This window comes from Lycorma delicatula, chromosome 9, assembly GCF_047948215.1.
Source record: "Lycorma delicatula isolate Av1 chromosome 9, ASM4794821v1, whole genome shotgun sequence".
Taxonomy (NCBI): Eukaryota; Metazoa; Arthropoda; class Insecta; order Hemiptera; family Fulgoridae; genus Lycorma; species Lycorma delicatula.
In genome coordinates, this window is record NC_134463.1 from 122222933 (window position 1) to 122511290 (window position 288358).

General features: G+C 31.0%; 2 protein-coding genes and 1 pseudogene across 11 annotated transcripts; all 3 read right to left on the reverse strand.

The window, feature by feature from the left end:
* Positions 1-11365: 11365 nt before the first annotated feature.
* LOC142329764 (dynamin-1-like protein pseudogene) lies at positions 11366-23780 on the reverse strand (annotated as a pseudogene).
* Positions 23357-108479, reverse strand: LOC142329765 (thiamine pyrophosphokinase 1-like). Of its 7 annotated transcripts, none has more exons than XM_075374537.1 (6): positions 108339-108458; positions 87243-87337; positions 37663-37872; positions 36812-37056; positions 27246-27513; positions 23357-24055 (listed from the first exon to the last, which is right to left on the reverse strand). In XM_075374537.1, exons 3-6 carry the CDS (start codon positions 37859-37861, stop codon positions 23928-23930), a joined length of 840 nt encoding a protein of 279 aa, XP_075230652.1. In that variant the 5' UTR covers positions 37862-37872; positions 87243-87337; positions 108339-108458; the 3' UTR covers positions 23357-23927. The 7 variants fall into 7 exon arrangements, with proteins under 7 accessions (XP_075230652.1, XP_075230648.1, XP_075230650.1 ...); XM_075374533.1 differs by lacking the exon at positions 87243-87337 and adding an exon at positions 92001-92074 and having other exon boundaries at positions 108339-108441; XM_075374535.1 differs by lacking the exon at positions 87243-87337 and having other exon boundaries at positions 108339-108479.
* Positions 108480-117547: 9068 nt separating this feature from the next.
* LOC142329880 (uncharacterized) lies at positions 117548-184117 on the reverse strand. Of its 4 annotated transcripts, none has more exons than XM_075374771.1 (5): positions 183968-184117; positions 146422-146503; positions 130934-131204; positions 126682-127982; positions 117548-121327 (listed from the first exon to the last, which is right to left on the reverse strand). In XM_075374771.1, the coding sequence occupies exons 3-5, from the start codon at positions 131142-131144 to the stop codon at positions 120581-120583; spliced, it is 2259 nt and encodes a 752-aa protein (XP_075230886.1). In that variant the 5' UTR covers positions 131145-131204; positions 146422-146503; positions 183968-184117; the 3' UTR covers positions 117548-120580. The 4 variants fall into 4 exon arrangements, with proteins under 4 accessions (XP_075230886.1, XP_075230888.1, XP_075230889.1 ...); XM_075374773.1 differs by lacking the exon at positions 183968-184117 and adding an exon at positions 159561-159596; XM_075374774.1 differs by lacking the exon at positions 183968-184117 and adding an exon at positions 151308-151533 and having other exon boundaries at positions 126682-127979.
* Between the last annotated feature and the right edge of the window lie 104241 nt (positions 184118-288358).

Consider the following 288358-nt stretch of genomic DNA (forward strand, 5'->3'; position numbering starts at 1 on the left):
CATGAAAATAAACAAGAACAAAACAAAAGTAATAAAATGTAGTAGAAATAACAAAGATGGACCACTGAATGTGAGAATAGGAGGAGAAAAGATTATGGAGGTAGAAGAATTTTGTTATTTGGGAAGTAGAATTACTAAAGATGGATGAAGCAGGAGTGATATAAAATGCCGAATAGCACAGGCGAAATGAGCCTTCGGTCAGAAATATAATTTGTTTACATCAAAAATTAATTTAAATGTCAGGAAAAGACTTTTGAAAGATTATGTTTGGAGTGTCACTTTATATGGAAGTGAAACTTGGACGATCGGAGTATCTGAGAAGAAAAGATTAGAAGCTTTTGAAATGTGATGCTATAGGAGAATGTTAAAAGTCTGATGGCTGGATAAAGTGACAAATGAAGAGGTGTTGTGGCAAATAGATGAAGAAAGAAGCATTTGGAAAGACATAGCTAAAAGAAAATTTGGTTAGCTGGCATTTCTCCCGCCACCACCCCATTCGGTCGCCCTAGAGCATAGACCAAATGTACTGTGCCAATAAACGGCTACTGAGCCTCGAAACAGATTTGCGACCTCGTTATCCTAATTGCTCCTAGTGAGCTCCTATCTTGCGTGAGCGGTTAAGCTGGGCGCCGTACAGCACCCGCCTATGTGTCCCTACCGCTCACTTGTCACATTAAAACTAAATCGGGGAGGCGCACCCCTTGTTACAATTAAAACAATAAAAGTTACAAAATTAAAAGACGGCAATTTAAGCCGCCACGCCTCGGTCGCTGTTTGCCAGCTAGTGTCTGTCCACCATTTAAGCGCTTGGAGCTTTATTGGCTGATGGCAGCCATTATTTCTAGGAAGGTTTTCACCGACACGCCACAGGAATCAATTATTCCCCATTAAAATTAGCTTATACTACCGATGACGGTTGAACATCGCAACCTCATCGAGGAACTCCCACACGGTCCGACAATGCGGCTCACGCCACATTGACTCGCCGTTTATGAGCGGCCAGTTTTCCCCCTGACCTCTAAGTTCCAGGGTGGCCCGGTCTCTGGCCCCCCCAAGAGCAGGGCAGTCGAACATTAGGTGTTCGTTCGACTGGACCTCCCCACAGACGCACAACTCATCAGCCGCTAGGCGAAACCTGAACAGATATTGCATCAAATTCACGTGGTTGGTGAGCACTTGGGCACCCGCCGCCCTTAAAAATGAACTTGAGGCATACCATCCCCCCAGATCCTGTATAAATCTATACAGAGATCTTCCCTTAGACGTGGTGTGCCATTCATGCTGCCATGCCTCCATCGCGAGGCCCCAAAGCCTCTTCCGCAGGCGGGAAATGGGCAACTGTTCGAATTTGTTCGATTTAGACCCGGTGCATTGTGATCACCGTTCCGTTCCGGTTCTAGCCCGGCCCGAAACCGCATCCCAAATACCTCGGTTTCCCGACCTCTTCGCAACTTCCACATGGCTGCTCGAACTTTCACCACTAAATCGATTGGGAGAGCCTTTCCCAATACGGTAGTAGCCTCGTAGGAGGTTGTTTTAAAAACACCAGTGCATACAATTAAGGCTCTGCGCTGGGCACTCCTTAAATTTAGAAGCAGTGCTCTATTTCTATCCAACCTATGCGCCCAAACTGGCGCCGCGTATGCAATCATAGACTCGAAGACACCTCGGTACACTAAGTACATTTGGCGACCAGAAAGCCCGTAGTCTTTCCGAGCAATCCTTCTAAGTTTGTGCATCACAGAGACGGCGTCCGCCGCAACTTGTCTAATGTGGTTGCTAAAAAGCAACTTATCATCAAACAAAACACCTAGGTACTTATGAACCCTTACTCGGCTGATTACACAGCCTTTATACTTAATGTGGGGGTTTCGACTGCATGATAATTTGTCTGCGCCCTTTAGAAGCATAAACTTCGTCTTGGGCACAGAAATCTTTAAATTTTGCATGTCCATCCAGCCTTCGGCGGTTGACAAGGCCGCCTGCGCTCTACTTTCCAGCTGTGGTCGTGAATTTCCACGAACTAAAAGGAGACAGTCATCGGCGAAAGCCTGGGCCGTGACTCCTTCTGGGAATGTCAACCCCAGAAATCCATCGAACACCAGGTTCCACAGCAGGGGACCGAGAACGGAACCCTGCGGGCTTCCCCTGGTGACGGATTTTTCCACAACTAGGTGCGCATCTTTAAACAGGGCCGTACGGTTAGACAAATAGTCTCGTACCACGGCCTGTATGGCTTCGGGAACATCGCGGCGTTCCAAAGCATAGAGGACAGAACTCCAACACAAAGAAGGAAATGCTGCCTCTATATCAATAAAAATAGCCAAAACATATTTGCAGTCGGCGCTTTCCACCTCGGTAAGAGCATTTAAGATGCAATCCTCGGTGCCAACCCCTTTCATGAAGCCATATTGGCCTCGATTTAGAATACAGCTCATATCGATGCCTTCCTCGAGCCGTTCCACAACCAGCCTTTCCAGCAACTTGCCGAGAACCGGCAAGAGGCTGATGGGTCGATAACTGCCGACCTCACCAGGATCCTTTCCAGGTTTCAGGATTACCCTTACCAAAGCCACCTTCCAGCAAGCCGGAAAGCAGCCCCAGTTTAGGCATCCCGTGAACAGTCTGCCCAGTGGCTCTCTTATGACAGGCAATAAATGATGGAAAATATCCGGGTCAAGTTGGTCAATCCCCGGTGCCTTCCCTAGTGCCATTCGAGAAACCACTCGGTCTATATCTTCGGGTTCCACGGTCCGAACGCCAGGGAATGGTGTTTCACCCGCCCTAACGCCGATTTCCGCTCCCCCCTCCGGAGCATCTGGAAACAGAGTATCCAGGAACGCCCGGTAAGTCGCCACAGATGTTAATGTGTGGTCACGACCACCTAACCCGCACCGGACACTGGACAACACGTGCAATGGCTTCGGTCGGTAACAAGCCTTCGCGAGCTGCCAGGGATCGCGCTGCAATTCCCGCATGGAGTCTTTCCAAAACTTGAGTTTGGCTTCCTTGATGGCGTGAACATATTCGTTACGGGCGCGCCGGAAGGCCCGCAGACGCTCAGCGCGCACGTCGTTGACCGTGATCCCCGTTAGGGGGCAACGCTGGTATCTTGCCCGAGCGGACCTCACTCTTGCGCGCAGCACACTAAGGTCAGAGGACCACCATTTCTTGCCGGGCCTCCGTCTGCCTTCCACAGACGACCCCCCGGAAAATGGGGTCATGACGGCTCCAGGCACGCTAAGATCAGCGGACTGGCTGCTTATGACGGGTCCGTCCATTGGCCTAGGCCGCCGTAGGACCACGTCGCAACCAGTCTTGATGGCCCGGCCGATTAGCTCCGCCATCAATTCCACCTCCTCCCTCGACTCCATGCTCCACCGCAACCCCTGCAATGCAGCATCGCACACCCGCCTAAGCCTGTGTCGATCCAGGCCCCTTAGGTTGTAGCGACCTGGATTTGGTGCCCTTGGACCGCCTCCGTAAGCGATTTCATAGGTTATAAGCCTATGATCGCTCACACTGGCCTCGGGCCAGACAGTCCAACTACCTATCCTTCGAAGCAAACCACCCGTCACCAAGGTGACGTCTATATAACTCTCTCCCAGTTCGCTGGAGAAAGTTGGTGGTTGCTCCGCATCATTAATCAGGTAGAGGTTCCTGGCTTCTGCGAACTGTTCGAGACCAGCGCCTCTGGGGTCTGTGAGTGGTGAACCCCAGGCGGTAGATTTGGCGTTAGCATCCAGGGCAACCAGCACTCTGGTGCCCGGGAGACTGTCCAGAATCCCGCCCAACTTCGCCAGCAAGTCATCGATACTCCATCCAAGCTGGAAGTATCCCGACACGAGTACAACATCGAGCGTACCCCTCGTGATCCGCACGACGGTGAATTGCTCATCTGACCACTGGGGCATCCAGAACACACCCAAATCGTCAGAGCCAACCACAATCGCAGAGAGCGGCCGTCCCCCACGAGAATGAATAACTTTCACCCCGTGGAAGCCGACCACCCTATCCGCGACTGCGTACGGCTCCTGGACCAAGAGGACCTCAAGGTTGTACTCCTCAAGGAGCCTCATGGCCTCGGACGTGGCTGCCCGGGAATGATGCAGATTAATCTGCCCCAGGCGTATGCGTTCGAAGTGGAAGATGTCCCCAAGGGCTTCTGACCGTTCAAGCGTCGCCATAAGCTGTGTTGTTAACAGCTCGAGCCCGTGCTATGTCGTACGCCTTACACAACCGACCTCCTACCCTGTGTCCGGCATTACTGCCTTTCACCTGGCAGCAGGCGGCGCACTTGGGTGGCGCCGACTTGGCAGGGCAGTTGGTTGCCCTGTGCCCCGGAGCGGCACAGTGGCCACACATCTCCTTTTGCGCTCGGCAACGGAGAGCGGTGTGCCCAAATCCCTGACACTTAAAGCATCGGGCTACTTGAACATGGTCGACAACTCTACAGGCCGTCCACCCAAAAAACAATCTTCCACTGGCCACTAAAACCTGCCGGATCTTCGGCGAGGTCTCGAGTACCCAGTGACTCTTCAGGGATTCCTTTCTCCCCAGCTGCCTGATCACCTTAGTTCCCCTAAGGAAGTCCTCGACGGTCATATCCAACATTGGATTTTGACCGTGGATTGCTGTGAGGATTTCAGGCTCCTCTACCCGCGTTGCCCTTGGCATATCATAAACCAATATCTGAGGCCTCCGCTCGGCTAACAGCTGAGCCTTCAGCCCGTTCTTTACCAGAACTTCTGCCTCCAGCAGTTGTTTTGCCTGCCGCTCATTTACTACCTCCAGAACTACACCATGATCCCTGGTTTTCGTGACCCGGGAAATCTGGAACTTTTCCTTCCTCGGGTCCAGGATCTTCTTTAGGGTTAGCTCCGTCATTGCCGACGAAGCCCCCTGACCAGGTTTAATAGGGACCACCTTTACAGTGGCCCGCTTAATTTTGGCCGGCGCCTGTGCTGGCGGCGGCGGACCTACCCGCTTAGGCGCAGGCGCGGCTGTTATTGAGGCGAAGGAGACAGGCTTCTTCACCTTCTCCTCCACTCTCTTAATAGTTTTGTGGAGCTCGCCCAAAGCCTCACCCGTTACCGGCTTGAAGCTTCGGACTCCTTCCACAACCTGGTCTACCTTGCCGGACAGTCGACTAACGACTGAGTCCAGCGCAAGGTTTGCACCCTGGAGGCCTTCGCATTTCAACGCCAGCCCGGTCACCATCATCATACAATCACTCAAATAAGAGTCGACTAGGTGGCGTAGTTCCACCGCGACTCTTGATTCCTTCTTCGAGGAGATCTTGGCCCACTCAGCCCTCATCTCCTCGATCCGTCCCACACTTCCAGCCCCTGAGGCCTCCCGCCTTTCGACAGGCTTAACCTCCGGTGCCTTGGGCGCGGGAACGGATGCAGCGTCACCGCTTACCTCCTTCCCAGACTTCGTTGGGCGCCGCACTTCTGACTTGGCGCCCCCCTCTTTGCCTGGTCCTCGCTGGACGGGCCCGGCTTTCGCCTTCACCGGACAGCTCGGAACCGCGGTATCGGGCAGGATTTGCTGCAATGCCGCAGCACTCGGATGCTCCACTTTCCGAGGGGCTTCCGTGACCTCCTTATCGGAGGACCGGGGCCTCGGCGGCGACCTGCCGAGTGACCTCCTCGGCAAGAAGGGGTCACCGGAGACCAGGTCCTTGGCCAAACCGACCAAGTCATCCATGCAACCTCCCCCGGATTGCTCCATCGCAGAATCTGACAATACACCAACTGTGGTGCCAGACACTACAACCACAGTTTGTTTGAACCTATCACCTATCACAAGTCCTGGTGAGCGTCAAACCTCTTATACCCCGACGGACCGTCTGTTCGGCAGCCCAATCGAGGAGTCGAAGAATGAAACACTCCTACCACCGGCTAGGTTGGAGCGGAAAACCGCTTCTCGAACCTGCCAGAGGATCTGAAAAATTTCTGGCCTCACCAACTACGAAACGGGGACACGTTGTATTTCAAAGGAAACGTCCTTATTTGGCCGACAGCAGCACTCCTGCAACACACTACGCCGCCGCTCGGTTAAACTCCTCACAGCAACGTAGGTTGACTAACCGCTGCTGATCGTTGTCAACCCCGACGACGAGAACGTAGAACGCTGTACTTGCAGAATCAAGTTGCAACCGGTTGCAGAACACAAGTTTTACAGCACGGGGCCAGAGGCCGAGAAGCGATCCTAGCTTCAAGAATAGATAAAAGAAAGCTTCAATAGCTAAAAGAAAAGACAGACTTATAGGCCACATATTAAGGCATCCTGGAATAGTCGCTTTAATATTGGAGGGACAGGTAGAAGGAAAAATTTGTGTAGGCAGGCCACATTTGGAATATGTAAAACAGGTTGTTAGGGATGTAGGATGTAGAGGGTATACCGAAATGAAACGACTAGCACTAGATAGGGAATCTTGGAGAGCTGCATCAAACCAATCAAATGACTGAGGACAAAAAAAAATTATTCAAAAACAATGTGCGTTTGACTTTCATTCTAAATACATTTCTGCGTAACTAAAAAAAAAAAAAACTACCAGTTCATCATTAATTTTTTTTTTTCATTTTAAATAATAGATTTCTGTAATAGAGTGGAAGCAACAACCTTTCATCCAAAAAGTTTCAAGTTCAAATTCTGGTCAACCATGGTATTTTTAATATGCTACAAACATTTCAATTACACATTCCCATTAACAAGCTTTGAGCTTATGTGATGAATTAATCATTAAAAAGGCATATCATTAAATTATTCATCATTAATTTATTTATTTTTCAAATAAAATTCAATATTATGTATTTTTATTATCTCATGTTTTAGTAAACTAACAAAGAAAAATCACATTATGTTCTGGTATATACAAACTTTACAATAATATTTTTAATTTCAAACTCTTTACTTATATGCCAGCATTCTTATAAAAATTATTTTTTTAAATTGTGTTATTTTACCAAGCATTATTTATTTCATCATTAGAGATAATGGTAATTAATGACAATGCATCAAAGAAGTTAAGAGATGTGTTGCAAAATTTTACAGACCGTTAAATAAATTAAATATTTACTTTTTTGTGTAAGTGATAATGAATCTAAGAAATATTTGACGTACAAAAATATTTTGCTATACAAAGGGTAGACAATACTTAAATATATTCTCAACCATAATGAATTCCCTATTATTTTCCTCCGCAGAAATATATATATATATTACCATCTACTAAACCAGTTAAAAAAAAACATTAAAAAATGTTATATCTAGACCAGTATGTAATAGTATTAAGTATTGTAGAATCCTATTCATGAATAAAGTCAAATAGCCATTAAGATTACAATAAGTCTGAAATAGGAAATAACAAACTTGTCTATCTGAAATTATGTTTGACTGAAATTATGTAGGACTGTCTAATATTCAATTTCACCAAAGATATTTTTTCAGCACAGTCTAAGCTTAAAAATTAATAATATACACTTAAAAATATAAAATACATTGACTTGAATCTGTTACTGTTGACTTGAATCATGTATACATTTTTTCATTTTTCAGTGATGACTTGTATAGAAACTAATAATTTTTATTACAAAAATTAATTCTTAATTTTTTATAAATTCTTACTCATGATAAAGGTATACCTCAGTGTTAGATAATGCAGCTAACAATGACAAAAATCTGTCAATGCATTACACTGCTTATTAAAGAGAAGATTAAAAAACAAATCAGTAAAGATCTGCTGATAATTAATCTTTTTATATTAATCTAAATGTAGAAGTACTTAGAAATTACAATTTATAAATTATTGTATAGAATCAATAATTTTTATCTATAATTAAATTATTAATTTTTGATTTATTCAGAGTTATTTTAACTTACCGGTTTAACAAATAAGATAATGGTTTGTGAAAATCTTAAATTAAGAATGATAAAATATTTTCATTTTATATAAACATGATACTCCAACGATAACAGGGAAGTCATAATCAATACTTTTATAAACTAGTAAACTTGTTGTCCATATCTGCTACTATGACAACACTCTTCAGAGTTTTATTACATAGGCTGGTCAGAATTGCTGACCAATGAAGCTTTTATTTACACATTCATAATAATCAACAATATATCATTACAATGTCAAGAATTCAGTACAATTAGTTCATATTAATCTTGAAGTTTAATAAAAATTTAACAAAAGTAAACCTTTTTAAAAGAAAAAACAATTTATATCAGAACTAAAAGTCTTTATAAGAGAAAATATTTTTTAACAATTCTTTAACTTCATCAAATTAAAAATAATTATCAACCAATAATTTAATTTGTTACATATATAAAAAACTGGATTTTTTTAATGAAGCTTTTTATTTAATTGATGGTTTTTTAATTTATTTTATTTATAAATTTTTACTTACTCAGCTTATAATTATACTGTACACTCCCATACAGTTAAATTGTGCTAATCAAATTTTATGTAAGGTTTTAGCAGATTTTGACATTTAATCAACACCCTTTAACCAAAAAACACAATTTTACTATTGAAAGATTCTAAAGAATATGTGTACATACAAATCTATGTGTGTTGACCTGTTGTTTGCTTGGTACCTCTGGACTGGATGTAGTGATTTGGTTGAAATTTGACACAATGATTATCAACAATAATAAAAATTATAGCACTTACTGCTTGTCATTTTTTGTCTGTGTAAGTGTTTTTGCAATGATCACTACTTCATCAGATACATCAAAAAAATTTTTATGTTAAAATATTAAAGCAAAAAAGAGACCATTTCATCTTCTAGATCAACTGGATGTTTCAACTTCTAGAATAACAAATTCATATAATATAGTACTTTGATGTAATTTTATTTTGTTCAGAACTGATCAAGCAGACTGGGAAATACAGACCCTACTGCTCCCATATCAAAAACTTTTACTTAAAGAGTAAGTAAAATTTTACTCATAATTTTAATATGTCTCTTAGGTAGCTAAAATACTTTCTGATAGTGTTTGGTATTTTCAAATACCACAAAAGGGTGACGGCAAAAAACCCTTTTTTCTTCTTTTGTCCTTTCTGGACTCAAAATCATATTCTTGTACTAATTAGTTGATTCAATTTCATAAGTGTCACTTTGGTTATGTATTTGAGTGATCTCATTCAGAGATGAAAGAAAATAAAATTAATCTTTATTGTTTTGCTTGATATCTTCAAACTGGTTCACTGATTTTTATGAAATTTTATATAATATTCTTCTGAGTATGGGTTGGCCAATGATGCCGTTTATTTTTAATAAATGATCAAAGGGATAGGAAGATATGAATCCCATATCCCAAAATCTTATTCGAAGAAGAGTAATTTTTTTACACAATTCAATATCTCTTAGAAGGCTTAGACACTTTTTTTCACGTTGTATCTCATCAGACCCTAATTTAAAAGGTAAAGGTAAATTTAAAAGGTAAAAAACTTTTTTCATTCTTTTAAGGTATCTTAAAAATGTTTTCTCATTTACTGGCTAAAATAGGTCACAAATTTAGAAAAATACTTGACTTATTATGAAGCCAATAGTTAAGGGGGGATTCTATACTTAAAGCTAATTAAATGTTTCAATCTCCTAAGTAGTAATCTGCAAAGGTGAAGAAGCCCTTGCAAGCCAGAGTTGCCAGCTTTTTAAATTTAAAATATGGACAGACCTACAAAAAATATTGTCATATGAAAACAAGTTGTTCACAAGAAATGCAAAAAAAAGAAGAAACCTGAAGCTGAAAAAATAAGAAAACAATGCAAAAAATATAAAGAGACTTCTGTTAAGACTTTTTCTGTAAAGGAATACAGTACTATTTATCTTTTTTACTAAGTTTTCCAATTAATGTAATTGAATTTTCATATAAATATACTTTCTTATAATGATATAAGAAAGTATATATATATATATATATATATATATATATATATATATATATATAGAGAGAGAGAGAGAGAGAGAGAGAGAGATTCAGGGAATATAATAAAATTGGTTCAGTGAAGAATGCAACAAAAAACTACCCCTCTCCTTATTTTCCCTAATAATCTGGTACAGGTTCTTGCTGTTTTTTGAGACTGTGACATTTTCAGGAATAACTATCATCTCATGCCCAGTGAAACCTAAAACCTTATATTATGGTTACTAACACAATACTTACAGTAATATTAATTATTTTTTCTGTACACTGCTTAGATTCTTATATCAGAAAAATATGTGATTCATAACAGTGGTTCCTGTTCCCTAAGGAAACCCAATTTCACCAATAACTCAAATTCTAGTTAATTACTTTTGAGTTATATTTAACAAAGTATAGATGACTTTTAATGTGTAATATAAATAATAATCTTTCAAAAAATAGAAAATGCTTAGAAAATTAAAAAAAAAAAATTTATTTATAGCTGTGTTTAAATATAAAAAACACAACTATTGATTAAAAATTATACAGTTGTATTTTAGACAATCTGATCAGAAAGTGGAAAATTGGGCTAAGTTTAAAACCAATCTAGTCACTTTAATTCTCTGCTTGAATAGGCATTGTGAAAAACACAATTGACTTTTAAGGGAGACCATCTATAGACAGAACCATTATAGGTATCTTAATAGAATTAAAACCATTTAAAAAAAACAGTAAGAATGTGCTATTTGCTGTTTTAATTGCATCTAAAAAAAAGTTTTAGAATTAAGAAAATGGAATTTTCCAGTTTAGTGAACCGGAATTATTTAATGAAATTTTCCATTTCTTTTTTTTCTTTTTTGTGAGAACAGCACTAACATATCTTTTTGTATGGTTATAAACCACTAATGATGCACTAAGTTACTACTTAATGCTGCTACTGCAGCATTGAACTGTCAACTTATGTTTCATGGTTTTTCAAAATAAAGAGAGTTTTTTAGGTATTTCTTTTGGAACTATAACAGGTTAGTAAAGGAATAAAAGTCACTGTTGAGTATTAATAACTGCATTGTTTTCTAAAGAGTTTTAAAACTACAAAAATAAAAATTTTCTGAAAAAGTTTATGAGCAATTTTTTTAAAAATTATTTTGCATTCATCCCTCAGCTATATGTGTAATTTTGCAATATTCAGTCAAGTAAATAAATAATCATATATATATATATATATATATATATATATATATGATTATTGAAAAATAGTAATAAAAAAACTTTTTTAAGGCTTTTTTGATAATTTGTTTTTATTTTTCCTTTATAAATGTTTTATTGTAATAATAATATTAGTAAAAAAATGTTTCACAAGAAAAGATGTTTACCAAAAATTGTTAACATAACATTAAAAAAAATTATACAGTAACATAAATTTATCTGTTTAGAAAAGGATAAAAAGATATTACAATGGTACAATACAATATTAATAAATAGTTTTAATGTGTTGTTTCTTGTGGTACAATACAATTAACAATTAGTTTTAATATATAGTTTTTTAATATGTAGTTACTCTTTTAATGAAGACACTATTTTTTATCACTAGTTCAAATGTGTCATAGTATGAATATCTCTGATTTCATTAATAATATCAGTTGCTTTATCTAATACTCTGATAACATCATTCGTTTCTTTACGTTTTTGATTAACATGTTTCGATTCAGTAAGTAATTCATCAAAATGTTCTGGTTGGTACAATTGTGATACAAGTTTTGGTTGAAGATGATCTATTACGTAATTTACAAGAAAATGCATAATAGCTTTAGGTACAGAATCTTGAATTGATTTTTTTACTATACGAAAATATGATTTAATTAATTCTTCAATTATTACACAATCATGATGATCTCTATTGTCAAACAATCGTACAGTATTGTGATTTTGGTATTGATTAGCATTATTATCTATAAGTATTCCACCATCAGTTGAAGCTGTTAATGAGCAACGACTCCCGTCTGATTTATTGTTAGATGGATTATCTTTTGGTTGGACATCAACCGTTTCGAGTGAAGTCTCTAGATTATAACTCACACTTTTTTGTTGATCTTCATTATTACAAGATTGAAACCAAGCGTTAATGACTGTGGCTTCTTTAATAAAATCAGGATGATTTGTATTAATGTATGCCATTTGTATAGCTATTAATTGTCGTATAATATTATGAGCATCAGGAAGATGCCCTCTTATTAATTCTGAAGATACATCAAGAATTCTACGATGTAAATTATAAAAACGAAATAAATCTTTTGAACATCTATCAGCAGTACTTATAACAACACGTTCAAGTTCTTGATAAACAAGATCGGCACACTGTAATGACGGTTCTTCTAACTGTTTAATCTGTTTTTTTACAAGTAATTCAAAAGATGTTTCTGGTATGAATAAACCAGGACATGTTCCAGATGCATTTCGCATAGCAGTAAGTATTTTCGCTCGATTAAAACCGTTTAATGGATTTATTGAATCTAAAGCTTGTCCAAAAGTTTGTTGAAAAATAAAATTTATACGTGCACCACCACACAGTTCATTTGTATCAAGATCATTTGAATTTCCTCTTATCGAAGAACTAAACGTACAGCAATAATCTGTAATAATATTTAAGAGTGTCTGTCCTTTGTTAAAAATTGGTTCTCCACAAGATTTTAACATAGATTTATAATGATTAGTCATAGAAATAATCGAAGATCTTATTTCTGGTAAATATGAATTTATTTGTTCTATTAGTAAATGTTGTAGTGTTTTTGCTAAATACCGTGTTCCATTTTTCGTTGCGTATTTTGGATAGCGTGTTTTAAAAAAGCTCGTTTCGTCAACCAAGGCTTGCGATATAGTTTTACCTTGTTGAATATCACGTTGTGAACGATTGACGACACCGATTACAGCTAAACGTACTGGAACAGCTTGACCAGATAATACGTCTGTTACATCTGTTCCTTCTTCTATTAAATCTAATTTTGTTATTACAACTATTGTTCTTAAACCGAACGGATCGACTTGACGTGCTAACTGTAACGTTTCACAGTTTATAATATCGGTTGTAGCAGTCACCACAGCAAGTATTATACAGTGCGGCGAAGACATATAACTTAATACGAGTTCACGAACCTTTTCTTCCGTATCGTACGGTTGATCACCTATCGGCCTCGTGATTAATCCAGGTAGATCTACAAATGTTAAATTAACACTGTTTGAATAAATCTTTAAACATATTGGCTCTGAACTCACATCCTGTTGGTCTCCTGCTACTCTAAGTGTTTCTGCAGTTATTTCTTGTCTTATATCATCAAACCTGTAACATAAAATAAAATATAACATTAATGTTTTAAGTATGATAATTAAAATAGATTACTGATTGTGATAACAGTGGATTGAATAATTTAAGTGACCATTTATAGTCATATAAATGTGTGTGTGTGTGTGTGTGTGTATATATATATATATATATATATATGTGTGTGTGTGTGTGTGTGTGTGTGTATATATATATATATGTTTTATATACCACATTCACATTAAGTATGTTTAGAATAAATATATATATGTTAGAATAAATAAAAAGTATTTTAATTTTTCAAATGTCTAAATTTATTGTACTAAAAATTTTACAAATTCATAAAACTTTTCTGTTAACTTTTATTCAGTTTTGTTTTAAATAATAAAAGTTTTTTTTTTTTTTGGTTTTCATAGACTTTATTACATCAATTTTCTCAGAACTAAATTTTCTACAAGTTTTGTTAATAAAATTTACGCATTTAATAATTATTTAACAAAGTTATTATGCTTCAAACTTAAAAAATGTGTTTTTTACATCAAATTTTTTCTGTTTTACGTTGGGAAAATAACTACGGGAAATACAGTTTTATTAGATTTAAAACTGGGACCAGTTTTATTCGATTTTCCTGGTCAAAAAAATTAAGAAACCATTTAGCTTAACACCTTAAAAATTTCAGAATGTGACCTTGTTTCACCGGGAAAATTGAAATCCGGTCGAAATTTTTCGCTAGCCATAACTTAGCAAAAGCAACAACAAAGCGTTTTCGGACACATATTTGTATGAACTATTTCCCGTATTTCAAGCTCTATAATCAGTTCCCAAATTATTTCCGTTCCTCCTGTATCACTTTTTATATAATGCAAAATTATTAATCTGTAATGTAGCAAACTGAACCAATTCTATGTTAAAAAACCAAACAGTTTTTTTACTGATATAATATTTTTGATATCATTTATCAATTAAATTTAATAAATTGACTTACACTATGAAGCTGAATTAAGAGGGAAAATTAAGATAAAATACAAAGTATGATCATAACTGACTGTAGAAGAATTAGCCAGTGCAAGAAAATAATCTTAGCATATTAGCAAAGTTATCCCCGTAAGACGTTAAACTGCATTCCCATGCAACTCGATGTTTCATAACATTTGAAGCGTCTTGGGGAGGCGCCAGAATACTGGGGCTTTGAAGTAAGGTAAATAGCTGGATTGGTGTTTTGAAGTCGGCATTGATTCCAATAAAACGTTGACATTAAATATCAAGTATAGCAGGAGACAAAGAAGTCAAAACCAACAAATTATGTAATTTAACGTAAGGGTAAGGGCGAGTGAACGTCGCCTAAAAACCGGTCCATTCTAGCTAGAGGAAGGAAATCCCTTCAGAAAAATGCTGGTCCTTCAAGTTGGAGGGTTAGGCGTGGTGCTGGTGACTTCACACTGTAAAAAACCTACAGCTCAGGAAATAAACAAGGAGCCTCAGAACAGGACTGGTTTTTACGTTTACCAAAATGAACATGAAAAAAGGAAAGGATTTTGGAAACAGAAATTTATTATAAATACAGAAATATGAAATATATAAACAAAGCTAAAAGTGTGAAAAATGGCAGATTGATGAAGAATTGAAGAAGTATAGTATTGATGTAATGGCGCTACAGGAGGTTAGGTGGAGATTAAGTGGTAGACTAGACAAGAAAGATTTTAGCCTACTTTATAATGGCGATAAGGGAAGATCTAACCTATATGGAACAGCTTTTATGAAAAATGCTAAGTTAGGAAGAGCCTTGACCTTTGAACCTATGTCAAAATGTATTTGTAGAATAAGGTTAAGATGAAGATTTAGGAATATATCTATGATTTTTGTACATGCACCTACTGAAGAAGCCGTAGATGAAGTTAAAAGTGATGTCTTGCCAGGGAATGTGAAAAAATACCAATATTCTATATGCATGTCCTATTAGGAGATTTTAATGCAAAAGTAGGAAAGGAGACATTTCTTGGTGAAGTTGCTGAAAAGCATACATTGTATGATGAGGTGAATAGAAATGGAAGGATGTTGGCTGAATTTGCAGGTGAGTATTCTCTAATAATTGCCGGCGCCTCTATGAGCAAAAGAAAATACATTTGGATACTTGCAAAATACGTGGAACAAGTACTATAAAACAAATTGATCATGTGCTAGTGTCAACAAGGCATACAGTTCAGCAGTGGATGTCAGGGCGATCCTAACTGTGACTCTGATCACTATATGGTAAAAATTACCACCTTACAAAGGATAGCCTTGGCAGATAGAGGGCATGAATGGGAAAGGCCAAGATGAAATGTAGAAGGATTTAAGGATGATGAAAAGAGGAAGGAGTACAAAAGAAGATTGGAGGATGGGATAGAGACTGCTGTAGAGGCAGAGGAAGAAGTGAAGAGAGATATAGACGGTGTGTTGGAATGCCGTGATGAAGACAATGGTGGATGTTGCAAAAAAGACCACTGGAGAAAGATGAGGAGTAGGAATGCAGAATGGTTTGATGATGAATGCAGGAAAATTGATCGCACAGAAAAATCAATGGAGCTTAAGAGTAATGCAAAGAGAAACAAGATGGAATGTTGAAACTTATAAGAAAAGTAGAAGAATAGCTTATAAATTATTGAGAAAGAAAAAGAGAGAATGAATGAAAAAGAAATTGGAAAACATAGAAGAGTTTAACAAGTTAGGAAATTCTACCACGCAGTAAAAAATATGAATAAAGCCTTTCAAGCTAGAAATTTTTATGTAAAGACAAAGAAAGAAACTTCCTAAGGAAAGAAGAAAGAGTAATGGAACGATGAGCAGAATACTTTGAAAAGCTTATTCAGATTGATGTTGCAGGAGTTAAAGGGTAGATGCCAAAGTATGAATCTACAGACGTGGAGAATGATAGACCCACTTTTGTGGAGATAGAAAGTGCTGTAAGAAGACTAAAAAATGGCAAAGCAGAAGGGGATGATTCAGTAATTCTAGAGATGTGGAAATATGGAGCTACTCAAAGCTTGTTGAGTAGCTTCTTAAATTGATTTTGTTGAGCTACGATAAAAAAGGACTGGGGAAAAAAAGGGCTGGTAGGTCCTGTTTATAAGAAAGGTGATAAGCAGAATTGTGCCAACTACAGAAGAATCACGCTGTTGGATGATGCACACAAAGGTTCTCGTTCTAAGGTTCAAATCCTAGAAAAAGCAGTTACTTTTATACAGATTTGAATACTAGATTGTGGGTACCAGTTTTCTTTGGTGGATAGGTTTCAATTAACCTCACATCTCAGGAAGGGTTGACCTAAGACTGTAGAAGACTACACTTCATTCGCATTCATACATATCATCCTCTGAAGTAATACCTTACAGTGGTACCTTACGGTGGTTGCGGAGGCTAAAAAGGAGAGTATACTTACCAACAGCTTAAATTCTTTTGTGGAAGAGATAATAGAAGAGTATCAGTGTGGCTTTTAATAAGGGAGAGGAACTGCAGATCAGATTTTTGTAATACAACAGACGAGGAAAACTCTTATGAGTATGGCATAGATCTTCATATTCTACTTTTAGATTTTATACAAGACTTTGACAGGATTAATAAAACCAAAGTATTGGATATTATGGAGAGCAATGGATATTATAATACCATGTAAACTTATAAGGGTTGTAAAAATGATACTTTCAGACAGCTCAGATGTAGTACTGATGGGCTGTAAAGTAAGCAGAGAATATAAGATGTGGACAGTGAGGTTAGATAGGGAAATGCAGTTGGCATTGCTCTTTAACTTGGTGCTTCACAAAGTGGTAGGGGATTGAATGTTACAGGAAACCTTACTATTCTATCAAAAAAAAACAAAAAAAAACATAATGTGCTGAGACTGAACAATACTATTCAGTTGCAGAGAATGGTTTCAGAAACACACTTTAGGCTTAAAGAGGATGCGAAATGTACATGCTTTCTTTTTTTTCCTATTAGCCTCTGGTAATTACGGTTCAGATAAGTATTATCTGAACCGAATATGAATGAAGATGATATATGTATGAGTATAAATGATGTGCAGTCTTGTACAGTTTCAGTTCGACTATTCCTTACATGTGTGGTTAATTGAAACCCAACCACCAAAGAACACGGTATCCACGATCTAGTATTCAAATCCGTGTTAAAAATAACTGACTTTACTAAGACGAACGCTGGAACTCTCGCGCAATGCGAATTTGGAATTTCCCACGCAATGCCGCATAACAGACACAGTCCACAAGGATGTGGAGTGTCGTTATTTGGCGATCGTAGATAACATAAACGGATGCATCGGTCTGATTTATGATGTAAGTTTAACAAGCCCTGTTCGCAAACGGCAAATAATACCTCCTCGCGACGGTTAAGAGCTCCACGGTGACCCAGTGTTCATAACTGTATGACGTTTATTGTTGATGGTAGCATTCCATTCGCTTTACCATTCATCACGAACCACTCTCTTCAGAAAAGAGAGAAGATCGTTCAAAACAACCCGATTTGTGAAAGGAAGCTGCATACAAAGAAAAGAGGGAGCTCTTTTGCCGCACTATCAGCGCGGTCATTGCCTGAAATTCCATTACGGCTGGGGATCCAGTAGAAGTTTACATTTGTCTTACGCCGAGTCATTTCAGAAATAATAGACTTATCTCACGGGCAACAGGTTGTCTGGGGTACATGTCACTAATCGCCTGCAAGGTAATCGTGGAATCTGAACAAACAAGTACGAGTGGATATGAGGACTAAGTATATTTAATTCCTTATTAATAGCATACAGCTCCGCGACGAAAATACTGGCGTTGCTGGGAAGGCCAAACAAAGCACAGCCAAATAATTATCGTGTTTAGAGCCGTCAGTATAAACAATACCTTCAGGATTCACGCTGCAATATTATAAAATCTTTTTTGTAGGATAACCATAATTGTGTACGTTCTGTGATTCTGACAGACTAAATCAATAATTTACAAAAGAAGGCCGCCAAGAGGGGGTAATAACGTTCCAACCAGGCAGTGCTATCGTGGTCCTCATACTTTTTTTTTTTTTTAGTTAACTACTACCTTTGTAGCCTTGTTGAATAACACTGCATCAAATCTACCTGACTAATTGAAGTAAATAATTATTTCAATAAGTATATTTAAGCCTCCAAAATATAAGAGGACTGAAAGGGATCTGTAGTTAAAATATCAATCTTTTCAAACTTCCGTTTTCAAAATTTAAAATACAACCCGTATCTAGTATTAATGTGAAATATATGGAACGTTTAAAAAAAATTGAGTCCAATAAGACCCAAATTAAGAATTAAACAATGTTGTTTGAATCTTTTTATACTTTATAATTTTTAATAAGTTTCTTTGTTAAAAATTTTTTATGAGGTAGTAGTCAAAAAAGGGAGTTAAATGAGGTAAATTTTTTTAGTAATTATACTCTCAATACAACATAATTAATTTTGATGTTAAAAACATTACTTGATCAAGAGAATGAACTGGGATCCAAAAGGTTTCACACGAATTTTGATTTTTTTTTCTCAACTACACTTTTAATATTGCATAGTTTTTAAGATAAAAATGTAAGGGGATCAAATATAACTCACATATTTTTAATGAACATATGTCGATCTTTTTCGCAATTTTCAAAATATTGAATAATTAAGTCAATCATTTTTTTTTTTAATTTAACTAAATAAAATTTATTTACAAAAACATTTTTATTTACCTTGTATAACGTCGATCTGGTCTGTGAAGGAAACAACCCCATGCATCCAAATTTGGAGACGAAAGTTCATTAGAAACACGAGACAACTCCTTTTTTGAGCAATAGATGAGCTGCAATATCAATGGCCTTCTAGTCACAACTCCTGGTCCGCGCGGTAAAAACGATCGACCGACTAGATTTTCTAACACACTAGATTTACCGCTACTTTGAGCACCTGCTATAACGATTTGTGGTAAATCAAAAGGAAACGATTTTGCTCCTACATTTCTCGCTCCGACAATCGAAAATACCTCTTGTACACGATTTAATAACTGTAACAGCTCATCCATTCTCTGTGTATATAAAATAGTTGAAATGTTTTTAAGTAACCACTACTGTTTACGACCCCATTGAAAGTTGTTTACATGTTTTATTTCTTCTTTTTTATTTTTTATTAAGTAAAATGTATACAGCTATTTTATTATTGCCGTTCATACAGCTGTTTATATCCTTGTTATAAAATGCATCAGAGGAGAGCCCGTTAAACCATTTTTAAATGCGTTACGTTTAATCATTAAACCAGAAGTAGACAATACGATTAATTTTTTATACGTAATTTAATTTTTTAATCGTATTGTCTACTTCTGGTTTAATTTAAAAAGACGTCGCGCATTCAAAGGTTATAATCTTGGCACATATTGTTACGGTCATCAAATTAATCATCAATAAAAAAGAAAAGTATCGCTCTACCGTAGTTTTTAAATCAAACGAGGTTAGCGAGATTAGGTTATGTATGCTGATATCGTACGAAGAACCGTTTAATTTCTTTTTTTTATTTTAATCGCGTGAACGTTTCTTTACAATCTATCAATAACCTTATCGCAAATTTCAAATATAATTCATTGAAATTAGTGAATCAAAAAATTACAAAGTTAATTATGTAAGTCGGTAATTATCGATTTCGTGTATAGATCGTGTACATTGATATCGTTTATCAACATAACTTAACCGCTTCTTTTTCTGTTATCCTTCGGAATTACCGTAAGGTATTACTTCAGAGGATACGTATGAAAGTTAATGATGTGTAGTCTTGTACAGTTACTGGGATTTGTGGTTAATTGAAACCAACCAAGAACACCGGTATCCACGATCTAGTATTAAAATCAAGTAACTGACTTTAACATTAGAACTCTCGACTTCGAAATCAACCTATTTGCGAAGACGCGTTCACCACTAGAGCAACCCGGTGGGTTCGTATAAGTTCTACCAATGAACACACGATGTACGGTAAATTTTAATATGAAAGCCTAGCTCTTAATCAGTTAATGTAGTTCAAAATACCAATTATGTGCCTTCCCCTACTGTTAAAAATACGTATTGTAATGTTTAAGTAAGCTGCATGTAATCAAATAAGCTGATTTGGAAGTCGAGAGTTCCAGTGTTCAATTCCTACAAAAGTCAGTAGTTATTTTTACACGGATTTGAATACTAGCTCGTGGATACCGGTGATCTTTGGTGGTTGGGTTTCAATTAACCACATATCTCAGTAATGGTCGAGACTGTACAAGACTACACTCATACATCCTCTGAAATATTACCTGAAAGGTAATTACCGGAGGCTAAAAAGGAAAAAGAAAGAAGCTGCACATAGTAATGAAAATAACTGAAAGGAAATGACCGATTGTTATTTTATAATCCCTTCAGATCTCAAAATAAAATAAAAATATTTTTTGTATTATTGTGTTTTATTTACAATTTAATTTTATTATTTTCATCATTTTTTTTGCAATCTAGTGAACTTTTTTCTATTAAGTCGTGCCGGCAGGTTTTTTTTTATGAAAAGTTATTGCTTTTTTTAATTTTAGTATTAGGATTCTTTTTTTTAATTTAGATAAAATTTATTTACACAAAATATAAAAACATTGAAAACATGTTTCAAGAATTGTATGATGAAGAATATGAGAATGGTCCTCTTGACACTTCTTTTGATACCTTAGAAAAGAAGATAATATTGAAATCAACGAGTATTCAATGAACTTTACGACAGTGATGCTAATTCTATAAGACACCCACCGGGTTGGTCTAATGGTAAACGCATCTTTGTTAATCAGCTGATTTAGAAGTCGAGAGTTCCAGCTTTCAAATCCTAGTAAAGGCAGTTAATTTTATACGGATTTGAATACTAGATCGTGGATACCGGTGTTCTTTGGTGGTTGGGCTTAAATTAACCATACATCTCAGAAATGGTCGACCTGAGACTACACTTCACTTGCATATTGTTCTTACTCATCCTCTGAAATAATAATACCTGATGGTAATCCCATAGGCTAAACAGGAAAAAGGATAATATCTGACAATGAATTGATTTGTAGTGGATTCTTTTGAACGAACAAAGAAAAGAAATAAAAGCATATGCTCCTGCACAGAAACACATTTGATGTGGACACATATGACTTTCTTGTACGACTATTAAATTACATACACACGTTTTTAAAAGTACATAAAATTTTATTTCACTGTTAATTTCTGATTTTTTCATATTTTTTTTCAGGTTAATAATTATTAATAAATCAATATATATTAAAAAAAAATGAAAGGAAATGAGGTCTGATTTGAACCAATGTGCCTTCCCCTTACAAGATCCAAATATTTCATTAATTAAAATTTTATTTGGCTGTAACTCTGGAACCAATGAAAATAAGTACCACTATATAATGTTGAAAAACTCTCAATGAGGGCTTACTACTGCAGAAGAAAAAGTCCAAATATTTTGGATTTTGGGATTTTTTGGACACTTTTGGTCTACTCGATTGCAATCAAAAGGGAAGGTGCACGACTACATGTTACAACAGTCCTAAATTCAAAATTTCAGCATCCTACGAAGAACTGTCTTCGTTTTCATAGACTATCAATGTGAGAATGAAAAAATGACATTTTTGCTCCTATATAGGAGATATGGGAAGAATTTATTAGTTCTTGTCATGAAAATTACAAGCCAGGTTCATATGTTATGGTGGATGAACAATTACTTGGCTTCAGAGAACGCGTCCATTTAAATTTATATTCCATCTAAATGAAATAAATACGGTTTAAAAATCATTACGGTTGTGACGTTGCAACAAAGTACAAGATTAATGCCACTACTTATTAAAGAAAATTGAAAAAAACCAATAATAACCCAAAATAATTTTGGCTTATTATTTTGTGACAGAGCTCACTACACTTGAAAGTAATCTTAATGTTACAATGGACAATTGGTTTACATCCATTCCACTGGCAACAGACATGTTAAAAAATCATAAACTAACAATTCTTGGGACACTGCCAAAATAAAAAAGAAATACCTCCAGAAATGTTATGTACAAAGTATAGGAAAATGTTTACTTCCACGTTTTGTTATGACGATAAGAGAATGTTATCGTATAAAATAAAACAAAATAAAAACGTGTTGCTTCTTTCTACAGTTCATGAAGATGGAAAGAATTGGAAATTCAGGAAAGCCAGAAATAACTGAAAACTATAACTCAACTAAAGGAGCTGTTGATGCATTTGATGAAATGATTGCTAACATTTCTTGCAGCCGTAAACTGTAAAGATGGCCATTATGCTATTTTTACGGTATAATAAATAGTTCACTTATAAATTCATACGTCAGATATACTCATAATATGGTATTGGTTTGTCTGGCATTACTCCCGCCAACACCCCATTTGGTCATCAGAAAGCATAAGACCGAATGGCAACTAAGCCTCGAAATAGTTTAGCAACCAGTATCCTAAATAGCTCCTACAGCTTACTTAACAGCATGAGTGGACTAAGCGCAGTGCCATATACCACCGGCTTACGTGTCCCACCACTCACTTGTCATATATTATTAAAATGGGTAGGCGCACCCCGTCTACTAGAAAAAGATATATGACATCAATAAATTAAAATTTATTTCGTCTAGACAGCATTTTGCTGCCACGCCTAGGTCACTGAATTCCAGCAAGTACCTGTCCATCATTTTACAGAACTTGGAGCCATAATTGGCAGGTGGTTAGCCATACTCAGGGTTAGCTTCCCTCAGCAATGCGGTAAGTCTTTCCCTTAAGTAAACTGCTGTTGAACAAAGCAAGTGCATCAAGAAACTCTCACACGGTCTGACAATGCATCTCCTGCTACATTGACTTGCCGCTTATGAGCGGCCAATTTTCCCCTTGACCTCTAAGTTCCAGGGTGGCCTGAGTTCTGGCCCCCCTAAGAGCTAGGCAGTCGAACATCAAGTGTCTGTTTGAACACATGATGTTCGTTCAAAAAAGAGGTAATCTTATACATAGCAACTATTTTGTGGCACGCAAAAATATTCAACTGTTATTTTTGTGCGCACAAAAATATTACAGTGTTAGTCAGAACTCCAATAAAAAACATAAATATTCATAAATATATATTTAGTTTGTACTCTGAATTGCAATTTAATACCAACAACATATACACTAACATAAAAGAGAATCTTTTAAAGTTTAAATTACAAAATATATTAAATACATTTTATTAAAAAAATATATTTTTTTTAAATGGAGTAGTAAAGTGCCTATAACAAAATTAATAAGTTAAATAAATACAATAAAACATCATATAAATAACAACTTATAATAAATAAAATAAAACTAAACTAAGATAAACGATACAATTTTACAGACTGATTTTGAATAAATAATAACAATATTACAGTTTACCTGACAATAATAGTGATATATTTACAATATATTGATAATGAACTGGTAATAAAGTTTCTAATACAGAATTTTTGTTATTAATATAATTTAAACATAGTCATAACAAAAAATATCCATATAAAAATGGTTTTTCACTTCTATAAAATATCTATGTTGAATATCTACATTAATTGTGCTGATATAATTCATACCATCCACCACAAATTTCATTTAATATATTATGTAGTACCCATACATCATTACACTAACATAAATTCTATGTTATGTCAATTATCATCAAAACCTAACCCCATACTCCATAGAACATTACCATCTGTCTCTACAGTAACTACTTCATCACCATTATAACTGTTCGATGAACTTACAAGACCACCAAATTCTATTTTTCTATCACCTGAAAAAGATTTAAAAAATTCAGTGTAGTGATCAAAAGATAAACAAAAAATGAATTACATTAAGAAACTAAAAACAAAAATTAATTTAATCAATTTACTGATTAACATTACTACTGTTACAATGATCAATTACAATAGGCAAGTTCAATAAATAATACAACACTTTTAATTAATATGAGGTACATTCAGCAATTAAACAATTAATTAAAATTAAATTGTAAAACTTTTACGTATGTAAAAATATTACAATAGTAAAGTAAGTTGAGTTAAATGGACAACATGTATAATTGATTTATTTAAAATTATTTTTATTTGATTTTAATCTGAATTTTTAATTTTAACTTGATTTTATGCCTTGACGTCATATTTTTAAATATGTAAAAATTTGTACAATTTAATTTTTAATGTTAATTTTAATTCATTTTTAAATTTTGTTTTAATTTTTATTTTAACAGAATAAAAGTTTAAAATAAAAAGATTAAAGGTTTTAAATTTTAAATAAATTATTGTATATATATACACAAAATTAAATGAAGTTAGTTAAAAAATATTAAAAGATTAGTGTTAAACACTATTGAGTTTTAACTCCAAACAATTGAATTTGTAATACAAACTTAAAAGATTACAAACCCAAAAGATTCTGTAATACAAAAGACCTTCTTTGTATTAGGGTTGTTAACAGTTTGAAGCTGGAGTATTAACACCGTAACATCAACAGTTCCTTAATACATTCCCCAGCCACCACCATTCTGTTGCTGGGTTCTAACAACAAATTCTGGTTTGATGTTCAGAGATGTAACAAATTACAGTGCATTTACAAAACAAACAAGGAATTCAGCCGCCTGTTGGCTCTGAATTAATGAAGGCAGCACTAGATACTGTAGACTTATGGAATATCATTTAATTTAATCAATTTCCCTTTAAATTAAAGAAATAAGATCAGAAAGGTCTGTTAAAAAATCAAGACAAACACAGAAAATAAACGCTTTACTTAAAGAATGGAAAAACATATCTGATTTTATCACTACTCAATACATAAAAAACACCAATATAGAATGTTTAAGTTATCAAAATGTATAGAAATAGAATAAATTCTACTATCCTTTCTTAACCCATATCAATTTATGAAATGTTGCAAAAACACAACTTCACCAAGAAAGGGTGTCTAAATTAACACAAACTGATTTAGCTTACTATTTTTTTATATTTTTATGAATATAAAAACTAAACAGAACAGTAATTAGGATACAATATAAATGAAATGTTTACGATTTATTTCAGTATACAATGAATATATCAAATTTATTTTTTATGGTAATCAATAAAACATTTTGGGTGAAATCCAACTTTAAACTTATTATACAAAAATACTGTTGTACTTTTACATTGTCGGCAGCGAATTCTTCTATTTACAATTTTTTTCATGAAGATGATTGTCAATGAGCATCGCTGGTTGTTCCAGTTGAAAACACCGTCGGTCATGCAAGTCTCTGCATTTGTAGAATAACTGTCTTCAGTGTTATTTGCCTTAGACAATAATAATGCGATAACTAGAAGTTGTCGAAATTTGAGTTGCTTGACTTATTCTTTGTGACGATAATAATGCGATAACTACAAGTCGTTGAAATTTGAGTTACTTGATTTGTTCTTTGTGGATGTATTGATAAAGCTTCCATAAATTTACTAAAGCTACATCAAGAAAGTTTAAAAAACAAAGGCTGCCAGCATTTTTTTCTTTTCATTGTTATTCGATAGTTATTGATACCATTGTCCAGAAAATCAACCCCACCCATACAGCGATTGTATTGCTTGATCAGATTTGGCTGTTGGATTGAAATTTTCATTTTTTTCACCTTCAAATACCTTTGATATTATTCAGAGGTTCAATGAACTGAAAATTTGTAGTTAGAGTAACAGGAGAGTTGTCGTTCTATTTTGCAATAAAAATTGAATTGGTGGTATAAAACTGATAATCATACATCCCATGAGGCTGCTAATATAAAGAACAAGAATCTTCTGAAGGGTAGTTTTAAATTCTATTTTCATTAACTGTTCCAGTTGCAAAAAAGCCTTCCTTCTTCAGTAAACTTAACAATTTTAACAAACTAAAAAGTTTATCAAAATAAATGCTGTGCATTCCAGGATTGCCTACAATCCGGAATAAATTTTGAACAACTGAAGCATCTAATCCAAGGTTAGACTCTACTTCTGCTTCTTTTCCTGTATAAAGAGAAAAGTTAAAAAAGTATCCTTGTGAAAAACATAAACACCACACCTTGTAGCCAAAGCACACAGGTTTACCTTTCATAAACATTTACAGAAATGGTGACCAAACTACGGTATCATCTATTGAAAGGTGATGCAACAAAAACACTGTATTTGTCAAGGTGTTTATTCAGAAAGTCAATTTAAGGCTGCACTTTAGAGAACTTTTTTGTAGTATTTAACATATCATTGTCAGCCAAACATAAATCTCTATATTGCTGGTGGCTCACGGCTTTCCTTACAAATATTCACTGCTGCTGAAGATGCAAAAACGCAACATTACTTTTTTCTGTCTAGATGTAGACATAACAAATAATTGACGATAAGATAAGTTTATGTAGAAGAACTACTGCTATTTTGAGTGTGTAATAATCACTTAAAATAATATTGTACATCGGAATTTATTCTTAAACAAATTATTTATAGGTCACCGCAGAAGAACAATAATGCAAAACAAATAACATTGCGTTATCATAAGTTAAAGCTATATATGGGTTAAATACATTATTGTCCTAGTAATACCCATTACATCCATGATAATCCATTATTATCCTGATTTTAACAACAGGATTAACATATGTTAAATATCAATCATCGCCACATACACATGTGTTACAACAAAACAGACCTATTAACAATCATAATGTACCTTATTTTCAACATTACACATCTATTTAAATGTAAATTGTCTCAACAAAATAAACAGACAAAAACATTCTAAAAAATTAGACACAGACAAAAACAACATTTTCAAAATGTATGAAACCCACTACACAATATTGCGCAGTTAATGCCATACATATTCCATAGTACTAAACCAAGCTGGCTATGAAGCTGCTGAACTTTCCCCCTCAGAATTTGCAATCTTAAAATTTTAAGAAATAAAAAATACATAAAGAAAAAAATGTTAAAAATTATACTCACACATATTATAATACAACCCAGAAGTAGTTACATTAGCTGGACCACCAACAGGCATCAAACTACACCATAACATACTAGCACGCAACCTCTCCGGTATACAAATGGAATGTTTTCCAGGCTTCAATAACCATGTCAGTGAATCGCTAGCCAATGAATACAGATTTACATCTTTCATAAATATAGAGTCAATCATGAAATGCGTATTTAGGTTAGCCAGTGTTTGATCTAAGCGACCTGAATTTTCAACAACTGCAATAATAGTATTGATCTGTAAGAATGTTTTATTATTAACAAAAGAAGTTATTAAAAGTTACAAAAATACTTAGTACTATAGAAAATAATCTATCATATACTGATAAACCACTGAGGACTGAGATTCAGGATCTAGCGAAAATACTTTCATGAAAAATTAAGATATATCTTGTATCAATATTCTGTACTAGGTGGTTTATATGTGTATATATTTAGGTGTCCCAAGAAGAAACTGAAGAATTTTAGGACATATTCTACAAATAAAAATTTAAAAAATCTTATATTAATATGGGTTTAGAATCTCTTTGTTTTCGAGTATAGCTTGTGACTGAAGCAATACTGAAATTCTTGGAACTTAAATTACGGGTACATTTGATGGTTTCATATTTTTCAGATCAAAAATAATTGAATAAAATGTCTGAGAGCTGTATCTCTACTGATTTTCAAGAAAAATTATTTTAACAGATAAGAATTTATGTAAAACACAATTTTTAATATTGGCATGCAATAACTTCATTATATTGCCAGTAAACAAAATTTTATAATAAAATTTATGTAAATAATGTCAACTGAACATGAAGAAGAGTTAAGAAATTTGACTGTTATTAAAAACAAAACAGCAGAAAAATACTGTATTGTAATTTTAAGCAGAACCAAGAATAATTATGATTTTGGAAAATATCTACAAACAAAATCAATTATTAAAAATAAATAAATAAATAAAAACATTACAAATTTACTGTTACAATAATTATTCAGAATCTCCTTCAATTTTAAATAGTATTTTTTTGTTATTTAATATTTCTTGGGTGCTCTTCTTAATTTTTCAACTGCAGTGAAAAGTTTTTCGCTAATTCTTCTTTTGTAATTACTTACAACTCATCTTCTAAATACTTTTGTAATAATATGAAATATAATTAGAATTTTAATCTACGATACTGTATCTATAGAAGTTAGGTAAATCACATTAAATCTTTAGAGCAGAAATCTGGGTAAAATCTTTCACTTCCCATAACTTTAAAATAAAGCATTTCAGACCTATGTTTAACTGAACATGTTTTGTGATTTTAATAGGAGGAATACACCTATAAACTATGGCAAAATCTTCCTGAAAGCTCTATCTCTTTCTCTCTCTCTCTCTCTCTCTCTATCACTCTCTCTCTCTCTCTCTCTCTATATATATATATATATAAATATATATATATTAACACTTAGTTTTAAAATTAGAATTGTATGTTTTTGACTAATAAGCAGATTTTTTTTCTGTTAATATTATCCTGATATTTAAATTAATCATAATAATTTTCAAATTACCATAATTTTTATTACAGAACAATAATAAATTATTTGTAATCTGCAGCTGTATCTAGTAAGATACAAATAATAAAATTAAAATTTTCTTCTCTGATATATGATATTTGCAACTTTCTGTCTTTTAATAGAGATTATTTATTTCTTAATTTAGAAAATGAATAATGACTCAATACATAAGTCACAAAAATTGATCTGTCAAAACTCCAATGTTTTTAAGTGCATTTAAAAACAAATGAGGTGTCATTTTGTTCATAATAAAATACATATAATTTGCAATGTAATAAAATTTTAAAAATAAATACAGTTAGGTATTAATGATTTAAAATCTATTATGACCACCGCTTTGAAATTTTACAAACAAAAAAAATTCTATATTTAGTTTTTCAATGGAAATGTCTGAAAATATGTATACTGAATTTTATTAATAGATTCTTACTATGTGAAATTATGTTACAAAATTACTGACAGATAACTAAGCATTTCAGACAAACTATTATAGGAATATCTTTAATTTTGATGTACAGAATCTACTCTGTATATTTTTTGGATACATGTACAAAGTGTGGGAGAAAATTAATGAGGATTGGCAACACTGCGAGCAATCTGGCGACACTGTGTCTACCGGTCTGTGCTAGACCAGTTTGTTCATCCCTTCCACATGCTCAGTACATGCTCAGGAATTTTTGACCTCAAAACACAATCCTACGGTTCCTCAACCACTCTATTCTCTCCTGATTTGAGTCCTTGTGACTTTTCCTTTTCCCGAAATTGAAACATGTCTTAAAAGCATGTCATTTTGGAACTCTGGAGAACATTCAAAAGACTGTTACCAACCAGTTAAAAGCCCTACCAGTTGAAGCCTTCCAGTGCTGCTACCAGGAGTGGGAACAACGAATCCGCTGCTGTACAGTTGCCCAAGGGAACTACTTTGAAGGGGATAATATTATTGTTTGAAAAAAATAAAAACTTTGGTAAGTAAAAAGTCAGTCTCATTACTTTTCTCACACACCTCGTATATTATTATTAGAGACCGGAATATATCCAACGTAAAAAACTTGAAATATGCATGAAAAGTAACAAATTTTGCAATTTTAAATAATAAAAAAACAGTAATTTTTAGTTTTTTATTTCAAAATCAGCATACAATTAGTCAGTAGTTGAACAACATATCAATAAATTTGATAATTAACAATTACTATACATTTTGTTACTTTTGTAAACATAAACAATCAGAGGTACTGTTCCACGTCAATTAAGAGCCATGCAGCTAATAGGTTTGGCCGGCTACAACATAAGATTTCATTTATTAACAAGGTACCCTACTGTAAAATATTGTAAATATAGTGAAAATATACATCATCACTAGATTTTAAGGAAAATACGCAATAACCGGTGAGAATGGACTTAATATGCAAATACATATAATCCGGTCTCTATGTATTATAAATAATAAATGCAGAATTCACCATACAAGCATTTTTACAGTACAATTTGCTTAATCAGATAAATAACTTGATTAAATAAAACATTTATTAACTGTAAGAAAAGAATGATTTTTTAATTATGTTTTGTTCTTTTTTACTCAATAAAACTTTCTGTAAAATATTAGATTCACAAAAGAATAAGTTTTAAAAGAAGCCATATATAAATTTTTTAAGAATTTGCACTCAAATTTTTATAAAAACAACAGCTTTACATTTTCACCCTATTTCAAATGTAGTAAATGATTATTTTAAGGAAAGACTGTACCATGAAAGTTGCAAAATGTTATAATACATAACAGCTTTCTAATAATTTTTGAATTCTCAGTAGTTCAAAAGATCTCTTTTTTAGTACAAACAAATATGTGGTTATAATTACTGGGTAAATATTTCAGCTCTTCATGACAAAAACCGTTTTTTTTTAAAGAAAAATTTTGGTGACAAAGCCATTTTTACTTACTTTGATTCATTATGAATGCTTAAGTAAAAATATAAGCAGTCTCCTCATTTTCCGTCATACCTTGTTTCTTATAAAAAAGAAATCGGAAAATCAGTTCAAGTATAAAATTTTTCCCTCGTAATAATTTCGTTATTCTTAATTCATACATTTGGTGGCAAGTAAACATAGCATTTTCATCAATACCCGCCCTAAAATATTTCAAAACACGAAACCTTCCTGTACTATCATAATTAATTTTATTATATAAACATATGCTTCAAAAGACAATGTTTCTATATTTACAAAAACACTTTTTGGTGTTCAAGTCTGTATAATTTTACTGAAGGACTCAATAATGATTTAGATTTATTTGTGATCAACTCCATCCCGGTAAAAACTCTCTAACAAGTCAGGATCTGCCAGAAATTGGAAAATGAGTTTTATTTCAGCTATTGAAAGACGTACAGAGCGTTTGTAAGATTATTAACCAGCCTTTTAATTTAATAAATTTACACCATGTATTTTCATCTCCAGGTCAAAATTTTGTCTTTGAGATCCATTGATGTACAATGAAAATAGATGGGTTAGGTTGCATGTTGCATTTCTTCTACACTTTAATGTTATTCCTAATTGTAAGTCTACAGTAATTTTGCAAATTTTATATTACTTTATTTGTTAAGATTTTCTTTCCAGAGATTGTTTCAATCAGACAGAACTTTTTTTGCATTAATATCTTAGTTTTCTAAACTGACTCCCACCTTCTGGATATGCATTACTGTTTCTCACTTTTAAAAATTAAGAATATTGGTAAATTGGCTGAGAAGATCATAAAGGCAGTAGTATGAGGGTATTTTTATAATAAATTTCCCTTTATAAATAAAAATTGCAAAAACAAACAAAAAATTCAAAAGAAAGTCACCAGTATTTTATTAGAAAACAAAATTTTGCCCAAAAAAGGAGTTCCATAAATAAAAGTTTGTTTTTTTTTAATAAAAAAAGTTCTACATTGTATGCTTTCCATCAATTCTTATGTCTAAAGTGTTGAAAAAAACAAAAATCAAAAAATTGCTGTAAATTACTATAACTTCACTTTAAATTTTCACATGCTCTCAAATGTAAGAACCAATTTGAATTATCCATTTAATTCCTCAACACTCTCTTTGCCGTCATCATTATCTTTAATGTAATTATCAATATCACTATTATCAATGTCACTATTTAAAGAGACAATGAAAGATTCTATCCAAGAATCTATTAATGATCCTTAATTCTAATACTCACCTTCGATTTTTTTAACCTTTTCATAGCGAGGTTTCTAGTGTTTGTCGCTCATAGAATTTATTTTATCTTCACATAGTTTCTGCACTTCTGACATCTTAAACATTGCGTTGTGGCATGCAACATGTTGTTTTACCTCTGACCATACCATTTTGATTGGATTTATATCAGGATGGTAAGGTGGAAGCTGCAGAACTTTATGCCCACTTCTTTCCAATAATTTGTCAAATCGGTATTGTTTTCTATTAATTTTGTTAAACTTAATTAGTTCATACAATAGTGGTTTAAGCATTTGAGATGAAAATGGAATATGATATTAATGTAGCCAAACAGTCATGTCTTGTTTCTTGCCTGATCATACTGGAAGTTTTTCAAAAAGGGTATTATGATACGGACAAGAAGGTTAGAAACTAATTTTTTTTCAGTTTATTTCTAATAATTTTTAGTATTCATGCTATCACAGTATTCGCCACTTTTTGATTTGGCTGTCCAAGTCAACACTGCGTTTGGGATAAAACCAATTTCACCTCTGGTGTGAATTATAATTAAGCATTCACATTTATTCATTGGTAAATAAAGTCCTGTATTACTATTATAGGCCCATGATTTTGCCGTTGAATGAGATGATACAGGGTGATTCAAAGAAACGGGAAATTTTTAAAGTTGTGTTGGTGGCCGTGGGCGATTAGTACCACTTGATAAGTGGCACCAGCCTCTCTAACCTAACCTTCCATTTAGTTGTCACGGATCCTTGGAGTGGTGCACAACGTGCATTTGCTATCAAAGCGTTTTACAAAAACAATGACAGTGTGGAGGGAGCGCGTAGAGAATTTCACCCTCATTTTAATCTGGGATGGCACGACCGTGTTCCATCAGCACATGCAATTAAAACATGGATATCTAATTTTGAAGAAACTGGTTCGGCAATGAAAAAGAAACAGGCCGTGAGTGATCCGTCCGTACACCACAGAATGTTCAAGCTTTACAAGATGCTGTCACACGAAGTCCACATCGATCAATCCGTCGTCTCTCAGCATCTTTAAAATTGCATAGTTCAAGTGTTCGAAGAATGTTAGTGAAGGACTTGCAATACCATCCATACAAGTTGCAGATCGTCCAGGAACTGAAACCGAACGATGCAGTTGTGCGAGCACAATTCTGTAATGTAATGCTTCAGAAGATAAATGATAATGAAGAGTTTGTTCACAAACTGTGGATGTCAGACGAAGCGCATTTCAACCTCAGTGGATTTGTTAACAAGCAAAATTTCAGATACTGGGCACAAGAAAATCCTACGCAGCTACACCAGCGTCCGTTGCACAGCCAGAAAGTGACCATGTGGTGTGCTATGTCATCTTACGGTGTTATAGGCCCTTATTTTTTTGAGGATGACAACGGTCTTGCGATTACAGTGACGTCGGCTCGTTACGTAGCCGTGCTTGAAACCTTTGTTGTGGAACAACAAAAGAGATTTCCACCAATTCTTAACACAGCCTGGTTTCAACAAGACGGAGCAACGTCACATACTGCACGAATATCGATGGCAGCTGTACGCCGATCGTTTGGACAACGTGTCATTTCACGAAATGGTGACATTAGATGGCCTCCCAGATCGCCTGATCTCTCAGCTTGCGATTACTTTTTGTGGGGTCACCTTAAAAGCAAAGTGTTCCACAGTAGACCTGCTACAACGAAAGAAGTGAAGGCAAAGATCCGAGAAGCAATTGCGGAAATTCCAGTTGAGATGTTACGCTAAACCATGAACAATTTAACAAAGAGACTTCGTGAGTGTTTACGTAGAAGAGGAGGTCACCTGGAAGATGTCATCTTTAAAAAAATAAACTAAAATGTATGTATCCTAAAATGGCATTTGTACAATTACATGAAATAAAATTCATTTTCTAAAAATATTTTTCATTAACGTTATTTAATTTTTTAAATTTCCCATTTCTTTGAATCAGCCTGTACATAGGATTTGTCTAAGTATAAGAGTTCCCAGTTACATTTTTTAAAATAACTGTTGCTGCCTACAAATATGAAATCCTTTTCTGTCTAATGCCATGTTTTTCAACTAAAATTTTATTTTTGTTTTCTGTTTTCCACGACTTAAAACTTAATTCTTTAAAAGTTTTTCTTAAACTAGATTCACAGTCATTAAAATTAATTTTAATTTTCAATTCTTTACAGAGTCTGTTAACTATTGGCAGCTCCCCTATCTTTGAGTGAAATTCATTCACAGTTCACCTAACCACATCGAAATCATCTAATCCGGTAACTGGTTTAGAACATTTCTTTTTCGAGGTGATGAATGAGCATCTGGTCACTTGGATCAAAGAAGTTCTATTTTTTTTTTTTACTTAAACTTTGAACCTGAATCCTGGAAATGCTACAGGCAGCTGTAGTTCTCTCTTCACACTTCTGTATAGCGATTAAATGCTTGTCATATTTTCCTACAGCAAAAGATTCTTTCTTCATGAAATCATACATACACATTGTTTACAATTTCCCACACTTTTCTTGTAAGTTTTTACCTTTCACAACAAAGTAAAATTCAAAATTCAGCCATAACTATTCACAAGTGAATAAACTACTTTGAAATGTTTGAACCGTAAACCACAATAAAAACGTTTTACAAAATATTATATCGTACATTAATTCACTATGTAATAAAATACATGACACATGCCAAAAGAACCATGTCAAGAGGCAGAACCACAGAAGTGAAGTTTACATATAGATAAACAAAAAATAAAATAAAAATAATTGTTTTGTATTTGAAACATGATGTCATTTCTTAATATTGTAAATATACAAAACATTGCTTCGTAAACAGTTGCATCATGTTTTTGCTAATAAGAGATTTATTTAAAAAAATTTATTCTAATCATGGTGTACCAATGTTTCAGAGAACAATAGTATAGCAGGGATGTGCGGGCTGATCATCCAACCTTGCGTTGTGTGGCGGCTACTACACAGAACATCTCTTTTGACTTTAAAAACAAATTTAAAACCTTTTCTCCATGCTATAAACAACAGACCTTTTGAAGATAACAAGTCATTTATTAGTTTTTACAAACATATTGTTCAAAACCTCTGTGTTTTGAGTCATACAATCATATGCAGTCACATCCTGGGAAAAATTTTTATCATTTAAGGGTAGTAAAATTTTTGTTACAATAGACATGGAAATAGGAGGTAAATAAAAAATTTTATTTTATGTGGACTCATTACAGATATGAAACATTAGCTTATAACCAGAAATATGCTTTATTGCCATAACACTTTCTACAAAGCAAGTTTGTAAAGTCGATTTTGTAAAGCCAATTTGAGAAATTACTAAATGTTTCATCTTTAAAATACTTTGTTCAATTTCCAAATCGGACTTTTTACTAGACAAATTATTAATATCCCCATATTTTTTTTACATTCATTTGTACAAAGAATTTTTTTTATAATAAACAGGCTTCTGAATTTTCTTACTGATTTTTATTCTATATTATAATTTCAATATTTCGAGACACTCCACTTTTTTTAAACAAATGTATTCATTCCTTTATTAAGCACATTAACTGCTGCAACATTCAAGGATTTTTTTGTTTAACATTATTCATTTAACCCACATTCATGGTTCTATGATAAGTTTATCAGAATTCTCATAAATATCCATTCTTTTGAGGGGTTTTTTTCATTGAATTCTAATTTATAATACAATTTCCTCTCAAAAATTTACCCCCGTATAAAATTTAACTGAACTAAGTAGTAATGGAATCCCTTTAAGATTGTAACGTAAATGTTTTACTTCTAAAGAAAATATTAATCAATTATAGTATCTATATGAATTTCCACACTACTGAATTCATTAACAAATGGCTACTATTAAGTTTTTGGGTCATATAACTTTAAAAAATCATTGTATAAGTTGAAGTTTACATCACCAACCGCTAAGTTATTACAAACTACATGATCTTCAAGGAAATAATTAGGTTTAATAAAACAATCTGTTTTAAAGTTAGGTGGTGTATATGAAACCAGCAGTTCAACTTTTTCCAAGACTCATTTATAATATTGCTAACCATCTGAAACAAGATGCATTACATTTTTTTCCTCATTGGAAATCTATACCACTTTTAATAAAAGACATCATGCCTCTTTCACATGTCTGTTCTCTTTAATAATTACTTGAATAATATCCATCTCGATGAAATAAAGGATTAAAAAGGCTAGTGGATATTAACACTAAATAAATATTTCAAATTTATTATCATAAACTCATTCTAACGCTTCTTGATTGTCCCAATATTTAAATAGACAATATTAAAAAACTGTCTGTTTGTGTCCTAATAATGATAATAATTTAGATTTATTTTTTCAACAAAAAAACACACATATCTCACCTTCCAAGCTACTAAAAGATTATTTTGATAGCAATATTAAATTGCGTATTGAAAAAATTATAGTTAATCCAAATAATAAAACTACTTAAATAAATATTATCACTATTGATCTATTTATAGATTAATTTCCGATTAATAATTATTGATTCAATAGTAATAATACAGTAAACTGCATCTCTTATAACCTAATGGTTTGGTAACTCACGAAATGTTAAAGAATAGTACCTTAGAAACACCATTCAGTGGGTAAAGTTAAAATGAACATTTAATGAATCAGTCCCTATGAATCATCCGAGATACACAGTTCTATGAACAATTCACTGTATAATGTTAGCATTTTACATCGGTTAATTACCATAGCAGTCCCACTTGAAATAAAAAATAATAAAGAAAATAGAATTACAATACCTCTAAATTTTTATCATGAAGTATTTGTAAAGCTTTCCGAAAATCTGTATAGTTTTGATCAGGTGTCCTCAATACTTCACAACCGTTTTTCTTAGCCAGATCTATAATTATATTTGGTAACGAATCAAAATCCCCAGATACAATATCTGGATGTAAACAATTTATCTGCAGATTTTTTCTTTTAGCATCATCACAGAATTTATACCAACGAGCAGTACCTCCATCGACTGTCATCCTTACATTTGCTAAAAATAATGTGATAAATAAATGTTAATAGAATAGTAACAATATACAAAAATTAAAATATTATGCTGTAATACAAATTGTTAGAGACTAATAAATTTTAAAACACTAAAAAACACATTGTCTGATTTCATTTTAAATTCATTTTCTGCATCGTGATTACTTATTTCACTTCATAATTAACATTTATCATTAATATCTTTACTTCTATTTTCTTCAATCATAAACTAACAATTTTTTTCAATGGTCTCATATGCATCACTTATACTGCATTATGAGAAAGCACAATATTTTCATACATCAGTTTTCTTTTATCAAATGCCATTAGGACATTAAACAATATATTTCATTACACAGACTATATTGCATTAAAACGGTAAATCATTTTGTAACATGAGATGTTAGAAAGTACTTCGGGAAATAAAAAATAAGATGTTAACAGTTAATTCTTTCCTTATCACCAAAATTGCTATATGTAAAAATGTATACAATAAATGCAGGATTAACGTCAATATATTTATAGACCTTTACTTGTTATAAACCACAGGCTGTATTACTTTATTTACTTTTCATAAACAAAATTAAAAGAAGATCAACAGATAACATACCGCTATTCCAAAGATTAACCATCAATTTTGTCGGTATTAAAATCGGTTGGTTTAAAATGATAACCGCATATTGATCAAAAAGTACAGCATTCATATCTGAAGGATGTAACGGTGACCATTTTATCAAGTTGGGAACTTTATTAACAACCATCTGATTACTGCTACCATTACTAATTGTTTCATTACCTCTACACGGCATATTGGCTGACACTGCAATCAAACAAAAATTACAATAATTAAATTTAATTCAAAAATATTAATAACCCTATTATCAATACAATATTATACTACACATCAGTAGTTCTGAACTGAAGAACCATAGACATTTTTTCAGTTATAATATACAATAAAATTTCTAAAACAAAACTTTACCTTTAATTACTTTGGATGAAGTAAAAGTACAATTAAATATGTTATGATTAAAACTGATGAAATAATGCATTAGGGATTTACAAAATTGTTTACTAGCAATAAAGAAACTCTCCTTGGAAATCTTATCTGATTTTTTATGTTAAATGAAGATAAAAATCACAATATAAACAATGGCATAAGGTGATCATCAACACAACAGTAAATAAAACTCACTTTAGCTTTATTTAAACTTTGTTTTTATGACTCACTTTTTTTTAATATATTACAAGAAAAAAATTGTGAATATATTCACAATTTTTATGGCCAATTCAACATTGTATAGTTTCAATACATTAGCTGTTTCTACATTCAGCTTTCTACATTCAAATTTCTTAAATTCCATTTTTTAAAACTTTTCCTTACTAATTCTGTGGAAATACCTTCCCAAACATCTTTTATCCAAACACAAATCTGGTTAAAATCTGGGCGTTTGATTCTTTCCGTAGGCGTGAGAAAGAAATTTTCATCAGCCATCCATTTATTGTACAGTTGTTTTAATGCAGATTTGAACGGTTTATTAATGCAGACATCTAGTGGTTGCAATAGAGATGTCAATCCGCCTGGAATTACTTCATTCCATTTTTTCAATTTTTTTAAAAATTTATTTTTTATTTTTAATCAGTTTTAGTGAAACTGATACATTTTCACTAAGGTACATTCAGAAAACTTAAAAAAAATCTGCAAAATTTTATCAATAAAAAAGATATTCTTATTTAACAAAACGTGAGTGTTGCTTCGACCAAAATTTTTCTAAATTACATCATTTATTAATTTATATATTATTAGCTTACAATAAATTAATTAAACTATTAAGTAAAGGTATAATTAAATTTCACTGTAAAGGGAAAGTAGTGTTCAATGTATGAAGTACAATTATTAAAATTGTATAGAATAAAATTCTGGTGATGTTTAGCATAAATAAAGTAAACAACATTGGGGGCAGTTCCTTAATAAACAGATGTTAATGGCACATATTAACTAGTTGATGAGAGTAGTCATATAGATGTTCAGTCTTAATGTTCTGACTTGATGTTCACTCTCAAATCATGACCTCTTAAAGCTGCACAAATCATAACTATTCAAAACTATAATAAACGTGGAAAATTTGGTAGTAGTGTAGCAAATGTAAAAATATTTTTCATTCTGCCTGCACAAGGCTAGAGGTCAATTTAAAAGTTCTAGAAGAAAAGTATACAGGCCAGAACAGCATGGAAATGTGACAACTGCACATCTGAAAAGCATCTTGGTCAACGTGACACTAAATTTAATCAAATCTTAATAACTACCTTGCGTAAAGACCTTATTTCTATGTTGCCTTTAAAACTTTATGAACTCGACCTAAAATTAGAAAATTTAAACAGTAAGACTGATGACATCAAAAGTCTTTATAAACTTATGTTTGAAGAAAACAAGCTGGAAGAAAAATATAAATATCTACAAAATAAAAACATGGAAATGACAAAAATGTGTATATGAAAACATTGCGTAAACGAAATAGACTCACTATAACAAAACTCCACAACAGGTAATAACAAGACAATCACTTTTCCAGAAATAAAAGAATAAAAAATTACTATATATCTTGAATATGTAGAAAATCCATCAATCTGGACATCAAGAAAACCTATCAACTACGCACAGAATGTTACCACGTTCTAACATAAATATGAATGAGCAACTGTTTCCATATTACAAAAATCTGTTAGAAATGGCTAAAGATCTAAAGAAAAAAACAAATTATTTCTTATCTAGGTGTGAGACTGTGAAATCTTTAATAAACTAAAACTCCAAAACAAAGAAAATTAAAGAAGGATCTGGAACTGGAAATTAATACTAACATATTTGAGATTTAAGTTAAATATATTTTACAGCACAATGAAGAGACCTGATTTTATTAAATTTTTCGTGCATTTTCACAAGTGACTTCAGAAATAATCACAGCACTCAATTTAACTTTTTATTTTTGTGGTGAACAACCAAACTGTTGATTACTGCCTGGAAAACTCAAGCAAACAGTTGACACACAGCTTCAAGCTATAATATACGAATGAAATTTTCAGGGAACAGCTACAACAAAACATTTTCAGGATACAGTACACAAACGGAATATGGTTTTTAATCGTATAAACAACAAATAACAAACACTTTTATACGAATCAATCCATTTGAAGTTCCAAAAAAACATAAACTGGTTGCTCAGCCAATTAAAAAAAAATTGAAATTACCTACTTATTCCTACATGTCTCAGGACCTTAAAACTATTATTTTAAAATTTTTTATTTAAGCAGTTTACTTGTGGTGGCCATTTTTGTTACAATGCACACACTTATTTTTGTGATTGCAAGGATTTACGGAAAAAATCATAACTAAAAACCTATTGGTCCTGGAAAAAAAAACAATTTAATCATATTTTCTCAAGGTAAAAGATTGGTCCAGTGGTTTATTTACCTATCTCTCTTCTTTGAGAAAATTATTAATAAAGTTTAACATGAAAAGTGGTGAAATTTCACTTTTGGTAGTTTTTTCTAGATGCAGGGACGGCATACACAGTTTGAATTATTTTTTTATGGGCAGGTATATTTTAGTAGTTGTAACATAAATAATATTAATTACTAAATTAATTAAATTTTATTTTTTAACTAAATATTTATGAATTTTTGAAAACTTTTAAAAAAATTTCAAATTTTGGCTCCAGATAACTTTGATGGGGCTGGTAATAAAAATCTCAAATTTGGATAAATTACAACATTTTTAAGATGTTTATGGGAAATAAAAAAGTTTCTTATGTATTGTACTAATAAAAAAGTTAAAACCTCTCAAAAATCATGAAAAACCTGTTAAAAGCGATATCATTTTGACTCACTAAATAAGTGCTCCAAGGGGGTTTCTTGTCTTCCTTCCACTTTAAATTTTCTATATTTAACCACTGTTTTTGAAGTTGACATTTTCAATATTTTTAAAATAGTTTTTTTTTTTTAATATTAACGATAGGTTGTAATTTAATAACTTACTAATACTAGTAACCTAATACAATTTTGATTCAAACATGCTTGTAAAACTTACCCAAAATGAGATTTCACAGAGTAGCCTACATCTTTTTTCAACAATTCATTTTTATTTTTATATTGTTTTATTTTTGTAAATCACTATCGAAGAAAAGGTAAATTGTAACAAAATTTTAAAATTGTTATTATTCTTCAATCAAATAGCCTGTTTTTATAGCAATGAAAGTTTATTATTTAGTGTGGTTAACAAACAGCTATGATATCTCTTCTGATAAATCCCTTAAAATTGTGTGAGAACAACACATCACTGTTTTGATGGAGGTGATGCACCCAAAATGCTACTAGCAGCATCCAGTAGTTCAATATTGTGATGCGGGGCAACGTATTGTTCTTCGTCTTCGCATTCATATAGTTCTTTGTTCTGCTGAGAAAAAATACTTTTGAAAAGAGACTTTCCAGGAACTAAATTTAAATTTGGAAAAATGTGTTCTTTAAGAGCTTGCTCTAATGTTATTTGTCTTAAGTTTTTCTTAATTGTTTTTTTTATGAGTTATCAAAGGGTCACAACAGAACTGTACATACAGGTGACTCAAGTTTGACAAAAAGGTTTTTTTACAATACTTACAAACACTAGTGACACCTGAACACGTAAAAAAATAAGTTGTTGGTTTTCATTACTAAATTCACAAATTTTAATGAGTTCTTTTGCCACCTGTACCATACACTGCTTTATGACATTCTTCATTCACATAAATTCCTATGGAACATTGTTCTTCTATTGTTTTATGGGAAATCACTCAAAAATAATGTAAAAATTTAACTGATTTTAAAATTTGCAAATATAATAATATTATTAAGTAAAACTTATTTCTTAAATAAACAAATCCAAACACAAGATGAAATTTGAGACACTCAGTAAAGATGTGAACAGATCACTGACTAATATCAGACTGACCAGTCTGCAGTTGCAAAGCTAAATGATGCAACAAGCATAAATGAGCATGTTGCAACATGAATTTTCCTGACAACTGGAAATGACTTCAAGCGCCTGTTATAACATGAACACTGCAGTTGAATGGTTCAAACAAGTCTATTTCAACTAAAATAAATATAAAAATATTAAAGTGCTAAGAAGACAAGAAACCCCCTTGGAGCACTTATTTATTGTGTCAAAATGGTATTGCTTTTAAAAGGTTTTTCATGATTTTTGAGAGGTTATAAATTTTTTATTAGTACAATACACAACAAATGTTTTTAATTCCCATAAACATCAACAAAAACACTGTAAGTTGTGCAAATTTGAGATTTATTACCAGCCCCATCAGAATTATTTGAATTTTTTTTTTTTAAATTAGTTTTCAAAGATTCATAAAAATTTATCGGTAAATATATCACCATTAATATTATTTATGGTAAAACTACTAACATATACCTACACACAAAAAAATAATTCAAACTGTGTATGCCATCCCTGCCTCCTGAAAAAAATTACCAAAGGTGAAATTTCACTGTTTTTCATGTTCAAATTTAGTGGTAATTTTCCAGAGAAAGAAGAGAAATAGGTAAATAAACCACTGGATCAATCTTTTACCTTGAGGAAATATTACTAAATTGCTTTAGTTTCATCCTTCCAGGACCAATAGGTTTTTAGTTATGATTTTTTTACGTAAACCCTTACAATCACAATAATAGGTGTGTGCAATATAACAAAAATGGCTGCCACAGGTAAACTGCTTAAATAAAAAATATAAAATTTTTAACTGCTTAAAAAAATTAAAAATTTACTGCTTAAATAAAAACATATAGGAAATAAGTGGGTAAATTTCAATTTTTTTAATTGGTCAAGCAGCCACCCTTGGTCACTTCAAATGGATTGACCCTTATTCAAATACCTTTGTAAAGTATTATAATACACGCATTACACTGCAATCAATATAGTGGGCATAAAGATACATCAATAAAGAGAAAATTTTGTCACTTCAAATAAAATTTCTAAAATGCAGTGAAGAAAAAAAAATTAAAAATGTCCTCTCTAAAACAAACACACAATAACACTGTAAAATCGAAAAAAAAAATATATGTTTCATTTCTTTAACCAACTTTCTAGCCAAATATTTTTATTAAGAACCAATCACTGAGGAGTAGATTGTTTTTATCTAAAAAAAACAAACACCAATAAAAACTTAAACTAGTTAAACCTACACTATCAATAAAAGTCATAACCCAATCAATAACAAACATTTATTTCTAACTAAACATTAATCCCTAAATTTAATCTTCTCTATTTTTTTCACATTTCAGATTACAAGGTTTCCCTTAAAATAAAATTATTCATAGAATAACTGGCAATAAACTACTTACAATCTATAAAAATAATCCAAAAATTTAAAATAAACAACATTATGTACTTACTTATCATATAAATAATATGTACTTATTAATTACAACCTATAACATTGCAAACTGTTAAGCACTTGATGTTAGGCTGTAGTAAAACATTATTTTATTCCTGATTTTATTTCAGTATTACCAACCCAAAAATAATTAACACTGTAATACTAATATATGCTAGAGACCAATACAGTCACTGGTTAATTAAATCAGTTCAAAGAACTTAATAAGCTAAATTAAATAAATAACACTCCCTTGACTAAAAAAACTTACACGCAGTGATAGAAACTAAAATACTGAAGAGATACCGCAACGATAATTAACAATTATAAATAGGATGGGTTGTACATAGCACAACTGCAGATGTGTAAAAGTATTTTTCTCCACATGAACAATTTTATAATAAAATCAAACTTCACAGTAAAACATTATTAATATTAACAACCACACATCTTTTTGAATTCTTGGGTTCATCATGATCAACTGATGGTTGATCATGACAAGTGTTTGTTTTTGCATTAATAATGGAAGGGGTTACTGATATGGTTAATATTGATAATGAATCCAAGGATTCAAAAATAGCGTTTATATATATAGATATATTTTTTTACTGAAATTAATCTTTTTAAGATTCATATTATTCCTCTGTACTGTTAAATTATATTTTACATTCTATTAAAATAAAAACTACCCAGTACAGAATACTGAGATAGGACATATGTTTCTTTAATTTTACCATGAAAGTACTTTTGCAGGCTCCACATCCTCGGTCATGAATAGATAATAATAGAATATTAAATTATTTAAATGTCGATATTGAAATAAACAAGGACAATCAAATAGAAACATCAGAATATAGAAAACCTACATCTAATAATATAACAATTCATAAAAAATCAAATCACCCTTGGTCTCATAAAATTAATAGTTATTCAAATATGATTAATAGAGTAATTAAATACACACACATAATAACAAAGAAAAGTTAATGAAATAAACATCATAAAACATATAGCAGTTGAAAATGGATACGATACTACTTTAATTAATAAATAATATTTATAAAAATTAAAAAAAAACTATTAAAACATAATAAAAAAAATAACTAAAAACCAACACAATAAGACACAAAAATGTGAAAATATATACATAAAGTACTTATACACTATAATATCATTGAAAACATTATTAAAAATTACAATAAAGAAGTATTTAAACCAGTATTTAAATCTAATAACCACGTAATAGAATATTTAAAAAATAAAAATAATAAAATAAGCAATCTGTGTAACTGAATAAAACTCTTAAAGGTAAACAGTCCTCAACATAGAAATCATAGTGTTCTTAGCAGAAAATATAATAAAAACTATTTTCTTAATAACAACAATCTGTGTGGAATTTATAAAATTAAATGTAATGAGCATGATTATATTTATACAGGAAAAATAAATAGATCCTTTATAACTAGATTTCTTGATTATAGAAATTATAAAAATAATAAATAAGGTTTATAACATGGCAGACCATCTAATAAATGATAAGCATTCTCCTTCTGACAGTAACACAAATTTATAAATATTAGAGATAAATAAAGATTACATAAAATTAAAAATATATTAGAAAAATATTACCTATATAAATACAAACAAAATTTCAACTTGATAAACCATCAGACTGCGTTTAACGTAGACAGTCGGATAAAAACCGCAACAGATAGCAGCACTCATATATACACAATTTTCATTATTTCAGTACTTTATTTTTAATTTTTATTATGCAGTAACTAAATCATTTCAATCATGACTGAGTGACTGAGAATGCAGGATCTCATCAAAGTACTTTCACGGTAAAATTAAGGTAAAATATGTCTTTTATCTCAATATTCTACGTGATATATACTAGGTGGTTTTTATATTAATAGAATTTAAAATATATATTATATTTATAAATTAAAAAATAAAATATTATAAATTATGTATAAATAATTATAAATAATCGCAATAGAGTATAAAGCATTTATAATGCACGCGCACAATAGCAGGAGTATAAAGCACTCCCAACAAAAAAAAACCAATAACTAAAATGTGTATTAATGTTCAAACAGATATTACAGCAAACGATATGAGGTAATGAGGGCTTTTCTTCCTCCAAAGAAGCACGTTTTAAAATAATTGATTTAACTACATTAAAATGTACACAACAGACTTAAAATACAATTATCAACGTTTTAATTATAAATTGTTAATCGGTGGAGTTAAACTTACAGAATCATAAAATAATACTACCATTTAATTGAAAGATAAATAAAATCGAGGAGTAACAATAAGAAAATTACTAAATATAAAAATAAACTAAACTCAACCATTACCTTTATAAAAATAAGAATAAAATAAAATAAATTGAGAAACAATTAAATTAATTAAACTCATATTAAAAATATTTTTAACATATAAAACAAAAAATCAACACATATGACACCTAAATATTTATAATAGCTTAAAAAAATTAAGATAATTTAAAAAAAAAAACGTGCTATTATAGATGACTGTGATGATTTTATTTTAATATCCCATAACACCACATTACCAACATGATAATGCAAAAAATAAATATACTTAGAAACCAATAAAAATTTGATAACACAATATTAACAACACTATTAATATAGTGATTATAACTGATTTATTAAAAATATTATTTCAACTTTATCATGTCAATTAATCAATCTTTTAGAGTAAAATTTAATTAAAAAGAAATTTTTCTCAAAAGAAGTATATTTATCGGTTAAAGAAAATTAATAACATTTTCCCTATTAAAGGTTTTTGGTATATAAAAACAAATCCATAGAATTTATGTTCTCAACATAGTAAAGACAACTGAAAAACGGCTGTTTAGAAAATTAAACATACTTATAAGTTTATAACTATGATATCAGTAAAACAATAACTTTTCCTCATAAAAAAAATTGAACTCCATAGAATTTTTTACACGTGATATTTTATCAATCATTTATAATTTATTTATTGTGCAATATTTACTGTAATTTGCAGGAACACTACGAACAGATCACATTACACGTAATTTGATTTCTATTATGTATAAAATTATGAGATGAACATTTTATTTATGTTTAACAATTTCATAGAAGTAAAAATTTATTAATTACCAAGTTCAATAAATAATATATAAAATTTCATATCGCATTATGTATACTAAAATAAAAATTTTATTTATTGCAATAATTTAAAACATAATTGCATTACTTAATTGTTAAATTAAGGTATAAACAAGACATAATTTAATTCTAAATATATACATACAGTAAAAGTAATTCCACCACAGCCTGTAATATTTTATGGTAAAGTGAAAACATATGAACTGATCGATAATACTAGTAAGTGTTAGGATTTTCAAGCTGATTTGAATTTGTTTTTTTGACTGATGAATACTAATAAACTGTGTCATGTTAATCAGATAACTGACTCTGTGGGTGTTTGGGCTGATGTTAGTTTGAAGTATATAAATTACGTAAACGATGAGTTAATCTTGGATAACAGACATTTGAGAGACTTAACAACGTTTTCAAGAACAAACTACCCTTTTGCCTCAGAAAAAAATAGTTTTCGATCAATGCTTCCTACCAGTCCTTACCTACAGAAACGAAACATGGACATTAACATTCAATCATTAGAGAAGCTGTGGGTAGCACAAAAAAAATATGGAAAGATGTATGCTTGAAGTTACTAGATGGGATAGGAAGACCTGTAAATGAACCTGAGAACAGATGAAAGTATATGATATCATTATGAAATAAAAGAATTTAAAATGGTGTTGGGCAGACCATCTAGCAAGAAGAACTGATGCAAATGTACTAAATTAGCACTTGAATGGATACCACTAGATGTTAAATTTCCACAAAAAATACAAAACGCTCATTAGAATGATGATATCAAATACAATGGACTGAATTGACAGATCACATAAGACCATATTAGTTGGAAACATGCTGAAGAGGCCTTCATCCTGCAGTGGATCGATATCGGCTGAAATGATGATGATATAGACTATATAGTAAACAATGACAAAAAAATGTTCATGTTGAAATATAATAACCTTTGTAGAAAAGTCTACACTTTAGACAGTATAAAAAATGTATACCACTCTTTTACAAGATCCTATTTAGAATTTGTTATGCTGTCTGGAATCCTCAAATATAGATGTAATGGAATGTGTTAAATAAAGTTTACTTCTTATCATGTCTTCCATTAGAAGAGTTTAAATATTTAATAATAAATATTATATTTATTTATTGTAATAACTTTTTAAATTTATAGTACAAAACAACAATTAAGACATAATCTAATTGTATACATAAAATAAGTGAATCTACTACCACTGGGTGTGATAGGATGATAATGCTAATATACTTTATCCGATCAATAGTACCAGTGAATTCTAGCATCTCTGATCTGAATTTTTTATATTACATATAAACTGTATTTAAATCACATTTCATACAGGAAATAATCTACCTTTTTGATATGCAATATTTGGATGTTCACCACAGAATAGTAAAATTAATCTGTTTAAAAACATTGTAATGGGTTTAATAAAAGATTTGATATCTTTTTACAACATCAGACAATCTTCCTGTTTTGTTTTTACAATTATTCCCAATTAGTTTACTGAAGAGGAAAACAGAACAAATTATCAATCGATGAAATTTAATACCAAATATAAATAGAAGGGAAGAAGCATTATACAGATATTTACCATCAGACTGATAAACAGTTTCAGAAAGGTGTAACTGCTAACTGATCAACTTGGGCTAATTATTACAGTTTCTCTGTAATATTCTCTTATAAATAAAATTAACAATTTTAAAATCATCATTTTATTTTTGGTTATCTTATAATAATTTTAATCTTTTTTTTTTTTTAATGGCTGCTTTACCATTTACCATGTTAAACCCCATATAACTAACGCACGATCGGGAAAATCAAAAGACATATCCCTAATTATTGTCAATCACCAAAGTGGAATTGTGCTTCTGTACAGAGGATCGTATTACATCTGTAAAATATCTTCTAGATTTTTAGTAATCTCGTTTCAGTCACCTCTTACTACAGGCAGGTAGTATACCAGGGGATTATTCTAGCATCCTCACCCTTACAGGGATGTATAATGTTAATTTTATTTTTATTAATTGGTTTTTTTTTTATTTTATTGTTCTTAATTATATATTAGTAAAAAGTTACAAATGATATATCCCTATATATATATAATATAATTATAATTAGATAAATATTGTACATAATATTAAACTGTGTGTAAAATAAAATATAAATTACTAGAATCACACTAGAAAATCATATCCCATATGATGACAGAATTTAAACATTGCTGGATCGATTTTCATTAAATACAGATCGGCCCATTATCAATAACTGTGTTCATTTACCTACTAGCTATATACATATCATACAAACATAATTCAACCACCAGTTACAGTAAACACTGACAGGTTGAGTTTATAGAATCGGTGACTGCAATCTATTGTATTGATAATACAGACCCAGGATACACGCACTCTACAAGTGAAAAAAAAAAATTTATCAAGATGTGTTTATTAATTGCAGGTGTTTGTAATAGGATGTTTCCTGTATTTGCATGTACACATGCTTGCATGCGACGGTATATTTTTTGTGTATGTGTTCACAAAACAAAAACAACATTACCAATAAAAATCATAAAAACAAACCAACACAGAAATTAAATTAATTAAATACAGAATTAAAACACCACTCACTGCTACTATGTTAATCATAATAAATACTATTAATATAATAAATTCTAAAGAAACAACTGGTGCATAAAATTGTAAATTAATAATAACAATTATATATGTAGAATATGACTAACTTTAAACAAAAATAAAAAGATAAAAGTCTATTTAATAATGTCAGATAAAGAACTGAGTAAACATCGCTCTAATCTTACACATAAAATTAATAATATCAGGTATATAACACTCCTTTTTTTCAACAAATAATAATAAGATAAAACTGCATACGTAGTGTTTCATCGTGCTTCTAAAGTAATTTCAAAAAATTAGACAAGATAAGCCGAGAATGAGTACTTACAGTCTATTTTATCTATACAACAAAAAGTCACACCCAAATAAGATAGAAGCACAAGAATAAATCATTTAAAATATTTCATACATGATAATACAATATATTAATCATTAACATTAATAATAGAACGTTGAGAAGTTAAGTAATAAGTACGATTCACAATAAAAGAAAAATGGTCTTAACAAAAAGATTTATATATTTTTCATTCATAGCATGCAGTAAGTATTAATTAATGTACTTTATTTTCAATTAATATATTTTATGAAAGTGTATTATTTTTGCTTATTTTTTAACTCTTTAATTATTTTCTAACAATTTCATAAGTCCTTTTCACAAAAAAAAAAATTAATAATTTGCAAGCTGGTCAGTCATTTCACATTATAACCTTCACTTGAAAGATGCTTATTTAATAATTTCAGACCCACAGCAATATTTTATAAGTACATTTTACAGTAAATATATGAATACATATTTATTTAAATAAATGCAAATGTATAACATAAAAACTTGACAACAATTAAGCAAATTATTCATAAATATTCAAGATTTTGTAGCTCTTAACAGTTTAAGTAATCAGTTAAAAAGACTACGATAATCTTGAAAAAGACGTGATAGTCGATGATATCAATTTCTTTTTAATGTAATTAGTCTGACCATCATGCCAATCTAGCAATTCTTCCAGAACTGAATAACTGCACTTTGGGCTCTCCAATTTGTTTTTGTGTTTTTATATGTGATTTTTTGTCAGTATCTACAATGCAATACCACATTTTCATTCATTTGTTTAAAAATTAATAATATGCAAAGTTTTAAAATATCTTATACTGATTCGACCGGTAAGTAAAATGTTGTTCAATGAAATTTTACATTTTTCATCTTATTTTTATTTAATTTTATCATTATAAAAATAAGAGAACAACCAGTTGTATAACTTCTGTTAATATTATATAAAAATAAAGATGTACATATAAATTTTTATGGTACCTGTAAACACTTTAAATATAATATTGAAACAAATTTTTTAATAGTGGCAACACAAATTTACAACTTTAAATAATAATGCAACACTGAAATTTTTATTACAAATTTTATTATCACATTATTTAATAACAATTACTATTTTCTTGGACAGTTTAAAAAATTTTTCTTAATTTATTTTTTTTAGCAACCATTATTAATTCACTTCATACATCTGAATAACAGTAGCCTTTACATAAAAAATTAGATTCTTTTATAATGTACAAGAATGAATGTATATCGGTTGATTCAAAAAGGACTTTAAAACATATAAAAATTTATTGAGATAACTTACAGATTCTGTTGAGGTTTCATTCCATAGCAAGACACATCCAGTTTTGACTCATGATGTTGATTATTACCAAAATTCAGTCACCAGTGTTGTTAAAAATGGACGCATGTACTGGTGCAGAATGTGCTCACTGTGTGTTTTGGTTTCATAATTTGCAGTCACCAACTCCAGGTGAACATAATTTTCATAGATAGTATGGTACGAAACCTCCTAGTAGACGTACAATTTACTCTTGGCACTAAACCTTCGTTTAAACAGGTTGTTCTTCTTCCAGAAAGAAGTGTTTGTTCTTCTTCTAGGAAGCAATCGTAAATGTTATCATTTATCTGGACATGTTTCAAAATGTTCTACTTCCTCAGTTAAACGATGATGACCAAGATGGAAGCCATTACTATCAGCAAGATGGGGCACCGCTTAGAAATCTGAGATTTTCTTGATACTCCATTTCCAGGTCAGTGGATCAGTCATGAAGGTCCAATATGCCCACCTTGCTCCCCATATTTGACCCGGCTAGATTTTTCTTCTAAGGTTTCATTAAAGATCAAGTTTATGTACCACGTTTGCCTGCTGATCTTGTTGAGCTAAGATTTTAAATTAACATGGCAGCTGCAGAGGTAATACCCAAACTTGCTGGCTTCAGTCAGTCTGGAATGAAATCAGCTTCAGGTGGGATGTATGTCACATTACAAGCAGAAGCCCTATCAAACCAAAGTGAATGTTGGGTGACAAACTTGAAGTGTTTTGCTATAAAATGAGACCTGAACCAAATCTGTAAGGTATCTCAATAAATTTTTATATGCTTTTAAAGTTGTGAAGTCCTTCTTCAATCACTCAATGTGTATAGGAAGACATACATAGTTTAACCAACATACATCATTTCGTAATCTTTTTATAATTATTTCTTAACACTTTCAGCATGAAAGTGTTAAATTCCACTCTCTTATTTGCACACAATATTTGTAGGTGTTTCAACAATGACACTTGTTATGTCCAAGTTACAAAACTTGCAGAATTTTTAACTCCTGTTAAAATGTAACTGGTCCTTAATATAAATGGAAAGAGACATTAATTAATGGAGTTGTTGCACAAATGCTCATTATTAACACAAACATTAGATAATCATAAATTAAACAATTGCCAAGCTAAAAAGCAAAATATAAGCCATATACATACATACATACAGAGTTTTTCAATCAAGACATTTGTCTTTTTGGATTACAAGATATCAAAACATCAAGAAATACAAACAAAAAAAGCCAGTGGGGGAAATTTTTGACTGAAAATAATATTTCTTGATATGTATATGTATTATACATATTACTGTTAAATTAACAATAAAACAAACACAATAACTAAGAAAGGTTAGAAAAGTAGCAATGATTTTTTTTTTTTTTAGTTCTCTTAAGTGCATTCATAAATGAAGTCCAAGCAAGAAGAAAAATTCTTAAAGGGAGGAAAACCATTACAAGAGATTATATAAGTGAGTATTACTTCATTTTAATATTGAAATAAGAATTTAAGTAGACACAAGAATGTATCGTACATCATACATTATAATCAAATAATATACACAACATATCATAAAATTAAAACATCCTTGTGAATGAATGAATTAATGACAACGTTTCAGAGAAGTAAATCTACAAAAACAATAATGTTTAGTTGGTAAAAAAAGATCGTTAACAGTTCAGACAGTGGAAGCAGATAGATTTCAGTAGTTTTAGATCTTACTTACAGACATTGCACTCTTATAATCAGAACGGTGTGTTGAAGTTGAATATGTAAATGTCAAACATAATAAAATAGGCTATATACGAGTATATCAGAGATTTTTAAAATGGAACTTAGGCTGCATTTCATATTACATGGGACTTTGTTTTAGGAAGATCAGAAATGGACTGTCAGATTTTCATAAAGTGTATATATAAAAATTTAACCTATTAAGTTTTACATTTGTTGATAACTTTAAACATTTTTAGTCACTTTGTTTGAGTGGTTTTTTAGATAAGTCCAAAAAATATTAACTTTTTCATTGCACAGGCTAATTATTTACATCAATATTTAGAAAATTAAAAATATTAACTTAACCTTGCAGTAACATTTATCAGTTTTTAAATAAAACCTGATGATGAAATAAATACTTTTTGCCACTAATTACATACAATATGAAAAAAAACAATTTGCAAAAATTTACCAGAAACTAAGATCTCAATAGTTTGCAGAAAATTATAAGCTGTTATAACAAGGTAATCAATTTTTCAATATGTTGCCAGCAAAGAAGTAGGTGCCTTATTATTCTAACTGATGTTATCTCTAACATCTGTATGTCTAACTGATGTTATAATGCTGTGTTTACTGGTTTGTTTTTTCAATGCTCGAAAAACCTAAAACCCATATTTTTAACAAGAATGGACGATTTCAGACTAATTCTTTGGGTCAGTAAAACTGTATCCCAAACATAACCTAAAAAACCACATTTTTTAATCATAACTTCAATATCAGTGAACCAATTTTTATTTTATTTGTACCAAATTACTTGTCATTCAAAGGGCCTTCTAATGAGGCATTACAAGCTACATCATTTTAAAAAAAATAAGTTTTGAATCCTTGAAAATGTTATAAATATTTAAGGGTAAAATTTTGTGATTGTAATTTAAAAATAATTTTCACAATTTTAATCCACAGATTATGATTACTTGAAATGGTTTAAGAAGTAATATTACGTAATTTTATAGTTATTTTTGTTGGACTGAAATTTAAAAAACGTACTACCCCCACTGGTTTTTCGCACCGGGTTTATCAAGCGAAGGGGTGAGTGGATTTTAATTTTCTTTTCACCAAAATTCTTCTTTTTTTTCGGGTTGTCAATTAATGTAATTAAATGTTACCATTCCCAATTAAGATTTTTGAGTTGGGGTAGGTGTAGCAGAAAGGGTGGGTTCCACCCCTTTGAAAATAATTTTAAAAAGTTTTCCCCAAGAATGGTGTACATGCCTGCAAACAAAAATACAATCGGACTGATAGCTGTTAATAATAAATGTGATAATTTTTCAAATGATCACCCGGTATACTTATCCACATGTATATGCTTAAAGAAAAATTTCTAAACTGAAATATAACTGAACACAATTAATTTTGGACTAGAACTGAAGCAATACAATTTAAAAAAACAAATAATGTAAACTAAATAAAGATTTTAATACTACCTTCAAACAAAACTTTAAAATTTTCAAGACTGTTAAAACTATGAGATATGCTAATAGGAAGTTTTTACAAGTATTCAAATACTGCTAATTACATTAGAAAAAGTAGTTTTTTTAAATCTAATACACAGTTATTCTGCTTATTTATTTATTTACTTCAGAAACAACAGGCTGATGTCCAATTTCAAAGCTTGACTAGTTTCCAAGCCATAACCTTCCAGATGAAAAGTAGAGACACTACCACTCTCATGGAGATCAAACTTAAAAGTAAAAAAAGAAAAAAAAATTATTTTAATAAATATGGTAAAACATTATTGAAATCTTTGGCTTCATCTTTATAGAATAGTTTAACACAATTGTTGACCAAAATACAATAATGGTGACTGTATTTAACATTAGAATTAAAATCCGATTGCAATAAGTATAAGATTTTGTAGGCCATCTCTATAATCAAATTTCTTGATATTTTTTTTTTTGTTTTATGCAGTAATTCAATTCTGAATTACTTATACATACATATACATTCTATCCCTACTTTAATAACACTTGATCACTGTGACAAAGTGGTAGTCCCTCTCATCTGAAAGTTTATGTTTCTGTCAGGCATGGCATTTTTCAAATATTACAAAAAAATCCATTATCATACATCAGCGTGTCAATCAGAATGAACAGAATATAGAGGAGTTAACCCATCGGGTTGGTCTAGTGGTGAACGCATCTTCACAAATCAGCTGATTTGGAAGTCGAGAGTTCCAGCGTTCAAGTCCTAGTAAAGCCAGCTATTTTTACACGGATTTGAATACTAGATCGTGGATACCGCTGTTCTTTGGTGGTTGGGTTTCAATTAACCACACATCTCAGGAACGGTCGAACTGAGAATGTACAAGACTACACTTCATTTACACTCATACATATCATCCTCATTCATCCTCTGAAGAATTATCTAAACGGTAGTTACCGGAAGCCAAATAGGAAAAAGAAAAGAATATAGAGGAGTTAATTGCTACTGAGCTCTTGGTACTTTGTCATTTTACGCCCCCCACTTTTTCCACATAAAAATTACTTTACAGGTGTTTTATAATAATTTTTAAATAAAACATTAGAGAAAACACACTAACATGCTGTTTTATACCGGTACCATATTACCATATTACCATATTAACATTAGTCAAGGTTAATTATTCAAGGTTGGCAAGTGAAACAAGCATACGTTAATGTCAAGTGAAGCAATACGAGATTGGAAAATGTACCTGAGAGAAGTGTGTGTGCTGATCATTTATTAAAATGCCCAAAAAAGGAAGGTTGTCCAGGAATGACAGTATAAATAGATGAATCCTTATTTTCAAAATAAAATACAACAGAGGCAGAATTCTTCCAAATCAGTGGTTATTTGGAGGTATTTGCTGAGAAATTATAAATATAATCTAACCAAACTTAACCTACACTTGCTTTGCTCGCTACCCTTGACTAATTAACAGTAATGTTTTAATTATTTAAACAATAAATAATTTCAGTAATTACTAAATCTATTATAAAGTTATTTATTTATTGAATTTACTATTAAATTTGGTTATATTATATTTATAATTGTAAGCAATAATGCTTATTATATTTTTATTGTGTAAAATATGTTAATATGTAGAATGTTTAAAATGACCGGTATAAAACAGCACATTAGTGTGTTTTCTCGAATGTATTATTGGGTTATTTTTATTGATTTATAGGGTCACTATGGTATTTATCTAATATTTTATTCATTAATTATTATAAAGCATGCTATATTAAGTAATTTTTAAGTGAATGCTAAAGGGTAAAAAGTGGAGGGTGTAAAATGAAAAAGTACGAGGCTTTTTAATAGTTAACATTTTTTTTTTAATTTGAATGATTTATGATTAGCTAGTACTTTTACTTCAATAATTATAGGTCTTTATTAATCAACTGGGATGTTCTGACTCATCCATCCTTAAATTAGGATCTGCTCATTATCACTTAATTGAACTAGTTAACAAAATTCAAAAATATTGACAAGGTAATTAAATCTGGTTTGAAAATCAACAAAAAGATTTACTTAGATATTTAACTGAGAAATATCCACAATGGAAAAAGCAAATGCACTTTCTCCCCCTTATTACAGTGGGAATAGGGGAACTATATTTCAAATATATAAATATTATTTTAATAAACAATAGATTTTGACCAAGTTGAAAATACAGTTTACAGAAACAAATTATTTTTATATTTGAACAACCATAAAAAATTATATTTGAACAGTGTGACCATTAATGTTTCAAGTTATCATCTTCTGTAAACTAATTTTTATTTGTATTAAATTACAATATAAGCAAGCATGTTAACCAGTTTAAGATTTGGATTTTTAATAAAATTACAATAGAATATCTAGGTTGTTAATAACCAAAACATAACAAAAATACATAAAAAACTAAGAACCACTAAAAATATTAAAAGTAGGCTAATATAAGTCTAACATGTTGCCGTTGACTTTGTTCATGTCTACTTTAACTTTCCTTAGTGCTAATATCACAAATTATTTTTTTTTATTAAGGCTATCTAAATTTACCCTTGCAAATACATAACTTTTGTAGACTGAAATTTTCTATAATCAAAACAACTTCATTAAATAAATTTCTACTGGTGAAAATGAACTGAATCCTTGCTATATATATATATATATATATACATATTTTTTTAAATGAAATTAATTTTTTTAAGATTGATATTATTCCTCTGTTAAATTATATTTTTAATTCTATTAATATAAACCACCTAGTACCGAATATTTACATAAGACATACCTTACCTTAACTTTACCATAAAAGTACATTCGCAGGATCCCACATCCTCAGTGATTAAATATTTTAATCATGACTCGTATGAATCATGAGACCTTGCCGATGGAGAGGGGGCTGAGTGATCAGTGATACAGAGTAGCTGGACCAAAGGTGCAACCATATCGGAGAGGTATCTGTTGAGAGCCAGACTAAGGAATGATTCCTGAAAGAGAGTAGCAGCTCTTTCAATAGTTGTTAAGGGCGTAGGTCAAGACAACTAAATGGCCCATATCAACATCACTCAATCTTCTGAGTACTGCGCAGCTGAAAGCAATGGAAACCTACAGCTGCTTTTTTCCAAGAAAATGTAGCTCTCTGCATTTTCATATAACAAAGACGGAAGCACCTTCCTTGGTAAAATATTCCACAGATAAACTAGTTCGGATCTCTGGGTGGGGACAACCAAGGAAGGGGTTGCCAGAAAATTAAAAAATAACATTCGAGTTGAAGCATGGAATGTCAGAAGTCTAAAAATGATTAGTAGGTTAGAAAATTTAAAGAGAAAAATGGATAGGATAAATGCAGATATAGTAGGAATTAGCAAGGTTCAGTGGGAAGAGGAAAATGATTTTTGGTCAGGTGATTTTGGAATAATTAACTCAGCTTCAAATAATGGGTAGGCAGGAGTAGATTTCGTAATGAACAAGAAGATTTCAAAAACAATTTCAATGTACAAGAGTATTTCAAAATGTATAGCGATAGAATCATTGTAATAAGGATAAAATTGAAACCTAAACCGACAATGATTGTTAACGTCTAAATGCCTACAAGCACCAATGATGATCTTGAGGTAGAGTGTGTATGCGAAGAAATTGACGAAGCAATTAAACACATAAAAGGAGATGAAAATTTAATAATAGTCGGAAATTGGAATGCAAGCACTGAAAAAGGCAAGGAAGGAAATATAGCGGGTTAATACGGGCTGGGCTAAAGGAATGAAAGAGGGGACTGACTTACAGAGTTTTGCACGAAGTATAATTTAGTAATTGCCAACACCCAGTTTAAAAATCATAATAGGAGAATATACACATGGAAAAAACCAGGTGATACTGCAAGGTATCAGATACATTATATCATGGTTAAGAAAAGATTTAGAAATCAACTCGTAGACTGCAAAGCTTAACCTGGATAGCAACCATAATTTAGTGATAATGAATTGTGGATTGGGGTTTAAAATCTTGAAGAAAAGGTGTCAGATGAATCAGTGGAATTTTGAGAAGCTTGAGGACGAGGAGGTAAAGAAGATTTTTGATGAGGACATCGCAAGAGGTCTGAGTAAAAAAGATAGGTATAAAATGTAGAAGAAGAATGGGAGAATGTTAAAATGGAAATTCTTAAATCAGCAGAAGCGCACTTAGAGGGAACAATGAGAACTGGTAGAAAACCTTGGATTTCACATTGCAGCTGATGGATGATTGTAGAAAATATAAGAATGCTAGTGATGAAGAAAGTAAAAGGAACTATCAACTATTAAGAAATACTACAAACAGGAAGTGCAAACTATTAAAAGAAGAGTGGATTAAAGAAAAGTGTTCAAAAGTGGAAAGAGAAATGAACAATGGTAAAATATACAGCACATACAGAAAAGTTAAGGAGAATTTAGTGGTACATAAATTAAAATCTAATAATGTGTTAAAAAAAGATGGTACACCAATTTATAGTACAAAAGGAAAAGTCAATAGATGGGTGGAATATATTAAAGAGTTATACGGAGGAAATGAATTAGAAAATGGTGTTATAGAGGAAGAAGAGGAAGTCAAAAATGATGATCTCAGTATCAACAATACTGAATGAGATCTGAATTTAAGAGGGCATTAAAAGATTTAAATGGCAGAAAGGCTCCTGGAATAGATGGAATGCCTGCAGAATTACTGAGCAGTGCAGGTGAGAAAGCAATTGATAGATTATACAAACTGGTGTGTAACATTTACGAAAAAGGGGAAGTTCCATCAGACTTCAAAAAGAGTGTTATAGTAATGATACCAAAGAAAGCAGGGGCAGATAATTGTGAAGAATACAGAATAATTAGCATAACTAGTCATGCATAAAAAATCTTAACTAGAATTCTGTACAGAAGAATTGAGAGGAGAGTGGAAGAAGTGTTAGAAGACCAATTTGGTTTCAAGAAAAGTATAGGGGCAAGGGAAGCAATTCTAGTGCTCAGATTAATAGTAGAAGGAAGATTAAAGAAAAACAAACCAACACACTTGGCATTTATAGACCTGGAAAAGGTGTTCGATAACTTAGACTGGAATAAAATGTTCAGCATTTTAAAAAAATTAGGGTTCAAATACAAAGATAGACGAACAATTGCTAACATTTACAGGAACCAAACTGCAACAGTAATACTTGAAGAACATAAGAAAGAAGCTGTAATAAAAAAGAGAGTCTGACAAGGATGTTCCCTATCCCTGTTACTTTTTAATCTTTACATAGAACTAGCAGGTAATGATGTTAAAGAACAATTTATATCCGGAGCAACAGTACAAGGTGAAAAGATGATACGATTTGCTGATTATATAGTAGTACTAGCTAAGAGTAAAAAAGATTTAGAAGGAACAATGAACAGCATGGATGAAGTCCTACGCAAGAACTACCGCATGAAAATAAACAAGAATAAAATGAAAGTAATGAAATGTAGTAGAAATAACTAAGATGGACCACTGAATGAAAAAATAGGAAGAGAAAAGATTAAGGAGACACAGTAGGATTTTGTTATTTGGGAAGTAGAATTACTAAAGATAGACAAAGCAGGAGCGAAATAAAATGGCGAATAGCACAGGCAAAATTAGCCTTCGGTCAGAAATATAATTTGTTTACATCAAAAATAAATTTAAACATCAGGAAAAGATTTTTTTTAAATATATGTTTGGAGTGTAGCTTATATGAAGTGAAACTTGGATGATCGGAGAACCAGAGAAGAAAAGATTAGAAGCTGTTGAAATGTGGTGCTACAGAAAAATGTTAAAAATCAGATGGTTGGATAAAGTGAAAATGAAGAGGTGTTGCGGCAAATCAATGAAGAAAGAAGTTTTTGGAAAAATATAGTTAAAAGAAGAGACAGACGTAAAGGCCACATATTAAGGCATCCTTGAATAATCTCTTTAATATTGGAGGGCAGGTAGAAGAAAAAAATTGTGCAGGCAGGCAATGTCTGGAATATGTAACAAAAATTGTTAGGGATGTAGGGTAGGATGTAGGGGGTATAATGAAATGAAATGACTAGCACTAGATAGGGAATCTTGGAAACTGCATCAAACCAGTCAAATGACTGAAGCCAAAAAAAATCATGACTGAGGATACAGGATTCTACTAAAGTACTTTCATGGTAAAATTTCAGGATAAACTTTCATGGTAATATATGTCTTATCTCAATATTCTGTACTAGGTGGTTTATATTAACAGAATTTAAAATGTATATATATATAGTAGCATGCAATTGTTTTAACATTTAAGTCTGGAGAATTGCCTGCCTAGACTTAAACCCAGTTGAAAATATTTGGGCAATTGTCAAAAATCAATTGTACCACAAAAATTAGCACCATTAAAGTAATAATATCAGTATGGTTTCATGAAGAAGAAATAAAAAAAAACTGTAGCAAACTTGTTGAATCGATGCCAAATTGTAAACTTTAAGTGATCAAGAATAAAAGACACATTAATTTCACCAACTCTACAGATATGATTTTTTTCTAAATAAAATTACTTTATTAAATGTTATTTAAATAACATGTTATTTATAAATAACATGTTATGTTATTTATAAATAACATGTTATGTTATTTATTAAATAACATCTGTTTGGATTAATTTGCACACTACTGTATATTTGTAATTTTATATAAATAAAATTACATATAAATAAATACATATTTTCTATATGTGTGTGTGTGTGTGTGTGTGTATATATATATATATATACATATAGATAAACGTAAATTCAGCCTTATAAATTTGCAAACAAACTTGATGGGGACACATTCTTATTAAAATTATTTAAGTAGGCATACAAAGATAAGATATTGATAAATTAATAGTTATTGCTTTTTATTCTCTTCTTAGTTATATACTTTTTCATTCTCGTGACTGAACAAATATTTGTTCTGAATTTTTTAAATATTTTAAATTTTATTAATAGACAGTCTTTACAAAATAAAATGTAAAAGATAATAAAATTAATGTGTAAATGAAAAAAAATCATGAATTTATAAAAAATATCAGTGAAGATGGGCTTAATCCCGAAAACATTTTGAACGTAAAAAAGTAAAGGTAAAGAATGTTCTATAATTCTGTACTTTGCAGAGGCTGAAAAAATATTATATTATATTAGTTATTTAACGTACAGAGGAAAAGGAAGAAATGGACTATAAAAAATCTAATCTAAATGAATTAATACATATATTATATTAATTACATACATATACATACATAATACATACATACATTATGTACACACCCACACACACACATATGTATTGTACAGAGTATATTATATTTTTGAATAGTTAATTTATACATATAAATAAACCACAGAAAAAGTTATAAATATAAACAAAACATATACAAAAAAGATGTAAACTTAAATGTATGACTATAATGTAAACATAAAAATAATAACATAACCTTTAAAAAATACAGTAATTATTACATTAAATAAAATATAATTACTAAACCTCTGACAAATAAAACCGGATATTTAGTTATCGGCTGAATTTTACAGAAGTAACAATTTCTATTAAATAATAAAAAAATATTAAAATCCATTTTTATTTGTACACATTGCATATTACATAACACAACTTTACAACATCTGTAATTTTACAATAATTCTTATCATATTTAAAAAAACATCTGATCACTTAAACTGGGAGAAAAACTACAATTTAAACAATAAAAATTTACCAACGCTTTACATAAAAATAAAAGAATAATTTCATATAATCGGTTAATTAATTAGATTAAAACAATTAAAAAAACTGTAAACTAACTATTTTAAAATATATAATTGCATTTAATCAAACACATTTATTTTAAATAAAAATCAATTTTTTTGCATATGAATAGAAGTCAAAAACATTATCGCTTTAGCACTTAAAGATTTGTTGTTTTTTTTAAATAATTAAATAATTACATTTTTTAAAAAAACAAGATACAAACAATGCAGACTATGCACAATTATAAAACAATTTATCCCACACTGAAATGTCAAATCTGGAACAGCATTAAAATTGTTATCAGTTTCTAGATATTTTTCATATTAATTTATTCTACTGGTGACTATCTAATTTATGACTATCGGATGACTAACATCTGATCATTTTTTATAATTTTTTTTTAATAATTAAATGAATATTTTAACAAATGAAAGTGCCAAAACTGACCAGAATTCAAACTAATAAATTTTAGGATGAAAGACAAAGATGCTACCATTCCACCACGGAAGTTAACCAGAATGACTCGCTATAACTTATCACTAAAATCCTTTATACACTGATAAAACATCTGGATCCAATCTAGCAATATTTTATATTATTTTTTCCCTAATATAAGGTTAATGATAAAATTTTAACAAGTGAAAATTTTACAAAATTGATTACCGAACATCTTTTTTAAAAGTATAGATTCAAAAAAATGTTCCTTCTATGAGTAGCTCTTTCAGAGGCTACTCCTGGAAGTTCTGTTGTACCCTTGCATGTGGTGCTAGTATTCAAATCAGATTTTGAAAAATCATTACTATTTATTTTATGTTCAGAGTATGCATGATTTAATCGTTGGTTTATTTAGAATGTTGTCTTTACGTTTTAATAAGTTGCCCTGTTGTACCAAGTTTGCACCCTTTGTTAGTAATACAAGATTTTCATGTCATTGTTGATGTGTGTGCATGTGTGGCTTATTTCAATGAGGTGATATACAAAAGTGTATTCAGAAGTAAAGTGCTTTTACGTGTCCTTTGTGTCATTATGAAAAGCTCCATCCTGCTTTAGAAATTGTATGTAAAAGTTATTACAGTCTGACCAAAATTTACATTTGTTGTATACGACATAAACCAAATTTGTTAAATTACGTGACTAATAGGTATTTTCTAAATTTCTGTGCTTCTGGACCCAACGATACATTTGCCTTTATGAATGAATTGGTGTGCAATTTTTTCAGCTTTGTAATTAATGTGAGTTATACGAATTTGTTGTTTTTGTTTGTCTTGGTTCAAATTTTGTACTGAAAATTGTACAGCCTTGACTATCAGTATTCTATTGGATCCGTTTGTTTCCACAAAATATTTAAATATTATATCATGTCTAGTTCATCCTGATAGTCCTTTTTTTTAACGTAAAATGTAATGATTTATGTAACGCATTGTTCTAAAAGTTGAAAGTTTATGTCATATGAAATGAGTTTACGCTTTCTATAGAATTTATAGCTGTGCAGCAGCACAGCTATAAAAGGGAAAGTATAGAAATCTGATTAAATTTTGGGTATTAGAGCTTTTATATAACATTTCAAGACCCCCTTAGCACACAAACACAAAAAGAAGTTATAAAATTTTCATAAAATGTATGTATATATTTGTTTTTTCCTCACAAAAAGATAAAACAAACACACATACACACTGTGTGTGTGTGTTTGTTTTATCTTTTTATGTATCTTTATCTTTATCTTTATGTATTTTTATCTTTTTATGTATCTTTATCTTTATCTTTATGTATTTTTATCTTTTTATGTTTGTTTTATCTTGATATGTATCACACACACACACACACACACACACACTGTGTGTGTGATACATATATAAAGTTTAAATAAATATTAAGCAGCATCTATTAAGAAATAATTTTTTGTCCACAATTCAGCACGTTAAAAATCATTCTGATACAAATATTTCTTCTGAAGTATTAATTGTTAAGACAAATTATCTTCACTAACTATAATGTAAACAAGCAACATGTTAAAAAATGTGTAAAGCCCAACTAAAAGTCCGAAGAAAAACACATTAGATATAGAGGTTTTTAAAAAATGTCAATACATTCATCAAAAGATTAACGATTTATTTTTATATAATGAAATAATTATAATAAAACTAAATTATTTTTAAAATGAAAAAGTTCTAGTCCAGAAATATAAACTCATAATACTAAATATTACTTCTATATAATACTAAATACATAATACTGAGTTATTTAAAAAGTTAAAACTGATTTAAATTGTCAAAAGTTTAAATTGCCTTGAATTTGTTTAAAACTTTTTAACATGCACTCAATGTGTATGTTTTAAGATTGTTTTAAAATTAATACTAAAACCCACGGGTTGGTCTGCTGATAAACTTGTCATATAAAATAAAGAAAAATGTTCATATGAACATGAGTCTCAAAACACTTCATTTTTTATTTGTATCTTGCAAAACATTTCACCTGATTTCTGCAGCAAGAGCAAAATGTAGCCTTACTGAAATTTTTGGAACTTAAATTTAAAAGGTATATTTGATAGTTTCATATGTTTTTTTTTTTTTACTAGAACAAAACTGATCTTAAACTGATGAATAAAACTGATCTTATTATTTCTGTAATAATTTTTTTTTTTGAGAAACTTAAAAAAAATAGGTGTCACAAAACATAATTTGTTATGTTCAACTTACAATCAAATGATTAAGCTGCCAGTAAACAAATAAAATTTTACAACAAAATTTGTAGAGAACATAGTTTTGTGAAAATCTGTATAAGTAACAACATGAAGAAAGGACTAAAAAAATTTACTTTTATTAAAAAAAAACATTATCACACGCTACAACTCCAAAACGAGCATTTCTGGATCCTTTTTTATATATTGATTTTTTTTCTTTATTTTCATTAGCAGAACATGTCCTGAAATTTTTCATCTGACATCTGTATATAAAATCATTATTAAACCTAATAATTATTAATAAACTATTTGTTTCAGAACCACCGCTATTTCCACCTTGGCTTACGGTTATATTTATTGGCATAATTTTCCTGGTCTTAGGTGGAGTACTATACGCAGGTATAAGAAAATTTGTCATTGTCAGCCCATCTACAATCGTTTACGCATCTGATAATGAAGTGTAAATAATTTTTTTTTTTATGTATATAATTATTAATTATATACATAAAAATTATTTATATTAAGTATAATAATAATATAAAATAATAATTTTTTTAAATAATATTTTTTATGTAAGAAAATCAAAATATAAAAATAATTTAAAATCTATGTATAATAAAGATTGTTATCTTGTCGATTTCAGAAGTTTTTTTTAATTATGTATACTTTATTAGTATGTTAGTTTTATTAATTTCTATTTTGTATTACTGATTCTACTTGTTTGTTACTTTTTATACCTGTATTATACTTTTATAAAAAATATATAAAAAAATCAATATAAACAAATGTGTTTTTTTAACACACTAAAAATCTTTTAAAACACCCAAATATTGCTCAAAACTGGACTTAGAAGACCTGACAACTATGTTATAAAGAATACTCTTCCATCATCACAACCAGCATTAATGCTATTTGTTCTAATATTCTAGTTCTCAAAAGATAAGAAATGACTCGCCTCAACACAATATTATATTGTAATACAGAATTAAATTACCACTATTTGTTATACAGTAAAATATTATTTCATCATTCTAATTTTTTCAAGAATGCTGATGTTTTTAGTTAAGACAAACGTAACAAACTTAATTAGAATCATTTCGTGACACAAATTTTTTATCACAAAAAAATGCCATGTCTGACCAGGATTTAAACCTAGAACTGTTTGGATGAAAGACACACTACCACTCAAAGAAGGCAGGAACGTTAATAACTATTACAGTATGTAACAGAGAATTACAATTGTACGTTTCATCATTACTAATCATTACTATATAATCATGATCATCTTTGTCAAATCTATTATTCCATCTAATCTTAATTTAATGAAAATTTAGTAAAAAATTATGTTTATTTTAATACAAATGAAATGAAATGATTGTAAACATTAGATTTTAAGTTGAATCACCATAACCATCTTCACCAATCGAACATGTAATTTGGATGGTATAATTTGAGGAGAAAACAATGCATTAGCAAATCCGGTATCGATAGACAAACTATCCTGGCACAATTTTAACCAAACCTGGTAGAAAGATTCAGAAGACACAAATTACCAGTATAGAATGATACATATAATAAAGTTGAAGAAAACCAAATACTTGATTGTGAAATTAAATGGGATTTGCCATTATAGGAAGAAAAATACACATTAACAGATTGGCAACCTTATAGGACTTATCAGTCTCACAAATAGTGTGTTACTGCAGGCACAGTGACACTGATCAGTTCCACATGCAAAACTGTTGTTGAAGACCTAGTAGAACTTATCAGTCTCATAAATAGTCTAGTACAGACGGTCAGTGTATTGCATGGCATTCTGGTACTGCACACTGATCAGTCCCATAAGCAATACTATTTTTAAAACTCAAGTGACACCCCATACCCGTATGAGTACCAATAAATTGAGTAATATGAGTAACCAATAAATTGATAGAGAACAGTCAGGAAAACATTTCTGCATACTCGAGAATTGTACTGGGATTGGTCAATTTTTTTAACAAGTTGTGTAAAACAAACAATAGTCAGCTGGATAACTAGCTGTTTTTGTATGTTGTTAGGTATGATAAAAATGTTTGTACGAGTTATTTTTTGAAACACACACGTGGAATAGAAAAAATATCATAGAACTTGATAATTTTTATTTGTTATTTTTATTTTAGTAACTTATTCATTTATTTTTAAATATTTTAAATTCTCTAAAGCGACAATAAAAATACTGTTAGATTTTATTTATTTTGATTGATTTTTTACGTCTGTCGTATTAAGGTGTTCATCTTAAATTATGGTAGGTTTTGAAATTTTAAATTTCTATGAATGAATGTTTGATTTAGTTTTGTAAGTTTCTTAGTTTTGTAAAACTTTTTAGGCATCAACTGTTTTTTCAAATAGGAAAAAATCTGTAGTAAAATCTGTAGCTTTTACAGTAATGTGTGGTTAAAATAATATAAGCTGTTTGTATTCAACTCCATTTAATATTAATAATTAATTCAGTAAATCAATATTATGTAATAAAAATCTTTGCAAAGTAATAGCAAAAGAAAATGATATAAATATCCTACTCAAAAGCAGTAAAAAAATAAAATAGCCTGTTTTTCAAAAGCATAAATAAAATAGTGTGGGACATAAGTCTCACTAGAGTGCACTGAGTCAATTTAATTATGTGAATTTGATGGGTGAACTCTTGTGGGACTGATAAGTCTGGTGCTCAAAAAAGGGCAAATAAGGGGGTTTCTACTAAAGTAGGCAGCTATTTGTTTATTACTGACAAAAAATTGTAAAAAAATCATAAAACATTCTTAATAGAATTAAAGATAAAAAAATCAAAAATGGTCAAACAAAATGTAACAGAAATCATAAAACATTCTGACTAAAAATAAACAAAATTACAAACAATATCAAGGTCGCCAACCTGTTAAATACAGATTATATTTTAAAGTGTTGTAATATATTAAAAGAATGAAAGATATAGATGAATTGTTATTGCAGATATCTAGTAGTAATTTCACACATTATCAATAACATTAATTGATAGCATAATCTTGAATTTTTATGTCACTGGGGTTTGATCTTAGTAAATGAACTACTTTCAATTTGGTTGAATTACTGTAATACTGCCAACATATATATTTTTTTTAAACTATTCTTTAAATAATCAAAAAATCTATTGCCATTTATTTTTTTGTTTTTTTAAGAAAAACAAACAAAATATTTTATAAAATCAAAATTAATTTTTAATTATTTGATCTTTTTTCTTTATACCGATATATATTATAAATAAACAACATATGTTTTTAAAATATTTATATTTTAACAAAACAAAAACAATAATTAAAAAGATGTATGAATTCTACATTTATTTAAACAAAGTTTAAAAAAATTGACTATAGAAAGATTCATACAAATTAAAATATTCTTATATTAATAAATCAGAAATAACACTGTTGAGAAATAAAAAAAATTCAAATTCAATTTAATTAAGATAACAAAATTATTGTAATCATCAATGGAATATTTTACCACTAGCCGGTAACTTTTTTAAAATGTTACGTCTATTAGAATTATATTTTCAAAATGAAAAATATAAAGTGTATTCACATCCAGTAAGTACTAATATAAAATATAATTAAACTATTATTGCTTTCAACTGGAGAACTGGTGGTTGTTTTTCAGTAATGCATTTTGCATTCAATACTTAAAATATTTTTTAACTTAATTTAATGTTTTAAATATAAATGATTAAGATAAATGAAAATAAAACTAATTACAAAACAATGGCCAACACTTAAAAATCAGTTTATTTTCAACAGCTGTAACAAGCTGCAAAATTGCATAAAAAATTGTTGTCAAACAGAAGAAGAAGCACAAGTTATGAACCCATCATGGAATCAAAATCCACAAAATCAAATTTGAATTAGTAGTAATCAAAAAATTAATTATTATAAATAATTACTTAATTATAGTTTGTTTTTTTTTTTTTTTCAATAGTACTACAAAGAAACAAAATCGGAAAAAACCAATAACCAGTTTTAGGGTTAAAATACTAATCCGAGTACGGGAGAAATCAAAGAAAATGTGGAAAGACAAATTATAATTAGTTTTAAAATGAATACATTGAAGGAAGATAATTTATTTTTCTTTAATACTTACCAAACATACAACTAGTTTTCTATTTCCATTATAACAACAGTTTTCACCATATTTTTACAAATTAATAAGTTTAGACATAGGTCAGATACAATATTTAGTGCATCACTATAAGATACATCTCTAATTTAATTTTCTTTTTTTTTTATAACTGTAGTGGTTATAAATAAAGTTAAATTAAACTGAACATTTAATTAATGAACGTCGCTAGTGCACGCTCGTGCGCACACACACAAAGTATATACTATCAAAAATAATTACTTTAACTCATTACAACAGTAATCCTTTTTAAAAACCAGTACAAGACCACTGCCACTTGAAATAAATAAGCTAATACCAAATAATAGATCATTTCCAATCACATGACTATAAGGAACTGAATGTATATTATTTTTTCTTTAATAAACACAAAATAGTTTTGTATTTCATTATTTTGATATGCATTTACAAACTTGAGATATAAAAAAGCGGTTGCACTTTTCTCAATGTTTTAATTCTTGTACAGATGTTATCATATTGTTTAAAATGAATACAAAAACTACATAAAATTCAGAAACCATTGAAACTAGTTCAGTTTCAATAGTTAAACAACAATCATCAGTAGATGGTGTATAAAATATCAGTGACAAAAGTTACACATAAGAAAACATGACTGCCAAAAAAAAAAAATGCTCTAATATAAATCAATTACTCTTATCAGATATAGTATAATTTTTTTTTCTAATTTTTTAGACATATATATATATATATATATATATACATACCTTATGATACTCCCAGTAACACACCCTAAATACATTACATTTCTTTTTGGGCAGTTATATAAAAACACTCTTTTTCTGTTTAACCTCTGAAATCACCGTAAGGTATTACTTCAGAGGATAATATGTATTAATGTAAATGAAGTGTGGTCTTGTACAATCTCAGATCGACTATTCCTGGGATGAGATGTGTGGTTGTAAAAAGACTAGAAGACAACAACTTCACATTTATGAGATAAGAAGTTCCAATTTGTTGAGAATGAAGTGTTGAGATGAGAGTTATTAAAAAACGACACATTCAACTGATCAATTTTTTTTTTAATTTATTTAAACATTATATATATATATATATATATATATATATATATATAGAGAGAGAGAGAGAGAGAGAGAGAGAGAGAGAGTCTATGACACTCCAGGTAACATAAGGATTCTAATACAGGAGGATAATACATCTAAATTGGTTCAGCCGTTGAACTGCTATGGTGGACAAACACACATACACAAGAAACACATTACACTCCTTTTTGGGCAGAAATACTGTATTTTTACACAAATACTCCTATTTGTGTAAAAATAAGCAAATAATAAATAAAAAAAACAAATGAAAAGAAGAAATAAAAAAAATAAAAAAAACAATTGACAAATAAGGATTACATACAATTCTTTATTAAAATGAATACTTTAGATCAGCATTTTTAAAATATGAATTAAAAATATAAACTATGGTCAATTTAGGTAATTAAATTAGCAATCGTAGATTAAGCTTACAACATATCTAAAACATCTAAACCTCCAACTTATTGTCCACTACCTCTACTTAAGTCTCTTAAATACATTTGATAGAGGAAAAACCTTACATAAAGAACAGCAAGACATAGTATGAACCTTAAACCAATCTACCAGATATCCCCTCCCACGAACAAAATTTAAGGAAGTAATTTACTATTTAATATTCTTACGATCGAAAACTTTTACAAAAAGACTTTTAATAAATTTAAATTTCTAAAAAGCTATTAGATATTAGGACCCCAAATTATTAACAGTTAAGTTTCTGCATGATTGTTGAACTATCTACCTAGGAATTAAGGATTTCCTTAATTCCTAGGTAGATAGTTAGGTAGATAGGTAGGTAGATAGTTCCTAGACAGGAATTAAGGAAATCCTTAATTCCTGTTTATTACATCAATTTTTTAAAACTTTAGTTTCTAACAAATTAACTTTGTGACCAGTCTTCAGGGAATGTTGAACTACAACTGATTTCTCTACTTTTCTATATTTCATCACTATTTTCAATTATCTTTTACTTTCCCCTATGTATCCTAAACTGGAAGTTTCAACGATATGGAAGTTTTTAATGAGCTAAATTTACACTTTCTATTAGTATAAGCTAAACATGCCTAAAATAATAACAGTTGTTTGTATTTTGTATTCATATAGTAAAAAAGAAAACTATTAAAATATATTTTTAACAATTTTACTGTTAAAAACATACTTGTGTTTTGTTAATACTTGTTACACTTTTGTTACACTTTTGTTAATACTTGTTGTAACTTTAAACAACTTGTTACACAAGTTGTTTAAAGTTACCTGACTAATATAGTAATATTACTATATTACTATTTCTCATTTCACTAAATTTTTAAAATCATTAGGAATGCTTTTAAATCACAATTCATAAAATATTTTTGAAATTTATTAGTTAAGAATGCAATAAACTCAAATCAATAATTTATAAATTAAATGATAAATTTAAATACTATATAAATGACTAAATTTCATTACTGTAAATAAAGATAACATTATTTTTTGTTGAAAAGTAATCTGTTATCATCTACTGTCTTGTTTGGAAGTATGCAAACCAGCAACTATGTTTCAAAAATGTCAAGTCATGCTAAAAAATTCTCCCATAAAACAACCTTAATTCATATGTAATTAGTTCAACCATCAGAACATAAAGTGCAATTATTAAATAGAATAAATTCTTTTTTGTATTAATTTAAAGGGGAAAGAGATATCACAGAAAAGAAAATGTGGCAATTACTGGTAATAAATCTTTATTTTCTCTCCTTTACTCATCACAGTTTTTGTGTGATTTAATTCCATTCTCCATTCCTTTATGTATTTTTTTATTACATTCTATTACAACCTTCATAATTTATCCTACTTGCAGATCCAGCTTAACCATTAGTAGTTCATTTAAATACAACACACTGTACAATTTTGAAAATGGAAGAGTGTTTTTTTCTTAAGAAACCACTAGCCAAAATTAATTTGCTCGTTGTTAGCTTAAGAAAAATCAAATTATAATTAACTTGTTTAATCTAAAATCTTGACCGGTAATATGCTGCTTTGATTACGGATAAAGGTATCCAAATAAAAGGTTTATGAAAAGATAGATGTTCATTGCATCTAGAGGGAACCTTGAAAAATCCTTTTGAGAGGTGTTTACAATCTTCTTTCCCTATATTAATATGAGATGATTATTTTTTCTAAAACTCATTCTTTCTTTCTTTAATCTTTGATCCTCTTCTCCTCAGTAACATTCTACTGGTAAACACAACATTACAAAGATAAAGGTGAACATAAAATCACATTTTTAACAGCTGTAATGAATTTTACATAGGAATGGCAAACAGAAATTTTATTAACATATAAAGAACATAAAAGCTAAAAATGTGATTATATCTATTCCAATTATAAATCATATAAAACAAGAAAATATAAATTTAGAGATATGAAAGGTGACTTAAAAACAATAGAAAATTGATGATAATGAAGGTAAAAATTTACATCAAACAATAATATTCAGTTTTAATTTAATTTATTAAAATAAATGCTATTATAAATGAATATACCGTATTTAACATTTTTAATGTATATTTTGAAATTGTTTTTCTGCTGTTGACTGTTGCAACAAAAGCATGTTGTAAAAATAACTTTCAAAACACGTTTTTAAACATTTTTTTTTATCATATGAAAACTTCTAAAATTTAAAGTTTCCAATATTCACCTCATTTCAAAACCCTCTACTCATTTCATATCTAACTTTATTATTGACTGTTTCATTCTCTAAATATTTTTAATTCATGTAAATACCTTTTTAACAAATCCTTCAATTCAAACATCTACATTTAATTATTATAACATAGCTATATTTGATACAAAACAGAGTTCTTTATTTATTTTTTTATTTTTTATAACTATTTTTTTTTTTTATTTGTTTACACTATTTATTATATCTACATTATCCAAATAAACTATTAATATAATTTATTAGTAATTTTTAGCTGCGCACTTACATAGTGTACATATAGCAATATGAATTTCAAGTTCAAGCCGAGAATTAGAATGTTCAATACAACCTAAAGCTAAACAGTATAAATAACCAAGATAATTACATTCAGAATCTTAAATTAACAAAAATAATGAATCTTAATTAATAAAAAATAATAATAATTTTGTTAAATTAACAGTAAATTAAGTTTCAGTTAAAAAATTAATATATTATCATTAAATAAATATTTCAGTGGATAAATATTTTATTTGTCTCATAACATAAATATACACATATACCATTTGCTATTCACAGATAATAAACAGTTAATTTTACATGGATTTGAATACTACATCATTGATACTGGTGTTCTTTGGTGGTTGGGTTTCAATTAACCATACTTCTCAGGAATGGTTGACCTGACACTGTACAAGACTACATTTATATTCATACATATCATCCTCATTCATACTCTGAAGTAATACTTTTAGATGGTTACAGAGACTAAATATCATTTACCGGGAAAGACCAAAAAAAAGTTTATCTTAAAACCGCAAAAAATCTTAATCAGAGCATTATAAAGGATGTAATTTTAATCATTAAATATAATTGATAGAATTAGAATGTAATTAATTTTTAAATAATAAAACTATTAGTAAAAAAATAATTCTAAGCTAATGATGTAACTATGCAAAGTAAACAAAAAAATTGAATTGTTAAATATTTGGATATACTTATAGTTAAGTAAATTCAAAGTGAGTACACAGAAAATTCAGGTTTATCTGATTAATATTATTTAAATATCCATCAACAGAAAGTTTCTGTAAAAAAAAATTCTAATTTTATTTTAAATAAATTGGCCTAGAAAAAGTTTAGATCATTACAATAAACACAGAAACTGAAGCATAATCTTCTTTCTCTTAGCTGAAATGAAGTATTATGGTCCATAGGTGATTTAATACTCTGTTGCCATTTTTAATAAATTTCCAAATCGTTTAAAAAATCTTCCCATTTGTTTACTAATCGTACAAATAAAGATTTTCTTTTACAGAAACAAAATTACTCTGTTGATGAATTCTAAATAATACTCATTAAATTTTTTTTTAAGACTGAATCTTCTACATCCCACTAAACATGAATATAAATGTGTATAATAAAATAATTTTTATTATCTGCTTTGGAATTATAAATTATAACTACAGAGTTATTTTTACATTTATTATCTTCATGTATTTACCTTAACATTATTTTATATTTTTATATTTTAAAATTATATTTACTTCAATCACAACTATTTTTTGTTTAATAATAAAAAATTAATCATGAATTTTGTTATCTTTGAGTAGCATACCTCCCACTCTTCATATGATCTATAAAATATATTATTATATACTGATCAGAATAAAATTATTTATTTAATTGCCGTAGGCAATAGAGGCATACTTTAAAAATTAATGTGAATTCTATCCATATAATCTGGATAGGTAAATTTGTTGCACCTTCATGGCTCGAACACGATATTGAGAGACTACAATTATGAATTATGTTTATTTATATAAATACGATTTACTGGTTTAAGAATATAGAAAATACAGTAAATCAATAAAAATGACAAAAAAAATAATAAATTACAAACAAAATAGAATTTCAAATAAGGACAGGATTTGTTTAAAGGTACTTAAATCATAAAAACCAGATTTCAGTCCAATCTATTAAAGACATTATAATGACCACTAATGTTACCAAACGTCTAAGGTTCATACAATTCCGACCACTGCAAATACCTTTCCCGTTTCCAATAGACTACCTTAACAATGTATAAATGGATTTAATACAGCAATTTTTCACTACTGCCTAACAATAACTCACCAAACAGCTTCCTGCATTCACACTTTATTCACTCTGATTTTGCCGTCTTACAGTCGCATCAAACACATCTCTCAGTACTAGCTTATACTTGCTTCTTATTGACTCTTAACCTGCCAATCCTGAAGTATTTATATCATCTTGACCTGCAGAATTAGCCACATTTCTTAATTGCAGAAGCGTGAGAATTATCGTTCGTGCTCTTACATTTTACCATAAATTCCTACTCTGGTTCAGTAACCTTTATCATCAAACAGCTGTTTCAGGTATGCCCTGACAGTATTGCAAAGAAAGACTATTAAGCAGACCTGTTAGCCTTAGAAAAGGATCCCCTCTGGATTCCATTCATTGTTATTTTCACATACTTTGTTCTTATTTGGAAGGAATCCGTTACTCAAGTTTGTTATACTGATCTTGTTACAATATATTTAAGAAACATATTGCGATGGTTTTTATAGATGAAAGAAATTTGATAGTTACAACCCATTTGATGAATTATTTTTTATTCCATATAGTAGTTATTTTCTGATATGGATAAAATAGTGCCACCTACAAAAAGGGTACAAAGAATGGTGGTAAAATTTTTATTATTGTTTATAAGAGCATGTAACGAATACATTACCCCAGGTTATCCCACATTCTACATTTTAAAATAAGGACTTATTTTTTAAGGGTTCTATTATCAAAGGTGCAATTTTACTCTGTATCATTAAAAAATACAAAAATCAGTATAATAATTGGATATGATTTAATTTTTAAATAGTAGCAAATAATTAGTAAAAACAACACCAAATAATTAAATGTAAAACAAAATGCCTTACCTACTTTTTAACAGGTACCGCAAACAGAAGACTGTGAACCATTAAAAGTTTTAATAAGCGGTGCATCATGTAAATCAGCAGAATCATTATCATATGGAATTATAAAAGGAACAACGTTTGGTACCAATCAGCCAATTATTTTATCACTTTTTGAACTGCCAGGCAAGCATTTTCAGTACGCTGTCGCTTTGGCATGTGAATTATCGATATCAGGATTTGGACTATTAAAAGGTGATTTTTATTTTAACAAACATTAGAGTTAATAGTAAAAATTTGATACATGTTCAATATTTCTTATGTTAATTAGATGTATGAAAAAATCATTATAGTAGGACTTACTTACACCAAAACTTATTACTATAATTTGGAATGTCAGCCATAACAACTCTTCTGTGACATTACAATATTCTACTTAACATCGAGTAAAAAGTAAAGTTAATTACTAAATTATCCAAGTTAATGTAAATTATGGTTATTGATATTTATTTAATGGAATGGTCTCATGAATGGATGGTTTGAGAGGAAAAGAACAAACAACAGCTTAACTGTGATTTTTTTATTTTCTTTTTTACTGTTTCTATTTATGTTGTGCTAAAAAGAGATGGGATTATAAAGAGTGGTGCAGTCTCATTCACCCCACATACATGATTACATGTTATTTGTCATTATTGTTCAGCACATACTGCCAATTTTATTTCAATAAATAAACCCTATCATATACACCTGATTATTTGTTTCAGCAAGTAATTTTTTATTTAGTTGAAATGTTCATTAATAAATTTTCACTTCACTTTATATCTGTACACATTACATGTTGCTGTATGAGGATAGTACTTTTGGTGTATAAGACTTTATCAAGTAATGATCTGAGCACATAATCTAATAGAAGTTAGATATAGGAAGTTTTCGTATGAAACCTTCGGTGTTACAGAAAGGCACAGGAATCATGCTTCTGCAAATCAGTTAATTTGATAGTTGAAAGTTGTAAGTTATGGTAGATGGTCCTGGTTGGAAGAAGCCATATAAAGACAGTAGTAGGTTGTGTAAATACATTAACGGAAATGTCTGCCAAGGCATTTGCATCAGTGGCAACCTGGCAGAGGCCAAACCGATGACTGTTGTGTTATCAAGTTTAGAGGGTCTATAAGTCAACCTCTGGTAAAGCCCATCAGCTAGGAACAAAAGGGGTGGTGTGGCAACTGGAATCGTCATAAGACCTGGTGTCTTCCACTGCAGGGGTCAGGAGTATAGTCTTTAATATAATTAATCAGTCACTGATATCCTTAATTTATTTCCTTTACATGTTTCCATATTCCTAAAAACATTTTTTACACTCCTTTCTATAACAATTCTTTTTAAATAAAATAGATTTTCACTTATAGAAAATTTAATTTTTTTAATATTAAAGTACAAATCAATGTACACGATAAAATTCACAATTTAATAATAACTTAATGAAGATTTTAATAAAGTAATAGAAAATTTTATAAATCCTGCTTTGTTTCAGTAAAACAAAAAAAAAATAGAAGACATAACAAAGATAATAAAAAAAAACATATAAAAATATACAAGATGGCTCAGTCACACCTCATTTAAATAAAAAACCAAAATAATTCTTTAAACTGTTGTTAGTTTCTAGAATTTAGATTTTTCTCCCTTCATAAATTCACTACTAGAGATTATACATAATATAATAAAAAAAGACCTGGTCTACCTTCACTGATCAGCAACTATAGATTGATTTCAATAGTACTAAAATAGACATGCTGCACTTGTATTTTAATAAAGAGAGGTTGGATAATATAACTGAAAATGTGACCTTAGCCAGAAATCAAACTAGAGAGCAACTGATCTAGAACCCAGCATACTAACCACTACAGACTTATCAGCCAAAAGTTAGTGTCCTCCACATTATTATACTTCATGACTAAATAGATAATCTAATGAAAAAAATGATTAGAATATTAGTCTATTATAAATACAAACCTCTCTCTTTTTCTGTTATAGCCTCTGGAACCACCATAAGGTATTACTTCAGAGGATGAATAAGGATGATATGTGTAAATGTAAATGTAAATGAAGTGTAGTCTTGTACAGTCTCAGGTCGACCATTCCTGAGATATGTGGTTAACTGAAACCCAACCACCAAAGAACATCGGTATCCACAATCTAGTATTCAAATATGCATAAAAATAACTGCCTTTACTAGGATTTGAACCTTAATATGGCTAGAAAAATGAAATTATGGATTTTTGTTCTGAGATATAAAAAGGTATACCATGAAAACAAAAAAAATTAATTTGGCTTTAGCAAAAATATTATTTAAATAATGTGCAACAAATTAACCACCAATAAAATAACTTCACCACGGGTAGGATGGGCAGAATTAGTGTAAAAGCAAGACAATCTGACAAAAGTATTTGTCCAAATAAATGAAAAAATACACTTCTTTTAATAATTTACTACCCTTAAAATATAATTTATAATTTTTAAAAATTAAATGAAAAATTAACAATTTAATTTTTTTTTAAAAAGCCATAATGTTATAAAATTTATTAAAAAAATAAAAGAAATCTTAAATAAAAAAAAACTTCATCCATTCACAGCAGTGAAATAGAATGGCAGACTCCAAAACTTAATTTACAAAAATAATGCATAAATTGTTCTTCTGATGTCATTAAATATAAATAGATAAGATCCAAAAATGTTTATCCAAAAATTGAGTTGTCAACTTTTCCTCATCTGTTAATTCCAAACAATGATATATGCACTATTCCAACTCTTTGCAACCGTAAAAAACCCATAAATGTCAACTAACTATACACAATCAAATGAGCATAAATAATACCACATGATTAAAGGTTCACGAGGCAGTTGACGTAATGTACTGTATTTAATTACTGAAACATATAGAAAAATAATGTAACAGTAAACATCTAATTTTTAATTATTCAATCATTAAAAAAAGTACAAATAATTTAAAAATAAAGAATTACAATATAATAAATTCTTGGTGTAAAATTTCCTAAGACCTCAAAACTTTTAGGGGTCAACTTCCCAATGTTAAATATCAGATTGTAAACAGATTATTAAAAAATCAACAACAAAAAAAATTCATTACTTTACCCTGCCATATAAATAAACAAATATAAATACCGTGCAAAACCAAACTGACAGATCATTTTGCTTGCAAACATAAATCATATAGATCAAAATTTTATTCCACCTTTCCAAAAATATTTAAAGGATTTACACTTTTTTTTTTTTTAAGAATTACTTTATCATTTACTCAATCTTACAAGAACTGAAAGTTTAAAAAAATAATAATAATGGTATATCCAAATTCATAATTATATGATTAGATAAATTATCATTATTATATAATAATAAAAATAATTTGTTTGATTTGTCACATATTTATGCACTTTGTCAGAAGAAATGTAAATTTATATGAAGTATCCTGTAATAATGAAAATAATGTTTTATTATTATAAAAATATTGTTAAATAAAAATTAAATATTATTAATTAAATATGAAAATAAAAGATTTTTTTCATATGTCTAAACTACTGGTTTAGACCAGTTTTGTTTAAACCAGTTTAGACTGGTTTGGATTTTTTTTTAAACGACTGGTTATGGCTAATTTTACATGCGATACATGTTTTACTATTAAAAAAAATTTGTCAGCAAAAGATTCCAACTGAAGTAACAGCTAATACAAAACTGCTCATAATTAAACTGATATACAATGAACAAGAGATAATGCCTCGCTAAATGAAAACAAAAAATAAAAATCACTTACAGTTTCTATTTTAATACAGCACATTTTCTTTTTACAATTTACAGATGTAATACCTACAGACGATCCAGAAACTGCATTCAAAGACGCTGATGTAGCAATTTTACTAAATCCAGAATATACAGAAAAGTCAAATAGAGAAAAATTAAATTATTATTTCAGACTTTATAAAAATCTGGTTAGTACATTACCTTTATATAAAATATTAATTTTTTTTAAAACTGTGTACCCTTAACATGCGTATTTAACTACAAACTCAAAATATTTTTAATTGTTTTTAATAGATTATTAGTAAGAAATTTTATTAACTTAAATAAAAAATAATTTTTTTTAAATCTCTTTTATACTCGAAACTTCAATTTAAAAATGAAAGCTTGTTTTTTATGTATAAATAATATTTGAAACAAACATTATCAATGTATGTGTCCATCCCAGTAATTAATTTTACTTCTTCAGAGAAATGAGAATAATAATAATAATAGGAAAACAATATATTTGATTAAAGAATCTATGATAAGACTTTGATTTATATTGACTTCTATACAAGAAATAATGTAAGTAGAAACAATATTTGCTTTAATAGGTAATTCTTCGAAATGAATCTGAAATGTCAGGAGAAAGAAAAACTCTGAAGCATTGAAAATATTGTAAGTAGAGAAATATAACTGATCGTGAAAAATACAAGGTTAACACAGAAAGCTAAAAATGAGGCAGAAAAGGAAAGAAAATAATAAAAATCATTAAAAACTGGCACATTAGAAAGCATTATCAAAGAAGAATAACAGATATTAGGTGAATCAGAAAGAGCAGAGAACACAGAAAATTACACATAGTTAATGGATAACATTAGGATTAAAGATATGTAGCTACAAAGTCAACCACAAATTGAAACCTCCTTATATGGCTCAACATTGAAGAAAATGATAGTATAATCTCAAATAAGATGTAAGAATTAATTTTAATTTTAGTTATTTTAAAAATTTTTAATACTTCTATTATGCTTCAAATGGGATTACAAGTCCTAGCTTTAATCAACAGTTACATCAGGCATTAGACAGCCGTCAAACGTGAAAGAGAGCCTCTGGATCAGTCTATAAACAACTAGAATACAGCAATTCATTACATAAAGAATGAATTGGGTCTACAAAATGAGCCATTTTGTAGTATCCTAAAGACAGATCCAGCAGGGGTTTACAAACATCAACAGAATCCAAAACGAGGAAGAATCAAAGGTAAAGTAAGGATTAGAATGGTGTGAAAAGAAGATCTAACAACAGAAGTAACTACAAAACAAGAAAACAGACCAGTCCAGAGGATAGCTCAAATTGTTTGCAGGCAACAGATCCCCATCTTAATTAGAATTCCTCAGATAACTGGTCTAAAAACAGCACATAACTGATAAATATTTTGTATTGATTAACAAAGGCTGTTATTCAAAAATTTTATTTTCACCTGTGAATAAGTTTTCTTTGAATGCACTGCAAGAGGACATCAAAATACACAATTTACTGAAGGAATTGCAGAGCCCCTGCTTAAAACATGTAGAAGATAAAAAAAAATGAAAATTTTTATTTTAACATCTCTCATAACTAATTTTTTGTTAAATGCATTTTACAAGGAAAATGTAAAAAAAACAAACCTAACCTAAAGAAAGCGAAGCCACTGTAAAATAATACCATACAAAAAAGGTACACGTGACCTTACAGAAATAAAATAAATTGCTGGCATCAAAATCCAGTCAATAATAACAGAATATGTTACACATAGAACCAATTCAATTCACATTTTATACAGATAGATAAGAATAAATTGCACTTATCTCATGAGGAATTAGCAATGCCACCACAGTTTGATCAATTATATCCTTCAACCTTTAATTTTTCTTATTGTTAATTCTTTTGGATATCATGAGATTTGTAACATACCAATCACATTTCTTGAAACAATTTCTGACCCACTTGAAAGATGATTAATATACCTGTTACATTTTGATCCGCTTTTTATTTTCCCAACCTATCCCTGTACGTATCCTCCATGCAGACTCAACCTCATTAATTCTATTATGACCTCACTGTATATAATAAAAAATTAACAACTCCCCTTGTTGTTCAGCAAACATTTCATCATTTTCTATCTGTGGAAAAACACAGACAAAGTAGTACACACAGACGGGTCAAAACAGAATTTTACCACCGGATGCACTTTTATTGTAAATGACAGAACTTATGTGTTTGGTCAACATGGTATTACAAGTTCCTACAATGCTGAACTGTACGCCATCAAAATGGCTTGAATATCATTAAATCAAAATATTGTCACATCCTTATCTGCAACGATTTGTTTAGCGCTCTCCAAGCTTGTATTGCAGATATCCTATTGTCATCAAAATGCAAAATACAGTTGCTGAATTAAATCATCACAACACACAGGTGAATTTCTACTGGATTTCCCTAACCATGTGGGAATTACAACCGATTTCATTAATTCAATTAAACATAATCTTAGAAGAAGTTCGCAAGATCACTTGACTGCTACAGTGGATAGTAAACTCTGATACATAAAAAACATGGGTGTTATACATGGGAATCTTCATACAGGAAAATTCACTGAGAGGAAGTGTTCCTGTGTCGATTGCGGTTAGGACATATCACAGCTACTCACGGACACCTCATGTCAGTGAAGAGCACACCACTGTGCATCCAATGCCACTTGACTGTGCACCACATTCTTGTGGACTGCATATGCTATGCCGCCTTACATCGTAGATTTAAATTGCCGAGGGACATAACAGCACACCCTAGGAAATGACAAGAATGTACTAGGCCGGGTATTGTTATCTCTACAAAAAATCTTGATGTGGACACCATATTACTTCCTTATACGCCTATTAAATTACATATTCAAATTTTTCCTAAAATGAAAAGTACATAAAATTTTATTTCATTAATATTTGATTGATATTTTTTCATTTCTTTTTTATTGTTATTACTGAATTATTATTTATTGTGAAAATTTTTTACAATCTGAGGTTAATAATTATTAATAAATCAGTATATTTAAATTAAAAAAAAGGAGATGAAGTCAGATTTGAACTGATGTGCTTTCCCCTTGTAAGAACCAAATATTTCATTAATAAAAATTTTATTTGGCTATAAATCTGGAACCAATGAAAATAAGTACCAATTATATGATATATTGTTGAAAAGCTGTCAATGTCCTAAATCCAAAATCTAAAATTACAACATCCTAGGCTAATCGTTTTTGAGTTATGCAAGATACATATGAACATAAGTACATACGTACAAATGTCACACCGAAACTAATCAAAATGTATTCAGGGATGATCAAAGTGGATATTTCCTTTGAAATCTGAAAAACCGAATTTTTTCACGATCACAATACTTCCTTTACTTCGTACAAGGAAGTAAAAATGAATATACTTAATAAGAGTATCCCATCAAAATTTTGATATTATTTTGTTATTCATGTTTCATGTATTAAACTAATTGTTTCTTTGACTGTTTAAATTTTATTCCTATTATTATCTTAGTTTTCATCATAGTTTTAACCATATTTTACCAATATTTTAATATCCAAAAAGAAGCCTCTTATTTTCACTCTAGGGTTGATAACGCAAAAGCGATTTTCACCCAAAAAAAAATTTTAAAAATAAAACATTTGAATATGCATTGAAGAATAATGACACCTATCTTGAGTAAAGATAAATAAATTTAAAAAAACATATCTAAAAAAATTTAAATACAGTATATCCTTCTTATCCAGACTCCATTTACCTGGACATCGGGATTGCCCAGATCAAATTTTATTTTAAATGCACAATTTTTTTTTTAACAAAACTTCAGAATCCCATTTCTTTTGTAATTTTTGTATGAATTTTTTTAATTCTAAGAATATATACAGTATTATTAAATACACCTGATAGAATGAATTTATTACTTTTTTTAAAATTAGAGAATTTTGAGCATTCATATTTACTAATCGGTTAATTTAAATTTGTAAGTTATATATCCATCCGTACAAGTTGTAATCACAATCGCTCATTAAATTCACCCACCCCTCATTTAAAAAAATGCAAGTAATAAAATGATAATATTTGTTACCTATTTCCAAATTTGTAAGCCTATTTTTTCAAAATTTGTCATTATGATTTAATATATGCATTAAAAATGATTTGAAATAAGTTTCTACATTTTAAGCAATCTCAATTTTTTTAGCAATCTCAATACATTACATGATATTTTTAGGTTTTTCCAAAAGTTCATTTATCTGACAATGTCTGGTCTCACCTAATCTAGATGAAAAGTTTTACTGTACCCCTATAATAAAAAAAATGAATTGTTGTCAGAGATAACAATCAGAATATAGCAGCATAAACACCTACTTTTTCAGTAATCATAAAAAAAATAAAAACTGATTCCAACTAATTTAAATTTAATTATTAGTTCATAACTTAAAGCATCTTAAATATTAAATAACAACAATAAAATTTTATAAAACAGTACCTACATGAAGATTCATTAAACTGATCAACTGCAACTCATATACCAAAAATTCCAAATAAATGAGAAGAATTAATATATATGTAAACAGGATTATGATTTTAAAGCTTACAATATTGATAACTATAATAAATTAGTTTTAAAAAGATAAATTAAAACTTAATAAATCAAATAGTTTTATAAAATTATAAGACATTAAATACTACTGAAATATCTATTAAAAAAAATAGTAATGTTAATCAAAACACTTACGTTCATAAAACATATTTATAAGATCAAAGGTTCTCCCTCACTTTTCTCTCTCTCTCTCTCTTTCTCTCTCTCACACACACACACACTTGCCAAAAACAAGACCATTAGATAACATAATTTATGTGTAGTTAGTTTAAATTATCTATGTGGAAAAACATATAAATTAACTTAAATATAGCAAAAATTAGTGCTTAAATTGATTTCTATGTAAATGCTCGGTAAACGGAACTTTATAATAACCATCTAAACTCAACTTTATAATAGCCTTCTTTTTTTTTTAATCATTAAATAGGAATTATGTTATATAATTACAAATCATTATGTCCATTGGTAGGAATATTTACAGCCTAAATCTTAGTACACAACAGTATTGTATATAAACTTAATGATACTTTTACTATTGTTTTAATTGAGCTTTGAGAAAAGTTATTTTTAAATCGATCTGATATCTTGATTCTTAGGTCACCAGTTTTCATTTTTTAATTTTTTATTTAATCACATATAGATAGAATAATGATCTAAGAACAAAAAAAAAAAAAATACCTCAATTACTAAATTCCCTTTTTATTGTTTTTTTTTTTTGCTCATTTAATGTACTCATATAATAGGTACATAGATTGTGTCTGTACAATAATAGTGGGGTTTTAAATGGTTATAGCTTAAGAACAAAGCATTGTAGAGAGATGAATCGGTAAATAAAAGAAATGAAAGAGAAACATTCCAAGTTTGTGTGCAAAAGCTAGCACAAGCACATTGTTTCTAGTACATGCAAGCAGCACGTGCACATTAGCCATTATGTTTGTGGTGTAGAGGAAGGTTCAATGTGTGTTGTGGCATGCTATGTTTGAGTCAGGTATATGTGTAGGCATGAATACAGTCAAGTATACAATGAAGACCTCTGCACGAAAATAATATTCAGCAATAGGACAAGCAACTCAAAAGAAACAGGCAGCCTACTGAAGCAAACATCCAGGATGACCTCAGTGTCTGATGAAACGATTGAAACTGTGCAAACAAGCTTCTTGCACAGCCCGAAGAAATCCATATGGAAATGTTCTAGACAGTTGGGCATTCCTAAAACAACTGTTTACATTGTTTATACTTTTCATTGTGTGACAACACAATGTGTTAAAGACGGTTACATTTCACTGCATACAAAATTCAGGTGTTACACAATTTAATTTTGCTGTAGACATTCTGAATAGGTTAGCGCAGAATGATGATTTTTAAACAAGTTCATTTTCAGTGATGAAGCAACATTTCAATTTTCCAGAGTTCATCAGCATAATGTTCATATGGGATATCTGAACCTCCACATGCCATTATTGAACATCAGCATGATGGTGAAAAAATTAATGTGTTGTTTGCTACTGGACAAGACAGAGTTATTGGCCCTTCTTTTTTACTGAAAAAACAATAACTGAGAACATCTTCCTGGATATGTTAAAAGGGTAAGCAGTGTCCCAAATATTGGAGAATTCCATTTTCCAGTTAGATGGAGCTCCTCCATATTTTTCCGCAATTGTCCACAACTTGCTTAACGAAACCTTTCCTGAGCGATGGGTTGGACAAGAAGGGTGGATTGCCTGGTCCCCATGGTCTCCAGACCTTAAACCCATGGATTTCTATTTTTGAGGTTATGTAAAACTACAAGTGTGTAAAACTACCATTCATGTTCGAAATCTGGTCCATTTAAAGGAAAGGATCATCGAAGCTGTTTCTTATATTACGCCAGATGTTCTCTGCCATGTATAACAAGAGACTAAATATAGTCTTGATGTCTGCAGGGCAACTAAGGAAGCATACATCAAAATCTACTGAATAGGTAAAAAACTTGGGAGGGTTTCTCTTTCATTTAATGTATACTTCATCTCTCTACAATGCTTTGTTCTGAAGCTATACAACCATTATTAATTATTATTTAACTCCACTATTATTTATTGGACACATACACAAATAATTGCGAGTGTTAAAAAATACATGCATATAGACCACAACTCAAAGCAACAAAAATACTTGGAACATTTTACATGTAATGAAAACTGGATAAAACTAAAGTAAAGGGTTCTTAAAAATGTTTTATAAGTTTTGAAGTAAAACTCAGAAAACACTCTTTTCAACTTATATATGCTAAAAGATTTAGCCCAAATATTGGAAAGAGAGTTTGACTAGAACAAATTAAATGTTGTAAAAAGCAATTTTAAAAGTTAATTTTATAGCAAAATTAAGTGGGTAATTCAAATAAAGCAACCCAATCTTATAATTATTATTTTAATAATTTCTAAATAAAATTAAAAGTTTTATTTAACAAACAGAACCTCTAAAAAGGTCCAATCTTAATGTTTACAAATTCCAGAAGAAATTGATAATTAGAAAGTTCCCAACTAAACAAAGTAACTATTATAACTAAACAAGTAAGTATTATTAAAATTTACTTTTTAAAGGATTAAAATATTCATTATCAGAATTTGCACTGTATCTTTTTGTATCGTTACAAAGTGTAAGTAAATAAATGTAATATCATATACAGATACTATACACTTCTTTATCAGAAGTTAAAATGTTAAAATAGTTTCATATATATATATATTATTTAAAAATAGTCTTAAAAACAAGTAAAATCAAATTTAAAAAATACATTATTCTAAATTTAAGTGTGTAAAAAACAATTTTAAAAAATTTTTCAACAATGAATGTTTTGTAAAACAAAACCTTTTTAGATTTATTGTGCAGAGTGATTCCAAAAATTTCAATTTTGTTATTTCTTTAGCTCCCAAAATCAAGTAATTGTTTGATAATAAAAAAAAAACAGGGAATTTAAAATGAAATTTTTTTAAATAAAAAAAATTAATATCGGGAATTTTGATATGTTTAAAAAAATATTTTTTAAAATTAACTACAAATACATTACATTTAATGCTGAAAGTTATAAAAAAAAAATCTTTATTTGAGCCTTGTGCAGTTTTTGCTCAGACAAAATTAACTTTTAGCATAAAATAATGTACCATAGTTAGATTTCAAAAAATGAAAAAAATATATATCAAAACAATAACATTTTAAATTAACATAAAATATTAATTTCTTAAATTTTAAAAATAATTAACTTATGCAAACAAAGCTTTTTTCAAGTCATCAACACTCATTTTAATTAACTGATTTTATTTGTGGTCGTTTGCGTAAAATTTACACCTTTTTTCAAAATAAAAAATTAATTTATTTTACCCCACAGATCTCCATAGCATAGCTGAAGTGTCTTTTCCTTTCAACCAGAGGGTTCTGTGTCTGAATCCCAGTCAATGCTTGATATTTTTCATAAGCTGTAAAATTCATTTCTCATTAAAAGAAGTAAAATTTCTTAATGCATCATTTTTTCAATACTTTTAACATTTTGTTTTTTTTTTCACTTCATCTACCAATGAGAAAGGGTTTTATTAAATATTACATTTATTATGAAAAAAATAATTAAAATTAATATAACTTAAAATTAAAAAAATAAGTTTTTTTTAAATTTTTATGTAAAAATTTTTAAAAATTAAAGTTTTTTTTTTACTTTCAAGTAAAAAAGTCATATTCAGATACACAATAATATAGCCTTTACCTCATGTTCACTAGTACTGTCTTTATATTATTCTGTATCCTTTTCTTACTTTTTTTAAAATGATGCCAGTACCTCACCTTTGTATTCTTTGTGTAGAGGCTTTTTTTCCACACAAGCAGCTATTTTTATAGCCCTACTTACATTTTAAATAAAAATAAAATCTTTTAAATAAATTTCAAAAATAAAAAATAAACTGGTGATATTGTAAACTACACTTAAGACATCCAGGTTTTTCTTGTTAACTCATTTCTAACAAATTGAAAATCTCTTCAGAACTAGCACAATGTTCAGCACCACTTTCTCAACAAAGCATATCCATGCAAATTATAAGTTTTCATATAATTAAAAACACATATTGATATCAAATTTTTATTCCAGGGAATTTCATTAGATAAATACTCAAAAAAGACTGTTAAAGTTGTATTAGCTGGTGAAATGCGGGTCGAATGTTCAATGATTTGTTCCCAATTTGCAGAATCAATTCCTGTAGAAAATATTACAGGATTATCACGACATATAGCCACTCGAGCATACAATACAATAGCTGCAAATCTGAAGGTAAATATATTAATAATGGTAATGGTAAATAATAACGTATAATAATATAACTTAACATGGAATAAAGTAATCAAATTAATTTTAGCATGACCATTTATGAAGAAATAAATTTGGAAATACTGCCCATACATTCAAGTGTTACGTATGAATGAGTTGTTATAAAAGTAGAAATGAATGTCTATTTTTAAGTACCAAAAGATAAATACAGAAAAAATTAATAATTAACCAAAAATATTATATAAACTTTATGAAAACTTAAAACAAGCAATATTTTAGAGCAAAAAAAGACAATTATACCAAAAGAAACTTGAACAACCAGTGAGAATGTATCAAATACGCAAATCACCATTTGTAGCTATTAGATAATAAAGTAGTAATAAAAATCCTATACATTGCAGATGAAGTTAACTTAGGTTTTACTTAGGTTGTTTGAGGTTTGTTCTTATGTGGATGTTTAGAACTGAAGAGATAAAGAAATTCATTAATTTAAACAATAAAGAGACTGATGCCCAATTGTTTTACTGAAGAGAACTGAATTTTGTAGCACATGAAAAAACTTTCTGGATAAAATGTTTCATTCTACAAAGGAGGTCAGAACAGAAATTTGAGTTGATCAGCAGAAAATCATTTAACAGAAATATGTTAATCCAATCCTACATGAAGATGTGCTGATTTCTTGAGGAAATACCAGAAGGAAGAAGCCTGTAACCTGAAGAAATAGAGGATCCTAAAGCAGTCTTTCAGGCAGGTTTGTTTTCCTCATTTCACCTATCCTCTAGATTTTGAAATAATCAAATAATAGATACCCATTGCATATATAATGCGAAGAACTGTGAATTTACTTTGTCCAGGTAATTATTTGGTTTGATAAAGAGAAAGTGGCTAGGTCTATAATTTTTTATCCAATTGCTGTACAGAATACCTAACTAGGGGCTGAGGAGTTTCAAGTGAAGTAAGACCAACAAATTACACATACAAATAATACATCCACAAGCACATGTGGTATGGGTGTGTGTGTGTGTGTGTGTGTGTGTGTGTGTGTGTGTGTGTGTGTGTGTGTGTGTGTGTGTGTGTGTGTGTGTGTGTGTGTGTGTGTGTGTGTGTGTGTGTGTGAGCGCGCACACATGCACAACCTTATATAAATATATAGAACATATATAAGTATATAGAACAGAACAATGAAAGGGATATTTCATATTCTATAGGTCAAACTAAAGTTATACAGAAATTTTAATTTATATAGAGACCCACCATGCAGGTGCATCCGTAGACACACATATGTATGACTCCTTATGCAGTTACATATGTATTAAGTGAGCTGAGAATTACAAACTACACAATAATTTAATAAAATTTTAACTACATATATACATACATAGATAAACTTTGATCAAACAAGTATGACAACAAAAATACTACAAATTGTGCAACAGAGATCAAAATGAAATTTTCAAAACAGTTTTAATTTTTTAAATATTCTGTAATATATTTTAAAAGACTTTGTTTAAAGGTAACAAAAATGAAACCAGAAATGAAAATTATAAGAGCAAAAAAAAATGAAGGATTAAACAAAAAAAATCAATCAATTTAAAAGAATCATTTGTTTTAATTCACATATAACCTTCTTCTTTTTCCTTTAATTATTTTTATTTTGTAAATTTACTTTTTTAAATGTATGATTTTGTACAGTAACTAGCTAGCCATTAATAAATGCTAACAACTAAATTCCACCCATCACTGTTTAACATGGAATTCTATAGAAACCAATTCACTAGACACAGCCTCAATTATTGGTTTTTAACCCTACTTCACGCCTTTCAATTCCTGGATATTACTTCATGAGAAGTTCCAAGTTATGAAATCAAGACTATAAGGGATGCATTTTACCATACAATTAAATTCATTTGTATTTACAATTTTTTAACGTACACTGTTCATGTCCAGTTACATGTTAGTATATTATCTCAATCATAACAATTATAATTAAACAAAATTACATTATGTAACATTTAATTTGAAGTACAAATACAATTTTTTTTTCAAAGATTTTCCCACTGTAACAAATAACATAATTAATTATAAAAATAAACCAGCATACACAGTACATTAAAAGTAAGTGGCACTTACCAACTGTAGCACTTTCAAAGATTTGCTTCATCATCAGCAGTAAAACTTAGAAATTACACATATGCTAATATATTTTATGTAAAATTTCTAATTTTAACTGCTGATTATGTAAATCTTCAAAAGCGCTACAGTTTGTAAGTTCCACTTACTGTAGTCTGCTACTGTATCAATCTGCTTACTGAATAATGTATCTGCTGGTTTTGATTTTATAATTAATTAAAATATATATATTCATCTATAATTAAACATTAATATATTGAGTTCGTTACAATTTTTTTTTAGAAATTCTTTCACATTATAAAAACAACTTGATAACACCTAAGATCTAAATTTAATTTTAAATATAATCATCTCATTTCCCAATTTAGTTTAGTAGATTGTTGAAATTTTTTTTTAATTTCTGCAAATGTCACATAAAAAGTCGTATGATGCTTCAGAGAACAGGTAAGATGGGACATCTACTGCAGATGCTATATTTACAATTACTGAGTCCACTTTCAACTCTTTAAAAACTTCTTTTTTTTAATTTTAACATTTCCATTACCTATAATAGTAACGGTAATATTTTATTATTTTAAAAAAATTACCATCAGGAGTAAGTATATATTGGTATCTATTATATTAGGCAGATCTTGCCTAATCATATCTATCTAAGTCATATATATATATATAAATTCTATTAAAAAAAAAACCACCTAGTACAGAATATTGAAATAAGACATATCTCACCTTCATTTTTAATGAAAGTACTTTGCAGGATCCCCATCCTCAGTTATGATTAAAATAATTAATTACTGCATAATAAAAAAAAAAATTAATTTAATCATGATTGAGGATGCAGGATCCTGCTAAAGTACTTTCATGAAAAGTTAAGGTAAGATATGTCTCATCTCAATATTCTGTAGTAGGTGGTTTATTTTTAAAAAATGTAAATATAATTTAACGATACAGAGGAATAATATGAATCTTAAAAAGATTAACTTCAGTAAAATATATATGTATATTTAAAATGTACTTTACATATATATGTATAAATATAAAAAATATAGATATAAATTCATGAATTTCATTCCAAAATAGCAGATCATAAAAACACATAAATTCCACCACAAAACAATATTCATTTCATTCTTCAAAAATGTTAAGAACATTTTTAAAACAAAGCAGACAGTGTTAAGTTTCTTAAGAATGTTTACATAAACATCATGACAAGGCATAAACTATTAAAGAAATTTATTTGAAATACATACCCTCATAAACCTCAATCAATGATGAAATTAAATGACGGTTCAAATGGTGTTCAACTGTTTAAAATTAATAAACTGCATTTAGTTGCATTAATTTTAAAATTATCTGCATAGAATTGGCTATAATTTTTTATGAGTTTAAAAATTTTACAATCAAATTATTATTTGAAGAGGCTAAGAAAAAGAAATTAAAATCATCCGAAAAGAAGGGAAAAAAGAAGAGAAAAAACTAAAATCATCTTCATATTTTTGACATAACATGAAAAATATAATGTTCATTATGTAATCTTCATTAATTCAATTACATTAAAGGACTGGATTTTAAAAAAGTTATTCTACATACCTATTTTAAGTCTATTATTTACCCATCGATTTTTGAAATATTAAAAAGATAATATATAAACAAATACATACCAATAATATTACAAACTGATATTAAATAAGACTTACTTTTATTTTTCAGCCAGAATTTAGAAATATATATGGTATTCATGTTTGGGGTATGAACAGACCAGACATAGCATCTGCAACAGTAGATGAACTGATTGATAGTCCGATACCAGAAACAAGATTTTTTAAAAACATTGGAAATCAGACAATAAATATGTATACTGCTGTAAAAGATCATACAGCACATGAAAAAGATTTATCAGAAGGTGTTCAAACACTAAAATGGATTAAATATGCAATCACGAAGGTAATAAAATACAACAGAATTAAATTATATTAGTTCTAGTTCTAGTTCATCTGCTGATAATTTATTCCTAAATTGATTGTTTTTTTTTTTTTGTTTCTGTTGCTAGAAACAAAAAAAAATACCCATATGGTAGTAAAGTACTACTATTCATGGAAAAAATGGATATTACTTTCACAAAATTAATTAATGTGGCAAAATATATAAAAAATACAATTTTAAATACACCATTATTACAGAAATAAATAATTGCTTTATATTCAAATCATAAAATACACATTATACATATAAACATCAGGAACCACAGTTTATTATTTCACAGATAATAAAAAAGAAGTATTATAACATTTGTCATAAGAATGAATTGTATGTAATTGTAACTGTAACTGAACTGTATAATTAATTGTATATTTTTCTTTTTTTTGTCTTCAGTCGTTTGACTGGTTTGATGCAGCTCTCCAAGATTCCCTATCTAGTGCTAGTCGTTTAATTTCCGTATACCCTCTACATCCTACATCCCTAACAATTTGTTTTACATATTCCAAACATGGCCTGCCTACACAATTTTTCCCTTCTACCTGTCCTTCCAATATTAAAGCGACTATTCCAGGATGCCTTAGTATGTGGCCTATAAGTCTGTCTCTTCTTTTAACTATATTTTTCCAAATGCTTCTTTCTTCATCTATTTGCCGCAATACCTCTTCATTTGTCACTTTATCCACCCGTCTGATTTTTAACATTCTCCTATAGCACCACATTTCAAAAGCTTCTAATCTTTTCTTCTCAGATACCCCGATCGTCCAAGTTTCACTTCCATATAAAGCGACACTCCAAACATACACTTTCAAAAATCTTTTCCTGACATTTAAATTAATTTTTGATGTAAACAAATTATATTTCTTACTGAAGGCTCGTTTAGCTTGTGCTATTCGGCATTTTATATCGCTCCTGCTTCGTCCATCTTTAGTAATTCTACCTCCCAAATAACAAAATTCTTCTACCTCCATAATCTTTTCTCCTGCTATTTTCACATTCAGTGGTCTATCTTTGTTATTTCTACTACATTTCATTACTTTTGTTTTGTTCTTGTTTATTTTCATGCGATAGTTCTTGCGTAGGACTTCATCTATGCCGTTCATTGTTTCTTCTAAATCCTTTTTACTCTCGGCTAGAATTAGTATATCATCAGCAAATCATAGCATTTTTATCTTTTCACCTTGTACTGTTACTCCGAATCTAAATTGTTCTTTAACATCATTAACTGCTAGTTCCATGTAAAGATTAAAAAGTAACGGAGATAGGGAACATCCTTGTCAGACTCCCTTTCTTATTACGGCTTCTTTCTTATGTTCTTCAATTGTTACTGTTTGGTTCCTGTACATGTTAGCAATTGTTCTTCTATCTCTGTATTTGAACTCTAATTTTTTTTAAATGCTGAACATTTTATTCCAGTCTACGTTATCGAATGCCTTTTCTAGGTCTATAAACGCCAAGTATGTTGGTTTGTTTTTCTTTAATCTTCCTTCTACTATTAATCTGAGGCCTAAAATTGCTTCCCTTGTCCCTATACTTTTCCTGAAACCAAATTGGTCTTCTCCTAACACTTCCTCCACTCTCCTCTCAATTCTTCTGTATAGAAATTCTAGTTAAGATTTTTGATGCATGACTAGTTAGACTAATTGTTCAATTGTTCACCAGAAAACTAAAAATATTTTTCATAAGAACTGAAAAAAACCTTGATCAGAACACTATTCCCAAATACAAAATTATATTATACTTTATGTATTTTAACTGCATGTTGTGTTAAATATCTTAATTTATCTCCTGTATAAAGTGATTTTCAAAAATAACTGTACACACTTGTAACTCTGAATTTCTTTTTTATGGCTAAACATAGACTAATTTTCAGACAAACTTCAAGCATGCGTAGGAAAATACCGTGAAACTTCCCTTAACAGACACTTCCCAAAAACGAACTCCACTTAATACCAGACACTTTTTAGATTCCCTGGCAGTTTTATAGTAATATAAATGGATAAAATACTTCTTAATAACGGATGCAGACAATGATAATCATTTTCCTATAATATAGGTAGATGATTATCAATTATTGATTGATAATAAGCTACAATGACCCAGTTTCTCAAAGGACTACGGCAAAATGTGAGCTTATTTCCTTTCACTATACTCCCAGTCTCAAACTGTGGTTTTTCTGACAGAACATCATTTTTTCTCACCATCCAGCTCTTTCTTATTCTGGAACTTCCCATTTTCAGTTCCAGGGTATTCATCTGATGTTACAAGGTCCTCCATGATGAAGATGTCAGAAATGTAAGACAATGCTTCCTTATGTTATCTATAGGGAGGGGGTTGCTTGTGGACTGAGTCAGGGTCTTCACTTACTATCCAGCCGCACAGTATGCCTATTAGCTGAAGTTTCTATTAAGTAAAGCCTCCTAATCAATTTTGCATTCTTTGAGAGTAAAGACCACGATACACAACCAGTCACTGTACCTCAGTTGTGAAAAGAGTGAAGGTGTCACTTAATATCACTTTGGATGTTCATTCGAATTCAGCTCAATAAAGAAGGCTCAACGAAGGAAACCACAACCTTCATACCTCACTTTCTCTAATAAGCATAGCACAGAATTTTATTGTTTTAGAGTTGGTTTTGTTTTTTGTTTTAGAATATTCAATTCTATGAAACACCTGATCAATGACACAAATTTGTAAAAGTAATTTCAGATATTAATCAGGAGCATAACATCACTGATAATAAACAAAATTATAAAATTCCAAATCCCTACAACACATGTAAAGCTCTATGTTGTACAAAACTGTTGACAAAATTAATTTACTTTCTTTTTCAGTCCCACAATATACCCCTCTTTCATCTCTTGATCGCCACAGTTGCTCAATCAATAATTAACTAATGCACTATATTTATGAAATATGTCAACTGCCACCATCAGTTATAATAATTTGCATAAGCATACATGAAAGTGGATGAACTAGCAGAAAAATTGATTAACAATCTAAAATACATATCTATCAAATGATTCCCTCCGGCTGTATTCACTCATCGAAAATTAATCATATAATATAGTAATATTCAATATTACACAAATAACATTCTTGCTAGTAAAAATCAAGCTTTTCTCTAAGCTTTCCAAACATTACAGTCTGTATAGATGAACTACACAAGTAAATTCGTGTTACAGATCGTGTGTAAGATAAACTCTGGTATTGTAAAATCAAAACCCAACTACTTACAGAGTTATATGAATGAATAAAATATAAATATAAAACAAATTTACTTTTCTAGGATACTCAATTTTACAGAAAGTGCAATGATAATTGGATTGGATCAGCGATATGTCTACATTTAAAAGATTGGTGGAATGGAACTGAACATCCAGTAAGCATGATAGTATGTTCAGACGGTTCTCATAATATACCAAAAGGATTATTTGTATCATTCCCAGTGAACATAGAACGTAACAAAACATGGAAAATAGTACAGGTTAGTAATAGTATCTAAGTCGATTATATATCTAACTGTAAGTACTATATCAAACATTTTAAGGTAAATACATCTGCCCTAAAAAAAAGGAAAAAGTTAAAATTAAATTGCAGAAATTACTTCGTAGGTTTCAAATTTTAAGAAAATCAGAATTTTAAAAATTCAAAATAAATTATACTCAAAAAAAAATAGCTTAACTTACACACAAAAAATTCAAGCCTCAAATTGAGACATATTTATGAGACTATATAATCAATGCTATACAATTTATACTTCACCCACCCAAGTACAGAGATTATAAATTAAATAAGATGATGACACTTAACCTCTTTTTTCATATCTTACAATAGCACTTTCATGGCAACCCACATCTAAAGTTGTAATTTACTTTTTAAGTGTTTATATCAAACTACATATTATACTCAATACAAATAAATACATATAATTTTTTTTTTTTAATACATATGAAAAGTTTTACTGAATTATGTAGTAGATTGCAGCATTTTTTCTGATAAAAATAATAATTCATAAATCCAATTAGCCAGCCAAGATACTTGGTACATTTTAGCCTATTTATTTATTTTAATTTTTTATAAAATCTGACATCATATTTTTTTATATATGTAATTTTTAATGATTGTTAAAATGTTTTAATTTCTATAATTCATATATTTTTAAAACGGCTTTTAGTTTGATTAAAAAAGAAAAAATTTATACATTATTAAAAAAAAGGTTTTTTAATATATTTAATTTTATATATTTAAAAAAAAATTGTATCATCTTATTTAATTTATAATCTCTGTACTTAGGTGGATCATGTTGGATTATATATATAATACATATTAGAACAGAAGAGGGATATGGACCAAGATTGAATGGAAAAAAGTGTGTATTTATATATATACAAAATATGATGTCATTAATTAAAAGTAAAAATTAAAAATTAATAATAATTTTCTCTTTTAATTATTTTTTTATTCATGATTTCATAATGCAATTTTGAATTTTAATTTACAATTTAAAATTTTGAATATAAAAAAAAAAATTAGTTTTATTTCTGTTTTGATTTAATTGGAAAAGGATCTTTTAACAATTTTAAATCTCAATTTTAATTTTAATGTGTAATTTGCAATGAAAGATTTGAAAAATTATAGAGCAACTGATGATGCAAGGTACTCACGAAAGAGCTCTTGCTTGGATTATGGAATAAGGTAGATGTCATTGTACTTTATTTTATTAATTCTGTACTTGGGATGATCAGATTAATATAAATTTTATATATATATACTTTCTGAAAATTCAAATAATTCATCAACATACTGACTGACCACAGTGCCAATTAACCTCAAAAAACAACAAATTAATCACCAAACATAGTAACAGAAAAACCTAAAAAAAAACTTTATAATTTGTTGTTTTTTGAAAGAGAGAGAGAGGACTTCACGTATTTGGTGACTATTATATATGTAATGGTTTATTTTGTTTTTTTATTCTCACTCCCAATAGCTACATTGAATCTAGATTTTAACTTTTTTTGTGGCAACTCGATACCCATGAGTAAAAAATTGTGGAATATCAACAAAAAGGGTACATTAATATGTTTCTTGCCACTACCATCCTAATGACTATTATGGCTATTTAGATAAACAAGCAGCGACAGCTCGCATATAGGCACTGTGGAACTGCAGCACTCCCTATTTACAGTTGATATTGTCGATGACATTTAATATAATTAGTCCTTTTTTCTTTAATTCTTTTACAATATATAATCCTTAAGCTTAGTATCAGTAGCCATTCCCCAGTTTATGTAAAAAATGCAAAAATGTTTGTATAGAACTGTGCGCTTCACAGTTTTAGCAACATGGTGTTTGGCTGTTGCTCACATAAAAAGCTGCATACAAGGCTGCAAGGAAAAGAGAGCACGTCGCTCCCACAGTGCTGACCCTGGCGTGCTAGTGGAAGGAAGTTTTTTTTTTTTTTTACTCCGCGTTGTATGAAACATAACCTTGTTCATTCCCTTTTCTAGTTTAATTAATGGAAGGAACATGAAAGTGGTTTAGTTGTTTTTTTCAGAAGTGATCAAAAGATGGCAGAAAGCAAGGGCTTTTTGACTGCCAAATCTGTCCAAAAATACACTGGAAGGGTAAAAGAGAAGGTAATTAGTTAAAACCAATTATGTATTTGTTTCTGTGAACATAGAAATTTAAATTAAGCACCACTGGACTATAGTGTTTTTAAGCGGACATTTTATTAAGTTATTATCTAATAATACTAAAAAATATTATCTGAAATGACATTTTATTATTTATTCAGTTAAACCAAACACAGTTTGTAAGCATATTGTACTTAAAAACATGTACCATATTCTTGAATGTGATAAAAAGTAGAATTATATTATTATCCTGCTTCCAGCTATTCTATTTGATTATTTTATTTTACAAAAAAAATTTAACCGCATCCTTAAAAAGGCCCAAAAAAAATTTGGGGGCAGCACCAAATTTTAATTACGAGCCGCCACTGTAAACAAGATGACTGCTTTCTCTAAAAATAATGATGTTCATTATGCAAAACACTAATCACTAAACACTTCCTTGTACTCCAATGGGTTTGACATCCCAATATGCAACAGTACACTAGGCTCTGTGAAGAAAAAAATTAGGAACTGCTTCACTCCTCACATGTCTTAGTAAGCATAACATGGGATAGCTACTTATTATTTTGAGATTAGTATACCAGTTTCAGGAGTGATGTCAGGTCAACAACATTTTTGGTTAAACACTAGAACCAACACGTTTTATAAATTTAGCATAAGATATATCTATTTAATGTAGATTTGTTAACATAAAAATTTGTTTTCTTCTACAGGATGTAAAAATAGATACGCACACATCAGTAGAATTAAAAAACGATATTAAATATCTAAATTTTATAAGAGCACAAATAAAGATTTATATGTACAAGGAAGAAATAAAATTATTAATTGAAAAAAGACTTCAAGATAATGAAATAATAGACATCTATGATAAATATCCAATATGTGCAAGTTTAAAAAAATAAGAAAATAATTGGTTATTCATCTAAAAACAAACTTATTAATAAAAAAAAATTATTAATCTATGTTATTTACCAAATGAGTGAGGTTTGTTATACTTCGTAGAGTAGTAGCTAAGGCGGTCCCATTTTAAGTTTCCCAAATAAATTTTGAAATATTTGTGAATGAAAAACTTAGTAGTTTAGAGATGATTTTCCTTATTTTTTCATCATTGCTAAGCACTATATTTTTAAATGTAATGATGTGTAACCTGAATATTCTTATGTATCTGTCATAGGCAAACTGAGAAATCAGCATACTGTAAAGAGCCTATGATATTTTGCAATGCGCCTGGTAAATTGGAAAATTATCTAACAATTTCTAATCAGCCTGATATTTTTCAGGCTTGAAAAAAACTGTAATGGGCTGATACAATTTTTGGCTAATTAGAAAATGTTCAATTGTTTGCACATTTTTTCTTCCAACTCAGTAAACCTAACCAAACTTAACAAGCAAAGAAAGCATAGGTTGTTTGGTTGGATTAAATTTATAATTTGAAGTAATAATTCTGCTTATATTGGACCTTTATTTAGCTCTATTTCTCTTTAATGACCAAACAATTGCACATTTTCTAATTAGCCTAAAGTTGTATGGGCTCATTACAATAAGCCTGAAAATATCAGGCTGATTAGAAATTAATAGATAGATAATGTCCCACTTTTGCCAGGCACATTGCAAAATGACAGCTCTTTACAATTTTTCAATTCATCTGTCATATCCATGAGAAAATTTGTTGGGAAGATTAACTCTTCCTGAAATTACTACACTATATTTCTCCTTAATATTTTTTTTTAATTATTTTTTTTATGCACTTTTGTGCATAAAAAAAATTAAAATAAAATAAAAATAAAATTTATTAAAATAAAAATAAAATTGCACTTTTGCAATTGTTTTTTTAACTGTTTTAGTTTATTTCGTTCTTTTATTAATTTTCTTAATTAATGTATTAATCTAATTTTAGTTTTTTTTTTTGTATTTTTAGTCTAATTAAGTTTTAAATTTAAAAATAAACTATGGAGACAGTTAATTTTTTTATAATTTTTAGTGTTACAGATATTTTATTTCACTTTTTGTAACAAAGAAAGTTTAATTTTTTCTCTTTCCTTTGAAGAGAGTCAGCAGTGGTTAAATTTGGATTTAAGAAATGCATAAAAAGATAAATTTAAAAAAATATTAAGGAGAAATATACATCACCACAGGATATACATCTCTACAATTGACTGAGGTTCTAGTAATCAAATACACCAAAAACATTTGTTGCTCACTAGAGAAACTTAACGTTAGACGTTTCTTGCTTGATGGCAGATGTTATCGCTCACTAGCTCAAGAAAGGCTAACAGTTTTAAGGCTAACAGTTTCAACATTTCTTTTTGTATGTCATTTTACAACCTGATTTTATATTTGTTAGCTTTCCAGCATATCTACAAAATCAATATTCTTTTGTAACTATTTTTCTCTACCACCTTTTTTTGGATAATTGCAATGTCACTGTAAAGATACCCATTTTGTTAGTAAATCACTTATTTACAAGTGAAGAGTTGACAATTGTTTGCTCTGAAAATATCTCTGTATCAAAGTCCAAGATATCATCAAAAATAATTACTAGCCAGTTTTGATGTAGCTTTATGAATAGTTCTCTTTATAAATAGTACACTTAACATTGTAAATGTGATTTAAATATCACTTTAAAAAATAAATCAAAAAACAAAAGAAAAGCCATCTATAACAATAGTACCATTACATAGTACAACTTGTTTCTTGTAATACAATGTAAAACACAAATCCCAACAAGATTTATTGAGCCATAGCTATAGTGAAAATAATAAAAAATATAAGTCATTTCTAAGAAAATGGATGCGATATGATCTTTTATAAATAATATTCAAATGATTTTATAAAAATAACCTTCACAGTACAACAGCATTATTATCGATAATAAAAAATAAATTTACATAATATTAAATTATATTAAATATTGTATTATAATGAAATTGTAAACCGAATGGTAAGAGTCTCGCATATATCATTTCTTCCACTCAAAAAACAAAACTTTCTGTAAAACTGTTTTTAACAAAATGATACTGATACCAAAAAAAGGTAAGACATTATATTTAAATTATCAAAATTTTATTAATTTATAGTTTTGTTTAAAATAAAATACATATTAAATATATATAATAGATAATAGATACAATAGATAATAAACAATTTTAAGAATTTCATATAATAAGCAAAATCTAGAAAAATTTGTTATAAACCTCTTACCGGCCCAATTTCATTTATATGTGATATATATCACATTTACAGAAATAATACAATTTCATTGTTTAATAAATGAAATTTTTCTATTTTTTTTTTCTTATTTTATGGACTCCTTAAACACTGATTATTATCTATTATAGTATATCTATTGTCTATTACCTATATTTAACAAAATTCTAAATTAATAACGGATTTTGATAATAGAAATGTAGTGTCTTACCTTTTTTTGATGATCAGTATCATTTCCATGGTTCATCAAATGGAAAAAAAAACTTTAATCATCAAATGAAAGAAAAACAACGTTCAAGGTATTTTTTAAAAATATTCTTTATTATAAATCTAAATGAAACATGTTTTCATTTATTTTTTTCATTTATTTCACTCTTAGGTTAGATCATGTTAGCACTGTAAACATAGTTCGTTGACTTTGCTGTGCCGTCCAGTTCTGCAGACAGACAGACTCTTACTGACAAAGTTCTAAAAAAAAAAATACTGGCAAATGCTAAATTGTGAAATATATAAAACAAAATGTAGCATAGAATATTTCAACTTCCAATAGGAAGTTACTAACACGTATCAGGTAATATTAATGAGGCCAATGAAGGCTCTAGGAGTCTGAAGTGATTTTTTTATATGGAGAATATTAAATAGTAAATTTAATATGAAGATAAAATTCTTACAAAAATAAAATTCTTATGTATTCTTACATGGTTCTTTCTAAACAAAGAAATATATAGATAAAATAAAATACACTATAAAAAGCAGTACCAAGTAAAGTAGCTCTGGTCAATGAAACTTAAATACTTGAAATCATTATGCTTACCAAATTACCTTAGTTTTATCCACTAATTTTAGGGTGGAAGAATACCCAAAAACCATTCCCATACTAAAGGTAGGTAATCAGAGTAGAATAACAATATCAGCAGTAGATCTATAACTGTTTAAAATTTCAAATAACAGTTTGTTCCTGTTATTTGTAAATATATGAAAGATATCTGGAAACAGAGAGTAGTCCAATGCAATGATGAGTAGGACAGGGTGGTGAAGACTTTCATAATGTAATCACAACAATTTTACTCTCAATTGCAGAAGAGCCTTCTGTTTCATCAAACAAGATCCATAATACTATACAAAAATCAATCAAGATTATGTGGCTGTCATCTTTCTTTCTGAGCTTTTAACTACCTTAGTTTAAAGTTTCATCAACTGTTATGAAACTGCACAAAAAAATCCTTTTGAAATAGCCCCAACATGCTTAGAAATGTTTACACCTTTTGATAGATTGCAAGCAAACACAGGAATCATCTTGCATAGTTTTCGTATATCTATCTAAATATTCATATAAAATATTATTCAACTGGTCATTTGAGATACCTACTGTCTTATTGATCACACAAACTTTATTTCAATCTTCCCTATACCTTCATAGATTTTTTCAATGGTCTATGCAGCTGTAACCTTAATTTGTTGTTCACAACGTTTGTGCTTATAGGACCTATTATAAAAATAGTCAAACCTCTTGTAACATTTATATGCCCCATTGTGCTTATATGACAATTACAAAAATAACCAAACCACTTGTAAACTGCTGTTACCAGTGGAGCTGACATACAACAATATTTATTCAGCTCAGCTTATTCTTGTGTGGGGTTTGCCTTTCAAAAAGTAATGTCAGATCTCCAAAAAAATACTCTTGAATTTCACAATGCACAATAACCGATAGACTGAATCGCCTGCAAACAACAGAATTATGAATGTACCTGATTGATTGTATATACTGCTAGTAGAATAGCAAAAAACTAAGATTGATTTCAAAAAAACGTACTACAAGTACCATCTTTCTTACACTGAAAGTAAATGATTACTTTATAATTATGGTACGAGATATGCAACACAGAAATAAGGATTAAAATTACAAGTAGGCTTAACATTTTAATACATCTTTACACATTAAACAAAAAATATTTAAACAATCTAAATCGAATAAATAAAATTACTAGATAATAAATGCATTCAAAACAAAATTCATATGCCATTAAATGAAAATGATATCTGAACAAATATTATTTAGACATGTTAAATTAAGTAAACTGATGGGAAAACGTTTTAGTAGATGAATCTATAATTTACTATTAAAAGTAGCAACAGAAACATCCCATAACAAAGTGCTAAAAAGATGTTATTTTTTAAGAATAAGTGATTACTTTTTTCAGCATATTTTTAAGAATAAGTGATTACTTTTTTTTAGCATACTGTATTCTTAATTTAATTTTTTTTTGTACCAGTTACATTACTGGGATGTCTACATCTTGCAATCACAAATGTGAATTAAAGTACTATTAAATACAATCTCTCACAATAAAACAAATATGTGTACATCTATTTAAAATAAAACTTATTAACTCCAGTTGACCAACCATTTCACTGGCTACAACAGTTCCATTTCCATTTGCTATTTATGTTCTATCAAAAGACAATAAAAAAATGTAACTATGGCAGTTCAAACAACAACAAAAAAGTAGTTAACAATTTAAAAAAAATAAGTATACATGAAACAAAGTATATTCTACAGCACATCATGTTAAGTCTACTAATACAATGATAACACTCGTTTATCTACAACCCAAATGCCTAGTAAAATAACTACAAATTATACTGGGAAGCAAGAAACTAATGAACTTGTATAAACCAGATAATTAAAAACAATAAAACCACATAAATTGTATAATAAATAAAAACTTAATGATTTCACATATAATTCATAAATTGAACATGTTCCATAAGCCAGTTTTATGCATACAAAACCAATCTTTAGATAACTGTATCTCTTTATTTTCTACAGGTAGAATAGCTCTAAACTTGCAAAAAAAAGAAAAATATAAAATTCAACATCAACCACAAGTAAAACAAAAAAAAAAATACAAAATGAATTTTCTGATAATGAAGAATAGTACATTTTAAATATAATGGAAAATTTTTTAATATTACAAAAATTTCATGTACATTCCTCAACAAGCACTACATTTTTAAGTACAGTAACATAACAGCATATCACACAGTTATGATTACCCCTAAAGAAAATTTACTTTTTAATTAAAATACCACAACACTTCATTACAAAACAAAAACTACAATGAAAGCACATACTATAAAATATTAAGAACCAAGTTTAGCTTTCAAAATAAAACCAGACAGAATGCTTGTACAAATATTTACAATTAAAATTGCATAATTTTACAATTGGCAAATGCATGTTAGAATAAATATTCAACACGGCAAGAAATAACAGTATAAATATAAGGAAAATTTCATGAAGAAGAAATGAAATAAAAAATTTATCACTACATTAAACATGGGATTTAAAACTGATACTCCGGTGTACATAAATGAGTCGCTCTGTCCACCAAGGAGATGGCTATATGCGCTCGCTCAGCAGGCAAAAAAGTCTAAAAATTACAAGTACATCTGGCTACTAGATGGGAAAATACTTATGCGAAGAATGAAAAAGACAAAGTTGTGCAGATTAGGAATGAAGAGGACTTAAACAAATTACCGTAGGCACACTTATATTTATGTTAAAATAAATTTTTATTTCTAATGATCTCTAACGATTTTAATAAGTTAATGAACGGTGAATTTAAAATTCTGCACCAAAAATTAGTAGTCTGCAAAAGAACTTTGATGAATTGTTAGTTATTTATCTAAATTTGAAAGCATGCCAGATATAATTGTTTTATCGGAAATTTGGATAATGTCAAATGAAGTATCTTTATACGAAATAAAAAATTATGATATGACAGCTAATCGCAATGAAGGTTATAGATCAGGTGGAATTATTGTTTATATCAATTCTAAATTGAACTACCGAAGGGTTTCTTTATCTCTATCTGCATGTGATGCAATTCTTATTGACTTAGTGCACAATGGTATTGAATATACGATACTTGTGCTATATAGATTACATAGTAAGGATAAGAGGCGCTTCTTAAATGAATTTAATGATGTGCTGTCTAAAATTAATTCTAATAACTGCATAATAATTGGTGACTTTAACTTAAACCTACTTTCCAAATCCCACTTAATAGATGAATATAAAACTATTTATAACTGCCATGGATTTGAATCATTAGTCGATGAACCCACACGACTTACAAGTGGAACATGCATTGATCACTTATTGTCAAAAATAGAAAATAAAAATAATTATGAAATAGTTTCAACTGTGAGTCATTTGCAAATAACAGATCATAGTCTTATAAGCGTTGGGATATCGCATATCTCTAATCTGACGCATTCCAATACTATTAAAAATTAGAATAATATGAATGCTATTAAAATTGATTATCATAAATTCATTTCCCTTATCGCTAAAGTAGACTGGCGGGATGTTTATATACATAACGATGCGTCAGCAGCTTTTGATATTTTCATAAGAATATTTACTGAAATTATAAACGAATCTAAAACTCAATTAGTCATACAGGGTAAGCAATTCAAAAAATTAAAACCATGGATAACAGATAAGATAAACTGTGTGAAATGATACCAATACGCAATTCGTTATACAAAAAAACAATAGCGCACCCCAATAACGTACATTTAATTAAACATTATAAAACATATAGGAATAAACTTAAAATTAAGATTACATCGGCTAAACAAAAATACTACGATAACATGTTTGACAGATGTAAAGTAAATTCTAAAAAGGAGTGGGAAGTAATTGATTCCTTAACCGGTCAAAAAAGAAAAGATAAAGTTATTGAACCAAATAATAGAAATAATAAAAATATCTCTGAACCATTTCAAATAGCTAACATATTTAACGATTATTTCATAAATGTTGTAAGTGACTTACGTAAACAATTAAATGAAACTTGTAATGATACAAATAATGATCTGGCAAATACAAAATGTGAAGTGTCATCAATAATCGTTGAGCCTGTCCTTAATGCTGAGATTGAAAATATTATCAAAAATCTCAAAAACAATAAATCCCCTGGTATCGATGGAATAAGCTCAAAAATTGTTAAATTAGCAGTAGATCATATATCACATGTAAATCACCTTTCTTGTAAATATAAGCCTCCAATCTGGAAAATTCCCGGAAGCTTTAAAAAAAGCAGTAATAATACCTGTCTTTAAAAAAGGAGATAAAAACTCTGTTACTCAATATAGACCAATATCTCTACTCTCTATCTTCTCTAAAATCTATGAGAAATGTATGAAGAACAGATTAATATCGTACCTCAATAAAACTTCTTTTTTTAGTAAAAACCAATATGGATTCATGGCTGGGAGCAATACTGAAACGGCACTCTTAAATTTTACTATCCAAGTATTTCAGGCCATAAATGAAAGAAATGTGTGAGCGGCCTATTTTTAGACATAACAAAAGCTTTTGATTGTGTAGACCACAATGTCCTTTTACGCATTCTGTGGATGAGTGGTATTAAAGGTGTTTCATTTGACTGGTTTGAGAGCTATCTGATCAACAGGCGACAGTGCGTGAGAATAAATGGGTGTTTAAGTAACTTTGCTGGGGTACAATATAGAGTCCCAGAAGAAGAGTCCCGTATTGGGAGCCATACTATTCATAATATATGTAAATAGTGTTTGTTTGGCCCCGCTTAAAGGTAATGTATATGCGTTTGCAGATGATACTGCCTTGTGTTATGTCCGCAACACCTGGATAGAAGTGGCTGAGGACATGCAATCAGATTTGGACGCACTGCGGTTATGCTTTTCAAATCATTATATGATCTTGAGCGTTGAAAAAACTTTGTATATCAACTTCTGCTTAAAGGGGAAAATAAAATTGCCACTTACAATGAAATATAAATGTAAAAATGTGTGATAAATAAATCCGACTGTTTAGAATGTAGTGAGATCGAGCAACGTGATATTTGTAAATACTTGGGCTTTGTGTTAGATAGTGGTCTAACCTGGAAGAATCATATTGCACTATTAAAGCAAAAACTTTTAGGCTATCTTAGGATATTTTATTTTTTAAACAAACTATCCCCAAAAATAACCACGAGAAAACTTTATTTTGCTATTGTGCATAGTCGACTAGACTACGGCATCAGCTGTTGGGGAGGATCTTATGTTACAAATTTGGATTCCAAAATCAAAATCCAAAAAAGATTCGTTAGAATGATAAGTAAAAAAAGAACTACGGATCATTCTTTGCCAATATTTAGGAAATTGTCTATATTACCGCTACGTTATTTATATGTTTATAAAGTAATGAAAATTTTCTTTATCAGAAGTGGTCATAGAAGTAGTATGATAACCGAGTACGAACTTAGAAGTAAAAGGAATGTATATGTCCCCAGAGCAAATAAAACGAGTTATATGTTCTTTTCAAGTACTGCTCCTAGATTGTATAACATACTTCCTAATCATATAAAGATCAGTAGGAACCTAAACACTTTCTTAAAGCTACTAAGACGATGGCTAATTAATATTGATGACGCTGAAAGTATGTTCCATGTAATTACATGATTTATGATTACATATATAATTAATTATAATGCTTTATATTATTGTTCTTAACATAGTAATAGATTTTTTACATATATAACTTAGCAGGTAGCACTGGATGAAAGGTTTATTAGTAAACATAAATATTTGACGACGATTGATCTTCTCTATACTTAACTGCAGAAAGGATAAGTTTCCACCAGAGTAAATCATGAATTGAACCAAAACTAATCCTCCTATATAAGATAAAACTGTTTACTTTTTCCCCTTACTCTAACTAAAAAAGATTAATAGAAAAGGGATGGTGCCACAAAATGGGCAAGACCCTTGTGAACACCTAATCTTTCATCTTTTACAAATAAATAAATTAAGTATAATTAAGTTAACTAATAAATATTAAATTGTATTATAAAACAATGTTAAATTAAGTAATATTATAATTAGTTATTAGGATTACTTCATTAAGTATTAATTCTGTAAAAGTGAAAGAAAGAAATAATAATAAAAAAATATATATATTTACAACATAACAATTTTCTCATCCAATACAGATAATTAGCAGCGCAACTCCGAATGCGAATATGCGACTTGTTTACATAAGTACTTATTAACAGAGTACCCGTGCAAAATAACCTTACTCTAAATTATAATATGGCAAGTTCTGAGCAGCAATTAATTAAAGCATTACAAGAGGTAAAAACTAAAACTAGATTTTATAATGCAGTAACTTACTCTGATAACCTACTGATGCTTGACAAGTCAACCAAAAATTAATCAAAATCTCACACTGTTAACCTTCATAATACCACCTTCGAATTACTCAATCACTGGCAATAATTTGTTTGGAACACAAGGATCGATAATGAAAACAAACATCGAATATGAACTGTGAAACTCTCGAATACCGTACAACAGTATCGAATATATAGTGCTATTCGACAAAATCATTACTGTATCAACTTTATAGGTTATATTTAGTTTTTAGAATAATTTTCTCAACATTATTTATTTGTCAATAGAGCAATTAATACGGCAAATTTCCTTGGTGTAAAGGCGCCCACTATAGAGATGTTAAAAATTAAAAATGACTAATTAGCTGTCAGATTTATATTTGATCATTTTCAAATTTTGTTTAGACATCTTTTAGTAAATTAAAGACCGTTTCTAAAAAAACAAAAGGTCGACATCAGTTATAACAAATCAGACAACACAATTATATTAGCGTGTTAGAATATTTGAGGTTTTCAAGAAAAAACCTTATCATAGGCATACTTAAGTTGTTTTAAAAATTTTACCGAATAGTCTAAAAAATTTTGCTGTCGATATATTTAAAATTGACATTTCCTTACACAAAACAAAATTAGTAGTTTGTTAATTTTATTAAATGAAATAAATTGGATAAACCCAAATTCTTTGCATAATCATTTAAGAAAGATGCACAAGTAGTTATTAATTATACTGATAGACAAAAAAAATGTTTAATGTTTCTCTAAGTGTGATGCCATTTCTTGAATTGCTTTTTATTAAACATTAAATTAAATACATCATCTTTGACCAACTCTCTTATTTGAGAACCAACAATTCCTTCTTTAATTTTTCCTTCGCTTACGTTCGGAAATTTCTGCCCGATGTACAAAAATCCGGGACTATCCTTCTTCATTGCTTTTACAGAATTTTCCATTAGTCCTAGCTTGATATGGAGAGGGGGTAAAACTTTTTTATGATTCAACTAAGGACTCATGAATAATATTTTTCCTACTTGGGGCTGTCTCGTTTGTTCCTCTCTTTGGTAACATAATGTTTATCCCTAGCTCGACTGTCCCATTTGCAAAGGAAACATGTGCTTAGTACATAGCCTAACTGCATGCCTAACAAAATAGATATAATTTTCAAATCACCACATATATTCTAGCTATGTTTTTTATAATTCATTTTTTCAAGAACATCTTTCTTCACATTATATGTCTCTTTCAAATTAATACCATAAGCGATTGGTATCGCAGGATATTTGTTACCATGGTGTAGTAGAACCACTTTTAAATTATTCTTGAATGAATCTATGAAAAGCAGTCAGTCCTCAGGTTTATGAACTTGTCCTAAGCAACATAAGCTCACCAATATTTGTGCAATAAACCAAATTATTTTCATCAATAAAGTGCTAAGAAAGTTCTTTTTGTTCGCTTTGAAAGCCTGAAATTTTTTATTTTTCTAAGTAAATTCAAACCTTGCAGTCTTGATCCTAGCAGTTTGACTTGATTTTTTGATAAATTTAAATTCCTAACCAAATCATTTAATTCACCCTGTGATATAAGATGTGGCTTATTGGAAGATAATTCAAAATCATTGTCTTCTTCAGCCTGACTCTCATTGCTGCTTTCAAAACATATATTCAAAGGTGACTCATGAACTGGAATAATTTCACTGTGAGGTACAGGCCTGATTGCAGATTGCAATGAAGGATATTTAACAGTATGTTTAGATTTTTTAGAAATTCCAGACACACTTGTTAAACAACTAACATGATTGCATGATCCTTTGGTTCATGCCAAACCATAGGTACACCAAATGGCAAAGCCTTCTGTGTACCTTTCAGCCATCCACTGAAAGGTATCAATTTTACACTGAAAGTACAAATGATATGCTGTTTAATTAAAGATGTAATGTTTTTTTTAATTTGATTTTACGATAAACTCACCACATATATAATAAAAAGTATCCACATCATTTACACAATTTCAAAGCATTATTACAATGCGCTGTTTACAAACTTAAGACAGCAATAAGACTGAACAAAATTAATTCATTCCTAAATCCAATGCTTAATACAAACAACACAGCTGTGTTTGCAGCGACATGTTTTGACCTGCACAGACATAATTAATCTTGTCCATGAAGGCTCACTCTTCAGTATTAGATAAGATGTCATAATATATGCCTATGATATGATTTAATTCTTTGTCTAGTATTGTTTATTTGTAGCTTACAAATTATGTTACCAAATTTAAACAATAAAAAATGAGCTAACAAACTACAACATAGGAGCTTAAAATGCTAACTGTACGTTCAAAAATGAAAAAAAAACTAAAAATTTTTCAAAAATTCTGGGTGATAGAAAGATTCCAACTTCATATTCATTTTCAGCATCAAAAAACAGATTAAAATGAAGTATCACATGTTAAGAAACAAAAATTATGTTTATCAGTGTTATTTAATAATAAATAATAATTGAATATTTATTAATGTCTTTAATTTTTTTGTTGTTGTAAACTGATCATTATTATTTGTAATCGTAGACCCATCACTACTATTTCATAAAATTGTAATGTATTAATACGGACTATTCAGTTCTCTTTATTAATAATTTGACCATATGTATAGCAAAGCTCGAATCAAGGCTCTTAACACAGATTCTTACTTTGTTCCTTTCAGACAAACTCTGGAGCAGTAACTTTTTGTTGGTTTTTGAATAACCAATAAACGTTCTTTATATGGCTTATATCTTTCTTGAATATTATTAATAATCTAAATAAGTTATTTATTTATTATAATATATACGTTAAAATTACTGGTATGTTAATGTATCCATAAGAAGAATAAACATCAAATTTATTTTTGTCTCTGCCATTAACAGTAGAGTAATGACAAAATACAAATAAATTACTAAATTTATGAATACAAAATTTATTACTAATATATGCAAAATAAAATATTTATTTTGTGTACATTTCTTAACTGTTTTTATTATCTTTTTATTCATATATAATATATACAGCATTTCTGAAATGGTGGGCTGCTATACTTTTTCGGATTCTACTTGTAAAAAATAAATAAATTCTACTAAACAAAAAATATTCTTAGGAAAAATGGCAATTTCTCCTTCCTTCTCCACCTGTCAACCATTTTGTTATTTTTATATAAAAATTTATATCCTAAGTTCAAATGGAGGAATCACATTAATATTTTGTAAGCATCTTTGTAATAAAGTTTTAAAATTAGCAAAAAATCAGGAATGAATACCTTCACAAATTACAAAATGGTGGCCATTTTTATTTTTCAATCCATTATATATCTCCATAAATATAAGTTTATCAAAATGTATGTTATTTGCTAAAAATTAAGCCTTTTATTTTGAAAAAATGACATTTTATTTTTTTAAATCAGTTAGCTATTAGTTAAGGCAGAAAATTGATTTTGTAATTTTGTGTCTGTTTTCATGTCCTTCACTTTACATTCAATTCGATTACATATTAATTTTTTTTTTTTTTTTTAATTGTTAATTCTAATATTATAAGTTAGTATCAAATTAAGTAATAATTTTGTAATTATGCCGCCATTTTGTAATTTGTGAAGGTATTTAAGTCCTGATATTTTGCTAATTTTAATACTTTATTACAAAGATGCTTACAAAATATTAATGCGATTCCTCCATCTGAACTTGAGATATAAATTTTTATATAGAAATAACAAAATGGCGGACAGGGGGAGAATGAAGGAGAAATTGCAATTTTTCCTAAGGATATTTTTTTAGTTTTACCAGAAGAATAAAAAAAAGTATAGCCAGCCCACCATTTTAGAAACACTAAGTATATATTAATAGGCTTACCATATTTTTTTAAGTCTAATCCAGCACATATTTTTGAAATTACTGAAAAGTCTTAATAGTTTACTGAAACATTAAATTTTATTTATTCAGTTATATTTTTCACTACACACTTTTTTCAGGAATGGTTTGTTTGTTTTGATTACATCATAAAATTCACAAGAAAGTTCTGAATTAATTTGAACATTTACCAGATGTTTAAAACAGTAGGTACTGAAAGTCTACCCTTTTCTACAGATCAAATGTTCCCTGTAATTGAAAAAACTCTCTCAACTCTCAGATGTCCCAGGCAAAGATATTGCAAACTCAACCATTTTAGAAATAATGCAACATGAAACATCAGTCTTTTGAAACACCTTAAAAATTGCTTTCCACTTTTCTTCAATAGTATCTGGTACTTTTTCAGAACTTGAACCACAATCTACCCTTTGGTTTTGAATTACCTGGTTCAACAATGTACGTTCATCAATATTTATGGAATCTCTTATAATTTCATTAACTTGTGCACTCTGTAATTTAATCAAAACTGGTTCTCCACAACTCTAAGTATTGGATACTAGAATTGTAAAAATTGTCTACGCTTCAGAAGAATTTTTGTTCCTGAACATCATTATTTTCTTTTAGAGTGCATAGCAATTCTGGCAGAAGATGGTATAAATTTGTGGGTTTTTCTTTCCTGAAGTTAACAAATTAATTCAGAATATGTCTGAAATGTTTTTGTTGCTGTGATGGAATTAGCTTCCAATTTCAGAATTACATTATTAAATAACTGTAGAGTACCATATAAAAATTAAAAAAACAGTTCACTTTCCAGATTTTCAAAAAATCAAATATTAATTTTGGGCATTTGTCACAAGATAAGAAGTATGATTTTAGGCCATCAACAATGGAAAGAATTCTTTCTATTGCAGGTAACAAACTAAGGAACCTTGTGCTGCTATATTTTTTTTGTAATCTGTTTCCAAAAATTCACAGAACTCTCTTTAAGTTTCATTCCTCTTACTGTATATATGTGAAAATATTTATACAGTATCTTCTATGTCCAGGGGTAGAGAATCACATGCTGTTTGTACTGAATTGTGTAGAATGTGGGCTGAACAACCAGTTCCTAAAATAGGTGTATCTAATGCACTTTGAACTTTTCTGAACACATTTTCATTCCCCTTTCACTTAACACCACCAAAATTAATGTTAGTGTTATCAGTAGTATAACAAACCAATTTTTCTTCAAGTTTGTATTTTTTCACACACTGCAAAAGATACTTAGTCAAAATTTGAGCAGTTTCACTTGACACTTCATCGAAATTTAGAAGTTTAACTTGAATTCCCTCTTCCAGACTGAAATATCTTACATCACAACAAGTTTTACTTCACTTCTGTTTAAGCTATCCATCATTACTGTTACATGATTAATGCTTTCCAAAGAACGCAACACATTATCAAATATAAATGGCGAAATAACGTTTACAATAATTACCTCGGTTTTGGTTCTAGCAGATGAAAATTTTGGGTCATATAACTTTTTAACCAGTTTAGATCTGTTATGAAACTGAGATCATGTCTAGCAGTGTACTATGAAAATGTAGCTTCTTTAGCAGCACACTCCTGATCACTGTTATTTTTATTCCCACCTTTGGCTTTAAAAGAATACCTTATGTTTGCTGAAGTAGTAGCATTAATAGCACTATGTTTAGCTGGTTTCATGTGGTCTTCAGTATCACTCTTTCCCTTATGCGCAACAGAAAATTCTCCAGTACATAGTGTGTGCAATAAACACATTCATTGTTGCTGTCATTACACAATTTCAAAAATTTATATTCCTGTTGCAGGTTAACATTAAACATACATTTTTTTGCTCATTGCTAAATGATGGATGAGACAAAAAACGAATAGAGCTAAAATTATCAAAAACGTGTAAACTAGTTACTTCACACACACAAACATAAAACACATTGCCCTGTTGTGTTGCCAAATGATTGAGTAAAATGTTATGGCAAGACCGCCACAACTTTTGTGTAGGCGAATTGTGGTAGACACGCCTCTGTCAAAATCGACATCAGTGCTTGCTCCAAGGTCGGCTAAGATGCACAGCCATAAGAGAATGTTTAAAAACGCAATGTTGAACATGTCTAAAATTAAAAAAAATCCTTGCATCATAAAATTCTCAAACCTGGGCAGCACTAAAAACCCAGGACTGTCTAGGCTAATCCTGGACATATAGTACGCCTATTTATTTGTATCTTTATAAATAAGTATTTAATAATATTTGAAAGTGTAGGTGTAGATTTTTTTTGTAAGGGTAGAATATTAAGTTGTGAAATCTACAAGATGGTTGGGAAATGTTGAAACTATGTTACTTATACACTTTTTTTTTTAGCACGACTATAATTAGAACTTATCTTACAATACAGAGTTGACTGAATGCAATTATTTTGGTGGTTAAATCATGTTTTATTTACAATCTGGATCTCTTACACGACTAGGAAAAAAGAAAAATATGCTAGTGGGTATTGTACTTCTAAAAAAACTGTGTCCAAAATATTGAATAACAAATATATTCAGCAAATTAACAGAATCATTGCACACAAGGCAACAGTATTGAGAACAAGTAAAACAATATATATTCATTGTGATACAAGATAACACCACAGAATGAAAACTATTAGAAAACCATGTCAATGGTCTAAAGGGGAAAAACCATGGCATCACTTATCTATTCTGGCTAGAATTTAACGTTGACCAGTAATTATTATCAGACAAACCAACACTCTCTTTTTCTGATAATTAATTACTTAAAATAAGACAGTTAAGTTTATTAGTCATGAACTAGGTGTTACCAATACCAACCAAAAAAGTCTTAATCAGATATTTTCATGTATACATATAAGTAGAGCTCACTATATCACTAGAGGTTTTTTTTTTATAGAAAATTAAACATTCAACATATTCCAAAAAAAATCTTTTAAAAATGAATACTATTATTTTCCTTCCTCAGATATAAAGTACTTAGATAGTTGTTATAAAGGTTATTTTACATGAATAAATTCAGAACAAAATTTAAACAAGCCATATATCAAATTTTTACAAATTAGAAATCAATTTTACATAGGATTTTATCTTGCCCAGAAGAAAACGCACTCCCCAAAAAGTCTCACATTTTGTTTACAATATAAAGACATTAGTTGTATTAGTAATTAAGACATTTAATTTACATTAAATTTTATATTTTACTTGGTACAATTGTATGCAACAGATTATGTACTTTTTTGGCAGAATTTTCAATTTTCCCAAAGCATTTTTATACTCAAGAATGAATGCCGTGAAAAAACATGGAATGGAAAATAAACTATATACTCAATTTGTCACTTTATTTATTCCTTTCATTTTAAAGAAACTTATTCGTTGGCACGATGTTATTTGTTTTGGCAAGAGTGGAAAAAAATGGATGAGCCAGTTTTAAAGCATTAATAGTAGATTCTTCAAATTGGGTAGGATATACAGCACTCAAGGCTGTTGTTACACAGGATACAAGTTCAGAATTCAGAACTCTTGACACATAAACATGTGTCACCATTTGAGCAGTCTCCAATTAAATCTAATGTAAATAGATGAATTTTAATATACCGTGGTCAATGCATAACCATAATAAAAACTTGTAATATAAAACCATCTGAACCAATTTCTGTGAATGAATTATCTCAAGGAACATGTTGCAACCTGCTGCTTTATTAGCATTATCTCTAAATGCTGCATTCTACACAAATGTTTTCTAATTAATGTACAATTTCTCACAGTACAAAAGCTAGATATGTGATTTTCTGAGCTAAAACCCTCATTTTCTGCTCAAGTTATATTATGGGCCAAAATGACATCACAATACTTGTTGGGACATTTTTTAAAAGATCACATAAATGGCAATTTTATTTCCAAAACCTCAAGAGGGTACTATGCAATATGTCAGGATACAGTAAGGGCCTCCAGTTAATTTTACTCTTCGAGTAAGCTATTTCCTGGTCGCTGGTCTACAAGCATCACCATGAAGCCTCGACAACTCATTGTGGAAATAATAAAGACCTATGTATCTCAACCTTGATACACAACAAATGAAGACTGCATAAAATCATGGGAAAAAGCTTCAAATTATACTGAAGATGCTTCATAACATAAGTTCATTTAGTACAACGCTGTGCACAGAGATCCGCTGGATAAATAATCCCCATTAACATACAATGTTCAAAATATACACCACCAAAGTCCACAATGTCTAGAACTTCTCGCAACAGAGTTCATGGAAAATAGCATTAAGGATTAAATTAAATATTTACTAAAATTCATGAAATAAACAACACTGCAAATACTAAAAAGCAAAGCATAAAATCATGCGAGGCACAACCACACAGTTTCTTGAATATTTTTATAAAAAATTTATTCAAGAGCATAACTCCTTAGTGTAAAGCCTTAAATGGCAATTGTAATGAAATCACATCTCTTTACTTTAAAAGGGGGATAATGTCTGGAATGACAATTTGTGAATCAATGAGAGTTGTATAATAAAATACATTTTGAAGTTTCTTATTTTCAGTCATTCTTGATGAATGCTCAATTAATTTTTTTCAAAATTTAACAGGTTATTAAAAATTCTAAAGCAAAAAAAAATTAATAAGATTATATAAAATTAATCATTTCTACATAGCCACAATTAAAAAGGCAAGATCAGAACTAAATCTGTTCAATAATGACAAAAATTGATTCATTCTGTCAATTCATTACTACCATGTATCACATCAAATCCAAATAAATGAAGTTCACCATAAACTAATATATCTTGAAGAAAATAGGATTTGAAATTTTTGAATAAATCCATTAAACCCAAAAAGTTAGAGGGCGTCTTAAAACAGTTTATAAAGCAAGTACATTAGTAAACTGGCAACCCAGCATTTCCAAATCAATAATTCTATCAAGAAAACCTCAATATGCAATTATGAAATTCTAGCTCAGATCCAAGGTTTTAGATCAGGACAGAAGGGACTGTATAACCAGTCCTTGCGGTGAGTAGATAATTATTTACAAAATTGAAGAACTCTTGTGTTTTGGTGGGCATGAATGAAATGATGTGTAACTGCATGTTTGGCACAGCGAAGCCCCCATTACTTCATCCTTCATTAAAAATTGAAGTACGAGATAGATACTTATCATAATAATGGCTATGTCAATTTCAGAAGCAATTCGTATCTCATGCCAGTTCACCTATAACCATTTTAGTTATAGCATCACAGCCATAAATATACAAAAGGAATCTGTTGGAATAAAGGCATTGATTTGGGAAGAAAAGAAACTAATATTAAAATGAACAAAAATATTTATTAAAAAAAAAAAATAAAAAATAGTTATAAGCTTTACAATTATTGCATAACTGCACTTATTTTCATTCAGTTATGATTATTTCTATAATTTATTAATTAAAAACAAAATAGTTAATCAACAGTCCAGAAAATTTACATTGCACTATTAAAAAATGTTTAATTTGTAAGATATTTAAAGTTAATTTGCAAAAAAAATTAACATGTTCATACAGTTACGATAAAAATTGTTAATAGTAAATTTGAAAATAAAAATTTACTTAAAAAAGTCAAACAACTGTATTAAAGTAAAGGTGTATCAACCACTAGATGCAACTATTTCGATTTAATTAAGTAATTATAACCCCAAAGCAGTATATTTTTTTAAATATACAAAATAAAACTTCTAAACAAGATAAAAAGTTTCATTTTCTTTATTTGTTTTGTCATTTGCACTTAATGTTAGAGTGAATTCTTTAATTACCATGTGTAGTTTTCTTTTTTATAAATTTATTAATTCACCAATGAATCTTGCAAATTACACAATGTAAATTCGTGTCAATATTTAACAATAAATAAAAATATCAGAACTGACTAAAGTTCAAACTCGCAATGTTCTAAATGAAAATTTGGAATGTAACAATCACTCCAGTTCTAATCAGAAAGGTCATATTAAGTTCATAATTATGTTCTAAATTCTGATTTGCAAAAGTACATAAAATTAATTTAAATAGTATTTTCAACAAAAAAAAATTACTTAAAGATTTACATGTACGGAACAGTATTTTCAATTTTAAGTTAAAATTCACATAATATTTAACTGGCTATTCATTTTAAAATATCAAAACAATTTTAAAAGGTTTGTAAATACAAAAAGAATACTTATGTACATTAATACAAATGATCAGTACCATTTGTTACAATTATATTAAAAAAAAACATACTAAATAGAAAAAAAATCATGCAAACATAATGTAATAAGAAAAAAGTATAAATAAGGAAAATAACAGTTTAAAATTATAAAAATTACAAATATAAAAAATAAAAATGATAAATACACTAAAATACATTTACAGCATTAAAATACATTATAATATAACAAAAACTTACAATTACTTATTACAAACGGACTGATAAAAATCCTCTATATTTTTAAGAGAAATTTCTACATTCCTATATTATAAGGTGTTAAATTACTAATGCTACTAGTTAATTTAATACAGTATTTATAAAACGTATTCTAAACCTTATAAAAATATAGCATACAATAAGTTTAAAAAGAAAATATTAAATATTGAAAATTTAATGTTTTAAAAACAAAATAAAATATTTTAATGAAAATAGATCTAAAAGTTACTTCATAAAATGCATAACAAAAAAAAAATCAGCTAACTTTTTCAAGAACAGTACAATACAGTTAATTTCCTATCAGTTAATGGTACATTTTATATATATTCTTTATGATGTTTTGACTTTCCAAATTTCTGAAATGGTTTCTTGTTAATCACAGCATGAAAATATTAATGTATATAAAGTTGGATTTGCAATTTGTAAATGCCTATTACCAATCAATTTTGCACAAATTACTTTGTAAATTCCTATACTGTTGCGATTAAGTTGCCAATAATAATAACAATTTACAGTTAAGTCATAAACTAGTTTCTTTTAAGTTGATTTTGTAGTCAAAATTCTCATGTTAAAATCCTAATAAAGGTAGTTACGGTTTTTTTTTAAATTTGAATATTAGATCGTGGATACCGATGTTCTTTGATGGTTGGGTTTCAATTAACCACACGTCTCGGGAGTAGTCAACCTGAGTTTGTCAAAGATTACAAATTTACCAGTACAGTTACGTTACACTGATATATATCGCTAATGACTAATTGTTGATGAGACTATAAATACAAGTATCAAAAAAAAAATTCTTTTTAAATGTCAATTATGAGTAAATAATAACCAGAGATATAATTTTTAACTTATGCAATTATGTTTTTTAACATTTAGGAAAAATATACAATCAAATACTTTTAAATCGCTATTTATTAATTATTACAAGGAATTAATTAAGGATAAATAAATAACCTATTGTTTTTGTTTCATTTATTAGATTGACCTATGACAATAATTTGTAATGATAAATGTGAAAAAATTAATCGCACATCAATTTTTACAGCTTTTACAGATTAACTGCTCCTTCATACAATAATTAACCTCAATCAAAGATATGAATTTGTAACCATTTTAATTCCAATTATTGTCAATTTAAGAAAAGAATTTTGGCTATTACATTTGCTAGAATACACGACTATGAATAGATTATATTTTTTGCCAACTTGTTGAAGATAAGTACTTACTGTACCACCAACTAACGGACACAAAAATTTAATTTAATTAAAATTTGAATTTAATGCATGCATTTTAATAAATAGTATCATTATATTATTTATACAATTTATTTTAGATTTACATTATTCAATAACACAACGTATATAATACACAATATGCTTTAATATCACCATATAAAATAAATAAACAATCCCACAAACATGCACTAAATATGACACACATGGTGTGTATATATATATATATATATATATATGTATATATAAAACAACTTTTTTTTTAATTTTTTTTACAATTTATAAAAGTTGTAATTAATTACTAGAATGTATCTTTTTCAAGGTGCAAAACATAAAATCTAAATATGATTAATATCATAATTATTAAGTATAATAAATTTTGCAATACAATGATTATAATACACATTAATAAAATAAATACAGTTTTTATTTTAATAAAATGATATAAATATTATATATACACAATAAAATTAATAGCAATTACATAAATTGTACTGTTACACATCATACAACATGCAAAATAACACCATAATAATATGGAATTTCATTTTTATCCTTCACATAACTAATTTTATCATTTTAGTCATTATTAACAATTAAAGCTCAAATAAATAACCGGGATGTACATTTACTATATCTTATTTCTCTTCATTATAGAAATGAAAAGTTTACAAACTAATGTTTCTTTAACACTAATTGCATTAAACCCTCACGTAATCTTTTAACCAACCTTTCCATTTCATCAGCTTTAGCTTTTAATCGTTTATTTTCTTGTTCGAGCTTTACTGCTTGCTGTTTCATTTCCATTTCTCGTGATTTTCTATTTAATCTCGATCTTCTTGACGCTTCATTATTACGATCACGTAATTCACGATAACGATCGGCACCGGACGTGACCGATTCATAATCGGATGAATCAGTCTCTCTTGATAGTTTTCTTCTACTCGTATATGAAACCGTACTGCTCGACCTACTCGTACTACTAAATGTTCGTTTTCTTCTGTTAGGTGTCGGATGAAAAGTCTTATCATGTTCTTCATCATCTTCTTCAATATAATCATCAGAAATATTACTTAAATCCGATTCCATATCTTCAGATTTTTTAACAACTCTTCTTCTTTTACTAGCAGTTCTTCTTGATGATCTTTCTACTTTCATCGAAGCCACCTCTTCCTGTTCATCGTAATGATCTTGAGATTCTTCATTAATGTCTTCTATAACATTTTCTTCTTTAACAGTCGGTAAAACAGATGGTAATGTTGGTGGTTCATACATTGCAGATTCACATTTTTCTACTACTACACGGGATGATTTTTTTGATTGTCGTACAGACTTAGTTTTTGAAAAATTTCTTTTAAAATCAACAGATGCAGGAGAATTACTTCTACTGGTTCCCAATATATTTGTACTGCCCAAGTCATCCTGAAAAATTAAAAATAATCATTAGAAGAAAAGAAATTATAGAGATTCATGCAATCACCAATGGCTACGGGCTAAGGAAACATGATAAAACAATACGCCTAAATAATTACTTACTTTTTTTAAAAATTCCTTATTATTTCGAAAATTGTAAGCTTTACAAATTTTTAAATTAAAATTTTAAAAAAATTACCGTGACTGAAATTTATAAGTTGATTTAAATATTTAGAATTGCCACATAAATTATGTCTGAAACAAAACTTCTGTATGAATGTTTAACAAAAACCAGTGCTAAGTACAACAAAGAGAGGTCAAAATGGAAAAAAAGTATAGAGTATCTAAAACTGAAATGGACATTGACAGCTGTCAGAACTAGAAAATTTACCTGGAAATCAAGAAAACTGTATTTGCACAAGGAACTTGCTTCAGGACAGATGAATGTGAAAAATCATGTTCATGTTCACCCTCCGTGAACAAATGCAAAAGATCATAAAAGAATAAAAAAACAAACTATAAAATAAGATCATTCTCCTTTAGGACCATCTATTAGTAAATTACCATGTTTATGCTAAACACTCATGTGTACAGAACAACGGGTAAAAGGACACTCTTTTTTAAGATTTCAGCCCCTTTTTAATGCAATAACTATGAATGGGGTCCGAAGCTCATACAGAGTACTTAAGGTTAGTATTTTGTTTTCTTTGTATTTTTACATTTTCTTCCACATAGTGCTATAGCTCTAAAAGTGAAAATATTATAATTGGTCCAATTTGAGAAACGCGGTTTTCACCGAATCTAGATGGAACTCAAAAACCAGATGGAAATTTTCCGGATATTCATATGTGCATGTGTATGTTCGAAGTCACACTCTAAATAACTTTATATCTCCAGAACTGCTGGACCTATTTTGACAAACTTGGTCAGATTACTTCTATATACGGGGCATTGATGCCATTACATTTTCAACTTAAAAGGTTCAAGGGGATGAGACTGTAGGGCAAGGTCACCCTCAGTATCTTGAAATTTCGCCTAATTATGGTCTTATTTTTCTTTGGCACATTTTTCAACAATTAAAATAGTGAAAATCCACCTTACAGCTAATTATGTGTGTATAGATCTTTCACTCCTTAAGACTACCATCAGAATAAAATAATACAGATATTATATAATAAAGTTCAAAAATTAAAATTGATTAAGTAGTCACGACTGTTTGCTAGTTATTAGTAAACTGAATTGAAATGTAGTGTAATCTGGTGGAATAAAATGAAATTAACAGGGACCATGTTGTAAGTGATATTTTATTTATTTAAATTATCTCTAAATCTATATACAAATAAATGAAATATTCTTACAACATGGTTCCTGTTAATTTCATTTTATTCCACCAGATTACACTTTACATTTCAATTCAGTTTACTAATAACTAGCAGCAAAGTCATGACGGCTTAATAATTTTAATTTTTTGACTTTATAATATTATTTTAGTCTCCTGACAATGTTAAGAAATGAAAGATCTAGAGAAACACACTTAATTTGTTGGTAAGGTGGATTTTCACTTTTTTAATAACTTATTAATATATCAGCAGTAACCATGTTAGAAACATGGATTAAAGATATTGCAATTTTTTTTTTAAATCACACCCCCACCCCAAAAATGCTCTAAATAAACTAGTGGTTAAGAGGGTATTATACTGCATCAACAGTACCTCCTGTCACTACAAGGAGCACTGATGTACAGTTACTGCAGTCGTCTGCTATGTGCGAGCGGTAGAATTAAATAAAATGAATAATATTTAAAGTGTAAAAACATACTTAAAGTGGCTGCTAGTACCACCACATCCGCATGAATGAAATATGGTAGCACACTTGCCTTAGTTAGAATCACTGAATTAAATAAACAAAAAGTATAATTAAATAAAATTATAAATACTTTTAAGTTAAGTTGCGTGTGTAAGCTGAGCATCAGAGAAAAAAACACGTGACGGGGAAGTCCTACAAGCATGTTGTCAGCTTTTTTCATTACTATATACCAAGAAAGAACATCACTACATTTTTATTAAAATAAATAAACAAAATAATATTAAAATTTATTAACAGCTTGTTAAATTAATAATTAAACCATAAGCAGGAACTGGAGAAAATATTTTTTTTAAACACTGATTTTAATGCAAATAAAAATTATTATTTAATGTTTACATTTAAAAAAACATCAGTAATTAATACATTGTATAGTTAGTTTATATTTCTATCTCAAAACCACTGAAATATCAAACTGTTACAGTTTTGTCATAAATAACTTATATTTGTTTATTAGTTACTTGTTTCCTTGGATTTTTCAAAGAAATATTTTCTCGCTATCTACTGATGTAACAAAAAAGGATGCTGGAAGCACTTCCTTGTTCACAAATTTTATTATTTTACTCCAACCAAAAATGTTTACTTTAATTTGTAAATGAAATTGTTTTAATTTAAAACAATATATACAGTAAAACTTGGTTACGAGATTCAGGAGGCTTATCAAATATGCTCGTTACAGCAGAGTGCTCTGTGTACTTCTGTTGCCACCTTGTAACTGTAAATTCTTACACAATCATTATCTATTGAAATAAAAAAAATATACTGTATACCTAAGAACCTGTTTTAAAGTAAAATATCAATGTTCTTTGTATAAAAGAACAACAAATAAGTTTTTGATGTAATACAATTTTTAGACGCTAATACGTTTTGCTTTTAACCAAAACTGTTAACGTTCAATGAATTAGCGAGAAAAAACTTTCTCCTGGAATAATTTTGCAAACAGAAAAACCAGAGTAATTAAAATAACTACTAGCCTGTGTAATATCGCAATTGAAGTTGTACTGTAAAAATCCTATTAACATTTTGTTCACCCTTCAGACCTAACCTCAACAAGCTTAAGATAAAATGTCAATCATTACGTATAAATCGTAAATGTATATTTCATAAATGAAGAAATGGAATTTCCCTTGCGTTGAGATAATTTGGTTATTTAATTTTTTTTTTAATTACAGCATTTTAATAAATGAAAATGCTCATTATAACCAAGTTTGTGATGCTTCGATACCTCACTACAAGCAAGTTAATTTATCATAGAAAACCAAACAAATCCCGGAATTTGCTAGTTACAAGCGAGCTTGTTATTCAAGGGTTCCACTGTATGTTGTTTACATAAGCAAACGCTACTCTACCCACTGCATTCCTTATGCATAAATAATGCCACAACAGCTGAATATCAACTGGAAGTGACCTAGACTTTAACCTTCCTCACAATGTCATGTAATAAATAACCTAGAGCATAATACAAATAATATTACAGAATAATGATACAGATTTTAAAGATATTTCTGCTGAAGTTTTAGGCATGACTGTCTTAGAAATACTTCATGCCTATTCTAATACATTCTATTAATTTATAACAATGCACTAGAATAATATAGGGAAAAAAATGAGTCAATAGTTAAATGTATGTGTTCACTTGCACATAATTCATAGCTGCTGTCAATGAATGTTCAATATTTTATTTGATAAACACACAATGTTAGAATGCTCCTCATTCAATCCTGAAAACATAAAAATAATCAAGGAGGTGTTCGCTCATTTAAATAATTCTGTGCCAGAATAGTAGCATTTTAATCTTTAACTGGAAGGCCTTAGTTTGAATCTGGATCAGACAATATCATTTATCCTTATTTACCAAATTTTAATCCTGTATTCCAAGTAAACTTTGAGCTTATGCGGTAAATTAATAACCATTAAAAAAATTTAGTTTGGAAATTTTAAAAGTATATAGTTTGGTGCAAAATATTAACATCTTAGTATATATAAGCTGTTAAAACTTGGCTAATGCATTCCTGAAATACTTTTCATTGAATCATTCTTCATTTTTATGTTACTTCACTAAATTATAGGAAACCCCCTTCTCTATTACATAATAACACTATCATAATAGCCCTATTATCTTGCATAACAGCACTTTTAAAAATTTCATTAAGATTATCAGGAATAAAAAAACTGAAATTTCCGACTTCAAGATTAAAACTTTGCTCATATATGTTGTAATAAATTGTCTTCCTTTAAAGAACAATTCTTTGTGCTTCATACAGTATCTAAGTGCGTATAAAGTAGACTAAAAATCATAGTAATTTTTCCTTAATTAATAAATATTAGTTTCTGATCATTCAGTACAAACCAAATCATAATTAGAAAAAATTAAATGAATGAGGAAAATATCTTTAAAAAAAAAAAAAAATTATTACAATTAAACAATGGGCTAGCATAACTTGGCGATCCTAAATCCACTTTTTCTACAGCTTTGATACTAATATGTTTAAAATATATATAAACAATTCTATTCTTTATGTAGATATTCTTTCAATATATATCATGCATATAAATAAAAGAAAAGGAATCTGATGTAAGTTTTCTTCTTTGTTCATTCTACGAGTGTAAGAATGTTTTTTCCCCTGGAGATGAGTAATCAATTTTCCAATGTATTAATATCAAATTATAAAACTAAGCCTCTACCTTCAAATAAAATGTTATCTATAGTCAGGAATTGCACCTATTCTAGAATACAACATGCAAATTCTTTTTAATAGTTTTGGTAATAAAAACCAAACTCTGCAAGTATAAAATATAACCTTATAATAACAAAGTTTAATATAATTAATCTGAAATTAAAAAAAGGATAAATGAATGAACAAAAGCTTCTTATTAATAAAAGCCAACAAGGCTAAATAAAGTAGCCAGTTCAAGGTTAGTAGCAAAACTAATATTACAAATCAGATATCCCACATTAAAAAAAAACACGAGAACTGAATTATATCTGGGTCCAGTAATGGGCCCATATAATTTTTAATTTGTTTGTTTTATTAAACCAAAAGTTAACCAGGAAAATATTAACAAAATAAACCATTATGAATGGTCCGTTATTGATTATAATTGAACACAGCCTAATAAAGCTGAAATTTGGCTTGAACTTGATTAAAGAATTTTATTCAATGGAAGTCAACTTTCCACCAAGAAAAATTGTAAACGTCTAAATAGGAATAAAACTAATTTCTGAATGTATGCAAAGAAAATTAGACCTAGCAGAACATCATTTATATAATTATCATTGAGGATGCATTTTAGAAAAAATAATTCACAAGGAAGAGTTTAAATACAAATATGGGTTCCATTAAAGGCAACTAACCACATTAACATGACAATAAAAGTCTTACGGCAGACACTTATGTTAAAAGTTAACATCTGTATATATTTATTAACTGTACTCATAATTAAATAAGTACTAAAAATAATATTAAAAATAGAAATAAAAAGTTATTCTAAAAACTTACATTAATATAGGTCAGCAGATTAAATTCGCCATTGCTATTAAGTAGAGGACGTAATACATCAGGTGTACTTAATGAAACTCCTGGATCACAAGCAGACATACTGATTGTAGGCGTTACAACAGATGATGCAGCACTAGTAACTAATCTTGCAGCAGAATCTATATCCAACTTTAATCCAGATTTCCTCATATTATTATTATTGTTGTTGTTACTATTTTTTGAAGGTATTTTAAATGATTTTCTGAAAGTAGGTGCTGTAACAGTCCCACGATCATGAATTGTTTCGACTTCAATATCTGATATGTCGATAGGTTCAGGCTTGATTGAATCCGGTATAATATATTCAGTAGTACTATCGCTAGAATTATAACTATTTTTATTATTATTTACAATATTTGTAGCTGATGTAGCAGTAGTAATGGTGGTAGTATTGTAACTATTTACTAATGTACTCGATCGCGAAATAGCATTATTTACAGACAATGAAGATGACATTGCAGTAGTAGAAGTGGTTGCTATAACTTCTGGTGATATAATTATTGCATCTACCTTTAATGAATCATTATTACTCATTACTGTTGATATAGTATTATTATCGTTTGTAGAACACGATGATAACGGTTTGCTACATTCACCGATAAAAGGTTCTTCAGATTTAAATATAGAACTTAACGTCTCAGGGTCTCTGCGGTTCTTAATAAAACTACCATTTACAAAAGCATCTGATTTACTAAATGCTCTTTGCAGTGGTGGTCTTAACACTAAATTCTGTTGCTGTTGTTCCAGTGGCTGTAACTTTACTGGGAAGCAATTATTACTATTATTGTTACTATTATTATTATTATTGTTAATGGTATTGCTATTTAAAACATTATTCATATTAATAATATCACTGTTGTTATTGTTATTACATAAATTCTTATCCATATCTGTTGGAAATAAAAGTTGTTCTTGCCGAACGCTTGTTTTGTTATCGTGTGACGATTGTGAAACCGAATCAAAACAAGATAATTGATTATAATCTGATGGAGATTGTGATAGTAATATGTCTCGATCCAATCTCATTAATGGATGAGGTTTCTCTTCGGCGGCATCAATATCAACATTATATAAATCTTCTTCTTGAATGTTGTTATTTGATTTTAATAATAACCAATTATTTACCTCTTCCCAATCGGTATCATTTGTACTATTATTACTATTATTTAATGGAGGTGAAGCTTCCCATGGGTCTAATTCTTCGAAACCATCAAACCTCTCCTGTGTTAAACTGCGGAGACCAAAGTCAAACCCATCATCTACTGGAAAAAAAAGAAAGAAAATTACTATAAATTTACGTTTAAATATTAAACATAACTATAAATAAAGATTAATTTATGAATAAAACAATGGACATCAGTTTTTCAATAAAGTGTTTCAAGAAAAAGCGTTTTCAGTAGTACGGTATATAGAGACTTCTGTTATAGAAAATGCTTGCAAATAAGATAAGAAAATTATTTACAAGTCACTTAGCAACTAAACACACATCAGCCAAATTACACATTAAAAACTGTCACTTTCCTAGATGACAGTATCATTTATAATATTTTCTTGAGACTTTTAACGACCTTAACCTACTTAACACTTCTTAATTTTTTTTTCTTTTGAGATTTTCTGTTGTTTAACAACACGCATTGTTTGATTTTTGTTGACAGAAATGTTTCCCAGATTCAGCGTGGAAAATTAAAGATGTGAATTTTTATTTTAAAGAATCTGATCTCACCTGAACTGAAGGATCCAGAATATTACATTTTTAAACCATAAATACTATTACCATAGCATATTATTCCTTTCTAAAATTTCACTAGAAAGTTCTGGAGAAAATTCAGGTACTGAATTGGTGGTTTCCAAGTCTTTTATTACCAGAATATAAAATCAGTTAGTAATAAGATGAAACAAGCTTATTATTTTATAATATATTGTTCTAAAGGTATGTATTATTACCCGTAAGGTTAATAGTCTGTAACTAAGGTTACAAACTTAACTATAAATGGTCCTATTGTTATCTCACATTCCTTACTTAAACTAACATTAAGCTAATTAAAATATCAAAACTGTAATCCACAGAGTTTTGAGTGTAAACTACTTCTGTTGATTCTAATTAACTTGCTCTTTTTTTCTTCTAAATAATGGAGTTAATTTTCAAATATAAATTTCAGATAAATTTTACAATTTTACCTACTTCATACAATGTACTGAATTTGTCAAAAACGTTTTTTTTATTATACATAAGCGAACATCATACCATATAGTTTTGTAACAGACAGAGGATGGATATATGATATTTTTAGTACTTGACACAATCTATAATTTACATTTGTGATGCATACAAAGAAGCTGATACAAAAATTCTCTGTTTCAAGGGTTTATTTCTACGATAGCACAAATGTTCAGAAATATGCCAACTCAATGTAATAAATAAAAAACTAAATCAAGCCTATTTTCCATAGTAAAGCTGCATTTTAATCCTATTATTCTTAAGATGATTTGGACATTTTTGGTTGGTAATCTGACATGTTTTATTTCTGTTTGGCTTTTAAAGCCAAAAACCTTAGAGTTAATGGTATTTAACAGACAGAATTGTAGCACCGCCTTATTTATTACCTAATTTAATGATGGCATAACATCACTGAAAACCTTTTAATAGTGATGTTAGGCTGAAGGAATCAAGACTACTTCTGAAAAACAAGGTTTTTTCATATAGATGCTTGTCCATATGCAAGAAGCACAAATTAACAGCAAAAATTTATACTGGCAGATGGAAAACATAATGATCAAGAAAGGGCTATCTGTAAACATCTTGAGTAAAGATACTTTGATTTCAGTAAAATTTCAGCTGGGATGGATGCTCATAGACTGGATCATTCTACACAGGGTAAATACACCACCACAAAATGCCACAAATTAGTGTAACATATTATCAAAAAAAAATCCATAAAATATTAAGATAAAACATAGAAAACATGAAGAAATATTTAATTAAGATATTGTTACATTAAGTTTTAATACTGACAGGAATGTTAACAAAATGTTTAGAAATAAACAAAATACATATAAAAGATTTAGTTCTAAAAGGAAAAATAAATAAAGAAAAATTAACAATAGAATGTAAATAAAAATTACTTCACCAAAAAATTCTAATTCTAATTTTCTTTTAATTAGAAACGAGTGACTACATAAAAAAAAGTTAGCCTTTTGATCTGCTCAAAATTGATTTAATAACAACCACAAAAAAGTTAGTTGAATATTAGGTTACATCCATCATCATATTTATGCATAAGTCTCTAACAAAATCACTTCATAATATATTTATTTTTAAATATAAATCTACATTTTAAGTCATTAAATATTTACTAAGGAGTAAGTACACAGTACCACGTTGATTCAAAGAATATGAGATAAATTTATTCATTTTTAAATAAAATAGATATAGGAGGGGGGTTTCACTTAGAAGTGAAACAAAAACCATTAGTAATGTAGCTGAACTATTAGTGTTTTCAGAGATTAAAATTGAACCTGTGATGATAAAAATTATATCCTTATGACCTTGCTGGTTTCTTACGAAGAAAAACTGAAAAAACAATCTTAGAATGATTTTCTAAACAAAGTGTGAAAAATTGCAAAAGTGATAATTATGCTAAGCTACACTACCCCAACAAAAAAAAAAAATTAGGAACTCAAATTACTATTTTTTGAGCTATTTGCACAAAAAATGTTTGAAAGATTATACACATTATACAAAAGCGTTTAACAAACATTTTAAAACTTTAGAATCTTAGTGAAATAATCAAACTATCAATAAAAAAAAGAAAGGATAACTTTTTGACAATCACAATACTCTTATTTATTTATCTGATTGTATACTCGTTAAGAAAAAAGAAAAAGCATTTTAATAATTAAGAAAAAGAAAAACCTCATGAAAAAATTCCATTAATTATATTTCTAAAAACCTGCTTCCTAAACCTTTATCTGAATAGAAAACACCTATCAATTACCAGATTACAAACTTCAAAAATATACAATTTAAATACATCCATAAAACAAAAGCAAGAGAAAAATGTGCTGAAACTGTTTTCATGACTATCATAATAGGAACAAAAAAAAATTAAAAATATAAACTTGATTGGCACTAATTTAAAAAATTTTCATGGCCCATGCAAGATGCGGTAAAACAATTGAATTTTTTAAAATAAGATCAACTGGTTCAACTTACTTGTTATAACTGGTGTGTTAAGTTGTTCACCCGATTGCTGAGCCAAGTTGTCCATTGTTTTGGATCCAATGTTGCAGTAACCGCTGAGATCCTGGAAGCGCTCCGACCAGCGTTCCTGGTTCAGAATTAGCTTTGAAGCTCCCGTCGTCAATGAATCTGGTATAGTCGATCGATTGATGGCTGATAAAGCCCAATCTGTCTTTTTTGCCATTGGTTTCTCGCCAGGACATAAAGCCGACTCCTGCTTGGCCAGACCGCATCTTGCACGGGACTACAAAAATTCAAGAAAAAAAGAAAACCATTAGGAGTACTAACTAACCACATAAGAATTTAAAACTGATCAGCAAAAGTTATTGCTGAGAAAAGATAATAAAAGGTCATAACAAACAAAAATTCTAAAGAATGTCAAGAAATTAACTTCAACTGATTTATTTTATATATATATATATATATATGCTATTAAAAGACAGACATTTTGAAAAATTACAATCCCAGATTAGTGTGATATTTTGTGCATAATATTATTAAACATATTAAATACCAAACAAAATAGAACACAGATTAAAAAAAAAGTGCAATTTTGATATAAATGATTTTTCTAATTAAAAATCAAAAGAATAAAAAATTGAAAAACTTCAGAAACTAGTTACTTAATTTATGGCTGAAAGTAAAGGCTTCTAATAAAATCTCATCAGCATAGCATTATTACACCCAAGAGCCTACAACTTTTAACTGGAATTTCTGTCATTTTCCCCAAAAGAGATCACAATCTCAATACTTTTTTCTAAAAAAAATTAATTAAATCTTTAACTAAATATGTTACAAAACTGCCACAATGAGAAAATTTATGACAAGGAAATATCAATGCTCGATTTTTAATCTGCTTTTCCATTCCTGAGACAGCATTATCTTACGGTTTAAATTCACATAACATGAAAAAAAGAAAATAGCAAAACATGAAAAAAATGTTTTTCTTGTGTAAAAAAAAACTAGTCAATTCAAAAAATAAACTGATCTAACGAAGTTTTTTTTACTATTTAAAACTAGATGTTTTGGTCTGAACTAAATAATTCATTTAAAGAAAAAAACCCGATACAACAATTAAACACCAGTTGTAGTATATCCAGTCAATGAATTTGAAGTTTAATAAATCTCATGACGTCAAAGAAATCAAGAGTAAGACTAATAACATATTATCAGTTTTCTGTTACTCCAATCAAATATAAGAACTAAAATTTATCATTTTAACATTAGCAGGAAAGGCATCAGAATATCGGTCTTAACCAGACTGCTGCTTTAGTCATTAGGCTTGTGCAGCCACTGCACAATAAACTAACCACAGTCCTGAAGTCTTAAGTCTGTCCACACGTAACCCCCTTTATCAGATACAAAGCATACGGTGGATCTTCAAGGCCTCGGGCATGGAGGTCCGGTCCTTGTACCATGCACCTACACAACCACTGCTGGAAAAACAGAATAACTCCAATAATCATACATCAGGGGTTGTAATTTACCTTTGCATTGCCCAGGACCCTTTAAATCAAACCCGTTACAAAAAAAATTCTACTCGTAGTATTTTTTTTTCCTTGTAATATTTTTTAACAAATTTGAACATGGTTAGCCCACACATATTTTTAACATTGTGAAAAAAAAATGCTCAAATCTTTGTCTTTAATCCAAATGATGTAGAATTCAGGAAATTACAGTACACATGATCTTGCAAAACACACAAAAAAAGAATTCTGAAAAATATAACTAATTAATTCCGAATTACTTTTTTTTTTTAATTGTTAAACATAAACACAAGAAACTTGTATAAATTTTCTAACCAGCAGTCAACCATTTTAAACTTAATTTAAATAGGAAATGATTATTTTTATGCCACAGATGAAATAATAAAAAAGTAAAATATACTTTAAATATTTCAACAAAGAATAGACAAATTACAGTAACTCACAAGAAAATGATTTGCTCTACGTTGACCAAAGTGCAATAGCAGTCAATAAGGTAACCTTATTACACTTTCTCTCTCCACAGCAGTTAACAGTAATATATTTTTTTAAGACTTCTTTTCAATTTTATCTGCATCAAACAGCTCTTATTTATTACCATACATATTTTCTTACGAATTACATCAAATTGAATTTTTTTATCTTCCAAAAGGAACAATTTCCGAATGAAACTGCTCTTAACAGCAAATAACTGAGAAAACTTAACTTACTTTTGCTTAAAAACAGATAAATTTGGCAAGGCAAGAAAAAATTAACTATCAGACAATCTACAGCATCCCATATTTTTAATTTGTTGCACATTTTACAAGAGTTAAAATCTGAGCGAGGTTAAAATAAAGTAATTTACTTTGCTTTCCTTCTGTATTTGAAGAGAAATTTCAGAAAAACAAATAAAATTGTAAATTATAATAGAAAACTGATACGGGATTAAGTGAGACCCCATAAATTTTCATACATTATGAAGTGAATTACATTAAGGCTTCAAACTCACTGATTAAGATAAAATACAACTAGTATAAATTCAATGGTATCAACCAAATAACCTGAAATCAATTTATTAGTACTTTTTCTGATAAAACGTTAAATTTAATTACCTACTTACTAATAGATATTTAAAACATAAAAAAAGTTGAAAAGAAATTTTGGAAGGAATATCAAAATTCAGATTATGCAACATTGTAATTTATTTTTACTTTTAAAAAATTTATTAATACAAATTTTTATTTTTACAGAATACAATATCATTTTTTTTTAGCATAAATAAAATAATAAAATGATTTTTAACATCGATCAATTTAATATAAATAAGTTAGGATCAGAAAGTTTAAGTACAAGGTCGGCAATAACACATTTTGATATAAAAAATAAGGTAACTTATTACATGAGATTATTTTTAAATATGCATTTATTTTTTATACTAAACAATTTTTAAATTATTTATCTAAAAATTAATGCAATACGAGAGCACAGTATTTAATAATTTGACATATTAGTTATTATTCATGATTTTTTTACACAGAAAACAAAGATCACAAATTTTACTAATAAAAACAGGAAAGGAAAAATACATTTTAATTTAGTGAAATCTTTTACCTGATGAATGGGAATTAAAAATGCAAACTAGACATTTTTTTTTTAATTTTCATGTGTGTACAGATGAGTTCATAAAACGATCGTACTGTAAAATAGTAATACTTCAGGTAGCAATAAGAGAAACATCAGTCACGAAAATTTTGTAGCCAAAATTAACTTTTAGACTTCTTGAAAGATGAATTGATGTAATCTACTAAAAACTCCACTAACGTTTTGTATTAAAGGTCATACAATTATTTAACCCTTTTTGTAATGCAACTTTGTTTTTAAAGCCTTTACAACAAAATGTATGAATCTACAATATAAGAAATACAAATAAATATCAAATAAAATTTTTCCTTGTAATTTAATTTCTGATCCATCCTTTAGCAATCTGCATTAGAATTATATATTATAATAAATAATGGTTAAAAAATAGTAATTTCATTATCTTACACAATATAATAAATAATACTAATTATAATAAAAATAGATTAGAAAATAATATTTAATTGATACAATCACTAACTGTATTATCACTGTAACACTAAAATATTTACATGTAATATAATAAATACACTATTACATCTTTCCCACACTTTTAATAGTGAAAAGCGAAATTAATACAAAAGTTTTTTACTACTAGTTACAAATTCAAAAAAAATTACAAAATACAATAATTTATTTATAAAAAATGAAATTACAACACAAAAAAATACAACAAAAAATTTAATAAATAAAAACAAAAAGTTCAAAGGTGCAACTAAAGAGCAAACAAGTTACATTTTTTTAGATTTGAATTTTTTTCTAAACTATAATATAATAAAATCCATTTCAAGAAATGAAAGAGACTTCAATTAAGATTGAAAAGGTAAATTATATTCCTTTAATCTTCACCTCGACCAAGAAGAAAACTTGATAAGAACAAAGATTATAAATCAGTGTCTGAAGTTAAAAGCAAAATAATAATGGAATTTATAAATAGAACTGCTAAAAATACATCCAGAACAATTTGAAATAGGAAGTTGTTAGTTATAATTTTAGTTTTAATTTGTTATATATAACTATACCAAATATTCTTGTTTAGATCCATAACGTTCAAGTTTTTTAATGAAATTCATTTTTGTATGGACAGGAATGTTTCCTGAACAAAAAAAAATAATGTTAACGAATTCAGGAATTCAGCTAAAAATTTGTGCTCTATATGCAACACTGCCTCAACAATCAAACCAAACTCTATAGTAGAACTAATCATATCCCCCACTCCTTACTGAGTTGACCTTGACTTCACTTTATGAAGCCTGTATCACCTTGAAATCATGAGTTTTATTTTCAATATAATTTCAGAAATAAATCCTTCAATCACTTTACAAAAATTATTTAGTAAATATATTACATATAACTTTACTCTCACATCAATCACTGTCATTGCAATACGCATCAACATTTTTTATAAATCATGAACATACGTTTGAAATTATCCACTGTAAGCCAATATTTCAGTATAAATGATGAACTAAAAGTGACCTGCTATATCTCAAGAACAGAAAAACACAGTAGCTTCAAAGTTCGTTTACTTAAGATTTTTTTAAATGTAATTTCAGTGATCATAAGTTCATTTTTAAAAATGCACACACATTAAATAAATGCTATAAAAATGTTTAATTAGATAAAATTAACTAGTCCCAATTTTTCTTGAAAATAAAATTAATGATTTTTAACATTTCTTTTTAAAGGAATAAGTAAACAAGTAAACTTTTCTTAAGGCTAAATGTAATGGAATTTATAAAATGCATCATTATAGAAGTGCAACTCATTTACAGCGTTTTATCATATTTTTTCTTTTAAGATGCTAAAAAATTTGTTTTAAATTTATTGAAACTAATTTAAAAAAAAAAAATTTCTTTCTTATAAAAGCTTGCAAAAAACTATTATCAAATAACACCAGAAATCAATCACATCAGCAGTATTTGTAAATTAACATGTAATTAATAATAAATTTTTTTTTTCTCCTACAGTGATTAAGAACGTGCACCTCAATTTACGATTCACTCCATAATTTCATACTAATCACTAACTTCATTGAGGTCTACTATTGTCAAAAATTACCAACAAGACATTAAAAAAAAAAGAAGAAAACCTACTGATGTAAACATCCAATTAAAAAAAAATACCACAAACAGAATTGTAGCGCAGTACGTGCTCACGCACATAAAATGACTAATTACTAAATGACTACACCCATTACCTACCACATATTAAGTGGCTAAATTGAACACTTCACAGAAAATACAAAATGAATTTCAAACATGAAAACATGAAGTAAAAAAAGTACATAATGCTCTGATGTCAAAAGATTCATAGAAAACAAAAACTAGTACTCAAGATAAATATATTCTTTCCATACCGTAAACACATTATACAATTATATGTAAAATATGGTAAGAATTTTTACGGCTGATATTTGGTAGCAAATTTTCTGGTTCACAGACCTCATAACAGATACCATGGCGATTGAGTACGCATACTTCACTACATAAAGTAACACTTATGTTAACAGCAATAAAATTTAGATCACATAAACATTATTTAAATTATAGTTAATAATAACAATTACACATTATTGTCAATAGCCTATTTCATTGTACAAGAAAATAGACGCCATCTGTAATTATAATAATCTCAATTCGAAGAGCAATTTAAACAGTTTCATAAAAAAAACCATCAGTAGTACTTCTTAACGCTTTCAACATTTTCTAAAAAATTAAGTAGATTTAGGTAACAGCGATGCAATAACTACATTGAAATGAACGATTTAAATTTAGATGAATGATTTAATTTATAACATTGTGGGTATACATCAGATGAAACTAGAAACCACAATAAACAATATTGAAGAAGTTATTCAACCTCATTAATGATAAAGACGCAATGATAATAATCAACATAATATAAAAGGTGTGTATATATATAAACATGTGTGCGCACACTAAACAATCGACCTTTATACAATAGAAACGGAATACAGAAACAAACATATTAACCACATCAAATTATAAATGCAAACCTAAATACAGTAACTGATATAAAGAATAATCAAATATAAAAAATTTGCAACATAATGACAAAAAATCTGCATGTTAAAGATACAGATATATATACTGTTAAAAACATGAATTAACAGACCTTAAAACAACTTCCAAAAGAGATTAAAATAAAAAAAATAACCACTAGAACCACAAATGAGGGAATTGGACAATGGTCCTGGAAAGATCTTCATGAAGTACAATTTCGTAAACTTAAAAAGTAAGAATTTTAAATCAGTTATACGATTTACAGTGGTTACAACTTTATTTTCAAAATTAATTTACTAAAATGTTGAAAAAATAATAATATACTGGTTTTAAATAATGAATAAACAAAATAAGAAGAAACACAAAATTAAGTAATACAACGTATACGGCATAGTTTGTTTAAGAGAACACACTATTTAGTTGCACCTTTCCTGAGCATAAAATAAATGAAGAACTATTAATTTAAAACCAATTTTAATCCAATTTGAATGATAATATAAAGAACCAATTTGAATGATAATAAAAGTGGTGTGGGCCCGACGCATCATATCATTAAACCTAGATAAACCTAGGTATAAAATTATAACCATTGTTTTACCGCTACATCATGGTTTCCACTTCGTGGTACAGATGGCACCTTATCAAAGAGATTTGTTACCTCTCTGTGTTACTTCGTAAATGATGAGAATGAAGTCTGTAAATTTGTATACAAACTTCACATCAAGTCTCTTCTAAACACGCGTCAAATCTTCTAATTAAAGATGATGTCGATTTTTTAAGTCTGTAAATGTAGAGAACCTTTAATATCATTATTAAAATATTTAAAATTCATTTCACAGATAAATGTCATTCCAGTAGAAACACCAAAGAATTAATCTGTTACATGGCCATTTTGTTTTTTTTTTAATAATCTTTCATACCTGTATTTAGATCACAGAAGCAATTTTTGTTGTATTTAAACTTAATCCCACCATCTTTTTCAAGGTAAATATTGATTAAGCCGTGTTTCAGGTAATAGAAAAGAAATCATGAACGATGAATCAACGATGAATAAAAAAACAATTTGAAAAAAGAAAAAAAGCGATTTTCTGGGGAAAACCTGATTTTCTAAGCAAAGGTGATATTTTTCATTATGTCATAATCACAAAAAAAATTTAATTGCTCCAGAGAACATCTCTCAGATCATCACACAGAACAAATAAATAATCCATTCCCTTAACAATGAAAAAACTATTTTAAATTAATTTCGAGGACACTTCAACATCTACAAGAAAAACTCGACACAAATATGTTAAAATGAAATTTTCAAAAACCTAACCTTAAAAATTCAGAATGTAAATAAATGTTACAGAAATAAATATTGAGGATGTAACTGTTTTGGAACAAGTTAAACTCTTGAATCTATTTCTTTAAAACAAAAGTGAAACCAGTGATCCATATTGAAAATGGCTCAATTTATAATTTATATTTACATAAGATCAGAACACTGGGCTATTTTGGCCAAATCGCTTTATACTCCTCAACACAAACACACACAGACCAATCATTATGGGGCAGCTTCAGCTCACTCATGCAGCCTCTACTCGATACTAAACAGATGCAAAAAATAAAGTTAGCATATACACAAACCATACTTATAACCAGTCAAATTAATATTCAGTGGAAGCACAATCACTGTAAAATTTCATGCATGGTGTTTCTTTTAGCTGTGCTTATCTCATCATCAGAAGTGTTTTCACCTTTTTTTGTGTTTTTCTGCTAATACGATTAATTTTTTTTTAATTTTATTTTTAAAGTTTAATTATTTTGCTAATACTCATTTATATTTTGTTTAATGTTTTAATTTTTTAGCCACATTTAAAAACAAAAAATTACTACTCTGCTTTTTCAAACAGAGTACATTTATAGATTTTTAGTTTCTTCAGAAAGGATTTTTTCTTTTAATATAAAAAATTGCAACGCAAACATAAAAAAATTGGTAAAATTTTTGAGACAGATTCATACAATCTCTACGATCAAAAGAAAATGAAAAAAAAATCACTATTATTATTACAGTAAAAAAAGCTTAAGGAATCAGATATTTTTTTAAGTAAATGAGTATATATGGAGAAATGGATTTAATAATTTTAAGATAAATGAAGACATTAAATTTTATTTAGGAAAGTATCTTAACGTTTTGTTGATGAAAATATTACAACATATTATTTGGCAATTAAAAAAAAAAAAAATAAAATTAAAAGCAAATCACAACTCTGATTAAAAAACCAACAAAATTTTAAGATCTACAGTACAGGAAGAGAAGAAATTCAAGAACAATCACTGTAAATGCAAGTTAACAGATCAGACTCAATTTCTTATATCCAGGATTAAGTCTTAACAATTATCTAATTCACCCAAACTGATGCTTTCAAAAAGTAGTTCAGGAGCAAGAACTACAGATTCAGATCGCTAAATGGTGCAATTAATCCCACAGTTAATCAAAAGAATATTACATAACTATAAAAAAAAAAAAAACTGAAGTAACAATTTTATCCCATTTTCTTAGATAACATGAGTAAATACATATCTTACGGTCATAATAAAAAAAAAAAAACTCTACCTACAGAGCAATATATATATATATATATATATATATATTTATAATTAAATTTTCTTTTATATAAAAAATCTTATTCCTACAAGAATATCAAATATACAGTGACAAATATAATAAATAGTCATTTATATAAGTTTTAGACCACTATAAACGAGTAATTTGTTTCTGTATCTCAAATAAAAGTATTTAAAAAAATAAAAATAAATGGTCCTGTAACAAAGTGATTCCACTTGGAATGACCCAACATTAACTTAAATCCACTTAATCCACTTTTTACAACTTTGATGTTACATCACGCTATATTTATTATAAATTCATTACTTTATTAAAAAAAAAACCCTAAATTTGATTACATTTTATGACGACAATAAAAAGGCAACTTAGTTATAAATATAGCTTATTTATGTTCTATTAATATAAAAACTTATACCATTAAAATATACATAAAAGAGTAAAAAATAAATGAATACATGTTCTTTAAGGTATAAAAAATGCGACAATTCAGATTTTTTTCTTACATTCATCATATCTTCACTTCTCTTATGAATTAAAACACACAAGCACAATACACATATTCCTAAGTTTATAAAAAGATTTAAATTATCCTGGGAGTTCATGTGCACACATTCCTTTTATATTATGCTACCCAATCAACAGGAAATCATTATCTTAATAGACTAAAAAATAAATTATAAGTTTTCTTCGTACCAGATTTGATAAAACAAAAATCTCATTTGATTTCAAGCGCATATAAAATATTTTTGGAGGGAAAGGGTTTATACAATAATTAATCTACCATGCAAAAAGTAAACAATATAACACACAAGCAGAATAGGTTATTAGTTTATTAATTAAATAAACATCCAAAACAAAAAATTATAAAATGAAAAGCTATTTATCATAAAAATAAAAGGTAATGTTCTCTAATAATTAATTTTAAACATATTCCATATAATATCCCCATAAATTCAAAATTATTTTTGCACGCTTTCCCTTCAATTAATTCTTACTGTACTAGCTCCGCTAAGTGTCCACACCACTTTTACTTCAAAATTACTACTTCTATTTTCATAAATCGATAACATAATTAACAACTTTAAATACAGAGTAATTTTAGATTATGACAGTCGAAAAAAAAATCGTGCCACTGTTGATCGATTTCAGCAAATAGATAATTAAAAATAAGTTTTGAAAGATAATTTAAAAGTTATTTATTACAACCTTAAGTTACAAAAAAATTAAACGTTATTGTATTAACAGACCCACCTGGTGAAAACACCAGATGTGCTATTACTTCCATCTAGTTCCAATATGACAATATTTAAATAAAAATAAAATAAAAACCTGTAGTATTACTAATTTTAATAAAATTAAAATGGAGAATTCTTAAATACCATAAAACTGATTTTAATAATAACATACTAAATTTTTAAGTAAGAAAATAGGAAACAATAATTTTTTTCACATCACAAATTTGTTAAAATATATCCCTGAAAGGAATAAAATAAATGCATTACCCAAATACAGATAAAAATCAATGATTTTAAAAAATTTACTTTATAATTGTTTGCATAACAGACATGTTCAGAGAAAGAAGGAGTATAGATGGCCTAGGAAGATGTTGGAATAGACTCCATGAGAGGAGGAAACATGGTCCAAAGCGGTGGATGTCTGGAGTGATGGAGAGAAGGAATTTGAACGGAAGTTGGTGGGATGGAGTTTGGCAGTTGGGTTGTTAGAGACGACCTTTACAGCTGTTAACACTCACCAAGAAGAATTGTTTAAAGGTAATCTTAATCCGATCTAAATATTATCAACGAAAGATGAACAATCTATTAATTCCTACCAAAGATCTTACTACTTTTTTATACCCCCATTGCATGTTAAAATTAATTAAGAATTTTAAAACCGACCCCCAACCCTTACAGTTGTTGTGTTCCATAAATTTAATATTATGTATTTATTAACCTCCTATGATTATTAGTTAATTTACTAGCCGTTAATATAACTTAAATGATTACTAATTTACGTTTATGAATTATTGACCATTACTAATTTGATGAATATGGACGATAAAAATCATTTAGAATTTTTCACGAAAGAGAACAGTTTCTTTTGGGAGAGGTATAACAACACGATTAAAAATTAAACCCCTAAATGGATAAAAAGTACATTTTAGTTTTTCAGTTTAAATCTAAATAAAAGTGAGAAATTGAGAAATATAGTACGAAAGTTATGTATTCCACCAAAAATTAGAATTATTTTTAATTATATTATGAAACAAAACTTAATGATTTATAACTAATTACTCTTCAACCAACTGGGTTGGCCTAGTGATGAATGCGTCTTCCCAAATCAGCTGATCTGGAAGTTGAAAGTTCCAGCATTCAAGTCCTAGTAAAGGCAGTTATTTTTACACGGATTTGAATACTAGATCATGGATACCGGTGTTCTTTGGTGGTTGGGTTTCAATTAACCGCAAATCTCAGGAATGGTCGAACTGAGACTGTAAAAGATTACACTTCATTTACATTAATACATATCATCTTCATTCATCCAAGTATTTTCTGAAAGGTAATTACCGGAGGCTAAAAAGGAAAAAGAAAAATCACACACTAGTGAATCTTAAAACTGGTTACATAAAACTTGTTTCTTCCCTGCAACTAAATTAATTTAAATTATATTAATGGCTAGTAAATTAACATTTTTAAAAATAATATAAGATTCAATAAAAAGAAAGCATAAATTTTTATTTTCCACCTGGTAGTGCTATAGCTCTAGAAGGGAAAGTATTGTAATCTGTCCAATTTGGGTATACGCGGTTTTCACCGGATCTTGATGTTTTGACACTTAAGGAACCCGAACAACCAGATTGAAATTTCTGAAGATTAAGTTTTTTTAGTTAACATGTTAAAAAAAATCTCTTTCGGCACACTGGAAGGCAGAGATAGATTTCACTGGTGACTAGTAGGGGATAAAAAAGATTTCCACCTTAAAATGAAAACAAACTTCAAATTTACTCAATACAATGAAAAAAAGTTTCACATTTTACCATACGGCAAGCCCCACTTCATAGAATTCCAGCAACATTTTGATCATTCCTTACTGTAAGGGTTGGTCATTTCAAAAATTCTTTCAGACAAAAGTTTTAGGTAATGTTTAAAGGACAATCACTTACACAGATTCGATACTGTGCCTATTAAGGGAGGTATGATTTTTTTTTGTCGTAGAGAAGCGATTTTTTCCACCCCCTTATCCAAAGAATAGTAGGAACTTTAAACGAATTTGATATTTTACTTAATAAGAAAGTTATACCGATATTTTGTTTTTTCGAGAAAGGACCCCCACCATTTCCACCATACCGTGGTCTGATTTTGGCCGTTAACGAACTCGGTCGAGAATTTGGGACGAATTTATTTTTAAGAAACAAAAAGGCTATTGGCGCAAAATTACGGCGGTTATCGTGTTCACAAGAAATGAAATATATATATATATATGCGCGCGCGTGTGTGTGTGTGTGTGTGTAAACTTTTGAACTGACGGTGGTTTTGGAGTCAGGGAGACGTATAACGCGTTATAGTTATATCGAAATTTTCCGTTAGTCGAATTCCCATTACAATAAGTAGCATTCTTATTAAATTTACCTAATATATCATATTCAATATAAACCAAAACAAACACCATGCAGCTCACTGTTAAAAGGAAAAACTTAAAAATAACAGAATCAAGTAACTGCTTGTTTCATTAACTGTAAAAGTACCCTAAAAGCCTAACAATATCAAAAATGCTGGTTAAGGGAGTATTATAGTTTATTTAGTTCTCTTTCAAATAATTTTGCAATATCATAACAAAAAGCATCAGCCAAAAAAACCCCTGTCAAGCATTTCAAAAACCCTAAATACAACCTCCTAACTGAACAACACTATGGTATATATACAATACATTTGTCCGCAACAATATTCAAATTACATTATTTCAGATATCGATGAATATTTAGTGTACAATTAATAATGCCCGATTAAAAACAAAACTTTCTATAAAAATCTTCATAGATAATTAATACCTTTTATACACTGTTATTAAACTACAATTCTACTTATTCCAGTTTAAGTTAATATGAAAATTACATATATTTAATTTATAAAGTTTAATGAATCAAAGCCTACCAATTGTTTTGGTGGTCAAGAGCTATTCCAGACCACCACTGATTTTTCCTTAAACTGTTAATAACCCTGTATGATGAACTATTTGATAATTGTTTTATAAAACAAAGCGTTTTTTGGTTTGAATGTTTTCAAATGATTTTCTTTTTACCACTTACACTTTTATGAAAAAAAAAGAAGAAAATCGTATCTAAATTTAATCATAACATGCAATAAAAATTACAATATAAGATAATGTTAATAGAAAATTTGTTAAAAGTATACACGCACACATAAATTCATGCCTACACGTTTATTTACTTATTGCATTTTTTTTTTTAATGTATACAACATAAAAAAAAAAATACTTTGAAAGTATTGATATTAACATAACAATATAAAAGCTTATTAATTAAAACACATTTTCTGTAAGAAAGGTTCTTGTTCAGAATCCGACAGCCACTTTTTCCAATTTATTAAAAGTACACTTACATAATTTTCAAATAAGTATCTTGCTTATAATTATAAATATAATCTAACCAAACTTAACCTATGCTCGCTGATCTTGACTAGCGAGTATTTAAAGTTTGGTTAGATTATATTTTATAATTTCTCCGCAAACGGTAAAACATTTTTTAAATCTTAAAAAATGAAAATGACATAACAAAATTGAAAAAATGGCCGACAGATTCTGAAAAAGAACAGCAAGAAAATATCTCAAGAAACTAAATTACTCGTTTTATTGATAATAAACCCTTCAGAAGTTATGCATTAATGACAAAAAAAGCACAACATATTTTGTTAATAAAAACATTCTACTAATAATTTTTCTAATTTTGAATAAACTATTAATTTATTTAATTTTTTTTATCGATATTTAGATTTAAGTAGTAAAGATTAACTCTTAATTACAATATTTAAATTTTCCTGTTAAAATGTTATTTTTATTCATTTAAAAAACAACTTGTCTTTTATTTAAAATAATAGCCACTAATACTGCCGTTTTATCAAAAAAATTATTTTTTTAAGCCATACAATTGAATTTAAATGAGAAAAAACTTTGTTGAATTATTTTTCATTTAAAAATAATTTTCTTGAAACCATCTAGTTTAAACATTGTAAATATCAACCCTTAATTTCGGTTTCATAAACATGAAGTACTTCAGTTTGGGTCATGCGCTTGTCATAAAGTGATCGCTTTATGTTTTACACTTATTATTAAAATAATTGCAACATAAATTTTTACGTTTTTAATACTTTTAATAATTAATACAGTATAAAAATACCTTTTACAAACGAATAAAACAAAAAAAAGCTTAATTGGTCATTTTATGTTGAAAAAAAATTACCTAAAAAGTAATCGGCTAACACCAGACTATTTGTTATAAGTAATACTTAAAGGTCCTAAACAGGATATAATATTACATCTACAATTAACCGGAACGATCTTAATGCTCCAAGAAACAATGTTAATGACCAAAGGGCAATTATAATACGGTTCTGGTGGTTCTTAGATAGGTAAACGATTTAGACAACATAGCTATTAAGTTGGTAATTTTATACAAGCTAATAAATAACCACAATAACAGACGACCTCAGTAAAGAAAGGATTTTACTTCATAGTTAATTTATTTTAAATCATTAGACTTCCAGTTACATTTGAATAAAATAAAAATTACTTATGTTTATGTTTATAAACGAATTAAAATAAAAAAATCTTTTACCATTAGCCGTCAGGGTTACAAGAATGTATTTTATTAACTAATTAATTTAAATTATAATGTAATAAAATCGTGTACAATTTCAAAATATAAAAGATTATATTTCATTTAATGATTGGCTGGAAATAAATAGAAATCAACGAAATAATCAAACATATATACCTGTTTTTCAGGAAAGTAATAAACCTGGACCATTTTTAAAATTCATTAGATGAATATTTAATAATAAACACAAATTTATAAACGCACCAAAAAGCGATCAGAAACGATTCTAAAAGCTGTATGGCAAAGAGACAATCCAATCATGTTATTATATACAATAACAACACAAACTATGTTTACATGGTAGGGAGTAAACAGGTATAGCAGTGGAAGGGGAAATACATACATACATATAACAACCAATCTGCAACATGTTACATTTGTGACGTAGTAACTTAATAACCAATGAGAGATAACATTTATGATAAATTCTAAGAACATTCAAGTCCTTGAAGAAGTTAGTTCCCCCACTATTCCATCTAAAATATCCCACTCCATAATTTTATTGCCTATAAAAATAAATATTTTTTTGGAAATTACGTTATCTGAATTTAAGGTACTCTAATCATATAAGGACATGACATACTGTATACTACTAAAAAAACGGTTAGTAATAATCATCACTTGCTTATAGGGGAGAAAAAATTACATTTTTCAAACCCAAGAATTAAAAAAAAGATTATTTTAATATTAGTAAGATTAAACAAAAAAATAAAACTAGATTAATTCTTAAAATGAAACCTTTTTTACATTAATTCAAGCAGTACCCATACAACCATTAAAATTCCATGCATATTTTTTTTTATCTTTTTTGTCAATCGACTACTTACTATTAATCTGCCGTGTCCCTCAAATGAAATGGTGGCTGTGTTACGAGCGCTTCTTCACCAGGAGAGTTGAGGAACACTCAACCTAATAACAGAAAAATTTATTTTTTAATACGAAAAACAATTCTAACTCTATAAAAAAATATTACACTTATAACAACACTGATTGTCGTAAAGATACGTTAATTTATAATTGCAACAGAAAGACAAAGAACATTTCCATATTGTTCAGAATTATCTAATCAGTTTTGTTGTAATTGCTATCTAATTTTTTAATCTTTAATAGTAAACGATCTACGAGCATATGATTTTTTTCTTACACTATAACAACTTTATTAAAACTGCATTCTTTCAGGCGTCTTCATTTTCTTTTAGTGCGAGGGGGAAATGATATACGTAGATCAAAAGCCGTGGTTAAATAAGCATTTTTTAATAATAATATACCACATTCACCGATCGTATATCGAACGCTACACACTGGATGTGACGAAAAAATTATTTTTTCTCTCATCTCGCCAATATTTAACATACATTACAGGATTTTTCTTACAACGAATTTACAGAATTAACGTGATTAAGTATTATATATACGGTAGCACTTGTTTACATATTTATAAATAAAAATATAAATGATCAACTAGAAAAAAATCATTATTTTTTTTAATTACCTATGATGTGTATTAGTAAACATAGTAAACAGATGTTTTCATCATGGAAAAAGCAGCTCGTATAAAATGTAGTTACAGAATGCTACCGCTAACTAGCGCTTGAGGAGGTACTTAGTCCACAACAGATTTCGTTAATCATAAATTGTAGCGTGAAAGTAAAATTAATTACTATTAGCGCAATAAATATTAGTTAAAGAAGATTTTAAATACAATAAACGATTAAAAAAATAGTCATTCTAAATAAGCAACATCAAAAATGAATGTTAACATATATTTATAAATATGTCGCTTTACTCTTGCGGTACAATATTTTTTTTTTTTTTAATTAAGAGTAACGCACCCATGCTTTACTTAACTTTTTTTAATAAAATTCCCCAAAAACCCTAATAAGAAAAGTAATACATATTTGTTTTATTTCACTTTCTTCACTGTACACCAAATTAAAAACAAACAATATTCTCCTAAAGCATGATAATTTGACGCAATTTCTTAGAATTATTTTTACTGGAAAGGCTTTTTTTTTTAAATCAGTTAAAATTTATATCAGTAAACTCCCCCACAACCGCAAAAAAAAACAGGAGAATTTGTCTCGATAAAAGAAAATACAGACATGAGTCGAAAAACAACTGAAAAGGATGACTCTCCGGAACGCGGATAGATATTTCAATAAAATTTTTAATTTGTTCACTCGGTTCTTTTCATAAATTTTAACAAGAAAATACCTTAATTACTTAACAATTACTCTATTACAATAAATACTAAGCAATTACGTTGAAAATCATTTACGAATCGTCCGTAATACAAACAACCTACGTATTATTTGATAAAACATTCAATCTGAACCGTTAAGTCTTGTAAATTCATATAAATAATTAAAGAATTGAATTTGGTTGTTTTATTTCAAGTGAACGACTTTGAATAGATCTAAATTCCGATCTCCGTGGCGGAATCTCGGCCTGTCATCCAGTAGTTGCTAATCGAATCCCGTCAGGCATGGCACTTTCCATACGGTACAAATCTTCTGTGGTGAATAAATTCATCAACAAGCTTGAATTTAATAGTACACGCTTTATACATAATTATAAAAAATAGAACAATTTCATTTTTACAAAAAAAAAAATACGTACTTGAAAACGGTTTTGAATGAAACGTTTTTCTCTTATAATACATATAGAAAGAAAAAAACAAAAATCATTTATCTTTCCCAAAAAAAAAAGGACTGAAAGAATTAATGACTAAACATTGATTTCATTCCTTGCGCTGAGAAGACGGAGTCCCGGCGGGGCTTCTCGGGGTAGCCCTGCTTGAGTCCCGGTTACGAGATGGGGTGGTAGGGAACGCCATTGACAGGCCCGACTCTGCCCCTCCCTGTGACTTAAGACGAAGGCATCCCCTGGAGCTGTGATATACTTGAATGCGGATCAGGCTCCAGGAAACAGGGAAGTGTATAGAAGGAAACCAATGGAAAAGTAACTACATAGCATATACTAAATTTTTAATTAATTCTTAGGGGAAAAAAATATATATATATAAATAGAAAAACTAAGTGTATTAAAACTATTATTGATAGAATAAATGGTAAAAGTAAGTGAAATGTAACGAATCAATTTAAAGTTTGATTGTGTTTTTGTTATAATCTTTTTTTCGTTTAAGTAAAATATGACATTTCGACATTATTTGCCATTTTATTTTATTATTCGATGACTCTTGATTATGAACGAACGCTTAATTAATATATTAGAAAATAATATCAATATAAAAAAAGGATAAAAAAATTAACTCATCGAAACTGAATGCCCCCAAAAACCATTACAAAATGATTAAATTAAAAATAAATTATCCAATCGACTCTTTTTCTTAAATTAAAAAAGTCGCTATACGAGATGTTGAATATGTTCGTTCAATTTGTTTCCTAAGCAGGATATACACAAATACACTATATCATTGAAATATAAAATATTGCTTACGAATTCATAATATTAAGCTTTATATTATTTAATGTACAAAGATAAAAAATTTCCTGAAAGCATTAGTGTTTTAAAGTAATAAATACACCTTGTATTATTGAATAATAAAGTGTATGAAAACCAGTAGGTCCGCACTACACACACAGCCGTCAGGTAAACAAAAGATAATGAATATGGATGAAGCCGACTAAGGTAGCAAACTGTAGTACGTACTGACAGCAACCCCCACCAAATAACACCTTTGAGCTAACGATCACATTGGGTTTAGTCGTAAAAAGACCTGTCTTACAATTATGCCCTACCTCAACGAGTTTATACATACACCCTTTTTTTTTTAACTCGTAAGCTGTAAATCATATATTCTGTACAAATATTACGATAACAATGTACAAAGAACATTTACTATTAGAAAACTGGTACTAACATATTAGCCCGTCGACCATAAATTGCAAATCTTTGGGTTTTTGTTAATATCGCTCGATATAACAATTAACCATTTTGTATCTATTTAATAAATATTATTTTACCTATGCTCGCTTCTCTCGCTAACGTTGACACAGTACTCTTATTGAGTAATTAAATAATAAATTCAGTAATTATTGCAATTATTTATTTTTAATAATCAAAACATTACTGCTAATTAGTCGAAGTTAGCGCGGGTAAGTTAAGTTTGGTTAATTTACATTTAAAAGCAATAATGCTTACATTTTTAATATGTAAAATATGTTGCTAACTTTGAAAATAGTTCAAAGTTACGGGATCATTATGGTTATGGTCGACGGGATAATTACGTAAATACTTAAAAATTATCAGAAAACATGTGAAAACATGTTGAAAATAATCATTCTGAAATTATGTAAAAACAACCGTACGGGCGCGGTTTACTTTTACTCACCACGGTCAGAAATATTAACACAGCAACGTCGAAACCAGTTGTACGAATTACCACAAAATTTAACGTACAAGACAAAAGAAAATTAATTGAATACATGTTAACGCCTTTATTATAACATTTTTTCATCAAATTAAAAAAAATTGAATTTTTTCTTTAGAAAGTTTAAGGCTTACCTTACTTATTAATAATTGAATTTTCATATTAAACTTCAACATTGTTAAATTATGAATTCTATATAACAAAAAATATTCAACCGTGGATTTTAAAATCAATTTTTTTTTTTAATTACCAAATTAAATAAAAATAATAAATACACCACTGAACATTTTTAATTTCAGAAATATTCCCAACAGATAGCGAATCGATGCCTTTTCACTTGAAAAAAAATTTAAAAAATGTTTCCTTAAAAAAATTACTTAACGGAATGTTTAATGTAAAACAATTACTTAACTTTCACTAGTTTCAAGGAAAAAAAATCGGGTCAATCACAGGTCAAGGAAGTTAACAATTTTAAATTTCTAATAGAGATATTCACACCATTTTCACATTAAAATATTGCTTTAAACTATAAAATATCGTAGTTTAAAAATGTATAATTTTCCAACATAAAATTATACGCAATAGAATTTTTATTAGTTTTTTATACTACAAAAAATAAGTAATAATTTTAATAAATTCAAACAAATTACATTCCCACAAAAAATATTCTAGAAATCCTTCTCTTTTCACTAAACCTTAATTAAAAAAAAAATGAACGTCTAAAACTTCTAATGTAAAAAAAAAATACGATTGAAAACGTAAATTCTAAGAAACGTAACCAAATTGTAAAATTCAAAAACGGATTTAACATAAATCTAAAAATACATTGATTGCTTCATACGCAAATAAAATTTCGATGAGCATATTCTTGAACACCTACCCGAATTCACACATTTACTAACAAAAACAAAAAAAGATTAAAAAGCAACCATTGCAAGTCGAAAATGTAACGTCGTTAGTTAAAGACACCAGATTGTACACGACTACACTTGGTGAAGAAACTTCTAGATTTTTAGACGATTCCATTACAGAACAATTCTATGAAAACCGAACAGTACCACCAAATAAATTTAAAAAACTATAAATTTTAGAATTCCTAAGTTGAAAAATATACGTCTAAATAAATAATTTTATTTCATAACATATGTTGTCAAAATATCTAGAATGATAAATTACAAACAAAAGTAAATTATTTAATGATAATACAAATTACAACAACCCAGCTAGACATTCAAAAATAAATTTATATCTTCTACATCGACACACTATGAATTTGAAGTAACATTTATAAAACAAATATATATGAAAATATCAACTCACCAGTCCTGGCTAAAACAAGCGACCTTCGACGAGCACTAATAAATAACTTAGGATTTAAATAAATCCGAAATGAGCAATTTATTACCGACGGCGCTTTTACTAATAAAAGTAAACGAATAAACACCGAATTCGGTAATAAACGCTAAAATTATATATTTTTTTTAAATATTCGAATTCAATAACACGCACAGTTTGAACGAAATAAGACGCACAAATACCGACCTGCCGTACACGGAAAGGTCTTTTATAAACTATGGTGGAATGCTCCACAGAAATGACGTCATGGCGAACCAATCAGAATCCAAGATTCACAACTCCAGCCCGGCATTAAGCACTGCAGTAAACGGTGTTGCCAGATCTATCGAACCTCAATACTGTATTACTACGTTAAATGCCTCCTCAACGAGCCAATTCAATTAGTTAGGGCACATAAATTTTTACTGAAGTGTATGTATTTATATATAATGTATTTATTTTAATCTTTTTAAAGAAATATTTAATATATGGATAATATAAAGTTAATAAATAATTATTTGTAATTGTATCGTCTTCAGCACTCAAAACTGTTAAATATTTATGTAGCAAACATTAGTCTAGATTTTACACTTCTTATGTTATTTATTAATAATTAAAAACTACCGAAGTTTTCTGGTTTAATAATATCTTTGACGTAACCGTAACACTTTTTTATTTTTCTGATAATAAAAAATATCTTTTCTCCATCAGTTAAATTTTAATATAATTAAATTAATAATAAATTATAAAATGTTCATCGTTACTGAATTAAATGCTACAAGATTTTTTTTCAAATCTAATAAAAGTTAGAGGTAATAAATAAATTTATAAAATAGACTGTTAAATCATACTAAATCCTTATTACTGACTTAAACCTTTAACCTTGTGCCGCCTTTAATGTCAAACATTTTATACAATAATTTTGAAGCATTTTTTGTAATTATTTTATTTTACATATGATGATAATTATTATACAGTTCTGTGATAAACATATCACAATACTTAGTAAAATCAAGTAAAAATTTTGCTTCCTGAAATTTTTTTTGAGAATTATTTTTTTATTTATTTACTAACAGTTAATTTTATTTATTTATTTTAATTATTGTCATTTGAACAAATAGTATATAATATACTGTAACTAAAAATACACAAACAATAAAAAGTCGATTATCCGGATAACATAAAAAAAAGTTGTTTTCTACATAAAAAAAATCCCGGATTAATTTTGTTGTTAAAAAATCAAAAACTTAATTTAAAAAAAATTAATAAATACCCTTTTTTATTAATTTTTACTCTAACACGATTTTACGCCCAAATGAATCAAGTAAAAATATTTTAAATCTCTTTTAATAATGCAATATTTTCTTAGAATCTTCTCGAAATGTTTACGTTTTTTCCTGTTACCGGCTAATTTCCTAATAATGATTATTTTATATATCTGAAGGTTTATCTTTTTTAAACTACAAAAATAAAATATTAATTAAAAATAATCAATATTTAGATAACGAACAAAATATTTGATATAATAAAAAATAGTTTTTATATAAATGCCAAATTAACCGTTAAAGAGGCAAAAAAATATTGTAAAAACCACAAAAATAATATTAACATTCAATTTAGAAGTGGCCTAATCACACAGTAGTTTATACTAAATGCAAAGTAAATAAATTAACAACTAATATAATCCAGCACGTTGATGTTCTCTAGATCTTTAGGCTTACTTGGAAGCCATCATGAGGAGTTAAAATTAATACATTTAAAGCAAAAAGTTTAAACAATTATACGTAAAATTTAAAAACAGTCCGGTTCTACCAGTATACTGAAGGAATATACATATACTCTGGTGGATAAAAATGAAACCAAACGGAACCATGTTATCAACGAGTTATTATAATATTAAATTATTACTTTATAATTAAAAGCAAAATCGGTATTTTAGATAATTGGTTTGCTTGGCATTTCTCCCGCCACCATCCGATTCGGTCGCCGTAAAGCATAAGACCGAATGTCAGTCCCACAAACGGCAACTGAGCCTCGAAAACTTTTTTTTTGTTTTCAGTCATTTGACTGGTTTGATGCAGCTCTCCAAGATTCCCTATCTTGTGCTAGTCGTTTCAATTCAGTTTACCCTCTACATCCTACATCCCTAACAATTTGTTTTACATATTCCAAACGTGGCCTGCCTACACAATTTTTTCCTTCTCGAAAAAATTAGCGACCAGTATCCTAACATAGCTCCTAGATCTTACTTAACAGCGTGAGCGGATTAAGCGTGGCACCATACACCATCGGCTAACGTGTCACAACCGCTCACTTATATTTACTAAAATGGGAAGGCTACTAAAAATATATATGACACCAATAATTTAATCTAGGCAGCAATTCGCTGCCATATTCAGGTCGCTGAATGCCAGCGAGTACCTGTTTATCATTTTATAACGCTTGGAGCCATAATAATTGGCTGGTGGTCAGCCATTCTCAGGGTTAGTTTCCCACGGGAATACGGTAAGAGTCTTTCCCTTATGCAAACTACGGATGCCGGTTGAACAAAGCAACCGCATCTAGGAACTCCTCAATGCGGCTCTCGCCACATTCACTCGCCGCTTATGAGTGGTCAATTTTCCCCTTGACCTCTAAGTTCCAGGGTGGCTTGGTCTCTGCCTCCCCCTCGATACAGCAGGGCAGTCAAACATCAGGTGTTCATTTGACTGGACCACCCCGCAGACGCACAGCTCATCAGCTGTCAGGTGGAACCGAAATTGGTTTAAATTAACAAGGTTGGTGAGCACTTCGCCACCCGTTACCCTTAAAAACGAGCTCGAGACATACCATCTTCCCAAATCCTGTATAAAAAACTTATACAAGGATCTTCTCTTTAAGCTGGAATGGTGTCCCATTCCAGCTGCCGTGCTTCCATCGCGAGGCTCTGCAGCCTCTTCCGCAGGCGAGAGATGGCCAACTAAACGAAATTTGGATCCGGTGCATTGTGATCACCGTTTCGCCCTGGTATTGGCCCGGCTTGAAACCGCATCCCAGATACCTCGGTCTCCCGGCCTCTTCGCAATTTCCAAATGACTGCCCCAACTTTCACCACTAAATCGATTGGGAGAGCCTTTTCCCAATAGCCTCGTAGGAAGTTGTTTTAAAAACACCAGTGCATACAATTAAGGCTCTGCGCTGGGCATTCCTTAAATTTTGAACAAGTGCTCTATTCATATCCAACCTATGCGCCCATAAGAGGTCATGCTTTCGAAGACACCTCGGTACACCATGTACATTTGACGGCCCGACAACTCATACTCGTTCCGAGTAATCGTTCTAAGTTTGTCCATCACTCAGACGGCGTTCGCCGCTACTTTCCTAATGGGGTTGCTAAATAGCAACTTCTCATCAAACAAAACACCTTTCTTTTCCTGTTTAGTCTCCGGTAACTACCGTTTAGATAATTCTTTAAAGGACGAATGAGGATGATATGTATAAGTGTAAATGAAGTGTAGTCTTGTACATTCTCAGTTCGACCGTTCCTGAGATTTGTGGTTAATTGAAACCCAACCACCAAAGAACACCGATATCCACGATCTAGTATTGAAATCCGTGTAAAAATAAGTGTTTTCTATACTTACGACGATGTTTGTCGAATGACCAATAATCGAGACCGTCGTTGAAATCACAAAAATTTAATCCAATAATTTTAATTGTCAAATAACAATAATATAAAATAATACCTGTGCTAGGATGAAGATGATACAAATTATTTCGTTTTTCCGAATGATGTTTAATGAGGAAAATATAATTTAAGTTCAAAAATAATAAGCGGAAGATGAATTAACGAATAGATTTCTATTCAGAATAATGAATAGAATTCTTTTCCTCTATAATCAAATCATTTAAATGTTTTTAAAATATAATTACGTATAATTTTATGTTTTAAACTGTTTAATTTTTAATGACTAGGAAGGAAGCGCGAGTCGCATCACTTAAAAAACTATAACAAACTTTTGTTTGTTACTAATTACTTTGTTGTATTTTATAAATCCTTAAATTAATTTTAGTAATTAAAAAAAGTGTAAAAATTTTACTATTTTTACTTTATATTCTATATACTGGATAGTACATGCAAACTCTTTTCACAAAAAAAAATTTAGTTATTCTGTAAACTGCAATATCTTCAGGTTGACCACGTCTATTAACCGGATGCTCATTTACATACACACATATATACATATATATATATATATATATATATATATATATATATATATATATATATATATATATATACTACTTTTCCGTCTCGATCCGGAAACCGATCAGAAGGGATACTTTCCCTTCTAATCGGTCCAATTTGGACAAATAAGGTTTTCACCAGATCTTGTTGTTTTGACATCTAAGAAGCCCAAAAAAACAGATGGAGATTTTCCGGATGTTAATGTTCGTATATACGCGCGCGCGCGTGTGTTCGGTGTTAGCCTCTACACCGAATACCACCAGAATTATTCTCTTTTTCCTGCTTACCCTCCGGTAATTACAGTTCACATAATACTTCTGAGGATGATTTGTATGAGTGTAAATGAAGTGTAGTCTTGTACAGTCTCAGTTCGACCATTCCTGAGATGTGTGGATAATTGAAACCCGACCACCAAAGAACATCGGTATCCACGATCTAGTATCATCAGAATTACTGGAGCGATTTTGACCAAACGTGGTCATATTACTTGTATATATCGCATTAAATTTTCTAATTAAAAAGGTCAAGGGGGTGACGCTATAGAGCAAAATTACCCTCAGTATCTCGACATTTAGCCTAATTAAGGTCAAATTTTTCGTAGGAACATTTGTTAACGATTAAAAAACAATATCTGCTATATAATTTTTTTTTAAATTGCACCCCCACCCCAAAAAATGCTGTTGTACTCGTCTGCTACGTTTTTGACGTCAAAGATGAACAGTAGAATTAAATAATTGAATAATATTTTAAAGTATAAAAACGTAACTCGGTCTGGCCGGGTCTCGAACTCGTTTGCCCGGTCGATTCGGGTACCTGGTGCGTTAAGCCTCGCGGCTGCATCAGTGTGTTGACCGTAAAAGAGAAATTTGTTACACGTAAGTTATGAAATTACATTAGTTAAATCAGTGTCGACCGTCGCCGGTAGTACCGCCACACCGGCGCGAATTAAATACGATAACCACGCGCTTTAGTTAGCATCATAGAATTAAATAAACAAAAAAAAAAATATTATATTTAAATAGAATGACAAATTAAAGTAAAGTTGTGTGTGTATAAGCCGTGCATCAGAACACTTGTCCCGTCACGCGACTAAAGCCGCGTTCCGAGAAAGTCCTACAGCCGTGTTGTCAACTTTTTTTACAAATATTAAAAACGATTTTTTTTTATCATTTACTCTGAAAAATATGTAATTTTTACTACTTTAAAAAAATCTTTAGGAAAGGAAAACATTAATATATAGAATGTATATTTAGAAAAATGTTATCATTGTCTAGCGTGTTAAGTGACGTCATCAGTTTAAAAAAAATTACAATAATTTTCAATTTTCTTTTTGTAACGGATTATTAACATCCCCGGAGATAAAAATCAACAGAGCGACACGTTAATCATCGAATACGACAGTACAACATTAATGTCAATGTTCAGAAACATTGAAACAAAAATAGACAAAATACAACACAAATCCTTTTTTTAATAAAACTTCACTGTTTTACTGTTTAGCCTCCGGAACTACCGTAAGGTATCACAAGATGAATGAGGATATGTAATGAATGTAAATGAAATGTAGTCCTGTACAGTCTCAAGTCGACCATTTCTGAGATGTGTCGTTAATTGAGACCCAACTACCAAAAAACACCGATATCCACGATCTAGTATTCAAAGCCGTACAAAAGTAACTGTTTTTACAAGGATTTGAACCTTACAACTATCGATTTCGAAATCACCTCTCATAAGCTGTGATGACGAGTTCACCACTAGACCAACACGGTGGGGTTTTTAATGTAGCTAACAGACATTATAACGAACATTAATACAATACCGAGTTTTACATGCATCCCAGGTCCCTCTTCATTAACATAAAAGAATTATGTAATGGATTTATGGTAAATCCACACAGGAAGAAATTTAAAATAAATATTTAAAATGAAATTAAAATTTGGATATGAAACAAACCGAAATTTGGATGAAATAAAAACGACCGGTAAGCGAACGCATACATGTTATTTATCTACTTTTTTTTTATATCAGTTGCAGAATCTAAAGGATTTTTTAAAAATAATATAAAAATCGAAACTTTTTTAACAAGCAGTTAAAATGCATGTTGACACATCGTTTAAAAATAGTCACGTAAATAATAAGTTTTATAAATAGAGTTGTAACACTGTTATTACATAACTTTTTTTTTTATTTTATTTAAAAAATAAAATAAAAAGGTGACAATAATGTTATACTTTCCTGGTGTCGGTTATTTATTCTTAAACAGTAGAAAAAATAATACAAGAAAAAAAAACAAAAAAGGTTTTTAAAAAATCAATAATTTTTAAATTTTGATCGGCTCCCCCACCCGCAAAGTATTTTTTTTTTTGTCACCTGCACTACCATTATGTCTAGGAAAACATTTAAAAAAGTTCTGTTAAAAAATATACAATAAATAATTTTTTTTTCGATTTTTGGGGCTTTTTTTGGGGGGGATTTTTCGATTTTTTTTAGGGAATTTTGGGGCAAAATTGTTTTAAAAACGGTAAGATAAGCATGCACGCAAATATTGAGCTTAATATAAAATAGGGTTGTTTCAAAATATTAAAAAAATTGATCCCCAAAAAAATTATCTACTCCATCCCCTGGAAATCGTGACTTCAAAATTTTACAAAAAAATTGCCCCGTATACATGAGTCTGTAGAAATTTTCATTAAAATAGAATTGAACAGTTTAATGTTGCTATTTAACTTCAAACACGCAAATACACATACATAAGCAAGAACATTATCCCCCACTTTTTTTTTTGTTTTTTCGGGGAATTAGTCATGAAACGTCGAGAAATGCAAAAAAAAATACGATACCCCATTTTTTGTCTTATTACCATACTTTCCTTATAGCAACATGGCAGTGATCTCCAAAGTGGGGTACGCAAAATGATACTTGGGTGTACGCCAAAGAAGTAATATAAATAAATAATTTGATTTTTTGCACCATACACACACGCTCACAATTATATGGGGGTAAAACTTATAATTATTTTCTTCTTAGGGGTACGCGGACAAAAATATTTCCAGATCGCTGCTCTAGAGCTACGATAACAAAAATGGATTTATTCATAAAAATACGATTTATATCCAAAAATTTAAAATAGGTGGGCTCTGCAAATAACCAGGAACAAAACAGGCATGAGCTAAAACTAAAACATCCGCATATATATGCAACATGAACAGGAAGTTTGGGTGGTGAAGTAAAGCTTCCACTACAAACTAAAATCTGTTAAATTTAAAGTATGGATAAAAACCTCATACAGTTAAGAAAAGAAAAAAACCCCTGAAGTTCTACCTCTCGGTTTGAATCGTCTATCAAAAATTGACTAGATGAAATTAAATAAAATATTTAATTATTTTGCAATTGTTTTTAATATGATACCTTAAGGTACTACTACTCAATTAATTTTTCTCTAAAAATTATATGTACCAATGAAATAACAAAAAAAAAGAAGCAAATAATACACTGTAACAAGGCATAAAATAAAATAATTCACTTGAAAATAATTAAAAAAATATAAAGTACTGAAATCAACAAAAAAATAAATAATATTGAAAATAATAAATGTAATTAGATAAAACAAAACTATTTTTACATAAAATAAACTTAAGTACTACAATATGTACTCGACTCATAAAAATAAAAAAGGTTAAAAGATTACATTTGTAACTTAAGTGTACATGACAGCCAACCACCAACCTGTCATAATTCATTACAATAAAATAAAGTTTTAAAACATTATACAATTCTTTTAAAGTTACGATTCAAACAGCTTATTCTGATAAGAAATAAAGATTTCTATTTTTAAATAATGTGATCTAAAAGTACTTCAGTACAGAACAAATGAAATACACTACGTTTTTCATTAACCACATAATTAACAACAAATAAAAAAACTTTCAAACACTACTAAATTTTTTAAAAAACAATAAATTCTAAATAATAATTTCATCATTAAATTACTGAATAGAAAACTAACTTACGCTTCGAAGAATGGCACATAAATAACTTAACATTCTTCCTTTTTTATAAAATAAAAAACTGCTGAATTTTTAATTCAATTGACTGTAAAAAGATAACAATAATTAAATAGAAAATACGACAGGAATAAACATGTCGTTGAAGGAACGATCCATTCTTTACCCCCACACAGCATTATGCTTATGTATACGAATACCTTCCCCCACTCCAACTTTCAAACGGGGAAGTCCCGCGTTATCCGATGTTCTACTGAACAGCAGCTGTCTGACGAGCCTAAAGAAACAGCTGCGTATAGGTTATTTTATTGTATTATTATAGAACGCTTTGCAAATCTTTACTTCCCCTTAAATTCTTCTTTTTATAAAACTCAAGAGGGGTGTATTTTAAATGTTTCAATAACATTTCGTAAGCCAACGGAAACTAACAAATAAAAAGTATTTTTCATCACAACGTAATTAATTTATGTAAAAATAAACGTATATAAATTTATAAAATTAATTTTGCTTCTTCTAAACGATTTAAAGTCTTCTATTTATCTTATTTATTTTTACATAATTCTACATTTGAACTACTCTTTCCTTTTAACGGCCCTGAACACTACTTTTTAAACGTTAGAGAAAATTATTGTATTATATATATTGTATTATTATTTTATGAACATAAAGACCGATTCACGTAAGACGAACGAAAGTAACCTTGAAGTTATCCTTCAGAATGCCCTTCGTGAATGTAACATATATCAGTACATTTGTCTATATTCGTTGTTCTAACGCGTTACAAACCTAAATAAATATTAAGTCTATATTTAACTCGTAGATTAATAAAATTTTATCCATTGTTATCGACATTATGCAAAAAAAAATTAATATATTACATTATATATAATAGTAGCCCGCTATTTATTTTCTATGCATTTATTCGATTAGTTACTAGCGTCTTAACAACGGATAATTTTATTTTATTTCCACAATTAATTTTCCGTTAACAAATGTAATTTTATTTTATATGAGGGTTATTTTGTTTTTCAAGGTCCGATCGGTCACGAAATTAAAACCACAGTGAAAATAAAAAAATTTATATTTGTAACAAGTACTTACATAGTTACGCTATTTCTCTACATAGCCACCACTCCGATTTAGACATTTATCGTAGCATGGTACCAACTTTCCAATACCCTCGTCATAGAACGGAGCCGCCTGTGTTTTCAGCCCCGTTTCTACGCTGGTCTGCAGATCGATGTCTGTGCCAAAATGTTGTCCTCGTAGCCAGCGTTTCATGTGAGCAAAGAGGTGAAAATCAGATGGAGCCAAGTCCGGGCGTATGGTGGGTGATCAAACACTTTCAAACGAAAACGCTGCAGGAGCTTCTTTGTTACAGCTGCATTGTGCGGCCGAGCATTGTCATAGAGAAAGACAATGCCTGATGACAACATTCCTCTCCGCTTATTTTGAATTGCCCTTCGTAGACGTTGAAGAGTCACGCAGTATGAGGCTCCAGTGATGGTCGTGCCACGTTCCATGAATTCCACCAAGAGAACTCCATTCCGGTCCCAGAACACATTAGCCATATGCTTTCTGTTGGAGAAGGTTCGCTTGAACTTCTTCGGTTTACTGGGAGAATGAGAACGCATCCGCTGTTAGGATTGTTCTTTTGTTTCTTCAGTTTCGAAATGACACGTGTCTCGTCCGCTGTGACAATTTTGTTCAAAAAATCTTCACCTTCATTGTGATAGCGCTGGAGAAACGTAAAGAAGGCGTCCATTCTCATTGTTTTGTGATGGTCGGACAGCATCTTGGGAACCCATCTCGCTCACAATGAAATAGAGAGCTGACCTTGAAATTTCAGGAAACGAATCAATACAGAAATTGTGAACCGACGATTTTCTCGAATTGCCTCACCCACTCGCTCAACGAGATCATCGGTTGACACTCGCTTCCTTCCCTGACCGCCTGCATCATGAACATCCTGCTTTAAAGTTCCTGCACCATTGTCGCACTTTGCTGTCACTCATTGAAATTTCACCGTACACATTACTTATTCGTCGATGAATTTCAGCCTCATTACACCCCTCAGCCTGAAGAAATCGAATTATCGCACGTACTACACACATGGCGGAAGATGCTATTGTTGTAGACATGTTTATATGGATATCCTTATCCTTTTTTCCGATCATCGGGTCGCAAATCAGACCGAAGCTGGGATATTTATAATCAAATATTAGAACCAAATTTTAATTTTTCTGATTAATTGGTATTTGAGATGTGAAAAAAGATTTCTAGAAATAAGATGTTCAATACCTTCCCATCCCTAATTCCGTTCGACTTATAATTTTTGAATCTTACATAACGTAAATACTGCGTTTACAAACGCTCAATTTTGTATGACCATCAGGGAAAATACAAAAATTAAAAATGGAGAAATCTAATTCCTTCTTTTTTATTTTATCCAAAATTTTAATACCATCAATGTATACAAAATTTTTTGAACCATTTTAGAAACGTTTTACGTCGGGCGAGCCCGGTACGTAAATACCTCTTCCAGAAATTTATGTAATCAGTTCAAGCTGATAAATTGTTTGCCTGTTTTTACTTCCTCTACTAAATGTAATAAAAATTATTAATAATAAATAATAATAACAAATTTATAAAAATTATCGCCTTGCATTATGGAACTCACAAGCGTACTGCCGGGTTAATTGTCTGCAATAACTCGATTGTCTGTCAACGAAGTTTTACAAATTTTTTCAACATAAAATCCATAATAATTTTTGTAACAAGTAAAAATTTGATCAAACAAATAATTTAACAAGATAGCGAAGATTAAAAAATTAAGATGGCTGCAATTTTGACATTTTTAAAGGTGACGTTTTCAAATTTATTTTATTTTTAGAAAAAGACACTAGTCTCGGATTTGCCAAATTTAATGAAAGTAGGTTTACCCGTTGCTGAGAAATAATTTTTTTTTTTGAAAATCACAAAACGCCGTCCAGAAGGAAACAAAACAAAGTAAACTTATACAAATATGAACTTTTTTGTTCCTTTTGGTCTCCTGAATTAATACCTGAAGTTCGGGGAATATTTCCCGGAATACTCCGTGTATATTAATTATAACTCATAAATAACGGAATATGACAAGGATATATTCAAAGAATTATAAATAAAATAAAAACGCTTACCGACAACTCTTAACGTAAGTATTCAATTCACACAATAACCTACGTCAAATTGTATTTATTTATTTTACATAAACAAAAGAAATAAAACATCTGGTGGTGACATATTTCAGAAAATTATAAACAAAGTTAAAAATATCGATTATTTATAAATAATTGTCAGTTATGAGATTATGCTTTTACTTCCACTCTATCCCATGTGCTTGACAAACTGAATAAAACAATAAAAAACCGATGAATTTAATTTTATATAAGCTAAACAATAAATAAATTATTCAGAATTTAAATATAGCAATGACGTCAAATAATAATTTTATTGGTTGAAATAACGGTTCAGTTAAACAGAGTTAAAATACCGCTGACCAATGATTTGGAAGTCGAGAGTTCCAGCGTTCAAGTCCTAGTAAAGCCAGTTATTTTTACACGGATTTGAATACTAGATCGTGGATACCGGTGTTCTTTGGCGGTTGGGTTTCAATTAACCACACATCTCAGGAACGGTCGAACTGAGAATGTACAAGACTACACTCATACATATCATCCTCATTCATCCTGTGAAGAATTATCTAAACGGTAGTTACCGGAGGTTAAACAGGAAAAGAAAGAAGGAAAATACCGCTGACCAACACACACACTTCATAACTGTAAAAAATTGCAACTCGCTTTCTGCAGTATCATTCTCCAATTCATTTTCTGTTGAAACAGCTATGAAAATCAATTTTATTAATAAAATTTTTCTTTAAAAAAAGTTCTTTTTTATTACTTTCTTAATTTACACCGATGGGAAACGTGAAAAAATAAGGAAAAACTTTCCATATTAATGTCCTAACAATTGATATTTTCTCCTCACCGTCGCCCAAAATTGAATGTTTTGAATCAGACCTCCAACCCATAACGAGACAGTTAATTATAGGCGACTAAGCAAGAGACTCCTGATGATAATAATATGCCCGTACTCAATAAAAACAAAATGCAATGCCAGGTAAACTAATGTCTGACAAAAAATTGACGCAACCAAATGGAAGAATGTTTCCTCCTTTTTGTTGATGGTTTAATCGATGAAAAATGAGTTGCAAAATGCAGCAAAGAATATTCATTGTCTCCTAATACATTAGATGTGCCAGTTACGCCTAGATCTAGAATAGTTTCACAAAAAGGTCTGACGTGGAATGCACCAAACTAGTCCTCCATCAAGCGGCTGTACGAAATGTTCAAGAGACAGGAAATGCGACAGATGCAGCTAAAAAAAGTGATCTGGACCAGAAGTGATAACAACAGAAAAATTGACATCCAGCTGCAAATTCTGTTAGTCCCAAGAAGTCTGTACGACGCCTATCTACCAATCGGGTAGTGCCCACACGGCATCGCGCAAATGTTTAAAGACACATCCGTTCAGAATTCGTGTTGTTCACGAGTTGTTACCTGCGTACACTGGAAAACGTGTGGCACCTTGATGGATACGAGAATGCACAGAATTCTCGCATTTGGTGTACGGAAAAATCCCCATCAACTGCACGATTCTCCTCTCCACGGACAAAAAGTAGAATGTGCAATGTCACGTAGACAAATCTTCATGGCACAGTAAACAGTGAGCGCTCTAGATACAGACGGTGTAAAAATTTGTAATCACTATGACCGGCTAAACTACACGTGGTTTCATCAGGACTATGCTACGGCTCGTACAACCAAAAGTATGACTTTCTTGGATCAGTGATTTTGAAAGGGTTGTGGCCCCGTCGGTCTCCTGATTTATCCCTTCCTGAGTTTTACTTGTGAAGAACTTAGGGATGCTGCTTATAAAACTCAATCTCACACCGTTTCCGAATTGCAGAGCTAAACTGAACGACGTGTCGCTGTAATTCCTCAACAAACGTTACAACTTGTGTTTAAGAGCATGTAACGTCCTAATCGATTATGTGAAACGAATAATGAAGGCCATTTTCAACACTTATTATAACTAACTCGTTTTCCCATAAGGTTCCGTAACTTTTTGAATACGCTGTATAAAAAGTAAAGAATTAGGTAATTTCAGCCCCCTTCTTCATTAATAAAACCGAAATACAAATGATATTAAAATCTTCGAATAATTCCTTTTCACTTCAGGGATAAATTGTACGCAAACAACAGAGAAAGCTACTATTTCGACCGGCCCCTCTTGTATCTCGGGGCATTACAGATGACTGCGACACAGAATAATGCAACATATTTTTTTTTTTTTTTGTCTTCAGTCATTTGACTGGTTTGATGCAGCTCTCCAAGATTCCCTATCTAGTGCTAGTCGTTTCATTTCAGTATACCCTCTACATCCTACATCCCCAACAATTTGTTTTACATACTCCAAACGTGGCCTGCCTACACAATTTTTCCCTTCTACCTGTCCTTCCAATATTAAAGCGACTATTCCAGGATGCCTTAGTATGTGGCCTATAAGTCTGTCTCTTCTTTTAACTATATTTTCCCAAATGCTTCTTTCTTCATCTATTTGCCGCAATACCTCTTCATTTGTCACTTTATCCACCCATCTGATTTTTAACATTCTCCTATAGCACCGCATTTCAAAAGCTTCTAATCTTTTCTTCTCAGATACTCCGATCGTCCAAGTTTCACTTCCATATAAAGCGACACTCCAAACATACACTTTCAAAAATCTTTTCCTGACATTTAAATTCATTTTTGATGTAAACAAATTATATTTCTTACTGAAGGCTCGTTTAGCTTGTGCTATTCGGCATTTTATATCGCTCCTGCTTCGTCCATCTTTAGTAATTTTACTTCCCAAATAACAAAATTCTTCTACCTCCATAATCTTTTCTCCTCCTATTTTCACATTCAGCGGTCCATCTTTGTTATTTCTACTACATTTCATTACTTTTGTTTTGTTCTTGTTTATTTTCATGCGATAGTTTTTGCGTAGGACTTCATCTATACCGTTCATTGTTTCTTCTAAATCCTTTTTACTCTCGGCTAGAATTACTATATCATCAGCAAATCGTAGCATCTTTATCTTTTCACCTTGTACTGTTACTCCGAATCTAAATTGTTCTTTAACCTCATTAACTGCTAGTTCCAGCAACATATTAATCTAAACATATCTGTCCTAAAAAAAAAGGATTATATACTCGTTGAAAACCTCAGTAGGAGATTACCTCTACTAGAGTTATTGTAATTTTCATTTTAAAACTTCCTCGATTAATTTTTCTGGTCAGAAGATAAAGAAGAAATAAATTTGTTAATTAACACGTTACTGTTATTTAAAAAGGATATCTGAAGTATATGCGTGACCATCTAGATTTTACTTTCTCTAAAAAGTAATTGTGTTCACTTTATTCCTAGTACATATGATAAAAATAATGTAATAATGCTAAACATCACCCCAATTTTTTTTTAATACTTTTTTATTTATAGTCGCATGAACAATTATAGTCATTAGCGACTTAAATATAACTATATCTGTTCATTCTTAGATATGAAATAAACAAACTGCGAGTGTGGTAATGCATGTATAACTACAGGATGTTTAAAAACAAAACATCGTTGTTTATCACCGACTTCAAAATAACAGTATAAATTCTATTATTTCTTACTGGATATTTTTAATCTTTTTTTAATTGTGGTTCTGTGTTTCAGTACTTGTTTTGGTACGAGTGTGTGTATAATCGATTACTGTGCGATTATTACTGATTATTGTGAGATTTGAAAGTGTGATTAGCCTGTATGCGTCTGTATTCGAATAATTTATCGATACGGATAATTATTCTAAACATCTTTTAATAACCACAGATAAGGAAACCGTTTGCGAAGTGGTGGAAAAAAAATTTTAAACGTATTCAATCAACTGCTGGAGAAAAATCCTACGTTAGTTAAAAAGGAAGTAGCGAAACTTACTATTGAATTAAGTGGTGTGTCCGTTAGTACTATTAATAGATTACGGACTGAAATAACAAAGGAAAGGTAGAAACTACTGTTAAAAAATAGAAAACGTGGAAAACCTGTGCTAGGAAAACGGGATGAATCTGACAAAAATGTAATAAGATTGACTGTACATAATTTTTTTCGAAATGAAATACCATCCTTAAAAAATTATTGGCTGTGATAAACTGTGACAAAAGTTTACTAAAGATTGGATGCACTAGTATTCACAAATTACTGTTGTCGATAGATTTTAAATTTATTAAAAGAAATAAAAAAGGTGTAGTTGATCGAGAAGAGATAAAATTTGGCGGCGTAATTATTTACAAAAAAAAAAAAAAAAAATAGCAAATTACAGAAAAACGGGTAAAAATATATTTTATTTGGATGAGAAGTGAGTCTCATCCTAATAAAATATAACAATTCTTCATAACAGAGAGAAACCGCAACTTTTTTAATGCATTCCTTCCGGTTTAGTAAGCACTTCACATCTGAACCCAGGTCTAATTTTTGTCGAATATTTCCGAATACTGAGTAATCTACGAGCAAGTGGTTTACGGACCATTTTACATTGCACGCTTCACAGTTCTGCTGAGGAGAGCCAAATAGATAGGCGTGGTTAAGCCAAGTGTATCCAATCCTCAGCCGAGTTAGGATGACTTTGTCTCTTCTGTTGCTTACCCAAATTGTAATGGTTTTAAAATGCTACTGTTTTGCAATAGAAAATTCAGTTAAATGAGAAAGGCAACGGGAAACAATTTCCCTTTTCATCAAGGAATGTTTATTGTTACATTCTGAATGGCTGAGCCGTTTTCAGGAGTCTGTATCTGGCGTCAAGCCTCCCACTAAAGTTTTACGTTTACAGAATTTTGCTTCCATAAATTTTTATTCAAATTCGGAGAACGATTTAAGTTGAACGATAATTAAAATAATAAAATTACAGAGAGAAAAGTTAACCACTTTTTCTCTGGTCAGGAAACCAGTATACGGCTCAACTTTTTTTGTAATCCCAGCGTAAAGTGGATATTAATTTGGAGAACGACTAAGCTATATTCAAGAATGATTTTCCTCGCCTAACTCTCTATTTAGCCTATGTAAGGTATTACTTCAGAGGATGATGTTTATGAATCTAAATGAAGTGTAGTCTTGTACAGTTCTGAGGTTGACCGATCCTGAGATGTGTGGTTACTTAAAACCCTATTATAAAGAACACCGGTATCCATGATCTAGTATTCAAATCCATATAAAATTAAACTTTACTAGGATTTAAACTTACAACTCTCGACTTCGAAATCAGATGATTCCTCACCTAGCTTTCTTTCCTATTGTAGCCTACCTAACTGGTAGCTTACAACGTCAATTTTTTTTATTACACGACCGCCCAAAAAGGAGTGTAATATTCAGGGTGTAGGTGTGAATTTATGTATGTTTGTTCCACTGTAGCAGCTCAACGGCTGAACTGATTTAGAATTATGACCCCGCATTGGAATCCTTATGTTACCGAGAGTGACATAGGCTATTATTTATGGAGATTTGCCGGTTGAAGCAGAAACTTTAATAAATTGAATTGTGAACTGTGAGCTTCTATGACTTTTCTTCTTTCTTTTTCCTGTTTAGCCTCCGGTAATTACGTTTCAGATAATACTTCAGAGGATGAATGAGGATGATATGTATGAGTGTAAATGAAGTGTAGTCTTGTACAGTCTCAGTTCGACCGTTCCTGAGATGTGTGGTTAATTGAAACCCGACCACCAAAGAACACCGGTATCCACGATCTAGTATTCAAGTCCATGTAAAAATAATTGACTTTACTAGGATTTGAACGCTGGAACTCTCGACTTCCAAATCAGCTTATTTGGGAAGACGCGTTCACCACTAGACCATCCCGGTGGGTTGAGCTTCTATGACTGCAGTTGGGTTTGAACTGAATGATTCGAATCAATCGAACGAATAATATTAAAAAAATAATAGAATGAAATTTACGTTAAATAAAAAAAAATAATAATAAATAAATTAAAAAAATATCTGTTTAATAATAATGGGCTTCCTGTGAGGGACTGTGTATGAGACTAGAGTGATGAGTGTTGCGAGCAGCTCGTGCGAGGCTAGACCAATTATCACCATCAACTGGTAACATACGTAGTGTCCCTGAGGTGCTGTTATGAGAGGTGCAATGAGGTGCTCTTATATCTCTGCAAACAATCGTCCAATTTTCAGAATTCAAACGGAGCATATAACAAAATCATAAAAAAATCACGATGTAACCAAACCAGTACAAAAAGGGTAAAATATCTTTTCGGCAGTCGTGTTCTTTAATTTTTAATATTTATCTCTTGCTCATTTATTAATATTTTGACTATCACCCCCGTATCACTTACTTTCTCTCTCTCTCCGTGCGCGCGCGCGTGTATGTGTGTGTGCGTGTTCTCGCGCGCGTAATCAAAAATAAGATTTATACTACTTCTTGGGTTGTACCACCAAGTATCACTTAGGCGTACCCTCAAAGTATACGCGTATCCCACTTTGGAGACCACTGGTCTTGAGATATCAGCGGTTTATTCATTTTTATTCTATGCTAACGTACATTATATATATATATATATATATATATATATATATATATATATACTTTAAAATTTAAAAGTCAGAAATATTTGCCTATTTAAATAAAGAATTAAATTCAATATTTTTACACAATCTTTTTCATGTGCGTTCATGAGAACAAGCAAACGTGTAATACAATGTTAATTACAAAAAAAAAATTTAAATAGCAATGGAAAACTAATCATTTACGTGATTTGTCTGCGTATCTCCTCATGTTTGTTAAAACTTTCCAACTCTCATTCAAGGTCTATTTAAATAAAACTATTAATTTATTTCTGTTTAACCAAGCTAATACAGAATATAGAAATAACTTTTTTTTTAATATTTAGTTAGAACACCATTAATAAAACTCTGCAATATTAATCCCTGTTTCTTGAAAAGTTACCAACCTAACGTTAAGGTTACATCAAGGTCATTTAATATATGTAACTTTAAAGAAACAAAATTAAATAATGAAAATTGAAAAAAATTACAACCAGAAAATTCCCTAAATAAAAATAAAAAATTATTTAACAATAACAGTCATTACTCATCTTTGCCAGAGAGCAACATAATATGAAAGGCGAGTCATAGATTTTAATCCTATTCAATGCCAAACCGAAAATCAATTTATTTTTTTGCATCTATTTTTTTTTTAATTACAATAAAATGACAAAAATCGTTTCTCGCAATTAGAGGAACTGTTAACAATTTTTTTTTGTCGTTTTATTAAATTTTACTTAGTTTATTTTGTCAAAAAAAATCCCTTTTGGCACGCCGGAAGGCGTAGGTAGATTTCACCGGTGGTAAGTAGGAGATAAAAAAAAAATCTCCACATTAAAGTTAAGAAAAACTTTACCTCTTTGTCAATACGACAATGGTTGTATGTAAAAAAAAAAAAGTTTCACATGTTTAGCATACGACAAACCCCACCTTCTTACAATTCCATCAACATTTTGGTCATCCGTTGCCGTAAGGGTTGGTCATATCAAAAATTTTATCAGACAAATGTTTACAAGAATAACAACCACTTTAAACCCATTCGATATTTGCTTATTAAGGGGAGTGTTTCGGCTTACGTTGCGAAATTAAATCTGGCATATATTTAACTATAAACTATTTATTTGTAACACACAACATACTATTGAACTTTAAGTCTAATAAACAGGTAGTTGACGTCATAACTGCATGATGTCATCTGTGCGCCACTCACTACGTACTGTGCACACCAGAGTGATAGAAGGAAGTTAACGTTCAATAACTCAACACAACGTTCAATAACAGTCAAGCGATATAAATCGCTAATAAAATTGTGATATTTTAGAAGTAAAAGAAAGAAACGAACTAGCTAATGGACCGGCATTATAAGCGGCATTTTGTACCGTTAAACCGGCGTAATTTTACATGAATTATAACAATATGTTTCTGTTTTAACAAAAATGCCTCAATTAAACGGCAGCCCCGAATAACCGGTGGTCCTATTAACCGGAATACACTGTATTTTATTATTAACAAAAAGTTTATTTTTAGAAGTAAATTTACCAATAAAAAAAATACAAATATAAATAAAGAATTTTAAAATGCAATAAGATTCAAAACACAGAACGTTTCCTGTCGATTTCTACACCACAATCAAAATACGTAATAGTAAACTACAAATATAAAGATACCAAGCGATGAAATATACAACACCACCATTTTAATGATAAGTTTCTTCTAGTCGCTTTCAAAAATAACAAAACGAACGCGTAACATAGTAGAATAAACTGAAAATAAAAAATCACACGGATTAAACCGTAGAGACTGGAGTAAATACTACATACCACATATGCACATCCACCCAGGAAATACCCACGAAATTTCGAAAATGACCTAACAGAAGGTAGGAATTCGATACTATTTCGTTTTACGCCTCCCCACTTTAAAAAATAAATAAATAATTTAATTTTAAAAAAACAACCGACAAAAATAAATTGAAAAGGAAACGCATAATTATTTTGAAACTCAAAAATGCATGGTAAGTATGTTGTAGGTTTTACATCAAAGGGTTTCCAAACCTTTTAAAGACTACAAAATACAGGGTTATCGTAAAAGAATGATGCGGTTTTGAACATGGTTTAAATTAAAACAGAATTACTTACAGTTTATGTTTTTTATTTTTCAAATTTGTCATCTCAAACATATTTTTACATAATTAATAAATTTCAATATGTGCGCCCTTAGTCGCTCGACAAATGTCCAAACGATACTCAATTTCTCTCCAAACATTAGTTAACATTTCTTCGTTAACGGTTGTCATCGCTTCATTAATCCTGTTTTTTAAGCGGTTTAGGTCGCGAATTTTTTGCGACCTAAACGCAAAATACATTTTTGTTGCACATCAACAACGCTTTTGATGTACCACCACAAAAAAAATCGCAAGGTGTCAGGTCTGGACTCCTTGGAGGCCAAAGTACGGATCCTTGCCGGCCTATCCATCGATCTCCAAATTTTTCGTTCAAAGCGTCCGTGACCGACGCATTGAAGTGCTGGGGGGGGGGGGGGAGCACCATCATGTTGGAAATGAAGTGGATGAACGAATGTTTTCGAGTTCATCCGGCTGAGGAAAGCAATAATCGGTTAAAATGTCAAGATACGCAAATCCATTAATTGTTTTTTCAGCAAAGAAGAAAGGCCCTATTACACGATTTTTCATCACACCGCACCAAACATTAACTTTAGGCGAATCGCGTTGTTTCTCAATAATTGCGTGTGGGTTTTCAGAGCCCCATATTCGTGAATTGTGTTAACGCATCCATTCACGTGGAATGTAGATTCGTCTGTAAAAAGTATATCCTCTAAAAACGATTCGTTTTCACTTATTCTGTCCTTCATTTCAACAGCGAAATTGTAACGTTTTACACCATCATCGGGTTTCAATTCCTGCTGAAGTATCTGGATTTTATAACCGTGTAATTTCAGTTTTTTACGTAAAACTTTGTGAACTGTTGATTTTGGAATACCTAATTCGACGCTTCGACGGGGGATGGACTTCCCAGGACTTCTAATTGCCGATGGTCTAATTAGTTCAACCGTTTCATCTGGTACACTCGGTCTGCCGGTTGATTTCAGTTTCTTAACCGATCCGGTTTCTTCGAATCGTTTGAACCAACTTGTTATGTTATTTTTGTGCGGTGGATCTCTTCCGAATTCACGTCGAAACGCACGTTGAACTAAAATTACGGATTTTAATTCGGCCATCAACAAAACACACTTTGCTTTGTCTTTATCCGAGAACATAGTAACTCGCTAAACTCACCGCAACAATACAAGAATTGACGTTGTGGTTACAACTGCTGATAAACAAACTTTTGGGTTGGAGGTTTTCAGGGATACCAATGTAACATCTAGAAATTTCCCTATAATCTTCCTATGAATTACTGAAACCGCACCATTCTTTTATGATAACTCTGTATATACACAATTTCAAACGATCAAAAAATTGAGTCTTAAGAATTTTTTTTTTGAAAGGTTCGTTCGTGTTTTTAACCACATTCAAACTTTCAGGGTAAATATTATTTCATTTAAACCGGTATATTATTTTAAATAATCTAATAAATTTAAAAAATACCGATAATTTAACTTTTTTTCTCCCAACTGTAATAAATAAAACAACTCTGTATAAAATTCTAAAATTTATAAATTAAAAACAAAACTATTTCTGCTTCTTTGTCGAATCGAAATTCCCTAGAGATAACACTTTCGTCTAAGTCTATGAACGTTCTACACCACTTCCCCGTTACTAAAAACTTAACAATATTATTTTCTAAGTTAGTCTTCTAAAAATCTGAAGAAACAAAATCCACTGTTTTACATTACCTGATTAAAATTATTACTGCATTAAAAAACTTAACATTTTGATATGGATTCAGAAATAATATGACGATTACTAATATAGTAACCAACTATTACACTGTAAATGCTTAAAACTAAATAACTTACTAAACGATAACTGTAACATAAATAGAACGAAAAGAAAACGCATAATTATTTTGTAACTCAATGTAGTAGGGGATATACAAATATGGACTTAGTTTAGATACATAATTGCCTAATAATAAAAGTTAAAATATTAAAAAAAATTATAAAACTGAATCATTATTAATAGCAATAATAAAATTAAAGCGATATTTGAAATAATTGTTATATTTTTCATTTAATATTATTAAATCTATTAATTTATTTTGCACTATTAAATGTAACATAAATCATATGTTTATTAAAGCGAAAAAACATAATCAATCAAGGTAACATACAAGGACGTCTGGGAGGAAAGGATTGTTTACGTAATTACTGACGCTTTTATAACAAACATTAAGTACAATAAAATGTAAAGCACATTTAATTACATTACAAAAAATTAATCGACCTATTTTCATTAATTTACATTTAAGGTACGGTACATTCGTCATTAAGTAAGCCGGTTAGTATTTTAGTACAGTCAATTTGTATTTTTATATGAAAATCCTTACCTACCGATTGATGTTTTTTCCATATGTTAGGGACGATGAGGGAAGCTTAACTCCAGATTTTAACATAGATTTTTGAAAAACTCGAAATACTCAAAAAGTTTTTGAAATGCGTTTTTCTCTGAATCTATGCATTTTAGAGAAAAGTTTTTCAAACAAAAAATGTAGAGGACATTCTCCTCTACAATTAATTTTTTTGAAGTTATACCGTATCATTTGAAATTGAAATACTAGGTGGCGCTGAAGTTGTAAAAAAAAGTGTTATTTCGGTTTTTTCACTGGAAAAAATTGCTTTTCGTCTGTATTGCATTTGGAAAAGTTGTTAATCTCAACAAAAAAAAACAGACAACTTTTATCTAAACAATTTTCTGGTACGACTTACCGTTTTGGAACTGTAGCTTGTGAAAGTGTGAAAATGTTGTGAATCGGGCACGTGTTCGAAACCGGTCTACTCGTTTACAACGTTTTTTTACGTTTATGGTATCATAATATGTGACTATGATACGATTTAATTTTTTGTTCAATATTGTTTATTTATACCTTACAAGAACTATCGCATGAAAATAAACAAGAACCAAACAAAAGTAATGAAATGTAGTAGAAATAACAAAGATGGACCGCTGAATGTGAAAATAGGAGGAGAAAAGATTATGGAGGTAGAAGAATTTTGTTATTTGGGAAGTAGAATTACTAAAGATGGACGAAGCAGGAGCGATATAAAATGCCGAATAGCACAAGCGAAACGATGGAAGGCTCGTTACAAAACAAATTGTTAGGGATGTAGGATGTAGGATGATCGTGGATACCGGTGTTCTTTGGTGGTTGGGTTTCAATTAACCACACATCTCAGGGATGGTCGAACTGAGAATGTACAAGACTACACTTCATTTACACTCATACATATCATCCTCATTCATCCTCTGCAGAATTATCTAAACGGTAGTTACCGGAGGCTAAACAGGAAAAAGAGAGAGAGAGGGAGGTAGGATGTAGAGGGTATACTGATATGAAACGACTAGCACTAGATAGGGAATCTTGGAGAGCTACATCAAACCAGTCAAATGACTGAAGACAAAAAAAAAAAAAAATCAAAAATTCAGTATATAATATTTATTTCATTTTGTCTCGTTGTTTCGTTTTGCTCTGTCGCATATCTTGTGTATTTGTTTCCCGTCTAATCGGAAAGGCGCCTTAATTTTTCATTAAAAAAAATTACAGCTGAAAACTTTCATCAATCCCAATTGAATAAAAATGGACCTTAATGCTCACTTCCCTATACTAAAATTTAATCCCTTTTTTGTATACCTGTAGAAGGCTTTCTTAATAGCTTTTGCCCGTAATTTATTTGACAACTATTCAAAATTATCACGTGTTTCAGTGTTCTAGGAAGAATAGTATTAATTTACGACCGTTTACCTATACAGGAAACGTGTTCGTTCCATGCCATGTTGTTTTCCATCGATCTCAGAAGATTAAATATCCTAGAGGTTTTCAGGAAACTCAAAACGACGCATACCAGTTCTGAACCGTATGTCCGGGCCCTTTTTTCGTTCCATTTTCATCTTGTTCTGTTGAAATCACTCTTTGGCTTCGAAGAACAAAATATATTACAAAGCTTCTCCAATGTCAATATTGTTTCTTCACAAAGGATGGTGCTTGATCATCACAACATTAAAACGTTAAGTAAATGAAATATAAATTATTACTTGTACGGATGGATTTCTCTAAGAGTAATGATGTTCATTGCGTATAAAGTTCCTTTAATAGACAAAATGAAGATGTCTTTTAATATGTTAACATGTGATATATTCGGCACCGTAAGAAACCGTAGGGCCAACTTCACTCACAACTTCCGTAGCCTGGCATGGGATACTGTTGTTCTTGAAAACATCTTAACAAATTTTGAATTAATAAAATAAAAATTGATAAATTAATATTTTATCATACATTTTTGTTGTCCTTTGTTAAGACTGTTTTTATTTTATTTATAGAAATAAAAAGCCGAGATTTTATTTATAGTAATTCTAGCCGAGAGTAAAAAGGATTTAGAAGAAACAATGAACGGCATAGATGAAGTCCTATGCAAGAACTATTGCATGAAAATAAACAAGAACAAAACAAAAGTAATGAAATGTAGTAGAAATAACAAAGATGGACCGCTGAATGTGAAAATAGGAGGAGAAAAGATTATGGAGGTAGAAGAATTTTGTTATTTGGGAAGTAAAATTACTAAAGATGGACGAAGCAGGAGCGATATAAAATGCCGAATAGCACAAGCTAAACGAGCCTTTAGTAAGAAATATAATTTGTTTACATCAAAAATGAATTTAAACGTCAGGAAAATATTTTTGAAAGTGTATGTTTGGAGTGTCGCTTTATATGGAAGTGAAACTCGAACGATCGGAGTATCTGAGAAGAAAAGATTAGAAGCTTTTGAAATGCGGTGCTATAGGAGAATGTTAAAAATCAGATGGGTGGATAAAGTGACAAATGAAGAGGTATTGCGGCAAATAGATGAAGAAAGTAGCATTTGGAAAAATATAGTTAAAAGAAGAGACAGACTTATAGGCCACATGCTAAGGCATCCTGGAATAGTCGCTTTAATATTGGAAGGACAGGTAGAAGGGAAAAATTGTGTAGGCAGGCCACGTTTGGAGTATGTAAAACAAATTGTTGGGGATGTAGGATGTAGAGGGTATACTGAAATGAAACGACTAGCACTAGATAGGGAATCTTGGAGAGCTGCATCAAACCAGTCAAATGACTGAAGACAAAAAAAAAAGAAATAAAAAATAATTTTTGTTTTATATTTCTTTGAAGTGTTTTCTGTTTTGTTTTTCCTTTTTTTATAGATTCCATTAAGCTATTAATAGTTAAACGATTAAAATGTACTTCAAAAGTTTCTTTGAATGTACAAAAAGTGTTCTGTTAGTTTTGTTCAATTAATTGTTCAGTTTAGCTCATTTTTATTGAATTTAATGTTAAATGTGTGGAATTTCTGTTTGAAATTCGTGCTGCATTCAAAACTCTCATTTTGAATTTATTGCTTGTTAAGTTTTGAAAATTTTATTGTTTGATAAATATTACTGATAATAGTAACGATAAGATTATTTACTAAGTATAATATTTAGTTTGTTGGTTTCCTTTAGTTTTGTTTATTATTTTTAATATAATTATTTGTTCAGTTTTAATGATTTAATGATTGTGATGATAAGATTGTAATATTTATGGTTAATAAAATGTTAATAAATAATTATTTTGAAGGCATTAAATTTAAAAAGTTTTACTACAGCATATATATATATATATATATATATATATTTTATTTTTTAAATTTATTATTGTGGCTTCTCAATTCTCCCCTTTTAACGATTTAAAATCAAACTGAAATGGTTCGTGTTGAACCGATTACACTGATAAACATAATTTTTGTTTCCCAACAAGCGATACATAAATCTGTTTTTTGATGCTGAAAACGAATATGAACTCAGAATCTTTTTATCGCCCGCCATTTTTGAAAAAAAAGTAAATTTTAATTAAAGGATTTTTTTTCATTTTTCATCGTATAGTTAACATTTTAAGCTCCTATATAATATTTTGTTATCTCATTTTTTATTGTTTAACTTTGTTAACATTTGTAAGGTATTTTTTTTTTGTCCAATCATTTGACTGGTTTGATGCAGCTCTCCAAGATTCCCTATTTAGTGCTAGTCGTTTCATTTCAGTATACCCTCTACATCCTACATCCCTAACAATTTGTTTTACATATTCCAAACGTGCCCTGCCTACACAATTTTTTCCTTCTACCTGTCCTTCCAATATTAAAACGACTATTCCAGGATGCCTTAGTATGTGGCCTATAAGTCTGTCTCTTCTTTTAGCTATATTTTTCCAAATGCTTCTTTCTTCATCTATTTGCCGCAATACCTCTTTATTTGTCACTTTATCCACTCATCTGATTTTTAACATTCTCCTATAGCACCGCATTTCAAAAGCTTCTAATCTTTTCTTCTCAGATTCTCCGATCGTCCAAGTTTCACTTCCATATATTCGACACTCCAAACATATACTTTCAAAAATTTTTTCCTGACATTTAAATTAATTTTTGATGTTAACAAATTATATTTCTTACTGAAGGCTCGTTTCGCTTGTGCTATTTGGCATTTTATATCGTTCCTGCTTCGTCCATCTTTAGTAATTCTACTTCCCAAATAAAATAATTCTTCTACCTCCATAATCTTTTCTCCTCCTATTTTCACATTCATTGGTCCATCTTCGTTATTTCTAATACATTTCATTACTTTTGTTTTGTATTTGTTTATTTTTATGCGATATAGTTCTTGCGAATTTTTGATATCGATTAAAAATGTCTAACGTCAACATGAAAATATACACTAAAAAAATAATACGTTTTTATAAGCAAATTACTGTAGTACAATATAAAGCTAATTCTAATGTAACAAGTGACTGATTGATACCGTTAAATACAACATAACGTATAATTATCGTACCGAGTGGGGGACCAAAAGTTACTACCCACTGTAAACATTAAGATAATCTTGTTTCTGATCTTCCTATCGATTTTAAATTATCACCTTTTGTTTTCATCAGATAATTATTGACATAAACACCAGAGTACACTGCTATTCAATCAAACATCTGTTGTATAAGGAATTATTATGATCGCTGGACTTGATTCGTTGATTCTAACTTATTGTGAACGTGTTTTCCAATGACAAAATTGGTTATAATTTAATAATAAACGAGTGGACTGTCCCAAGTCAGATAAGCCATCATCAAGGGATGAAACTAAAGCTTAAGGGTTTTTACAAGAGGTTATCCAGAGCCCTAAAAAGTCTACTCGTAAGCTTCCTCTCGAAGAGAGTAATTCTGTTCGGAGAGTTTTACATAAGGCTAAATTCAAACGTTACATTATACCTCGTCTCACACATGACCTATCGGAAGACGATCGTGATCATAGGGTTCAATTTTGCGAGACGATGTTAAATGAAGTAAGAGAAGATGATAATGATTTTTTTTTAAAGATAATTTGAGTAATGAGACGAGTTTTAAATTAGCAGGCCACGTCAACAGACAGAACTGCATCTATTGGGTATTCAGAGAAGGATAGAATTTGTTTTTGAGAGGCGGCTAAATCAACTAGGTGTTACTGTTAAGGGCGGTATCTCATAGTAATTGGGCGTTGGGTTTTTGATAGAATAGTAACTGGAGAGAAGTACCTGGAAATGTTGGTAACCTTTCCGGGGCTATAAATAAACTACGACGACTTCAATTTACTTTCAACATGATGGAGCCCCACCCCGTTACGCAACAGCTGCCCGAAACACGTCGATGAGTTATTTGATAGAAAAGTTATTGGACGGCGAAGGGCATAGAAATGCCACCCAGATCTCCAGACCTTATACCCGTGTATTTTTTTTTTACAAAACGACAAACAACTTAGGACTTAAATGATACTATTCAAAACGCTTTTTGGAATAGACGCTAATAAAAACATTAGATTTCAATACACGACTGTGCAAACAAGTAAGCATCCGAGGTCGGCTGCAGAAATATGTCGACAAAGATGGAAAGCAATTCGAGAAACAATAAAATAAATATAATCATGTAGCTTCAATAAAGTGCTAGTTAGTTATGAATTAAATTTATTTTCGTTTTCTATTAAAATTTACTATTTGTCGTGACTCGGTCCAGCTGTGTATCATGCATAATTGTTTGCAGTTTATAAAGACATCTCAAAACATTAAATGCGTGGAATCCTACCGCATTATTAACATTAACGGAATGACACTTCTTTCTTTTCAGTTTAGCCTCCGAAACCACCGTAAGGTATTACTTCAGAGGATGATATGTATGAATGTAAATGAAGTGTAGTCTTGTACAGTCTCAGGTTGTCCAATCCTGAGATGTGTGGCTAATCGAAACCCAACCACCAAAGAACATCGGTATCCACGATCTAGTACTGAAATCCGTATAAAAGTAACTGCCTTTACTACGATTTCAATCTTAGAACTCTAGACTTTTATATCAGCTTATCTGCGATGACGAGTTCACCACTAGACCAACTCAATGGGTCAAACGCAATGGCACACTGCAGTAATTTTATATAACTAAGTGTGACCTATTTCTTCATCTATAAAATCATTCAACCTTTCTTGTAAAAAAAAAATTGAAGTGTCAGAGTAAACCATTACTTTTATCTTAAATTAAAATCTAAATTTAATTTCGAGTAGAGCGACTAAACTGATCATTGTAAGCCGTCGTTACAAGTAAACTGAGATTTCGGTGTTTTTAAAGCGATTGAATTTTTTACACTTGATATATACAAACTAAAACTTATTTCAAAAATCTAATTTTTCATCAATCTTCTCATAACTTAGGTTTTTTAAAATCACAACTAGAAAACTTCAAAATCAACTAGAAAATCGCCTGAAAACTTCAAAATTTTGTCCATGTAAAAAAAAATATCTTCCCTTAACAGTAAAATTTAAAATTATAAAATTCCATCATATGCCTACAAGCGCCCATGATGATGATGATGAGGTAGAGTGTGTTACGAAGAAATTGATGAAGCAATTAAACACATAAAAGGGGATGAAAATTTAATAACAGTTGGAGATTGGAATGCAAGCATTAGAAAAGCCAAAGAAGGAAATATAGTGGGTGAATACGGGCTGGGCTTGAGGAAGAGGAAGTTAAGAAGATTTTTCAGGAGGACATCGCGAGAGGTCTGAATAAAAACGAAGATGTAGAAGAATGGGAGAATGTTGAAAAAGAAAATTCTTAAATCAACAGAAGTAAACTTTGGCGGAACAAAGAGAACTGGTAGAAAACATTGGATTTCAGACGATATATTGCAGGTGATGGATGAATGTAGAAAATATAAGAATGCTATTGATGAAGAAAGTAAAAAGAACTATAAACAATTAAGAAATACTATAAACAGGAAGTGCAAACTTCCGAAAGAAGATTGGATTAAAGAAAAGTGTTCCACATTTTAAAAAAATTAAGGTTCAAATACAGAGGTAGAAGAACGATTGCTAACATTTACCGGAACCAAACAGCAACAGTAATAATTGAAGAACATAAGACAGAAGCCGTAATAAGAAAGGGAGTCCGACAAGGATGTTTCCTATAGCCGTTACTTTTTAATCTTTACATAGAACTAGCAGTTAATGATGTTAAAGAACACTTTAGATCCGGAGTAACAGTACAAGCTGAAAAGATAAAGATGCTACGATTTGCTGATGATATATTAATTCTAGCCGAGAGTAAAAAGGATTTAGAAGAAACAATGAACGGCATGGTGAAGTCCTGCGCAATAACTACCGCATGAAAATAAATAAGAACACAACGAAAGTAATGAAATGTGGTAGAAATAATGAAGATGGACCACTGAATGTGAAAATAGGAAGAGATAAGATTATAGGGGTAGAAGAATTTTTTTATTTCGGAAGTAGAATTACAAAATATGGACGAAGCAGAAGGGATGTAAAACGCCGAATAGCTCAGGCGAAACGAGCCTTCAGTCAGAAATATAATTTGTTTACATCAAAAATTAATTTAAATGTCAGGAAAAGTTTTTTGAACGTATACGTTTGGAGTGTCGCTTTATATGGAAGTGAAACTTCTTGGACAATCGGAGTACCTGAGAAGAAAATATTATAAGCTTTTGAAATGCGGTGCTATAGGAGAATATTAAAAATCAGACGGGTGGATAAAATGACAAATGAAGAGGTTTTGAGGCAAATAGATGAAGAACAAAGCATTTGGAAAAATATAGTTAAAAGAAGAAACAGACTTATAGGCCACATATTAAGGCATCCTGGAATAGTGGCTTTAATATTAGAGGGTCAGGTAGAAGGAAAAAATTGTGTAGGCAGACAACGTTTGGAATATGTAAAACAAATTGTTAGAGATATAGGATGTAGGGGGTATACCGAAATGAAACTATTAGCACTAGATAGGAAATCTTGGAGCTGCATCAAACCAGTCAAATGACTTAAAACAAAAAAAAATTCCATACAGGGATTCATCAAACGATTTATAATTCAAATGGATACATCTACTTATCATATAAATTGTACAATTGGCGACCGTTTTCCTTTAAAGAAAGCTGAATATTATTTAACATCTACAAGAAAATTAATTTGTTTACAGCATTTATTTATTCTAAGTAACGGAAAATTACCGTCCTGCTCTTAACCTGGTTAAAGTTACACAGATCTCCTGAGGGATCATTAGTGGGATAGTTTATCACTACTCCAGAACAGTGGTCTCCAAAGTGGGGTACGCGTACCTAATTAGATACCCAAAATGATACTTAGGGGTACGCCAAAGAATTAATATAACTAATAATTTTAATATTCACCGCGATCGCAAATATTGCAAAAAAAATTGAGAGAGTGAGAGATTATATTAACTTAACAGTTACTTTTGTCTTAGGAGTACACGATCAAAAACGTTTGAAGCTCTAAAATACCCACAAAAACTCGTTTAAGTGAGGTTGTTCGTACCGATTCACAATTCTTTAGCGGGAAAATCGTATTTTCATCTCCCTTCCGTACCCTTTATCCTTTTCTCCTTAGTGATTTTTTGCTAGACGGGTATCGATCTATATTAAAAATTGAAAGTTTCTTTGAATTCACTTTGTATTTTAACGGGTCTACAAAGACAGCTGTTCCCATTTACCTGGCGGAGCCTATTCTGTAATAGGTACCTAAACAGTTACCATTAACGTGAGGGTGAAAAGCTTTTCAGATAAAATGCTAGGTATTCAAATAATATGATTATACAGTAATATAAAAAGTTGATCCAAATTTTAAATTCTCATAAATAATTGATAAACTAAAATTTGCGGATCGTTCTTCAGAGAATAAACAATTACGGTCAAATATCGATTTTAGCAAAATTTTTCTGATGTATATGTATATATTTATTTCCGTTTGTATTTCTAAGGATTTTCTTTTTAAAAAACTCAATCTTTTTTTTTTTAACAAAAGATTAATCAGTCATTAACGGTGGAAAAAGGTTTCATTTAAATTATTAATTTATTTTTATTTATTTTGATAAGACCAGGATTTGAATAATTAAATAAAATTAAAAACCTTAATAAAATCAGTAAAATTTAAGTTAATTTAAAAAGAAAATTAGCAAGAAAATATAATCTAGTTTTAGTAATATAATACCTCTGTTTAATAATTCAATCTAATTTTAGATTGTACGTCATGTTTTCAAGTTGTATGCGATGTATTTAAATAAAAGTTATGTAATGATTACTAATAAAATTTCTTCCTAGCCGTAATTTTCATGTAGCGATAGCTTTTAATTTGAGTATACATCCAAATTATTGCGTTAAAATAGCATTAACCACTAACATTACAATTATAATAAAAATTTGTTATTACTATTATTTGATTACATATATATAGATTTTGCTCGTATTTTTCATAAAAAAAATTAGTATTTTATCCGTTAAAATACTAATATACACATGAAAATAGTTGAAAATTATTTATAGTTAAAATTACTTTAAATTGATTAATACATTCAGTTACTCTTAAATAATAGTAGACTCATAAATAAAAAATAAAATATTAACAGATTATATAATAGACTCTAACTTGATGATTCACACTAATGCTACCTAAGCTTTAGACAACATCAGAATAACATAAACCTCAATAAATCTAGCGTTCAAGTGGTATTTTATCTATAAAAATAAAGAAGAAAAATGAATTACAATAGATTTTATTACACGTCAAGAAAACGAAGCAATAATTAAAAATTTATCAAATTGTTATTTTATATAACAAATAAATTTTAAACTATATCAAATCATTAAAGGAAAAGCAAAGTTGAGATAATTAAATGAGATTGATTAAACTTGAAAAATTAAATGAGATATAACAGCCTGGGATTGATTAAACTTGAAAAATTAAATGAGATATAACAGCCTGGGATTTAACCTCTAAAAAAATTAACGTAAATTAAATTCTATAAATAATTTAGGCAAAAATACGCGAGAATAATAATGTATATTTTAACTGAGATATAAATAGGTTTGCTAAAATTTCATAAAGACAAATCGTAAAAATGAAAAACAAGTAATTAAAAAAAAAGATTGATGTATATAATTTATAGTGCTTTAAAATTGACAATATAAAATAATAATCACAATAAAATGATAATAATAATAATAATAATAATTACTTACATTTTCCTGATAAAGTAAACGACACAAAAAAAATATAAACAAAACCAAATAAATGGCAACGAACGCTGACGTTAAAACAAAACCGATAAGTAGGAAACACCCGCGAACGAATGATGGGAGATACGGCGATGTGCTGTTCTGCAGAAGAGAAGGGAGAGTAGATGTAAAGAAAAATCTATGTGGTGGGGCGAGAAAGAGATGAGGGGAATACCATGGTTGCAGAGAGAACGTTTTGGAACTCAGAACCACGACACTGCAATCCCCACTATAACATTTAACTTTACCTTTTCTTACAACCGAGCGTTATTCTGCATGATGCAACCTATCTGTAACACATATTGTAATATCTTTATGCGCGCAAATTTTGATTCAAACAGCACGCACAATTGTATGATGATTCATTACTAATTTAATGATGTAGTAGTCATTTTTTGCTGGTACCAATATAATTAAAATATTATAAAATTATACTAATTACTTTTTAAATCTATTAAAACCTTTTCTTCTCCGTCTACTGACACACCATTCTAATCTTTTACGATCTGCAGAACATCTCGGTCGTTGGGATTTTACTGTACTTAACAGCTTTTAATTTTCAAAATACGTTCCAGATGTTGCGGAATTATTAATAGTACAGCCAATTTGTCATCAAAATAGGCTGTATTTGAAAATGCTTACCTACCGATTGATCTTTTGGCCATGCGATAGTGGTGATGAGGGAAGCTTAACTCCTGATTTTTAACATCCCCTCCCATAGATTTTTGAAAAACTCAAAAAGTTTTTGAAATGCGTTTTTCTCTGAATCTATTCATTTTAGAGAAGAGTTTTTTTAACAAAAAATGTAGATGACATTCTCCTCTACAATTAATCTCTTTGAAGTTATGCCGTATAATATGAAATTGAAATACTAGGTGACGTTGAAGTTGTGAAAAACGTTGTAAACGAGTAGACCGGTTTCGAACATGTGCCCGATTCACAACATTTTCACACTTTCACAAGCTACAGCTCCAAAACGGTAAGTCGAACAAGAAAATTGTTTAAATAAAAGTTGTCTCCTTTTTTGAGATTGACAACTTTTCCAAATGCAATACAGACGAAAAACAATTTTTTCCGGCGAAAAAACCGAAATAAAACGTTTTTTACAACTTCAGCGCCACCTAGTATTTCAATTTCAAATGATACGGCATAACTTCAACGACATTAATTGTAGAGGAGAATGTCCTCTACATTTTTTTGTTTAAAAAACGCTTCTCTAAAATGAATAGATTCAGAGAAAAACGCATTTCAAAAACTTTTTGAGTTTTTCAAAAATCTATGGGAGGGGGATGTTAAAAATCTGGTGGAGTTAAGCTTCCCTCATCACCCCTAACATATGGAAAAAGCATCAATCGGTAAGTAAGGATTTTCAAATAAAAATACAAATTGACTGTACTATAAATTGTAATGATGGAATTTAATGTCATATCCGGAATTCAGCATTTTCTTATCATTATTTAATGAGGAATTCTGTACATAACTCCAAATAAATATTTTTGTAATTCATACAAAATAATAAATAGCTAATCGCCTCCAGTTATTTTATTATCTGTTTCATCAGATGTTACATGAAGCCGATAACATTTTATCATAAATAAAATATGAACTCATCTTACCTTTTTTCATCCAGATCTAATCTTCCTTCTGACTTAAAATATTTAAAGGAAACCCAAAAAAAATGAAAACTCATAAATTTTAACCGGGAAATCTTTTCCAATTTCAAAACACGAGTACCAATTCACATTCAAGAAGAAATTATTGCGGTGGAATCTATTATCGTCATGATAAACATTTAAATTTAAAAACATTCTTTGAAAAACGTATTCCGAATTTTGACCAAGGTTTTCCTTTTGTCAGAAGAACAGTGAATTTATTTACGGTAATATAAGATGATGATGATGAGGTAGAGTGTGTTACGAAGAAATTGATGAAGCAATTAAACACATAAAAGGGGATGAAAATTTAATAACAGTTGGAGATTGGAATGCAAGCATTAGAAAAGCCAAAGAAGGAAATATAGTGGGTGAATACGGGCTGGGCTTGAGGAAGAGGAAGTTAAGAAGATTTTTCAGGAGGACATCGCGAGAGGTCTGAATAAAAACGAAGATGTAGAAGAATGGGAGAATGTTGAAAAAGAAAATTCTTAAATCAACAGAAGTAAACTTTGGCGGAACAAAGAGAACTGGTAGAAAACATTGGATTTCAGACGATATATTGCAGGTGATGGATGAATGTAGAAAATATAAGAATGCTATTGATGAAGAAAGTAAAAAGAACTATAAACAATTAAGAAATACTATAAACAGGAAGTGCAAACTTCCGAAAGAAGATTGGATTAAAGAAAAGTGTTCCACATTTTAAAAAAATTAAGGTTCAAATACAGAGGTAGAAGAACGATTGCTAACATTTACCGGAACCAAACAGCAACAGTAATAATTGAAGAACATAAGACAGAAGCCGTAATAAGAAAGGGAGTCCGACAAGGATGTTTCCTATAGCCGTTACTTTTTAATCTTTACATAGAACTAGCAGTTAATGATGTTAAAGAACACTTTAGATCCGGAGTAACAGTACAAGCTGAAAAGATAAAGATGCTACGATTTGCTGATGATATATTAATTCTAGCCGAGAGTAAAAAGGATTTAGAAGAAACAATGAACGGCATGGTGAAGTCCTGCGCAATAACTACCGCATGAAAATAAATAAGAACACAACGAAAGTAATGAAATGTGGTAGAAATAATGAAGATGGACCACTGAATGTGAAAATAGGAAGAGATAAGATTATAGGGGTAGAAGAATTTTTTTATTTCGGAAGTAGAATTACAAAATATGGACGAAGCAGAAGGGATGTAAAACGCCGAATAGCTCAGGCGAAACGAGCCTTCAGTCAGAAATATAATTTGTTTACATCAAAAATTAATTTAAATGTCAGGAAAAGTTTTTTGAACGTATACGTTTGGAGTGTCGCTTTATATGGAAGTGAAACTTCTTGGACAATCGGAGTACCTGAGAAGAAAATATTATAAGCTTTTGAAATGCGGTGCTATAGGAGAATATTAAAAATCAGACGGGTGGATAAAATGACAAATGAAGAGGTTTTGAGGCAAATAGATGAAGAACAAAGCATTTGGAAAAATATAGTTAAAAGAAGAAACAGACTTATAGGCCACATATTAAGGCATCCTGGAATAGTGGCTTTAATATTAGAGGGTCAGGTAGAAGGAAAAAATTGTGTAGGCAGACAACGTTTGGAATATGTAAAACAAATTGTTAGAGATATAGGATGTAGGGGGTATACCGAAATGAAACTATTAGCACTAGATAGGAAATCTTGGAGCTGCATCAAACCAGTCAAATGACTTAAAACAAAAAAAAATTCCATACAGGGATTCATCAAACGATTTATAATTCAAATGGATACATCTACTTATCATATAAATTGTACAATTGGCGACCGTTTTCCTTTAAAGAAAGCTGAATATTATTTAACATCTACAAGAAAATTAATTTGTTTACAGCATTTATTTATTCTAAGTAACGGAAAATTACCGTCCTGCTCTTAACCTGGTTAAAGTTACACAGATCTCCTGAGGGATCATTAGTGGGATAGTTTATCACTACTCCAGAACAGTGGTCTCCAAAGTGGGGTACGCGTACCTAATTAGATACCCAAAATGATACTTAGGGGTACGCCAAAGAATTAATATAACTAATAATTTTAATATTCACCGCGATCGCAAATATTGCAAAAAAAATTGAGAGAGTGAGAGATTATATTAACTTAACAGTTACTTTTGTCTTAGGAGTACACGATCAAAAACGTTTGAAGCTCTAAAATACCCACAAAAACTCGTTTAAGTGAGGTTGTTCGTACCGATTCACAATTCTTTAGCGGGAAAATCGTATTTTCATCTCCCTTCCGTACCCTTTATCCTTTTCTCCTTAGTGATTTTTTGCTAGACGGGTATCGATCTATATTAAAAATTGAAAGTTTCTTTGAATTCACTTTGTATTTTAACGGGTCTACAAAGACAGCTGTTCCCATTTACCTGGCGGAGCCTATTCTGTAATAGGTACCTAAACAGTTACCATTAACGTGAGGGTGAAAAGCTTTTCAGATAAAATGCTAGGTATTCAAATAATATGATTATACAGTAATATAAAAAGTTGATCCAAATTTTAAATTCTCATAAATAATTGATAAACTAAAATTTGCGGATCGTTCTTCAGAGAATAAACAATTACGGTCAAATATCGATTTTAGCAAAATTTTTCTGATGTATATGTATATATTTATTTCCGTTTGTATTTCTAAGGATTTTCTTTTTAAAAAACTCAATCTTTTTTTTTTTAACAAAAGATTAATCAGTCATTAACGGTGGAAAAAGGTTTCATTTAAATTATTAATTTATTTTTATTTATTTTGATAAGACCAGGATTTGAATAATTAAATAAAATTAAAAACCTTAATAAAATCAGTAAAATTTAAGTTAATTTAAAAAGAAAATTAGCAAGAAAATATAATCTAGTTTTAGTAATATAATACCTCTGTTTAATAATTCAATCTAATTTTAGATTGTACGTCATGTTTTCAAGTTGTATGCGATGTATTTAAATAAAAGTTATGTAATGATTACTAATAAAATTTCTTCCTAGCCGTAATTTTCATGTAGCGATAGCTTTTAATTTGAGTATACATCCAAATTATTGCGTTAAAATAGCATTAACCACTAACATTACAATTATAATAAAAATTTGTTATTACTATTATTTGATTACATATATATAGATTTTGCTCGTATTTTTCATAAAAAAAATTAGTATTTTATCCGTTAAAATACTAATATACACATGAAAATAGTTGAAAATTATTTATAGTTAAAATTACTTTAAATTGATTAATACATTCAGTTACTCTTAAATAATAGTAGACTCATAAATAAAAAATAAAATATTAACAGATTATATAATAGACTCTAACTTGATGATTCACACTAATGCTACCTAAGCTTTAGACAACATCAGAATAACATAAACCTCAATAAATCTAGCGTTCAAGTGGTATTTTATCTATAAAAATAAAGAAGAAAAATGAATTACAATAGATTTTATTACACGTCAAGAAAACGAAGCAATAATTAAAAATTTATCAAATTGTTATTTTATATAACAAATAAATTTTAAACTATATCAAATCATTAAAGGAAAAGCAAAGTTGAGATAATTAAATGAGATTGATTAAACTTGAAAAATTAAATGAGATATAACAGCCTGGGATTGATTAAACTTGAAAAATTAAATGAGATATAACAGCCTGGGATTTAACCTCTAAAAAAATTAACGTAAATTAAATTCTATAAATAATTTAGGCAAAAATACGCGAGAATAATAATGTATATTTTAACTGAGATATAAATAGGTTTGCTAAAATTTCATAAAGACAAATCGTAAAAATGAAAAACAAGTAATTAAAAAAAAAGATTGATGTATATAATTTATAGTGCTTTAAAATTGACAATATAAAATAATAATCACAATAAAATGATAATAATAATAATAATAATAATTACTTACATTTTCCTGATAAAGTAAACGACACAAAAAAAATATAAACAAAACCAAATAAATGGCAACGAACGCTGACGTTAAAACAAAACCGATAAGTAGGAAACACCCGCGAACGAATGATGGGAGATACGGCGATGTGCTGTTCTGCAGAAGAGAAGGGAGAGTAGATGTAAAGAAAAATCTATGTGGTGGGGCGAGAAAGAGATGAGGGGAATACCATGGTTGCAGAGAGAACGTTTTGGAACTCAGAACCACGACACTGCAATCCCCACTATAACATTTAACTTTACCTTTTCTTACAACCGAGCGTTATTCTGCATGATGCAACCTATCTGTAACACATATTGTAATATCTTTATGCGCGCAAATTTTGATTCAAACAGCACGCACAATTGTATGATGATTCATTACTAATTTAATGATGTAGTAGTCATTTTTTGCTGGTACCAATATAATTAAAATATTATAAAATTATACTAATTACTTTTTAAATCTATTAAAACCTTTTCTTCTCCGTCTACTGACACACCATTCTAATCTTTTACGATCTGCAGAACATCTCGGTCGTTGGGATTTTACTGTACTTAACAGCTTTTAATTTTCAAAATACGTTCCAGATGTTGCGGAATTATTAATAGTACAGCCAATTTGTCATCAAAATAGGCTGTATTTGAAAATGCTTACCTACCGATTGATCTTTTGGCCATGCGATAGTGGTGATGAGGGAAGCTTAACTCCTGATTTTTAACATCCCCTCCCATAGATTTTTGAAAAACTCAAAAAGTTTTTGAAATGCGTTTTTCTCTGAATCTATTCATTTTAGAGAAGAGTTTTTTTAACAAAAAATGTAGATGACATTCTCCTCTACAATTAATCTCTTTGAAGTTATGCCGTATAATATGAAATTGAAATACTAGGTGACGTTGAAGTTGTGAAAAACGTTGTAAACGAGTAGACCGGTTTCGAACATGTGCCCGATTCACAACATTTTCACACTTTCACAAGCTACAGCTCCAAAACGGTAAGTCGAACAAGAAAATTGTTTAAATAAAAGTTGTCTCCTTTTTTGAGATTGACAACTTTTCCAAATGCAATACAGACGAAAAACAATTTTTTCCGGCGAAAAAACCGAAATAAAACGTTTTTTACAACTTCAGCGCCACCTAGTATTTCAATTTCAAATGATACGGCATAACTTCAACGACATTAATTGTAGAGGAGAATGTCCTCTACATTTTTTTGTTTAAAAAACGCTTCTCTAAAATGAATAGATTCAGAGAAAAACGCATTTCAAAAACTTTTTGAGTTTTTCAAAAATCTATGGGAGGGGGATGTTAAAAATCTGGTGGAGTTAAGCTTCCCTCATCACCCCTAACATATGGAAAAAGCATCAATCGGTAAGTAAGGATTTTCAAATAAAAATACAAATTGACTGTACTATAAATTGTAATGATGGAATTTAATGTCATATCCGGAATTCAGCATTTTCTTATCATTATTTAATGAGGAATTCTGTACATAACTCCAAATAAATATTTTTGTAATTCATACAAAATAATAAATAGCTAATCGCCTCCAGTTATTTTATTATCTGTTTCATCAGATGTTACATGAAGCCGATAACATTTTATCATAAATAAAATATGAACTCATCTTACCTTTTTTCATCCAGATCTAATCTTCCTTCTGACTTAAAATATTTAAAGGAAACCCAAAAAAAATGAAAACTCATAAATTTTAACCGGGAAATCTTTTCCAATTTCAAAACACGAGTACCAATTCACATTCAAGAAGAAATTATTGCGGTGGAATCTATTATCGTCATGATAAACATTTAAATTTAAAAACATTCTTTGAAAAACGTATTCCGAATTTTGACCAAGGTTTTCCTTTTGTCAGAAGAACAGTGAATTTATTTACGGTAATATAAGAGATATTTTTAGGCGGTCTGACACGAGATATAAATCACTTCTAAAAAGACATAACCATTTTTATGAAGAATAAGCATCAAGTGATACTGACACCTTCATATACTCTCTAAAGGAATTATTGCTACACGATCAACATCATTACTTTTAAAGAAAGCAACTCTACCCGATACCTCTGATACCTCAAACGAATTACATGTGACACAATCAAAAGAAACACCAAGATAGACAAATAAATAAAAATAAAAAACAGATTAATGAATCCGTTGTCATAAAAGAATGCATTATAATCTGTTTCATTTATTTTTAGATTTGATGTAAACAAAACGTTTAGCGGAAGATCGGATATATAAAAAGGTTCATACCGCAGCCGATAGATTTTTATACGCAGATTTTATACGTAGCTTTACAGAAATAATAAACAATTTACAAACAAACGTTTTAATAATGCGTGTTTCATTAATATTTTATTGAATACCAAATCAATCGTGACAGTGGTGTTGATTTCTCATTGGGAAATACACTTGTAAATTTCTGTGTTTGAAATAAAATATACTGTAACGGATAGAAAAACTTCCAGCAACAGAATAAGCCGATCTCCGTGGCAGAATGGTAGCGTTTCGGCCTTTCATCCAGAGGTCCTGGGTTTGAATCCCGGTCAGATTGGCGTTTTTCATACGCTAAAAAAATACCAAATACACGTACAAGCTTCTCTGTAAGCTTCCGTGTAATTCATCGACAAAAAATACAAACAAAAAAAAAAAAAAAGAGAAAATGAAGAGCGGAATCGACTAACAGATTGGAAAAGAAAAATCCAGAAGAAACAACAAAGACATTTTTTCTTGAATAATGTAGACGATTCGGACAATAGAAATCATTACGCTTAAACGAAAAAACAGGTGGTCGGTCTTTGTTATAACAGGTGAAGCTCTAGGCCAGAAGGTATAAATACTTACCGAGGACCGGTGAACTTCAGAAAAAGGCGAAAGATTTGTACAATTTGAAGAGGAATTGAAGAGAGCATGGGCCAACAGCAGACTCGGCCCAGCCACGACTCAGCTGGTGTATGAAGATGAAGAAAAGAAGACGAAGAGAAAGCAACTTTGTAATAACTACAAAACCCAGACTCACCGTTCTTCCTTCATTCATCTTACAATTATTGGCCAACCCAGCAGATGCGACTCCCTCCGCGAAGGTATTGCATTGAACTCTCCAAAAAGTATGATCCGATCAGGGGCATATTCCTGACAAACTGAATGTCCTTCAGCGAACGGACTGAAGGGAAATCGGGCCAAGAGAAAGACGCAAATATCATGTAATCTACCAAGGAATAACCCGATTAGAAAATAACATTTCAAAACCCGATCTACAAAGAACCGGATCGTAATCCCCAACACCGTCCATTTTAAAATTAAAATAGACATATAACCGCCATTAAATAATTAAATACTCGCCCGATAATTCGAAAAATGCAACAGCAAGGGATGTCCAGGCTCTGCGATTAACAGAGGATAAGTATCCTCCGATATTCTTGCGATCCGATCCGAACTTCAGTATACTGTACTATAAATGCGAGGATAGGGAGGCGAGAGCATTCGAAGCGAGTATAAGGTAACAGTCGGGCGTAAGAGGGAAAAAAGCGTCACTAAAGTATTCCGTTTTAAGGGCGTGTTCTTTTCTGCGGTTAAGTACGTAAAGCTACTCACCGGGTTGGTCTAGTGGTTAACGCGTCTTCCCAAATCAGCTGATTTGGAAGTCGAGAGTTACAGCGTTCAAGTCCTGGTAAAGCCAGTTATTTTTACACGGATTTGAATACTAGATCGTGGATACCGGTGTTCTTTGGTGGTTGGGTTTCAATTAACCACACATCTCAGGAATGGTCGAACTAAGAATGTACAAGACTAACACTTCATTTACACTCATACATATCATCCTCTGAAGAATTATCTAAAACGGTAGTTACCGGAGGCTAAACAGGAAAAAGAAAGAAGTACGTAAAGCTAGCCCACCGGGTTGGTCTAGTGGTGAACGCATCTTCACAAATCAGCTGATTTCGTTCCAACATTCAAATCCTAGTTACTTTTATACGGATTTGAATACTAGATCGTGGAAACCGGTGTTCTTTGGCGGTTGGGTTTCAATTAACCACACATTTCAGAAATGGTCGACCTGAGACTGTAGAAGATTTCAATCATTCATATCTCTAAAGTAATACCTGACGGTGATTCCTGGAAGCTAAACAGGAAAACTACCCGAAGCTAAAATCATCCAAGCGTGACGACGTGTAAGGCCAGGTATTTAGACCCCTTGCCTAGGACATTCTGGCTTGCCCGCACGCAAGGGCGGGGGAGTCGGGGTGCTTCTGATGATGACACTGGGAACCCTTGTCTTGTGAGAGGGCGCGGGTAAGGGGAAGAGCATGCGCAATGCACGCCTGGATTTTGGCGGATAGGAACCGGGACGGGTTGCCCTCCTAAGGAGAGATGTCTTAACACCCCAGAAGAGGGAGTCGGGGCATCCTCGTGATCCAGGGGGGACCCCGGTGGGTGGCCTCTAAGTTGGGCCAACTAGGGGGGCAGGCTGCTGCTGCCACGACATCCTGAGGCGACCGAGTTATGTCTAACCTTGAGATTAGACATTATGTTGCCTTGAGGGTGTTTAAAAAAAAGAAGAAGTACGCGAAGCTGTTCGGGGAGTTCGTTGTGAACAAGAGACAAGGTTACCATAATTCATTGATAGAAGTTCGGGGTAATTTTCTCTTGTAAATATTAGAAGCAAATAATTCTTGTATAAAGTTAGTTATTGATTTTATAAATGTTATCTTACTTGTTATTGTAATATAATCACTTTCAATTTTGTATTAATATTTGTAAGCTGTTGTAAAGTTTACGGCAAACTCAGAATTTATTTTCCGACTTAATTAGTGCACAACAAATTATATAAGAATCAATAAATTATATTTGTTTGGATATTTAAACGTGCTATCTCTCAATATCTTTGTTCAACCGCTAACACGTGACAACACGTGGTATAAAGTATAATTTTTAAATATTTAATTGCGCCGCACTAAAAATCGAAGTGAGTTCAAGAACACAGCGCATTTTATATTTCTTTTTAATTTTTTCTTTATCTCTACACGGGGAAAATTTCTGTATAGTTTTTAATGATCTTACAAAAAACAAAAGAGTGAGTCAAATGTTAATTATTTTTACGTAGGCCAGGTATTAAACGACCATTTCTAAGAAATGTTTAGGCTATTTGCCGATTAATAATTCTTTTTGACAACGAGGAATGACATAATGTATGAACAGATGGACTGCCTAAACAGAGACTTCCAGCCATCTGTTACAATCACATGATATTTAAAACAATATTTATTTAACATGCATAATAATCAATCGACGTAATTCTACGATAACAGAAGTATAAATTATGAAACAGTTTGATTATTCGTTTATTTGCATTTTTATTTATTATTAAACACCCAAAGAAATTTTACTTAACTAGTTTTATTCAGCATGTTTATTATATAACATCTGTAATATTTTTTTAAAATCGTATTTATATTTTTTTAACGTACTGAATTACCCACGACGTTCTCCAACTACGGTTTACCTGAAGAGAAAATGATAATTCAATTAACAAAAAACGCTTCAAGCAACCGAAATTAAAAATTTAATCTATATATTTCCATTTTTTTTCAAAATCGTTTATAATTTTGAGTAGCTAAGAAAGATTTTACTTCATAATGTCATCTCTCTCTCTCTCTCTCTCTCTCGCATTCTCTCTCTCACTCTCTCTCTCTCTCTCTCTCTCTCTCTCTCTCTCTCTCTCTCTCTCTCTCTGTATGTGTGTGTATATATATATGTGTGTGTATGTGTGTGTATGTGTGTGTGTGTGTGTGTGTGTGTGTGTGTGTGTGTGTGTGTGTGTGTGTGTGTGTGTGTGTGTGTGTGTGTGTGTGTGTGTGTGTGTGTGTGTGTGTGTGTGTGTGTGTGTGTGTGTGTGTGTGTGTGTGTGTGTGTGATTTATATTAAGTCCCATCTTTCCGCCATTTTGTTTTTTTTCAATAAAATTTTATATCTTAAGAACGGATTAAGATATTTTAACGAAATCTGGTCTCATTGTTGAAAACAACATATTCTACAAAATACATAGGTTGAAAATTTTACCGTTGAAATATTCAAAATGACTACAATTTAAATTTATTTAAATCATTAATAGCTCCATAAATATTATATTTTAAAGATAAAATACTAAGTATTTTATTCTGAACAAAATGAAATCTTACTTTTCCAAATCGCTTGATGAACAACTATGACTGAAAATGTTAAAGCACCTCTCTTTTTCCGTTTAGTCTCCGGAACCATTGTAAGGTTTACTTCAGAGTATGATATGTATGAATATAAATGAAGTGTACTATTGTGCAGGCTCAGGTCGACCATTCCTAACCCAATGGGTTGGTCTAGTGGTTTACGCGTCTTCCCAATTCAGCCGATTTGGAAGTCGAGAGTTACAGCGTTCAAGTCCTAGTAAAGCCGGTTATTTTTACACGGACTTGAATACTAGATCGTGGATACCGGTGTTCTTTGGCGGTCGGGTTTCAATCAACCGCACATCTCAGGAACGGTCGAACTGAGAATGTACAAGACTACACTTCATTTACACTCATACATATCATCCTCATTCATCCTCTGAAGAATTATCTAAACGGTAGTTACCGGAGGCTAAACAGGAAAAAGAAAGAAAGGTCGACCATTCCTGAGATGTGTGGTTAATTGAAACCCAACCACCAAAGAACACCGGTATCTACGATCTAGTATAAAAGTAACTGTCTACTAGAATCTGAACCTTAGAACTCTCAACTTCGAAATCAGCTGATTTGCGATAACGAGTTCAGTACTAGACCCACCCGGTGGGTTTTAAATTAATCGCAAAATTGTGTAATTGGGTAATTTTGTGCTTCTTTTAACATTTTTCAAAGATTAAATTATAAATAATGAATAATAATCTCTATTACAAATATATATTTTTTTTTTTTTAACACAAGAAAATTTCTACTTGGCAAAAATATATCTGTACATATACCTTAGTTTCAATCTGATTTTCGACCGCATCAGACAAGGAAGCATTCACAGTACAAATATTTTTATAATAATTTTTTTAGTCTTGTTGAATAACATCGAACCAAACCAGACACCAACTTATTGAAACAAATAATTACTCCAATAAATAAAATTTTAAGAAAAAAAAACAAGCTGAATAGAACTCGTGCTTATTAATACATCAGTTTTATTCAGCTTTAATTTTCAAGATTGAAAATACAACTGTAATTAGTATTAATGTAGAACGTATGGGAACATTAAAAAAAAAGAAGTTTTTTCTGACAGGTCATGTTTTTAAATATGTGGCTGTGATTAAAAATGTTATGAGGTAGCACTGTTGTGCAAGGGGGTTAAATGGAACTCACTCTTTTTTGTTATTTTTTTGCAGTTATTTATAAATTTTGCCCCGTTTTGATGATTCGATTCAGCGGTCAACTGGACTCCAAAATTACATTTTTTATGAAGAATTTTGATTTTTTTACAATAATATTTTTAATAATGTATAGTTTTTAGGGTATAAACATCATCATCACTGATTCTTCATCTCATGTCTGAGAGCCGGTGACCCGATTCATATCCCGCTGACAATTTCCCGCCATACCTCACAGTCCTCTGACAATCGAATCGATGTGCCTAACGTTTCTCCATTTGCTTCTTCAATATGGTCAAGCCATCTTTTCAGCGGTCTTCCGGGTAACCCTTGATTTTTCTCTGTACGACTAGCTACTCAAGATTTTCCCCGGGTCACGGACTATATGACCGAAAAAGCGGAGGATACGCTGGAAGCATATTGCGTGCAACCTCGGCATATCCGGCTTGTTTATAATCGAGTTGTGCGACCTATTTTCCGTTCACGTGATGTGGACCTAAGTCCACATTTCGAATGCGTTAATTCTCCTCCGGTCTTCCACCTTGATGGTCCAGGTCTCAACATCGTACATGACTACTAGGTGTTAAGATATAAAGACATCATTTAAGAAAGGTGGTCAAATCGGCCCAATTTTTTTATTTAACATTTTGATATTTTTCGCAATTGTATTTTAAATACTGCATAATTACGTCGTTAATATTTAATACCCCTACGTCCTAAATCGATTAGAAATCTCTTCAGGTCAAAGCTGGGGAAGTTTTGCACCTCTTTATGGGTTTTCAATTTTTAAAGGAAGTCATCTGGTTTCTCCCGCTATAATTTTTTTTCCATACAACTTCAGTAGAAATTTTATTTAACGAAAAAAGCAGATTATCTGTGTAGAAGATTTTAAAATATTTTTACTTTTTTTTCTTTGTCGTCATAATTGGTTAAAATTGGATTATTTATAGCATAATAATACATATTTTGATATTCTTATTTTCAAAATATTCTCCGGAAAGGATCAAGAAAATTAATTTGCAAGTTTTAGGAACAAAAATAACCCGTACTCCTGCTCCCGGAGAGCCTTACTCACCTTGGTTAGAAGTTTCTACGTGTTGCATCTCTTTTTTTTTATTTTTATTAATTCTTTTTTATAACGATAAAAATTGCCGAAACTTATTTTTTTTATGTCTACGTAATTTTTGTTTATTTTGAAACAAAATAAAATTTAAAAAATTAAGATAAACTTTAAAAAAACTTGTATTTATTTAAACTAAATTAAAAAACTGTAAGTTATTAGAAGTTTCTTTTAATTTGGTGTTGACTTCAAAAAGTCGAAATTAACAACAAATATCAAAAAATATTTTAGTTTTAGTTTTTTTGTAAAAATATTTTTTTCGTATGTTTTAAGTTAAAAGATTTGACATTTATGTATTACATTAAATTTATTTATTTAAGTAATTGTAAAATATTTATTTATTTTTTAACTTGTAAAAAACGACCGTTGGTTGTTCTTAGTAGTTCCATTTAAGAATTAATTTCATTACTTTTTATTTTTTTAGTACATCATTATTGCTTTAAATAACTTTGCTCCCCCTTCCACAAGTCGCGATCGCTTTAATTACTTAAAACTACGAGCAAACAATTAGAAACTACTAAACAAATAAATCGCAAAAACTTACAACAATTAAGGTCTATCGACACCAAACAATGACTGTATTCGCATTACATTTAAATTCTACCGATGCCAGTAATATATTTTGTCATCAATCTTAAAATTGACATCAGTTCGTTCAAACCAGCTCGTGACCGAACTGTACAGTGCCGCCATTCAGACCGTACAACGAATGTAAACAGTGACAATAAAATTAGTAGCTAACAATATTTTCTTTCTTTTCGTTGTCGCGATACTATGCTCTGAATTTAATTCATGTTAAGCTTTTATTTTTTTTTAATCTTTTCCCATCACAATGATCCGCGGTTGATTAGGGCTCCGCGAAAATATGTTGGTATCTGATTACCTCCCATCATAGTCTTATGCTACCCTCTTGTGAAAAAAATTTCAAAAAATTACAGTATATTAAAGAGATTTTAACAGATTTTGACAAAAAAAAACCGTTACGATTGGATATTTTTCATGCCTGTAACAACAAAAAAATTGAAACATTACAAAAATTACGATAATTTAATTGCAGAATTTTTTTGCGCATTTCTACCGCGTTTTTTATTAGCGAATTTTTTTTTTTTGGTTTGTGTTTATGAAACATAGTTTGCTGATTTTAAAAATAATACTTTCAAGCAAATCGGTTGAAAATTGGGCAAAATATGATGAAAAACCCGTATCATAAATCACAGATTAATAACACATGTTAGTATTAGTGAAAGAGATTCAGAAAACAACTTTTTTTTTTGTCTTCAGTCATTTGACTGGTTTGATGCAGCTCTCCAAGATTCCCTATCTAGTGCTAGTCGTTTCATATCAGTATACCCTCTACATCCTACATCCCTAACAATTTGTTTTACATATTCCAAACGTGGTCTGCCTACACAATTTTTCCCTTCTACCTGTCCTTCCAATATTAAAGCGACTATTCCAGGATGCCTTAATATGTGGCCTATAAGTCTGTCTCTTCTTTTAACTATATTTTTCCAAATGCTTCTTTCTTCATCTATTTGCCGCAATACCTCTTCATTTATCACTTTATCCACCCGTCTGATTTTTAACATTCTCCTATAGCACCGCATTTCAAAAGCTTCTAATCTTTTCTTCTAAGATACTCCGATCGTCCAAGTTTCACTTCCATATAAAGCGACACACCAAACATATACTTTCAAAACTCTTTTCCTGACGTTTAAATTAATTTTTGATGTAAACAAATTATATTTCTTACTGAAGGCTCGTTTCGCTTGTGCTATTCGGCATTTTATATCGCTCCTGCTTCGTCCATCTTTAGTAATTCTACTTCCCAAATAACAAAATTCTTCTACCTACGTAATCTTTTCTCCTCCTATTTTCACATTCAGTGGTCCATCTTTGTTATTTCTACTACATTTCATTACTTTTGTTTTGTTCTTGTTTATTTTCATGCGTTATTTCTTGCGTAGGACTTCATCTATGCCGTTCATTGTTTCTTCTAAATCCTTTTTACTCTCGGCTAGAATTACTATATCATCAGCAAATCGTAGCATCTTTATCTTTTCACCTTGTACTGTTACTCCGAATCTAAATTGTTCTTTAACATCATTAACTGCTAGTTCCATGTAAAGATAAAAAAGTAACGGAGATAGGGAACATCCTTGTCGGACTCCCTTTCTTATTACGGCTTCTTTCTTATGTTCTTCAATTGTTACTGTTGCTGTTTGGTTCCTGTACATGTTAGCAATTGTTCTTCTATCTCTGTATTTGAACTCTATTTTTTTTTAAAATGCTGAACATTTTATTCCAGTCTACGTTATCGAATGCCTCTTCTAGGTCTATAAACGCCAAGTATGTGGGTTTGTTTTTCTTTAATCTTCCTTCTACTATTAATCTGAGGCCTAAAATTGCTTCCCTTGTCCCTATTCTTTTCCTGAAACCAAATTGGTCTTCTTCTAACACTTCTTCCACTCTCCTCTCAATTCTTCTGTATAGAATTCTAGTTAAGATTTTTGATGCATGACTAGTTAAACTAATTGTTCTGTATTCACATTTATCTAGACAAACAGAAAACTACGTTTTATAAAAATTCCCACCACTCAAAAGGCTATTCAGATCGACAAAAAACAATTTTTACTGTATAGTGTTATTCATTACGAATCGTTATGTGTTAATGTTTACCGATATCATTTGTCTGAAAAGATATTTATACAACTCAAGTAGAAGTGACGTACTTATGACCACTACTTTGTTTTTTTTTTGTATGCCTATATCGTAATTTATTATATCTTTCTATACATCGATATGTTGCTGGTAAGATAAGGTAAATAATAAATAAATTCGTAACCCTCATAGCAATTATAATACACAAGTCACACACACACATACACACACACACACGCACATTTCTGAGAAAAAAATGGTCATATTCTTTCTAGTATAAATAAAACATTTTACATCGTATAAACATCGTTCAAATTGTATAATAAAACCGATTCCTTTGTGAATACAAGACAAAATAACCGATGTAGATGACATATAAATGATTTTGTAACAGCGTTTTAAAACTGACGCCGTACGTAGCCAGTTTAGTGGCTAATGATTTGAAAAGATTTTAATTGTTCATATATTAAAATCAAAATAATTTCATATTTATTAAATCTTACGCGCGCGCGCGCACACACACACACACACATATATATATATATATATATATATATATCCTGTATGCAATCCTATATTCCTATACCATTCATCCGACTGCGATGAATTAATTTGGACCCGCTAGGGGGCGCTGGGGTTGAGATATTTCGAAAAATTGTATTTATAGTCCGATTTGGCTCATATTCAAAATATATGTTAGTTATGTGAAAAAATATATTTTTTGCAAAAAATGGACCCGCTAGGTGGCGCCGGTGACGAGATATTTACGAAACAAACAAATATTTAAACAGAATTTCTTCTTCTATATATAAAAGGCCAATGTTCGTATGTGTGTTCGCTATAGACTAAAAAACTGTTGGACCGATTTAGGTGCGGGGAAAAAAGGTATAAATAGAGGAAAAAGGGAAAGGGAAAAGGGAAAAAGTGAAAGGTTAAATATTCTGAAGTTTCGTAATATTTTATAAAACTGTCAATTGTGTTCATTTAATCTATACATATCCAAATATCCAAATATCTAGTAATAGCTAAGCATTGCCGGGTCAGCCAGTATTTTATAATTTATTCTATTAAATTAAAAATAGTATTTAAATATGAATGATGAGTATACTTTCCTTCAGTTTCCCTCTTTAATTGCACGTCATTTACCATTTTTTTTTCTTCGATAAGAATTACGGCTGTTTGTCGGTTCATAGTTGGGAAATTAAATTTTTTTGGAATAATAATATGTATTTATACATAATAATTAATCATCATCATTACAAATATGTTGGTGTGTGTGTGTGTGTGTGTGTGTGTGTGTGTGTGTGTGTGTGTGTGTGTGTGTGTGTGTGTGTGTGTGTGTGTGTGTGTGTGTGTGTGTGTGTGTGTGTGTGTGTGTGTGTGTGTGTGTGTGAGTGTGTGTTCTTAACTAAATTGTCACTCTCACGGCATGGGCATTACGATAGGGCCCACATTATTGTGTGTGAACAGATCTTTATAATTTATCAAAAATTAACATGGAGTTAAAAAACAAACATGAAATGATAATTAAAACAAACGGAAACATTACATCCTGAATTATTTAGCAATGACCTTGAACATAAAAAAGTAATTCTTTTCTAGTTTAATAAATAATAGTACGATATTTTTTTAAAGGTAATATACTACGAGGTACAACAATACGTCGATATTTGTAAAAAAAAAAATACAAAAATATATTTGATTACATATAAAAAATTATTTTTTAAAAAAGCTTTTATTTAACTAATATTAATATTAACACTAATAAAAAAAGGAAACAAATTAGAAAAACCCTGTAAAAAGTAAAAAATATGAATTAAATCAAATTGAGGATTTAAACAAAAAAATATAATATATTAACAAATATAAAAATGCACTGAAAAGTAAAAAATAAATTATATAAATATCTAATATAAACCAATAAATAAATGTAATAATTATTAAATTTTAAAATTAGAAGTAATGAAAATATAGTTAAATAAAAGCGTGGCGCAGTTTTTATATTTATTTTAAACAACACACCATTTATTTTTACAACAATAATACTTATTAGAAAAGATTGTTATAAAAACTGCGCCACGCTTTTATTTAACTAAATATTTTCATTACTTCTAATTTTAAAATTTAATAATTATTTCATTTATTAGATATTTATATAATTTATTTTTTACTTTTCAGTGCATTTTTATATTTGTTAATATATTATATTTTTTTGTTTAAAATTCTCAATTTGATTTAATTCTTATTTTTTTAGAGGGTTTTTCTAATTTGTTTCCTTTTTTTATTAATGTTAATATTAATATTAATTAAATAAAAGCTTTTTTAAAAAATAATTTTTTATATGTAATCAAATATAGTTTTGTAATTTTTTTGTTGTCTTTTTGTATTTTTTTATTAAGTCTAAAAATAAGTAAAAATATTTATTTGTACACATCGAAGTTACATACGTGTACCAAATTTAATTGATTTTCATACGATAGATCAAAAGATGTAGCAGTTGCAAGATTTGATTATTCCTAAAGCGAGTTAAATAAAAGTTTTTAAAAATAGATTACAGCAATTTTTCGGGAAATAGCAAGCAATTAGTAATAACTACTGATAAAGAAAAAAAGAGGTGTGTTCCTTACCCATTCCACAAAATAAAATTAAGACGTTTTAGGTACAAATTAATTAAACCTAAGTATTTAATGAGTTTTTTTACAAAATTAGTTCCTAACATCATAAAAAAAAATACATACTCTTATAAGTAATGAAATTTCCTATAATTTATTGTTTATTAAAATATTTGCTATTTTACTTATTTCTCCGACCGAGTGAAGGAAGTTTGTACAATAGAACGCTAACGAACCGCGTGGGAGTTCGATAGAACAGTTAGATTTTAATGATAACAGCTCTGTCCCTCGACCGTCATTCAGTAGTTCATTTTTAAATAAAAAAGCAATCCTGGCCTGGAAAACCACAAACCAAAAAACTAGGAATAAAAAATGCAATCGCTACTGACTCCAAATCAAAAAATACACCAGGCACTTATCGAACCACAACTTATAGTACGCATTGTTTTCCGTTGAAAGGAATACATTAATTATTCGTTTACCATATTACTGTGATGTATGAAAATCATTCGAGATGATTTACACTTTTAAATAACATAAAAAACTGCTCTTTATCAAAGAGTAATGACGTTTAATCTGTGTCTATTCTGTGATGAACACTACGGTACACAAGATAAAAGATGTCAACTTTTAGTTAGAATATCACCTGCATTTTGTGGGTTTGACATGCTGATATGAAAAAATTGAATATTTGGCACGGTGAAGAAGATAAGGAACAGGAAATCACATCGTTCCCCAATTCCGATAGCAAACTAAGCGTGGAATGTTGTTTTTTTCGGGAACGGTTATATCACTTTTGTGATAGACTTCATCTGGTATTAGATCGTCTATGACCATTACATTACCATAATTTCAAAAAAAACTTACTAACAATCATTTGTAAAACTACAATGACTGCAACAAAATAAGTAACCGATTTTTTTTCGTACTCGTATTTATGAGGAAAACCCTCCCCCACTTTTTTATACAGTAGTAAGTAATTTGGTCACCGTTTTTACATAATCACACCAACGCTAACGAAATTGCATTGATCTATGACACTTAAAAAATACCTCCATTATGCTTCTTTACTAGGAGCCACTCAGAGTAATACTGGAGTCAACGGTTAAAATAAAGCCGTATTTCTTTTTACTTAGATTTTCTATCATTTCCGGATCTCTTTCCACTGAAAAACGTTTTTCAACTTTTGGAACAGATCAAAGTCACTGAACCCAACTACAGAGTCATTCACGGGAACCGGATTTTTTTGAAGTGGGTTGTACTCGGGCGTTCGTGGTGGGAGGGGCATGTGGCTGGTGTCTGACGTTTCCTTTGTTCATAGCATTTACATTTTAGTCGTTGAGATGGAGCCGTGGACGCTAGACCAACGCCTGTACGCGTATGACAGTTTTGTGCGAAATGACGAATCCGTAACTGCTGTTCAGCGAGATTTCCGCCCAGTTTAATATCCATCGTAATGCAAGCGTCCCTTCTGTAACACAATATTGCGACGGGTAAACCTTCGAACAAGCGGTTCAACATTGAAGAAAAAACCACCGGGTCCCCGACGAACTGCTAGCACTCCGGAGAACATCGAACGAGTAAGGGAAGCCATTGTCAGAAGCCCACGCCGCTCTATTCAGAGGCATTCAGCAGCGCTTCAAATACGTACGGTTCTGCATACAGACCTGCATTTCCATCCTTACAAGATAGCCGTCGTGCAGCAGTTAAAAGAGCAAGATTTCACGCAGCGTTTACAATTTTGTCGACAAACGCTTACAGTTTTTGAAGAAAATGAAAATTTGTTATTGTTAATGAGTGACGAAGCTCGTTTTCATCCGAATGGCTCGTCAACAAACAGAAATGCCGGTATCGGGCAGAAAGAAACTCGCATCGGCTTCACGAGAGACCACTTCATAGCCCAAAGGTGACTATCTGGTGTGCAATAGGAAAGGTCGGTGTTATTGGACCGTATTTTTTTTTGAAGAAAATGACGCTGCCGTAACTGTAAAAGCTGATCGTTACATTGCGATGTTGAATACGTTTTTCATCCCCGATTTACGAAACCGGGGAATCGATTTTCAAAATGTGTTATTCCAGCAGGATGGAGCTACAGCGCCCACAGCAAGGGCAACGATGGCTGTTCTCCGTAATTTGTTTCCGGGGCGGATCGTTTCCAGATTCGGCGACATTCCTTGGCCCCCTCGGTCCCCCGACTTGAGTAGTTATGATTTTTTTCTGCGGGGGTTTCTGAAATCGCGTGTGTACGTCAATAAACCCCGTAGATTGGAGGACCTAAAGATCGGAATTCGTCATCGCGTCACCCAGATTGATGTAGATATGCTGCAAAGAATTGAGCCCGGTTACCTTGAAGGGGTACAACAATGTATTGCCCAAAATGGACATCACTTGCCCAACATAATTTTTCGTTCATGAGTAAGTAACAAATGCTTTGATTTAACAAGTGTTTCAGTACCGATAAAACATTTTTAAAGTAAATATTCAATTTTTTATGATTATTTTAAAAACATCCGGTTCCTGTGAATGACCCTGTAAGTTCGAACTTTAAAATGCTTGAATGAAAAACTTATCTGAACTATACTGGCAAAATAATCAATATAAAAAATTCAGAAAATGAACACGCGCATAATCGTTGAACAACGCCAAAAACTTTACCAGTCGCTCCCGGCATCGATTCCATAAAGGATGATGAAACTTTTGGAACCACTCATAGGAGAATTAAAGTAAAAGCGATGACCGGTCTTTCTCGTGAACTTCAATCGATTATATTTCAAAATAATTTATCAATCCACAAATTTTTCCTGGTCGCAGGGTAAATCGTCTAATTAATTTTAAAATTTTACGTTTCGCACTAAAATAATATAGAGGGCTAAGGTAACCGGTAGATTAAAAATAAAAAAAAAAACTACAATAAACCGCAATCGACCTTGAAATCTGTCGTTGTGCCAACTCCTTTAAGCAGATATTTGTAACTAGGTTAAATTTCTGTCGAGGGATAATCGATCGGTGATATTCCTCAGAGATTTGACATCCCCATACGTAGCGTAATTAACGCGGCTGTAAAAAGATACTTAAGCGGATTGTTATTTTTTCTAACGAACGGAAGTGCAGACAGCGGAAATTACGTTCGCTGCCACTGACAACCGGACTACCTAATTTTGCCAGCGGAACGGCGAATCTTTCATCGAATAAAGTTTAAAATGAAAAGAAGGTGTCAAATGTCAACGGCGGATATTTCGCTGAATGGTGAAAATATTTATGAATATATTAATATTCATAAATATTTTTAATATTCTTAATAGTATTAAGAATATTACAATAAATATTCGAACAAAAATTAAATTTACATTGTTTTTAATATTATTAGGATAAGCGAGAGAAAATATATTTAAAACTTATACCAGTATTTAAGCCTACACTAAATCGGTAATCTAATTTGTTTTGCTGCGACTCGAAAAAAAATTCTTCGATTTTCTATAATCGTTAGCATTTTTATTTCTTTAAAGGCTGTTTAGTACAGGTTAGTGGACGTTGAAAGCACACCTCAGAATGTTCAGTTGTTCCCTCAGTAGATGGATTTAACGAAATTTCCTTGCTTAGACAAAATTTCTTTTAACGAATTTATTATAAAATTATATTTAAATTCACAAATTTTTTATCAACATACTTGAAAGTTTTTTTAAAATTCTTCCGATTTTTTTTTATCAGTGGTTTTCATTAATGTTATCGAGTGTTTAAATTAAGCGATTCAATATTCAAAATAATCAAGCACGTTCAAAATAAAAATATGATTAGCGATATTGTAGTAGTTATATTATATTCGTAATTATCAAAAATTAAAAAAAAAAAATTTAATTATTTTGATATTTAATTTTTGTAAATCGAAGTTAATAAACATGAATAAATTAAAATGTAAATAAACAAGGCAAATTCGTGAATAAAAAAGAATTATTATAAGAAAAATACGAAATTTCTTTTTTTAGAATCAACGATCACAGATTGCATTTATGAAGCGAGTTGATCGGGTTTTTGTTCGAACTTAGGTTTATTTAATTTTTAAATACTCTTTACATATTAATATTTTGTTATTATCGTTTAAATGTTGGAGCTTTAATATATTTAATAGGATTTTAAAATTGAAATATCTTCGGCTCAGGTCAGATTCATTCGGATATCTACAATTCACGGCTCCTTTCGTAGGCATTCGGCTGCTGACGACTCAGCGGTCCTAACATGTCATTCGGCTCCTTTCGGATACATTCGGTCCACGTCATTGCTGTGGTCATTCATTTTTTCATTCTTAAGTCCGTCACTCTTATTCAGATCCAGTTACAGCCAGTCGCCTACAAATGGCAATCGCATTATTCTTGTACATTCGCATTGAGTAATAGTTTCAGTTAATAATTTAATTATAATAATCATTTAATATTTCAAGTATATTAAATACATACAAAAGTATTTTCAAATATAATAAAGAATTGATAATAACATTTGAATTTAATTATTTAAGAATCAGGGCCAAACTTCAACTTCGTACACCTTTATCATGCAAAACAACTTTGAAATATAACTTTAATAGATTATATAAACAATGGTGTTACTGAGAACAGGTTTTAGGATTATAAAAAAGCATAATTCTATTTACAGTGCAGGCTAGTCGGGGAAATAGTTGAGCTGCTATCTGAATTAGCTAGTCTAATTTTGCCCCTTTTTCATTTTTCTAACTTGCCTGTTAAAAAAAATATATAAGTTTATATTGTCTGAGGTCGACATATATGCGTATATATATATATATATGCGTATATATATATATATATATAACTTTTTTTTTGTGTGTTGAATGAGGATTCTTAGTGGCAAAATATTTTAAGTTGGTCATTTCTGGTTAGAAAATGTTGACACCCCCACATTTTCTATTAAAATATTTCATTTAATTACAAATAAAATAAAAATTGAATTTCAAAAATATTATTTTATTTTTTTAGGAGCGCTCTTTATGGAGGAAATCTTTTGAGTTTACGTAAAGGAAATGAATACACAGGAATGTATACATAGGAAATGAATTAGAAACTGGTGTTATAGAGGAAGAAGAAAAGGTCAAAGAGGATGAAAAGGGAGATGCAATACTGAGACCTGAATTTAAGAGAGCATTAAAAGATTTGAATGACAGAAAGGCTCCTGGGATGGCAGGATACCTGTAGAACTACTGTGCTGTGCAGGTGAGGAAGCGATAGATACATTATACAAACTAGTGTGTAATATTTACGAAAAAGGGGAAGTTCTATCAAGACTTCAAAAACAGTGTTATTGTCATGATTCCAAAGAAATAAGGAGCAGATAAATGAGAAGAATACTGGACAATTAGCTTAACCAGCCATGCATAAAAAATCTTAACTACAATTCTGTACTGAAGAATTGAGAGGAGAGTGGAAGAAGTATTAGGAGAAGACCAATGGTTTCAGAAAAATATAGGGACAAGGGAAGCAATTTTAGCACTCAGATAATAGAAGGAAGATTAAAGAAAAACAAACCAACATACTTGGTATTTATAGACCTATAAAAGGCATTCGATAACGTACACGAATAAAATGTTCAGCATTTAAAAAAAAAATTAGGTTCAAATACAGAGGTAGAAGAACGATTGCTAACATTTACTGGAACCAAACAGCAACAGTAATAATTGAAGAACATAAGAAAGAAGCCGTAATAAGAAACGGGAGTCCGACAAGGATGTTTCCTATCTTTACATAGAACTAGCAGCTAATGATGTTAAAGAACAATTTAGATCCGGAGTAACAGTGCCAGGTGAAAAGATAAAGATGTTACGATTTGCTAATGATATAGTAATTCTTGCTAAGAGTAAAAAAGATTTAGAAGAAACAGTGAATGACATTGATGAAGTCTTATGGAAGAACTACTACATGAAAATAAACAAGAACAAAATGAGAGTAATGAAATGTAGTAGAAATAATCTAGATGGACCACTGAATATAAAAGTAGGAAGAGAAAAGATTACAGAAGTAGAAGAACTTTGTTATTTGGAAAGTAGAATTACTAAGATGGACAACGCAGGAGCGATATAAATTGCCAAATAGCACAGGTGAAACGAGCTTTCAGTGAAAAATATAATTTGTTTACATCAAAAATTAATCTAAATATCAGGAAAACATTTTTAAAGTATATGTTTGGAGTGTAGATTTATATGGAAGTGAAACTTGAATAATCGGAGTATCTGAGAAGAAAAGATTAGAAGCTTTTGAAATGCGGTGCTGTAGGGGAATGTTAAAAATCATATGGGTGGATAAAGTGACAAATGAAGAGGTGTTGCGGCAAACTGATGAAGGGAGAAGCATTTGGAAAAATATAGTTAAAAAAGGAGACAGGCTTATAGGCCACATATTAAGGCATCCTGGAATAGTCGCTTTAATATTGGAAGGAAAGGTAGAAGGAAAAAATTGTGTAGGTAGGCAACGTTTGGAATATGTAAAACAAATTCTTAGGAATTTAGGATGTAGGTGGTATACGAAAATGAAATGACTGGCATTAGATAGGAAATGTTGGAGAGCTGCACCAAACCAATCAAATGACTGGTTTTATGTAAAAATTTTCATATAATGAGAAAAGTTGCTCTGACCCATTTAGTTGTCACACTAAACCGGTTAAGAAATCTCTTCGAGAAATATCTTTGACACTTTCAACAAGCAATCCAAATTTAAAATTATTTCCAGACAGAGCATTGTGGACAAAATGTTCAAACAAAATACAAAAACCACAAGATGATACAGAAAGCAAACTGGAATGTCAAGATATATTTAAGCCTTAACATGTTATAACCGAATCGGTGAATAATGCTTGTTCAGCACTTGGCATTTCCCCCATTAAGGTTCAAGTGCAGAGGAACCAATTTAAAAAAATAAAGTTACGAAAATAGCCGAGCCAGTCACCAGTAAATTCAACAATTCCTTTGATTTAAATATTTCTATAAAAGAAACCAGTTTAGTACCACAAAATTATACTGATTTAGGTAAGGAATATGAAGAATTAATCATTAAAATAAAGAATAAAATGAAAACAATTACATCAACCGAGGAAAAAATTAATACTTTAAGTTGATTACCATGCAGCTTGAGCATTCAAAAAATTCAAATTGAGTTTAGTGTTAGTCAATATTTAGCCTGTCAATCCGAACAATTAGGTAAAACAATCGGAGTTTTGCCACAAATCAGCAAAAGAAACCCATCACGTAATTAATGAAAATGTTATTACATGTGTTCAAGATTTTTACCAGAATGATGAGCACAGCCGAATGATGCCAGGGCAAGAAGGATTATGACTCTGTAAGACAAGCTGATGGGAAGAAAATTAATATTCAAAAAAGCTTATCTTTTGTAACTAAAAGAATTGTACACAGCCTTCAAAGAAAAAGATAATTTTAAAATGTTTTTTTCAAAATTTGCTGATTTAGACCTAAATTTTTTATTCTAGCTGGTGGGTCAGGTTCTTATTCTGTGTGTGCATCACATACCAAAATGTAAAACTCATGTTATCTGATTTAAAAATGAATTTGTTTATAAAATTCTCCTTTCAACCATGGTATGTGAAATAGAATGTGAAACGTGCAAGCTGTCATAGTGTGAAAAATGTCCAGCCAGTAATGGTGAGCTCAGATTACTCCAAGAGAGCTGCGATGATTTTGATTCTGAAGTTATCTTCAAACAGTGGGTTTCTCTAGACCGTTGTGAATTAACTACTCAAATTCTTCCATTTCAAGTGTACTTAGATAAACTTACTGTAAATTAAAATAATCTAAAAAGGAATCATTTTCTTGCAAAGAAACAAGCTAATTTTCTAAAATATTTAAAATAACTTGTTGGAGAGTGGATGTATTGTAATGGGAGACTTCTCTCAAAATTTTCCTTTTTTGATACAGGATGAAGTCCAGTCATATCACTTGTCAAAAACGTATGCCGCAGTACATCCATTTCTCATATATTTTTAAAAAGAAGGAAAATACTACTGTGTGATTAGTGAGTACTTGAAGCACAATGCTACATCATTCTTCTGCTTCCAAAAGCAAGTTATAAATAAAGTAAAAAACACTATTACAAGTTAAACACTTTTTTTATCTTTCTGGTGGATCCTCAGCTCAATATAAAAACAAAAAAAATTCACAAATTTGTGCTACCATCAAGAGGATTTTGAAATCGCAGATGAGTGGCATTTTTTTGCCTCATACCATGGGAAAGGACCATGTGATAGTACTGATGGAACTGTAAAAAGGACTGTGATTAAAGCAAGCCTTCAAATGACAATCAACAATCAAATTGTTACACCTTCTGAAATGTACAATTATTGCAAAGACAATATTAAAAATATAACATTTATTTTCTACTCTAATAAAGATGTTCAAGAGACTGAAGAATACCTCAGTTCTTGTTATCAAGTAATCACAACGTCCCAGAAACATGAACCTTTCACAGTTATGTTTGAACAAGTCAGAAACATATTGTAGATCGTGGATGCCGGTGTTCTTTGATGGTTGGGTTTCAATTAACCACACATCTCAGAAATGGTCAAACTGAGAATGTACAATACTACACTTCATTTACACTCATACATATCATCCTCATTCATCTTCTGAAGTATTATCTGAACTGTAGTTACTGCAGGCTAAACAGGAAAAAGAAGAAGAAACATATTCTGAAAGTCCAGGCGACCTCTGAATCAGAAACATTTACGTTAGTATTGAAACATTTACGAAAGCCAAAATGTAAGAATTATGTCTGCTGCATATACGATGACAAGTGGTGGTTAGGCAAAGTAATTGAAGTCAAAATGTATTAATATGAACAGGAGTATCGAATACACTTTTTTTCATCTGCAGGGTCCTGGTACGTCATTCAAGAAATCACTGAGGGATAATCAAACATGGGTTCAACCGGAAAACATTTTAATGATTCTCACGCGTTCAGAGCTTTTCCTATCAACTACTAGAAGAGGACACAACACTACACCAAAGATGAATGAAGACTTAACAGTTTTACTCAATAAAAAAAATGGCAGGAGCACTAAGTTCTATTATTTAAGTTTGTTATTAAAAAGTACAAGATTTATTCATAACTTCCATTAGCAGGAGAAAATAAGGCAAAAGTGAATTGAACAACTTGTTAATGTATTTGAATTGTTTATCATTCTGTAATCGACTATTTATTAATTATCAATATAGTCACTCTAATGAGTTTACTTGTAATTTTTATAATCTGAAAAAATACATAACATCAGTATTTTTGGATACGTTGTTTACGGTTAGAAGGAACTGTATTTTTAGCAGTTTTGTTGGCTTCATTTCTCATCAACCACCTTTGAATAACTAAATAAATGTTATATGGTTTAAAATCGCATAAAAAGTACTTACTTACTGCTGTAAAAATTTCAGATTTTTGGCATCTGTCCCACATGTGGTTCTTGGGCCCCAAAAATGTGACATTTTCAAAATCTTACGATTTCGTGGCAATTTTTTTATAATGAAGGACACTCGGTAACAATCCAATTTTTTTTTTTATAAGTACTACTAGTACCTAATAATTAAACGTAAAAAACAGGTATGTTACCCTTTCTTTCTTTTTCATGTTTAGCCTCCGGTAACTACCGTTTAGATAATTCTTCAGAGGATGAATGAGGATGATATGTATGAGTGTAAATGAAGTGTTACTCTTGTACATTCTCAGTTCGACCATTCCTGAGATGTGTGGTTAATTGAAACCCAACCGCCAAAGAACACCGGTATCCACGATCTAGTATTCAAATCCGTGTAAAAATAACCGGCTTTACTAGGACTTGAACGCTGTAACTCTCGACTTCCAAATCAGCTGATTTGGGAAGACGTGATAACTACTAGACCAACCCGGTGGGTTAGTTATGTTACGGAATCACTTCTTTTTTTTATTTTGGGCCCAAATGTTGATAAAACAACAATTTGTAAACGTAATTTCAGTAAAAATTACAAGATTTGGTTATGTAAGAAAATGAATTTTAAGTACGCTAAGATGAAGTTTCATCTTTATTCTTTCCAAAAAAAACCTTTATGACACCTTCATGATGTAAAATAAAGATGCTAGAGCTCATGGAAAAAGTGACGAAAATGGCTGTTTTTACCTGTTGGCAAGTATGAAAATAGTCTATTACCCAAAAAACAATTTTTTTTAAAATATAATAAAATATTTTTTGTCCACTACAAGGTGGGTAGTTATATATAACAAATATCATCAAAATAAAAAATTGTGATGCAATAAATTTTTTGAATTAAACTGGAATACTCATTTTACTTCATTTTTAAACAATTCTCTTTTATTTTATTTTATTTTTTGTTAGGGATCACTTCTTTATAGATAAAGTTTTCCTAATTTTCCCCATAGGGTAAGGAAGCCGTTAAAATGAAAATTTTTTTTATTCAAAATTTGGAATCTTATTCTGGTAATAATCACTTGAACGGCGTAGCCGGAAAATTCACGCAATATTTTGTCAGTCAGCTTTTTTTTATTTGATAATTAATAATGTATTTTGTGATGCTACTCTGACAAATATTTTACACCGGTTTCCCTCAATCTACCTGCAAACGCTGAGGCAGTTCCTTTTTTTATCGATAGAGTATCATATCGAATTTCTAATATGATCATAAGCATCTATCAAAATAAAATACTTTTTTACAACTGAAATATAATATGACGCGTGACACATTTTTTACAAGTAGATTAGCAGGCTGTTATCTTTATTAAACAATATTACATAGAACATACAATGACATATTACTATCGATTAAACATTCATATCTGAGTGCGCTTACGCATTTACTCGTACAAGTCATAAAACAATATAATCGCATAATGATAGACAATCTACAAGATGCGGGGACTGCGTGTGTCAATTTATAAATATTGACGTTATTTAACACATTTTTTTTTTCCTTTCTTTCTATCAATAAAGGTATGTTGTATACGAAATAATAAAATATTTTTGTCGCTCTGTATCAATTTATAGTATACGACGCTCCGAACTTGCAATATTTAGTGTTACGGCCGTCAGTTGTACCGTAGATCGGCTATTATACAACGGACAGTAAAATCGCCTTGTACAGTATAATACACAGTTCTTCGTTAATCTTTATTTTATATAAATAGAAAACCGAGTAAAACTAACTATCGATACTTTTTATTACTATCGTGTGAGTTACACTACCATTCATATTACGTATAACCTGTTTAAAATAAAATTAAAAATAATCCGAAAAAAGTGAGAACGATGAGAAAAGCCAGTTTTTATAAATTTTAAAACTATTTTACTTAAGCCTTTAAGGCCGACTAAACAATTTATTGCGTGCAAAACAATATCATCCCTCTCAAAGTCATGTATAAAAAAAGACAGCGGTCAAATAACGAATTCTAGTTATTTCAACATAACAGTTTCCTTCCCATTTTTATGAAACATAAAAAGTACCCTTCCCATATCGTAAGCGTATTATATTTACAAATCTTTTTTAGATTGTAGGTAGCTATCATTAGTCTTGTTTAATTTTAGAAAAATCTTTTTTAATTTTAATCGGATTTTTAATTATCCAACGGATAATATTTATAACTTTAAAATATTTTATTTCAAAAAATAAAACTATTTTATCCGTGGAAAAACATTTGTATTTAATTCTGCTATAAATTTTTTGTATGTATATCAAATTTTATGAATTTTATTTGAAAAATAAAAAGCTGACAAAACAGTCGTACGACTTTCCCCGCGTGACGGTCGTGGGTTGTTTCTGATGCATCGCTAGACATGCATAAACACACACCTTTTAATTTACAATATTTATAATTTTATTTAAATATAACATTTTTTCGTTTATTTAATTCTAACTAAAACGTGCGTACATACAGTATTTAATTTGCGCTGGTGTGGCGGTACTAACGGCGACGGTCGGCACTAACTAAACTAATGGAATTTCAAACTTACAGTCGGCAGACTGATGTAGCCGCAAGGCTTAACACACCAGGTACTGAGACAACAGGGCGATCGAGTTCGAGACCCAGACAGAATGAGTTATTTTTTTACACTTTAAATATTATTAATTTATTTAATTCTACCGTTCACCTGTGTCGTCACAGCATAGCAGGCGACTAGAACAACATTTTTTGGGGTAGGAGTGCGATTTTGGAAATTTTTTTTTGCAAATATTGTTATATTTTAATCTTTAACCAACGTGCCTAAGAAAAATATGACTTTAATTAGGCGAAATCTCGAGATACTGAGGGTGACCTTGCTCTACAGCCTCACTCGCTTGACCTTTTAAGTTGAAAATTTAATAGCATTAATGCCCCATATGTAGAAGTAATCTGACAAAGTTTGATCAAAATCGGTCCAGTAGTTCTGGAGACATAAGGTGATTTAGAGGTCAACACCGAACACACACACACACACACAAATACGTACATACGATCAACATCCAAAAATTTCCATCCGGTTTTCCTTAGGATCTGGTGAAACCGCATATGCCGAAATTGGACCGACAACAATACTTTCCTTCTAGTGCTATAGCTCTGCTATAGTGCTATCTAGAAGGGAAAGTAATAAGTTATAATTATAGAGATAATTATAGAAACAGATTAATTAAAAAATTATAAATATCACCCTAAATTTTGTAAGGTTTTCTTGTTCTAATATTACAAGGAGTTTTTTTGCAACGAATAATGTTTATAACTACGATACGGTTAACAACATGATAATAGGTAATCGATAACTATTTAAAAACATAATGAAATTTTAGAATAAATAATGTAAGTCAGACGTCAGTCAGTAGGAAAGTTTTATTAACTTAATAGGAAAAGAAAGTCGGGGTTGTTTTCTTTTCTTTTTTGTTTTAATATCGATTAAAAGGAGCAACGCGTCGTCGCTCGACCGACAACGAAATCAGAGTATAGAACCCGGAAAAACACACGATTCAACCTTCTGTTACCCTTCCCCCAACGCTAACCGATCCCTATCTTTTTATTTGGGTCAGGTCTATCGGCGTAAGGTATATAAAAAAGAGGGTCGGTCTATTCTACACCGTATAATTCAAGCCGATTCAGAAAAATCGATGGAGAATTTCATTTAAACTTTTCTTTTATTAGCCGAATAAAAAAATGAGAGAACGGCAAAAGGAAGTGACTTACAAGAAAAGGGTGAAAGGAAGGGTATAAGAGGGTTATAATAAAAGGAAACGGGCTAAAGTGTAACCGGTCTTTTAGCTTACCCTCTCCTAACGAATGGTTGGCGTTACGTAAACAAAGACTGCGTATCCTTCTCCTTCCTCTTCACAGAGAAGACATCTTTTCACTTCCAAACCCACCGTATATTTTTCATTAAAAATAAAAAAAAAACAAGGAAAACTTTATATGGAACCGCATATATAATTTTATTTTTTCTTCTTTACAAATGAAATGTGAAAAATTAAATAATAATAATACTATTAATAAAAAAAATGCGATCGAATAATACAAATTAGCAGCAGTTTATAACTGAGCACGTGAGAATTGTTTATGCTTAACCCGAGATAGAAATTTTACAAATTTTAATATGAAAATTTCCATTCTAAAATCGTTGTTAAAACAATACAAAAATTACTTTTTATTCTGAGGTGCAGAATGTTCAAGAGAAATTTTAATGATAAAATTTGAATGTTTTTTAGATAAGTTAAAAATGCGAATAGAATCTACTTACAATTTTGTAGCCGTCCCACATTCAAACACACGGCAAAGGATAAATTTACGTTTATTATACATAAGCAGGGTTATATTTATATATAATTACAACGTTATCTACGTGACGTTCAATATATTATAATTAAAATATTATTTTCCTTTAACGTTAGTAATAATTAATAACAACAACAGGTTAAAGATAAAAAAGAGCTTTTAAAAAATAATAGGTAGTAAATTTACGTATTTATTAGCTATAAGTTCAGAGAAAATAAACTAACAAAAACAAAATTTTCTACATAAATATACATCACATATCAAACCCGTTTAAATATAAATAACTAATAACCTGTAAATAAAATAAATAATATATCAGTAGCTTAACTAACAGTTTTAATTACGCACAGTTACAATTTCCTACAGTTTAATTTCTAGTAGGCCGGCCAACGTTCCTTCCCGATCCTACTTTTTCTGTTTTTTGGTTTACATTTACAAGTTTCTTTTTTTAATCGAGATTATTTTTACTATTACATTATATCAACATAATATTTGAACGATAAAGCAAGGTCAAACCTGTTCTTATATCTTTGTACTGTCACAACCGGATGTATGAGGGACAGTCATAGATATCAATATATTCAAATTTACTGTGTAATCTTCTATATATAAATACTAAAAAAAGAACCCGTATTATAATTAGTATTATCTTAGTAACCTAGTATATTAATATACCAAACAAACTTGTCGCCAATTAAAAAGAAGGATAAAATATATCTAATTTATTCCTCGTTTTTAGCCGTATTGTAAAGACTATTTAGGCTATTATTGTACAAACCCACCGGGTTGGTCTAGTGGTTAACGCGTCTTCCCAAATCAGCTGATTTGGAAGTCGAGAGTTACAGCGTTCAAGTCCTAGTAAAGCCAGATATTTTTACACGGATTTGAATACTAGATCGTGGATACCGGTGTTCTTTGGTGGTTGGGTTTCAATTAACCACACATCTCAGGTACGGTCGAACTGAGAATGTACAAGACTACACTTCATTTACACTCATACATATCATCCTCTAAAGAATTATCTAAACGGTAGTTACCGGAGGCTAAACAGGAAAAAGAAAGGCTATTATTGTACAACCCACCGGGTTGGTCTAGTGGTTAACGCGTCTTTTCAAATCAGCTGATTTGGAAGCCGAGAGTTCCAGCGTTCAAGTCCTCGTAAAGCCAGTTATTTTTACACGGATTTGAATACTAGATCGTGGATACCGGTGTTCTTTGGTGGTTGGGTTTCAATTAACCACACATCTCAGGTACGGTCGAACTGAGAATGTACAAGACTACGCTTCATTTACATTCATACATATCATCCTCATTCATCCTCTGAAGTATTATCTAAACGGTAGTTTCTGGAGGCTAAACAGGAAAAAGAAAAAAAGAAGTCTAAAATTGTATAAGCTTATACCCTTTACAAAGTCTGGTCAGAAAATAACAGAGCTTTATTTTTCTAATCTTTATTATTAATTTCAAAGATTATTGGTCCTTTTCCTCTTCAAAGTACTCCCCTCTCCAATTCATATACTTTTACCAGCGGTGTTTCCACTTCGTGAAACAATCCTGAATAGCTTCATTTGAAATGACCTTCAAGGTCTGTAACAAATCTGGTTTAATGTAATCAATAGTCTCAAAACAGCGCCATTTCATCTCTGATTTTAATTTCGGAATTAAGAAAATATCGCAAGGAAGTCTGAAGGAAGGGAGGATAATCACCTGATTTCTGGCAGAAAACTGATGACATGACAAAGCTGAATATGCGGACACATTGCCGTGGTAATGGAACCGTGAGTTGTCTCCCCACAACTCTGGTCTCTTATTGCGGATTTTTTCCGGAAGCGTTGTAAAACCCCTTGATAGTACGCATGGTTTACTGTTTCAACTCGAAGAAAGAATTAAAATGCACAATTCCATTATAATTGAAAAAATAGAGACCATCACATTGACATTGGATCGAGACTGACGTATTTTCTCGGGGCGTGGAAATCCTTTGCCGATCCATTGTGATGACTGAACTTTTGTCTCGATGTTGTAGCTGTAAATCTACTTTTCGTCTCCCGTTATGATCCTTTGCGTGAATGTTTCATCGTCATCGGTTTGTTCAAGAAGTTGCAGACAAATGTCCACTCGATGTTCTTTGTGTAGCTCGGTCATCAAACGAGGAACAAACTTTGCTGCGACTCGATGCGTATTCAAATTTTCAGTCAAAATGTCACGACACGATCCAATTGAGATGCTAATCTCTTCTGGAAGTCCTCTGACAGTCGATCGGCGATTTGCACGCTCCAAATCGTTGATTTTTTGAACGCGGGTATCATCAGTTGAAGTCGAAGGCCTTCTGGTCTAGGTCATCTTCGATCAACTGATGACCGCTTTTAAATTGTGAAAACCATTCGTAACATTGCGTACGACCCAGAGCATCGTCTCTGTAAGCTTTTTACAAAAGTTGAAATGCTTCTGTGAAAGTTTTCCCCGGTTTCACGCAAAATTTTACGTTGAATCGTTGCTCCCGAAAATCGCATGTTACAAAAATCGTTACTAACACTAAAACACGTTTCACTCAAATAAAAATAACACAAAAACTAAACTAGATATCTACAATCCAAGAACATGTCGTTAGTGAGAGAAGTTTATGTGAAACACAATGTTGCCAACCGCATGTTCTAAATACCTCCATTGGCGCGTAATTAAAAATTTTCGGTTATTTTCTAAACAGACCTCGTGTAGCCTTTAACCTATACATACCGGTACCTGTTTCGTCGAACCTTGTTTGTCCGAACTAAAGTTCTCTTCCGTTCCTCAGTATGTGGATGCTGCGATGAGAGTTCGTGAGCAAATTTGGTCTTTCGTAAAGTTGGATTAATTTTTGTTTGGTTCGCCGATAATTCTTGAATGCATCGTGTTCGCCCAGTACGTGGAGGGAAAAAACAATACTTCGTCACGAATCAGTCACTGCTATTCTTTAGACGGTATATTTCACAACGTCGAACCGGGCAGTTTTCATGAATCCATCTTTTCTCACGGATTTTATAGAAGTCTCATCAATACCCGTGTCTGTGGAAAGTTAAGAGTGATTGTTATATAACGAAATATTAAACTATCTTTTATTTATGATTTGCGAAAAAATCCCAAATTCAGACTTAAATCTCTTGAAGTCTAGGATTGAAACATTGAAACAGAGTTTTCCTAGGGAATCATGAAAGATGAAGAAATACATTAAATCTAGAGCATACGAAGAAGAATATAAAACCAAATTCTGGTACTGTGAGGCGTTAACATCATATTGGACGGTTAAAAAAAAATCGAAATCTCTCGGATAAAGACCATCGTTTTTATTTAACTGTGTATGGAGAAAATTTTACGCGACCGTCATTCACCGATCTAAATTCGGCAAGCTTGGTTCCTATATATATAGCCCGCTTTATAGATATTTTATTTTTGTAGGAATTTAAATGTATAACTCTGCATTAAAAAATAATAATTAAAATATATTTAATAAAAGCGGATGTACGCCTGAATCAATTCGTAAAAATACGGCAGATTTGAGTGTGGATTTCATATTCAAAATATCATCCTGTGAGGAGCTCTAAACTGATCATACGATATTTATTTTCAGACACACGTCCTTGCAAAATAGAGTTACACAACAGAAGAAACTTACAGTAGATTTAAATTACAACCGATAGAAGAAGAATAAGTAAAATAAAAAATATACATATTAGGTACAACAACTGAAAGACTCGTTGTGGGATTCGCGGCTGACAACCAACAGAAGAAGGATTTTGAGGAGTTGTGGTCAAAATGTACGCCTGGACGTAGTCTCGGGGTTTCAGCCGACATACTGGTCTAAAAAGATCCCAAATTTTACTTGAATTTTTTATCGATTTAAGCATATCATCTATATACACTTCGGTAGAAAACAGCTACACCTCGACGTCGGAACTCTCACCCGTTTTACTTACAGTGAATATGACGGTGTTGAGGAAAAAAGAGACCTATCATGCACACGAAGCGAACGGATTGGGTCCCTTATTAGGACTGGACCGAACTGGACTGGACTGCATGGCAGTCTACACCAGAGGAAGTACATTTGACCAGAGACAATTCCTATACTAGAAAGGTGATAAATCTAATCGGCTCAAAACGGCCTCTCAGACGAAAATGGCAGAAGTTCAGGATGCCCAAAGACAAAAGATTAATCAACAGAGCTTTCTTTCTTTTTCCTGTTTAGCCTCCGGTAACTACCGTTTAGATAATTGTTTAGAGGATGAATGAGGATGATATGTATGAGTGTATATGAAGTGTAGTCTCGTACATTCTCAGTTCGACCATTCCTGAGATGTGTAGTTAATTGAAACCCAACCAACCAAAGAACACCGGTATCCACGATCTAGTATTCAAATCCGTGTAAAAATAACCGGCTTTATTACGACTTGAACGCTGTAACTCTCGACTACCAAATCAACTGATTTGGGAAGACGCGTTAACCACTAGACCAACCCGGTGGGTGAGGCATTATGATACTTTCTTTCTTTTCCTGTTTAGCCTCCGGTAACTACCGTTCAGACAATACTTCAGAGGATGAATGAGGATGATGAATATGATGATGATGATATGATGATGAGATATATATGAGTGTGAATGAAGTGTAGTCTTGTACATTCTCAGTTCGACCGTTCCTGAGATATGTGGTTAATTGAAACCCAACCACCAAAGAACACCGGTATCCACGATCTAGTATTCAAATCCGTGTAAAAATAAGTGGCTTTACTAGGATTTGAACGCTGTATCTCTTGACTTCCAAATCAGCTGATTTGGGAAGAAGCGTTAACCACTAGACCAACCCGGTGGGTTAATTTTTTAACGTGAACGGAACGGATGCACCTTAGTAAGGCGACGAAGAAGTTACGACGTCCACAACGACCTACATTAGAGGGATGTGGCGGTTGCAAAGATATTGGAAATTAGGTTTACATGATCGCCATTTTGAAATGGATGGAGAGATCATGTTCATTATTTTTACACAAGTAAATCTCGAGGTACCTAAACAATATATGAAATTTCAGCTTGATAAGATTAAGCTGAGAAATAACTTTTTATATTAAAAATAGAAAATGGCGAATAGCCAGTAAGCTATGCGTTTCCGGACACGTACTTAAAGTTTTTTTCTTTATTTCAGTGTGGGGACCATCTCCTGAATTCTTGAAATGGATTTTATAAACACTCTGTATAGCAGACTACATGGAACCTTTTTTAAAAAATCTGATGTAGACACTACATGACTTCCTTGTACGCCTATTAAATTATATATACACATATTTGCTGCATTTCGTTTAAACTTATTTTAATTGAAAATCAGATGCGATCCTCCAATTCTTTAATAAAGTGGACAGTTACACGATTGCTGAAATATTAGTTTTTATTAACGTCAAATATTTACACAATTATTATTCAACAATCTTACATGAAATACTAGAATAGAGTAAAAGTCCCTTTATTACTCGTATTACTAGATCAGTATTATTCGAATCTTTGTGAGTAGTTGTTTAACAAAATATCAGATTTCTGGTGTGTCGTATAAATAAAAGTTAATAATAATTAAACTATTACATTTAATAGTGAACTCCTGTATACCGGTTACAAATGTTAATTTTGACCTTAAGGTGTAAAATATTCAGTTTTTATTATTGGATTATTAGGTAAATAATCAAAAATGAAAAGCAATCATAAAGGAAAAAGGAAGATAAAATGAAGAAATATATCTCAAAAAAAAGACAAGAAAATGAATATGAAGAGGAAGAAAATTTTAAGAACAAGGAAAGAATAACAAAATTAAAAGAAGATGATAAATATAAAGAGGAAGAAAAAGTTAAGACCAAGGAAAGAATTAAAAGATTAAGAGAGGATGATGAATATAAAGAATGAGAAAATTTGAAAACTAGAGAACGTGTACGTAAATTAAGAGCAGAATAATTATATCAAACCGAATAGGGATTAAATGACCGGCAACAAAAAACAAATATACGAAATGATGATAAACTCCGACATGGTGAGTATTGTTGGACAATATTCGAGGAGTAATGAACTAAAAGATAATATTTTTTTGCAATTTATTAAAGGTCGTAGATGTATGCCTCATTATATGTGCTGTTCTTATGAGGGTCTATTTTTCAGTACCTTAGTTAACTTTAATGCAGATAAAATTAACCAGAAATTAAAATAGAAAATCCCAAAGTAATACGATTTTAAATTATCATTTTAAATTCCTATTACATAATCAGATTTTTCACCAAATCTATACATAAACACATATGTAATAATGCCTATTAAATTACATATACACATTTCTAAAAGTACACAAAATTTTATTACATTAATAATTTCTGATTCTTTTCATATCTTTTTTTTTTATTGAATTACTATTTATAGTAATTTTTTTTACAATTACGGGTTAATAATTATTAATAAATCAATATATTTAAATTTAAAAAAAAAGTGAAAAAAGGAGATCAATTAGGATTCGAATCGATGTGCCTTCCCCTTGTAAGATCCAAATATTTCATTAATTAAACTTTTATTTGGCTATAACTCAGGAACCGATGAAAATAAGTACCACTTATGAGATCGTTGAAAAGCTCTCAATGTGAGCTTATTACTGCATTTGAGAAAAAGTCCAAAATCCAAAATATTTTTTTGGATTTTGGGCTTTTTTGGGCACTTTTTGTCCAGTCGATTGCAATCAAAAGGGGAGATGCACAACCAGATGTTAACAACAGTCCTAAATCCAAACATTCAATATCCCAATCGCTAATCGTTTTTGAGTTATACGAGATACAAACGTACGTACAGACGTCACGCCGAAATTAGTTAAAATGGATTCAGGGATGGTCAGAATGAATATTTCTATTGAAATCTGAAAACCGAAATTTTTCGCGATCCCAATACTTCCTTTACTTCGTACAAGGTAGTAAAAAAACAGAGTTCCAAATTTTAGTAAAAAAGTAAGAATAATTTTGATGATAGAACGTCTTTTGGTCAAGAGGGGTAAACCGAGATACCACGTTTTAACAAAAATGTTGACTTTTTTCTTAATTATACTTTTAATACGGAATAATTGTTAATATAAAAATGTCATATGATGAAGGGCGAGTCAAATAAAACTTTAATTTTTTTTGATTGATTATTATAATCTTTTTGCAATTGTGAGCCAAATCTGTTTCTTATACAGGTCAGCTAAATCAATAAAAATACTATTATTATTATTATTATTATTAATAATAATGATAATTATAATCATTAATAACGTTTCATGATGATATTTATAATTTTTATATTTATTTAATTTAATAATATTATTAGAAACTCTGGAACTACACAGATCATGGTGGCTATGTTAAACAGAATAAAGATGATTTCAAAAAGTTCAACATTACAGAAAATGATCGTCTAAATCGAAAAAATACAGAAAGAAAAATTTTGAATTAAAGGTTCCTTATAGGTGAAAAGAAAAACCTCAACAGAGAATGAACTGAAGAAAGAAAAAGTAAATAGATCGAAAGAATGAATATCTGGAAGAAAAAGAAAAAACTGCATGAAATGATATTTATGTGGTCCTTGAAGCCTTTTTTTCCTGTTTAGCGTCCAGGAATCACCGTGAGGTATAACTTCAGAGGATGATATGTATAAGTGCAAGTGAAGTGTTGTAGTCTTGTACAGTCTCAAGTCCATTTTTGAGATGTATGATTAATTGAAACCCAACCACCAAAGAACACCGGTATCCACTATCTAGTATTCAAATCCGTATAAAAGTAACTAGGATTTGAACGTTGAACTTTCGACTTGGAAATCAGCTGATTTGCGAAGACGTGTTCACCACTCGACCAACCCGGTGGGTTTGGTCCTTGAATGCCTATCCGCGGAAAAAAACACTATTAACTTTGTAACACAAAATATTTTACATAAAAAAAACGAATTAAAATATAAACTATTTTTATTTAAAACTGAATAATTTTTAGTGAACAGCTTGATTTTGTTGTATTATTTATTTACATTTTAAAATTTTGTTGTACAAAGTGACGAGCCGGTAAAGTTTATAATTCTTTGTCGGCTTTTTTTCACTTATCATTTAAAACATCATATTCTTGTTAAAATGTATTCAAAAGCGTGTCCGAAATCGTAATATTAAAAAAGTATATATATTCTACATGTAGAAAGATTATTACAATTTTTTCAAAGACGATTGGCACGAATCGTTGAATATATAAATGTACATAGAATTAATTGTTTACTGTATCCTATATATTATGCATAAATTATCTACTTAACACATAATAAACGAAATAACCTTCAGATTTAAACTACATAGATTATATATAATATTCAAATTAATAATTTGCACTCAATAATTCAATATAATAGCAATTAAAATAATTATATATATATAAAGTTCACGGTTGATAATTTTTTTAATAACTTCCAGTATCTATCTTAGAAATATTTTCTATTCTTTTATAATAAATTATCTTAATCTTTAAAATGAAAAACCGTGTGGCAAAAGAAAAAAACACCCGTTCATTTATTGATAAATTCAACCATTCGTCACTTCATCGTCTTCTGAAACGGTTTTGGCAAGGGACCCTTACATCCGGATGTATTTCTTATCGATATTAACGTCTCGATCGTTGGTCTGCAAACTTTTCTCTGCAGGATTTACTGTTGTTAATCGTCTTGAATGATACGTAGATAAACATTACTCAAGAGTTTCCTTGTTTTTCCAATAGTTCATACATTCTTAATATTTTCTTTTAAGTTGTGTAATAAATATACTTTTTTCTTTTTTTCCTGTTTATCCTCCTGAATCACCGTAACGTATTACTTCAGAGAATGAATAAGGATGACGTATACGAATGTAAATGAAGTGTAGTCCTGTACAGAGTGGCCGGGAAGTCACTACATCCCCTAAAGTTACAACTAAAAATTTGTAACGAGTTATAAATGTAAAATGCGATATAATGAATTATTCTATTTACTCCATTCACAATATTAATTTTAACGGTCCAGCGGTTCTGTGTGTTCGTTCTCATGTTGCACGCACAATTTTATACGTCGCCACGTCCTCACTGACATGCGACGGAGCATTTCTGGTGTTACGTTACGGAAAGCGTCCCTCACAGCGTCACGCAATTTGTGGTATAGCGACGTGCAGGTACGTGTGCCTTGATAATTCCGCATAATGAATCGTCTGGTGTGGTGAGATCAGGACTTCGTGGTGGCCATGCTAACGAAGCCGGTGATACTGGAGTACCGCGGCCTACCCAACGTCCTCGAAATTTTTCATTCAGAAACGCGCGGACTGATAGAGAAATATATGTAGGTGCTCCGTCCTCCTGCAACCGTACTCGTTCCATGAGATCCTTCTCTTGAAGCTGTGGAATTAACCGTGCCTCCAACATCTCTAAATAAGTTTGTGCATTCACTGGCTCGTCAAAAAAAATAAGGACCAAACAAATGATGAGGTATCATTACAGCCGATTCTGTCGCGTAATAAGGATTTTCTTTCACCCAAAATAACATATTTCTGGCACGCGAACTGCGACAGGATGACATTCAGGAAATTGTCATTCAAAATGACAAAATGTCATTCAGGATGACATTTGTCAGTAAAAAGCACCTTTCCACAGTGCACTGCAGCGGAAAATTTGTCTAATAAAGCCCGGCGGGATGCAGCGCGACCTTCCTCGTCTGCATCTGACAGTTCATCGATGAAAATCGTACGAAAGGCCTAACTTTCAAGTCGTTTTTGATACGGTCTCGCATTGTCATCTGCGGTGTACGAAGTTCAGCTGACCGTTTACGAGTTGATTTCATCATTCAGTTCAAATTCCAACAGCAGCACATGTTTCTAATCGCTTTAACTTTGTCCACTCCGCGGCCTATCTTTAATACTGCCTAATTCAAACGCACTTTTTCCAACCCAACATTGTTGCTTTTCGTGGTGGCAGCTTATTAAAGCGTCACTGAAACGTATCACTAATTAGCTTCATTGGTTGTTTCGTACGTTGTCGTTTATGAACCCATACACTTGTCACTAACCGCTCCTCGACTCTGTAACTACTCGTGTCAACCCTTTTTGGACAACTGTCTTTTACTCAGTGTGTGAAGTTGTAAAAACGTTTGCCAACCGAACTCAACTAAAATACCGTACGTTCTAAACACATATCCTAACTCGTATTTTCGTTAACTTTAGGAGGACAATGACTTCCCGGCCGCACTGTAAAATACGTTAATTTAATTTGATATATTTAATTTTTCCCTGATTTAAAGTCCTCCGATTGATGACTTTGATAAATGAAATCCAACTAAATTACAAAAGCCAAAACTAACTTCTTTTAGAGTAGTGTACACAATAACATATTGTGTACACTACTAAAAGAAGTTATTGAGAAGTCACCACGTTGGTTGTACCACGTGACAAATATACGTTGACGACGTAGGGATTATTTTAAACGTTTATATTTACGAATTATTTATCCAACGGATCAATAGGTGCACCACCGTGATAAACGCACAGAGCTACGCGTCTCCACTTCCTGTTTGATATATTGCGAAGCATCTCCGCAATTATAGTTCGAACGGTTCCTCCACAGTGTTAAGCGATTGTTCGTTTTTTATCCATCAACATCGGGATACAATTTTCTTTTAATGTTTAGCCTTCGGAACCGATGTAAGATATTACTTCTGATGATTATGTATATGTAAATTAAGTGTAGTCTTGTACATTCTCAGGTCGACCGTTCCTGAGACGTGTGGTTAATTGAAACCCGACCGCCAAAGAACACCGGTATCCACGATCTAATAATCAAATCCGTACAAAAAAATGATTACCTTTACTAGGATTTGAACCTTAGAACTCTCGACTTCGAAATCAGCTGGTTTCTGATGACGAGTTCACCATTTGACCAACCCGGGGTATAATATTATATTCTAATCGAATATCAAGGAAATGTCAATAATTTTTTTCTTACCAGTTCTATACTATCGTATATATTCTATGACAGTGGGATTGTAACAAAATTAATAACACCTCTACGATTTGTTTTTCGTGTTCGATTGAGAAGTGAGGTAGGAAATAAAATATATCAAAAATGAAATATAATAAAATCGGAAACATTTAATAGCATAATCCAAATATTTCATTAATTAAACTTTTATTTGGCTATAACTTAGGAACCGATGAAAATAAGTGCCACTTATGAAATCGTTGAAAAGCTCTTAATGAAAGATTATTACTGCATTTAAGAAAAAGTCCAAAATCCAAAACTATTTTTTGGATTTTGGGCTTTTTTGGGGACTTTTGGTCCAGTCGATTGCAATCAAAACGGGAGGTGCACAACCAGATGTTAACAACAGTCCTAAATCCAAACATTCAATAACCCACGGCTAATAGTTTTTGAGTTATACGAGATGCATACGTACGTACAGACGTCACGCCGAAATTAGTTAAAATGGATTCAGGGATGGTCAGAATGAATATTTCTATTGAAATCTGAAAACCGAAATTTTTCGCGATCCCAATACTTCCTTTACTTCGTACAAGGTAGTAAAAAAACAGAGTTCCAAATTTTAGTAAAAAAGTAAGAATAATTTTGATGATAGAACGTCTTTTGGTCAAGAGGGGTAAACCGATATACCACGTTTTAACAAAAATGTTGACTTTTTTCTTAATTATACTTTTAATACGGAATAATTGTTAATATAAAAATGTCATATGATGAAGGGCGAGTCAAATAAAACTTTAATTTTTTTTAATTTAATAATTTAATAATATTATTAGAAACTCTGGAACTACACAGATCATGGTGGCTATGTTAAACAGAAGAAAGAAGATTTCAAAAAGTTCAGCATTACAGAAAATGATTGTCTAAATCGAAAAAATACAGAAAGAAAAATTTTGAATTAAAGGTTCCTTATAGGTGAAAAGAAAAACCTCAACAGAGAATGAACTGAAGAAAGAAGAAATAAATAGATCGAAAGAATGAACATCTGGAAGAAAAAGAAAAAACTGCATGAAATGATATTTATGTGGTCCTTGAAGCCTTTTTTTCCTGTTTAGCCTCCAGGAATCACCGTGAGGTATAACTTCAGAGGATGATATGTATAAGTGCAAGTGTAGTGTTGTAGAAATATAATAAAATCGGAAACATTTAATAGCATAATCCTTAATATTTCTAAAATAAAAATCGCTTAAATGGAAGTATTAACAAGTAGGAAATGTCTTTTATAAAAACATTAATGGATACAAATAATTACAGCAGATTAAGTTTTTGAAAGAATTATTTTCATAACTTTGGCCGATGTTCCTTTCAAAAGATATAGATATTACGTAATAACTCAAGAGGAATAACGACAGCATATTATAACGTTAATTAAATAATAGGAATACAAAATGACCTTGAGACGCCTAACATGACTCACACGAACCGTGATCATCAGATTAGTAAAACTACTACAATATATGATGGTACAAAAAGAAACATACAACAATAAAATTCTTGGAAATGATTATTTATACATAGATATGTGATAAACTTCTAGTAATTTATTTAAACACAAATAAAAAAGAAAAGAGTTTTTCATTGATCCACTAAATGGAATGGCATGCGTCGACAACCTGGCGCCCAACGTCACAGTGGGACCTACCATCTACAACGTTATACACCGACCGACCGACCTAACGCCGTCTCGAACTGTTGACGCCAGTTGTTTTCAATGCATAGCGTGTTATTTAAGTAATACATATTGCAATTGCATCAAATATAACTGTGTTTTATTAAATAAAATTTTTCACGATTTGTTATGTTATTAAATTACGCCTTTTTGACATATTACATTTAACAACATCTTAATATTTATTTTTGTACAATTAAGTTTCACCTTGTACGCTTTACAAATAATTATTTTATTTTTCTAAACTCAAAACAAAGCTCGTTACTACATTTCGTTCGTAACGGTAGACGGATCGATTTCAATGAAACCTACAGAATGTTTTTTTTTTTGTGAGTTTATAGGTATACATAAATATTTTGCTTCAAGAAAATCAATGACCCAAAAACTCCAAAAACATTTTTTGGGATTTTTTTATAGATCTGGCTTTCTACATGTTAGGGATATCTTCTTCCATTCTAGTCATATTCTCCAGCCAGCCGTCTAATTGCAATTATATTTTCTTAATAACAGGGTAGACTTTTAGCGCAATCATACCGCAGGTAGTCCTCCTTTCTTGTCTTCATTAATACCGATGTTAATAAAGTATCGTTAGAAACTTCAATTTTTCGGGACAATTTTGTTTTTGAATTTATCAAACGAGGACGGTGAATCGCAACGAAATGGTAAAATGATTTATAGACTGGTATCTAAGTGTTTTAATTAAGCATTTATTAAAAACATTATTTTTATTTCTCGCTATCATGCGAACATAAATCAAGTTAGATTAAAAAGGTATTTTTTTTAAATTACAATTTCAATAAAAAAAATTGCATAGAGGAAACGTGATGCGGAAGTGAAATAAAATTACCTTGTTACGTTACAATAATAATTGATAACGTAGTTTTATAACCGTCTTATAAAACTGTAAAATTATCGGTAAAGATATAATGCAGCTGTACGAAAATGACAGTATGATAAGGGTATTATAATAAAAATTAAAAAAACGGTATATTTATTTATATGTCTTCTTAACATATCATAAAGGCCGGCCTCCATGGTGCGAATGGTAGCGTATCGGTCTTTCATCCGAAGATTCCGGGTTCGAATCCCGGTTAGACATGGCATTTTCAGACGCTGCAAAATTGTCATTTCATCTCATCATCTGAAGTAATACCTAACGGTGGTTCCAGAGGCTAATATATACATATATCATATCTTAATGATATATATATATCATAAGGACTGTTAAACAAACAGGTAATTTGGTAGGGTTTTTATCTAAATAAAACACAAAAAAATGAAGATAATTAAAAAATCTAATGTGGACACCACATGACTTCCTTGTACGCGTATTATATACACTTTTTTTTTTTTTAATGAAAAGGACATAAAATTTTATTTCATTAATAACTTTGATTTTTTTTTTTATGTTATTATTGAATTATTATTTATCGTAAAACCTTTTTACAATCAGAGGTTAATAAATTATAAATATATTTAAATTTTAAAAAAAGTTAAAAAAAAAAGGAGATGAAGTCTGATGCGAACCGATGTGCCTTCCCCTTGTAAGATCCAAATATTTCATTAATAAAAATTCTATTCGGCTATAATCTGGAACCGATGAAAATAAGTACCGTTTATGATATATCATTGAAAAGCTCTCGATGAGTACTGCGGTTAAGAAAAAGTCCAAAATCCAATTTTTTTGGATTTCGGGCTTTTTTGACACTATTGGTTCAGTCGATTGCAATCAAAAGGGGGAGGTGCACAACTAGATGTTACAACAGTCCTAAATAAAAAATGTCAACATCCTACGGCTAATTGTTTTTGAATTATGCGCGAGATACGTACAGAAGTCACGCCGAAACTAGTCAAAATGGATTCAGGGATGTTCAAAATGGATATTTCCATTTAAATCTGAATATCGAAATTTGATGATCACAATACTTCCTTTACTTCGTGCAAGGAAGTAAACCATGTTTAACTGTTTAAAATTGTAATTTTTCCAAATTTTTATAGGTTACCTTCACTGAAACGTATATAAATTTCTTTGTAATAAGACGATTAGTATAAAAATAAAAACAAATAAAATTTGGCTGAAAGAACACTGATAGTTAGATAATGATCAAAATTAGGAATCTGATTTATAAGATCCAACAAGAGTATCATCTCTATTGAAAACTCCTAAAAATCGTCCCTGGGAATCTCCTAGTTTAACAACGAGACAAATTCAGAATTACGGTAAAATTGATGTAATTTTATTTTTTCAAAAATGTATTAACATGAAGTTTAAGTAAAAAACCTCGGTATTGAAATACCCTACCTCCTCCTCAAATAAGGTCCTTACGTTGTCAAGCGGACGATTCGCATTTTGCGTGTGGCCGCTCAAGATTATACAGTACACGGAGATTTATCAATTTGTAGGAAGTAGACGGATGGAATTTGAAAATATTAGCTTTAATTTTCTTAACCTCTGGCACCGTTGGTATTATACAATTTATATAAAAACAAAGCATCCACTTATCTTGCTGACAAGACGTTTTTCTTTTAAAGTTGACATATTTTAACTATTGACATTCAACTGTTATGAACATAACAATTTTAATTTAATTTTTTTCATTTTAATTCCCATTTATAAAAATTTATATGCACAACTATAAAATTCATAATCAATCCCTATGATGGAGGAAAAATCCTAAAGCGCTTGGAAAGTCAGTATTAACAATTTTTGATAAGTGTATACTTTATTTTTATATAAAAAAAATATTAGTTCCATATTACTTACTTAAAATGGAAAACTTAAGCATAGAAGATGTTATTACATTCTTTATTTATTCAAAGAAGTTCGAAAGATATCATGACATTACGCACTAATTTACGAGAAGATAATGAAAAGTTAAAATAAAAAATTATTTTATCATCCTTTGACGTACTCATAAAAAACCTGGAATACAAAGGTTTGCAATTTTAACAGGTTATCTATTATTTCAACTGAAAGAGTAATTATTTACAATTTAAGTATTAAATAATATTTATTTCTCAAGATGCATGCCTTTCCAAATTAGGTCAATCCGACATCAATAATTAAAAATTCAATATTCACATTATGGGGACTGAACAAGTTTCACTTTACAATGATGCATCACACGGGTGTCAACTCGAAAATGCAACTTACAACCTGTTCAGTGAAGCTGACGCGGAAGAGCTGAAAAGAGGTATCTTCCGCGCGCGGATCTCTCCGTTGAGCTCATTAGTCACATACGAATATCATTTATACGCGCGTGGAGAACAGATCATCTGCTTATCAACGGGCCTAATAAAATTTGTATGGTTTTACTACTAATAAAAAATTAAATATAGTAAAATTTAACATCTCTCAAAATTATACCGGATATAAAATTAAAAAAATTAATAAATAAAACATTTTAAGGAGCATATATTTTTTAAAAAGGAATCCTTTCTTGTACATAATAAAGATACACTACTACAAGTAATAAAATTTATAGAAAAGTATAATTCAAATAGAATAAAATGTTCAGCATTTAAAAAAAAAATGGGTTCAAATACAGAGATAGAAGAACAATTGCTAACATGTACAAGAACCAAACAGCAACAGTAACAATTGAAGAACATAAGAAAGAAGCCGTAATAAGAAAGGGAGTCCGACAAGGATGTTCCCTATCTCCGTTACTTTTTAATCTTTACATGGAACTAGCAGTTAATGATGTTAAAGAACAATTTAGATTCGGAGTAACAATACAAGGTGAAAAGATAAAGATGCTACGATTTGCTGATGATATAGTAATTCTAGCCGAGAGTAAAAAGGATTTAGAAGAAACAATGAACGGCATAGATGAAGTCCTACGCAAGAACTATCGCGTGAAAATAAACAATAAGAAAACAAAAGTAATGAAATGTAGTAGAAATAACAAAGATGGACCACTGAATGTGAAAATAGGAGGAGAAACGATTATGGAGGTAGAAGAATTTTGTTATTTGGGAAGTAGAATTACTAAAGATGGACGAAGAAGGAGCGATATAAAATGCCGAATAGCACAAGCTAAACGAGCCTTCAGTAAGAAATATAATTTGTTATCATCAAAAATTAATTTAAATGTCAGGAAAAGATTTTTGAAATTGTATGTTTGGAGTGTCGCTTTATATGGAAGTGAAAGTTGGACGATCGGAGTATCTGAGAAGAAAAGATTAGAAGCTTTTGAAATGCGGTGCTATAGGAGAATGTTAAAAATCAGACGGGTGGATAAAGTGACAAATGAAGAGGTATTGCGGCAAATAGATGAAGAAAGAAGCATTTGGAAAAATATAGTTAAAAGAAGAGACAGACTTATAGGCCACATACTAAGGCATCCTGGAATAGTCGTTTTAATATTGGAAGGACAGGTAGAAGGAAAAAATTGTGTAGGCAGGCCACGTTTGGAATATGTAAAACAAATTGTTAGGGATGTAGGATGTAGAGGGGATACTGAAATGAAACGACTAGCACTAGATAGGGAATCTTGGAGAGCTGCATCAAACCAGTCAAATGACTGACGACAAAATAAAAAAAAAAATTCAAATAAAAAAATGTTTTATCAGGAAGGATAAGCATTTAAGTATAAATCGTAGGAGTTAAAATGTAAAAATAATTAAATGAACGTAGATAAGAAAAAAAAAATCGATTTCCGTGGCGTAGTGGTAGCGTCTTGGCCTTTCATCCGGAGGTCCTGGATTCGAATCTCCGGCCAGGCATGAAATTTCTAATACGTTAAAAAATGTCCTTTTCATATTCCCATGCCCAAGCTTCGAAGCTTAAATGATACATGATGATGAATTAATCTTAAAAAAGCTTGTATTCAAGAACATGGCGGCCACTTCCAACATTTACTCTAAATGTAAGGTAATGGATGGTAATAATAAAAATTACATTTACATTTACACATGCCTTTTTATTATTTCAATACCTACCAGTATAAGGTTGGGTTGCTTTTTATATGGGACACCCTTAGTTAGTTGACTTTACAATTAATTAATTACCTAGAAATTGATATCTAGGTACAATTACCTAGATTATCAATAATCCAGTTTTTATTAGTATAAATCTTGTGCTTTTTTGTGTATTTAAGGGGGGAGTCAAAAAATTGACAGAAGAGAATAAGCTTTATCAGACAATCGTTTACAGGAACCTTTTTAAAAATGTGTAATGCCGTATCAGTTACTGAAACTGTTCGCGTTACAATGTATATTATTATGAAATTTTATTTCTTTAAAACTGCTTTTAAATGAATAATGATTATTAACACTTTGTAATATTATTATTACACGAACATCTAAATTCATGAACATAATGTATCTATTTTTCATTAAAATAAAATAAGATGTATAGATAAAAATATTTTCATTAGTTTGATTTAATAAATAATAATAATAATTCTACAAATATAGAGTAAATTATTATATTTCTATTTTCTACACTCGCAGCATTTTTCATTCACAAACATTCACCAGTACCAGTCAGGGCAAGATACAACTCTACTAGAGGTCAACTCAAGGTCAAACACTGTACACTCACAACACAGGTTCAAAGGCACTGTTATAAAAATAACAACAGTTGCTGTAGAAATATAAATATTTTTGAATAATTATAAAATCTCATATATATATATATATAAAACTTATTATTTTATAAATTAAAATTACCTCTAACTAAAAATTATAAATTTTTCAGAATGATTACGATACAGATAAACAATAAGAAATTTCCGAAGTGGTTTTTAATTTGTTGTATTAAAAAAAAAAAAATATATATATATATATAGGAAGTCTGAATTATAAACCTCAGCTTTTGTTTTTTACATAGCAAAAATAAATACATTAATTATAGCTTAGTAAATTCCATCAATTTCGTTTTGAAGGAGCGCTCAAGGTTAATATCCAATCCGGAAAATATGCGAACTAATCCAGTAATTTATTCTTACAACGCACAGCGCATTCATATTAATGTGTTACAGGAAAAAAGAAACGGATTTTGAACCCATTTCAGCTAATTTTATCTTAATTTTTTTTCTTTTCATTTTTATTGAAATAAAATAATTAATTTAAGAAACTTATTAATTACATTTTATATTTTAAAACTAAGTGTCTTAGTGCAGAATTGATTTAGAAAACTGATGAGTTTTACAATGTAATTATGATCTAGGAAACTTTTTTTTATTATTTTTTTTTAATTATAAATAAATAAGACAATAAAGAATAATAATATTAGTTTCTTCCTCTATAATCGGGAACGAGTTAAGTTTTTTATAGTTCAATGCAAAAATCGGGAATATTCAGTAACATCTTTCTTGATATTTTTTTTTCTTTATAAGATCATTTAATAGTTAAGAAGGATTATATCCCTTTGTTGTAGATTTTTATTTTTACATCATGTTTTATCAAAAATAAATTTATAAAAATTAATATTTGTTAAATTTTTAGTAATGTAAAATGAAAAATTTATTAATTTTTTTTTTCATTTAAAACTTGGAACAATGGAAATTTACTCATTTTTTTACTATTAACGGAAAATCTGAATCTCAAATGTTTATCTCAGTTGTTTGTAGCATAAAACAAAACTTGTGCTTTGAAAGTTATACTGCTACGAAACTTTTGTAAAAGTTTCATATAATATACTTATTGTTTTGTAGAATTAATTAATTGACACTGTCATTTTTTCGTTTATTTTTACAATATATTTTTCCCATACATTTAAACACTGTTCAAAAAAAAATTAACTAATTGATTTTAATTACGTTAAAAGAAAATAATAAAAATTAATTTTCATTCTATAGAATTACCATTACTGAACAGAATTAATTCTATACAAATAATTTACAAATTGTTTTTTCGTAAATATAGCAAACAATAAACATTATATACGCTTAGGAGTATAGAGTATACCCGAGAGGCGCTTCAACTCTAGCGAATGGGAATTTTTTTTCCTGTTTAGCCTCCGGGAATCACCGTCGGATATTATTACTTCAGAGGATGATATGTACTCGTACAAATGTAGTCTAAAAAAAGAAGTGAAGTCTTGTACAGTCTCGGGTCGATCATTTCTTAGATGTGTAATTAATTAAAATCCAACCACCAAAGAACACCGATATCTACGATCTAGTATTCAAATCCGTTTAAAAGTAACTGCCTTTAACGTTGGAACTCTCGACTTCGAAATCAGCTGATTTGCGAAGACGCGTTCACCACTAGACCAACCCAGTGGGTGTAGGGAATGGGAGTTATGACGCCTGAATTTTACTGTATACCATGAAGGATAGTAAGTTTTTTAGTTCAATGCAATAACTGGGAATAATCAGTAACATTGTTGCTCATTTTTTTTTTTTTTTTTTTTTTTTTTTTTTTTTTTTTAATAACGGCAATTATTAATGTTTAAAAATAGCCTCATCCCTTACACGGGAATGATACTTAACGCCTGCATTATAAAATAAGAAATCCTGCAAACAAAATTCTCTCACCCTCTCACACTTCTTTCTTTCCTGAAAGAAAGGCAATTACCGTTCAGATAATACTTCAGAGGATGAATGAGGATGATATGTATGAGTGCAAATGAAGAGTATGTAGTCTTGTATAGTCTCGGGTCGATCATTTCTTAGATGTGTAATTAATTGAAACCCAACCACCAAAGAACATCGGTATCCACGATCCAGTATTTAAATCCGTGTAAATATAACTGCCTTAACTAGGACTTGAACGCTGGAACTCTCGACTTCGAAATCAGCTGATTTGCGAAGACGCGTTCACTACTAGACCAACCCGGTGGGTTCACCCTCTCTCACTACAACTCCCTCCAGCACTTAACCTGCAAAAGCTGATCCTCCTCATCCCAGCAACCCGGTTAAAGGTGTTGGGTAACGATCCGATACTGGTTCGATGAACAGATTTGTGTCGGAGGACTATCCTTAATTTAGTACTCTGCTTGAACAGGTCGGATCGTCTCTAGGATTAGGGAAGTGGTAGAACAAACTCACCTGAAGTTCAGAGAGTTATTAAGTGTGAGCCCAGAGGCCGTAATGAGGCAGCCGCTCGCTGTCTTATTCTGTTTAGCCTCCGGAACCATCGTAAGGTATTACTTCAGAGGATGATATGTACAAATGTAAATGAATTGTAGTCTTGTACAAACTCAGATAGACCGTTCCTGAGATGTGAGATTAATTGAAACCCAACCACCAAACAACTCTGATATCCACGATCTACGAGGCTCAGCTGATAAATTTTGCACACTAGCGTGCTACACGAAGATAAAAGGTACTATCGAGTCGGATGTGGCAGCAAATGATAGCTATAATCCCTCTCTACAAACCTGCGATAATGCGTTGAAATCCCTTTACCGGTTTGTTTTCAGGAGCAGTTAAAATGGAGTCGAGTACGGCCAATATGTCAACACGGTTAAAATTTCGCCAGTGATCGAAACATTATTAACAGCAGAAAATATGAATCCTACGAATATTTTTCATCGTTTAAAAACGGTTTACGGTTGTGAAACTGTTGACAGCAGTACTGTGAATAGGTGCGTTGAAATTTCGCGAATATGAAGCTGGTAAAGCGACAATTGAGGACTCACCTCCCAGCGGACGACCGGTTTCTTTGACGGACAAGAAACGTCGAAAGGTGCTGGACGATTTGCTTTAAAGTGACCGGCGAATCACCCAGAAACGCATCGCTGTTCAGTTAGGAATATTTATTGAAGGAGTAGACTATATTATCGAGCAAATGGGTTACCGTAAAATCTATGCACGAAGGGTACCGCACACAGATTTGAATCAAATTAATATTTTGATTCAATTAAATATGATGAAATGAGTGTGAAGGGAGAAGGAAAGAAATTAAAGAGAGAGCGATTAAGTCTTCTTTCTAGTAAATAGGCTAGCCGGCGTCCGTGGCGCGAGTGGTAGCGTCTCGGCCTTTTATCCAGAGGTGTCCCGGGTTCGAAGCCCGGTCAGGCGTAGCATTTTCACGCGCTATTTGTCATTCATCCTCTGAAGCAATACCTAACGATGGTCCCGGGGGTAAAAAAAAAAATAATAATAAAGTAAAAAAGTAGTCTTAATTTATGTAGATCGGTTTGTCATTCATTTAATTGTTATTATTAATTTATATAAGCTAATTTCCGGTTTCCGTTTTAAGCCACAAACGAAACAGCCTGTTATCCGGCAAGGAAAAGACAACTGTATGCAAATCATCACGACTGAATTTACTATATTATATACCGTTAGAAGATTATTATTACATTTTTATAATTATTTAATATTATATATAATACAATAAACGACTAGCACTAGATAGGGAATCTTGGAGAGCTGCATCAAACCAGTCAAATGACTGAAGACAAAAAAAATAAAAAATAAAAAATAATACAATATATTTGTATTATCTTATTATTATAAAGACGTATAAATCAAGATTATTTTCTACCAACACTGCAGCATTTGGTAATGCTATAATCTTTCACGTGATCTTCGGCCAGCAAGTGACAACTTTTTATTCTGTTCATGTTTTGAATACTCAGGGATCGTTTATATAATGAACATCATTATTCTTAGAAAAAGGCACTTTGACTAATGTCCGTCCTTTTGAAGGCTAGGTGCTTATATGCATCATACCAAAGCTACAAATAATATTAAAGCGACAAATTAATTTATTGATTTATCCGTTTCTGTACAGAAACTACATTATACAAACTGTCTAATATATTCATTAGGAGAAAGTTTATTTATTTCTAAATGTTAATCGATAAAAGTAATAACACAACGAATGTATTAAAAATGTGATATTTTAAAACAAAAAAAATCTGATATGGACAACACATGACTTCCTTGTACGCCTATTAAATTATATTTGCAAATTCTTTTTAAATAAAATTACGTAAAATTTTATTTCATTAATAACATGATATTTTTTCATTTTTTAAAATTGTTATTATTGATTTATTATTTATCGTAAATTTTTATTACAATCAGAGGTTAATAATTTTTAATAAACCAATATATTTTAATTTAAAAAAAATGTTAAAAAAAAGAGATGAAGTCTGATTCGAATCGATGTGCCTTCCCAAATATTTCATTAAACTCTTATTTTGCTATAACTCTGGAACCAATGAAAATAAGTACCACTTATGTCATATCGTTGAAAAGCTCTTAATGAGGGCTTATTACTGAACATTAGAAAAAGTCCAAAATCCAAATATTTTTTTGAATTTTGGGCTTTTTGGACACTTTTGGTTCAATCGATTGCAGTCAAAAGGGGAATTGTACAACTAGATGTTACAACAGTGCTAAATCCAAAATTTTCACATCCTACGGCTAACCGTTTTTGAGATATACGCGCACGTACAGACGTCACGCGAAACTAATCAAAATGGATTCAGGGATCCGTTGAAATCTAAAAACCGAAATTTTTCGCGATCACAATATTTTCTTTACTTCGTACAAGGAAGTGTAAAAACACTTAAAATTCGGACACATCCTGAATCCATACGATGCCCTACCTTGGTGAAATATTTTTATTTGAATCCAAGATGTGCTATGAATTATTAACTGTTATAAGCCGTAAAAGTAATATTACAATCAGCTGTTACTAATTCGGTTAGTCAATAGCATCTCTATTATTTATTTCTAAAAATTATTGTGTTTACCAACTTTTTAATGGAAATCGGAGTAAACGATTTTTAATTTCGCTGTACGTTCACATTTCTAGGAATGATTCCTCTGTTGGCACATGAAAGAGAAAGAACTGTCGCTATAAATATGGCGTGACCAAAATTCTCGAAATGATTTTAAAAATAAATTACTGTTTATTAAAGTCTTTTTAAATCTTTTTTTCTCACATTAAAACTTCAAGCTCGGTATTTCTATGATGAAGATGTTCACTTTAAAGCATAGACGATTATGTAATTTTACTTTAAAAATTACATTAAAACTCCATTATGTAGAAATAATCGGATAGTTTTCCCTAACAGTTCTATTTCTGATTTTTCTCGTTCGGGTAGGTCTTTTTCTGTCTTTTTAGATGTGAACCAAACGAATAAAATAAAATGTATTGGAGGAATTCGAAATATTGATCTGAAGATGGTTTGATCGATCGGAAATGACTCGAATATCAATCCAAAGAATTTTAAAGTATTTGCGGTATAGAAATTAAAAATTGAAGCCGCATGATTACATCCCGTTTTCAAACGTTTAGGATAAAAATAATTTTTAAAAAGAAATTAAATTTAAAATACGGTCTCCAGATTAAACATCGCTTGACATTTTTTTATGGAGTTATTTGAAAGTGATGATGAATCGCAAATAAACCTTGAACTCTTCAATACTTGCAGAAAAATATTCGAACTGAAATCTGAGTTTATGCATCAAGACTCTTAGAGTTGTTATGGAAAATATCTTAGATCCAGCAGAAATTATGCGAAATGTGAAGATGAAGGTCTCCATTTAAGTAAACAGTAAAACTTATTTGACGTTTTTTCAACAATTTATGTCAAAAAAAAATCTTAATTCTATACATTTTTTATTTTATTTTGTAAATAAAATCTTAAAAAATTCACATGCAGTAGAGTTATTAATATTTCAAAATATACACAAAAACTTTTTCACCACTGTATTTAGTGTGGTGAATATAAACTCGTTGATGAGGAACATCTTGTTCCTATCCTGATTAAAATACGAAAATCTCCCGAATAATTGTGCTGATGCAAGGACAACACTTATTGCCTGGAGCGGTAAACAGATCCTTAAAACAATCTAGTTTACTGTCACGTTTTGTATCGGTTCTGGGAAGAGATCGTCCATCTATTCTTTACCTTATCAGCGATCCTTTCTTCCACAGGGTATTCTGTAGAGTTCAAATAAACACCTATTGGATATACGAGGTCTGTTCAGAAAATAACCGAAAATTTTTAATTACCCGCCAACGGAAGTATTTAGTGATTTGCAGTTGGCAGCACTGTGTTCCGTATAACCTCCTATGTAACCACATTTTCTTGGATTGTTGATATCTCGTTTAGTTTTCGTGTTATTTTTTTTGAGTGCTTCGTGTTTAAGTGTTAGTAACGATTTTTGTAAAGTGCGATTTTCGTGAGCAACGATTCAACGTAAAATTTTGCGTGAACCCGAGGAAAATTTTCACCGAAGCATTTCAACTTTTGTAAAAAAACTATTATAAAAAAACGCCGTTGCCAACCGCGTCCAAATAATCAACGATATGGTGCGTACAAATCGCCGAACGACTGTCAAAGAACTTGCAGAAGAGGTTAATATCTCAGCTGGATAATGCCGTGACATTTTGACTGAAAATTTGAAAACGCATCGAGTCGTAGCAAAGTTTGTTCGTTTGGTGACCGAATAGCAAAAAGAACATCGTGTGGAAGTTTGTCGGCAATTTCTTGAAGAAGATGAAACATTTATGCGCAGGTTCATAACGGGAGACGAATGCCGGACAACGACAACGACATGAGACAAAAGTTCAATTATCAACATGAGACAAAAGTTCAATGGCTTACGCCCCGAGAAAGCATGTCAGTCTCGATCCCGTGTCAAAGTGATGCTCTCTGTTTTATTTTCGATTTTAATGGAATTGTGATTTTGAATTCTAGCCAAAACAGTGAACCGTGCATACTATCAAAGCGTGTTACAACGGTTACGTGAAAAACTTCCGCAAAAAGAGACCAGAGTTGTGGCGAGACAACTCATGATTCCTTCACCACGACAATGCTCCCGCACACTCAGCTTTGTCAATTCGTCAGTTTTGTACAAAAAATCAAAAACTGTCCTCCCTACTCGCCAGACGTCGCTCCTTGCGATTTTTCCGAAATTAAAATTAGTGATGAAAGGATGCCGTTTTGAGACTATTTAACATTAATGCAAATACCTCACCGTCCTTAAATACCATTTAAAATGAAGCTATCCAATACTGCTTCGCGAAGTATAAACACCCCTGGAAAAAGTGTGTGATTAGGAGAGGAGAGTACTTTAAAGGGAACAAGGACCAATAACCTGTAATGTTAATAATAAAGATTAAAAAAATAAAGTTCTGTTATTTTCTGAACAGACCTCCTATGCTAAGTAACCGTGAATTTTTACAGTTACTTAGTACTTGTATAGTTTGTGGAAGGATAATTCCTAGTTAGCATCTATCCAAGGACTCAACGGATTTCCTATTCGGTGACTGTAAAAAAACCTACAGTTGTTATTTTCTTATCGGGTAAAGCTAGGCGCGTCCTAATAGACAGTGGTACATGACCAAAAGAGAGAATTTTCAAACGATCAAGAATTCTTATTCTCAACTAAATTCAGATTTACAAGTTTATCTCATCGATACGTTAAAAAAACACTAATAATCTGGTGGACTGTTGTAATTATAGCAATATAATTTCTTAAATATAATGAAAAATTTGATTAAATGTTGTAAACTTACATGAGCCAGTCTAACAAAAGTTGCAAGTCAACGAATGCTTGAAATCTGAAACACATAATTTCTGCTCTTTAGTGATAATTTAAAATTCATATATATATATATATATATATGACAATTTTATGGACAAACATTTAATCCCAATTAATTGAGTTTTGCACACATCTCATAAAAAAAAATTATATATACAAATTTTATTAAAAATAAACAAAAACAGGGAAAGTGAGAAAATTAAACAGCATAAAATTCTATTCGTGTGCTTAATAATTTAACTTGTGTGCTTCGACCACGAGAAGTCTCGATCCGATCATTGCACGGAAAAGGTTTATCATCAAATCATTATAAAATCATGATTTGTTTAAGAAGACATGTGACCAATTTAGGATATCTTTACTGGGCGCAGAATATTTTTGCCGATGAGTTTACATTTAATAATTCGCTTTATCATAAAGGTAAAATATCGTAGCTGATTTTAATTTATTATTGCAAAGGTTGTTTTAAGCTGTAATTTACTACTTACACGTTTTGCTTCTTTTTTCAAAATAATGAACAAAAACTATTCTTTTTTCACTGTCCTTGCTCAGTTTGGATGTATCTGGATAAATATTTTACATTTATCATCCATCTTTCAAATAAAAAAAAAACTCTGTTAACTCTGAAACGGTAATTTTTTAAATTAAAAAATTGGTATCTTCCTTTTCATTTTCCGAATAATGAAATGTAAACAAAATTTATATATTTATTTGTTAAACACTTGACATAGTATTTTAAGAAGACCCGTATAGCAGGCCTTTTTGTTTCTTTTTCCTGTTTAGCCAACGGTAACTACCGTTTAGATAATTCTTCAGAGGATGAATGAGGATGATATGTATGAGTGTAAATGAAGTGTAGTCTTGTACATTCTCAGTTCGACCGTTCCTGAGATGTGTGGTTAATTGAAACCCAACCACCAAAGAACACCGGTATCCTCGGATCTAGTATTCAAATCCGTGTAAAAATTACTGGCTTTACTAGGACTTGATCGCTGGAACTCTCGACTTCCAAATCAGCTAATTTGGAAGTCGATAGTTCCAGCGTTCAAGTCTTACTAAAGGCAGTTATTTTTTTATACAGATTTGAATACTAAATCGTGGATACCGATGCTCTTTGGTGGTTGGGTTTCAGTTAACCACACATCTTAGGAATGGTCGAATAGAGACTGTACAAGACTATATTTCATTTACACTCATACATATGATCCTCTGAAGTAATACCTGAACGGTAATTCCCCAAGGTTAAACAGGAAAAAGAAAGTGAAAATGAAGTTTGATACGATTAAAGTGATGCCACGAGTAATTCTAATAAACATGAAATACTATCATCGGTGAGTTAATATAACTATAAGTGAAAGACATATATACTAAATTTCATTCATTAACTGTTAGGGTAGTTTTATTTGGGAATAACAAAGAAATTTTATAATGAAGCTTTTTAAAAAAAAACCTTTCTTTTTCCTGTTTAGCCTCCGGGAATTACCGTACAGGTATTACTTCAGAGGATGAATGAGGATGATATGTGTAAGTGTGAATGTAGTGTAGTCTTGTATAATCTCAGTTCGACCAATCCTGAGATGTGTAGTTAATTGAAACCCAACCACCAAAGAACACCGGTATCCACGATCTAGTATTCAAATCCGTATTAAAGTAACTGCCTTTACTAGGACTTGAACGCTGGAACTCTCGACTTCCACATCATCTGATTTGGGAAGACGCGTAAATACAATTTGCTGACTAATCATTTTCTAATGAGAGCTGTTGTAAATCGTCCATTTAATTAATTTTTTTACAAAATATCAATCGCGATAACTAGTCTAAATTAAAAACTAATTTTGTGATACGTTTCCAGGCGATGCGGGCTACAGGCTATTTATTTAATCTTTTATATTTACTATAATTAGGAAGGGTTCCGATATTCTAATTTCAACCTATCTTTTAGTTTGCCCTCATTATTCTTATAATTTTTTTAAAGTACATAAAAAGAAAAAAATAGATAGCGGCTGGAAAATAGTTTTATCAATAATGGTACAGAAATTTCATTAGTGAATAATAATTAATATGACTTCGTAAACCGCAAGCAGTAAAGTTTCAAGCTATTGATTCCTATCTCAAGAGCCGAGCAGATGATATAAACATCAATTACATTTGCATGGAACGGAATTTGTGGACAAGTATGAAAGTAACTTCACACAAATACGAGAATGATAATTTCTGCTTTAACCCATTTACACAATTTTATTTAAGTTTCGTTGAATTTATTCTTTTTTTTTTAATATTATCATATTATAAAAAGAAATAAATATAAAATCGGTCAATGGTCAAACGTCTGTTTTTGACAGATTTTAGCAATTTTCCGCAACAACGTTCCGACAAAAAAAAAATATATATAAATTCTTTCTAGATCTGGAAGAAAAAAATTAGGGATTTATATGGGACAAGAATTAACAACAAATGAATAACTTCAGGAAACTGAGAAATACTTCAGGAAAACAAGTTGTAATATTTCATTTTCCGACTTGATCAGGTAAGTCCAGAATACAATCTACCGTTACCGACTGCTAAAACTAAGGAAAATGGTTTTTAAAATAAGATTCGATTAGGATTAAATTTGGAAATGTTGTCTGGAACAGGTATTACTTTTTGTTTTAAGTACATCAGCTGTCTTAGATATGAGCGATGCAAAGTACAGCTAAGTAGTTTGATAATTTTCAAGCACTGCGTAGAACATAAAAAGATTTTGAGATATAGAAAGCTTAGGTATTGTAAAATAATATCGGTTTCCATTTTCAATATACGGCAATGAAATCTGGAAGTAGAGAGAAAAGCCGGATCCAGGCGGCGCAAATGGGCTTCTTCAGAGAGATGTTCTAAACTGCTTAGAATTTCAAACTATGTCATTAGATGGGAGCTTCAACTATTTCCAAATAATAAAGCGATTTTAAGAAATCCTGGAAGCTGCAGGTCGATAGTAAGGTGAAATATAAAACAAATTTTTCCGTTATGAACCACACGTGAACAGAGGTGGATTTAGAAATCTGCCACCTATAGGCTGAACGACCGGCCGGCGCTGCCGCCGAGCCGTCGCCGTGCGGCTTATTAGCGCCTTCGAAAATTTGCCTCTGTAGGCTAAAGCCTAGCTGGCCTATTTAGAAATCCGCCACTGCATGTGATGAAGATCGGCCTTTGCGAACATGGATTGATTCTGTTTAATAGTTTGCGAACCGTAATAGGAAATAAACATTATACAATAGATTGAAGAAATAAAAGAGATTGTTATTAACAAATATTCACGACCGCGACACGGGATACCGGCTGAACACATAATAAAATAGTACATACAGATCGAATTGAAAACTTCTTTTTTTTTTTTAACTTGTAAAATTAATTTGTTCATTTCATACATAATTTACATAATAATAATTCAGTTTTGTAAATATTATTGTTTAAAAACTTAAGGAGAATGATAGAAATTTGTATGAACTAAAAATATTTACTATTTAACAACAAATAAAATAAACTAACACAAAGAAAAAAAATGCTACGATTATTATAAACGAAATACTTAAAATATTGAATTCGGAGAAAATAATTTTTTTTTTTATAAATTAATTATAATAAAATTTTTCATTTCAAATACGCTGTTTAAAATTATATTTTAAAAAGTATAAGGTAATTTAAACTTAAATTTCACAAAAGTGCCAAAGATACCGAGCACTAACAACAAAACAAACAATTTACAACAGCTGGACAAATCCAACCTATCTAGATTGTTCGTTAGGGGAGGTTAGGAGGAGGATAGAGATAAACTGATGAAGAGAGTAGAGGAGACGAAGCACGTGATTTTGACAGGCGCCAGAAGTTTGGCAACGTCTGTAACAAGCCCTATACCGAGCGTAGAATGACTAAGCGTGTATGACGTCAGAATCATGTGACGATAAGAGTAGGACCGACGCGGCTACGCCAACCTCGCCTTACAGAAATCAATGTTTGCTGGACGCTCGTGTGTTTAAACAATTGCAAGCAGGCCGATAGCTGATTATTGTTGGTAGTTTCCCCGTTCTCAGTTTCATCGACCGCGCGCTACCTCACACTTAGCTTAACCATGCTGCGAACTTTAACCTTTAGCCGTTACTACTAAATTACATTATTTTACTCATTATTATATGATAATTTCCACTTATTAATGGTTTATTTATCTGAAAGTTGTCACTTTTCAGGATATAGTTGAAGCGAGTATGTAATTCCTAATAAACTAATATTAGGAATTAAATGCTACACTAACCTCCCTTCTAATTTTTTTATTAAGTATTAAGACACCAAATAAATTTATTAAAAAAAAAAGTAAAGAATATTGCGATACTTTTTATTTTGCTTTCCCGGACGTTTTAGTAAATATATAACGGGAAAAGAGAAGCTTTCATTAAAAAGTAACCCTGTCAAAAAATTTGGGGCCTCCGTTTAGAAATCCAAACAAATAAAATTTAATTCACAAAATATTTCATTTAATACATATGAGTAGGCTTTACACATAAGGAACGGTTTAAACTTAAATCATGACATTTTAGGCGATATTACTTACTATTTATTTGGTTGTTATTTGATTGATTCAATTAATTTTTTTTGAAAAAAGAAATGCGTAAATGGTAAAATATTGAGAGGTGTTGTATTTATGGAAACTTGGACTTTTTTAATTTATCTAAAAATAAAATGAATACGTAACAATTTTGAAAATAAAAATTCTTAAGTTCTTTACTCAAAAAAATATTATTTTATGTTATAGTTGCTAATGTTTACTTTAACTCCATTTTACGCGTCTCAACGAATAAACTGGAAGCCCTTTTATTTCTTATTAGAATGTGATGAACTTCCTGTAATTATCAAAGAGATTAATAACTAATACATCCTCTTCTCTTAACCTCGACTGCCGTGGTCATTAGCTCCTTGCCACATCAAAATAAAAACCTTTTTTCCCTTCCCTGTTAAAAACTCTAGCGACATAGTAAGTAGACTAGTCTTGTCATAACAGATCATTCAGAAATAAACTTGTCAAGGGGTATTAAAAAAAAACACACTATGACAAAGGGGGTAAAAGGGTCCCTTGCCACTTAAAAACTCACACTAAAAACACTTAAAAAAAATCTCATTCTATTTCTAACGAAATCTTGTCAGTACCATGAAAATAAATCCATTGTCAAACAAAATAAATAAATGGTTTTCTTTAATTAAAATTCTTCAAGAGTTCATCTCAATCATTAGTTCTATCGCCTAAGTTTTCCCTTAGGCCATTCTTTCCTTTTCCATCTTCTTAAGTCCTCGATGTCGAATTCCAGGGAATCAAAAGCCTCGGAGATGAATTGTTCTGATCCTCCGCAGTAAATCACGGAAGATCTCCTACTGCCGACATCAAATGATACCGGCTCCGATGGTGCGGTCAGTAGTGATTCAGAGTCAAGAATCAACCCACCGGGTTGGTCTAGTGATGAACGCGTCTTCCCAAATCAGCTGATTTGGAAGTCGAGAGTTCCAGCGTTCAAGTCCTAATAAAGCCAGCTATTTTTACACGGATTTGAATACTAGATCGTGGATACCGGTGTTCTTTGGTGGTTGGGTTTCAATTAACCACACATCTCAGGAACGGTCGAACTGAGAATGTACAAGACTACACTTCATTTACACTCATACATATCATCCTCATTCATCCTCTGAAGTATTATCTGAACGGTAGTTACCAGAGGTTAAACAGGAAAAAGAAAAAGAGAGAGTCAAGAATCGATACACTACTCACTAGAGCGTGAGGGGCGGCCGAAATGCTCGCTCTCTCGTTTAAAGGTCTCCGTGCTTTCAGAGGCTCCATTATTGGTTTTTCAAAATCTTCCTTTTCCAAAACCATTAATCTGGTTTCTCATGTGCCTGAGTGGGAACTTTTTCAACAGTCTTTTTCATTTTCGTTTCGTTTTCCTTCGCCTTTTGACTGGTCGAAGGTTCATTCCTCGGTTGCGTAACACTCTTTTGCGTAGAGACATCCGTTTCTTTCTTCATCTGCTTTCAATTACTTTCTCTAACAGTCCTCTTCGATCTGTGATCGATTATACATTCGACCGTGCTTGCCAATGCTAATGTCAGTTCAGAAATTACGTCATTTGGTTTAAAAGAAGCTGCAGAAGCCGCATCAACCTGAGCATTGGATGTAAGCTTCGGTGATTTGCTGAGCACAATTTTTCTGGCTGACCAAAAGGTCAGCTACTTCGAAACCAGAAAACCCTGACGTTTTGGTCAGCTACTTCGTAGCTTTCTTTTTCCTGTTAGCCTCCGGTAATTACCTTTCAGCTAATACATCAGAGGATGAATGAGGATGATATGTATGAGGGTGAATGAAGTGTAGTCTTGCACAGTCTCAGTTCGACCATTCCTGAGATGTATGATTAATTGATACCCAACCACCAAAGAACACCGGTATCCACGATCTAGTATTCAAATCCGTATCAAACTACCTGACTTTAGTAGGAATTGAACGCTGGAACTTTAGCTTCCAAATCAGCTGATTTGGGAAGACGCGTTCACCACTAGACCAAGTCAGTGGATTAGCTACTTCGTAGCTAAGATTTCTTAACCTTCTGCATTGCTACTATCTCCATATAGATCGGGCAATTTCGTGATCTAGTAGAATTATGTCCATGGCAGTTAACACAAACTGGCGGATACTTGCATGGGTCATACGAATGTAATGGATAACCACAGGGACAAATATGTTTCTTTGTGCATCTCGTCGTGGTAAGTCCGAATTTCTGACATTCAAAACACCACAATAGAGTCGGGATGAATGGACGGACATCCAGTCTATGAAAACAAGCTTTAATTTTCTTAAGGCACTTAGGTTTGCTAAATGTTAAAACATGCGACGCAGAGGGTACAATTTCTGCGTTATGTCGGGTGTTCAAACGTCGACATGCAACAATTCCTTGTTCCTGAAGCTGCTTGACGATCGCTTCTACTTAGCAGGTCCCTGCACACAATAACTCCGTTGGAGGTATTTAGTGTACCATGCGGCACAACCTCAACGTCGATGAGTCGTATCTTTGTAGGTTTCAATAGCCGTGATTCAGAGAAAAATTAAACTTAAAAAAAATCGGGTGGGGCTGTGTCAGGGCGCACAGCCGTTGGTTTAACGTGAAACGTTATAGACCTAGGATAAATTTCTTCCTAGCTACCGACCGACCAACTTATCTGTTGAGTTTAATGGGAGAACTACCGGCATATTCTTTTTACAGTCCGAGTTTCGGGGATATCGAAATCCGTTTGAGCACGACAGCATCGGGATTTTATTGGCATCTATTGACTTGCTACAGGTACTACATATACAAAATACCGCTACATTTTCGGCGGGGAATTCAGTCTGAGGAAGAGGAATGTTGCGAGCTTTCGCCTGCTTTAATTCTGTATAACCAAAGTCGATCACAAACGCTGCAAGATAGACCAAACTCAATTGTTTAAAATTGATTGTTTTCAAATACCATATTGAAGCGCTTGTCTACTGCACGCCAATGGTCCTGCATCGCATCAGTTCGACTAATGTTGATATCTATCAACTAGAGACGTCTTCGACAGATGTATGGGTGTTATCTTCACTCGTTATGTCCTATAATTCGAGTATAGCAGCGGTAGAGGTGCTCGCGCCGTCGGCGTCGTTCACTGAGCGCGCCGTACCAGCTTTGCGGCGCTCCGGAAGCAGTCTCGCTCGCCCGGCACCGGACATCGGGGTACCTGTGCGTTGTCCATAACCTCTCCTTTCCTACGATAAGCGTAATTTATATTTCCGGCTGGATTTTGCGCGGACTTAGTCTGAAATATTGAATTTTTATATTTTTTTACAGGTTTATTTAATTTTTTACACATAAATATTGTCCAAAATAGATTTATTATTACTTAAATCGGTCTATCTCGACAAACTCTAAACACAAACCCACGAATTACCGCGCTATCACATCTAAGTCGTGAGCTACATTGAATGGAAATAAGCAGGAGTGACAGTTTTGGCCGATCAGGGCGGTGCCCTCTCCCCGCCAATCCGCAAGCTAGTGACGCAAACTCAAAGTCGCATCCGCGAGCTGACCAAGTAAGTTATAAAATGACATCGCATTTACGTCTCTGAGACTGATAGTTAGGGAGTTATTAAGGCAGGACGATATAGAACTTTTTGTTAACGCTACGAATTTCTGTTCTTGTACCCTTATGTTTCTGTGTGATTTTAAAGACGTTACATGTTAAAACTAAAGGAACGGGGAAATAAATCTGACAAAAATATTGAGATTGTAAAGAGAGCCCCGATACATTTTTTCTCTATTAGAGAAAAAATAATTATATATTATAAATTTAAAAATAGAGTATAGGGACAAGGGAATCAATTTTAGGCCTCAGATTAATATTAGAAGGAAGATTAAAGAAAAACAAACCGCCATACTTTTGCATTTATGGATCTAGAAAAGACATTCGATAACGTAGACTGGAATAAAATGTTCAGCATTTAAAAAAAATTAGGATTCAAATACAGAGATAGAAGAACAATTGCTAACATTTACAGGAACCAAACAGCAACAGTAGTAATTGAAGGACATAAGAAAGAAGCAGTAATAAGAAAGGATTCCGACAAGGATGTTCCTTATACCCGTTACTTTTTAATCATTACATAGAACTAGCAGTTAATGATGTTAAAGAACAATTTAGATCCGCAGTAACAGTACAAGGTGAAAAGATAAAGATGCTACGATTTGCTGATGATATAGTAATTCTCGCTGAGAGTAAAACGGATTTAGAAGAAACAATGAATGAAATGGATGAAGTGCTACGCAAGAACTACCGTATGACAGTAAACAAGAACAAAACTAAAATAATGAAATGTATTAGAAATAACAAAGATGGACCACTGAATGTGAAAATAGGAAGAGAAAAGATTATGGAGGTAGAAGAATTTTATTATTTGGAAAGTAGAATTACTAGAGATGGACTCGGCAATATAAAATGCTGAATACCACAGCCGAAACGTGCCTTCATTCAGAAATATAATTTGTTTACATCAAAAATTAATTTAAACGTCAGGAAAAGATTCTTGAAAGTATACGTTTGGAGCGTAGCGTTATATGAAAATGAAAATTGGACGATCGGAGTACCTGAGAAGAAAAGATTAGAAGCTGTTGAAATTCGCTGCTACAGGAGAATGTTAAAAGTATGATGGGTGGATAAAGTGACAAATAAAGAGGTGTTGCGGCAAATCGATGAAGAAAGAAACATTCGGAATAATATAGTTAAAAGAAGAAGACTTATAGGCCACATATTAAGGCATCCTGGAATAGTCGCTTTAATATTGGAAGGACAGGTAGAAGGAAAAAATTTTGCAACGTTTGGAATTTGTAAAACAAATTGTTAGGGATCTAGGATGTAGGGGGTATACCGAAATGAAACGACTAGCACTAGATAGGGAATCTTGGAGAGCTGCATCAAACCAGTCAAATGACTGAAAACAAAAAAAAAATTGAGTGATCCTAATTTTTTAATTAATTAAAAATCATTATTTAACTTGTTTATTATAATTTTTTTTTTAGTAGATAAGTAAATGAATAATAAAATAAATGCGATCACACGGGTAATAATAATAATAATAATTCACAACTACATCACTTAAAAAGAATTCAATTTTAATTTTTCTAATGTGCTAAAAAAAAAATGTTTAGCATTATATAGCCAGAGATTTTTTTATTGATTTATTAAGAATTAAAAATTTAAATTACCACTAAGAAATCGATAAATTTCATTAGTGAATAATTATGCTAATCTATTACACATAAAAAAGAAATTATAAGTTGTTCAAAACATATGATTTTAACTATGACGTCATTTAGACCGAATAATTACCCCTGGATCATATACTAGTCGAATGCATAACCGAAGTTAATTTAAATAAGTATATTATGAGATGTACAAAAAAGTATTATCTAAATTTATGATCGGTTGAAGCACAGCATATCCGTTTTACAGTTCAGTATACTTGAACCGACATAATAAAATGTCCAGTAGTTCAGCAATAAGTCATTATAGTGCTAGATCTAATGTTTTTTGAGGTTACCCATTTTTCAAACCATGATTAACTTTTTTTTATTCTTTTTACATCCTAGAGCGTTCAGCAGTTTTGAGGAACCCTTATCATTAACAATTGTTAAACTTATTACCGCTTTGATATATTACGTGCTGAAAGGTCATATTTTACTTTAAAAAATTCTATGTAGGTCCTTGAAGAGAATAAAAGCTACTAAGAATGTACTGTATACTCTTTCTACTAAAAACCAGTTAAAAAAAAAAAAAAAAAAAAAAAAAAAAAAAAAAATTATATATATATATAAATATATATATATATATATATATACAGAGTGTCTCATATAAAACGCAACCCATTAATCACTCATCCATGAAATTTCAAAAGTCAAGCTTACTACCCTACTCGTTACTGAAATGGACTCGTCCAACATATGAACATCGCGGCGACGCAGTAGAACACTACCAATAGTAACAACACTGCAATCATAACGTTCAGTGAATTGCTAGAGACAAGATGGTGTTTTCGTTAGATGAACGTGTTTTCACTGTCGAGTCGTACTTCAGCACGAAATCAGCGGTCGCAGTGCAAGATTTGTTTCGCCATAAGTACCCAGATAAACCAGCTCCTAACAAAACATCATTATTTAGGTTAGTTGCAAAATATAGAGAGACCGGTTCTGTTAATAACAAGGAACACAAAAGATCTGCGTCAGTGTTGAATACAGATACAGTCGCTGAAATCGAAGACCGATTACTCGCCTCGCCAAGTAAATCGATCAGACGTTTGTCTGCTGAAATTAATTTGTCTGAATTGACTGTTCATCGGGCGACCAAACGATTACAATTACGACCTTATCGCATTCAAACGGTTCATCGACTTCTTCAGCCCGACAAAGAAAAACGGCTACAATATTGTCAACGGTTCCGTCGATTTCTGCGTGAGGGAATTAACGTTATGGATTCGTTATTTTTCACAGATGAAGGACGGTTTCATTTGGACGGCTACGTAAACAGCCAAAACAGTAGAATTTGGAGCGCTGAAAATCCCCACGTTTATCACGAAAAACAATTACACCCGCAGAAGTCGGGCGTGTGGTGCGCGATATCGCGGAAGAAAATAATCGGTCCTATTTTTTTCGAGTACACCATTAATGCAAAACGATATCAGGATATTTTATTTCAGTTCATCGCACTCTTGGAAGAGGAAGACAGACACTGCCGGCTACAACACGACGGTGCACCATCGCACTAAGCAGGTTCAACTTCCGATTTCGTCGAGAAATTCTTTGGTAATCGTGTTATCGGTCGAGGCTTGTGGCCAACAAGATCTCCAGATTTGACTGCGGCGGATTTTTTTCTACGGGGTTACCTCAAAGAAAAAGCCTACAGCGAGTTATCGCTGTATATTTTCGAGTTATCGAATAACTCGAAAATATATAAAGATTATGTATTATTCGAGTTACTCGAATAATACAAAATTTTGTATTTAACAATTTTTTTTTTTCGAGTTACGAAAGGCTTAAAATTATTTCTGTTCCGATAGTAAACTGAGACTATACTGAAATTCTTTGGGCGTTTTTTAAATTAAAAGAAAATACGAACGGGAATTTCAATTACAACATCAAAAAAAAGATTTTGTGGAGTCCAAAAAATAGTGGGATCAAAAACCATACTTCTTAGGTTTGATCTTTGTTAAATTGTCAATAAACAATAAAACCTAGCAAAAAAATGTAGAGAACTAAATTCTGAAGTTGGCAGTAAGTCGAATCATTCGAAAATAAATATAAGCTTATGAAATCGTTATTTAAATCAAAACTTACCAATAAGAATATGTTACAATTTTGAAAAAAAAAACAAAAAAGGTTTTTTGTGATACAAAATTATAACTTTTAAAATTCTTATATTTTTACTTGTTTTCAAGTGACAACTTATTTTGCTTATAAATTCTTATGATAAAATTTTTATAAATTTTTTTACTACGTTTTATTTGTATATAGACAATTTAACCACGATAATTTACAATAAATTTAAGAAAAAAAACAGGTGTTTTCGATTCCAGTATTTTGTAAATTTTCTCGGTAATTACTGAAGATACAGTTCTATAATCCACTTTTTTTTTCCGTTCAAAATACAAATAAAATTATAATTTTAATGGATAATTTATATTGCAAAGAATATCCTAAATTTTCATTTCATTGTTGGAAGAAACAATCATAGCGAAACGTTTCATTAACCGTAACAAAAAAATAAAGCGCTACCAGATAATCTTTATTACTTTTTTCCTATATTTTCGCCGGTAGAAGGTAGCGGAAAAATTATTTTCGTTCCTTCATATGAAATATATATGTAATACATATATCAGAAATGGTCGGCCTGAGCCTGTACAAGACTTCATTTACAATTTATACTTATCATCCTCATATCATCTGGGCGGAGGTTTTTTGATTTTTTTTTTTTTTTGGTCTTCAGTCATTTGACTGGTTTGATGCAGGTCTCTAAGATTCCCTATCTAGTGCTAGTCGTTTCATTTCAGTATACCCTCTACATCCTACATCCCTAACAATTTGTTTTACATATTACAAACGTGGCCTGCCTACACAATTTTTCCCTTCTACCTGTCCTTCCAATATTAAAGCAACTATTCCAGGATGCCTTAGTATGTGGCCTATAAGTCTGTCTCTTCTTTTAACTATATTTTTCCAAATGCTTCTTTCTTCATCTATTTGCCGCAATACCTCTTCATTTGTCACTTTACCCACCCACCTGATTTTTAACATTCTCCTATAGCACCGCATTTCAAAAGCTTCTAATCTTTTCTTCTCAGATAATCCGATCGTCCAAGTTTCACTTCCATATAAAGCGACGCTCCAAACATACACTTGCAAAAATCTTTTCCTGACATTTAAATTCATTTTTGATGTAAACAAATTATATTTCTTACTGAAGGCTCGTTTCGCTTGAGCTATTCGGCATTTTATATCGCTCCCCAAATGATATGAGGATGATAAGTACCACTTGTAAGTGAAGTCTTGTACAGACTCACACCGGCCACTCCTGATATATGTAATTATTTGAACCCCAACCACAAAAGTACACTGATATCTTCTACTATCTAGAATTCAAATCCGTATAAAAGCAACCAACTTTTACTAGAGTTGAACCTCAGAACTTTCGACTTCGAAAATCAGCTGTTAAACAAGTAATTTGCGACGTGTTTACCACTAGAATAGTCCCCGGTTGGCGTATTTAATATATTTAAATACAGAAAATCCGATGTTGCCTAGCTTTAAATGCAAAGAGTAACACAGATTTAACGGACACATTTTGATAAAGTTTCTTTACAATTAAGGTTTAACTAATATAAAACATACAATATATCGATCTCAGTGGCGCGAGTGGTAGCGTCTCGGCCTTTCATCCGGAGGTCCCGGGTTCGAATCACAGTCAGGCATGGCATTTTTACATACGCTACAAATCATTCATCTCATCCTCTGAAGCAATACCTAACGATGATCCCGGAGATTAAAAAAAAAAAAAAATATTTATATATATATTTTTAAAATATATAAATAGTTTATTTATCTTTAAACCGATCAGATAAAAATTCAATATTGCTTCATAAATAAAGAGAAATTGTCATTAATTGCAATTTTTGAACAGCAATTTAAAGTTAAAACTAACGGCTTTCTTCTGAAAGCTGAAAATCCATTTCGTAAACATATAATAATAATAACGTTGAAAATAATGAATAAATTAAACATTTGTCAGCTACAACACATTTCGATTTCAGATTCTTTCTTCTTGATACTGTAACTATAATTGATATTGATATGTAACTGATATATAATTGATACTATAATATTGAACTGTATAAAATTATTATTGCAAATTGTCCTGTTTAGATGTGCTCGACATTACATTAAAAAAAAAAAAAAAAAAAAAGGACGAAACATGGCTTCGTATAGATTCGGGAGGTAGCTCATCCGCCTAGGATACTCTAGCTAAACCATAGGCAAGAATGGGGAAGTCGGGGTTTATCTGATGATAGCAGGTGGGACCCTCCAGGTATGAGAGGGCGGGCGCTGGGTTAAGGATATGCGCAATGCATGTCCGGATCCTGGTAGATTAGGGACGGGTAGGATAGCTCTTCCGCCGAAGGGTGTTTCGGCCGTCCAGAAGAGGAAGTCGGGACACTCTTGACGCGGAAAGAACCCCGACGGGTAACGTCCAAGAACGGACAGAGGGGCAGTCGACTTCCACGACAACCGAGGGCGACTAATGTTAGATCTAACGGCGGTGCCGGTTGCTCTTGGGGTGTTTAACAATGAAAAAAAAGAAAGATTCTTTCTAAATAACATACCGTACCTTGTAAATGAAAAGTCAAGTTTATTCGAATACACTAATATATATATATATTAGTGTATTATATAGTGTATATATATATATATATATATATATATATATATATATATATAGGTTAAAAATAAGAATTCCAAGAAAAATACATCTTGTACTTTTTTCTCGATATATTTTTTAAAATTAGTCTATTAAACAGATTAGTGATACTCTTTAAACAGATAAAAATGAAGTCGAGTACTCTGTACTTTAGGCATGTAGGATAAGATAAATTCAAATACAAATTCATTATCATTATAAATATTAACAATAGCGCGTGCTATCATTATTTTTAATTTTCACAATAATTTTTTAACGATAAAGAAGTATTTAAATATAAATAAATAACAATAATTCAAGGGCACTTCCTTAATTAAAATTTATTGTAGAAATATCGCCTTTAAGAACATTTATTTTTCTTTTAATTGCTTAACGATACAATATGAAAAATGTAGTGTACGTTGTATTTATTTATCTACTCGTAGGCATGCTTAATTTATTATTAAATAATAATAACTCAAACATTATAAAACGGTTGTCCAACCGGAAGTGACATATGAATGCGAAACAGTTTTCAGAATAAATCAGAAAAACAGAACAGACAAAATATCCAAAATAGAAAGAAGAATATTCGATCAAGAATAAATAAAAAAATATAATAAACGGGAGAGTAGCAAATCCTACCGAATGAGATGGTTTATAAAGTGATACACTGAATAATTGACACAATGAAAAAAAAAAAGGATTTTTTTTTTTGGGACATTGATGAGAATACCATAAGATAGATTGATTAGAAAGATAATAGAAAAACTATGGAAATAGAAAATACTACCCGTTTAGATTACTAAAGACAAAGAAGACATGAGCCGGCCTCCGTGGCGCGAGTTGTAGCGTATCGACCTTTCATCTGGAGGTCCCGGGTTCGAATCCCGGTCAGACATGGCATTTTCACGCACGCTACAAATCATCCACCTCATCCTCTGAAGCAGTACGTAACGGTGCTCCTGGAGGTCCATGAAAGAATTGGATCTGACACTAGATGATTTAAGAGAAAACAGAGAAATTGAAAAATAAGAATATTTCAACCGAAGGTAAGCAAATCAGGATCGATCAAGAGGGATTTTTCAGAAGCAGAAAGAAAATGAAAATCTTATAGAATGAAAAAGTATTGGGAATCAAGAAAACTTAAAAATAGCAAAGTTAAGAAACAAATCAAAGGCAAGAATAAATAAATGTCTACAATGGTCCAATGAAGCCTTAAAAAAAAAAAATCGAATGAATATTATGTTCATTACTAATATTTGGTTTCTGGAGTTCAGTTAATTATGGATTATACCAAATGAATATCGGTTTAAATACTTGATCTGTTTTGTGGAATTAAGAGGCCCGCTATGGGTGGTTTAAACGTTACGATCAAATAGAGATGGAGGGGGTCAGTTCCCGCCAATTCCAACTACATATTGTTACTAGTATTGTTATGGTAACTAGGAGTCGGTTACCGCTAACTCACCACATTTGCTGTCTTACTGGTATATTACTTTCCCCATCGTACGTGTAGTTTCTTGTATCATTATTTTTAACTAAATCTATGTATTTAAACACACGGCCTGCCAACCTGGTTCTTCTCTTTTTAATATTCTCTTCTCTCCTAACCGTCTTTATCTCATCAACCCTTCTAATTTTTAACACCCTCAATTATTTTTTCTACAACCCAGTTCGCTACAATTAAATTACTATGTTTATCAGAAACATTTTCAAGAATATATTTTTATTTCCTAGATCTAATATTATATAGCAACAGACTTATTTTGTGAAAAAAGCTGTCATTTGTACCGATGTTCTTTAGATCTCTACCCTGAAAAATTTCGCTCTTTATAATTTATTCTAAATTTAAAAAAATTCGGTATAACTTCTAATACCAGATTGTTGCTGCAACCTTTTTCGATGACTGGATATATTTTATTTCCCTATCTTAATAATTAATTCCTCTCATTATCCTTACTTTTATCACATATCGTTTATTTTGTTTTATTTTTTATCAACTGTAAACTAAATGTTAAATAAAATGTTTTAATCAAAAGTAAAATATAAAAAACAAATGTAGCGAACTGCCACAAACAAAGAATGTGTATCTGGGAACGCGTGTTGTATTTCGAGCTTGCTGTTTTGTGTATGTGTGTGTGTATGCGCGCGCGCGTGCACACAGCGAAGTCTTTTAAAGAATCGATGTCACTGACATCTAACATCTACAACCGTTATGAACAGCCTGAATCCCAACTCGTATAGATGCGACGGGGAAGAGAATGTAAACAAGTATGTGACGTACCACCAGTGCTATTCGTAATAATCAAATAAACCATCCTTTATTTAACACCATGTACAGCAGTGCATTTCAATCAGTTAATCTGACTAGTTCAACAATCAAAAAACAATTTTAAAGTAATAATAACACAAATGAGCTCCTTCACAGAAATACTGACCGCTTCATTTATTCTTTCAGAATTTTGAGCCTAGTAACATACGTATAAAATAGAGAAGCGCGATTTGGATTTACCCGACAATCATCTCGATTTCAAATCCAACTCTTTGGGCAGATAAGAAAAGAATCGCCAAACAGCGATTCTTTTCGTAGCGTAAGACACCATTACTGAAATCATAGGACATAAAATTAACGTAACACTTACGGAAAGAATAAAAATCAAGATTACGGGGAAGTAATACCCAAATCAGCTGATTTGGATGTCGAGAGTTCCAGCGTTCAAGTCCTACTAAAGGCAGTTACTTTGATTACTAGGTCGTGGATACCGGTGTTCTTTGGTGGTTGGGTTTCAATTAACCACACATCTCAGGAATGGTCGAACTGAGACTGTACAAGACTACACTTCATTTACACTCATACATTTCATCCTCTGAAGTAATACTTGAACGGTAATCCCAGAAAACAGGAAGAAAAGAAGGGGATGTAATAGAAAATGATAAAGGGATGACCTACCCTTTAATAAATCGCGAAATGAAATAATTTATCTAAAGGTAAGCTTAGAGTTATTTTCAGGCATCCATTCATTCCACAAACTGTAAGTATAATGTACGTATATGTATTTACTTGATATATCTACTAATTTATAGAACTCCGATCGATAGAAGAAATTAAATAAGGTGCATATTAAGAAATAATTGTTAGAAAATTTATACATTAAAAAGATTAATTATTAAATTTGTAAAATAAAATTTAAAAAAATTAAGCAGGTAGTTCTAAATCGAAATCGAAAGTTCTAAGGTTTAAATCCTAGTAAAGGCTGTTTTTTTATACGAATTTGAATACTAGATCGTGGATACCGTTCTTCTTTAGTGGTCGGGTTTCAATTAACCACACATCTCAGGAACGGTCGACCTGAGAATGTATAAGACTACGTCATTTGCATGTCATACACATCATCCTCTGAAGTAATAACTTACGGTGGTTCCGGAGGCTAAACAGAAAAAAGAGAGAGATTATTCTAAATCAGGAATAAGTAGGTTCACCGATCACAGCAGCTAGATTATCGATATAGAATGTTTTTACGAATAATGTTTTATTGTAATCGCGAAAAATCTCCTTTTTCACATTTCAACGAAAATATACATTTTGACAATCCCTGAATCCACTTTGACTAGTTTCGGCGTGACGTCTGTATGTACGTATGTATCTCGCATAACTCGGAAACGATTAGCCTAGGATGTTGAAATTTTGGATTTAGGACTGTTGTAACATCTAGTTGTGCACATATCTTTTTGATTGCAATCAACTGAACCAAAAATTTCTAAAAAAGCTCAAAATCTAAAAAAAATGGGATTTTGGACTTTTTCTTAACTCCAGTAATAAGCTCTCATTGGGAGCTTTTTAACGATAATTCAAAAGTGGTACTTATTTTCATTGGTTCCATAGAACATGGAACGTTTTTTTTTTTCTCTTCAGTCATTTGACTGGTTTGATGCAACCCTCCAAGATTCCCTATCTAGTGCTAGTCGTTTCATTTCAGTATACCCTCTACATTCTACATCCCTAACAATTTGTTTTACATATTCCAAACGTGGCCTGCCTACACAATTTTTTCCTTCTACCTGTCCTTCCAATATTAAAGCGACTATTCCATGATGCCTTAGTATGTGGCCTATAAGTCTGTCTCTTCTTTTAACTATATTTTTCCAAATGCTTCTTTCTTCATCTATTTGTCGCAATACCTCTTCATTTGTCACTTTACCCACCCATCTGATTTTTAACATTCTCTTATAGCACCGCATTTCAAAAGCTTCTAATCTTTTTTTCCCAGATACTCCGATCGTCCAAGTTTCACTTCCATATAAAGCGACGCTCCAAACACACTTTCAAAAATCTTTTCCTGACATTTAAATTAATTTTTGATGTAAACAAATTATATTTCTTACTGAAGGCTCGTTACGCTTGTGTTATTCGGCATTTTATATCGCTCTTGCTTCGTCCATCTTTAGTAATTCTACTTCCCAAATTACAAAATTCTTCTACCTCCATAATCTTTTCTCCTCCTATTTTCATATTCAGCGGTCCATCTTTGTTTTTCTACTACATTTCATTACTTTTGTTTTGTTCATGTTTATTTTCACGCGGTAGTTCTGCGTAGGACTTCATCTATGCCGTTCATTGTTTCTTCTAAATTCTTTTTACTCTCGGCTAGAATTACTATATCATCAGCAAATCGTAGCATCTTTATCTTTTCACCTTGTACTGTTACTCCGAATCTAAATTGTTCTTTAACATCATTAACTGCTAGTTCCATGTAAAGATTAAAAAGTAACGGAGATAGGGAACATCCTTGTCGGACTCCCTTTCTTATTACGGCTTCTTTCTTATGTTCTTCAATTATATACTGTTTGGTTCCTGTATCAATTGTTCTTCTATCTCTGTATTTGAACCCTAATTTTTTTAAAATGCTGAACATTTTATTCCAGTCTACGTTATCGAATGCCTTTTCTAGGTCTATAAACGCCAAAAGTATGTTGGTTTGTTTTTCTTTAATCTTCCTTCTACTATTAATCTGAGGCCTAAAATTGTTTCCCTTGTCCCTATACTTTTCCTGAAACCAAATTGGTCTCCTCCTAACACTTCTTCCACTCTCCTCTCATAGAACATGGAACATCGGTTCAAATCAGACTTCATCTCTTTTTTTTAATTTTTTTTTTTTTAAATTTAATTATATTGATTTATTAACAATTATAAACCTCTGATCGTAAAAAATAATTTACGAGGAATAATAATTCAATAATAATTTTAAAAAAACAAATATGAAAAAATATTAGAAGTTATTAATGAAATAAAATTTTATGTATTTTCATTAAAAAAAAAAATGTATATATGTAATTTAATTGGCGTACAAGGAAGTTATGTGGTGTCCACTTTAGATTTTTTAATAATGCTATTGTACACTGTTAATGATTGTTAATGAAAGTTTCATCATTGCAATAAAGCCTATGAGAAAAATTTCATGACGTCATTCTTCATCAGGATAGAACTAAAAATACAGAATGTTTATTAAATTATTCCCTCAGGATTAATAAATACGAATAAACATTAACGTGCTTGAACTTTCACTAATAGATGGTATTTCTTTCTCAGTACTACGGTTAATATTCGGGCTGACGTCAAAAAATCGTGTTGCAGAAAGGTTTTCGTAAGAATTTTTCGAGAATTTATTTAAATGCTATTAATATGAGTAAAGTAAAAATAGAGAATGTATCTTCCGTTAAGAATATCTAGAAAAAAGATGTCGCGATAATATTACATGATTTATGTTTCATTACACATGACTTGGTTAAATGCTTTTGCCAATTACTAAATAAAATTAATGAATTAACGTACTAACAACAAAACTTTTACAACGAAAAGCTTCAAAATCCTGAACATTGTTAGCTATTTCTTTAGTTGTGACTTTTTAACACGGCTCTAACCCCAGTGTTTTCCTTTTTTATCCCCCAAAACACAAATATAATTTTAGATTGTTTCAAAAAATATAATAATCGTTTGAACGAATGAATCGTTCGAGTGCTGCGCGCAGCCGCCCGGCGCACTACCATTGGTTCACTTTGCGCCAATAGTAGCTAAAATAAAAATGTGAGCATACAACAAAAAAAACCCGCGCAACATATTTTTTTATGGGAAAGAAGCGATATAAACATGACAGCCTGTCTACATATGGGAAGTATCAAAAGTCGTCAATGAAAAATGAATTGATACTGTGTCGCTTCAATAAGACGTTATCATCCACGTTATCAAGACGTTATCAAGACACGTTCCTCATCCTGAATTGTATTTTCTACATTATTATTTTTTTTACTAAATTCATTTGTTTTAATTTAAAAAAAATTAAATAAATTCCCCAAAACACTATCGATAACTGTGTTAAGAGTGTGATTTATGATATCTTATCAAAAGATAATTGTGATTTTTTTAATGCTTTTTTTTTAATAATATCAATTTTTATTGTTAAATTAATAATTCTCTCTGTAATATAATATTTTGCCTTAGTAGATGATTAATTCATTATACAAAACTTAAAAGCTTATACTTGAGAATGAAATAAATTTTACTGCGTATGAAAAATGTTATCGCTGATCGAGGGATACGAATCCGAAACTACGAACGTGTAGGTGTAACTGAGAAAGGGAAGGAATATATTAAAATGTTTTACAAATAAAAAAAAAATAAAAAAGTTCATGTTGGTCCAGAAACGCTTCGTTTTGAGTTGTAACTTGCGAAAAATTTCACTCTGATTTCTTCTCCAAGGATAAAATGATGATATGCTGAAATTCTGTAGTTTCAATGAGTAAATTTCACGGTTTCATCGATTTTTTGTGAGCAGGTCTCACAAATTTGTATTTAGTAATTTTCGAAAATTTTTTTACTATTTTTTTTAGGACGATAATTTCAACAAATTGCCAGTAATAAAATACAATTTTCTAAGAAAATTTGTAGAAAATATAATTTTGAAAAAAATTTATGACAATAATATAAACTGAATATGAAGAATAAATTTGACGAAACACATCAAAATATGGTAGAAATTCACCGTATTATAATTTAAAAATTAAACAACAATGAATAATTTCAATGTTAAAATAATTATTTAAATAAAAATGGAACCGACAACAAAATGCGCTATAAAGTGAGAAATAATTTCGTCCAAATACTTAATAATCCCTTTAATACTGTTTTGAATCGGTGCCTGATTCTATAAAATTAATATCTAGATACGATATAAATTTGTTCTATAATACTATATACGTATACTACATAAAACCCAGTTCCGATATTACATCAGTGGAATTCATATTTATGCGCTTTGATTGATTTTCCGTTTTTTTATTTAGGCCATCTAAATAAGTCTATTTAAGAACCACATAAGTATGATTATGTATTTTGGCGCCGATTCAAAAAAGTGTCTAAGAAATTATGTATCTGGACAAAAACCTTTTCGTCCAATTCTGCTAAAAAGTAAGAAATAAAGATTTATAATAAAATATAAATCAGAATAAAAAATATTCACATAGGATATAAAAGAGATAACTTAAATTTAAATTGCCTAGGATTTGCCGACGACTTAGCTTTATTAGCTAATAGTATCGCAGAAGCCAGAATACAAATAACAAGTACAGAAGAACTTGCGAATAAAATTGGACTTAAAATTTCTTACGAAAAGACTAAAATTATGGATACAGATCCTATAGTTATTAATTCTGTGAATATTAATGGAACAAAGTAGAACTTGTAGAAAAATTAAAATATCTTGGAGAGATCATTACTTGTAATCGTAACGAAAAACAAAATTGGACCGAAAGACTTAATAAATTATTTAAAGTGCTACAAGTAACCAAAAATACAACAAAAAATCGCTCTCGATTAACACTAAAGTTAGACATTACAAAACTGTAGTTAAACCAGTAATTACTTTCGCGAGCGAGACTTTATTTAAATTAAATCAGAAAAATAGGACTGAACCGTTGAACGCAGGATTCTTAGAACCTGTATAAACAAAAAATATAAACACGAAAATCAGTACAGATTATTGCCTAATAAATTTCTGTACGAAAACTTGGAATCCTTAATCGATACTATGAAAAAGAAGCGAATTTCTTTCTGTGCGCACTTGTTAAGATTACCGCAGAATAGGATTACTAAGAGAATTATCGATCGATTTTGGTCTTTAAAAAATCCGCCATTATGGATCAAAGAAATTAAATAAGACATGCAAGAATTAAATTTGACTTACGAAGATTTACTTAATAAATCGTAAAAATTCAAATTTGTTATTAAAGATCCGAATACCAACTTTAAAGTAAGAACTTTTAATTTAACAAAAAGGGTTTATTCAGAAGAGGTTCGTAAAGGAAGATCATTAAGAATGATTAAACATTGGGAGAAAGTAAAAGCTAAGAACTTAAAGGTCAAAAGATCGGCAAAAAAGACTTGAACTATTCTAACTAAAGTTTGCGACCTTAAAAGAATAAAAAAAAAAATATAAATCTTTATTTCTTATTTTTTAGCGCATTTTGATGTCGGTTCTATTTTATATATACATATATAATTAACTCTGTGTTAATATAATTTTCTGTGTTTGATTTATAACGATAAGTTATTTGTCGGGTTAATGTGTGTAAGAACAGATGAAGTGCGGCGCTGATTCTTAAATGATTTAACTCATAAGTTGATGTTATCAATTCTTTATTATATTTGAAAATACTTCTATATATATATATATATATATATAAAGTGAATTTTTAATATTCTTGAAACATTAAATGAATTAATTCATTTAATGTAAATAAATGTAAATTCATTTAATGTAAATATCATGTAACGTTTACATGATATTTATCATGTAAATGGTTACATGATAAATATCATGTAACCATTTACACAAAGAATGATACTGTGGCTTTAATTCTTGAGTTAATTGAATCTTTTATGGGTATAGGACAAGATCTTTAAGCAAAATTTGCCATGTTGTTGAAGAAGAAAGGCCCGATTCTAGTAACAGAAAATTTAGATTTTCACGAACGCTTGAACTCACAGCAGTAATATTCTCTTTACTTCTTGCATTTCATTTGTGAATTGTTATTTCAATATCAAGTAGAAAAAAATTCTGTTCGAATTTTTTAACCAACGATGAATTACGCTTTTGTTTATACACACCATAAATAACGCGAAGTGCATGATATGTAGTAGCCGTAAACCGATTTTATATTTCCATAATAAATTTTTATGATTTGTAAACGTCGTTGAGGCGTGTAGCGTTCCAAGATTATTTGTCATAAACTACTAAAATCAAATGACGCTTGAAGAATAAAATAAAAAATCAACACTGCCACCACATCTGTTAACTTTTTCTTTGCGGTCAATTTCAAAAACCGCTTAGAACACATCCTAAATTTTTTCCGTTTCTTTTTTGAGACACTGTATTTTTATTTCTGCTTTCTATAAACGCAGCGAAAGTACAGTAATATATTCCTACTTTTTTATTCAATATAAATTCTGCATTAAAACTAATTCAATTAATTCTAAGTCTAACCTTCAAGTATAGTGTATGAAAATAAAATATAAATGTATTCTAGAATAAAACAAATATTGGATGAGGTATAAACTATGTAAAATGGTCACCGTACAGAAAACATTTAAAATTATTTCATTTCGCATAATAATAATATTCGATAAATTAAAAAATACCGATTTATTCCATTTGTGTAGTATAGTTGAACGATCATTTACTCATACCCAGCAGAAGGGAGTTAATGACCTGTGTTACCTTGCCAAGAAAAACTACAATAAAAGGCCATTTCAATTACTCATTATTTATTTTATGAACAACAGTAATAATATTAAAATAATTTTATTAAAAAAAACTAACTTCAAGGCTGTTTGTTTAGTACACGTAATATGTTAACATAAATTTTATAAAATGTGAATAAACAAAATCTAAACTTGCCCGAGCATTCCCTGTAACTTTTTATTTAACTCTTTAAGGAAACCCTTTTTAAAACTATAAAACTATTTCATATGATAATACTTTTAGTTTTCTTATTGTTCTTAGACATTGTTTAAAATAATATAAGATAGAGCCTCAAGATGTTCTGATATTCAATGTATTTTTAGACGAACATTCATAAAAATTATACAGGTAAAATAAAAATAAGCATTCCAGCATTTCACAGAACCTTATCTCACGCATTTTACGTAATTTATCGGCATTCCCATTCTTAGAAGCAACGTATATAAACGGATTTGCGTTTCTCCAGACTATTTTATTTAATAAACGACTACAATAAAGGCAGTAGAAAATAACACATTTAACTTCAAATTTTTGAAGTCAGCGCCAAATTAACTTTGGTAGTTTGTAATTTGATTTTTATTCTAAAAGACGAAATTAAAGGAACAATTAAATAACTATTTTTTACTGCTTTCTTCCTGTTTGAATTCGGTTTTATTTTCTCCATTTTAAAATTTATGTTATCATTAATATCGGTCTCGATAAACACTTTATGTAAAAAGGCAATACATTCAATCAAATGCAAACATTTTCCTCTATAAACATTATCTTTAAACTATAAAGATGGTAATATGAGATACAAGCTTAGTAAAAAATACCTACAAAACGCGTGATGTAGTGGTCAATTGTTTTTTCGATAGGAGAAGGAAAAATATGCAACCAGACGCCCAGTAGCCCGCGATATTGGGTCTGTGGGGTTTTCCGCATAATGCGGAAGCCTACTAAAACACCTCCCCTTTTTGTAAAGCAGCCCGGATACCTTTTTCTTTTTTTCTGTATAGCCTCCGGTAATTACTTTTCAGCTAATACTTCAGAGGATGAATGAGGATGATATGTATGAGGGTAAATGAAGTGTAGTTTTGTACAGTCGCCTGAGATGTGTGGTTAATCGAAACCCGACCGCTAAAGAACATCGTTATCCACGATCTGGTATTCAAATCCGTGTAAAAATAACTGTCTTTACTAGGACTTGAACGCTGGAACTCTTGACTTCCAAACCATCTGATTTGGGAAGACGCGTTCACAACTAGACGAAGCCAGTGGGTTAGCCCGGAAATTTTTTTTTTTTCACTCTCCTCCCCTGGGCCGGTCCGACTGGTTGGTATTGCGCCACCCAGGGGAGTGCATGTTACCCACCGGGTTGGTCTAGTGGTAAACGCGTCTTCCCAAATCAGCTGATTTGGAAGTCGAGAGTTACAGCGTTCAAGTCCTAGTAAAGCCAGCTATTTTTACACGGACTTGAATACTAGATCGTGGATACCGGTGTTTTTTGGTGGTTGGGTTTCAATTAACCACACATCTCAGGTATGGTCGAACTGAGAATATACAAGACTACACTTCATTCACACTCATACATATCATCCTCATGCATCCTCTGAAGTATTATCTAAACAGTAGTTACCGGAGGCTAAACAGGAAAAAGAAAGAAAGAAAGGGGAGTGCATGTTGTACTCAAATGGGCTTTCCCACCTACCGGCTGTATATCCGGCATGGATACGGCCCACCGGTCAGTTCTTTTGAGTCTATTGATATGGCGTGGCGATATATATATATCGCCACGCCATACCGTGATTGTCTTGACGTGACGATTGGGTCTTTTCTTTGATCTTTCCTATCAAGAAAACCCTTGGAGTCCCCAGTGGCTCATCGAAACTGGCACACCTCAGCATGCCAGTCCTCACCACTGGGGCTATCCGCCCTTCCCTATACTAAGATCAGAACCCCAATCTCCTCTCGTCCTCATTTTTCTGCGTTAATATTTTCTTAATAACTGAATCAACCCTCTTCCAGGCATCTTCACTCTGCAACATGTGATTAATTAATCTGTCGTAACCATCAGATGATAGATCGATGTCTACTAATTCTTCTCTCTATTTATGGCAGTCAGTAAATGTGTGCTCAACATCATCTTCGCGATCGCAATACATACATTCCGTCGATGCTCTTCTACCGATTCTGTGCAAGTAAAAATTAAAGTTGCCATGCCCTGTAAAATATTGTGACAGGTGAAAATTCACTTCCCCATGCTTCCTATATATCCAGCTTTTAATATCGGGGATGAGTCTCTTTGTTCTACCTCCAGGGCCATTCTCATTCCACCTGTCCTGCCACAGCCCGGATACCTGCCTTACGGTATAACTCACGGGCTGCCGTATCGCATTCAGGTCTTCTCGGGTTGGGTTGGGGAGTCATGGGCGTCAGCAGCAACCCACCGGGTTGTTCTAGTGGTCTAGTGATATGTACGAGTGTAAGTGAAGTGTAGTCTTGTACAGTCTCAATTCGAACGTTCCTGAGACGTGTGGTTAATTGAAATTCAACCACCAAAGAACACAGATAACCACGATCTAGTATTCAAATCCGTATAAAAGGAATTGCTTTTACTAACACTTGAAAAGTGGAACTCTTGACTACCAAATCAGCTGATTGGCGAAGACGCGTTCACTACTAGACCGACTAGGTGGGTTTTCTTACCCAGGTCGACCCCTAACCATCTACACTGCTGACGATTAATCCTTACTGATACGGTATTTAAGATAAAAAGTTTTAAAATTATAAATTTAAGTAAATAATTCTATTTTAAATTGTTTTCGGATTAATATTCCTTGTTTTATTTTAAAACTGGTATTTTAGTAATTAAACTTTGGAATAATAAATCAATAAAATTTATAACGTTTGTTAACGGCAGTAGTTAAAGAAATACCGTATTTATACATTCATAAAAATTAATTATACGATTTTTTTTTAATTTTATTTATTCTGGTACTTTAATGTCGTACCAAAAAAGGTTTATTATATTATTATTGTTATAATCATATAATGCAAACATTTCTGTAGTATAAAGAAATGTTATTAATATTCTTTAACAAACACGAATACAATATTAAATCTGTTCTTTTGTTTGTTAACTTTTGAACTTTATATTTATTCATTAGCTATACAAGATCGTTACATTTTAAAATAATTAATAATAATTGTTAATAATAAAGAATTAAGTGAACGTGCTGAAGAGGTTACAAGCGTATACGTAAACAACATACGAAATACAAAACATACATTGGCTGATTATCTTTCTCTCTTTCTTTTTCTGTTTAGCCTCCGGAACCATCGTAAGATATTATTTCAGAGGATGAAGTGTATTCTTGTACAGTTTCAGATCGACCATTCGTGAGACGGGTGGTTAATTGAAATCTAACCGCCGAAGAACACCGGTTCCACGATCTAGTATTCAAATCCGTATAAAAGTAACTGCCTTTAATAGGATTTCAACCATAGAACTGTCAATTTCGAAATCAGCTGATTTGCGATGAAGAGTTCACCATTAGACCAATCCGGTGGGTTTGGTTATATATCGGACTCCAACTATTGATTCCAACTTGGAATCTTGTTATTGGTTCAAACTTGAATTGCATAGCCCTCCTCATGTAAATGATATAACAGTACTACTGGTAGAAAGCTAACATTACTATTTTTTTTTTGTCTTCAGTCATTTGACTGGTTTGATGCAGCTCTCCAAGATTCCCTATCTAGTGCTAGTCGTTTCATTTCAGTATACCTTCTACATCCTACATCCCTAACAATTTGTTTTACATATTCCAAACGTGGCCTGCCTACACAATTTTTCCCTTCTACCTGTCCTTCCAATATTAAAGCGACTATTCCAGGATGCCTTAGTATATGGCTTATAAGTCTGTCTCTTCTTTTAACTATATTTTTCCAAATGCTTGTTTCTTCATCTATTTGCCGCAATACCTCTTCATTTGTCACTTTATCCACCCATCTGATTTTTAACATTCTCCTATAGCACCGCATTTCAAAAGCTTCTAATCTTTTGTTCTCTGATACTCCGATCGTCCAAGTTTCACTTCCATATAAAGCGACACTCCAAACATACAGTTTCAAAAATCTTTTCCTGCCATTTAAATTAATTTTTAATGTAAACAAATTATATTTCTTACTGAAGGCTCGTTTAGCTTGTGTTATTGGGCATTTTATATCGCTCCTGCTTCGTCCATCTTTAGTAATTCTACTTCCCAAATAACAAAATTCTTCTACCTCTATAATCTTTTTTCCTCCTATTTTCACATTCAGCGTCCATCTTTGTTATTTCTACTACATTTCATTACTTTTGTTTTCTTCTTGTTTATTTTCATGCGATAGTTCTTGCGTAGGACTTCATCTATGCCGTTCATTGTTTCTTCTAAATCCTTTTTACTCTCGCCTAGAATTACTATATCATCGGCAAATCGTAGCATCTTTATCTTTTCACCTTGTACTGTTACTCCGAATCTAAATTGTTCTTTAACATCATTAACTGCTAGTTCCATGTAAAGATTAAAAAGTAACGGGGATAGGGAACATCCTTGTCGGACTCCCTTTCTTATTACGGCTTCTTTCTTATGTTCTTCAATTACTATTTTTTTAAAAAAAAAGAACCCCACAAAATATCCATTAATTTATTACTTATTTTTATAATTACAAATACAAGAATTATTAATCGATTATAACAAAACTTTTTATTAACGAAAATTTGAATAGAGAGAACCACTGTGGGGATACAAGAAACTGGGATATCTTGTAATAATATTATTAAATAAATATTAGAAATAAATAAACAAAATATTCGGGATGAAATTCCAAAACGGAGACTACTTATTAAATTCTAAAAGATGATCTCATTTTTATTTGTAGTACTTCTTTTTTCCGAAATTATAAATTTATTAATTTTATTAGCAAAACCTTGTGCGAGTATAGCCGTATCAAAGTCCAGAAGAACAGAGCAATTCAAAAGAGGATTGAAAAATATTAAATAAATAATAAACAAAAAAAAGCTGACAACACAATTGTAGGACTTTCCCGTCACGCGGCTTTTTTCTGATGCACGGCTTACACACATACACACTCTACCTAATTTAAAATCTTTATAATTTTATTTAAATATAATGTTTTTTGTACAGCTGTACGTCAGTGCTACCTTAGCTTTCCTTGTGCTCACAGGGGATACAATTGACGCAGTATACCCACTTAGCCACTAGTTTAGAGCATTTTGTAAAGTGGGGGTGCGACTTTAAATAATTTTTTTTGCAAATATTATATTTTTTAATCTTTAACAAATGTGTCTTAGAAAAAATATCCTTAATTAAAAGAAATCTCGAGATACTGAGATTGAACTTGTTCTATATCCTAACCCCCTTGACCTTTTAAGTTGAAAATTTAATGGCATCCACAGATGGGCCATATACAGAACTAATCTGACCCGGTTCGATCAAAATCGGTCCAGTAGTTCCGGAAATATAAGGTATGGGACACGAACATATGTATATTCGTGTCCCACAAAAAAATTCCGGACGTTCGTATGTACGTGTAGTACATGAACATCCGAAATTTTCCATCAGGTTTTTTGGATTCGTTACTATCAAATCGTCAAGATCCGGTGAAAACCGCATATGCCCAAATTGGACCGATTACAATAGTTTCGTTCTACAGTTATAGCGCTTGACGGGAAAGTAACAGGAGCGTCGACAATATAAACACAGTAAAAAAAGGGTTTTTTTTTTGAAAACATTAGTTAACTTGTGAAAAATATTAACAAATAAATTATTTTTATTTATATTTCCTTTAAATATTTTTTATCTATTTACTGTTAAAAATTGAAAGCTATAATAAAATATAAAGAAAAAAATTATAATAAAGTACATAAGTTATTAAAAAGTTATGGAGTGTTCATAGATATCAAATTTTCAAAATTTTATTAATTTTTAACAAAAGTATTATATACTGATATTTAACCGGGTAAAGAGAAGAGATATAACAATAAAAAAAAACTTTATGAAAAGATTCTTTTAACCAGAAGCCAGCCAGCCCGGCAGCATTTTATCAATAACAAACATAATAAAAACAGTAAAAACAACATCCAATCAGCAACAGTTACCCAAGCATCCTGTGTCTCGTGATAGTGAGTCACAGTGTTCACACAAACATATACATTCACACCCATTAGAATACACATCCACACAAACAAATTGTTCTCCTTTTAACGAGCTATATTTTCATAGTCACGAGGTATCATGTGATTATACTAACAGCGCGTGACCGAACATAATAATATCGTGGTTATGTGTTATGTGTGTATGCATATGTAATAAAAATGACATATATAATTACTCATAATATTAAAACGTTTTAATGTCTATATTTACCAAAAATATCTAAGTTTAATATCTCTGCGTACCAGAAAAACTAGACTTCAATCTTCGTTAAAATAATTATTCGATTTAATATTTTAAATAATATTAAATTCTAAAATTAAATTCGTGTAAATTACTTACAAATAAACCGACAGATTTACGTAAACCGTCATTTGCTAGAGAAAGTAAAACATATGTAACCAATTATTTTACAATCTGATCGTGTAGATAAACATTAAAAAGAACTGCTTTACATCAAAAAAATTTAAATGCGTATTTTTTAACTGATATTTTTTAGAATTTTAAATGGTTTTTTTACAATCTTATCGCATGGAAATATGTATTTTTGTCTAACTGTGTTATAAGAATTATATGTTTGATTCTCAGATTTCGAAGAATTATATTACATATTAAATATTTTATAAGTTTAAAATAAAAGTCATTATTTAAATATTAACATTTAATGTAATACATTATATGTATTGTACATTTAATATCGCTACTCCGCCGATCTCCGTGGCAGAGTGGTAACGTCTCAGCCTTTTTCGGGTTCGAATCCCGGTCTTATTTTCCTGCATTTTTCATGCGCTACGTATTTCCATTTCATAGGGAAAAATGACCAAAACGGTTGATTACCATCAAATTAAAAAAACAAAAATTAAACAAAATTTGATAACAATTACCACAATCCATAAAAATTAGTGACATGGCGTAAGGTTCAAATGATTCCCAATACCAGGACTGTCATATTAATGAATAACAATTATCCCACGTCAGGGAAAAATTAAGAATGACATAGTAACATGTAAACCACAATCAGTGAACCGAATATATTTTACAAATCAATTCATCTTAGTAACTAAATACAGTTGATATTAAAATTTCTATTGTTGCCCTTTCTTTCTTTTCTTGTTTAGCCTCCGGGAATTACCGTTCAGGTATTACTTCACAGGATGATATGTATGAGTGTAAATGAAGTGTAGTCTCGTACAGTCTCAGTTCAACCATTCCTGAGACGTACGGTTAATTGAAACCCGATCACCAAAGAATACCGGTATCCGCTATCCGCGATCTAGTATTCAAATCCGTATAAAAGTAACTGCCTTTACTACTTGAACGCTGGAACTCTCGATCCCCAAATCAGCTGATTTAGGAAGACGCGTTCACCACTGAACGCGTGGTTCCTATATCGTTTACCCGAGAGACCCTTATATAACTACATTAATTTCTTATACAACCCATAAGAAATTAATGTAGGTTAATTATATAGAATTATGGATTCGCCACGGATTTTGATGAAATTTGGAATATACCTTATATAGCATGAATGATATCTATTACGATTGAAATAGTACATCGGAAACGCCTTTCATCCGAATTACGTCTCTCGTAATTTACACAGTATAATCACCAAAAATTTCGTAATTCACTGTAAAAGTGTAATATACAATATTTCGTACTAAATAATTTGGTTTTAGTAAAATGAAGTTAAAAATAAGAATAAATTAAAATAAATTAAGCTTGAAATGTGGGATTTGGTAAATGTCCAATATACATTATTTACAGAGTAAAAAACTTGGTTTAAGTGAAATTGAGTTTAATTAGGTTTAGGTCAAGGTTCTCTTATACATTTGAAGCCAGAGGTCATAGATCTGTATTAGACCTGACATTGGTTGACAATAGTTGGGATCCTCCGCTCTATCAATGGAGAGTTTTGAGGTCAGAAACTGGTAGTGATCACTTTGCCACGATATTTTCTTTTGACGGTATACGACCGGTGATCGGAAGAACATCAAAGCCGCTGAGATTGTCTAAAAGACAGGTAGAAGTAGTGGTTGACAAAGGTTGCTCGCGAGCTCATGGATGGCAGAGAGGTTACGCCTTTTGTTCTGCAGGAATTAATAGTCACAGAGATGGCGAGGATTCCCCAAAATATCAGGGGGTATCAACCCGCTTACTGGTGGACTGCGGAGATTGCGGACCAAAGACGGATTCTGCAGTACTGGCGAAGGAGAAAATTTAGACTCCGTAGAACAGGCGGTGCTGTGTATGAGCATGCTGTAAATATGTTTGCTGATGCCAGGCGGTTACTAAATTACCTAATAAAATCTAGCAAGAGAGCACGATGGAAGGAGTTATGCTTGGAGCTGGACTCGGACCCGTGGGGACGTCCTTTTCAGATCGTCATGGGAAGACTGGGTAGACGTTTGCCTGTCCTTACAGCTGAGTCTGCTGGTATACAATTGAGAACACTTTTTCCGGTGGCTGAATCGGGTCTATCGGAGCTGGTTGAATGCGATGCAGGTCGATTCACACAACATGAAGTCACCTTGGCGGTATCTAGACTCAGGAACAAAAAGAGTCCGGGTCCAGACTGTATTCCTGCTGCGATCCTCAAGGGACTTATGATGAAAGCCCCTTGGGAAATGACAGATGTGGCAAGTTATTGCTTGCAGAACAGGACCTTTCCTAATTGTTGGAGGGAGTCGCGCACTGTGTTCTTGCCCAAGAAGACTGCTGATGCAGAAGTGGTTGGTTACCACCCGTTGTGCCTCATAAACAATATGGGGAAAGTGGCTGAGAGATTGATCGCAGAAAGGTTACTGCTTGAGTTAGAGACAGGCGGGGGTATTCATAACAACCAGTATGGGTTCAGGCGTGGCAGATCAACGCTTCAGGCGATTGAAAAGATAACTAGCTGGGCTATAACAGTCAAGGCTGGAACATGGCGCACCAGGAAGATTCCTTTACTGTTTATGCTCGACATTAGAAATGCTTTTGGGACCGTCCAGTGGGACTCCATCATGGCGGCTTTAGTCAGAAGGCGAATAAGCCCTTACATTAGGAGACAGATCCCCCAATACCTGTCTGAAAGATGGACTACGGTTAGCACGCTTGATGGTGACATACAATACCAAGTTCATGGTGGTGTCCCCCAGGGGTCAGTACTGGGACCATTACTTTGGTTACTGGTCATTGATGATGTATTACGACTACAGCTACCAGAAGAGACGGAAATAGTGGCCTATGCTGATGATTTAGCGATACTCACCTCTGCGAGATCAGAACTTGTCCTCGAACAAAGGAGCAATGATACTCTAGAGATCGTAAATAACTGGCTAACCGACAAAGGATTAACACTTTCATTAGATAAAAGTCAATATATTATGTTGGCGGGAAGGAGACGGCTGCGAGATCTTGAACTTAAGGTAGGGGAGCATAGGCTTGAACGTGTCAATCAGGCTAAATATCTGGGAGTGATAATTGATAAAACCTTGAGCTTTAGTGCTCATATAGTATATAGATGCGAGAGAGTCGAAGGATTACTACAAGCCCTCATAAGGCTATTAGCTGCCCGAGATGCCCCAAGATCATCTAAACGTAGGGTTTTAGTCTCCGCATGCACCTCGGCTTTATTGTATGCTGCACCTGTTTGGTATAGAGCCATATTCACGCAAAGGAATGCTAAACGATTGAGGAGTCTACATAGACAGGCTCTAGTTGGGGTGATGATCGGATACCGCACAATATCTTATGAGACGGCGTGCGTTCTGGCGTCCACAAAACCCATAGAACTCCAGGTCTTGGAACGCTGGCTTCGCTTTCAGGGCATGGAACGGGGTGATGCTTCTGAAGTGGTTATACAGGCATGGCAGCGTAGATGGAGTCAACATGAGGGGGCTATGTGGACAAAAAGGTTGATTTCTGACATTAGCCAATGGGTCAAACGAAAGCATGGCGAGGTCAGCTACTATGTCTCTCAGATGTTCTCTGGACATGGAAATTTCGAGCAATATTTATTCCGCTTTGGCAAAAGAAGCTCTCCACGTTGTTGGTACTGTGACACAGCTGAGCATACAATATTTGAATGCGATAAATGGACAACACTTAGGTTTCGCACGGGAATACAGAATCTCACACCCGAGGAACTAACCGGCTTCATATTGAGTTCTAGACAAAATTGGAATAATTTTGAAAAATTCTCCTTTTTTAGTTTTAAAAGAGAAAAAATGATACTGAAAGACGTATGGGGTACTAATAAAGACTGAAGTAATTGTAGAACTAGGATATTCATGAGTATTGTCTCTTTATGAAACCTACGATCGCGAGTAGGCGTTACAAGATCGGACTGGGAATGTAAAGACCGAGACCCGGCTTCGTAGTTGGTGGTTGGGAACGACATAGTCGGGCCTGGCCTACCTTCTGCGGGGTTAGAGGCAGGTGACACCAAAAGACCGAGACCCGGTTCCCGGGGCTGGGGCTGGGGACGGCATAGTCGGACTCGGTTCCTGCCCTGGGGATTTGAGGCAGGCAACGTAAAGAAAACAAAAAGAAAAGATCCGACCGTGGGGGGGGGGCTGATCTACCGTGCCGGACATACAGCCGGTGGGTGGGGAGGCCTCCTTTGAGTAAAAGGACACTTCCTCGGGCTGCGTATACTTAACTGGATAACCGGCCCGAGGGAGTAGGGGGAAAAAAAGAAAAAAAAAAGGTTTAGGTCAAGGTTAAGGTCAGATAAACTAAGATAACTAACGATTCCGTGTACTGTACTTCGTACTATATCAGCAAACAACGTTCTTCTAAACTTGATAACATAACAGTCATCAGTTTTGCCTCTGTCAGGATGCCACCGGTGCAAACGCCTCGGCAGACATTTCCATCAGTGTATTTATACAACCTATTATCGCCTTTGTATGGCCTCTTTCAAACATGAGCAACTACCGTAACTTAAAACCCTCGACTATCTAATTAACCGATTCGCGGAAGCGCGATCCCCGCGGTTTCCTCTAACACCGAAGGTTTCACACAAAACTTCTTCCTATATCTACGTAACTTCAATTGGACTATACACTCAGATCATTATTTGATTGACTTTTTAAACACTAAAAATACTATTCTCATACTAACAAAACAAATGTTGAACGCAGCAACGAACTTTTGTCCTACGATTCAATTTATTCAAAGTCTTCTTGATTTACTTAAAAATCAAGAAACAGATTCACAAATTTAATGATGAAAACATACCCTATTTCTCTCTGCTCTGGTCCGCTTTCGGGAGCGAAGTCAATGCGTACAACCTCCTACACTACAGCTACATCTCAGAGTTCTCCCTACACATATCTACTCTCATCCTAACAGCGAATATCTCAGCTAAACGGGGATCGATCTCAAAACGCCTATCTTTTCGAAGTAAGCACCTAGCCAGCCTGATTCTTATTCTATCTATACATCTATAACAGCATCCCTCAGCCATCCACCGCAGGGCTGAGAATCTAAGGAAGCCAGTAACTATGTTCTATTTCCTTTCGGTTTTCCAATTAACTTGCAGATCAAAACCACAACTGATCGTAACAAGCTCTCTCTAACTACTTTGGTACATTCAGCTTCGTACCTTTTTTTTCTGTTTAGCCTCCGGGAATTAGTGTCAGGTATTACTTCAGAGGATGAATGAAGATGGTACGTATGAGTGTATGTAAGTGTGCAGTCTCAGGTCGACCATTTCTGAGATGTTTGGTTAACTGAACCCAACCACCAAGGAACACCGGTATCCACGATCTAGTATTCAAATCCGTGTAAAAGTAACTCTGTCTTTACTAGGATTTGAACGTTGGTACTCACAACTTCGAAATCAGTTGATATGCGAAGAAGCTTTCACTACTAGACCAACCCGGTGGGTTAAGCTTCGTACCTGGGGCAGATATGTCGCACATCATTAATGGCCCTACACTTTGGACATACATTTTATTATGGATGTAGTAGTAGTTGACGGGGTGCGCCTATCCGTTTTAGCAAATATATGACAAGTGAACGGTAGGGACACGTAAGCCGGTGGTGTATGGCACCGTGCTTAAACCGCTGACGCTGTTAGGTAAGCTCTAGGAGCTATGTTAGGATACTGATCGCTAAACTCTTCGAGGCTCAGTAGCCGTTTGTGGCACAGACATTCATTCGTATGCTTTAGGGCGATCGAACGGGATGATGGCGGGAGAAATGCCAAGCAAACCAAATTCCGGATATAAGCCTGAATTAAACCAAATCTGGCCAACCTATCTAGAAAAGCATCATATTCAATAACAAACCGATTGGTCACTTTGAATTAGCGGTTAAAAAAAAGGAAGTCAACTCAATTAATATAAAGAATAACCTCCGATATGATGACTCAGTGTATGTTACGTAACAAACAGCACTGTTCCGAAGCAGCTATATTGGCCGCTATTTTTAAAAGGAAACATTTTTTGATAGAATCGTAACATATATATCGTTCCAACTAATAACGAGTAATGTCACAATATTTTATTTTAAAAAATCTTATAAAAGGCGTTCGGCCGACAAGTCATAAATAAAGAAAGTGTTAAAAGGTATAAAGCAGAATTTCATTTCGATAGGTCAATAAAAATATGTAATTATTAAAATCAAATCACTGAAAAAACTTTAGAATTCAAAAAAGTATTAGCGAATAAAAAAAATGAAAAGAAAAATATCATATGTACAAAATAAATTACTTTAGATTACGCGTTTATTATTAATTTATCTCAAATAACAACAATAAATAACGAGAAAAAACATTTTCTGGTAAATTTTTTTTAATTCAAGTGCTTTATCTTTGTCAATAAATATGAAGCTTAATTCTCATTCTTTATAATAATGATAAAAAAGTAGGATTATATTAATTGTTCTCAATTTATTTTTCTTTGTACTTACAGAATTTCATTTCATAACTGACATCTGCCATAAAATATTTAAAAAAAACTATTACATCTTTTTAATTAATTATTAACTATTTTGAAATTAAGGGAATTCAGACTCGTGCGAATTGACCGAAAATCAAAAATATGCCCAACTTAAATATTCCAAAAATATACTCGGCAAGAAGTAGGAAAAAAAAACTAGTTATTAATGACTTAGAAAACAGATATTTATCTTTTTTTCTTGTATAATCCCCCGAAAATTGATACGTAAAAAAATCAATTTTTCTTTTAGGTCTTTTTGAAAAAAAAAAAGTAATAATGTAAAAAAAATCACGTAGTTTAACAAAAAAGTGATAATATAAAAAAAAAAACATTTTCCATTTTTAACGTTATTATAAAACGAGTTTTAAAGCGTCAAAGTGATCAGCAAAGAAGTAACCACGAGTAGAATAAAGAATAATAAAATTAAAATATAAACTGGTAATATACAGAGTCATTCACGGGAACCGGATGTTTTTGAAGTGGGTTGTACTCGGGCGTTCGTGGTGGGAGTGGCATGTGGGTGGTGTCTGACGTTTCCTTTGATCATAGCATTTACATTTTAGTCGTTGAGATGGAGCCGTGGACGCTAGACCAACGCCTGTACGCGTTGTTTTGTTTTTCGCACAAAACTGTCGGACAGTTTTGTGCGAAATGACGAATCTGTAACTGCTGTTCAGCGAGATTTCCGCCCAGTTTAATATCCATCGTAATGCAAGCGTCCCTTCTCGTAACACAATATTACGATGGGTAAACAACCTTCGAACAAGCGGTTCAATATTGAAGAAAAAACCACCGGGTCCCCGACGAACTGCTAGCACTCCAGAGAACATCGAACGAGTAAGGGAAGCCATTGTCAGAAGCCCACGCCGCTCTATTCAGAGGCATTCAGCAGCGCTTCAAACGAGCACAAGTACGGTAAGAAGAATTCTGCATACAGACCTGCATTTCCATCCTTACAAGATAGCCGTCGTGCAGCAGTTAAACGAGCAAGATTTCACGCAGCGTTTACAATTTTGTCGACAAATGCTTACCGTTTTTGAAGAAAATGAAAATTTGTTATTGTTAATGAGTGACGAAGCCCGTTTTCATCCGAATGGCTTCGTCAACAAACAGAATTGCCGATATCGGGCAGAAAGAAACCCGCATCGGGTTCACGAGAGACCACTTCATAACCCAAAGGTGACTGTCTGGTGTGCAATAGGAAAGGTCGGTGTTATTGGACCGTATTTTTTTGAAGAAAATGACGCTGCCGTAACTGTAACAGCCGATCGTTACATTGCGATGTTGAATACGTTTTTCATCCCTGAGTTTCGAAACCGGGAAATCGATTTTCAAAATGTGTTATTCCAGCAGGATGGAGCTACAGCGCACACAGCAAGGGCATCGGTGGCTGTTCTCCGTAACTTGTTTCCGGGACGGATCGTTTCCAGATTCGCCGACATTCCTTAGCCCCCTCGGTCCCCCGACTTGAGTAGTTGTGATTTTTTTCTGTGGGGGTTTCTGAAATTGCGTGTGTACGGCAATAAACCGCGTACATTGGAGGACCTAAAGATCGCAATTCGTCATCACGTCACCCAGATTGATGTAGACATTCTGCAAAGAATTGAGGCCGGTTACCGTGAAAGGCTACAACAATGTATTGCCCAAAATGGACATCGCTTGCCGAACATAATTTTTCGTTCATCAGTAAGTAACAAATGCTTTGATTTAACAAGTGTTTCAGTACCGATAAAACTATTTTAAAGTAAATATTCAATTTTTTATGATTATTTTAAAAACATCCGGTTCCCGTGAATGACTCTGTATTTAAATTTTAAAAAAAAATCTGTTGTGGATACCACATGACTTCCTTGTACGCCTATTAAATTTTACATTTACACATTTTTTTAAAATGAAAGTAAATAAAATTTTATTTCAAAATAACTTCTGATATTTTATCTTTTTTTTTACTTTATTGAATTATTATTAATCTTACATTTTTTTACAATCAGAGGTTAATAATTATTAATAAATAAATATATTTAAATTAAAAAAAAGGAGATGAAGTCTGATTCGAACCGATGTGTGTTCCCCTTGTAAGATTAAAATATTTCATCAATTAAAATTTCATCTTGCTATAACTCTGGAACCATAGAAAATAAGTACCACATGATACATCGTTGAAAAGCTCTCAATGAGGGCTTATTGGTGCTGTTTAGAAAAAGTCCAAAATCCAAATTTTTCTTTGGATTTTGTACTTTTTTGACACTTTTGGTTCAATCGATTGCAATCAAAAAGGGAGGTGCACAACTAGATGTTATAACAAAAACACTTTTCATTTCAAAAAAAAAAGTATATATGTAATTTAATAGGCGTAGAAGGAAGTCATGTGGTGTCCACAACAGATTTTTTTTTTAAATTTAAATATATTACCAGCCTATATTTTAATTTTATTATTTTTTTATTCTACTCGTGGTTACTTCTTTGCTGATCAGGTTTACGCTTTAAAACTCGTCTTATAATAACGTTAAAAATGGAGAATGTTTTTTTTTTTATATTATCACTTTTTTGTTAAACTACGCGATTTTTTTTTCATTATTACATTTTTTCTTCAAAAAGACCTAAAAGAAAAAAATTGTTTTTTTTTTACGTATCAATTTTCGGTAATTACGCAAGAAAAAAAGATAAATATCTATCCGTTTTCTAAGTCATTAGAAGTCAACTAGTTTTTTCAAACTTCTCGCCCAGTATGAACATTTTTGGAGTATTTACGGTGTTAACATTTTTATAGTTTATAACATATTTTTGATTTTCGGTCATTTCGCACGAGTCTGAATTCCACTTAATTTCAAAATAGTTAATAGTTAATTAAAAAGTTGAATACTTTTTTAACAAAATTTTGTTATAACATCTAAATGCAAAATTTCAACATACTACGGCTAATCGTTTTTTAGTCATGCAAGGTACATATGTACGTACATACATTAGTATGTACAGATGTCACCCCGTAATTAGTCAAAATGGCTTCAGGGATGGTCGAAATGGATATTTCCGTTGAAATCTAAAAACCGAAATTTTCGCGATCACAGTACTTCATTTAATTCGTACAAAGAAGTAAAAATGATATTTTCTGTTTGTGCGGGCTAATTTAAAGATAAAATACATTCTTAAACATACAATTAACTTTTAATATAATTTTACAGTATTAAAATTTTATTTATCCGTACAGTCCAGCGTTTCTCAACCTGGAGGTCGCGGTGATATGAAGGGGGGCAGCGAAATTAGCCTACAACTTTACACTTAAACAACAACGAAATCATTCTATGAGAGAAAAACATTTACTATAAACATCTTAGTTACATTTATAAAGTAAACATCTAAAGAGATTAACTTAATGAGACGGTTACATTTTTTTCTTTTAATTGAAAAGTTTCTTCGTACGCAGATCTATGTGACAAACACATAAAAACAAATTGTTTTTATGCGATAAAAGACGATTACTATATTTATTTTTTAGCGCAACCATAGACGAAATCCTTTACACACAGGTAAGATGTTGCGAAAAGGATTGATAGTTTCAATATATCTGTGACTAAATTTCTATACTCACTTCGACAAGGAAGCCAAAACATATCGAAATCTTCAGTTATAAATTGTAGTCGTAAAGTTTTGTCGGTAGATTTTTCTACGAGCCGGTTGTGAATCTCAACCGGTAATTTAGCAGTTGCAACAACGTTTACACTAAACGGATATTCATCTCTTCCAGAAATCATTTTTATTTTCCGAGAAATATTCCGCCAACTAAATGGAAATATATCAACACTTTTGCTTTGAAGGCGAATAGTCCAGATATCAAGTTTCTTAATAAAAACGTGAACTTTGTGATTAATAAAATATTTTTATCGTGTCCTTGTACATTCACATTCAAGTCGTTTAAATGCGAAAATACATAAGCTAAATAAGCCAACAACAACATATACTCATTATTTTGTAAAAACATTGTAGGTGGCATTTGTTTCCTGGAAAAATATTATTAATTCATCTCGCGATTCCAGTAACCGGGTTAATACTTTCCTCCTCGATAACCATCTGACTTCTGTATGGAAAAGAAGAAATTTTTTTCTTTTCATCCATTTCATCGCAATCAGCCTATTCTGTAATGTTGGACTTTTAATAAAATCAAGAATTTTTAAATCTTTATATAGAATCAATTTAAGGTTTTTTGGCATTTCTTTTGTGACAAGAACATGTCTGTGAAGCAAGCACTTGGTATTAGATCTTTTAATTTTTTCAGAATCCACTGTTCTTTCCTGTTATCGCCTTTGTCCCGTTACAACATACTGCAATATATTTTGCCCGGTGTTGTAATTTTTAGTAACTACATAATAAATATCAAAAAGACATTTTCCTGTTGCATGTCCATCGATTTGCAAAACAATATATTTTCTTTGATTGAACTGAGAAATGTTCGAAATTTATTGATTCATCAAATTGAATATTAAAAAATTCATTTGTTGAATTACCTGATCGCAAGCATCGATTCGCCTTAATACTGTGTTGTTAGAAAGCGAAATTTTTTTCAGTCATTTTGCTTCCTCCATTAAACACTAACCGTGTCAATTGTAGCAGGCAATAAGAGATTTTCTTCTACTGTATGGGTTTTGGAAATCTTAACACTACGAGATAAGATGCTTCAAGTGTATTTTTATCAGTATGGCTTGATTTACAGGTAGGAACTTGTTGATTTCTCAAAGTATGTAATTTTCTTTCAAAAAATTCTAAGGGTTAGCTTTTATTATCCGGATGTTTACTTTCCATGTTTTGAATTAATTTTGATGGCTTCATACTTTCATCGGAGAGAATTAAAAAAACAAATAACGTTCCGTTGCTTTCCATCCAATGAGGTAAAACCATAATTTAAAAAAATACCTTCTACGGGTAGGTAGTTCAATTCATTTGTTAGTTAGGTATTTGGTTTGCTTGGTATTTCTCCCGCCTCCACCCCATTCGGTCGCCCTAAAGCATAAGATCGAGTGTCTGTGCCACAACGCCACAAACGGCTACTGAGCAACGAAATAGTTTAGCGACCAGTGTCCTAACTAGTTCCTAGAGCTAACCTAAAAGCGTGAGCGGAATAAGCGTGGTACCGTACACCACTCGCTTGCGTGTCCCCATCGTCCACTTGTCATATATCAGTAAAATGGGTAGGCGCACCCTGTCAACTACTAAAACATATACGACTATCAATAATTAATTTATTTTGTCAAAGACAACAATTCGCCGTCATGCCTAGGCCGCTGAATGCCAGCAAGTACCTGTCCACCATTAAAGTGCTTGGAGCCTTAATCTGGCTTCTAGCCAGCCATATCTCTCGGTTAGCTTCCTACAGCAGCGCGGTAGGAGTCTTTTCCCTTAGGTAAACTACTGATGTCGGGTGAACAAACCAACCGAATCAAGGAACTTCCACACGGTCCGACAATGCGGCTCTCGCCACATTGACTCGGCGCTTGTGTGTGGCCAATTTTTCCCATGACCTCTAAGTTCCTAGGTGGCTCGAGTCCTGGTCCCCCCCAAGAGCTGGGCAATCGAACATCATGTGTTCGTTCTATTGGACCTCCCCGCAGACGCACAGCTCATCAGCTGCCAGGTGAAACCGAAAGAAATATTAGTTTAAATTTACACGTTGCACTTAAAAATGAAGGAGAGGCATACCATCCTCCCAGATCCTGTATAAATCTATACAAGGACCTTCCCTTAGTCGTAGCGTGCCATTCTTGCTGCCATGCTTCCATCGCGAGGCTGTAAAGCCTCCTCCGCAGGCGGGTGATGAGCAGCTGTTCGAAATTTAGAACCGGTACATTGAGATCACGGTTCCGCTCCGGTACAGGCCCTGTCCAAAACCGCATTCCAAAAAAATCGGAATTCCCTGCCTCTTCGGAATTTCCACATGGCCACCCGAACTTTCACCACTAAATCGATTGGGAGAGCCTTTCCCAATACAGTATTAGCCTCGTAGGAGGTTGTTTTTAAAAAAATAACAACACCAGAGCCTTAATTGTAACAACACCAGTGCATACAATTAAGGCTCTGCGCTGGGCATTCCTTAAATTTTGAATAAGTGCTCGATTTCTTTCCAACCTATGCGTACAAACGAACGCCACGTAAGAGGTCATACTTTCGAAGACACCTCGGTACACCACGTAAAAATGACGGCCTAACAGTCCGTAATCCTTTCAAGCAATACTCCTAAGTTAGTTAGGTATTTTAACTCTTGCTTAAAACTCGGTGACATGTGTTTTATTTTGAGTTAATTAAATAGTAGTACACCGATGGGAATGTCACTCGTGGCATTCGCATCGCTGGCATCCTGGCCGAGGCGGACTGGAATAGGTCAAAAGCCGAAGTTTCGAAGATGACCTCTTGGTAAATCCCATAAGGGCTCCGAACGGAGTGGGTGTTGGAGGGTGTCTTCCCCTACGGGGTAAGGATGACATTGTACAGTCTTCTCTTTTTACCAATCGATTGTCTGGATGTAGATGGCTACTTCGTTTTTTTTTTTTTACAAATTTATCCATTTTACATAAGAATCTAAAAAAAACAACAAAAAAACAAAAACAGTTACACCGTTTGACCGCATGGTAAAAAATCGAAACTTCAATTATTATTATTTTCAATGAAACTACGATTTTAAAAATTTAATAAAGGCACCAGAGGCACGCTTCTCATTCGAAATTGAATTGACGTTCTGCAACCCTTACGCCTCCTTTATACTGCTGATACCACGATGTGTTCAAACGTAATATATGCATGACGCTCTCACAGCGAATATTATGCAAGCAGACCAGATTACAAGGAGCACGTACACAAGTTGTAACCTGTAAGTAAATTGCTCATGTTTGTACACTTCAAACGTGCCTACTCATACCGTCGTTATCAACGCAGCTATATACTTTTAACTAGGTTTTATTGCTTTTATTTTGGCAAAAAACGCTTTCGCGTTATCATCGTCCGGATCAAAAAGAACAGAAACGTTCTTCTCGGATATTAAAATATTAATAAAAAAAAGGTTAAAACGAAGATCAAACCTAAGACTGTAATAAGATTAAAACTAAAATAATAAAAAAAAAGCAACCAAGGATAAAATATGTAACTCGAATAACAAAATAAAATTTACGGTTGATTTTCATTAAATCTTATTAAATATATTGATTCTTCTTAAAAGTAACAATACCCGATCTAGTACATTCTTTATCATTTCCGAGAATGAAACGAATGTCTCTCCGTAATTTAAATTTATGACGTAAGATCACATAACATACGCAGTCCACAAGGATGTGGCGCACAGTCAAGCGGCAGTCGCATCGTACCCATAGTGGTACGTTTTCTGCCGACGTCAGGTATTCGTGAGTAGCTCTGGTATGTCCTAATCCCGATCGGCACAGGACCACTTCCTCTCGGCGGATTTTTCTGCATGAAGAATCCCATGATAACACCGTAACTTTTTTGTGTCAAGAGTTTATTATCCGTTGTAGCGGTCCAGTCACTTTGCCGCCTTTTTGAAGTCTATGTTTAACGGAATTAATAGCATCAG

Excerpts from the sequence above, each read along its gene's own strand:
- LOC142329880 (XM_075374771.1), bottom strand. The coding sequence starts at position 131,144 with ATGGCAAAAAAGACAGATTGGGCTTTATCAGCCATCAATCGATCGACT. Across the intron at positions 127,983-130,933 it reads TAACACACCAGTTATAACAA|TAGATGATGGGTTTGACTTT; the intron begins GTAAGTTGAACC and ends TTTTTTTTCCAG. Across the intron at positions 121,328-126,681 it reads ATCTGCTGACCTATATTAAT|GATGACTTGGGCAGTACAAA; the intron begins GTAAGTTTTTAG and ends TTAATTTTTCAG.
- LOC142329765 (XM_075374530.1), bottom strand. The coding sequence starts at position 61,752 with ATGCAATGTGTACAAATAAAAATGGATTTTAATATTTTTTTATTATTT. Across the intron at positions 37,873-61,640 it reads TCCGGTTTTATTTGTCAGAG|TGTCAGCCAATATGCCGTGT; the intron begins GTTTAGTAATTA and ends GTTTGATTGCAG. Across the intron at positions 37,057-37,662 it reads GGTTAATCTTTGGAATAGCG|CAAATGTAAGGATGACAGTC; the intron begins GTATGTTATCTG and ends CATTATTTTTAG.